Below are 288,358 nucleotides of genomic sequence, written 5' to 3' on the forward strand. Positions count from 1 at the left end.
ATGATGTTTTTTAAAAGTTGCACAGTTATTCAGATACTATCCTGGGCCTAGGTAAGTTTGTTTAATTTCTAAGCATAATTGATTGATACATTGATTTGGTTGGTTCCTAATCTTAAAGCATAAAGTCAGTAAGGGCTTATTCAAATCGCTGAATATTTCTGTGTATTAATTTATTCTCTTCAAATCCATATTGGTTCCACCACCGCTCCCACTAAGAGAATTCATCCTGCCCGATGAATTTTTAATTAGACATAGACTCATTTGTAGAAATGCTGACTGTTCAAATTAAATTCTTGGGCCATCTACCATTTTTTGTATCTACCTCATGATGGAAATTTGTACCTGCTTAAAGTCTTTTATATTGCTTTAGACCTACTCCCTCAATGATCTATGTAATAAGAACTGATTGAAGAAAGTAATTCACAGTTTAGTCTAAATTATATTAACATAGACTACTAAATTTTCCTGAAAATATGTTGTGTGAGCCTTCAAATTGCCACAATTACTGCTGTCTACTGTAAGAAAGTGAAGAACCTGTACTTATTAAGATGTTTATCCCACCCTTAGACTGAATAAGTGTAAAAAGAAACATGGAAAAAATGAGAGTTTGCTTTGAAATTAAATGTAATCAATGATATGCCATTTAATTTTCTGAAACTAGCTCATCCCTGTTTCTGTATGTAAGTATAGTTGTTCTACCAGATCTTAATCTATAATTTGAAATTGTGTATGTTGGATATTAATAGTGGTTATGTCTATAAAGGTCACATTTATTAAAATTTCTTCTCCATATGACAGTGATGCCAGATAATGGTTGCAGGGCAGTGAAAAATAATCTTCAACATTTGCATTCCTGACAGGTCATTGTGAATAGTTGTATTCCTTACTTTAAATTATTCAGTATGCATAGACATAGTAAGAAATAATTAAACTTTTTAAATGTAAAATATGTCATAAATTTCTAGTTTAATTTTATGAGTAAAATTTTATTATAATTAGCTCTAACATTTTTGCAGAAGTAACTGGTATTTAAAATCAAATAAGACATTTGTGGGGATTATGCTATCATTTCAGTATGACTAGCATTCTCTTTGATTTGTTCCAGCATGTCTTTCTCACACCTGATATTATTTGTCTAGTTCTATAGAAATGAAACAAAGTGAGAGAGCAAATACCCAAGTATATTAATATTGATCAAATATTTCAGGCAGGATGTTTTCAGAAGAATGATTTTTAGTAAGTAACTTTTTGGGTGACTACATTTACAATAAAACCTGAGGAATTTAGATGGAAAGATATTTTAAATAGTTGGAAAAAGGATCAAATTTGCAGATTTTCAAAAGAAGCCAAAAGTTAGTCATAATAATCCTAATAAAAATAAGAATGCTTTCATAATTATTCATGTTTCTTATTGCCAACCCATCCCCCATTATACACACTTCACTCCTCATATGGGCCAATTCTTAATCTCGGTTTAGAATTTTCCCCTGTTGTAAACTTTAACCTAATTAATTATATTAAGGTTGAATAAAGGCACTTAGAAACAGAGAAAATTTTCCTTAATTAAAAAAGTTTAGCATTTTTTTATATTGTCCCACTTATGAAAAGGAAAGGTACATCACCTGATGGTGGTTGTAATAATAAAAAGAATCAATAAACCACCCCCAAAGAAATATTATAAGCTTTTTCTTCTAGTGAAAATATATCGCAGTTCACCTCACCTTTACAGACTTAGATTCTAGGGGTCCAAGTTCAACTGTAGGAGTTCAGTGAAAATGTGAACTGAATCTTTTTTTTTTTTTTTTTTGTATTTAAAAGAAAGATTTACTTAAGTCAGAGACCTCCAGCCAGAGTGGCCTAGAGCAGGGGATCCAAGAGAGGAAAAACCCAAAGGGGTTAGTGTTAGTGAGGTTTTTAAGAACACTTTTTGGGGGAAAAAAAAACTGTCAATCACTAAAAGGAGGGGAAAAATTCATCAAAAGACCTGATTTGTAATCTTTTTACCCTGTCTGGCTTGCTGATAGAACAAAAGCACCATTAGAATGATGGGATAGTTGGTCAGTGCCATGGCTCACGTGGCTAATCCTCCGCCTGTGGCACCAGCACACCAGGTTCTAGTCCCGGTCGGGGTGCCAGATTCTGTCCCAGTTGCTTCTCTTGCAGTCCAGCTCTCTGCTGTGGCCCGGGAAGGCAGTGGAGGATTGCCCAAGTGCTTGGGCCCCTGCATCCACATGGGAGACCAGGAGGAAGCACCTGGCTCCTGGCTTTGGATCAGTGCAGCGTGCCAGCCGTAGCAGCCATTTGGGGGGTGAACCAACAGAAAGGAAACCTCTCTCTCTGTCTCTCTCTCTCTCTCACTGTCTAACTCTGCCTGTAAAAAAAAATAAATAAATAAAAATGATGGGATAGCTAATTTGTTTTACAGTAAACTGTGAGCTCAAAAGGGTGGAGTCCCTACTCTCTTGCTGTATTCATAAGATTGGAAGCTGCCAAGGAGTGGGTCAGGACTTTTGACCTTGCTAAAGGAAACCTTTGGGGAAATCAAGCATTTTGTACTCTCAGTTTCCACCATGACCAACTGACTGACAATTGACCTGACTCTTCACATTCCCTCCCCAAAAAGAATGCACCCTAACTTCTGTTATGGGGTTAGGGATGATGGCAGGTCTGACTTCTTCAAGCTGAGTAGGGGTGGAGTAGGGAACAGCAGTCAAGAGGGGGTTCCAGCACGAGATTACCTCTCAAGGGAGAAACAGTGTCAGCTTGCAGAGACTGCTTCCATCTGAGGTTTCATGTGCATGGCCATCTAGAATTTCACTGTTTCATGTCTGGAGAAAATCAATCTAATAAGCATATTAAAATCACACGGTCTAAAACAAAGGACATTCATTATTAGAGGACCTAAGAAAGGTGCTCTCTAAACAATGAAAATGTTTCCCCATTGAGGGCCAAATAGAGACCGACAAGAGGGACTTGATAATGAACAGGTGGACTTTAAGGCCTGGCCAGAGATGAGGCCCAGCCCTGTCTATCTCTTCACATGGAGTACTGGAAGAGGTGTCATAAGGAAGGTGTGAACTTCCTTAGGGAAAGCACCCTGCTGACTTTCATTACCTAGTTGGCCTGAGAGGAAGGCTGGCCTGAATAGAAGGCAGGTGACATCTCTAAAAGAAAATTTACAGTTCTGCCCGCAATGTTACTGACACTACTTGGCTATCTCCTCAACTGTGGTTGTTACTTTGGAAACTGGGCTGAGTGAAGGGCCTTTTTTTTCCCAACTTAAAGCCAGCAGGGGCTGTGGCTTTGACTCAAGAGTCCTTCAACCCCCATGGCAGTTCTGTTTCCAGTGACCCAACTCATGGTTGGCAGAGCTGCCAATGCTCTTCATAGCTGATTTCTGTGTCCATCTGAAGCCTTGGCTTTCCACACCAAACACCAATGCCATATGAAGTGAACTGGCCTGTAGGATCTCCTTGATAACAGAACATCGTGTAAAGCAGCCATTAATTGGCTAGTCATCCATCTTTACTCTTAGCAACAAGTTCATTATCAGACTAAATCTGAATACAAATCTGTACCTTCAATGAGTCCTAGAGCTAACCAAGTAAGTTTAGGGGATTTCGATTTCTTTCATAACCTTAAAATAATATTCTGAAAATAAATGAAATAATTCTAATGATTTCAAAGGATTATTAAAATGTAAGATTTTTAGTTTCATTCCTCCTCAAGGTGAACATTTGTCTAAGTGATAATAAAGTTTTGTTAATAACTCCCAAAAATGTTGTTAATAAAAATGATTGTACCAGTAGGATATTCTATACAGTACACAAAAATTTAAGGTATGGTGACAAACTTAAAGATACAAGTAAGACATTATTCAAGAATACTGTGGTAGGAAAGACAGGGCATTGTTGAGGAAGTCTGTCTAAAGTTTAGATGAACTCAGAGAAATGTTATGGCCTTCTGGGTCAGTGCATTGAAGTCCCATAGGGCTTAAATACTCATAGGATATTTAAAGATATATATTATTCCTTTAATTACTTTAGGGATAACACTAAGAAGTGCAATTAATCTTCATATAAATGATCCATTTGACAATCATTACAATCAGAATCTTTCTTTTGTTGCATTTTTATTTATTTTGAGAGAGAGAAACAGAGGCAGAGAAACAGATCAGACACTCACAAAATGCTGGAACTGGGCCAAGATCATCGCTCCTAGCAGAGGGCTTCCTGGCTCAACCCAGTTCTCCAATGTTATTAGTAGGAATCCACTTTTTAAAGCTAAACATTGTATACCTAATTGTTTTGTTTTGAAATCTGTTAACAATAAAAACAATAGAATATCATTCTTTAGTTCATAGTGTAGGAGGAAACAAAATTTAATTTCAAGGAAATAAATTGAATGAATAGGCTTAAATACTTACCGTAGCACTTTAACAAAATCTTTGAAATCACCCAAAGGAAAAGTGTTAAATAAAGCAGAATTCACATGAGACTATAAAAAAGAATCATACAGTATACCAAATTCTCAGGAGTTTCTTTGTTTAAACTTAACTACTTACCAAGAAAAACACACACAAAAAATTTCAAGTGAATCTGAATGAATGCAATTAACTTTCTTTAAAAATTGTAGACTGCAGGGCAGGGCTTAACTTACCACTTAGGATATTCGCATCCCATGTTGGAGGGAATAACTGGAGTCCAGGTTCCTCCATTTCTGTTCCAGCTCCCTGCTAATATGTAACCTGGGATGCATCAGGAGATAGCTTAAGCATTTGGATTCCTTCTACCTATGTGAAAGACCTAGACAGAGTTCCGAGCTCCTTGCCTCAGTCTGGCCCCACCACAGCTATTGTGGGCATTTAGGGAGTGAACCTAAGATTGGCGTTCTCTGTCTGTCTCTACATCCTTGTCTGCATTTCAAATAAAATGAAAATAAATACAGTTTTTGAAATATATAAATAAAAATTTTGTATCTGTGAGAGAATATAAATATGTGAATTTCAATATGATTTTTAAAATTTGTTCTCTAAACAAATTGGAAAACAATTTAATCTCAGTATTGTTAAACAAATTCTTCAGTATCAAGGAGTTTCTTTGGTGAAGTTGTGTTAAATTGAAGATCTTTATTATTTAGTGAAAACAATTTTACCTGATAGACCTCTATATCTCTGGCTCAAAAAATGGAAAATTCTCTTCTGAATCATGTTTGTAATTCCCACAATATTATCAGGATATAGGCTAGATTACTATATGAAAAAGTAGTCACCTAAATAGAGCTACAAAGTATAATTGTCGAATAAAGGTTCAGAGAATGACACTATTTTAATCATTCCAAATGGTAAAAGCCGAATGACTAATTAATAAAGACAGCACTGAGCAAAATTTCTGAAAATATGATGACGATCAAGCAAAAGGGATGTCTAGGTGTGTTTAACCAGAGATCCAACACAAGTAAAGGTCCGTGAGGATGCTCCTAATTTTATTTATGTGTTCGGATTTCTTTACATTGCTTTAAAAAACCAACAATGCTTTGCAATGTGTGTGCCCATTTGTGTTAAAGAAGACATATCATTGTGGAAAATTGAGCCATAACTTTCTTGTAAATTATTATGTATTTCTTTTAGTTGGTCACCACTAAGGCCACCCCAAACACCCAGCCTATTATAGGATTTCCTTTGTTTCCGCTGCTTTCATTATTGTATTATCCAAGCCATTTTTAATGCTAGTGCTTCATTGCCAGCCAACTTAGCTCCTATAATTCTTGCCAATAATACACATCACCACTATGTGAGTTAATTAGAGAAATTACTGCTTCTTGGGGTTAGATGATTGGTTTTTTTTGTTTGTTTGTTTGTATTGTTTTTTTTTTTTTTTGTTTTTGTTTTTTGACAGGTAGAGTGGACAGTGAGAGAGAGAGACAGAGAGAAAGGTCTTGCTTTGCCGTTGGTTCACCCTTCAATGGCTGCCGCGGCTGGCGTGCTGCGGCCAGTGCGCCGTGCTGATCCGAAGCCAGGAGCCAGGTGCTACTCCTGGTCTCCCATGGGGTGCAGGGCCCAAGGACTTGGGCCATCCTCCACTGCCTTCCCGGGCCACAGCAGAGAGCTGGCCTGGAAGAGGGGCAACCGGGACAGAATCCGGCTCCCCGACCGGGACTAGAACTCGGTGTGACAGCGCCGCAAGGCGGAGGATTAGCCTAGTGAGCCACGCGCGGGCCAGATGATTGGTATACAGTTAAATATCTGCCTGCAAAGGCTGCATCTCATATCAGAGTACTTTGCTTGAATCCCAATACCTCTGCTGTGTATTCCTGATAATGAAGAGAGTTGGAAGCATAGCCACAAAAATTGGGAACCAGACAAAGGTTCTCACTTTCACACTGCTATTCAATATAGTTCTGGAAATTTTATGGCTAGATCCATAAGGCAAGAAAAAGAAATCAAAGGGTTGCAAATTGGAAAGGTGGAAATCAAATTATCCCTGCTTGCAAATGGCATGATTCTGTATATAGGAGAACTATTGGAACTCATAAGAGTGCTTGCAATAATTGCAGGATATAAAATCAACACACAAAGACTTTTGCATATACAGACTTTGCCTTGAATGAGAAGGAACTTGTAAAATCAGTCCCTTTCGCAATAGCTACAAAAAGAATTTAAACACCTTAGAATATATGTAACCAAGGAGGTAGAATAAGACACAAAAAATGTAAAAATCTTCCATGTTTGTGGATTAGAATTAATATCATGAAAATGTTCATACTACTGAAAACAATTTAAAATAAAATATCAATGACATTCTTCTCATATCTAGAAAAGAGAATGCTAAAACTCATATAGAAAAACAAGAGGCGCCAAGTAGCTAAGAGAATCTTAAAAAACGAAAGCAAAGCCAGAGACATCACAATGCCAGACTTCAAGACATACTACAGGGTAGTTATAATCAAAACAGCCTTTACTGGCACAAAAATAGACATAACAAATTAGAAACCCCAGAAATCAATTTATGCATCTACAAATATCTAAAATTTGACAAAGGAGCTAAAATCAATCCCTGAAGAAAGGGTAGTCTTTTCAACATATGGTGATAGGAAAATTGAATGTCCACATGCAGAACTATGAAACAGACCCCTCTCCCTTAGCTTATACAAAAATCAATTCAAAATGCATCAAAGATTTAAATATAATACCTAATGCCATCAAATTACTGAAGAAAACATCAGAGAAACTGTGCAAGACATTTGTGTAGGCCAAGACTTGGAAGGCAATCAAAAGCAGATATAGACAAATGGAATTACATGAAGCTGAAAAGCCTCTGCACTGCAAAGGAAACACTCAGCAAAGTGGAGGCAATTGACAGAATGTAGAAAATATTTTCAAATTATGAAACTGATAAGGGATTAATATCCAGAATCTATAAAGATCTCAAGAATCTAAACAATAACACAGCAAATAATCTGGTGAAGAAATGGACAAAGGAATTGAACAGGCATTTTTCAAAAGATGAAATTAAAGTGGTCAATAGACACATTGTGAAAAAAAGCTCAGGGTCACTTTCTATCAAGGAAATGCAAATAAAAACCACACTGCTGTTGTCATACAGAAATCAACAGACAATAAATGCTGCTATAGATATGGTGGAAAAGGTTCCTAATCCACTGTTGGTGGGAATGTGAACAAGAACAGTTATTGTGTAAGACAGTATGATGATTCCTGAGAAATTTGAAAATAGGTATACCATATAACCTAGCTATCCCACTCCTAGGATTTTACCTAAAATAAATGAAATCAGCACATGGAAGAGTGATCTGTACCACCATGTTTACTGCAGCTCAATTCACAGAAGCTGAGACATGGAATGAACCCAGTTTCCCATCAACTAATGACTGGATAAAGAAAATGTGGTATATATACACTATGGAATACTACTTGGCCATAAGAAAGAATGAGATCCTGTCTTTTGCAACAAAATGATGCACCTGAAAACCATTTCATGTGTTCATCTGCATCATACTTGTTGCAGATAGAGCGAGTTCACTATTGCATAAACTGGAAGGCAGCAAGTGCTGGCTCAACTTCTTTTTTCCACCTTTTAAAGATTTATTTATTTATTTGAAAGTCAGAATTACAGAGAAGGAGTTGCAGAGGCACAGAGAGAGAGAGAGATCTTCCATTCACTGGTTCACTCCCTAAATATCCACAATAGGTGGGCTGGTTCACTCTGCAAATGGCCAAAATGATCATTGCTTGGCCAGGCCTAACCCAGGAGCCAGGAGCTTCATGTGGGTCTCCCACATGAATACAGGGGCCCAGGGATTTGGACCATTTTCCACAGCTTTCCCAGGTGCATTAACAGGGAGCTGGATTGGAAGTAGAGGAGCTGGAACTGGCTTTACCCACTATACTATAATGCCAGTGCCATCTCAAGTTCTTCAGTTTCTGCCATGCACATGGGAGACCTAGAAGGAGTTCAGGTTCCTGGCATTGCCCCTGGGTTCTTTGGGCATTTGGGAAGTGAATTAATGCATGGAAGACCATCTCTCTCTCTCTCTATCTCTCTGCCTATGAAATAAAATGAAAAGAATAATTACTTGAAAAATTAATGTTTTTGTATTTACAGAACATTTGCAGAAAATAGCAAGACTGATTACTAAGCCCCGAAATAGGAAAAAGTAAGAGGCTCATTTATAATCTCTATCAGAAAGAGCAATTTTGCTCTTCTAAAAGAAGGCTTCTTTTGTCCCTCCTCTATTGCCAATTTATGGATACAACATTCAAGTTTATTTATTATTTATTTATTTATTTATTTGGACAGGCAGAGTGGGCAGTGAGAGAGAGAGACAGAGAGAAAGGTCTTCCTTTTCTGTTGGTTCACCCCCCAGTGGCCACCGCGGCCAGCGCACTGTGCTGATCCCAAGCCAGGAGCCAAGTGCTTCTCCTGGTCTCCCATGCGGGTGCAGGGCCCAAGGACTTGGGCCATCCTCCACTGCCTTCCCGGGCCACAGCAGAGAGCTGGCCTGGAAGAGGGGCAACCGGGACAGAATCCGGCGCCCCGACAGGGACTAGAACCCAGTGTGCCAGCGCCACAGGTGGAGGATTAGCCTATTGAGTCGCAGCGCCAGCCTCAAGTTTATTTATTAAACATGTATTGGCTTTCAGGATTTTTCCAGCTTGACTTATTTTAAGATCCTTTCTAGGAGCCGGCATTACAGCATAGCAAGTTAAGCCTCCACCTGTGTTTCTGGCATTACATAGGGCTGCCAGATTCAAGTCCTGGCTGCTCCACTTCTGATCAAGCTTTCTGCTAATGCACCTGGGAAAGCAGTGAAAGATGGCCCAAGTGTTTGGACCCCTGCATGCATGTGTGAGACCAAGAAGTGTCTCTGGACTCCTGGCTTCAGCCTGGCCCATCCCTGTCCATTTAGAGGAGTGAACCAGCAGATATAAGATATCTCTCTGTGTGTCTCTCCTCCATTCTCTGTAACTCTGCCTTTCAAATAAATAAAACAAAATTAAAAATAAAATAAAATATTTTCCAATCCACACTCTACCACAGCATATAATATAATATAACATTTATAAACATTAAAAAGCTTTTTAAAAATTAAATATTTGATCTAACAAAGAGCATCTTAATAGTTAAATGAATGAAGATGTGGAATGGGACATTAAACGATAGATTTTTTTAGTTAGAAGATTCAAAAAATGATACCGCAGTTTGAACACTGTTTTTGTATTTATAGAAAGAGTACATGCTTTTCCATTTGTTTTTTTTTTTTTTTTAAGGTTTTATTTATTTATTTGAGAGGTAGAGTTATAGTGAGAGAGAGAGACAGAGAGAAAGATCTTCCTTCCATTGGTTCACTCTCCAAATGGCCGCAACACCTGGAGCTATGCCGATCTGAAGCCAGGAGCCAGGTGTTTCCTCCTAGTCTTCTATGCGGGTGTATGGGCCCAAGCACTACATTGGGCCCCTATACTCACATGGAAAACCAGGTTGGGCCATCCTCCACTGCCTTCCCAGGCCACAGCAGAGAGCTGGACTGGAAGAGGAGCAACCAGGACTAGAACTGGCACCCATTTGGGATGCTGGCGCTGCAAGCAGAGGATTGACCTAGTGTGCCACGACGCTGGCCCCTGTTTTTTTCTTAAAATCCAGATTTAACTAAAATGGACTGCTGAACCTCTTAATGTGAATAGAGTTCTTTTTTGTTAACTTGGAATTCCTAAACTTCCAAGTAATTTCCCTAAAGTCATATAACATTGTCTCATACTCTCTCCCATGAAAAGTTCCAGTCATTACTGTGTGTATTCAAGTGCATCAGAAAATTAACTCGAGATCAAATCTTTGATATATACTTTATAACTCTATTACCTGAGGCAAATTATTTGCTTCTTTAGTCTTATATTCCTCAGTGAATGTTCCCTTCATTCCTTATTTCCTTCCTTTTACGTTTATAGAACACTTTATGACAGAAAAAAAACCACACTTTATAACAAAAGAATCAGATTCTATAGAATGTCTTACAATGATTTTTTATTTCATTTCTTTAAAATTATTTTGCATATTTAAAATTGTTTCCCTATGGAAGTGATCCAGCTGTATATTTTATTATAGTAGTTGTATGATTACTTAGACTTTTTATTTAAGTGCCCAATTACATTTTTTTTTTTGACAGGCAGAGTGGACAGTGAGAGAGAGAGACAGAGAGAAAGGTCTTCTTTTGCTGTTGGTTCACCCTCCAGTGGCCGCCGCGGCTGGTGCACTGTGGCCGGCGCACTGTGCTGATCCAATGGCAGGAGCCAGGTACTTATCCTGGTCTCCCATGGGGTGCAGGGCCCAAGCACTTGGGCCATCCTCCACTGCCTTCCCCAGGCTACAGCAGAGAGCTGGCCTGGAATAGGGGCAACCGGGAAAGAATCCGGCGCCCCGACTGAGACTAGAACCCTGTGTGCCGGCACCGCAAGGTGGAGGATTAGCCTAGTGAGCCGCGTCGCCGGCCAATTACATTTTAATTTATCTTGCTTTTCTTGATTATTCCATGAGCTTAAAATGACCATCCAAATTAAAAGTTAAGAACTGTATATTATTGTTTATAACATTTTCCAATCCCAGTTTCATACTACATATGCAAAATTAATGCTTACTAGAGCCCATGACTTTTTGTTATATAAATTACAATCAAATGAATATTATTCTTTTAATTACCTTGAACTTTGTTTCCACATACATTCACACAATATTGCCATATCTACATATAAAATGTTTGCAGTAAATACAGTCATAGGTGATCCTATCATTATCAGATGGGATAAGACAGTAGCACCAGCTTTTATATGACCTAAGTGGATCTTGCCATCCTCTCATGCCACATATCAAAGGAATAAAAGCTTCACTAACTTCTAAGGACATATCATCTGATATCATGGAAAAGAGATGCTTAATCTCATTTCACATTCTGTTATTATTTATATGTATCTAAGATACAGAATAGGTGAGACATCAATAATACCATGTCAAGAGTACCGGTATGGTAGAGAGGTGTATTATCTTACTACTTAGTTCTGACTTAGTTTAGATACAGATATAAGGATTTGAGGATAGAGTTGAAGTCATGGTATTTAATATTATCTAAATGTCCCATGAGGAAAAATCACATAAATCTGTGTGTGTGAGCCTTCAGACCAGCAATTTGACCAGCAGTAAGGAAAAATTTGGCTTCAGCAGAGTTTGATTTTGCTCAAGAAATATGCAATGAAAAGAGATGTTTCCCTGAAGAAACTGTGCAATAGAGACTTTTTCCTGGAGTCTTTAAGAATTTTGTATTAGTTTCCTAAGTAGTTGCTACACAAAATTAGTACAAACATACTGGCTAAATGCAATACACTTTTGCTATTATAACTTTCTTAAGTTCAGAATTTCAAAAATGGGGGGGGGCATTGTGAAACAGTGTTAGGATAAAATACTATGTGGCATGCCCGTATCCCATATCACAATATAGATTTGAGTCTCAGTTGCTCCACACTTCAGATCCAACTTCCTGCCAATGTGCCTGGTAGGTAGGAAAGGATTACTTGATTTAGGACTAGCTGGTGTAGGAATTTATAAGAAGAAACAGTGAATAGAGATCTCTCTCAATCCACCTTCAAATAAGTAAATAAATAAATCTTTTAAAGAAAGAAGTTGAAAACAGGTGTCAATGGACTACAATTAAAGGTATCAACAAGGTTATATTCCATTCTGAATAAGAGTTGCCAATCAAGTCTGCACATCCCAAACCCTGAAACTCTTCTGTCTATATTTTAACATTAAAGAACTCTTTCTGATGGTATTGTGTCTACCTGGTTAATCCAGAACAATTTTTATTTTTTAATGTCATGTGATTAGTAACCTTAATTGTATCAGAAAATGTATTAATGTGTAAATTTGCTTTGTATGCAACCTGGCACATGCACAGATTCTGAGCTTTTGAATACTGATATTTTTTGGTAAGTTGAAGTGGAAGTTTTGTGGCAAGTGTGGGAAGAGCATTATTTTTCTAACCATAGATTCTCTGCTAGCCTTAACCCTAATTGCACATTTAATAAGGGAATTAATCCTACCCAAGCAAACAGTGCTAGAAGCAGAAGTGGGAGATATTCTTTGGATTGTACAAAGTGAGAATCCTTTCAATGATCTCCATTTCATGTATGTCAAGAAGGATGATCTAAATTTTAATGGTCTACATTCCTCAAATAGTTCAGACAATAATATTGAACATGACAGATGAAAAGGCAATTATTGTTCACTTTACAAAATATTAGTGTTCACATCTCATAATTCTGTTTTCCTTTGGGATGTGATTAGAATCTCTAGAAACTGGGGTTTGAGAGTATAAAAATTCATGAGTCCTGATTGACATATTTCATGTTTACCCTGTTATCCATCTTATCTCAGGTGATTGGTCTGTATTTGTCTCTTTCACAACTCTTCTCTTTTCTATTTATGGGACAGCTGCCTAACAAAATGAAAATAAATATTATTGAATAAAGCCTCAAAAAAGAAAAATGTTAACAAAGAAGATCAATGGAATGCTGCTACAAGCTAAGAAAACGACAATCATCTTGCTTTAAAAATTAGCTAGTAAATGATGCTAGAAATATATTTATTTATTTCTTTGTTTCCTTAATAATAAAATTGAAATTTTGATAGGTGAAATGTCATGATTAAGTTCACATGGCCAAGCCAGAGCTAAAACTGGTATGGTACTCATGGTTTTTAATTACATTCTGCTCTCATCCTAACAAATATACAAGTATAAAACCAGTAGAGATATGGTGTAAGGTGTGGCAAAAGCCTCTACAGTTCAGTAGTGCTTCACTACAGTTGTCGCTCCCCCTCTTCATGGGGGAACGACACTAAACCCTGCCTAGGCTTCATATCCGAGTCACGGCACCATTATGTCGCTCCCCGTCTTCGTGGAGGAACGACACAGGACCCTGCGCTGTTCTTTCGTCTGCTCGGCCCTCCCCGGGTTTGCTGCTGGTTCTTCCCGGGTTGGCTACTATCCCTTCCACCTCCGTGGAAGGGCAGTTCCCCCTGGCCACATTCCCCACTTCCGCAGGGGAGCGGCACACCGCCGGCCGGTTCTCTGGAGGCTGCACAGGTGTTATTCGGATAGAGGTTCCCCTTAAATGTTCCTCGTGCATGCCGTCTCTCTCCTCCTTTATAGTCCTCCTCCGCCAATCCCAACTCGGCTGCCCACACGCCGAGTACGCTGCTCTCCTCCAATCAGGAGCAAGTCCTACAGTTTATTAGTTGAACTGGAGGCAGCTGTGCGGAAGCTGTTTACTTCTCTCCCAGCGCCATATTGTGGGAGAGCAGATGCATAGAATAAGTCTTAATTCCAGTAACTCAGTCCAGTCCGGGCTGCTCCCCACATACAGTCAATGAAATTCCAGAAGCATTGTAACAAATCTCAAGAGCACTATATAAATCTGTCCTCACTTAATAAATATTACTATTTGGAAATGATGTTTTTAATGGCATTTTCACCAAGCTATTAATGGTTATGTTTGAAAGAGCTTACCTCACATTCTCTGCTGTGTCATAATTCATGCCTTACTGTCTATTTTTTCTTCTAGGTTGATGGCCTCTTGTTGACTTTAAGTATAGCTTGCCTGCTTTTCCTAAGCTTACATTTAATATATCACACTGCATGATATGATTATACAATACTGAAAGCCTGCAGACATAAATGCCACTTCTGTAATTATATAAACTGCTGTATAGCTTTGCTATACACATAAAACCTGCGGAAACAGAAATGGTTGAGTCTTTGTAATAACCAGCACATATTCCTTTCTAGCATTTTTATAAGACACGGAATGTTGAAATTTATGAAAATGCAAAATCAAAACTGAAAAATGAGAGTTTATTAAGCATGTAACTTTCATGGAAATGTTGTTTTATCTTCTGAAAAGAGAGAGAAGAGATTAAAATAATTGCATTGTGGCCTGACAAGGATTTGCCTAACTCCAAAGGGAATCAATAAGTACATTCCAAGAAATCATGGAAAGTGAATACTATGGAAAAATTATACATTCATGTCAAAATGTTTTTCATCAAAATAAGTCTATTTTAACTCCATTTTTCTACAAACTGCCTAAAGTAGCCTCATATTTATTATTTGGCAGATAGATGAAGAATTATTTACACAATATAAAGCATGATAACAATGATTTCTGCCCACAACAATAGCAGGAAAGCAAAACATCTTAACTTTTCAATCATCAAAACCACATAACACATAATTTGTATTCATCTTCATGTGCAGATTAGCCACCTCTCTTAAAATGAGTGCTTTTCATCTTTTTTAGTGTTTGTCCACATGCGCATATTTTCTGATTTATAAATAATAAACATAATGTATATTTGTTTCTAAAATATAATCCTATATTTATCTTAGGTACCTATAATAATTTATTAAGCCATTTCCCTTTTAGTTGCTTATTTAATCCATCTCAATTTTGTGCCACTATAAATAATTCTGTGTTGAATATTTTCATTATTAAAACATGTCCTTTTATAAACATGAGTAATTTTCTATGATTCCCTCCAGAAAGTAGCAAAAGAGCATGATATTTTGATTTGGTTCAGATATTGATTTTCTGTTAGGTTGATATAACAAGTTTCACCACATAATCTGTTATTCATGATTGAAAATTATGGTAACATTGAGTTTTAAAAAGAAAAATGTCTGTATTTTCTATTCATATTTGAAGATTGAAAACACAATACTTATAAATTAATAAATCATATGGGTAATTATAGGAATAGAACATGAAAAGAAATGGCAACTTATCCATACATGTGGTCAGGGTAGGTTTAGTGGTTTTTTTTTTTTAATATTTTATTCTGTACCATCAGAAATGGGTATCATGTAACTTTTTTTTAAGATTTATCTATTTATTTGAAAGTCAGAGTTACACACAGAGAAAAAGAGAGAGAGAGAGAGAGAGAGAGAGGTCTTCCTACCTCTGGTTCACACCCCAGTTGGCAGCAATGGCTGAAGCAAGGAGCCAGGAGAATCTTCTGGGTATCCCACTTGCGTCCAAGGGCCTAAGGACTTGGGCCATCTTCTACTGCTTTCCCAGGCCACATAGAGAGCTGGACCAGAAGTGGAGAAGCTGGGACTCAAACTGGAGGCCATATGGTATGCTGGCACTGCAGGGGCGGCTTTACCCACTATGCCACAGCGTCTGCCTGGTAGATTTAGTTTTTACTTAACAAAATATTTATGAGCAATGGATAGATCACATCACAGGAAATACAACTGTAAATATAAAGGAAAAGTTATTACAAAATACTTAGTATTACAAAGACTTACTACATATTAAAATCAATTATTATCTTAAAAGCAAAGACTAACTCTAATGAATTTATGAAAGAAAGCAGTGTGGCACTTGATAACTCTATTGATGGAAAACCATGAAAGATGTAGTCATCTTTTCCCTGTCCTGGGCAAATGAAATGTATTTTAATAGTGTTCTTCATGATTCTGGGATTAAATTTTGGAGGGATATCTCACAGAGGATTAAGACTGCTGATTTTATGACTATTATTATTATTATCATTTCCAATTTTGAAGGCTGATCATCACAGCAGGATAAGTAGATGCACATAAAAATCTCCATGGGAACTAGCAGTAGTATGTAACTACATTTGTCTTTAATTTTATTTATCCAGTTTTCTTAAGATCTACATTTCTATATGGGATAAATTACAAGCTTCCTTTGGAGCCAGTAGATCAGCCTTGAAACATGATTTTTTTAATCTACCATCAATAAGCTAGCCTAAGCAGATAAATTCTTGTCTAACAACCTCTTTACTTACATGTATACATTCTGTCTTAATTCCAAAAAGATTTAATGTGACTCCTTGTTTGATAAAACCAAGAAAAAATTTTATAGCCTAGGTGGTATATTCAAAATAACCATGAGAAAATAAAAACAAGGATTCCTGATATTATGATCCTTGGTGAGAATTTTAGGACGCCTCTAAATTGAACTCTCTCTTCACTTGTCCATTGTTCTTTCCTTGGCATTTACTAGTATCAGCATTTATATTAATTATACAGAAATGCTTGGTCATTTTATTATTAGTTAATGAGACTGAATTCACAGCTTATGATTTTGAAATGTGTCTGTTTCACACAGAGAAAAGAAAGAGAATTTCAAGTTTCTTTCTGAATGCATTTGTGCAGAGCTCAGGTCATGCAGTCTGCTCCTTTGCTAAAGCTCTTAACTCCCATAACTTAGAGCTTTAGACTCTACCTTGTATCTTTTAGATTTTCTCTATTCTTCTATAATTCTCCTATCTTGTTTCTCTGTACTTCCTGTCTTTGGAAAACTATTTTAAAGACTTTGAACCTGAATAGGATTGAAAGTCTATATTCTGGGATATACAGAGATAAGAGAAAATTCTCACATATGATTGGCAGTTGGCAATGGCAGGCAGGGAGTATTTGCTGCCAATATTTAATGAAAATTAGATGCATTTAGGAAAGTGTCTTGCATTTCGGCAGGAGATGTTGACTATATGCACTCAGTTTTGCAGCATCATGTCACAGTATGCATGGCGTTCGCTGACCTACATACTTAGCATTGTCTGTCTTCTGAGATAGAAGCATCCAAGCAATGACAAGTGTATTTTGGTTTTTCAGTTACATGTGTATATATATATGTATATGTATATATGTATATATGTATATATAATATATATTTCAAATATAAATGCTTACTACTTACTTGTTGTAAAAATTAAGAAACAATCAGAAAAATAAAATGTATAGGCATTAGAATCAACAAAAAATAATTTGTCTGTAACTTTGTTGCTATACATTTATACATATAAATCAGTGAAATTTGTAAAAATAGCTAGGTTTGAGTCCTGCTCCACATTTGATCCAGCTTGTTGCTACCATGCACCCTGGAAAAAGGCAGTGAGTTATAGCTCAAGTACTTGTTCTTTTTTTCCACCCAATTGGGATACTAAGAGGGAGTTCTGGATTTCTGACTTTGGCATGGCCCAGCCCCAGGTGTGTGAGCTTTTTGAGTGGTGATTCAAGGAATAGAAGATCTCTCTCTCTCTCTCTCTCTCTTTCTCTCTTTCTCTCTTTCTCTTTCTTCCATTCACTCTCTTGCTATGTCTTTCAAATAAATAAAGCTTTAAAAATATAGTCAGGTAAATTTGTGGAAAATATGAAGTAATATCCCAAATTTCCACTGCAATGAATCCTTAAATATAGTTACTCTGAGAGTAAATTTACTGGGAAAATCACTTACTTGGTTGATTTTGCTAAGACATTGGGTCTCTGTAAATTTAGAAAAAGTAGTGGATACAGTACTGTTAAAAATGACTGGAAAATATGATAGATTTTGAAAATTTCTATATAAATATTGATTCAACTGTGCACATGCACATGCTCAATTTCATTTTAATTTTTTCCAGCATTCTTTAAAATAAAATAGACACCTTTCCTTTCTTCTCAAATTATTCTCATTGAAATTGCAAATTACCTTTTCTAAATCTGGTAGGCATGTCTACCCATAATCTCGGCTTTGGTGATTTTTTTAAAAAATATTTTTATTTATTTATTTGAGAGATTTACAGACGGAGAGAGAGAGAGAGAGAGAGAGAGAGAGAGAGAGAGACAGAAAACAAGGTCTTCCATCTTCTGGTTCACTCCCCAAATGGCTGCAATGGCCAGAGCTGAGACAATCTGAAGCCAGGATCCAGGATCCAGGAGCTTTTTCCCAGACTGCTGTGCAGGTGCAGGGGCCCAAGCACTTGGGCCACCCTCTACTTTCTTCCCAGGTCATAAGCAGGGAGCTGGATAGGAAGAGAAGGAGCCAGCAAACCAAGCAGTGTCCCTATGGTTTGCAGGACTACAGGCAGAGGCTTAGTCCACCACGGCACAACGCCAGCCCCAGCTTTTGTGATTTATTATTGATTGGTTTCTCCAACTAAGATCATTTTCTCCTAATTCCTTTTTTCCTAATTTATTTTTATTTATTTATCTGACAGAGTTGGACAGTGAGAGAGAGAGAGAGACAGAGAGAAAGATCTTCCTTCCGTTGGTTCATTCCCCTAATGTCGCTACTGCCGGCGCTGCGCCAATCCGAAGCCAGGAGCCTGGTCTCCCATACGGGTGCCGGGGCCCAAGCACTTGGGCCATCCTCCACTGCCTTCCCAGGCCACAGCAGTGAGCTGGACTGGAAGAGAAGCAACCGGCACTAGAACCTGGCGCAAATATGGGATGCCGGTGCTGCAGGCGGAGGATTAACCAAGTGAGCCACAGCGCCAGCCCTCTCCTCCTAATTCATTTTATGGAGATTTGCAATTTTATTTTCTCTCCTTTCACTTTTGTTTTTAATGTATTATTTGTGGCACTTTAGGAAGAATAGGTTTTATTGTTTCTTATGTTAGATACGTTGATCTGAAAACTGATTATTTATGTCGACGTTTTTCTTATCTCAGTCAATTCTCCATATCATCTGTTATGTAGATATAAGTCCCATATCACAGAGACGGAAAAAGAATTTTTCCCCAGCTTGACTTTTGGCAGTCATTCTGAACAAGAGGTCTAGGTTGGTTTTACTCCAGTCTGCCGCTCTGCTTCCAAAAAAAGCTATATTGGATGTGAAGTGGCTTCAGAATAATTTGGCAGGAACAACACATTTAAAGAGACACTGTTGAAGGCTACTGCCAGATCCCATGCAAGCTGGGCATTCGACTGAAGTCATGCTGTTGCTTCTGCTTGCCTTCCACTCAGCTTAGCACTTAGTGATCACTGGAGCCTCTGGCGTACCTTCAATGTTGGAACATCCTAAGAGAAGTGCTTGTCATAGAGAATTATATTCTTGTTTCTTCCCAGTGTTCTCATTTTTTTGCAGAGTGTGCTTTACTCCATCTAAAATCACCTGTTACTTAACATTAAATTCCTATCCAATACCACAGTCTTCAATGCCATTAACTTGCAAATTTTGAGTTCCTTAATTGAAGCCTCCACAGGCATTGAACTATAATATCTAAAAAGGCAGCACATAATAAAGATAGCTCTATCTGGTTTAAAAGACTAGACTTAGAATATAAAACATTTTAAAATAAAGTAAAATCAGTAATTTTTAATAGATCCCTAAAAATGCTACTACATATAATGGCAAGAAAGAAGAAAACTGATTATGAAAGAAGATCTTTGGAAATGAGTATAGACACATGTGAAGCCAGATTCTCATATTACATATATACATTTTCACAGAATTTATGATGTAGCATATTAGAAGCTCCTGCAAAATCCTTCCAACGTGCATGTGTTTTCTGATTTATTTAATGTTTATTTATTATTGTTATTTGAGATGCAGAGAAACAAAGACAGACATAAAGAGAAACAGGTGGTCAGATAGACGAAGAGAGCTCCCATCCATTGATTCTCTCCCCAAATGCCAGCAACAGCTAGGTCTGGGCTGGGATCAGGCCATAGTCAGAAACTCAGTCCAGGTCTCTTAGATGGGTGGCAGGAACTCAGTTTTTGAAGCCATCCGTCACCTGCTGCATCTCATGGCAGAAAGCCAGAATCATGAACTGAACCAGGACGTGAACTCGGACACTCTGATTTGGGATGCAAACATCTTAACAGTTTCCTTAACTGCTAAGCTACATACCTATCCCTAATGTTTGCATTTTTCAGGTTGTTTATCCCAGGCCTATATTATGAGGCTTCCTGAAGCAATAAGTATATACTTTGAAGATTGACTTCATATGAGTTCAAGAAAAGCTAGTGATGGTGGGCCTACTACATATGAATTTGGCTTTCTTTTTTTTTTTTTAACTTTTATTTAATGAATATAAATTTCCAAAGTACAGCTTATGGATTACAATGGCAAACTCCCCATAACGTCCCTCCCACCCACAACACTCCCCTTTCCCACTCCCTCTCCCCTTCCATTCACATCAAGATTCATTTTCGATGCTCTTTATATACAGAAGATCAGTTTAGCATACATTAAGTAAAGATTTCAACAGTTTGCTCCCACATAGAAACATAAAGTGAAAAATACTGTTTGAGTACTAGTTCTAGCATTAATTCACAATGTACAGCACACTAAGGACAGAGATCCTACATGAAGAGTAAGTGCACAGTGACTCCTGTTGTTGACTTAACAAATGGACACTCTTGTTTATGGCCTCAGTAATCACCCTAGGCTCTTGTCATGAGCTGCCAAGGCTATGGAAGCCCCCTGAGTTCACCGACTCAGATCATATTTAGACAAGGCCATGGTCAAAGTGGAAGTTCTCTCCTCCCTTCAGAGAAAGGTACCTCCTTCTTTGATGACCTGTTCTTTCCACTGGGATCTCACTCACAGAGATCTTTCCTTTAGTTTTTTTTTTTTTTTTTTTCCCCAGAGTGCTGTGGCTTTCCATGCCTGAAATACTCTCATAGGTTTTTCAGCCTGATCCGCATGCCTTAAGGGCTGATTCTGAGGCCAGAGTGCTGTTTAGGACATCTGCATTCTATGGGTCTGCTGTGTATCTCATTTCCCATGTTGGATCGTTCTTCTGCACAGGCTGATGGGTGGTAAATTGGGTGATACAGATATTTGGTTCATTTTAATTGTTTATCTAAGAATTTGCTGTAGTAATGACCTGTGATGCATAATACTATATTGCTTTGGCTGAAGAATCAATCATTACTAATTAACAACTTCCTTCTAAATTTCTTTTTGCATTATTGAACTGTCACACATATTTGATAAGAAATTTATTTGGACATTGTATAATTTATTTCAGAATTGTAAGTACAAACACTCTTGTAATAATACAAGCATTGCATTATCTCATTATAGATAACAGGTACATTTTTCTTTGCAGAGTACTAAAAGGGAACCTCTGCTTCAACAATATACTTTATATATTTTATTATGATTCATTGGTATTCATAAAACATTTCAATTAATTAGGTAGCTTAAATATTATGTTTAGAATGGATAACTTATTATCATTACTACTTCAACCCTTAACTACTTAACACTGATTAAATAATTTTAGAAAACAATAGCATTTGCAAATGGAAATATTAGAGACTTGTAAATAGCTCTAACCAGAGGAATTTCTTCCAGATACTAGTTTACTACCCAAATGGCCACCTTGGCTGGCCAATTTCAGGAGGCAGGAACCCTATTCAGGTCTCCCACATAGGTGCTAAGAACTCATGTTCTTGGGTCACCTTCTGCTGTCTTCTCAGGAGCATTAGCAGGGAGCTGAATTCAGACTCAAATTGGATCTCTGAGGTGGAAGGCTGGTGTTGTAACTGGCGGGCTTAACCCTCTGTACCACACTGCTGGCCTCTGACAGCATTATTGAAAATATTATTTTATCTGCATACATATTTCCAATGCTACTGTAATGCTAGAGTTTCAAAAACCACCAGGAAATCTTAATTTTCCATTTTGTTTCTTAAATTAAACTTTTTTTTTTTATTTGACAGATGGAGTTAGATAGTGAGAGAGAGACAGAGAGAAATGTCTTCTTTCCGTTGGTTCACTCCCCAAATGGCCGCTATGGCCCGTGCTGTACAGATCTGAAGCCAGGAGCCAGGTGCTTCTTTCTAGTCTCCCATGAGGGTGCAGGGGCCCAAGCACTTGGACCATACTCCACTGGCTTCCCCGGCCACAGCAGAGAGCTGGACTGGTTGAGGAGCAACCGGTACTAGAACTGGCTCCCATATGGGATGCTGGCACCGCAGGCGGAGGATTAACCAATTGAGCCATGGCGCCGGCCCCCTTAAAGTAAACTTTTACCTGAAAATCTTACTTCTTGACCCATAAAGAAATCTTGTTTTCTTACAAGACTACATCACACTTTCTTCTCATCAGTTCTGATTATCACTGAAAAAAACTGACATTGATTTTCTTCACTTTGGACCTCTTCAGTCCTCCCTCAACAAGTGCTGTTTTGGTAAAACATAAAATATTCTCATAAGCACAGAGTACCCCTGGGCAAGCTGAGGCAAGCAAAATTACAATGATTAATTCACTCAAGTATGGTATTCTGAGAACTCTTAGGAGCTTGTAAGTTGTTCAGCTTGTTCAACCACAGGTATCAGATGATATAAGGCACAACACGCTATAGTGATGTCCAAATCCTGAAATACGAGTTATATATCACCATGGTAAGCAGAAGCCTGCAGGTCATATAATTTTTTTAAAAAAATTTAGAAAGATGACGCTGTTGACAGTAAGACATATAAATCTATAGCACATGAATCTCCTCAATCCTTTGGAACTTTATTTTAATTGTGGGGTTGATAAGAAGAAAATTCTGGGAAGGTTCCATCTACATCTCTTTGGATGTGTTTAATGTGAACATGCAGCTAGAGCCATGGGGATGGTCTGTAGTTTTTTGTTCTGAAAACACATGGGGAGTTTCCAAATACAGGCCACTCCATTGTCCAATAGACAATGGTTGCTCAGATGGGAATGTGAGGAGATTTAGTCTACTGTGTCTACATTTGGAAGAGAATCTAAAATTAATAACTGAAGTAGTGATCCAGTGATTTTAACTATGTTTGTTAGAGTGTTGCTGGGTCATGCACATGTTTGTGACTTTAGTTATATGACCTCAATTTGATTAGGCAAATGAGGAAAGATGAAAGTGGATTAAGTATATAAATCCTGCTTTTATTCCTAGTGAAGCTTATGTCATAATATCCTAACCTGCAAAGCTTTCTCAGAGTCTTGACAATAGAAAAGTTATAGGAGTGTAGAATATCAGGTATATGGCATGTCAATTCTTTGAAAAAATAGTTATAGTTGTAAAAAAATCACTGCTTTGGGGCCAGCATTGTGGTGCAACTGGTTAATCCACTGCTTAGGACTCCAGCATCCAGTAGCAAAAGGCTGGTTTGGGCTCCAGCTGCTCTGCTTCTGATCTAGCTCCCTGCTGATGTGTCTGGGAAGGCCCCAAAGATGACCTAGGTCCTTGGACCAGTACCAACAATATGGGAGATGCAGTTGGAAGTTTGAACTCCTGGCTTTGTCCTGGAACAACTCCAGCTGTTGCAATCATTTGAAGAGTGAATCACTGAATGCAAGATCTCTGTGTATGTGTGTGTGTGTGTGTGTGTGTGTGTGTGTCATATACTGTGTTTTAAATAAATAACTAAACCTTCTTGTAAAAAGTATTGCTTAGCACAAAGATATATGATGATATATATATAGGATTTATGAAAAAGCTGGGATTAAAGACAGGACAATAAAAAAGGATCTAATAGCAATATTGCCCAGAAATAAGGATTAAGAAATACCTAAATGCTACAGTAAATATGGTATTTTACTTAGGAAATTTTCTAAAAGATTACAGCTTTCCACTTATTGTGAAGTGGTGGAAGATAATAATCAGGAATGCAATGAAGAGGTCTAAATCCAGATGAGAACTGGCATGGTTTATAGCAGCTGCGGTGCAGTGAGGAGACAGGCTGGGAAATGTTTATTCCTACAGAGCTTGGTAACTCAGTTGTCTTTTTCTGTATTCATGTAGTGTATTTTGTGGAGGGTGTCATCCATAAGCAAAAACAAAATTTGTGTTACACTTAAATTGTTCCAAAATATATCATTCTGCTTGGAACAAAATCTGCATTTTTAAAATGAGCATTTTAGCAGAACTCACTCTGCATAGGAAAGCTCACACATCATGGTATTTGTCTAATCTTATTCATGGTTTGAAGTATAAGTCAGTTCTACCAAAACAGTGTCATCTATCTCATTATATCCGACTCATTAATCTGATTTGTTATAAATGTTATGCATGTAAACTTTAAATTTGTATTGAGTTTTTATTTTGCTGCACAAGACCTATGTATAAGGAAATTTCAAGCAGAAATCATGTTTGTTTTATATCAACAACTCTAATTCAACATGATTTAGCAATGAAGTTCCAAGGGAATTTTCCTCTGTAAGTTCCTAACAGTTACATGTTAAAATGTGATGTGACCTGGGCCAGCGCCATGGCGCAGTAGGTTAATCCTCTGCCTGCGGTGCCGGCATCCCATATGTGCACCAGTTCTTGTCCTGGCTGCTCCTCTCCCAATCCATCTTTCTGCTATGGCCTGAGAAAGCAGTAGAAGATGGCCCAAATGCTTGGGCTCCTGCACTTCATGGGAGACCGAGAAGAAGCTCCTGGCTCCTGGCTTCGGAAGGGCATAGCTCCAGCCATTGCAGCCATTTGGGGAGTGAACTGTCTGTAACTCTATCTCTCAAATAAATAAATAAATAATATATATATAATGTGACCAGGATGAGCATTGTGGAACAGTAGGTTAAGCCACCACTTGGGATGCTGACATCTTTATTTGCGTGCCTGTTCCAGTCCTGGCTATTCCACTCTTGATCCAACTCTCTGATAATGCACCTGAGAAGCAGAATATTATGGTTCAAGACATGCCACCCATTTGGGAGATTCACATGGAGTTCCTGGCTTTTAGCTTCAGCCTGACTCAGCACCAGCTGTTGCAGACATTTGAGGAGAGAAACACCAAAGGGAAGATTCTTTCTCTCTCTCCCTCTCTCTCTTTCTCTCTCTCACCTTTGCCTTCAAATATATACATGCATATATACATCTATATGCATATATGTATGCCTTGACAGATTTTTGTCATCTGTTCTTATTCCTATCACCCTATCAGCTTTATTTCAAACACCAAGAGGTCCTAACATGCTCCCAATGCTATGGTTCATTGCCATGTAAATTCTCATGCTTAGATTGTTGTGCTATTGTGTCATTGATTTGATTAGTAATATTCACTCATTATAAACTTCCCTACCCTTCATCTTCCATTTTCCTCTCTTTTGGCTCTCAAGTAGTGTATGGATGCTTAAAAGGACAGATGAGGAGACAGAGAGAGAGTGAGAGAGGGAGAGAGAGAGAGAATGTGAGAGGATTTATACATTAGGTATATTTAAATTTAAAATTTCTCAAAACTACTGATAATGTTTTTAATATTCTTTTTCCAAAATTAGACTAAAATTAACTCATTCTCTAATGACACATATAGGATTTCTGAAAATTGTATTAATAAGTTAAGGCTAAAATAACAAGAGGGGTATAGTATACATATCTGAATAATGTAATGTTGAGCAGTGTAGTGCTGAACCCTAACCTATGGAGCTAAATGGCTCTTCTCACTTCAAACAGTTAATACAGGCACCTAACCCAAAAGTGCTTTTCAGTGAAAATAAATACGCATACATTTTTCATTTTGAAAGGGAATTTGAGAATTAGTAACTTTTGGCTAATTTTAGCAAAGAAAAATACATTACCTCTATTCAATATTTCAACTAGAAAGTCTTTCTTCATTTGAGTCATCTACTATAATTGTTTTATATTTTCACTGCATTTTCCTCTGAGGTTACATGCATTTTAGATCAATATATTCAATATTATATATTAAACAGGTCAGCTTTGTTGAGTTGAAAACAATCTTCTGGAGAAAGTAATGTATTACCTTCTATGTGAATGTCTGCAAAGCCACTGCACAGGCAACTGTTTGGCCATCATTGCTGTGAGACTGATTTAAAAGGTTCTTACAAGTAAACGTCACACGTTGACATGAACCCAGCAGTTCCTCAGCATATACAAATCTATTTTTACTGCTTTTATTTCTCCTAAAAATTAAACATTGTGGGGCACACCCTTTTCCTCTCCCCACATCTGTCTCCCTTGCTCCTTTCTTAGTAGCTCACTCTTCAGCTAGTATTGCACAGCATACAGCACAAAACTAGTTTTTACATGTTCTAATGTAGCAATTCTCATGTATTTTTAATTGAGAAATAGACATACTGAATTATATATAAGAACTTACATACGTATAAAAATTTTATTAAAACAATATAAATTTATAGGATGTTTTATGTTAAAGCAGATCTTAGAAGGAAAACCTTCAGTAAACAAAAATTCATAAATTAAGTATTTCAAAGTGAAAGTGAAAAAGATTTAATCAAAATAATTACGTTCTAGGAAGAGGGAAGACTAGGGAAAGTTGAGACCTGGAACACAAATACTAGTATGTTGCATTAAGCAGAAGTTATGTAGAAGCTATATACATATATATATATATTTTATATTCATTCATAGATAGGTAGTGAGATACAAATATGGAAATATATGCATTTCTGATAGATAAAGCAAGTATTATGTATCAAGTATCAATATCAAGTATGTGTGCTAGCCTTTGGCAGGAAAATGGTGAAGATAAATTGAAAGAAATTTATGATACCTGTGGAGAGATTTCATATGAATGGCATCAAATTGGGTTGAGAGAGAAAATAAGTACTAAATAAGGCATGCTTCTAAACACAATAGGAATAATTTGGTCTTTATTTTAAAGACAATGGAAAAATACAAAGATTTTAGTTGGTGATTGACAATATCAGACATATTTTCTGAAACATACAATGCCATAGATGATGAGGAGATAAGATGAGGAAATGGGAATAATGTTGGGTCACCTATTGCATTAAGAGATTATGGCTGAGGGGCTGGTGTTGTGGCATAGCAGGTAAAGCCACAGCCTGTTTGCTTCTGTTTTCCACTTCTGACCATCTCCCTGCTAGTGGCCTGGAAAATACCAGCAGAGGATGGGCCAGGTTCTTGAGCCCCTGTCACTCACGTGAGAAACCTGAATAAAGCTCCTGGCTCCCATCTTTGGTCTGGTGGAACCCTGGCCATTGTGGCCATTTGGGGAGTGAACTAGCAGATGGAAGATTTCTTCTCTCTTTCTCTCTGTTTCTCTCTCTCTCTCTTTCTCTTCTCCCTCTCTGTCTGTAAGATTACCTGTCTACCTTTCAAAATAAATAAATGCACTTTGAAAAGAGAGGGAAAGATTATAATTGGGACTGGCACTGTAGCATAGCAGGTTAAATCACTGCCTGCAATGCTGGCATCCATTTGGCACCAGTTTGAGTCCTCGTTGCTTCACTTCTGAATCAACTACCTAATAATGGCCTGGAAAAAAGCAGCAGAAAATAGACCAATTGTTTGAGCCACTGCCACACATGTGGGAGACCAAGAAGAACCTCCTGGCTCCTGGCTCCTGGCTATAGCCTGACCAAATGTTGGCTGTTGTGGCCATTTGGGGAGTGAGCCAGTGGATGGAATCTCTGTCTGTCTGTCTCTCTCTCTCTGTCTGTCTCTCTGTTCCTATCTCTCCTATTCCCCCTCTCTCCCTCTCTCTTTCTTTAATTCTACCTTTCAAATAAATAAATCTTTTTTTTGAAAAAAAGAAAGATTATGATTGTTTTGACCATGATGACCACTGTAGAATGCTGTGAGGACATTGAGAAATGAGCTCTGAGGTTTATTGTGCAGATTCTGTAGAGAGCACCAGGCAGGAAAAAGACATTTTGCAGGTAGACTAGACACATAAGCAAGGTTTATGAAAGGACGACAGTATTGTCCAGGAAAGTTGATGTACATGAATGTTACCTGGATGCACTATTTCCTGTTTCCTCATGTAAGAAATAAATTATGGTAAGCAGTTTGTGGGAAGGAATATGGCGAGTGAAGGTTTTGACTCTTTTAGAGATTAAAATGAAGATGTACAAAGGAGTGTCTGGGATGGAGTTATCTAATTTTCATATACCTGATTGATTACTGACTACATGAGGATGGAGAAGATGACCAAGGGGGATAGTGGAACATGTTAAAGTTGAAAAGCTGAATAGAAATTTGAGACACTGGGGCTGGTATTGTGAAATAACAGATTAAGCAACTGCCTGAAGGGCTAGGAGCCCATGTGCATGCCAGTTCAAGTCCTGGTTGCTCTACTTCTGATCTGGCTCTCTGCTAATGCACCTGGGAAACCATCAGAAGATGTCTCAAGTCCTTGGGCCCTTGCACCTACATGGGAGATCCAGATGGCTTCAGCCTGGCCCAGCTCTAGCTATTGAGGTCATTTGGGAAGTAAACCAATGGATGGAACATCTCTTCCTCTCCCTGTAACTCTATTTTCAAATAAATAAAAACATATATAAAAAGAAAGAAATCTGAAATGCAACAACACACCAACTTTTTCATAATAAATATTTCCAGTGAATTTTATGAAACCCTTCCTATGTAAAGATTTTAAATTTTTGCACCAAAATAAAGTAATCCTTTGATTCCTTTGCCAGAAACTCCCAGCAGTTTAGATTTTTTGTTTATTTGCTTGTTGGTTGCTTTTTAGTGACCTTCTTGGCAAGGTGGACCCAGCAGAACTGATGGAAAGGTTAATGGTGAAAAGAAATGGCCTGAACATGGAAGGGAGTATGTTTTTAGGTGAAAATTGTCTTCAAGGTTTACTAAAACCAGAAGGTCAGGAAAACTAAAGAGAGATAAGTGATTTTCCACTTCAGTTGGGCAACTTACAAAACTTGTTTTTTTCTGGTCCTAGGATATTTCAGTCTCATTCAGATGCTCTATAACAAAAGACCTTGAATTTAGAAAATTTGGAGAACATTTCTTTATATGATTTTCTTAGATGTATTTATTACCTGTTAGACTTGAAAAGATTATATTTTACCTAATGGGAGCTGAAGTCATGAGTCCAATAATTTAATAAAGTTTAGATTTTGAAGAATTATCACAAGAATTAAATTAACATGAACAAGTATCTGTTCTCCAGGTATCTTAACATTTATCTTTCATCGTGAAAGTAAGTGATATTTAAAATGTTATAAATATTTAAGATGTGTAGGTTTGAACTATATGAATTATGAAATTAATAATTATGTCTTCTATATATGTATTATGTGCATTGGCTTTTTAAAAAGTAACGGATGATGAGTCTTTGGTGACTTTTATTTCTCTCTTATACTGCTTCAATATTACATCCCCTCTGTTCACTCCTTCAGTGCTCTTGACTGATTAAGTATGTTGCTGAGTCCTTTTCCTTATCCCAGTGAGCATATACCATAACAATGCCTTAGATGATGATGCCTATTACCAGGCCCTAATCCTCAGGTTTTGTGTTATTTATGTTTTATTTGGATTTATAATTCTTTTTCACAGATTCCGTGTGATTTGTAGGTACTGTTTTTTTATTTTTTTATTTTTTATTTTATTTTTTATTTTTTTAAACTTTTATTTAATGAATATAAATTTCCAAAGTACGACTTATGGATTACAATGGCTTCCCCCCCATACCGTCCTTCCCACCCACAACCCTCCCCTTTCCCACTCCCTCTCCCCTTCCATTCACATCAAGATTCATTTTCGATTATCTTAATATACAGAAGATCAGCTTAGTATACATCAAGTATGGATTTCAACAGTTTGCTCCCACACAGAAACATAAAGTGAAAAATAATAGATGATTTTTTTTTAAATGATGATGAAATCAGAGCAGCCCTATTGTCATGTTTAATCCCAGTGAGAGTCAAGTTGGGAATTGATAATTTCTTTTTTTTTTTTTTTTTTTTTACAGAGGATCAGTTTAGTATGCATTAAGTAAGGATTTCAACAGTTTGCACCCCCATAGAAACACAAAGTGAAATATATTGTTTGAGTACTCGTTATAGCATTAAATCTCAATGTACAGCACATTAAGGATAGAGATCCTACACGAGGAGTAAGTGCACAGTGACTCCTGTTGTTGACTTTACCAATTGACACTCCTGTCTATGGCATCAGTAATCTCCCTATGCTCCAGTCATGAGTTTCTAAGGCTATGGAAGCCCTCTGAGTTCTCCGACTCTTATCTTGTTTAGACAAGGTCATAGTCAAAGTGGAGGTTCTCTCCTCCCTTCAGAGAAAGGTACCTCCTTCTTTGATGACCTGTTCTTTCCACTGGGATCTCACTCGCAGAGATCTTTTGCCAGAGTGTCTTGGCTTTCCATGCCTGAAATACTCTCATGAGCTTTTCAGCCAGCTCCGAATGCCTTTAGGGCTGATTCTGAGGCCAGAGTGCTATTTAGGACATCTGCCATTCTATGAGTCTGCTGAGTATCTCACTTCCCATGTTGGATCACTCTCCCCTTTATTTACTCCATTGGTTAGCATTAGCAGGTACTAGACTTGTCTATGTGCTCCCTTTGACTCCCAGTCCCTCCACCATGACCAACTGTGAACTGAAACTGATCACCTGGAACAGTGAGATGGCATTGGTACATGCCACCTCGATGGGATTGAATTGGAATCCCCTGGTATGCTTCCAACTCCACCACTTGGGGCAAGTCAGCCTGAGCATAAGAACATAATGATATTCCCTCCCTCCCTCTTTCCCCCTTACACCCTTTTTTCTTCTCCCTTTTTTCTGTTTATTTGAAAGATAGAGTTACAGAGAGAGGGGCAAAATAGAGAGATCTTCCATCAATGGGTTCGCTCCCCAACAACTAGGCTGGTTCAGGCTGAAGCCAGGAATTCTATGTGGGTTTCCCATGATGGTAGCAGGGACCCAAGTAATTGGACCACCTTCTGCTGCATTCTCAGGCTTACTAGTAGCAAGCTGGATCAGAAGCAGAGCAACCAGCATTTGAACTGATGATCCGATGTGTGATACTGGCAATGTAAGCACTGACTTCATGTGTTGTGCCATAATGCCTCATTATGCCTCAGGTTTTAGTACTCCTGGTCACCAGAGCCCAGTTTGTAGGAGAATGTGGATTATAAAATGAGAGATAATCTTATATTGCTTTATTTTAAACCCTTTGTTACTTTAGGTGACAACATTGACAACCTAAGGTATTAAATATCTTTCCTAGAAAATTAGTTCTTATCAAAGATATGCTTTAATCACTACATATTGACCTGACAAAACATGCACAAAATTAAAAAAAAAAACATAGTGTACAATGACTACTTTATTAGGGAAATAAAAACAGCCAACATCACATTTTCACATCATAGGACAAAAAAGAATGCTAAAATATATACACTAAATTAATAGATAAACAACCCCATCCTGAAGAGTGAGATGGATATGCACCTCCTCACTCTATTCATCTCAAATATCTGTTCTCTAGTCAAATATCTCAAGTTGTTTTAGAATATATCTATTTCATATTTATTAAATATGAATATTTGTCATATGGAAAAAATTTTGACACCAAAAATAATACTTTCATATAGCAATATAAAATGAATTATATTTTATTCATATCATACAAATAAAATAATTTTTTTTTCTAAATGCTATCTCTATGAATTGGACACGTTTTCTCAGAAACCAAATAAAGAAGACTTTTTGAGTCACAAAGATGCAATTTGTTAACTATTTGCTTAAACTCCACATATTTGAAAACGATTATCTTGTAACTTCTAAATTCCCTTTTCTATAAGCAACGCCACCTCTTTTTCTTCAGATATCCCTGCTATATTGTACAATCATTGTGCAGCAACATTATTGCCAATATTCCTTGCCATATTTTCTAATTTATCTGTACTTTATTAAATTCAAAAGTGTATAAAGTATTCTAAATGTGATTTCATTAGCCTAGGAAATATTTTCATATGTTTATGGTATGCTTTTATCTAACAATTTTTTATTGAACACATATATTTGTAGAGTATTTTTCAGTGATCAGGGAAAACGGTGAACCCACCACCCTGGAGTTAACTGTCCATAGTCGTCACCTTTTGTGTTCTCAGCTCATCATAAGTTTCCCAGTGTTATTTTGAAGTCAACTTACACAACTGAACTGTGCATATTTATTGCTTATTTCATTTTCAGAGATATCCCACAAGCAACTTTAAATTTGCCAAATCACTTTTGTCATTTTGTTATTGTTGTGTGTTTGGTCTTGCATTGTTTTGCGAAACTGCTTCTTAACACATTTCTTTGTATATCATTCTTTGTTTGTTTGGAGCTCCTTCCTTTCATGTTTTGGGCCCCTGGCAATTATTTTTGCAGTTAAAAACATCACAGAGGAAAAGAAAACCATTAAAGATCCTGGTACTAAGATTATGTCTCAACAAGAGTAGGGACCACTTATTGGGTGCCCCTAATGGACATACTGTAAAAATTTCAGTATAATTTAATGGACTAATACCTGTGATACCCAATTGTATATGTGAAGAAAATAGAGGATAAAAACAGCTGAACAAATTGAAAATGTTTCTTTCATTAACACTTAGGTATAGGAGATGCTTCTGAAATTATTCTGGACGTCCTGTTGGCTATCTTTGTTCTGTTTTATTGGTAAGGTTTAAGAAAAGAAATGTAATTCATGTGTATTTCTTGAAAAACAAAATCATTAACCAAACTTAATATGGTAGCTACTTATTTGCAAAAAATTATATGAAAATAAAAGTTAACTTACTGAAATAAATTCATGGTTTTATAAACCAAAAGCTTTCAAAACTTGTGAATAACAAAGGGAATTCATAAAGATGATAATACAGAAGAATTCTATGGTAAATTGACAAGTTTTTTTTGTTTATTTTTCAAAATGTCTGGAATGCAGTTGGAATCAATGAACTGTGAATGCCTGGGGAGGGAATGCCCACATGATGAAGAAAATAGCAGAACAACCCTAAGTCCAATAATGCCGCCCAATGTGCAACCAGTAACTGGTGTCTGCTCTCTTTTAGGACAGCTTGGGAGAATTACATTCACATTTGTGGTCAATTAATTTTTCTCAATAGTGAAGAATGATGATTTAACCTGTGTCAGTAGAATCTAAGATAAATAGCTTGCTATCATAGCTCAAAATTTTGGTCCAGGAAGTCTGTTCAGGCAGCGTGTCTCTTTTTAAAGCTTAAGTGTGCTATCCATTTTACTTCAGATATGATTTTTAGAGCCTCTCCTTAATATAAATGTTGGATGAGTCTCACAACTGATATACTTCCTCAGAATCTACTATGTAAAGAACCATCATATAAGAGATTGTTTTTTCATATATTTTTATTTTCAGTATCTAAAAAATTCATATTTACTTAGTATATTTGTCCAGTCAATATAATGCTGAACTCTACTAAACTGCGTCTCAAACTTCCCCAATAGCTATGCTATATAGAATCATAGAAAAACATACAACTCATTAAGGAAACACTGATTTCTATGAGTTATGAAATAGTAATTGTGGTAACCTTTCTTCTTTTTCCAATTTTAACTAACACATATTTATATGACATTTATTTTCAGTAAGTAACTGTAATTATGTATCAACTTATTTTCTATATCAATCAATTTTACTGGTCTGTTTTTACATTCTTTTTCATATCACATGCTTCCATATCTTGAATTAAAATTCTCTAAGGCTACACTGAAAAGTTTATATTCTTACATTCTCAGAACATTGTTTGATTCTTTTTCATAGGTATTTCTTTTATTCAATTTTCAGTGACATTATTAAAGCTTGCTCCAGATTACTTGCATTAAATAAGAGTCAATGATTTTATTTCAACTTTAATATATGATGACCACAAACCATCTGAAGAGTTAAAGCAATTATGATTTCCTTGGAAGTTTTACTTAGGACAGAAATGCTCTATAGGAGAGCAATGCTTGTCTTCTTTCTGAGTGAGAGTTAGCCTCAAAATCAACAGATTCACTGTAGTTTTATGGGTACTGAGTTTTTTGGGCATGGTTGGCTATTGTCAACAGTAGATACTGAGAAAGGCATCAAAAGTTAATCCCTTATTACATTTAATTCATGTTTACCCTCCAATCCTTGTCACAAGCAGCCACAGAGACCTTTTCATTCTCAAATAAACAGTTGTCAGAGCTTTGAGATTTAGAGTCCATGATTAAGTTAAGGCTTTACCTGATGTTCTCCTGAGAAAACTTTGCTTCAGAAGTATTTATGTAAATTTGTGAGAATAATAATATTCAATTGCCCATGAAAGCTACCTCTAAGGTGGAAGGAAAGACTGTCCTGGCACTTTTATTTAGTAGTGTCAGAAACTGTGATGGTAGAGACTTCCTCTTTATCCCAAAGGCTTCATTCTTGGATGTGTTTCCATGTATGGGAAAATACATGTTTTTAAATTCTTCTCTTTATGGCAGAGATATCAATCTACACAGTGTGTGTTGTTTCTTTCGGTGAGCCATATTACATCAACCATCTTATATTACATTCTGACTGCTTTCAAAACACACAGCAGAAATGGCCAAGGCTGGGCCAGACTGAAGCCAGGAGCCAAGAGCTTCATCAGGGTCTTCCACAGAGGTACAGTGGCCTAAGTACTTGAACCACCTTCTACTGCTTTCCCAGGTAAATTAGAAGGGATCTGGATTGAAAATGTAGCAGCCAGTACTTGAACCAGTGCAAATATGGGATGTCAGCACTGCGAACGGAGACTTAAGCTTCTATGCCACAGCACATGGTGGTGTTACATGTTGACATTATCTGGTTGATGCATCAATCAAAGCAGAGATCATTTCCATTTATGGACAGACTTTTTTTTTTATAATTACCTTCAAGCAGTTTACTAAATAACTCCATTTTGGGTCAATAGTGTACTTCTACTGTACCTGAAACCTTTGCAATATGACTTTGAAGCTTTTTCCCTCAAAAAACTGAGGTTCTTTTCCCATTCCTTGGATCCGAACTTTTCCTATGACTTAAATTGACCAACGAAATGTGGAAGAAAGAACAACACGCCAGTCTGAGCCTAGGTCTCTTGAAACCTTATGAATTTCTACTGAGTCTTTTAAAAGCTCTTAAAAGCTATATGCCATGTGCATGACCCACAATCAGCCTGTTGGAAGAGAAAAGACTACATGAACCAGAATGGGGTCAGCCTGGTCATGCCAGCCATGGCTCCAGATATCAAGATGATCAAATGCACTTAATCAATTCAGACAGGACAGCAAAGAGCAGATACACCCAGCTGAGTCCTGCTCAAAATTTTATTTCTAAAGTGCTGCTCTGTAGATGTATACAGCTTATATATTATGCATAAATAAATGGAATTATAATTGATCTCTTACTGAGTGCAGTCATATTGATAAATCCCATTAATAATTCTAACAGCTTGTGACCTATCTTGTATTTTCTGTAGGTAACGTAATGCAGTTAGGTCAACTACAGACTATAGCATTTGCTTATTTTACATTTTAATCAACTTCTTCATATTTATTTGCTTAACTTAAAATTATTTGGTAAAATCTTCTGTACAATGCTTAATAGAGTTATCTAATACAATTCCAATTAGAGTTAGTGGTGGAACATATTTTGTTATATTCCTGATCACAGGAAGAAAATTTTAATTGAAAAGAAAACTTTAATTTTTAAGCTAATGACTGAGTAAATTGGTAGAATACATAGAACACCAAAATCCATGTGTCTAGTTTTCTGGAAATTTCTATGTAGGTTGGCATTGGTCCTTTCATCATCCCCTTGAAAGTATTTTACAATCCATCAGTACATATTTATTTTCCTTTCCATAAAATTACTGATAATATTGTCAAAATATTTGTCATGATTCACAGTAGTGACTGCATATTCCTGATCTCCTCATTTCGTTACTCTTTGAGGAAAACAAAGCAGTTCATTTGGGATTTCTTATTTTTAGTGAATGCATATCATTCTTCAGTGAGACAGAATTTTTGAAAGCATGAACAAAATACACTTCAGATAGTAGTAGGAGTAGTAGTAAATATAAAAGAATACTCACATGATTAAAAGCTATATAATTGCTTCAGAAGATTAGAAAATAGAAATGAAGACTCTTCCCATCTTCACAATTCAGTCTCATTTTCTTTTCTTTTATATTTGTTAATTTACCTAATTATTTTTAACTTTTATTTAATGAATATAAATTTCCAAAGTACAGCTTATGGATTACAGTGGCTTCCTCCCCCCCATAACTTCCTTCCCACCCGCAACGCTCCCCTTTCCCTCTCCCTCTCCCCTTCCATTCACATCAAGATTCATTTTTGATTCTCTTTATATACAGAAGATCAGTTTAGCATACATTAAGTAAAGATTTCAACAGTTTGCACCTAAAAAAAAACACAAACTGAAAAATACTGTTTGAGTGCTAGTTATAGAATTAAATCACAATGTACAGCACATTAAGGACAGAGACCCTACATGAGGAGTAATGCACAGTGACTCCTGTTGTTGACTTAACAAATTGACACTCTTGTTTATGGCATCAGTAATCAACCTAGGCTCTTGTCATGAGTTGCCAAGGCTATGGAAGCCTTTTGAGTTCACTGACTCTGATCATATTTAGACAAGGCCATGGTCAAAGTGGAAGTTCTCTCCTCCCTTCAGAGAAAGGTACCTCCTTCTTTGATGACCCGTTCTTTCCACTGGGATCTCACTCGTGGAGATCTTTCATTTAGTTCTTTTTTTTTCCCTAGAGTGTCTTGGCTTTCCTTAGTATTTTTTTTGTTTGTTCTACTTAATACTTTTGGTTGAATACTCTAATCAATACACAGTTATTCTTAAGTGTTGAAATTTAACTGAAAAGTGATCCCTGTTAAATATAAGAGTGGGAATAAGAGAGGGAAGAGATGTGCAATTCGGGACATGCTCAAGCTGACTTACCTCAAACAGTAGAGTTAGAAACATACCAGGGGATTCCAAGGTGGCATGTTCCAATGCCATGTCACTAGTCCCAGTGATCAATTTCTGTTCACAATTGATCATAATGATAGGACTAAGAGCCAAAGGGAGCACATAAACAAGACTAGTGTCTGCAAATACTATCTTCCATAGCCTTGGAAACTCATGACTGGTGCATAGGGAGATTACTGATGCCATAAACAGGAGTGTCAATTTGTAAAGTCAACAACAGGAGTCACTGTGCACTTACTCCTCATGTAGTATCTCTGTCCTTAATGTGCTGTACATTGAGGCTTAATGCTATAACTGTCGCTCCCCCTCTTCATGGAGGAACGACACTGAACCCTGCCTAGGCTTCATATCCCAGTCATGGCACCATTATGTCGCTCCCCCTCTTCGTGGAGGAACGACACAGGACCCTGTGCTGTTCTTTCATCTGCTCGGCCCTCCCCGGGTTTGCTGCTGGTTCTTCCCGGGTTGGCTACTGTCCCTTCCACCTCCGTGGAAGGGCGGTTCCCCCTGGCCACTTTCCCCACTTCCACAGGGGAGCGGCACACCGCTGGCCGGCTCTCTCGGGGGCTGCACAGGTGTTCCCCTTAGATGTTCCCCTTAGATGTTCCTGGTGCATGCCGTCTCTCTCCTCCTTTATAGTCCTCCTCTGCCAATCCTAACTCGGCTGCCCACACGCCGAGTACGCTGCTCTCCTCCAATCAGGAGCAAGTCCTACATTTTATTGGCTGAACTGGAGGCAGCTGTGTAGAAGCTGTTTTCTCCTCTCCCAGCGCCATATTGTGGGAGAGCAGATGCATAGAATAAGTCTTAATTCCAGTAACAGTATAGTCCGAGTTGCTCCCCACAGATCCCCCTTTCTTTTTATTTTTTGGCGATGATACGCTCCTGTCTTCGGTGTCCCGCAGCACACACTCTGCTCTACTTGCTAGAGTTGCCTGCAGGTTCTTACAAGTCCTATCAATCAGGCAAACCAAACCCGGGTCCTCTCTTCGCCATGTTGTGAGGAGGTTTTTAGGCGCTGATGCATGTCTGTGTTCGGTGCCCTGCAGCGCATGCTCTGCTCTGCCTGCAGGTGCTTACAAGCCCTATCAGGCAAACCGAATCCAAGCCTTCTCATTGCCATATTGTGGGGAAGCTTATTGGTGTTGATTCGTGCCTATCTTCGGTGACCTGCAGCTCATACTCTGGTCGAGCCGCCTGTTGGTGCTTACCGCCTTACTAATCAGGCAGACCGAATCCAAGGTATTGTGGGGAGACTTATTGATGTTAATTCGTGCCTGTCTTCAGTGACCTGCGGCGCATAAGCTGCTAGCCGCCCGCAGGTGCTCACCACTTCCCTAATCAGGCAGACTGAATCCAAGCTCTCTCATTGCCATGTTGATGGGAGGCCTTATTTTTCTGTTTCTCTATCTCCGGGCATTCCTATTTCTCCTATTTTACTTCCATCTACCAGCATTCCTATTTCTCTCATTTTACTTCTAAACTTCTGTTTCTCTTATCCCTGCGGCTTCCCGGCGCCCGCCCCGAGGCTGCTTCTCGGCGGCTTCCCAGCTGAGCCGCTTCAGCCCGCGCCTCTCTCATCTGCGCGGCTTCCCGGCTCTGCGCGGCTCGGCTTCGTGCGCACACTCCGCGGTCTCGCACTAGCCCAGCGTTCCCCATCCACTCGAGCCCCGCACGCTCTCTCTGCGCGCGGCAGCCTCCGCGAGTCACACAGCGTAGCTTGCGTCTCCGCCACTAGCATTCAATCTAAGTTCCCCGGGCTAACCTGGCAAATTCAACCCAGCTCACGTTTCCGCCCCACGATTTGGCTTCCCGTCCTTTGCTCCCCGGGCTAATCAGACGGATCCCAACCTGGCTTACGTTTCCGCTTCTGGTTTTAACTTTTCGCCCCTTATTCCCAGGCTAACTTGAGAATCCCAAAGTGGCTTTCGTCTCCGCCTCGGCCTGCACTCGCGGCTTCAATTTCCCTAACATTTTTCTCTACCCGGTATGATTCCCTAAGTTTTCTTCCAACAATATTCCTCCCTCATTTCTCCTGGCTACTCCCCACAGTCCGTATCCGAGTCTGTTTGTTCTAGCTTTCACTTTCGCTTTCGACCTTAGAGATTTCTCCCAGCTTCCCCCGTAGTCCGTATCTGAGTCTATGCCTAGGCTTTCAATAGCTTCTTCCGGCACCTTTTTCGTCCGGCTTTTCCCTAGGCTGTTTGCTAGTCTCTCTCTCCGATATTTTCCACTTCTTCCCTTTTCTTCCCTCCTAAGTTTCCTATCCGAGTCATGGCACCATTATGTCACTCCCCCTCTTCATGGAGGAACGACGCTAAACCCTGCCTAGGCTTCATATCCCAGTCACGGCACCATTATGTCGCTCCCCCTCTTCGTGGAGGAACGACACAGGGCCCTGCGCTGTTCTTTCATCTGCTCGGCCCTCCCCGGGTTTGCTGCTGGTTCTTCCCGGGTTGGCTACTGTCCCTTCCACCTCCGTGGAAGGGCGGTTCCCCCTGGCCACTTTCCCCACTTCCGCAGGGGAGCGGCACACCGCCGGCCGGCTCTCTCGGGGGCTGCATAGGTGTTCCCCTTAGATGTTCCCCTTAGATGTTCCTGGTGCATGCCGTCTCTCTCCTCCTTTATAGTCCTCCTCTGCCAATCCTAACTCGGCTGCCCACACGCCGAGTACGCTGCTCTCCTCCAATCAGGAGCAAGTCCTACATTTTATTGGCTGAACTGGAGGCAGCTGTGTAGAAGCTGTTTTCTCCTCTCCCAGCGCCATATTGTGGGAGAGCAGATGCATAGAATAAGTCTTAATTCCAGTAACAGTATAGTCTGAGTTGCTCCCCACAATAATGAGTACTCAAACAGTATATTTCACTTTATGTTTCTATGGGGGTGCAAACTGTTGAAATCTTTACTTAATGTATACTAAACTGATCTTCTGTTAAAAAAAAAAAAGAAGAAATTAGCAATTCCCAACTTGACTCTCGCTGGGATTAAACATGACAATAGGTCTGATCTGATTTCATCATCATTTAAAAAATCATCTATTATTTTTCACTTTATGTTTCTGTGTGGGAGCAAACTGTTGAAATCTTTACTTAATGTATGCTAAACTGATCTTCTGTATATAAAGAGAACTGAAAATGAATCCTCATGTGAATGGAAGGGGAGAGGGAATGGGAATGGGGAGGGTTGCAGGTGGGAGGGACGTTATGGGGGGGAAGCCATTGTAATCCATAAGCCGTACTTTGGAAATTTATATTCATTAAATAAAAGTTAAAAAAAAGATAGAATAAAAAAGGGAGAGAATGATCCAACATGGGAAGTGAGATACACAGTAGACCCATAGAATGGCAGATGTCCTAGACAGCACTCTGGCCTCAGAATCAGCCCTTAAGGCACGCGGATCTGGCTGAAAAGCCCATGAGAGTATTTCAGGCATGGAAAGTCTCATTTTCAAGATGTGAATATTATTATCACTTCCTTCTAATGTTCTTACACAAAATTCATGTATGAATTATAATTTCAAATATTATTAACATCAAACATTTGTATTTCAAACATATGATTTTTCACTTGGCTTCTTTTACTTAAAAGTGTGCCTTAGATATTTTTCTAAACAAAAAATTAAGTAATATTTCTTGTTCATTCAATACTTACTGTCAACGTAGCTCAAGATCAAGGAATTCTAACTCAAAGCTGACATTTTTAGCACATTAGATTGGTTTTATTTTAATTGTACTGCAGGAAATAGACAATCTCATGCCCTGCCTAATTAAGCCATGATTTGGAGAGCTAATTGTCAATGTAAAAATGTTCATATCCCTTGAAAATGCTTAACATTTTTAGTAAATGCTCATATACCTGGAAAAGAATGGTTCCACTGTAGGGATTTCACTTATGTCTAGAAATAGTTATAATAATAAAAATTCTGAAAACAATATTAAATTTCTGTCAACTTTGGATTAAATATTAATAAAATGATAAAAGTGGTTTAATTTTATTGATGTTATCTTTTGAAGCAATATTTATCAATAAACTCAAATTTACCAAACTCGCATTATGTCTAGCAGAACCATAAATTTCTTCAAGTTTACAAAAACAAAAAAATACCAACTACGGTTTATGTCTTATGTATGTGTTCGATTTTATAGTATAGTAATTTTATGGATTATTAGATACTTATTGTGGTAGTTTTTAATGAAGGAGGTAAAAGTGGATTCAGCTTCAATTTTTCTAGATAGTTATAACCTGCTGTCCCAATAATTTTTTGCTAATTGTATCTCTCCTCTTAATTATGCTTAAATATCTTATTTATCATGTTTTCAAATTTGTATAAGTCTTTGTCTCTCTGCACCCTGTTGTCTTAACATCTTTTATACATTCAAATAAATCACAAAATGTTTTAGTTAATGAATTTACCAACAATGTTAGTTAACTGAAAGGCTTCTTGGTTAAATTAATTTTTTTAACTTTCTTCTTATTTTCGTAATTATTCAGAAAACTTTTCTTTTTTTAATTTTTTTTTTTATTTTTTGACAGGCAGAGTTAGACAGTGAGAGAGAGAGTTACGGACAGTGAGAGAAAGAGACAGAGAGAAAGGTCTTCCTTAGGTTGGTTCACTCCCCGAATGCCCCACACGGCCAGTGCTGTGCGGATCCAAAGCGAGGAGCCAGGTGCTTTCTCCTGGTCTCACATGCGGGTGCAGGGTGCAAGCACTTGGGTCATCCTCCACTGCCCTCCTGGGCCGCAGCAGAGAGCTGAACTGGAAGAGGAGCAACCAGGACAGACTCCGGCACCCCAACTGGTACTAGAACACGGGGTGCTGGCACCGCAGATGGAGGATTATCCAAGTGAGCCACGGCACCGGCCCAGAAAACTTTTCAATCATCTTGTGAATTCTCCAGGAGAAACTTATGGACTTTTTTGTAAATTTGATTTTATTTTATACTCATTTAAAAAGTATTGATATTTCTTTTTTTTAATTTCTTTTTTTTAACTTTTAGTTAATGAATATAAATTTCCAAAGTACGACCTATGGATTACATTGGCTTCCCGCCATACCATCCCTCCCACCCACAACCCTCCCCCCTCCCACTCTCTCTCCTCTTCCATTCACATCAAGATTCATTTTCGATTATCTTAATATACAAAGATCAGCTTAGTTTAAATTAAGTAAGGATTTCAACAGTTTGCTCCCACACAGAAACATAAAGTGAAAAATAATAGATGATTTTTTTTTAAATGATGATGAAATCAGATCAGACCTATTGTCATGTTTAATCCCACTGAGAGTCTAGTTGGGAATTGATAATTTCTTTTTTTTTTTTTTAACAGAAGATCAGTTTAGTATGCATTAAGTAAAGATTTCAACAGTTTGCACCCCCATAGAAACACAAAGTGAAATATATTGTTTGAGTACTCGTTATAGCATTAAATCTCATTGTACAGCACATTAAGGACAGAGATCCTACATGAGGAGTAAGTGCACAGTGACACCTGTTGTTGACTTTACCAATTGACACTCCTGTCTATGGCATCAGTAATCTCCCTCTGCACCAGTCATGAGTTTCCAAGGCTATGGAAGCCCTCTGAGTTCTCCGACTCTTATCTTGTTTAGAGAAGGTCATAGTCAAAGTGGAGGTTCTCTCCTCCCTTCAGAGAAAGTGGGTTGTTGGTTTTGTTTTTGTGGAGTTTCTTGATCTCTTTGTAGATTCTGGTTATTAACCCTTTATCTGTTGCATAGTTTGCAAATATTTTTTCCCATTCTGTCGGTTGTCTCTTCACTCCCCTGACTGTTTCTTTTGCAGTACAGAAACTTCTCAATTTGATGCAATCTCAATAGTTAATTTTGGCTTTGACTGCCTGTGCCTCCCGGGTCTTTTCCAGAAATTCTTTGCCTGTGCCAATATCTTGAAGGGTTTCTCCAATGTTCTCTATTAACTTGATGGTGTCAGGTCATAGATTTAGGTCTTTAATCCATGTTGAGTGGATTTTTGTGTAAGGTGTAAGGTAGGGGTCTTGCTTCATGCTTCTGCACATGGAAATCCAGTTTTCCCAGCACCATTTATTGATTAGACTGTCCTTGCTCCAGGAATTAGTTTTAGATCCTTGATCAAATACAAGTTGGCTGTAGATGTTTGGGTTGATTTCTGGTGTTTCAATTCTGTTCCATTGGTCTATCCATCTGTTTCTGTACCAGTACCATGCTGTTTTGATTACAACTGCCCTGTAGTATGTCCTGAAATCTGGTATTGTGATGCCTCCGGCTTTGTTTTTGTTGTACAAGATTGCTTTAGCTATTCAAGGTCTCTTGTGCCTCCATATAAATTTCAGCACCAATTTTTCCAGATCTGAGAAGAAGGTCTTCGGTATCTTGATTGGTATTGCATTGAATCTGTAAATTGCTTTTGGGAGAATGGACATTTTGATGATATTGATTCTTCGAATCCATGAGCATGGAAGATTTTTCCATTTCTTGGTATCCTCTTCTATTTCTTTCTTTAAGGTTTTGTAATTTTCATCATAGAGATCTTTAACATCCTTGGTTAAGTTTATTCCAAGGTATTTGATTGTTTTTGTAGCTATTGTGAATGGGATTGATCTTAGAAGTTCTTCCTCAGCCATGGCATTGTCTGTGTATACAAAGGCTGTTGATTTTTGTGCATTGATTTTATACCCTGCTACTTTGCCAAACTCTTCTATGAGTTCCAATAGTCTCTTAGTAGAGTTCTTTGGGTCCCCTAAATAAAGAATCATGTCATCTGCAAAGAGGGATAGTTTGAGTTCTTCCTTCCCAATTTGTATCCCTTTAATTTCTTTTTCTTGCCTAATAGCTCTGGCTAGAACCTCCAGAACTATGTTGAATAGCAGTGGTGAGAGTGGGCATCCCTGTCTGGTACCAGATCTCAGTGGAAATGCTTCCAACTTTTCCCCATTCAATAGGACATTGGCTGTGGGTTTTTCATAGATTGCTTTGATTGTATTGAGGAATGTTCCTTCCAAACCCAGTTTGCTTAGAGTTTTCATCATGAACGGGTGTTGTATTTTATCAAATACTTTCTCGGCGTCTATTGAGATAATCATATGGTTTTTCTTCTGCAGTCTGTTAATGTGGTGTATCACATTGAATGTTTTGCACACATTAAACCATCCCTGCATACCAGGGATAAATCCCACTTGGTCTGGGTGGATGATCTTTCTGATGTGTTGTTGCATTCTATTGGCGAGAATTTTATTGAGGATTTTTGCATCTATGTTCATCAGGGATATTGGTCTGTAATTCTCTTTCAGTGCTGCATCTTTTTCCGGCTTAGGAATTAAGGTGATGCTGGCTTCATAGAAAGAATTTGGGAGGATTCCCTCTTCTTCGATGGTTCTGAATAGTTTGAGAAGAATTGGAGTTAGTTCTTCTTTAAATGTCTGGTAGAATTCAGCAATAAATCCATCTGGTCCTGGGCTTTTCTTTGTTGGGAGGGCCTTTATTACTGTTTCAATTTCTGTCTCAGTTATGGGTCTGTTTAGGTTTTCTATGTCTTCCTGGTTCAATTTAGGTAGGTTGCATGTGTCCAGGAATCTATCCATTTCTGATAGGTTTCCCTGTGTGCTGGCATACAAGTCCTTGTAGTAATTTCTGATGATTCTTTTTATTTCTGTGGTGTCTGTTGTTACATTTCCTTGTTCATCTCTGATTTTATTGATTTGGGTCTTTTCTTTTTGTAGTTAGTTGGGCCAGTGGGGTGTCAATTTTGTTTATTTTTTCAAAAAACCAACTCCTTGTTTGGCTGATGTTTTGTAATGCTTTTCTTGATTCAATCCTGTTGATTTCTTCTCTGATTTTAATTATTTCTCTTCTCCTACTGGATTTGGGTCTGGTTTGCTGTAGGTTTTCTAGATCCTTGAGGTGAATTGAAAGCTCCTCTATTTGGTGCCTTTCCAATTTCTTGATGTAGGCACCTATTGATATAAACTTTCCTCTTAACACTTTTTTGCTGTATCTCCTAAGTTTTGGTATGTTGTGCTGTTATCCTCATTTACTTCCAGAAAGTTTTTGATTTCTCTTTTGATTTCTTCTATGACCCATTGTTCATTCAGGAGCATGTTGTTCAATCTCCATGTGTTTGCGTATGCTCTAGGGATTCCTGAGTTGGTAATTTCCAACTTCATTCCTTTATGGTCTGAGAAGCTGCATGGTATGATTCTAATTCTTTTGAATTTGCTGAGACTTGATTTATGGCCTAGTATGTGGTCAATCCTAGAGAAGGTTCCATGTACTGTTGAGAAGAATGTAAAATCTTCCATGCTCATGGATTGGAAGAATCAATATCATCAAAATGTCCATTCTCCCAAAAGCAATTTATAGATTCAATGCAATACCAATCAAGATACCGAAGACCTTCTTCTCAGATCTGGAAAAATTGGTGCTGAAATTTATATGGAGGCACAAGAGACCTCGAATAGCTAAAGCAATCTTGTACAACAAAAACAAAGCTGGAGGCATCACAATACCAGATTTCAGGACATACTACAGGGCAGTTGTAATCAAAACAGCATGGTACTGGTACAGAAACAGATGGATAGACCAATGGAACAGAATTGAAACACCAGAAATCAACCCAAACATCTACAGCCAACTTATATTTGATCAAGGATCTAAAACTAATTCCTTGAGCAAGGACAGTCTATTCAATAAATGGTGCTGGGAAAATTGGATTTCCACGTGCAGAATCATGAAGCAAGACCCCTACCTTACACCTTACACAAAAATCCACTCAACATGGATTAAAGACCTAAATCTACGACCTGACACCATCAAGTTACTAGAGAACATTGGAGAAACCCTTCAAGATATTGGCACAGGCAAAGAGTTTCTGGAAAAGACCCGGGAGGCACAGGCAGTCAAAGCCAAAATTAACTATTGGGATTGCATCAAATTGAGAAGTTTCTGTACTGCAAAAGAAACAGTCAGGGGAGTGAAGAGACAACCGACAGAATGGGAAAAAATATTTGCAAACTATGCAACAGATAAAGGGTTAATAACCAGAATCTACAAAGAGATCAAGAAACTCCACAAAAACAAAACCAACAACCCAATTAAGAGATGGGCCAAGGACCTCAATAGACATTTTTCAAAAGAGGAAATCCAAATGGCCAACAGGCACATGAAAAAATGTTCAAGGTCATTAGCAATCAGAGAAATGCAAATCAAAACCACAATGAGGTTCCACCTCACCCCGGTTAGAATGGCTCACATGCAGAAATCTACCAACAATAGATGCTGGCGAGGATGTGGGGAAAAAAGGGACACTAACCCACTGTTGGTGGGAATGCAAACTGGTCAAGCCACTATGGAAGTCAGTCTGGAGATTCCTCAGAAACCTGAAGATAACCCTACCGTTCGACCCAGCCATCCCACTCCTTGGAATTTACCCAAAGGAATTTAAATTGGCAAACAAAAAAGCGGTCTGCACCCTAATGTTTATTGCAGCTCAATTCACAATAGCTAAGACCTGGAACCAACCTAAATGCCCATCAACGGTAGACTGGATAAAGAAATTATGGGATATGTACTCTTTAGAATACTATACCGCAGTAAGAAACAACGAAATCCAGTCATTTGCAACAAAATGGAGGAATCTGGAACACATCATGCTGAGTGAAATAAGCCAGTCCCAAAGGGACAAATACCATATGTTCTCCCTGATCGGTGACAACTGACTGAACACCAAAAAGGAAACCTGTTGAAGTGGAATGGACACTATGGGAAACGGTGACTTGATCAGCATAGCCCTGACTGTTAATGAACAACTTAATACATTATCCCTCTTAGTAGTTTTTTTGTCTGTTCTACTTAATATGACTGGTTTAATTCTGTAATTAATACACAGTTATTCTTAAGTGTTGAAATTTAACTGAAATGTGATCCCTGTTAAACATAAGAGTAGGAATAAGAGAGGGAAGAGATATATAATTTGGGACATGCTCAAGCTGACTTGCCCCAAATGGTAGAGTTAGAAACATACCAGGGGACTCCAATTCAATCCCATCAAGGTGGCATGTACCAATGCCATCTCACTAGTCCAAGTGATCAATTTCAGTTCGCAATTGATCATAATGAAAGGACTAAGAGTCAAAGGCAGCACATAAACAAGTCTAGTACCTGCTAACACTAACCGATAGAATAAATAAAGGGGAGAGTGATCCAACATGGGAAGTGAGATACTCAGCAGACTCATAGAATGGCAGATGTCCTAAATAGCACTCTGGCCTCAGAATCAGCCCTAAAGGCATTCAGATCTGGCTGAAAAGCCCATGAGAGTATTTCAGGCATGGAAAGCCAAGACACTCTGGCAAAAGATCTCTGTGAGTGAGATCTCAGTGGAAAGAACAGGTCTTCAAAGAAGGAGGTACCTTTCTCTGAAGGGAGGAGAGAACCTCCACTTTGACTATGACCTTGTCTAAACAAGATAAGAGTCGGAGAACTCAGAGGGCTTCCATAGCCTTGGAAACTCATGACTGGAGCATAGGGAGATTACTGATGCCATAGACAGGAGTGTCAATTGGTAAAGTCAACAACAGGAGTCACTGTGCACTTACTCCTCATGTAGGATCTCTGTCCTTAATGTGCTGTGCATTGAGATTTAATGCTATAACGCGTACTCAAATAATATATTTCACTTTGTGTTTCTATGGGGGTGCAAACTGTTGAAATCTTTACTTAATGCATACTAAACTGATCCTCTGTAAAAAAAAAATAAAAAAAAAATAAAAAAAAAAGAAAAGAAAAGAAAAGAAAAGAAACTATCAACTCCCAACTTGACTCTCAGTGGGATTAAACATGACAATAGGTCTGATCTGATTTCATCATCATTAAAAAAAAATCATCTATTATTTTTCACTTTATGTTTCTGTGTGGGAGCAAACTGTTGAAATCCTTACTTAATGTATACTAAGCTGATCTTCTGTATATTAAGATAATCGAAAATGAATCTTGATGTGAATGGAAGGGGAGAGGGAGTGGGAAAGGAGAGGGTTGTGGGTGGGAGGGACGGTATGGGGGGGAAGCCATAGTAATCCATTATTCGTACTTTGGAAACGTATATTCATTAAATAAAAGTTAAAAAAAAAAGAAAAAAAAAAAAAAGAAAGTTCTGTAGATATCTGTGAGATCCATTTGGGCTATAGTGTCGTTTAAATCTACTGTATCCTTGTTGATCTTCTGTCCTATTGATCTGTCTATTTCTGAGAGTGGAGTATTGAAGTCCCCCAGTACTATTGTATTGGGGTCTAAGTCTCCCTTTAAGTCCCTTAACAAATCTTTTAGATAAACCGATGCCCTGTAGTTAGGTGCATATACATTGATAATTGTTATATCTTCTTGTTGTATTGATCCCTTAATCATGATATAGTGTCCCTCTTTGTCTCTCTTAACAGTTTTTGTGGTAAAGTTTATGTTGTCCGATATTAAGATGGCTACGCCCACTCTTTTTTCATTTCTGTTGGCATGGTATATCTTTTTCCAGCCTTTCACTTTCAGTCTGTATGGATCTTTGTTGGAAAGATGTGTTTCTTGTAAGCAGCAAATAGATGGGTTTTGTTCCTTAACCCAATCAGCCAATCGGTGTCTTTTAACTGGACAGTTCAGGCCAATCACGTTCAATGTGACTAATGAAAAGTGGTAACTTTGCCTTGCCATTTGCCAAAGATAAGTTCTAATATATGCTTTGAATTCCCTGTGATCTTTTGCTGTGAGGTTTCCTTCCTTTACCTTCTTTCATATTGATGACCGTGTTTCTGTGTTTCTGTGTGTAACACATCTTTAAGCATCTTTTGCAGGGCTGGACGAGTGGCGACAAATTCTTTCAATTTCTGTTTGCTATGAAGTCTTTATTTCACCTTCATTCACAAATGATAGCTTTGCAGGATATAATATTCTGGGCTGGCAGTTTTTCTCTCTTAGTACCTGGGCTATATCTCACCATTCCCTCCTAGCTTGTAGGGTTTCTGATGAGAAGTCAGCTGTGAGTCTGATTGGAGATCCTCTGAGAGTATTCTGACGTTTCTCTCTTGCACATTTTAGGATCTTTTCTTTATGTTTCACTGTGGAGAGTTTAATTACAACGTGTCGTGGTGAGGATCTCTTTTGGTCGTGTTTATTAGGGGTTCTGTGAGCTTCCTGTACTAGGATTTCTCTGTCCTTCTCCAAACCTGGGAAATTTTCTGCTAATATCTCACTCACTAAAAAGGCCTTCTAATCCTTTCTCCCTCTCCATGCCTTCAGGAACTCCTAGAACCTGAATGTTGGGTTTTTTAATAGTATCCTGAAGATTCCTGACAATATTTTTTAGATTTCTAATTTCCTCTTCTTTTCTTTGGTCTGACTGTATCCTTTCCTGTTCTCTGTCTTCTAAGTCCGATATTCTCTCTTCTGCTTCACCCATTCTGTTTGTAAGGCTCTCTATTGTGTTTGTCATTTGATCTATTGAATTCTTCACTTCAGTCACTATCACAGTTTCCTGTTGTACTAGTTCTTTTGTTTCATTTTGATTCCTCCTTAATATTTCATTTTCATGAGAGAGATTTTCTATCTTGTCCATTAAGGATTTCTGTAGTTCAAGAATTTGTTTTTGAGAACTTCTTAATGTTCTTATCAATTTTTTGAGATCTGCTTCTTGCATTTCTTCTATCTCATCATCTTCATAATCTTGAATTGGGGTGTCTTTTTCATTTGAGGGCGTCACGGTGACTTCCTTGTTTTTATTACCTCGGTTTTTGCGTTTGTTATTTGGCATATTGGAGATATTTGGTTTCTTCACTGTGATGCTTTTTCTTGTTATACTATGACTCTAGATTAAGTGGACTGTCTGTTTTTGATGGAGCCTTAGGGCTTGATATGGGTGTGGCCTGAGAGCTCTGTTTGGTGTGCCAAAGGTGACACTCCCAGGTAAGGCGTGGTAAATCTCTCTCTCTCTCTCTTTCTTTTTTTGATCCAAAAGGGAAGTAATTCCGCACAGCTGAATGAAGTTGGAAGTAGTTAGCAGGCAAATGATATACCCACAGGAGCCAGAGATCGGAAGCTCTTTCCCAAGGACCACACAGGGAATCTGTTCTGCCCTCAGAGTGGGCTCAGATTCTCCTTCAGTCTCCCACTGGGTTGCCAAAGTTACGGAATTGTAGCGTCTCTGGAGAGTGCTCATGTGAATTCCGTGAGTTCTCTCCCCCACCATCTCTTTTTTCACAGTCTCAGTTCAGTAGCACCACAAATTTACTAGGTCCTAATCTCCTGTTAATTCGCCCCGCCCAGAGTCAGGTTTTTCTGCTAGGCTCATGGCCAGTGCAGACCTGAGGTCGCTCTGCTTATGACGTATGTCCAAGATGGTGCCTGCTCTTTGTCTTGCTCGCCCTTGAGAGGTGAGCGGAGAGAGAGAAACCCGTGTCCGTACCAGTCACCTTTTTTTTTTCTCTCTCTCTCTTTTCCAGTTAGCCTGGTGAACTTCCCCCCCGCCCCCTGGGGGTCGTTCCCTCTAGTCTCCTCTCTCCGCTTGCCTGCCGGTGTCTCGGGCTATTGAGGTTCGGCTCACCTCGCGTTCCAGCGCTGGTGTGTTGAGTCTGCCGCTGGTGTCCCGAACTGTGGGCTCCCACGTTCTCCACACAGGTCCGCTGTGAATCACGCGTTCCGGAAGAGTTTCTTCTGCTGTTTCCTCCCCTACTCTTCCTTGAACCTGCAGTATCTCCACTTTTATTAAACTATCTCTCCCCCGACTATCAGTGTGCTCCCTTCCTATTCCGCCATCTTCGACAATGGCCAAGTATTGATATTTCAAAATATTATATTCTCCTTTCCCAGGACAGTCTTCTAAACTAGTCTTTTTCCTATACATCAGAAAATATATTTTCTCTGCATGTGTGCTGTTGATTTCCTTTAAATTTTTTGATTAGGTTTTTTCATCGATTTCATTAATAGTTAAGTTCAGTTTCCCAATATATTTCCCAATTTGAATCTGTTATTATGTTCACAAGCTATTGATTAAGTTGTTTTACAGTGATCATAATTTTTAAGAAATCATATTCAACTGATTTTGTTGTAGAACACCCCCAAAAATGTTTCTAGGAATTGCCATAGAATCTCTCAAATTGGGTATACTTACTTATAAATAGCAAGCAAATTACTGACACTGGGGTGGTGAAAGAAATATGTATTTATTGCAAAGCACAGAGCAAGGGCCTGCTATCAGATAATTCCCAGAATTTAGGGACTAAGGTTCTTAAAGATTGAAGTGAGGCTGAGAGGCACAAGTTCAGCACAAGTCCAAGTTTTGGTCAGTAATACTTGTGGCCTTCCTTTGGTTGTCTGGAGATATCACATACTTTAGGGAATTTTGATGACGGCAAAGTGGTCTCCATTCACTGCAACTAGAACTCTCATAGGTTCTAATTTTGCTTTATTGAGCTTAGAGTTCTTGGAAAAGAAGCTCTTCAAGACAAGACTAAACATCCAGATGTTTTCTACTGGGGAAATAAATGGCTTTATGAGTCCAGTAACTGTGTACTTTGTAGGGCTGGCAGCACCACTCCCTCAATTTAGTGAGATAATTTTAGCGAAAGCAGGGCTATTGAAAATTTAAAGTAAAGGAGGGAGCCTGGGAGAGTCTAGGAGGCTAGGGCTTGATGGTGTCTTGTCATCTGCAATCAAGGCACTGTGTAGCAGGTGAGTTTCATTTTGTGGGAATTTTCAACCACAAAATCGTATTATATACAAATAATGAAAACTTAGATTAGTTCCAGTGTTTTAAATTGCACAATCTTTATTATTCTAATTAAATTATTACTTCCTTTCATAACAGTAATAAATAATACTGGGGCTGGTGTTGTGGCATAGCAGGTTAAGCTGCCACCTGTGATACCAACATCCCACGTAGGTGTTGTTTCAAGTCCCAGCTGCTCCACTTCTTGTCTAACTCCTGTTAATGTGCTTGGAAAAGCAGAGGAGGATGGTCTCCAAGTCCTTGGGCCCCTGCATGCACCTGGGAGACACGGAAAAAACTCCTGGCTCCTGCCTCTGGTCTGGCCCAGACCTGGCTGATGCAGCCATCTGGGGGTAAACCAGCAGATGGAAGATTTCTCTCTCCCTCCCTCCCTCTCTCTCTCTCTTTCATTTTCTCTTTCTCTCTGTAACTCTGCCATTCAAATAAATAAAATAATCTTTAAAAAGTAAGTAGTACAGTATTTGTCACTCATCTTGTTTCTGACCTTAAAACGAAGCCACCTAACATAACAACTTTGCTAGGTAATTGCTTTTAATATTTACACTTATTTTGGAATTTTGCCTGTTCTTTTATTTATTTATTTATTTGAGTATAAAAATATCAGATATAATGTAGTTCACACATGCAATTCAAAGAATACAATTCTAATTTTTTATTGAATATTTCATTTCTAATATTTCAGGTTTTTTTCTACAATACATTTACCTCTTTGCAGAATTTCTTGTCCATGTCATGTATTAATTTCCTAATTTCACTTAATTGTATTTTTTAGTAACCTTACCGTCATCCTTTTGAATTGTTTTTCAGGGATTTCATCCATCTCCTTTCTTAACCCTCCAGTATTACTGTATTAGTGTGATCTTTTTGGGGACTCCTGTTGTCTTCCTTATTCATTTCTCTTGTGTTTCTATGTTGATTTTTTAACATCTGGGGACTCTCATTTCTAGCACTTCTGGAGGATTTATTTTTTTGGTTCTTTTTGATTGAAGGCTTTATCCTAGGCGATGTGCCTCTGGGGCTCAGTGGTGTGCCTAAGGCTTCCGCTTGAGCTGTAAGATTGTGCTGTGTGAGGCAAGGGAATTGCAGCCATTGTTGGTAGGGCAAGAATGGCATTCAATATTAGCGTGGTGGAGAACTTCTGGCTACAGTTAGAAGGCAGGATGATGTTGGAGGTAACTACCGTGTTTGCCAGGCACAGGTTTTTTTCTGAGTCAGCATGAGCTAGCAGCTTCACAGCTTCAAAGTGAGCTCAAGATGCCAAGGCACTCCAGGTACCCAGACAAGTGCACCATCCAGAGCACCAACTCACCCCATAGTGTGTCTCCTGACTCCCACTGTGAGGTCCCTTCCCAGTGTGCAGGGAGCTCTATGTCTGCAGTCTGATAGGGTTGGTGTGCAGGAAACCAGCAGCAAACGGTGATTTTTCAAGTGATCAGGAAAGGGGAGGAAGTGGGCAAGAGGATGGCTCTAATTCCCATGGGGTAGGCCTCTTTATTCCCAGAGTTCTGGGGTCTATTAGCTGCCCTGCTTCCACTCTCTGACACAATACAGAGAACTGTGTGGGTCTGGGCTGAGGACTACCGCTGCTCAGCTTGGCCTGCCTGGACCCATGGGGCTCAGACTTCCATGCTAGGATGCAAAAATGTCTCCGGGGTCTCTGTGGGCAGAGGTTTTTGGAGTATCTCAGAGGAGGTGGAAGCAAACACTGGACTCCTGAATTTGGCTATCTTCCATTTACTAGTAACATTTTGAGCACCTCCCTGTGTTTTTTTTTTCCCTGTGTAGCAAAATTATAATACTAAGCAAAATGAGAAAAAAAAGTGCTGGTCTTGGAGCTTTCAGTAACTGCAGAAAATAAGCACATAATATGTAATATGCCAGAATGTAATAAATGGTATGAAGGAAAAAAAAAGAGTGGAAATCAGGGATCCATGTCAGAGGGTAAGATATTACAATTTTATGGAGATATTTTTATTAATTAAATGACATTCTAATAAACTGTAAAGAAATAGAAGGGATGAGAAATGATGCTATCTAGAAGACTGTTTCAGGTAGAGAGAACAAATGCTAAGACGGTGCAACTCAAACATTTCTATAAAGTGAGAGATATTTAAAGAGGCCATTGTACTGAGAATGGTGGAACAAGTAGCAGAACAATAGGAGGTAGATGGGAGCACAGTTGGGACAAGGTTCCCGGCCTTTGTTGGATTTCTCTGTACTTTTTTTTGTAAGGAGCTTGTGTTTTATTCTAAGAAAAATTTTAATCCACTGCAGGGTTTTGAACAGAAGAGTAGCACATTTATTTAATCTATGTTTTAAAAAGTATTAAAAATTCTTAAAAGGAAACATTCAAAATTTTAAAAGTGATAAAATAAAATGATACTGTCTGCTATTAAGAGAATAGTCTGTGAGCATAGACACAAAGATACCAGATAGGAGGCTATCGCAACAATCCACAGAGATATGTTAATGGATAACAAGGGCAACAATGCCAGCTATAAAAGCAGGAGAAATTGGTCAGATTCCACTCATAGGATTTGCTAAGGGACCCGAAGTATTACATGAAAAAAAGGAATAATTCAATGATAGCTTCAGTGAGACTGTGGAAGGGGCTGTTTTGAAGGAAAATTAAAAGTGAGAGTCAAGAGATGGATTTTAGGAGTTATATTTGAGACACTATTATATATCCAAGAAGAATTTGAGAGAGGCAGTTAATGAGGTAAGTCTGGAGTTCAAATCTTCAGCCTGAGGGCCGGTGCAGTGGCTCACTAGGCTAATCCTCCACCTTGTGGCACCGGCACACCGGGTTCTAGTCCCTGTCGGGGTACTGGATTCTGTCCCAGTTGCCCCTCTTCCAGGCCAGCTCTCTGCTGTGGCCAGGGAGTGCAGTGGAGGATGGCCCAAGTGCTTGGGCCCTGCACCCCATGGGAGACCAGGATAAGTACCTGGCTCCTGCCATCGGATCAGCGTGGCGCGCTGGCCGCGGTGGCCATTGGAGGGTGAACCAATGGCAAAGGAAGACCTTTCTCTCTGTCTCTCTCTCTCACTGTCCACTCTGCCTGAAAAAAAAAAAAAAAAAATCCGTGTCTAAAAAAAAAAAAAAAATCTTCAGCCTGAACTTATGACAGAAATTTCTAAGTAATGTGGATAGTATTGGGACAAGGCAAAGGGGTATTCTTGCTGTTAAGGAGGCACAGGAATGAGTCCTGGTGACATTCACATTTATAAGTCACAAATGTGTTCTGAAAGAATTATTCCCCCTCCTACTCCTTGAAAAGACCATATAGTGTTGGAGGAGAACCAAGAGAAACAGGAGTGAAAAATTGCAAGCCAAGAGGAATTTCTAGAAAGGAAGCATGAACAACTATGCTAAATGTTTCTGTTAGGTCACATAAAATGATAAATCAGAATTCTTCACAAAGTTTGTCAACATATGGTCCTTGGCAGCAGTTTAGCAAAAGTTGTTTTTTACGGGCTAGTAACAGCAAATTCAGACTGGAATGGATTCAAGAAAAGTATAATGGGAGGAACTGAAGACTAGACTACTGGCTCTAAAAGAATTCTTAAACCAAACATAGAGTTTGGAAAAAAGAAAACACTCAAAGAGGCCTGCAATGGTTCTGCTTTTTCTAATCAGAGGGCTAAAGATTCTACTCAGTAATATTACAGGGTCATGTTACTGGAAAAGTTTTAGGAATTGTGCTTCTATTTTTCTTTTAGAAATAAATAGAAAAAATGGAAAGTGAATTATATATATTTGTAGGAATTATTACAAAAAATTCTATATACTAAGTTAAATAATAATTTTTAAAATGTAGCACTTAAAATGTACCAAAACCTACACATTTATATTTGAATTTATTTAATCCTAACAATAAAACTGTGAGGTAGATACCATCATTTTCTTCCTCTTTAACTAGATGGCTGCACTGAGAAACATTATATTGTCCAAGTTCACTCAGCCATTAGATAAACTCAGTGAAATCATTCCAAGGGCATCATACTACTTCATGGCAGCAGGGAAAGAGGGTGATGCAGAAAAGAGAAGGGACAGCTATCGAGACAATATTTTCCTTAGGTACTACCATGCAACATTGGTGATTTGAGGTGGCCTTATAAGAGATGAATACATTTGTAGACAGGGATTTGCAATCATAAGTGAAATCAATGACCTTACAAAAGAGGTACAAGAAGCTGTTAATGTATTTTGCCTTTCAGCCTTCCGCCCTGTGAAAATACAATATTCTTTCCTACTCCTCCAGGGAACCAATAACAACCTGCCATCTTGGTAGCAGAATAGCCCTCAGTTGGCTCTGAATGCCAAACATTTGATTTTCGAATTTCTGGTTTCTAGAACTGTGAGACATGCTTCTGTTGTTTATAAATTTCCCAGACATGATCATTTTCTTACGGCATTAAAGACAGAATTTAGTACTGAAGTAGAAGGACGGGGCTTACATAGGAAAAGGTATATTTCATCTGTAATAACAAGAGGAGAAACACAGCACATGGATGCATCACTGCAAGGTCCTCAGGGCAGATGGTAGGAAAACGAAACTTCTCTTCTTACTGTTGCTCTATTCTCAGTGAATTAAAATTCAGGATCAAGCAGGAAAATGAAAATGAAGTATTCTGAAAAAGGGGGGAAATGTAGAATAGTCAGCTATGAATGTTGGACTTGAGAGAACTAAAACAATATGTAAATATTGCAGGCACCCTTCAGCTTTAATAAATTAATATTTAAGAATTTACATAAATGAATTTATTACTTTTGGGTGCCAAAGCAGCTGTATATCAGATTTTTCAAATTATTCAGGAAGAAATTTGAATGACTGCTTTTGATTTTAAAAAATGCCATTGTTTTTCTCCACTATGAAATTATTCACAACTCCTGAAGGGTTTTCCTTCCTACCACCCTAGAAAAATGAAGGGAAAGACAAACGAAAAGTTCACTGCTGACAATGAATTAGTTAATTCCCAGGAGGCATAATGTCTACAAAATGAGAATGGCCATGTGGCTCTTCTTACTAGAAATTCTTGTCCATCCATGATAAAATGTAGGGTTGGAAGTTTCACCACAATTTTAATTCATTGTGATAGGCAGTAATGGCTTGTGTTCTGTGGGTCCTTCTGTCATTTCATTTTGATCCACAGACTTTCTCACAGTCCGCCTTTCCCCAAATAGTGTGATTATTCAGAAGCTTTCTATCATTTTGCACCCTGGCTCTGGTGAAGGTAGAAAAGGCAAATGTTGGTACAAACAGCTATGCACTGATTCCTAAAACTTTTGGAAAATAATTTACCTGCTGTTTCTCAATGATCGTGTAGCAACATTCCTGTCTTTCTTTTTTTAGCATTGCAGGTATATGTTTGCTATTCGATGTTATTTTTATTTTGCTTGTTTATTTACTTGTTTTGGAGAGCAAAATTTATTATTAGCTTGATTAACCACCTTACTGGAGTTGCTTAAATTCTTTAATAAGCAAGAATACCCAGTTTTATTCATTCCACAGGTATTCTGCTCCATGTTCTTGCTCATAATTCCCTTAAGAATTGACACAATTAATTATTATTTTAGAAATTTATGTTAAAATTAATAGCATGCCTTGAATCTAGTGCAAGGCCTCATATTTCTCATTTTGAAAATTGGAACTACATCAATAATCAAAAATCTCACAGCATTCTCTCTCTGTGTATGTGTGTGTGTGTGTGTGTGTGTGTATACGTGTGCATGCATATTTACTCAAGGACTACTAGCATTGATTAGAGTTTCACATTTTCTTATTTTCAAACATACTTAAAGGTCAGTTTGTGTTTCTGAGATCAAGATAGGCTAACATTAATAAACAGAAAGATGGATTGACTAAATTACTGTTAGATAAAATATATTTCAAATTAGGGAATAGTATCAGGGATAAAGAAAACTACTTCATCAATGACAAATAGATAAATTCATCAAGAGTGCACAATCTTAAACATTTATACACTTAATAACAGAGATTAAAAATATATAAAGGAACAAGCCTCATAAGATTGGGAAGATAAGTCTTAAAAGTCTATGGGAGTTAATATAAAATTTTAAAAAAAGTCTATGGGAGCAGACATTTGGTACATTGGGTAAGAAGGATTTCCTGTTTCCTGGCTTCAGTTTTGTTCAATCCTGGTTGTTGCAGGCAACTGGGGAGATGGAAGTCCTCTCTCAGTCTGTATCTATGTTTCTCTATTTGTCTCTCTCTTTCATATACAATGAAAAAAAAATTAAAATTTAAACCTACAATCATATTGCAGATTTCAACACCTCTGTCAGTAGTTAATACAAGAAATACATAGAAATCCTGTAAGACAGAAAACTTGGACAATATTTGAAACAAGTCAACCTAACTGTTATTCACAGAGATCTCCATTCAACAAGCTCACAATGCACATCTTAAGAGTACATGGAACATTCTCCAAGATAGTCCATATTTTGGGGGGGCATATAAAATTCTGTAATTTTATTCTGTATAACCCAAAACTATGAGAAAGGAGGTAAATAAAGTTGCCTTAATTTCCTCTTTATATGAGTGGTATGCAGATACAATTATTTTAATTCTAGTCATCAATATTTCTCTAATATTACAAATTGTAGATTCATGATCTAAATTAAAGTAGGGGTAATGTGATAATGCAATAAAATTGCTTTATTTTCTCCAGAGTTAACTGATGTTTGACTCACTCAAATTGATCAACAATTTCCTCTAGAATCCTACAGGTGGTCTTTTAGAGGTGTTTTTGAAAGAAACTGTATTCCAATGAAGCATAGTTTGCATTGTCTTTAAGAATAAATTTTCAGAATTCATTTCTTGCTACTGGTACTTCTTTATGACTATTGCCAATCAGGCTTTCAAGAAATTAATATATTAAATTTCTCTAATTATATAGGAAATCAAGATGTGCTGACAATTTTGCTATTTGAAGAGAGTGGCTAGCCTGTGTGCCTGCCACGTTCTGACATTCGTGCTACACTTCTATCAGCAATCTGTGTAAGTGGCTCGCAGAAGTTACTTGTAATTTGTCAGATTTGTCTGTTCATTTCCCCTTCATATCCCTCCAGATTCAAAGTCCAAATAGTTAATAAGAGAATAATACATTTTGTGTTGATATCAATTCTCTCCCACCAGGGTTAAAATGGGTATTAAGTTAGGAAAAAGTGATCTGGGTTCTTGTCTTAGTTCTAATTTGTAACTGTATCATGTATTTGGATGGTATTTACTTTCTCATTAGATCATTAGACTAAATCTCTCCAAACTCCAATTTGGATCTAAATTTCAGGATATTATTTTTTTAAAAAAACTTCTGGATTTAGGAAGAATTAGTTTATTAAGCACTGTGGCATTTTTCATCCTCATAAGTCAATGACTTTTGTTCATTTGTGAGGGCAGATTTTAAACCACATTTTGTCCCTCAATTCTCAAGGTTTATTTTAAATATTCTCAGAAGATATAGTTTAACATGCAAAGACTTTAGGCTTTTTATAAATCTCTGTTGATAAATAATTTTGCATCGTTTAGTAAATGCACTACATAGATTTATATATCTATAATTTGTTTCCATTAAATACATGCATGTGTCATATATTTATAACTTGCATATCTCAGCCAACAGGTTTAAATATGTGTCATACATTTATACCTTTAACTCTTTATCAATAGATTTGTATATGTCATATATGTGTAACATTTATCTTTCTGTCAATGCATACATATACATAATACAAATAGAAAACATTAAAAACTACTTTTGTTTGCATTTTGGTCTGAGGTATTAAAAACTTCATTCTCTCAAAAGTTACTCCTTTTCTTGCTTCATTAGTCAAATAGAAAAATTTCACATTTCTAATTTGTTTAATGAAGGTTTGAATTATTAGGAAGATTACAATTAATTTAGCTAAAATGTATAGACCTTTTTTCTTATAGCACAGACATGATTCACTCACTATAAATAAGATAAATTATTGGAAATTTAGAATGTATGTTTAACACTAAAATAAGTGTATCAATTGATTTCTGTATGGCTTTCAAAACTGGTAAAAGAAAAAAAAATCTCTGTTATATTAATTATTAACTTCATTATTTTACCAGAGAACTTGAATATATAGAAATATATCTGAGTGCTTTAAATTAATAACCAAAAATTGTAAATCAATTAGTATGTCTACAACAGCCAAGTAGAACTTTGTTATTGACTTATTAAACAATGGTTAAAGTAATGTCTAAGAAATCTTCTCCCAGTAACTATTGTTATTCAAACTTGAAAATTTGAAAGGTAGAGGGACAGAGCTAAACAGGAACACACAGATGTCCCATCTGCTGCTTCACTCCCTAACATCCACAGCTGCCAGGGCCATGTCAAGCAGTAGCAAGAATCTAGAATCAGGAGTGGATCTGGGATCAGACCCAAGCACTCCCATATGCGATGTAGGGTTCTCAAATGGGATCGTAACTGTTAATGCCAAATGCCTTCCTTGATAGATTTTCCTTTTCTTACTTCAGCTTGAATTACTTAGACTATCTTTTTGTTTATTTCTTTTGTTCCTACTTTTTGAACATTATCATATTTTGTTTATTCATCATAAGTAAGAGACATCCATTCCCAATTTTCAGAATCACAGCTACAAGGACAGCAATACTGTTACAGTTCTTTATATGTCAGTCTTTATTCCAGGCTCCTGCCCCCACAGATAGGAATTCAAAACAGAGGCATCCACATGAATTGCAGGTGAGTGCAGAGTTTATTATAAAGAGTGTGTGAACAGACATTCACAAATGAGTGCAGGCCACCTACCGTGGAGGGATAGCTTTCATGAGGTCCAGAAAGTTGCCTAAGAAGAGACACAGAGAGAGAGAGAGAGAGAGAGAGGAAGACTGAGATGGACACCCAAGCATAGTCAAGGGCAAAAGAAGACTCCTTTCATGTTATATGTCTCTTTTAAGAGACTTATAATTAAATAAATTAAATAAACAAAATGAGAGAGGTTTTAGCATTCCTGAAGCTTCCCAGAATTTTTATGGTGGAGTTTAACTTGCATGTAGCCATTGTGGTGTCTCCTTCCTGATTCCAAATTAGACACAGGTGTATCATGGGAGGGTGAACTTATCAAACTGACAGGTGAGGAGATAAAATTACAGTGCAGGACTTGCAGAAATGCCAGCACAGCTACCTCTATCTAGTGCTCTGCCTGGTTCCCTCATATCTACCATCACCTATCACAACTTGTGAAAAATATATTGTACTTTCTCCTGAGAATAATACATATTTTCATTACTTGTGAATCCCTTTTTCTCACATCAAGTTTTTCTCAGAATATAAACTTCCCTTCAGAATTCAGCCAAAGTCATCACTAACCCCTCTGTCTTTGATCTCTGCCTTGTAATTTGCTTTTCTTTTCTTTGTGGGCATCTATCCCTGTCTCAGCTCAGCTGTGTTATGGCAAATGCAGTGTTAGCAGACCTGATGCAAGAAGAGTTGAAAGGGTTCTGTAATCAGATTTGATCTTTTAAGTCCTTTTGCCATCACAATGGAAAGGCATTCTCCTTAGTTTCCTCGTCTCAGAAACCTGAGCGGCATGTAAAATAGCTATGCCCATGTGAGTCAGCTGACCTGCACACTTTCAGCTCGTGTACCCAGCCTTGTGAGAAACCGCCATGTAATGCACTATGCTCTGAGTCTTGTGTTTGTTAAATATTAGTTTTGTGGTGACAGGAAACAGATATAAACTCTTTCAAAAAAGCATTAGCCGTGGGGCCGGCACCATGGCTCACTTGGTTAATCCTCCGCCTATGGGTGCCGGGTTCTAGTCTCCGGTGCTCCTCTTCTAGTCCAGCTCTCTGCCGTGGCCCGGGAGGGCAGTGGAGGATGGCCTAAATGCTTGGGCGCCTGCACCTGCGTGGGATACCAGGAGGAAGCACCTGGCTCCTGGCTTCGGATAGGCACAGCTTCGGCCGTTGCGGCCATCTAGGGAATGAACCAACTGAAGCAAGACCTTTTTCTCTGTCTCTCTCTCACTCTCTATAACTCTACCTGTCAAATAAATAAGAATTTAAAATAAGTATTAGCCATGCCAATAATCATTATAGCAAGAATGGCAGTCACTAAGAATTTTATATTAGATAAATCCACATCAATTATGAAAACAGCATTCACAGGCGTAAATTCTGTGTTGCACTTTTGATTTTGTGCATAATACTGGATTTTTAAAATATTATTTATTTTGTATTTACTTGAAAGACAGCCAGAGAAAGAGAGACAGAGAAAGAGAAAGAGATATATCTACTGATTCACCCCCTAATGCTTGCAGAAGCCAGAATTGGGCTAGGTTGAAGTTGGAAAACTGGATCCCAATCAGTATTTACCATGTAGACTGCAAGAGCTGAGCGTGTGAACCATTAGCCTCTGCCTCCCATAGTGCACTATTGGCAGGAATCTAGAATCAGAATCAGAGCTGGAACCTGAACTCAGGCCCTCCAGTATGGGAAGCAGACGTCCAAGTGGCATCTTAAGAACTGTTAAAACGCTTACCCCCATTAGTACTAGACTTTATATATGTGTTGTGGAATGCATTTTTGTGCAGTTGTTTTATTGTCTTCTATTTATTTTCCATTTTTGCTGCTATGTAATCAATATTTCAAAGTGAAATGATAATAGTAAAAAATTTATTTATTTACTTTTATTTGTTTGAAAAGCAGAAAGACATTGAGAAGAAGGGAGTGCTTCCATCCCTGGCTCATTTCCATATGCCTATAATATTGGGGGCTGGGAAGGCTAAAGTCATGGAATGAATACTCAATCTAGGTACATAGGTGACAGAGACACAACTATGGCCTCCCGAGGTATTCATTAGCATGATTTTAGAACCAGAAGTGGAGCCAAGACCCAAATCCACGCACTCTAAAATGAGTTGCTCAAACCCCAAGCAGTGTCTTAACCACTGCCACAAGTGCCTGCCCTTGAAAACAAGTTTTTAGAAATTTTAAGGCCTTTCTTATTATTAAAGTTTGAACTAAATCATTTTCAGTTTATTAACAAATAGTTGAAATCAGTTTTGAATAACTGAATAGAATAATGCTCAGATCAAATATACATTTAATGAAGAATTTCTAAGCATCCCACAGCAAAACTTCCCTCTCCTCTGCATTTTCATTTTATATGTGTGTAGTACAGTTGTTATCATAAAGAGAGTGGCAGATAGCCAAAAAGACAGAGACAGAGATAGATAATAGAAAATAGATAAATAGAAACTATTTTTAGCATGGCTATCTCCATTGAAGGTACAGGTTGCCACTTTCTCTAAGAGACTGATGTTTAGTTTTAGAATTGATCACATGAATATGAGAATTTGTGCAAGGTGGCAAATAAGACAAACATTGAAAATACAGTTACTGTGGCCGGCGCCGCGGCTCAATAGGCTAATCCTCCGCCTAGCGGCGCCGGCACACCGGGTTCTAGTCCCAGTCGGGGTGCCAGATTCTGTCCCAGTTGCCCCTCTTCCAGGCCAGCTCTCTGCTGTGGAAGATGGAAGGCAGTGGAGGATGGCCCATGTGCTTGGGCCCATGTGCACCTGGCTCCTGCCATGGGATCAGCACCGTGTGCTGGCCGCAGCGCGCTGGCAGTGGCAGCCATTTGAGGGTGAACCAACAGCAAAAGGAAGACCTTTCTCTCTGTCTCTCTCACTATCCACTCTGCCTGTCCAAAAAAAAAAAAAAAAAAAGAGAGAGAGAGAAGAAAATACAGTTACTGGGCCGCCAGCATTCTAGTTCAGCAGGTTAAGTCATTACTTGTATTAGGAACATCCCACATGGGAGCTCTGTTTCCTGTTAAGGCTCCTCTATTTCCAGTCCTGCTCCTTGCTAATGTGCCTGCAATGCAGAGGAAGATTCCCTCAACTACTTTGGCCCCTGCTACCAATGGGGGAGATAAAGTTGTAGTTCCTGGCTTCTGACTTGGGCCTGGCCTAGACCTGGTTGTTTGGGTAGTGAAAGGTGGCTGGAAGATATCTTTCTCTCTCTGTCTCTGTCTTTTCCTCTCTCTCTCTGTCACTTTTTTTTGTTTGTTTGTTTTGTTTTCAAATAACTGGTAGTTGTTAGTTTGATTTATAGCTTTGCAAGTATAATGATGCATTTACTTTGCCTTTTTTCACATTTGGAATATACATTTCCTTCAGAAAGTGACTATACAACTTCAGTTCTAAGTTATAAGCATTAAATGTTAAGATTTTAAATTCTGAATGTTCCAGTTTTCTGACTTCAACCTAGCCCAATTCTGGCTTCTGCAAGCATTAAGGGGTGAATCAGTGGATATATCTCTTTCTCTTTCTCTGTTTCTCTTTCTCTGGCACACTGCTTACTTAGTATCACTTTTAAACTTTCAGAATTTATCATAATACCATGATTTTAATGTGATTGCTAAAGTTCATTGCCATGTGGTGATTTCTGCTTGATAAATTTCATCCAGGGCATTTATATCACTGGTACATTATCTTTAGGTAAGCCTTGTTTCAATCTGTTTAATGAAACCACTTAGAAGTTAATTGTATTGCTAGAATAGATGAGAGGTCTTTGCCAGAACAGATTAGAAATATAAGTAGATATTTTTTGTTAAAACTTCTAAAATCTCTTTAAGCTTTAAAATAAAATTTCTACAACTTTGCAATCAAAATTATTCCACAGAGTTATATTTCAGACTGTTTTTTGTACAGTCTAGGTGGAATATTTTTCATAGCAGAAACTTAGAAAACATATCTTACATTTCCATGCTTTCTTTCATGAGGGTATTGTAAAATAAACATTTCAAAGAAGCAAATGAATATCAAACACTGAATTTATTAACTTTTAAATATTTATTTCCTTTTTTTTCTCTCAAGGAATAAGGCTATCTATTATTCACTCAGTTGCCAAAGACATGGAAACATTCTTAATTTTTCTAAATGTTCATCAAGTGCTGTTATTCTCTTTTTATATGCCTCTTAAATTTGTGTAGCTTCTTCCCCACTTCTTGTATGTTGTTGTTGTTGTTGTTTGGTTTTAGTCCAGGTCTGTTATTTTTTGTTCAAGATTTATTTATTCATTTCAAAGGTAGAGTTACAAAAAGGCAGAGACAGAGAGAAAGAGATTTTCCATCCACTGGTTCACTTCCCAGATAGCTGCAATGGCTGGAATTGGACCAATCTGAAGCCAAGAGCCAGGAGCTTATTCTGAGTCTCCCTTGTGGGTGCAGGAGCCCAAGCACTTGAGAGAGGAATCTTCCTTTTACCAGTTCACCCCTCAGGGTGCACCTGGAGCCAGGATCAGAACTCAACTAGGCTCTTCCATAAGGGTGGCAAAGATTCAATCATTTGAAACATCACTTACTTATTGCTTCCCAGGGTACCCATTAATGGGAAACTGGAATCTGGAGTGGAGAAGGAACTGGAAACCAGGTAGTCTGACTTGGGATGGGGACATTATAAGTTGTGTTTTAATCACAGTGCCAAATGCCTGCCCTCTTATACATTCTTTTAAAGAAAGAATTATTGAGATTGATTATTACTGGATGATAACAAGCCAGTCGAACTGCCTGGAGGGGTGAAAGAAAAAGAAAAATGTTTGCAATTGATTCATTGTTTTGGGCACTTTTCTGACTTGAACATGGGGCTTCTTAGTTTCTCCAGGGTTCTGCAGGCCAGAATGATCCTCTTGGCTTGTTTCATTTCATGGGTGTGCCCTCTCTGATTTATCATGAGGTATCCACCTGATTTATATTGTCTGGAGACTTTCCTTTTTGTTGCTGTGAGTTGGATTTTTTAAACTCTTTACTGAAATTGTGTTATGCTATCATGAGAGAAGAAAAAATGAATATGCTCAGTTTGCGACTGTGAAGTAGATTATCATTAGAAGCTTTCATCTCAAACAATTGAAGGTCTCCCACGCACTTTAGAGAAGAGAAATGAAATAGGAATAAAATAGTTTTTCAAGCACTTAAGCCCAGGAATATTTTGTTGATGTAATAATTCATTACATTTCAGTTATTTTATGTTTTTCTAGTATATCAACATTTTAAAGTAAGACTATATTACTGTCATATCTTTAAAATAATAGCCAAGTTGCAAGTTTGAAGACATCTTCAATTAACATACTTTTTATTTTATCTTACATTAGCTTAATATCACAGTGCATGACAGAAAGTACTGTACGAGATTTCTTAATATATTCCTATGAGAATAATACCTTCATAATTTTAGAATAAGCTTAAATGTAGTATTTTACAAAATTATTTATTAGCTATAGTGCTTGAAAAGCAGGCTTAAAATACATGGCTTCATAACACTGATGAATAGGCTAGTTACAAGGAATAACAAAAATTCCTATCCTGTATAGCTGAACAGGACAACTTGAAAATGAAAAATGTAATATGTTAAACTCTGTTTAACTGCTCTGGAATATCAAAGAGCTGTGCGTAGAAAATTATATCTATTTAAAAATTCCATCTTTAAATACAGTGCTTTGGATTATGCAAAGTAAAGCACTCATTATTTATAGAGTGAAGCAGTAGTTATAAAACTTGGCTTTTCTATCATGTTAAAATTCTACCAAAGGAAATAAAAGCTAAAAAAAATTCCAAAGTGATGGACATTTTTTTCTATTAGATATACATTGATTAAAGAAAGTTAAGTGAATTTTAAATGCATTCTATCATTGTTTGCTAAAACAATAAAATTACCTGATCATGCAGTCATTAGCAGCTTTGAGAAGTTTGCCCTAAATTAATTCTATTCTGTTGGGAGGTAATTACTAAAGTTTCTAACGTTTAAGGTATGCTGAGACAGAAAATTTCCTTTATAGAGCATACTATTTGAATTGGTCTACGGTCAGCACAAACTAACGGGATAGAGAAGATGTTCAAGTACTAAAACATAAAAAAGGTACTTCAAAATTCTATATCATATTTCAGCATCATACACTGGGAATCAACATTGTTATATTTCAAACATCCATATTAATGGAGCTAGTAGGCCCATTAAAAGTGAAATTTCAGACTAAATACATTGTGGTCCCTAACTTAGATTCTTCTATTGTAGGAAAAGTAACATTTGTAATGGTGTTCTATAAAAATATTGTTCTCATCTGCTTGTTGACATTTTTAAATGTATAGAAATATTGATAGTGATGGCAAATGAAACTGAGGATTGTATAAAATTTGGATGTTTTCATTTATGATATGAGTAGTCTTCATTACAAAAATTTTAATTTTTTTCAATTTGTTTAATAGTAATATGAAAGCATTTCAAAATATTCACAAAAAGTTACATGCTAAAATAATATCACGTAAACTTTGCTTCTCAATCTTAAGTTAATCGAGTACAAGATAGTTTTTAAGTGATAACATTAGGTAGTTAGTTCATCCCGAAATAACCTCAAGTCATGGCCTGCGCTGTGGCATAGTGGGTAAATCCACTGCCTGCAGGGCTGGCTTCCCATATTGGCACTGGTTTGAGTCTCGGCTGCTAAACTGGGAAATCAGTAGAGGATTGCCCTAGTGCTTGGTCCCCTGAACCTGCGTGGGAGACCCGGAAGAAGCTCTTGGCTCCTGGATTCAGATCTGTCCAGCTCTGTCTGTTGCAACCATTTGGAAAGTGAACCAGCAGATGGAGTACCTCCCTCCCTCCCTCCCTCTCTCTCTCTCTCCCTCTCTCTCATGTTTTCTGTCTTCATAATCTTTCATGGCATTGATTACCTCTCTGTTTCTCTGTGTAGTACGTTCTTAAGTATTACTTTTGAGCCTTGTGGATCATGACTTTTTAATTTTTTTTGTCTTGGAACGCTACTTTATTTCACCTTAATTTATGAATAAAATCTTCACTGGATAAAGTATTCTGGGTTGGCAGTTTTTTATTTTAGTACTTGGACTATATCTCTCCATTCTCTTCTAGTTTGTATGGGCTTTTGTTAAGAAACCTGCTATCAGTCTGAAGAGAGATCTTTTAAAAGCTGCTTGACGTTTCTCTCTTGCATATTTTAGGATATCGTCTAAATGTTTTACTTTTGAAAATTTGTCTATACTATGTCATGTTGAGGATCTTTTGGTGGTTTTATTTTCTTCAGTATTCTTCCATATGTTTCTCCAAGTTTGGATAAATTTCTGCTGTTATTTAGCTGAATGAATTTTCTGAGCCATTTTTTCTCATACCTTCAGGAAGTCCAAAGACTACTAAGACATTTGATGGTAACCCATAGTTCTCAAATGCTGCTTTCAGTCTAATTTTTTCTTTTTTGCTGCAGGGAAATTTACTGAGATATTTCAAAAAGTTTGTCTTCTGGATCAAATATCCTTTCTTTTGCCCCATTTAATATTTTAAGTTTTTCCAGTGTGTTTTTTGAATTATTGAATATTTCATTTCTAATATTTCTGACTGATTTTCCTTCAGTATCTCAATCTCTTTCCAGAATTACTCATTCACGTCATGTACAGATTGCTGGTACCTTCTCAGTGTTCTTGAATAATCTTTTTTTTTTTTTTTTTTTTTTTTTTCTTGACAGGCAGAGTGGACAGTGAGAGAGAGAAAGAGACAGAGAGAAAGGTCTTCCTTTACCACTGGTTCACCTTTCAATGGGCGCTGCGCCAGTGTGCCGCAGCCGGCGCACCACGCTGATCTGAAGCCAGGAGCCAGTGCTTCTCCTGGTCTCCCATGCGGGTGCAGGGCCCAAGCACTTGGGCCATCCTCCACTGCACTCCCAGGCCACAGCAGAGAGAGCTGGACTGGAAGAGGGGCATCCGGAACAGAATCCAGTGCCCGAATGGGACTAGAACCGGATGTGTTGGCGCCACAGGCGGAGGATTAGCCTATTGAGCCGCAGCACCAGCCTTGAATAATCTTACAATCATTCTTTTGAATTCATTTTTGGAAATTTCATCAATCTCCTTTTCCCCACAATGAAATATTAATGTATTATATTTTTTGGGGGGCGGGGGTTATATTGCCTTTCTTGTTCATGTTTCTGGTGATTTTCCACATTGGTTTTATACATCTGGAGGCTCTCTTGTTTTCTCCTCTGGAGTATGATTTTCTTTTTTTTTTTTTTAATTTTTTAAAGATTTATTTATTTATTTCAAAGTCATATTTGTTAACAACCTGGGATGAACACAGGGTGTTTTGGAAGAAATACATTAATATTATTACTTCTATGATAATAGTGGCATTGACTCCTCCTTTCCTAACTCTTGTCCCTAGTGTAATGTGAGGAGAATCAGATGTCACCTACATGCAATGGGAGTCTGTCTTGTTCCATAAGAAACACTAAAAACTGAACCTGGGTACTTACATAAGCTCACTGTCCTTCTACCTTCCTTGAAGCAGGAGGAAAAGACTTTTCTCCATGGGAAGATTCTAATTTTGTAAAATTATCTTTTGGAATGTAAATAAATCTCATTGGGAAAAGATAAAAAACATTGTCTCCAGTTTTGCAACCCAGGGATACCACCACAGTTCCAGTTCTTAGCCCTCTTTGAAATGTAAATACTCACATCCAGACTTAGGTAAATCTCTCTGGAGCTCTCTCCCTAGTAAATTAACTTCTAAGACTTGTTTTTTAGAAAAGGTCCTAAGATTTTTCTCAAAAACTAAACTGTGCAATAAACATAAAAACATTTTCTCTATAGTTCCATATCATGAAAATTAAGAACACTGAGCCTAAAAATGAAAACTTCAACAAAAGAATATTAAACTAAAAAAAAAAACAAATTATAAATTGGAGAAAATGTTTGCCCATCACTTCACTGACAAAATGTTGATCACGAATATAAAAACATCCAAGAAATATATAAGAAAGGCCAGTGTCGGGGTACAGAACATGCCACCTCACAATCAACGTAGAAGGCCAGAATATGCTACCCCCAAACACTACTTCAGCATATTTTGATCTGAATGTTCTGAGAACTTGACACATGAGCAGATTTGAAAAGCTTTCCTTTTGTAAAAGAAATTTATTTCTATAAAGGAAAGCTACATGAATAGATATATCTGTATTAGGAAGATGGCAGCTCAGAAACAACTCATTATCTGAGAGTAGAACATGGCATGTTAGTTGGCTGATTATTTTGAAATGGGGATACTTGCAGAACAGGGGATTCAAGAAGAAACTTCCTCTAAGTTGTCCTTTTATTTCTAAAAACTCGTGTTATAAAAGGAGCAAAATTGTCATGAATCCTGTCACCAAGAATCTTATTATCCAGCAAATGCAAAGACTGGAGGTTTACCACACTCAGACTGTCTCCTATTTATATAAATGGTATGGGTCTAAGTACTTTAACCTTTAACCCAGGTTCTTGTCCCACACAGAAATAAGAATTCTAAATAGAGGTATGATACAACACACAAATGAGGAGGATTTATTTCAAAGTGAGAGTGGGGACATATATTCACAGGAGTGTGGGCCACTCAGTACACAGAAAAAGTCATCATCACTCGGACAAGCTGCTGCCTAGGTGGAGCAGAAAGGGAGAATTCCTGAGTAGTATGTCCAAGCATGGTCTGAAGCAAATAGACCTCTTCTACACTCAGCCTCTTCTTTGAGGTAGGTTGTGATGCCTTTATTGAATAAACAGGATGGGGTATTGGGATGCATAAAGTTTTCTTGGATTTTATGTCATTTCCATGTGGAATTTAACTCCCATGTGGTCATCATGGTATCCCTTCATTCCTGGTTGTGGACGAGGCAGATGCAGACTGGGAACATGGATGTTATAAACTGACATGTGAAGGGATAAATTTGCATTTCAAGGTTGGCAAAAATTCCAGTTCATCTAGACTTAAACCTAGTGTGTTACATCATTTTATTCCCTGCTGATTTATATCCCCTAATATTTATGGAAGATTAAAAGAGAAAGGTCTGTCTTCTCAAATTTCTTCATGTTGAGTTAGGTCAAAAGCCTTGCCTATCCAGAGATCTGAAAATCTTCGGCTACCTGACCTAGCGAGTCGAATACAAAAGTCAACAGTTTTTATCAGTTACTGCCAGTGACCAAATGGTCCATGCGTGATCATTTACCTGAGAAAAAATGTGTTGAACTTGGCTGGCGCAGCGGCTCACTAGGCTAATCCTCTGCCTGCAGCACCGGCACACCGGGTTCTAGTCCTGGCTGGGGCACTGGATTCCGTCCCAGTTGCTCCTCTTCCAGTCCAGCTCTCTGCTATGGCCCGGGAAGGCAGTAGAGGATGGCCCAAGTGCTTGGGCCCTGCACCCGCATGGGAGACCAGGAAGAGGCACCTGGTTCCTGGCTTTGGGTCAGCGCAGCCCGACGGCTGTAGTGGCCAATTGGGGGGTGAACCAATGGAAGGAAGACCTTTCTCTCTGTCTCTCTCACTAACTCTGCCTGTCAAAAATAAATCTTAAAAAAAAAAAAAAAGGTGTTGAACTCTCAAATAAACGAATTCATCAATCAAGATGAATATAAATGGAAAAAGACAAATCATTGATATGATCTCATATAGGAAAAGGGACATATTTATATTGTTTTCCAGATAGTGGGAACTGGTAGATTTTCCTTACTGAAATTGTAGAACCATTTAGCATGGATATAAATCTTTGAAATGTCTTCCTATTGCCGTATTGTTAAAGTAAATGTAACATATTCCATTAGTTACTGCACATATCATATAGTCTAGGGCGAGTTGATTGTCCAGGACTACTGTAACTAGAGCACCCACAGACTTGAGCACTTGCTCTACAATCTGGCCTATGGTCTGAGCTAGCCTGCCCCAGGAAATGGACAGAGTTTTTTTAAGTGACTTCCCAAAATACAGCAAAATTTTCTCTTATTGAAGTATAAGAATTCACTAGAGAGTTTTCCTGCTAATAGCATCTTCCTGGGAGAATGAGAAGCGGTAGGTAAAACATATTTACCATAAAGTATCACAACCTTTATCTAAAAAGTGGAAAGATTTATGTAATCTTTTTGCTTTTTGAAGAGGCATGTATGATCTTTGACTGGTTCACAAGTGTAGGCAGACTTTTTTTTTTTTTCTTTTTCTTTTCTCTTTTATTTAATGAATACAGATTTCCAAAGTACAGTTTATGGATTACAATGGCTTCCCCCCCATAACGTCCCTCCCACCCGCAACCCTCCCCTTTCCCACTCCCTCTCCCCTTCCATTCACATCAAGATTCATTTTCTATTCTCTTTATATACAGAAGATCAGTTTAGCATACATTAAGAAAAGATTTCAACAGTTTGCTCCCACACAGAAACATAAAGTGAAAAATACTGTTTGAGTACTAGTTATAGCATTAAATCTCAATGTACAACACACTAAGGACAGAGACCCTACATGAGGAGTAAGTGCACAGTGACTCCTGTTGTTGACTTAACAAATGGACACTCTTGTTTATGGCATCAGTAATCACCCTAGGCTCTTGTCATGAGCTGCCAAGGCTATGGAAGCCCCCTGAGTTCACCGACTCTGATCATTTTTAGACAAGGCCATGGTCAAAGTGGAAGTTCTCTCCTCCCTTCAGAGAAAGGTACCTCCTTCTTTGTTGACCCGTTCTTTCCACTGGGATCTCACTCATGGAGATCTTTCATTTAGTGCCCCCCCCCCCCAGAGTGTCTTGGCTTTCCATGCCTGAAATACTCTCATGGGCTTTTCAGCCAGATTCGCATGCCTTAAGGGCAGATTCTGAGGCCAGAGTGCTGTTTAGGACATCTGCCATTCTATGGGTCTGCTGTGTATCTCACTTCCCATGTTGGATCATTCTCTCCCTTTTTGATTTTATCAGCTAGTATTTGCAGACACTATTCTTGTTTATATGATCCCTTTGGTTCTTAGTCCTATCATTATGATCAATTGTGAACAAAAATTGATCACTGGGACTAGTGAGATGGCATTGGTACATGCCACCTTGATGGGATTGAATTGGAATCCCCTGGTATGTTTCTAACTCTACCGTTTGAGGTAAGTCAGCTTGAGCATGTCCCGAATTGCACATCTCTTCCCTCTCTGATTCCCACTCTTATATTTAACAGCAAATTTCCTCCATGTACCTACGAAGACTCATGAGACAAATGTTTAATTCTTTTTTTTTTTTTTTTATTTGACAGGCAGAGTTAGAAAGTGAGAGAGAGACAGAGAATAAGGTCTTCCTTCCGTTGGTTCACCCTCCAGATGGTTGCTACGCCCAGCGCACTGTGCCTATCTGAAGCCAGGAGACAGGAGCTTCCTCCTGGTCTCCCATGTGGGTGCAGGGCCCAAGCACTTGGGCCATCCTCCACTGCCTTCCCGGGTCACAGCAGAGAGCTGGACTGGAGGAGGAGCAACCGGGACAGAATCCAGCACCCCAACTGGGACTAGAACCCGGGGTACTGGTGCCACAGGTAGAGGATTAGCCAAGTCAGCCGCGGTGCCAGCCTACAAATGTTTACTTCTTGACCGATGAACTCAGCTGGAAAATTTTGGTAATTTAACTGAATTGTGAGTACCAAGTAGACCTGGTAAGGTCCCTTCCATTTAGGTTATAATTTGTCAAAAATAGATTCTTCCTCCAAGTTTTAGGCAAAACCTGATCTCCTGGGGATATTGGCTGTATGTGGATTTTGGAATCTGGCATTGAGAGAATTTTATTATCTATTACTTAAAAGACTTTTGTATTTGACCTAGATTGATAATGTGTTTTATCTGACTGTGGAGAATCCCACAGGAAGTCCCAAAAATAAAGTCACAGATCACTGCTTACCTGACTAGCAAAAGAAGGTGAACTGTGGAAACTCTACAGTAAAATATTGAGTCAAAAATTACCTCTAGCCACAATATGAAAGTAGAATGGAGTCACTCATGCTAAGCCAGGAGCTGATGGTAGGCCTAGTGCCTGCTAGGAGAGGCTCCTAATCATACCGAACAGACATCTCTGGGCAGTCAGAAAACAGCGTGCTATGGACGATACCCTTCTATCCACACTAGACTGTTCAAACATAAGCAAGGCGGGAGCAGTATTGATTGGTCTATTCAACCACCCAACATGTTGGAGGACTGCCAGAAAATGGGGATTAAAAGGGGAACTTTCGCATCTCTCTCCATCCTTTCCAGGATCGTGGGCTGGTGTGTGTAAACCACCGGGAGCGGAAGAAAGAAGAGGGGAGCTGAGAGGAGCTGTCACCGCGCTGTCACTGAAGCGAGCTGACCTGAGCGGAAAGGGCCGACCTCCCAAGCCTCAGCTTCCTGAGCAGCAGTTTCCTGAGTGGCCTTAGCAGCATGAGCTGTCCTGTACCTGTCCAGTTCCTGAGCTGTAACCAAACCTAGCTGTACACGGCTTTGCAGCAGAACAAAAGGCCCGGTGTGTGTGAACTACTGGATCTCCACACATCTGGAGCACGGAGCAGGTAGCAGCACAAGCTGACCAGCTGAGCTGTCACTGAGCTGTAACCTCACTGTGTGTGTGTGTGCGTGTGTGTATGTATGTGTGTGTGGGCCCAGTGCGTGTGAACCTCTGGATCTCCTCGCACTTGGAGCCAAAGATCCAGCCCGCTAGGTCTCTTACTACACGGCACAAGGTGACAACCGGATCAAGAGGCCAGTGGAGCTGCTGCATCGCCGCCTCGCCACCGTGCCTGGCCAGCAGAGCTGACACCTTGCCGCCTCACTGTTTCGCTGCCTCGCTGCCGTGCCTGAGTAGTGGAGTTGTCGCCATGCCACCCGAATTGCTGCATCACCTCATCACCTCACCGCTGTCCCGTTGCCTAAGCACTTCACTGTTCACCCAAGAACTCCAAGCCTACTGCCTGTAAGTGACTGACCCGAGATCCGTCCCTGCTGGGATGTGGAACTCTGAACTACACTCCCCACTGGAGAAACATGTTCGTGACAGTGATACGAACCTAGGCACAAAAAAAGCTTATATTGTAATATTATGATGTCAATGATGTGCTACCTCGTGATCAATGTAGAAACATTAAGTGTGATATTGATGTTTGATTATTGTTATTGATTGTTAGTTATTGCTATTAGTATGATTAAGATTGTGTGTTATTATAGCAAGTATACTGGTTAAGTCAGAGCATCATTAAGCCATAGACTATTAAGTATAGTTAGACATAGGTTGTTAAGCACATTGTTAAGTATAGAGTAAGCATAATATATTGTTATGTATAGAGTTGAGCATATTAGGTACGTTTGCATTATTAGGCATATAGATTGATATTGATAGCATTTTAACCTTAATAAATAAGCAGATGCGTAGTGTGATAAATCCCTGGTGTGTTCCCTGCATGTAAGCAATAAAAATCTTTCATTGGAAAGGCAGTCTTGCATCCGTGTGTTCCTTTCCTCCCCATGACTGACAAGTCATACGTCGCACTTTGCTACTGTTGAGCTGGGTGACAGTAGGGTTCACGACATTGACCCCTAGTGTTTGAATCAAAGTAGATGTCAGAAGTGAGAAAAGGTCTCCCATATAACATTTATTTATTTTTTTTTTACAGGCAGAGTGGACAGTGAGAGAGAGAAAGAGACAGAGAGAAAGGTCTTCCTTTGCCATTGGTTCACCCTCCAATGACCTCTGTGGCCGGCGTGCTGTGGCCAGTGCACCACGCTGATCCGAAGCCAGGAGCCAGGTGCTTCTCCTGGTCTCCCATGCCGGTGCAGGGCCCAAGGACTTGGGTCATCCTCCACTGCACTCCCTGGCCACAGCAGAGAGCTGGACTGGAGGAGGGGCAACCGGGACAGAATCCGGCACCCCGACTGGGACAAGAACCCCCGGGGTGCCGGCACCACTAGGCGGAGGATTAGCCTAGTGAGCTGCTGCGCCAGCCCTCCCATATAACATTTCAAAATGGCTCTTTTAAAGTATCCTTAGGTGCTATTCTCACCCTGAGGAAGGCAAGCCCCATTTAACCATAGTCTTTTTAAGACTCTGATTAGCTTTTTTGTTCTTGATTGAAGACTGAAATCTCTAAGAGTCATGGAGATAAGAGATCCCTCGAGAAGTGGCTGTGGTCTGAGTTATTTAGACACCATGAGGCCCATTATCACTTTGGAATGATTTGAAGATGCTAAAATGAGAAATTGTCTCCTTTCTCAGAACATTAGATACATCTTGTGCCTTTTCTTATTGTGTTGGAAATGTCTCTATCCTTTCTGTGAAAATATCAATAAAGACTATTAAGTATCTGTGACAATTTGCTAACAGCATGTCAGTAAGCCTATCTGCCAGTCTTCACCTGGGTATGTTCCAATCCTTGGGACAGGAGTAATTAACGTGGTAGTCTGGTGTGAACAGTAGGTTTGTTTTGCAAATAGAGTGCTAGGAAAGCATTATTTCCCTTAACACTATGTGTTTTTTTTTTTTTTTCTTTCCAAATCCATGATATGATCTGCATTAGAACTCTTCTCATTTGGGCATCATCATGTATTTTCTTAATAAATTTCCACTGAGAGGCCAATGGGAACATGATAATATGTTTTAAAGTCTACCACTCAGTGGTATTTTTAGTGTAACCTCATTGCTGAAACCATTCAAACTACAACCTCAGTTAATCACTTGACATCTGGATTTTCCAGAGGTTCATCTTGTAGTTCAGGTAGAACAGACCTGCTTTGTGGTATCTATGCAAGAGTTAGCTAAATATTTAGTGCCTTCAGGGGCCGGCACTGTGGCACAGTGGGTTAACACCCTGGCCTGAAGTGTTGGCATCCAATATGGGTGCCAGTTTGAGACCCAGCATCTCCACTTCTGATCCAGCTCTCTGGTATGGCCTGGGAAAGCAGTGGAGTATGGTCCAGGTCCTTGGGCCCCTGCACCCACATGGGATTACAGTCCTGTTCTATTATATCTTCTGTATGACTACCCATATTAGATATAGGCATAGGTTCCTTAGTCTTGAATTCAGATTCTTGTCTCCCATAGAAGTTTGAATTCAAAGCAAAAGCATAATACAATGCACAAGTGAGCAGTATGGATTTAAAACTGAGAGTGTGAACACTTATGCACGCATGAGTATACCCATGGTAAGTGGTCCAGAATGTTGCCTATGAAGATAGAGAGAGAGAGAAAGTCCGAGTAGTACTTCCAAGCATGGTCAAGGGCAAAAGGAGTATTCTCCCTCATTCTTGGTCTCTTTTATGAGACTTTTATATTTTGTTAGTTGAATAAACTAATGGGCTGGGGTCTTAGCATGTGTGGAACTTTCTGGTATTTTTATGGCATCTCCGTATGGAATTTGATTTCCATGAGGCCATCATGACTACTTCTACTTCCTGTTCTTAGAAGAGATACAGGTGCATCCTGAGAATGTGGACATTATCCCCAGCTTACAGATGAAGGGATAAGGTTTCATTTCAGGGCTGGACCTAGCTAACTCCTTGCCTACTTATCCTATATGATAAGGGTCTATTCATCTTTTCCTAAATTAGTTTGTTCTTCCTTAGTTTTCTACATTCTCCTACAGACTCTTCCTGTGAAGAGGGTACATAAGTTTCTAAAGGTTTTCAGATATTTGCTTTTCTTTCATGTGATGCTAGCATACAAACAATATCTCATTACTCTGTCTTGTATTTAAGGTTTTGACAAGTCCCAACATTCTAGAACTGTGGAGAGAACCAGTTCCTTTCTTCAACCCTACATTTCAACAAAAGAATAAACAGAAAACAAAATCATATGATTTCCAACATTAATCTTATAAAGTAAACTGCCAATGTAAATGATCAGACTCTGTAAAAAATTATTATAACATGTATATGAGAATGAGTGAGCTGGTTCTGGGAGACATAAGCCAAATAGCATTTAATGAGTCATGATGTAGGGTGGCCCCTGGACAGGCTTGGTCTAAGTTATTGTATCCAAGATAAAACTATTCAAGGAAGAGATACAGATGAAAGTAAAAAGAAAAGTAATATTTATTTAAAATTTAAGTACACACTCAGGATAGTAGTGTGGGCCACCTCAGGAAAGAGAGCTACAATTAACAGGGTGGTGGCTGGGCCATGGCTTAATTGCATATTCCAAAGGGGCAGAGTTGAGGGTGGTGCCTGAGAATCTCCTAGTTCAGTGCCTTTTTTTCCAACTTTCTGAATTCTCGCAGCATCAGGTCCATAATGCATATGGGACTCTCAGTGTTTGTGGGGTTGTGGTGCATTTGGAGCCGCAGGAAGGTATTATGTATTCATAACTCTCTTTTGGTACCTATCTCCTTGCCCACTTCAATGGCAAGTATTTCAGTGTGGTCAAATTTTAGTCATGATTTCTGTATTTCATGACAATCAGTTTTAATTTATCGTGACACATTCTATATATGCTGGCTTGGCCCCAAAAGACAGACTTTAGGTAAGTAGGAGCAATTAACTGTTTTTAGAGCATGTTTGGTTAAACATATCTTCAGAGAGCAGGTCATTTTGAAGAAAATAATATGTAGTGGTTAATTTTAATAATGATATATTTGAGAATATATATATATATGTACATAATGTATAAACAAAGTCCAAAGGATTGTGCAAGGTTGATCCAGATGGTTAATACAAAACAGGCCCTCTATGCACATCACTCAGGTCAAGTTGATCTTTTGGATAAGATTAATAGCTCTGTGATGCTCCTTAGATGTAGGTCAGACGGTGTTCTTCTTGAATGCTTTAAAGACTTTTTAGGAATCTTTTGTTCTCAACATCAGTCTATTTTTAAAATTTTAACTCCTAAGTGGAATTTATAAGATGACTTTTACATATGACACAATGAATAGTATAAGGCAGACTGTTTTGAACATTTAAAACTAGCAGATATAGGGGTTGATAATGTGTCTCAGAGGCTGAAGTTGCTACCTGAGATGCTGGCATCTCATAGGAACACCAGTTTGAGTCCTAGATGTTCCACATCTGTTGTAGTTCCCTGCTAATGCACCTGGGATAGCTTGAATACATGGGGCCCTGTCATCCCCGTCGGAGACATCCCGCTGGAGTTCCTCTCTCCTGATTTCAACTTGGCCTAGCCTCATTTATTGAGGCCATTTTGGGAGTGGACCAGCAGATGGAAGATCTCTTTCTTCCTCTGTCTCTCCATCTCTGTAACTCTTCTTTTGAGATAAATAAATCTTAAAAAGAAAACTAGCAGATACATCACAAAATTGAAGGGTTATTTTATGTCCTTGAATGCATTTATTGCCACACCATATGATATTAGGCTTTTCAGATTTTTTAATAAACACATATTTGCATATATTGTTTTTCAATTGTTATAAAAATATTTTTGTTTTAGAAACCCCAAACTTGGGTCCACTCACCTGACACTCAGCAAGCCAATCTCTGATGATGGGGTGATAGAAGAGTGCAGATATTTATTGTAAAGCACAAAGCAAGGGTTTGGACATCTACTACATAATTCCAGACTCCTTGAGAGAATCATAAATTCCTCGTAAAGAATCATAGATTGATGATGAGGTTGAGAAGGGCATGGCTTGCTCATGTCTAGGCCTATGGTTTGTCCACAGTGCTCATGGCCCTCCTTTTATTGTTCACCTATATTGCATTATCTTGGGTATAGATGGGTTTAAGACAGTAGGGTGGTAATAATTTTTGTTTCAGACCTGGGATTCCCGGAAAAAACCTCCAAACAAGTTTGAACACCAAGATGTTGTTTACAGAGGAGGTAAATTATCTCATGAATCTTTTGATTAGGAACACTTTAGTACTGGCTTTATCACTCCTCTTAGTTCAGTGAGTTAATTTTATTAAGAGGTTTATTTGTAATCATAAAAGCAGAGGGAGGGAAGTGTAAACAAAGGGAGGGATTCTGGGGGCCCTTGAAACAAGAACCTGATGATATCAAGCATCTGAGTCAAAAGTACTTCTCAGGGAATCATTTCATTTGATTGACAACACCTGACTTATTCTTGAAGTGTTAAAAGATAATTTCAGAATGCTGTTGTTCATTCAGTTGATTCAATATCTATTCGATTCCTAACATTATGGTCATTTTTTATTGAAAAGAAATCACATTAATAATTCTACAGTGGATGGACTGACACTGTGGTGTGCTAGGTCAAGCCTCCACCTGCAGTGCCAGCATCCTCTATGGGCCCTGGTTCAAGTCCTGGCTGCTCCAATTACAATCCAGCTCCCTGATACTGGCCTGGGAAAGCGGTGGAAGATTGCCCAAGAGCTTGCGACCCTGTACCCACATGGGAGACCTGGAAGGAGCTTCTGGCTCCTGACTCTAGTGTGGCCCGGCTCCTGCCATTGCGGCCATCAGAGGAGTGAACCGTGGGTGGAATACCTCTGTTTTTCTCTATTTCTCCCCCTTTTGTCTGTAACTTTGCTTCTCAAATAAATAAATAAATCTTTAAAAATAATTCTAAAACGTGGATTCATTTTTCAGAACTTGAATTAGAGAAAAGAATCAAAATTTTTTAAGGTTAATTTCTGAATCATACTGATTATTTTGACCAAGACATCATTTTGATAGTAAACAACCAAAGTGAACTCTTGGAGGGATGCTTCCTCGATCTGAGTTCCCCATTATTATTCTTAGGGAGCATTTTTTTTTTTTTAAAAAATAGCAAGTCTATTTAGCTCTCCCAGAGCTTGCTGTTTTAAATTTAAGAGTGTATGTGGAGTCTGGGTAGTAGTATATTAAAATGCTCAGATTATCCAAATTTTGCTGAACCTAAGTATTACAGTTAATAATTGAATCCAACTGCATCAAGAGGAATTCCAAATAATAGTGATTTAACAAAGAAATTGAAGTTTACTTTCATGTCAGATAATAATATAAATAGAAGCAGAAGCAGACAATCCCATACTAGAGCTACTAACAAATTAGAAAATATAAAAGAAAATTTGCCAAAACTAAGGCATGAGTACATAGAAAATCTGAATATATCAATAAAAAAACTGAGATTTTATCATTAATAAAAAGCTTCCCAACAAATAAAATTCCAGGAGCAGATGGCTTCACTGCTGAATTCCACCACACTTTTAAATAATAACTAATCCCAATTCTCCTTAAATTATTCACCAATTGAAAGGGAGGGAACTCTTTCAAACCCATTCGATTAGCCAGCATTTTATTAATTGCAAAATCATGCAAAATACAGCCAAAAAGAAAATTATAAACCAATGTTCCTCATGCACAAACATGCAAAAATCCTCAACAAACTGCAAGCAAAGTTACTCCAACAAAACCAAAGAAAAAAATACATCCATCCAAACCAAGTGGAATTTATCCCAGAAATGCAGTGATGGTTTAACCTGTGGAAATCTATAATGACGATACTTCACTTCAACAGAATAAAATATAAAACTGTATTTTATCTCAATATATGCAGAAAAAAACATATGATAAAATACATAATCATTTCATGACAAAAACCTTAATCACATTGTGTATGTAAGGACCATATCTCAATGCAATCAAAACAACATATGACAAACCAACAACCAGGATCATATTGAATGGGGAAAAGCTGGAAGCATTTCTACTAAAAACCAAAAGTGGATAAGGATGCTACCCTCACCTTTACTATTCAACATACTTCTGGAAGTTTTAGCCATAGGCATTAAACAAGAGAAAGGAATCAAAGTGATAGAAATTAGAAATGAGGAAGACAAATCATCCCTGTTTGCAGATGGCAAGATCTTTTATATATGGGAAGCAAAAGACCCCACTAAGATACTATTGGACACATAAGAGAATCTGGCAAAATTGTAGGACACAAAATCAACACACAAAATTCAATAACATTCTTATACAGAAACAATTCTCTGACTGAAAGAGAACTTGTAAGAACATTCCCATTCATAATAGCTACACAAAAAAATTAAATACCATGGGATAACTATAACCAAGGATGTGAGAGATCCATATAATGAGCATTATGGACATTAATGATAGAATTAAAAGAAGACATAAACATTGGAAAAATCTTCCATGTTCATAAATTGGAAGAATTAATATCAAAATTAACATACTACTCAAAGAAATTTACAGATTCAATGCAATTCCAGTGAAAATACTAAGGCCATTCTTCAAATATCTAGGGAAAAAAATCTTAAAATTTACACAGAAGCACAAAAGACCAAAGATAGCCAATAAATACCAAAGTGGAGGTATCACAATACCGGAAGTCAAAATATACTACAGATTTGTTAAATCAAAACCACCTGGTACTTGCACAAAAATTAACTTGAAGACAAATGGAATATAATAGAAACCATAGAAAGTAACCCTATCTGCAGCCCACTAATATTTGACTAGTGACCTAAAATCCTTTCCTACAGAAAGGACAGTCTCTTCAACTAACCATGATGGGAAAATTGAGTTTTCACATGCAGAAGTTTGACCAAGACACCTGCATAAAATTGTTTATACAAAGATCAACTCCTATTGGATCAAGGCTCTAGTCTAAGTACCTGAAACAATCAAATTACTAGAAGAAAACAGGGTAAACATGCCTGGGCATTGCTGTAGGTAAAGATTTCTTGGATAACTACATAAAATCACAGAAAAACAGGCAATGAAATCAAAATAGACAAACCAAGCTACGAAGTTTCTGCACAACAAAGCAAAAAAAATTAGCAAAGTAAAGAAACAAATGACAGAATGGAAGAAAATATGTGCAAACTGTGCATCTATTAAAAGATTAATTTCTAGAATTTATGCAGAGTTCAAAAAAACTCAACAACAAAACAAATAACAACGTTAAGAAATTCTCAAAGGATAGGAACAGACATTTTTATCAAAGGAGGAAATACATTATGTGCATGATCACTAGTCATTAAGGAAATTCAAATAAAAAAATTTGAGGTATCACCTCATCACAATTATAATGGCTGTCATCCAAAAATCAAAAAATAAAAAAAAAAAACTAGCATAGATGTGGAGAAAAAGGTAATCTAATACACTGTTTGTGGTAATTTAAAATCGTGCAACTATTACAGAAGACAATATACAGATTCCTTAGAAATCTACAAATAAATCTACCATGTGCCCCAGCTATTTTATTTTTGGGAATATATCCAAAAGAAATGAAAGCAGAAATATATGACCTCCACTTATATGTTTACAATATCTGAATTCACAATAGTTAAGACATTTTATCCCACTGTAGGAAGAACAATGTCTTCAACCAGTGGTGCTGGGAAAATTATATCTGTGTGCAAAAGTATGAAACAAGACCTGTATCTTATTCCTTATACAACTTAATGCCATTAAATTACTAGAGCAAAACCTCTGAAAACTATGCTTTTTTTTTTTTTTTTTTTTTGACAGGCAGAGTGGACAGTGAGAGAGAGAGACAGAGAGAAAGGTCTTCCTTTGCCGTTGGTTCACCCTCCAATGGCCGCCGCAACTGGCACACTGCTGCCGGCGCACTGCGCTGATCCGAAGCCAGGAGCCAGGTACTTATCCTGGTCTCCCATGGGGTGCAGGGCCCAAGGACTTGGGCCATCCTCCACTGCACTCCCTGGCCACAGCAGAGAGCTGGCCTGGAAAAGGGGCAACCAGGACAGAATCTGGCACGTAATACATGACATAGGCAAAGAATTCTTGAAACATCCCCCAGAAGCACATCAATAAAAGCGAAAGTAGACAAATGGGATCACATCAATCTAAGAAGCTGCTGCACTGCAAATGGAACAATCAACAATCTAAAGAGACAACTGACAGAATGAGAGAATATATTTGCAAACTGCAACTGAGAAAAGATTAATATCCAGAATCCATAAACTTGGCAACAACAAAACAATCAGGTTAAGAAACAGCCAGAAGACATGAAATTTGTCCACGTTATATAAATAAAAATAAATACTGTAAAAAACAGCTATTTTATCAACATAGATATCCTTCAGCTGATAATTGGATAAATAAAATGTGATATACATACATGATAGACTATTAGTCAGAAAAAGAAAAAAATCCTAATATTTGGACAAAGTGAGTGCAACTGGAGATCATTATGCTAAGGGAAATAAGCCAGAGCCACAAGCAAAAAATGTCATATGCTTGCTCTTATGTTATAGAGAGAAAGAAAAAAATTATGTGGATATCTGTTCACTTGGTATATAGTTATAAATACTGCTTAACTGAAGCATACAACATCCTCTGCATATTCTTAGCTTATATCTTATGTTATATCTTATGTTTGGAACCCCCTTGCCCCAAACAGTGTCAGCTTCCTTAACTTACTTCCTCCATCCGTTCTTTCCCCTCCTTTTTTTCTTCATTCTGGTGTCAGATATGCTCACTATGCATGTGTTTGACTTCACTTCAAGAAAGAATTCAGGTGTTAGTAAAACATAAAAGTAGCAAGTGTTTTATTGAGAAGGTAAGGACACATACAACACAAAGTGGGACCTACTTAACAGGGAATGGCCCCAACTCTGAATTGTGCTGAACATTATTGGTCATATATAGAAATGGGGAGTGCATTATAATAATAGGAAGTTAATGCCCTAAACTGGCATTAGCCAATTCCAGGTGTTACACAGCAAGACAGGCATTAGCCTATGTGTTTAAAAAGAGTGAAAGAAGAATGTAAAGCTCATGCAGTTAAATGAATGAAGAAACCTAGATGTCTTAGAAACCTGTGTTGAAAGCTATCCAACATTTGCAGATCAAAGATCTCATCTGATAACATTGCAATGGCCCAGAAACTTCCTGATCCAGTGTCTGGGGAACTTTCTGTCCAATAACATTGTGTGATAATATCCCCAGAGGGGATTACCACATCTGGAAAAATTTCTACCTGCCAACATCCCAGAAGGCTGGTGTGGAGGAAAATTGGTGGGAAGAAGGTTGTCCATATGTATAAATATTCCGGCATAAATGCAAATAGGGTACTCAGTTTTCTTCTGAGCTGCCCACCCAGTCTATCAGGAATACTTGTTAGTAAACTTTCATAGCTTGCTCACCAGTGCTCACTGTCTCCCTTTTGAATTATTTTCTTAAAAGCGTCTCAGAACCTCTTCCCCGCATAACGGATAACATTCTCAGCCATTGTTCTGCCTCCCTGGGAGAAATTAGGGATGATCACAGCATCTGCTGAGGCATATTTTCTTCAGGGAAAGTCCTTTTAGACTTTGACGATTCAGCCAATGCTTTCTTCACATTAAAGAAAGAGAAGCAGATTGGTGAATGCTAAGCTTCAACTTTCAGCCTTCACTAGCAATATCTTTTTGGTGGAGCCAGCTTGTGATAATTGAGAGTGACAGTAAGTGTAAGTGACCTTGCCTGTGGGTTTGAGGAATATCCCATTTCTTACTGCTATTCTTTTCCCCACCTTGCCTGCTTTGATCAATGGCAACTTTTGTCTCTTCTGACTGCACCCACTCAGGCAGAAAATGAACAGTTAAATACCATAGAATACTCCTGCAAGAAGACTTCAGCGGTAGGATAAGTCCAGCATGCAATGGGTAAAGTGGTTTTATCCACCCCACTTCACTGAATACAATACCCAAGCCCTGCAGGCACACTAAAAAAGAACATATCTGTCTATTCCCATGATATTCTGTTAGGAATGTCTTACAGAGACTGAGTGAGTCTTGCCCACTATTGTTTTTCAAGGTTGACGCCTTGGCCCTCCTCTGATTTGTCTGTCTTGCGCAATGTCAGCCATGTTCTGGTTAAATACCACAAAGCTCTTCCCATAAAAAGTCCCCCATGGTAGTATAAGCCAGGCATGAACAGGAAAGATTGCATTAGGCACCCAGCTGGCCTCAAGACAATGTGCATAATCTGCAGGTATTCTGCGAAAGCACTAATATGTCCATTCACTGTGGTCAGTTCCATCAGGAATATTTTTTTTCTTTTTTTTTAATTGTGTTAATTTTTTTTAACTTTTATTTAATGAATATAAATTTCCAAAGTACAGCTTATGGATTACAATGGCTTCCCCCCCATAACGTCCCTCCAACCCACAACCCCCACCTTTCCCACTCCCTCTCCCCTTCCATTCATATCAAGATTTATTTTCGATTCTCTTTATATACAGAAGATCAGTTTAGCATACATTAAGTAAAGATTTCAACAGTTTGCTCCCACACAGAAGGATAAAGTGAAAAATACTGTTTGAGTACTAGTTATAGCATTAGATCTCAATGTACAGCACACTAAGGACAAAGATCCTACATGAGGAGTAAGTGCACAGTGACTCCTGTTGTTGACTTAACAAATTGACACTCTTGTTTATGGCATCAGTAATCACCCTAGGCTCTTGTCATGAGTTGCCAAGGCTATGGAAGCCCCCTGAGTTCACTGACTCTGATCATTTTTAGACAAGGCCATGGTCAAAGTGGAAGTTCTCTCCTCCCTTCAGAGAAAGGTACCTCCTTCTTTGATGACCCATTCTTTCCACTGGGATCTCACTCGTGGAGATCTTTCATTTAGTTTTTTTTTTTTTTTTTTCCCCCAGAGCGTCTTGGCTTTCCATGCATGGGCATTTCAGCCGGATCCGCATGCCTTAAGGGCTGATTATGAGGCCAGAGTGCTATTAGGACATTTGCCATTCGGAGATGTGCAATTCGGGACATGCTCAAGCTGACCTACCTCAAACAGTAGAGTTAGAAACATACCAGGGGATTCCAATTCAATCCCATCGAGGTGGCATGCACCAATGCCATCTCACTAGTCCCAGTGATCAATTTCTGTTCACAATTGATCATAATGATAGGACTAAGAACCAAAGGGATCACATAAACAAGAATAGTGTCTGCAAATACTAGCTGATAGAATCAAAAAGGGAGAGAATGATCCAACATGGGAAGTGAGATACACAGCAGACCCATAGAATGGCAAATGTCCATCAGGAATATTTTACAAGAACTGAGGCCTGTGACCCTGCCGCATAGCAAGCTAAGCCTCCGCCTATAATGCTGGCATCCCAAACAGATGCCTGTTGGTAGTCCCAGTTGCTTCTCTTCCAATCTAGCTCTCCACTATGGCCTGGGAAAGCAGCAGAAGATGGCTCAGTTGCTTGGGCCCCTGCACCTGCATGGGAGACCTGGAAGAAGCTCCTGGCTGCTCGCTTAGATGGGCCCAGCTCCGGCTATTGTGGCCTTTTGGGGAGTGAACCAGGTAATGAAAGAACTTTCTCTTTGTCTTTCCCTCTCACTGTCTGAAACTCTACCTCTTAAATAAATATGTATAATCTTTAAAAAAAAGAGAGAGAGAGAGATTGAGACTATTCACAGTTATTAATTTTAAACTTGCCATGTTGGCCCTCTTGGTCTTTCCCTGCCTTGCTTATGTCCTACCCAGTGTCTACTCACTATTCCTTCTGCTTTTTCTCAAGTGTTGGGAAGGGAGGGAGTATGTTGCATCTTTTCAGCAGCTGAGGGTAAATGCTCAGTTTTGGTTAGCTCTACGATAAACACTAGCAAGGTTTGCTGTGAATTTCACAGAAAGCTTTGATCTTTTGATTTCAAAGCCACTTTTTAAAATTATTTCAATTCATCTTTTCTATAGCCTGCATTTAATTGATGACTTCAATTTCTACTTAGCACCTGTAGCTTAGAAGTCTGGATAACAAGATTATCCGATTCTCCACCTCTAGCTTTATCTTGTTTTCAAATTGTTTTAAGTACAGAGATTATGTCATGTGCAAATTCTTCTATTCAAATTTTTTCTTCGATTTTTGTAAATGGCCTTGGAATCAAATATTTTGTGTCATGGGGAAGATTGTTCGTGTTGTCTGTTGTCTTTATTGAGTTCTGATACCTTGGAGAGAGCTGAGTCTTGAAAAAGTTTATCTTCTTATTTTTAAATATTTGAATGATCATCTTATAACTGATTAGATCTGGCATATATCTCTGGTTAAAAACCCTAATTAATGATATAGGATCTTACCTTGACCAAATAGTTTAAATTTCTGACATCCTTTATAAGTTTTCTTAGTTTCAAATTAACTTTTGAGATTTCTAGCTGGACCAGTATTAATCATAAAGGAAATGACTGTCATTCTGATAATAGCAATATGAGCTTGTTTGGATTGTATAGAAAGTATTATCAGGCTATTTAGGGGGCCCTTAAAATCATTAAGATTACCTCCAGTCTGCATATGTACCTGGGTCAAGCATTTCACTGCTGATCCTTCCCCCATTGCTTTACAAGGCATTGGCAATTCAGGATATAGACCCAAAGCAGAGCCTGATGTGGCAAGGGGGAGGCCCTGAGAGCAGAGACTTAGTGATAGCTGAGTTCAGTTGATACAGTAAGCAATAGTTAATTCCAAAAACCCAAGAGAAAAAACTGCTGGTTGTTCCTTGAATGGGAAATCAAACAGAGATGTCTGTTCTCTCACCTGACTCATATTATCCATTTTCCCTCCGTCCTCTTCCAGATGTGAAACTGATGCTTGATTCTGCATGACTCTCCTCTAGGAAGTATTCTCAAAGATTAGTTTGATCCCCCAATCTTAAAGAAGGGATAAATATGATTTTTCCCCATAACACTGTCTGTTAACAATATAAATAAGAGGAACTGCATAGTCAATAACTAGAAGCTTAAATTCCAATACCATTTTACAAGTTGATTTATTCTGCCATGAGTGTGGTAAATCAACAGAAGTCCCTTATGTAAAGGACTTTATTGTGCTAAAAAAATCTTGAATTCTATAGGAGTTATTGGCTGGACCCAGTTGTGATAGTTTTACTTAACCAACTGCTAAAAGCCACTTTTTTTTAATGCTTGATGCTTTTTATTTCTAATATAATTTTTACATTTTTGTTCCCCAATTAGTACACTTATAGTAATAATTTTTCACATTATAATTTGTATTCATCATTAACTGTATGAAGCAGCAGAATAACTTGTACTCAATATTCTTCACCACTTAATAGTCAATTATGGTGTTTAAGCACTATGGTACTCGGTTATTTTCCTAATTAGAAACTTTAATTTCATCAATGTAAAATATGAAATAGAAAAAAAATAACATGGCATTTCTTTTTTCACAGATTTTTAACTGATTGACAGTTTTTTTTTTTTCCATGTTCAGCTCCTGTTGGAGCTTTTATTTATTTATTTTTTTCTGGCCAGAATATGCTTTCTTTTTTAACTTTATTCAATAAATATAAATTTCAAAAGTACAACTTTTGTATCATAGCGGCTTTACCCCCATAACCTCCCTCCCACCACAACCATCCCATCTCCCACTCCCTCTCCCATCTCATTCTTCATCATGATTCATTTTGAATTATCTTTATGTAGAGAAGATCAACTTAGTGGGTCAGTGTTGTGATCCCGGAGCTGTGAAGGTGGGAGCACTGGGCCCAGTTGTAGGTGACCTCTCGAGGAACCTCCTCAGCCCAGGGTGCGACCTCACCTGCCCCCCGTCGTGGGACCACCTGTCTTTGGAGCTACAAGAAGAAAAAGATGAACACCAAGAACTTGTACAGAATGCTGAGAAGTCACAAGATCATCAGGAAAACTACAATTCAAAGTTAGAATGTTTAAATTCTCGGCTGAAAGAGGCTTTCCAAAAGCAAGCTATCTTATTTGAACAACTCAAGAAAAAACATGATTTCAACACGAAATTCAACTTCAGGAACTCTTTGAAATAAAAAAGATGTTTCATGAATATGAAAATTCAATGTTTACTTCCTTTGGAGACTTTAAGCCAGTCAATTAAAAATGGATATTCAGAGTCATATGCCAAAGCAAAAGGTAATGCATTATCATTTGGGGGGCCCAGTCACCTAATTTGTGTGACATAAATCTCTCCATTCAAAGAGCAGTGAAATAAATATTTTACTTTAATCTTCTAGACTTGATTCCAATACAATTTTGGTTTTTGATTCTATCAGTATTGGCGGACACTGGTCTAGTTTGTGTGATCCCTTTGACTCTTGGACCTATCAGTGTGATCAATTGTGAACAGAAATTGATCACTTGGACTGGTGAGATGGCATTGGTGCATGCTGCCTTGATGGGATTGTGTTGGAATCCCCTGGCACTTTTCTAACTCCACCATTTGAGGCAAGTCCGATTCAAAAAGGGAGAGAACAATCCAACATGGGAAGCGGGATACACAGCAGACTTATAGAATAGCAGATGTCCTAAATAGCACTCTGGCCTCAGAATCAGTCCTTGAGGCATTCGAATATGGCTGAAGAGCCCATGAGAGTATTTTAGGCATGGAAAGACAAGACACTCTGGCAAAAAAAAAAAAAAAAAAAAAAAAAAAAAAAAAAAAAAAAAAAAACAAAACCTAAATGAAAGATCTCTGTGAGTGAGATCCCAGTGAAAGAACAGGCCATCAGAGGCCATCAGAGAAGGAGGTACCTTTCTCTGAAGGGAGGAGAGAACTTCCACTTTGACTATGACCTTGTCTAATTAAGATCGGAGTCAGCAAACTCAAAAGGCTTCCATAGCCTTGGCAACTCATGACAAGAGCCTAGGGAGATTACCAACGCCATAAACAAGAGTGTCAAATTATTAAGTCAACAACAGGAGTCACTATGTACTTACTTCTCATGTGGGATCTGTCCTTAATGTGTTGCCCAATGTGAATTAATGCTATAACTAGTACTGAAACAGTATTTTACACTCTATTTCTGTGTGGATGCAAACTGATGAAATCTTTCCTTAATATTTACTAAATCGATCTTCTGTATATAAAGAGAATTGAAAATGAATCTTGGTGTGAATGGAATGGGAGAGGGAGCGGGAGATGGGAGGGGTGCAAGTAGGAGGGAAGTTATTGGGGGGGGAAGCCATTGTAACCCATAAACTGTACTTTGGAAATGTATATTTACTAAATAAAAGTTAAAAAAAAAAGATCAACTTAGTATAGACTAAGTAAAAATCTCAACAGTTTGCACCCACACAGATACACAAAGTATAAAGTATTGTTTGAGTACTAGTTTTACTGTTAATTTGCATAATACAACACATTAAGGACAAATATCCTACATGGGGAGTAAGTGCACAGTGACTCCCATTGTTGGTTTAGCAATTGATACTCTTATTTATGACATCAGTAATCACCTGAGGAGCTTATCATGAGCTGTCAAGGCTATGGAAGCTTCTTCATTTCACAAATTCCGATCTTATTTAGACAAGGCAACAATCAATGTGGAAGTTCTCTCCTCCCTTCAGAGAAAGGTACTGCCTTCATTGATGGCCTGTTCTTTCTGCTGAGATCTCACTCACAGAGATCTTTCATTTAGGTGTGTTTTTTTTTTTTTTTTTTTTTTTTTGCCAGAGTGTCTTGGCTTTCCATGTCTGAAATACTTTCATGGGCTTTTTAGCCAGATCCGAATGCCTTAAGGGCTGATTCTGAGGCAAGAGTGCTGTTTACGGCATTTGCCATTCTATGAGTCTGCTGTGTATCCCGCTTCCCAGGATGGATAGTTCTCTCTCTTTTTTATTCTATCAGTTAGTATTAGCAGACACTAGTTTTGTTCACGTGATCTCTTTGGCTCTTAGACCTATCATTATGATCAATTATGAACTTAAAATAATCACTTTAACTAGTAAGATGGCGTTAGTACATACCACCTTGATAGGATTGATTTGGAATCTCCTGGCATGTTTCTAGCTCTACCATTAGGGGTAAGTCCGATTGAGCATGTGCCAAACTGTACATCTCCTCCCTCTCTTATTCCCACTCTTATATTTAACAGGGATCACTTTTCAGTTAAATTTCAACACCTAAGAATAATTGTATGTTAGTTAAAGAGTTCAACAAATGGTATTAAGTAGAACAAAAAAAAATACTAAAGGGAATAAAATAGTAAGTTGTTCCTAGAAAGTCAAGACAAGGGCTGATTAAGTCATTGTTTCTCATAGTGCCCATTTCACTTCTATAAGTTTCCTTTTTGGTGCTCATTTTCTTGTCACAGATCAGGGAGAACATGATATTTGTCCCTTTGGGACTGGTTTATTTCACTCAGCATGATGTTTTCTAGATTCCTCCATTTTGTTGCAAATGACCGGATTTCATTTTCTTTTACTGCTGTACAGTATTCTATAGAGTACATATCCCATAATTTCTTTATCCAGTCTTCTGTTGATGGGCATTTAGGCTGATTCCATGTCTTAGCTATTATGAATTGAGCTGCAATAAATACTGAGGTGCAGGTAGCTCTTTTATTTGTCAATTTAATTTCCATTGTGTAAATCCCAAAGAGTGAGCCCACTGTTGGATAGACCAGAATACTGGCCATCATAGGAAATGTCCCTATGAGAACTGAAAATGCCCTAAGTGATGAAAAACCCCCTAGACTGGTTAAAAATAAAGTCCCACTGTACCCATCTTCAATATAGGGTCTGCTCCCCTCTACTCAGGGACATGGTCTATGGCCCAGAGCATAGATAGCATAGGATGATACCACATATGTGGGGAGCAACTGAGACTAGGCTAAGTTACTGGAATTAAGACTTATTCTATGCATCTGCTCTCCCACAATGTGGCACTGGGGAGGAGTAAACTTCTACGCAGCTGCCTCTCACCAACTTGACAAACTGCAGGAGCTGATCCTGCTCCTGATTGGAGGAGAGCAGCGTACTCGGTGTGTGGGTAGCAGAGCACGGATTGGTGGAAGAGGACTATAAAGGAGGAGAGAGACAACATGCACCAGGAACATCTATCTGAAGGAACACCTGAGGAACATCTGAGCAGCCCCTGAGAGAGCCGGCCGGCGGTGTGCCGCTCCCCCGCGGAAGTGGGGAAAGTGGCAGGGGGAACCGCCCTTCCACGGAGGTGGAAGGGTCAGTAGCCAACCCGGGAAGAACCAGCAGCAAATCCGGGGAGGGCCGAGCAGACAAAAGAACAACGCAGGGTCCTGTGTCGTTCCTCCACGAAGAAGGGGAGCGACACACATAGAGGAGGCATTACAACCAATTGGACCAGTCAAAAACAAGTCTCCTTTTTAATTCAGGACTTAAGCCAAATTAAAGGGAAAATAAAACATTTTATGCATGTCTCTGAAAAATAGGTGGTATAAGGTGATTGCCACATTTGACCTTACCTTAAGAATATACCAATCCTCCTGGGCATCATCTTAACCCCTGGAGAAAGACAAGCAGTATAAAAATGCACCTATGACAATGCATAGCAAAATCAAAATTACCAGATTTCAAATACAGACTTGACAAGAAATGACACTAGTTGAGATTATAATATACCTGATGGATGAAGTCTCAGGGAACATATGTTGGCTTGTCTGCTAGTAGAAATGTGTACCATCATGACACAGATAATAAGCATTAACCAACTATCAACCATAGAACAGGAATCTAAAGGAAATCCAAACATCTTTTCAGAGAGGCTTTAAAAGGGCCTTCCTAAATATACTGATGCAGATTCTCACTCCCCTAAGAGGAATATTATACTAAATAATGCATTCTTACCTAAGGCCACTCCTGATATTAGAAGAAAGCTTCAAAAAATTAGCATGAGATCAAGCACCACCTTGGCTGATATCCTAAAGGCTGCCTCCATTGTCTACTATAATTTAAACCAAGAGGAACAGTAAAGAACTAGGCTGAAGGAGCAATGGAAGTATAGGTGGCAGTCCCAGCTGTAATCACTGCAGAAAGCCAGGGTATTAGACAAATAGCTATCGCTATAAAAGTTAGTCTCCACAAAACCTTTCCCTGCTCTGTTCCACAGTTGGGTCACTTGAAAAGAATGCTCTGGGATTCAAAAGACTGTTGTGTGCCTTATCTACTATATCTGTTGCTAATGCTTCAATACCCATACCTATTACTTACACACTACTTCTCATGTTTCAAAAAGAGTCAGTCCACTATTCCCTATCCTGGCGGGAATTAGCACCATGGCTGGGGTAGCATGGTAACTACAGGAACAACTGCAATGATTTAAGCGGTCTACATCTTGATTTACTTCACTGAATTAGGTAGATTTAACAACCAGGAGGCAGGCTATCTCTTCACCTTCCATAATCAGATTAACATTTTGGTTGTTATAATCCTTCAAGACAGGCAGGCCTTAGACATTGCTTCGGAGGTATATTAGCCACTCTTTAAGAAGATTGTTTGGGGGTCAATAGAGCTGGAAAGGCAAACACAATATTCAACACGTTAAAGCAAGACAACTCCATAATCAGGCCAGAGTTTGAATTCTTAAATGACTATCTGGTCAAGGAAATCTTGGCTATTGCCCACACCATAGCCCTATAATTACAACACAGTTACTATTCATGTATCATTAATAATCTTGTCTGTTTTGTTTCCGATAGAGTACAAGCTGTCCACCTCCAGATGGTCATGAAGCCAGGCTTCAAGCCTATTCCATAGATGACAATACCAGTCTTGTGAATGAAATAAAAAGACAATCTTTTCTTAGGCTATCTTCAGATGACATAGGACAGAGACAAGAAGTGTAACTATTTCCAACTCTAAACCCCCATACCAGAAGGAAGAAGCTAGTGTAGACACACTTTAATCCATGCTACTTCCATATGACCGACTGACTTCCTTTGAAGGGTCAATGTTATGCAGGAGGACAGACATTAGCCAATATGTATAAGAGATAAAGAAAAATTAAATATTAAAAATGGAAAGTTCACGTGTTTAAATGATGGAAGGGGCCTACATGTCATGATAGCATGTATTGACAGCCATCCAACGTTTGTATCTCAGTAAGGGCTCAAGAATCTTCCTGCCTTGGTGTCTGAGTACGTTTCCATCCAATAACATCACACTTGCAGTGGGTGGGGGGCAGCTCATGCCCAGGAGCTTTATGCCAGGAAAAATTCCAGAAGGGAGGAGCAGGGAGAAAATTCAACAGGAAGAAGATCATCCCACACTCATAAAACCCCAGTCAAAAAAAAAAAAAAAAAAAAAACAGTATAAATGCAGATGGGGCACCCTCTTCTCTGGTGAGTTTCCCTTTGTTCTGCCAGACGAATTTATTCATTTAACTTTTCTAGGTTGCCTACTGCCAATCTACCTCGTATCTGAACCCTTTGGTTATCAGAAGACAAGGACCCCATTTCCAACATAACCATCAACAATCTCAGTAGTTTATCTGCTTCCCTGGGAGAAATTTGGGATGATCCCAACAGCTGGAAGGTCTCTTTGCCTTGTGGATCCTCCCATTTACCCTCTTAGGAGACACAGTCACTGCTTTCTTTGCATTTTTCTTATTTATTTGTTTTTATTAATATAAAGAGAGCAGATTTTCTGTATCTCTGATACATTTCTAAGACTATAAGGATTCTTTCCTCCCTCCTCATTCATTTTCTTCTGTTTTAAATTTTTGCCATACCATGTTTTAATTTACTTTATTGTCTTAGGATCAATGCTCCACTAAATATATTGTTCAAAAATTAAAAGTAGAAAGATGACTGTTCAGTAGGAATATAAATAGACCAGGGCTATAAATAGTAATCAAATTATAAGCTGTCAATTAAACTTTCATACATTACATTGTTTTATTCTATATATTAGCTACCATAAATTACAGAGCACATGGAATATTTGTCTTTTTTGGATCTCACTTATTTTACTAAGCGTAATGGTCTCCAGTTGCATCAATTTTGTTGCAAAAGACTTATGACTAAGCAATAGTCCACCATGTATGTATCTACCACATTCACTTAGCCAGTCATCAGTTGATGGACATCTAGGTTAATTCCATATATTAGCTGTTGTGAATTGAGCTTCTATAAATAGGGGTGTACCATTGTTTTTAAAGATTTTTATTCATTTATTTACTTGGAAATGGAGTTACAGTGAGAGAAGGAGAAAAAAAAAAAAGAGAGAGAGAGATCTTCCATCACTCCCTAAATGGCTGCAGTGGCTAGTGCTGTACCAGGCCAAAGCCAGGAGCCAGCAGCTTCTTCTGGGTCTGCCATGTGGGTGGAGGGATCAAGGGACTTGGGCCTTCTTCCACTGCTTTCCCAGGTGTAATAACAGGGAGCTGGATGGGAAGTACAGCAGTAGGGACTCAAATTGATGCTCATCTGAGATGTCAGTAGTGCAGGCAATGGTTTAACTTGTGCTACAATGCAGGCCCTACTAGTAACACTTTCATATCCTTATTTCATTTTCTTTGTGTAAATTTCCAAGAAGGAATGGCTAGATCATATGGTACATCTATCTTTAGTTTTCTGAGGAATTCCCATAATGTCTTCTGTAATGGTTGTACCAGTTTACATTCCCACCAACAGTGTATTAGGGTACCTTTTTCTCTACATCCTAGCCAGTATTTACAATTTTTTTTTTTTTATTTTTGGATGATAACCATTCTAAGTGGGATGAGGTAAAGCTTCATTCTAATTTTTTGCTTTTCCCTGATGGCTTGTGATCCTGAGCATTTTTCTTTTTTCTATTAACCATTTGTGTTCCATCTTTTGATAAAAGCACATTCATGTCTTTTGCCCATTTCATAACTGGAAGATGTGTTTATTGTTTAGTTTCCTGAGCTCTTTATATATTCTGGATATGAATCCTTTATCAAATGCATAGGTTGCATTTAAGTTAGAGAAGTGGAGTTGGGGATCATAGAACTTCAAATAACAGCTGTCACTGGCAACACAGACATGGGTTCTGTTTATCTTCAGAGCAACAGGAATTAAAATATAATCTCCAAAATAAATTAAAAAAAGATAATCTCCAAGGTATTTGAGGTCTTGAGATTCCAATTAGTAAAACATAGACTCAGATTGCTATCAGAATGCTCCCAAGAAGCTAAGACTGTATAAGAGGGGTATGTTATAGGGAAAGAGAAGTAAAGAAAAATTCCAGGAAACTTGCATAATTTGTTTGCAAACGAAGGTGTTTGGCACAGGTATGTTATCCCAACACTATGCTCTACAAGATCAAATGCTAGTACTATCTAGGTAGAAAAATTTATTCATGGCTTTCCTTTTAGATAAATTTTTTATTAAAGGATGTTTATGACCTTTGTAGACTTGGTAACCATAGAAACTTCACTTTCTGGAGTATTGTGGTACCATGGTTTAAACTTCCACTTTGGATACCTGTATCCCAAATGCAGCTGGTTAGAGACCCAGATGCTATGTTTTTGATGTAGCTACTTTTTAATGCATTTTGTAAGGCAGAAGATTAGCGCCCAGTAATTGGGTTCCTGCCACCCACATTGGGCAACTGTTAACATTTCAGGATCCTGGCTTTGTTTGACCCAACTCTGGCTATTGGAAGCAGTTGGTAAATGCTTCCAAGGCAGAAAATCTCTCTCTCTCTCTCTCTCTCTCTCTCTCTCTTTCAAGTAGGTGAAAATCAATAAGTAAACAAACAAAAATTCACATTCTCAGGCTCAGTAAAAATTTTGTTTTTTGAGACAGCAGCTGGAGATGGACGTTATCTCCAAACTGCTTTTGAAAAGGCTCCTTCAGTGTTTCTTTGTGTATGAATTTTCTTCATGACGTCATAACTGATAGGTATTTTCTGGACTAGTATATGAGCTTTTTTGGTTAATGTATGCTTAGAATATTTTGAATATGCTCATATTCTATAAATATCAATTAGGACAACATGACTTATAATACTTTAAGTCTCTGTATCTTCAGTAACTTCTAGGCTATATATTCTTTTACTAAAAGAGTTAAAAGGGACCAGCTTTGTGACATAGCTGGTAAAGCCACCTCCTGCAGTGCTGGCATCCCACCCAGGGGACAGTTTGTGTCCCAGCTGCTCCACTTCAGATCCAGCTCTCTGCAATGGCCTGGGGAGGTAGTGGAAGATGGCCCAAGTCCTTGGGCCCCTGCACCCACATGGGAGACCTGGAAGAGGCTCCTGCCTCCTGGCTTTGGATAGGTGTAGCTCTGGCTGTTGTGGCCAGTTGGACCAGTGAATGGAAGACTTCTCTCTCTCTGTCTCTCCTGCTCTCTCTCTGTAACTCTGACTTTCAAATAAATAAATAAATATAAATATGTTTAAAAAAAAGAGTTAGAAAAGATCTATGAAAAATATAGATTTGTCTATTTCTTTTTAACTTGGTCAAAATTTACTTCTACCTTTTTGAAGAAACAGTAATGTATTCAAATTTTATATAGGTCTTATGAAATACTCTTCATATCATTTTGAAATACTCCATTTTAAATTGTGAGGAATCAGATGTGTTAATAGGCAGTCAGGGTGGTCCAAGTGGAATTTGGGTTGTAGAACTCTTGTCTTTTAGCAAGGTCAGAAGTGCCCACTCCTTGGGAGCTTCCAAATTTACCATGAGGAAAGCAAGTGAGTGGTGATTCCACCAGAGCCCACAGTTTATTCTGAAAACAATTTATCTATCTCACCGTTCTGGATTTTTGTTTTGTTTTGTTTTGTTTTGTTTTATCATGAGCAAGCCAGATAGGATAAATGTTGTAAATCATATCTTTTGTTGGGTTTAGTCCCTGTCTTGTAACTGGATGTCAATAAAAATTGTGCCTAAAATCTCAACTGCCAAGGACCACTAACTGGTTTTTCCTTAATTGGAAGCCCCCCTCCTTGCCACTCTGGCTGGAGGTCTTTGATGCTAATAAATCTTTTAAAATCTCTGCTTGTCCACTTGGAAATTCTTCTTCAATGTGAGACAAAGAACCAAGGTAATAATTTCTCTGCCACTGTTTTCCTGTGACAATATCAAGTAATACTATTTTAAAATTTGTTATAATTGGTGCTAAAACAGCAACCAATATCTTTTCATTTAGCAGTAAGCAATATGTATTTTTATATTTAATAACTTTCAACATATCTGTCCATATATTTAAATTATGTCTTCACAGACAGAATCATTTTATTCATTTTGATAATTTCTATTCTTTAATTGTAATGTTTAGAAAATTAGAATTTACTATAACTATTGACATTATTGAATTTAAATATAACATTTTGGTCTTTTTTTCCACTTTTTATTCTATCTTTGGATTTTCTAGTCCCTCTCTCTCTCTCTCTCATTCTCTTTAAAGGTTTTTATTTATTTATTTGAAAGAGTAGCAGAGAAAGGTAATGACAGAGAGAGAAAGGTCTTCCAACCTCTAGTTTACTCCCTAAATGGCTGCAATGGTCGGAGCTGTGCCAATCTGAAGCCAGGAGCCAGGAGCTCCACTGTTTGCCTAGACCCGTTAGTAGGAAACTGGATCATAAGTGGAGCAGCTGGGACTAGGACTGGTGCCCATGTGGGATGTTGGCACTACAGGCTGGGACTTTAACCTGCTGCACCACAGCACCAGCCCCTCTATTCTCTCTTTATTCCCTCTTATATAATTTGTTGCTTAACAAAACTTCATTTAAACATATCAGTTGTGTTTTCAGTTATAGCTCTAGGTGTAATAATTTGCATTGTTAGGTTTCATAGTATTATGCTGCTGTAGGCAAAAACTAATGAACTTACAATTATTTAAGTCTGCCAACACATTTATGTTATAATTATTGCATATACTGTAACTTCAAACATTTCTAAAACACATAAAATGGTATTTTAAGTTTTATTTTAAGTATTTGTAAATCATTTAACACGCTGAAGTAAAGAAAATAATTTTTAACATTTTCCATTTATTTCCTTTTACTGGTGCTCTTTCCTCATTAAATAAGATGTAAGTTTCTCTCTTGGATCACTTAATTTGAACATCTTGCAGCAAGATTTTTTGAGAGCTGGTCAATTAAGGACAAATTCAATTTTTGTAAATTTGAAAATGCCCATGTTTTGTCTTAATTACTGAAAGATGCTTCCTCATAATTAAAACAAGCTTTATTTATTTGAAAGATAGAGACAGAAAGGCACACATATATATACACACATACAGAGAGAGAGAGAAGGAGAGAGACAGAGACAGAGGGAGAGATTCCATCACCTGGTTCACTACCCAAACAATCAGCAATAGCTGGGGCTGAGACAGGTCAAAGCTGGGAGTCTGGAATTTTTTTGGGTATCCTATAGGGTTGAGAAGAAATTGAATACATGAGCCATCATCTTCTGCTTCCCGGGGTTTGCATTAGTAGGAAACTGGATCAGAAGTTGGACCCGGATTCAAACTCAGAGATTCTGATATGGGATGTGGGCATCCAAGTGACAAGATAACTGCTGCTCCAACCACTTGCTCCTGATTAATATCTTCATTGAATATAAAATTCTAGGTTCCCATTATGGACATTATAGAAATCTTTATTTCTTACATCATTTCTGTTGAAACTCTTTCCTTACTGTTGCTTCTTTGCTTCTTATCTTGTTCACTCAGGATATCCCTTTCTTTGGTTTCCTGAGTCTTCCTATGTTATGTGTATGTCTGTATGGATTGGAAATTATTAGAAATAATCTTTCCTGAATTTCATAGGCAGTTTTATAATGTTAATTTAGTAAAATGTATCTGTTTTTGAGTTACAGTTATTATAATATTTTATTTCTGAAGTTCTGTAAGACCTTTTTTTACTTTATGCAAGGCTTTTTGCACAATTTCTTTTCTTTCTGTGCTTCAATTTGGATATTTTTCGCAACTAAATAAAGTTTCAGTTTACTTTCCCTTTTTTTGGGATTTCTACTAAGTTAATATATCTTGTATTTATTAATATTTATATTCTAGAATTTCTATTTAACTCTTCAGAGATTGCAGTTGCCTGTGAATGGCTCCTTGTCTTTATTCATAAGTATGCTAATTTTAGCTGCAGAAACTAATAGTTTCCATAATTAGATGTCAGTGATATGCCTCTAAATCTAGCACTAAATTCATGATATATACCATATATAAATTTACATAGAATATATGTGAATATCTACCTATCTTTAATAATGAATGTTCACTAATATCTGACTTAGTGATGTAAATATTTATTCAATAAGAGACAAACGTCCAGGTAATTATTTTGATATCTTCTAAATGCCTGCCACCTTAGAATAATTAGTAAACAACATTTATACTCCCTTAGTATATTTAGGCTTGACCTCCACTGAAGAATTACACACTTCGGTACATATCTCCACTTAAGAATTACGTACACATATTGCATAGGTGATAGAATCACATATGGTTATATCATATCTTTCACTAGTTTTTACAAATTTTAATTGTAAAAAAATTCAAAATACGTCATTGATATTTTGTTAAACTTAGTATTTATATTTTTGCTACCCAAGGACAATGTAAAACTAGGGAAGGAGCAATTGACATGTGTTCTGAAACATTCAAATTGAAGATCTCAGTTTTCATTAAAGCATAGGCATTCTAGATAGTTTCTGTATTTGAAGTGGCACTCTGATCAGACTGAATTTCAAATTTGTACACAGTTGACCCCAAAAAACGATATTGGTAAAAACAACTTCATGCCTTATGGGGTTTGTAGAAAAAAGAAAAGAAAAGCATGATCGATCCTCTTTCATGAGGTTTTGAGCCAAGTAGGCCTCCTTCAAAGGAGTTCTTTGTCCTCACATGGAAAGAGTAAGGAAAAGGAGGAATGGAAAAAAGTTCCTATCCCTTTTATAAAGGGTCTATGAAAGTGATTCAGTAAGCCAAAAAGTGTCATTGCAATTGTATGATACAGAATTTTCTAACAGGCAACAAAGGGGGAGTGAATTTCAAAGTTCTTTTCAAAAAGGATTAAAAAAGTCAGCAACACTGGAAAGCCAGATCAAATCAAGGGTTATATTCTAGTAATAAAAAATAACAAATATCAAGAAATGAAAAAAAATTCCGTTAGACAAATTTTATTAAATATCCATCTATTCACATTGAATTACTTTTGTGATAATTCTCAAAACCTTTCCCCAAATATACATATGATGATATTTCCAAAAGTTCATGGAAAATGTAATTAGAAAGAAGGCTCACTAGGCTAATCCTCCACCTGCGGCACTGGCACACCGGGTTCTAGTCCTGGTCGGGGCGCCAGATTCTGTCCCCATTGCTCCTCTTCCAGGCCAGCTCTCTGCTATGGCCTGGGAGTGCAGTGGAGGATGGCCCAAGTCATTGGGCCCTGCACTCGCATGGGAGACCAGGAGAAGCACTTGGCTCCTGCCTTCGGATTGGCGCGATGCGCCGGCCACAGCACGCTGGCCGCGGTGGCCATTTGAGGGTGAGCCAACGGCAAAGGAAGACCTTTCTCTCTGTCTCTCTCTCTCTTACTGTCCACTCTGCCTGTCAGAAAATAAAATAAAATAAAATAAAATAAAATAAAATAAAAGAGTAAGGGCTAACTTATTGGGAAATAATCTTTCTGTTTTTGAGCCAACATTGACTGATTGAGGTGACATGTCAATCATGCTAATTGGTGATCTAGTGCTGATAGTGTCAGTAGGACATCTTGCTTACAGTGAAGATAGTCATGGTTTTCTCAGTTGTGTGTTAATGGCTGTAACTCAATATTACTACTGTTATACACACACAATTACTGAAGACAGCCTAAACTGACACCATGAGCCTTTTAGATCTAGGGGAGATTTACTAACTTATCCAGGTCTAACGGCAAGAAACATAAAAGTGCTATCTAAGGATATGATTCCTGTAGTCGATATTAAGATAACATAAAATAGTAAAACTCAGGTTTTTCCAGGAAAGGTTGATGAAGAAAGACAGGCATAAGTGTATAGTAGGTTTAATTAAAAGAGTTAAATTCATGGACTACAATATAGACAAGGAAAGTAGAAAAGTGATCAGTTTAGTGGATTGCCATTTTAGGTTGGTTTGAAAAACATTAAAGTGTTTTAGATGAAGTTATTGACTGAAGAAAAAGGCAGAAACTATTTAAAAATGGAATGTTTTAATTTTAGATGTCTGTATATCTACATTTCTGCTCAGATGACATTTGTTTTATTGATCTGATACATTTTACTGGTACATATGTCATAACCCTGATATTATTATTTTTGTTAAAATATCTAATTATCTAAGGCCAGCACTGTGGTGTAATGGGTAAAGCTGCTGCCTGCAGTGTTGGCACCCCATATGGGTGCCAGTTCGAGTCCCTGCTGCTCCACTTCCGATCCAGCTCTCTGCTGTGGCCTAGGAAAGCAATAATAGATGGTCCAAGTGCTTGGGCCCCTGTACCCACGTGGAAGACTCGGAGGAATCTCCTGGTTCCTGGCATCAGATAGGCCCAGCTCCAGCCGTTGTGGCCATTTAGGGAGTGAACCAGCGAATAGAAGACCTCTCTCTTTCTCTCTCTCTGCTTCTGCATCTTCGTAACTATGCCTTTCAAATAACTAAATAAACCTCTTTAAAAATCTGATTATCTCTTAATGTGATTTTAAAAATGTGAAAAAAGTTATACCTTCAGTCATGCAGTTACCATTTCTGCTGTGTCTTGTTCCTTTGTGGGGATCTATCTACACTTGACATTATTTTTAGTCTTTTGCAAGACTTATTTTGCATTTCTTGTGGTGGTGATCTACTCTATAACTTTAGCCTTTCTATGCCCAAGTTTGTATAATTTGTTTCAGGTTTTGCACATCTTAGAATGTCTCAATTTTTCTCTAAACTTAAAAATATTTTTATTTTCTCACATTTCATTACTTTGCACAAGTTGTTTTACTGTTTTTTCACACAAATTGTTTAGGGACACAAATCAGCTATCATGTTTATCTGCATCTAATGTGTCTTTTATTAACCCTTCTGTCTTTTTCTTTGTTACTCATTTGAAGTAATTTAATTAATAAATTTTCTGTGTTTGAGCTTCTTGGATATATTGTTTTATTATTTTACAAATTTACATGTTTTTATTAATTATTAACATAATAAATTTTTTTAAAGATTTATTTATTTATTTGAAAGTCAGAGTTACACAGAGAGAGTAGGAGAGGCAGAGAGAGAGAGAGAGAGAGAGGTCTTCCATTTGCTGGTTCACTCTCTAATTGGCCGCAACCTCAGGAGCTGTGCTGATCTGAAGCCAGGAGCCAGGAACTTCTTCTAGGTCTCCCACATGAGTGCAGGGGCCCAAGGACTTGGGCCATCTTCTACTGCTTTCTCAAGCCATAGCAGAGAGCTGGATCGGAAATGGAGTAGCCAGGAGTTGAACCGGAGCCCATATGGGATGCTGGTACTGCAGGCGACGGCTTTACCCGCTACACCACAGCACTGGCTTCGAGAAATTTTAAAAATTTTTTCAGTTACTGGTTTGGAGCTTTAAAGACAGGTCTTTCCTCTACTTTGTAAACGTATTCATTTCCTTAGTTTATGTTTTCAATTTTTTTTAAAATTTCTTTTTATCTGTGTTTATTTAATTTAGTGATTTTTAATAAATATTTATTTATTCATTTGAAAGAGTTAGAGAGAGAGAGAGGGAGAGGAAGAGAGGCAGGGTAAGAGGGGATGGGGAGAGAGAGAGGAGAGAGAGAGAGAGAGTCTTCCATCTGCTGGCTCACTCCCTAAATGGCCACAACATCCAGGGCTGGATCAGACCAAAGCCAGGAGCCAGTAGCTTCATCCGGGTCTCCCACATGGGGGCAAGGGCCCAAGGGCTTAGGCTATCCTCAGCTGCTTTCACAGGCACATTAGTAGGTAGTTTGATGGGAGGTAGAGTAGTCAAGACTCGAACAGGCACCCATATGGCACTGCAGGTAACTTCTTAACCACTGTGTCACAGCACAGGCCTGCAATTTAGTGGTTCTTGATTGCTGGATTACCCAAATATCTCTCATTTTCCAGATAACAATGTTAAGAGTCTTGTTTTGTTTTGTTTTGTTTTTTGTTTGTTTGTTTGTTTGTTTGTTTTTTTAAATCAATGGCTCAGGGTGATTCAAGTTTACAGGTAGCTTCTCTTGTCTGGCAAATTTTTATGTAAATTTCCTCTGCTGTACTGAAAAAGAGTAGTCATTCATTTAAGGTTTATTTCAGGACATATCAAATATAAATTATTACTGAAGAATTAGAGGTTCTGCATAAATACATGAAAAAATATTGTACCTACAATACAATACTCCTGTGACTCTTCCTAGTTTTTTTCCTCTTCCTATTATCTCAATATAGATGTATATATGTGATCTTTAGAAAGATTACAGGAAATGTGTTTAGGAAAATCATTGCATGACTTTCAAACATATTTTGCACCAAAGTGAACAAATTTTAATTCCATTTTCTGAAGAAGTCTATGAAGCATAAGTATACACTTATGGTTTAATAATATTTTTATAATACTATCAGTAAATATAACCCTTAAAATAGCCATAGCAAGATAAGTCCTCATGGGAGTATTGGGTATATGAATCAGAAAGAAATGTTTACTTAGTAAGAGAAAGTTTGCTTACTGTAATCAAATATAAATGTATAGATTCAAAGACAAAGGAACATAGTCACCATGTATACAATCAGCAATCTCTACTACTATGCCTTAAGTCCTTTTCTTGATTTAATTAATAAACATTTCTTCTAGTACCTGTCATATCCTTAATGACATACCTAGTTTCTATTTATATTTAAACTGGAATCTTTTTGTTTGCATTTTCTTTTTTGAAGTGTCTCTGATCTGTGATGGTTAATTTTTATGTGTTAACTAGATTTGGGAATGGATTGTATAGCTATTGTGTTAAACAATATTCTGAATGGTATTGTGAGGATATATTTAGATACGTTTAATATGTAAATTGCTAGGCAAAGTAAAATAGTAACTCAGTCAGTGGAAGGTATGAATTGAACCTTCACTTCCGTAAGACAGAATTCCTTCTGCCTAACTGCACTCAGGCTGGGCTTTGACTCAAACTGAAGCAAGAACTGTTTTTGGGCCTGCACCCTGCAGACTGCACGCACGGGGTCCTTCCACCCTTTATGATCATGTTAGCCAATTCCTTATAAGTCTCTTTCTCTCTAGAGTGTAATCTTATATATGACTTATCAGGATACATAGATCTCCTATCAACTCCATTTCTCTAGACAACTCTAATTTGTCTTACAACAAAGCCTCAGAATGAAATATTTATTTTTTAGCAACATTGTACAACCTAGATGAATGGTACTATTCTCAAACTCTCTTAAGGAGTTAGTAACAAAAACTATTAATGTTTCTTTAAAAATTCAAAGCAATATAATAAAGGACCTGTAGCATGAAAGCCAAAAATATATTTGAGTTCTATCTATCAAAAATTATGTTGTACAGGAATGTGAAGTGCATCTTTTTTTAATTCTCTGTGGTAACATCAACAGCTTTAATAAAAATATAAAATGCTAGGGATCTTAGGTTCACCACAAAAATCAGGAATACCTGCTGATTGTCTTGGCACAATTTTAAAAAGTACTTGCCAATTAAAGCTTGAAGAATGTTCAACATCAGAATTCAACCAAAATTTCTTCTCATATAACTAATTACTTTGTTTTCCATTTTGTTTAAATGTATTATTAGGATTTATTACAAGACACTGTTTTATGGTGACACAGGATAATCAAATAGCTAATTGCAATTCTCTTATTTTTTCTGGAATAGTTTTTTAGTGTAAGAGTTGCTTCAAGTGTGTCAATATTTCCATTGTGACTGATGGAAATTTGCTTAGCATGTATAATTTGAAGTAAATCAATATATGTTACTTTTCTCTTTCCTAGAACAGGACTGCTCCCTCCATTTTGATGTTCACATCCACCCTCAAAATCAACACCTGCATCAAGCATAATAAAGATAGGATTATGTACCAGTGGAAATCACATTTTTTTAAAAGGCACCATATTATCACTCATGATTATGTTGTCCATATCTGTGTTGCTGTGTTTCATGATTTTTGTCTATTTACTTATTTAATTCCTACACTGATGACCAATTTTTACTGAGTTATCTAGTTTATGTTATCTTCTCTTTTAAGGGAAAAATAAGGTATTAATATCCAAAAGTGCAAATGGAATGTTCCAGTTGAAATATTTTTAGAAAATTTGTAGAATGAAACAAAATAACATTTACTTGTAAATCACATAAGTAGAGATTGTCTATTAATAATTTATTCTTAGTCCTTTATCAAAATAGAAGAGAACTCTCAAGGTTTTTCTATATATATATATTGTTCTATTGATTAATTGGAAATATTTTGTAGCTGTCAATTTTCATTGGAAACATCCCATATCCTTCCCTATTAAGTTCTAGTATATTTTTCTTTCATGAAGTTCTCTCAAGTAATAGTGATAACTGTTCTTAAATCTTGAGGACTTATTAATAGAATGCAAACATTACTGTGATTGTCTTTAATCATAAAAACTTGTTTTTCCAATTTGTCATTATTATTCTCATTTTTCAAAAGAGAATATTAATGCATAAAAATCAAATGCTTCTCAAATATCTTAAATGTTGTGTATATTATCCTCTATTCTAATGTTAACTTCTTCTTCTTTCCCCTGGGATACTATTTGTCTATATATATATTCTTTTTTTATCTTAAATTTTTTCATTTATATAAATGGAACTAATTTAATATATCTCATACATACAGTTTTAAGTACATAATGAAACTTCCCATCCCAACATCCCTCACTCACTCCCAGCCTTCCTCTTTATTCCTTTATTATTTTTCTTTTAATTTTTGTGATAATATACTATTTTTTCTTTGAGAATAAGGTTTGTCATTAATTAATTAATACCTAAGGAAACAGGCAATGGAATTGGGCACTTATGCTTATCTAAAACTTATGAAACATAAGAATATCCTCCACTTAATACACTAGAATGAAGTAAATCTTTCAGAGCAAGTATTACTAACAACTCTCATAATACCGCTCTTAAGGACAGAGGTCCTGCATGGGAAATTAGTACACAGTGACTCCTGTTGTTAATTTAACAATTAACTCTTATATATGATGTCAGTTCTCACCTGAGGCTCTTGATATGAGCTATCTAGGCTGTGGAAAACTTTTGAGTCCATAAACTACTTCAATATTTAGACAAGGCCATAAATAAAATGTAAGTTCTGTCTTCCCTTCAGAGGAAAGTATATCCTTCTTTGATGACCAGTTCTTTCCACTGGGGTCTTACCCAAAGAGGTCCCTCATATAGGACATCTTTTGCCTCGGTGTCTTGTGTGTTCACTCCTGAAATGTTCTCATGGGCTACTCAGCCAGACCAGAATGGCTTAAGGGCAAATTCTGAGGTCAAAGTGCGACTTTAAGTGATTGACTTTCTTTGTGTCTGTTGTATAAACTGCTTCCCATGTTGAAGCTTTCACACCTTTTTAATTCAATTATTATTACCACACACTTAATCCAATCCCTATGCTCACTTTAACACTTACAATGCATTTTTTTAAAAAACTAATGTAATTATGGAGATTTGGCATCCCATTGCAAGTTTTTAAACTGTACCCTTAGAAGGAAGCCCATGGGAATGTATGCCAAGATATACAGCTTTCCAGTTACAAGTTTAATACATTTCATATTTACAACTGTAGGAAGATGGTGATTCTTCCCACCATACCCACCCTTCCACACACACTCCCACCCTGCTTCCTCCTCCCTCTAGTATTCTCACAATTATTTTTAGTAAGATTTATTTTCAATTAACTTTATACACATATGATTAACACTATGCTAAGTAAAGAGTATAAGAAATGTTATGAAAAAATTAAAAAATTAAAAATACTATTCCTCAACAGTCAAGACAGGAATGTTCAAAGTCATTGTTTCTCAAAGAGTCAATTTCACTTTTACAAATTGCCTTTTAGGTACCCTATTAGTTATCACAGGTCGGGGAGAACATATATTTGCCCCTTTGGGACTGATTTATTTCACTAAGTATGATGTTTTCCAGTTTCATCCATTTTGTTGCAAGTGACCAAATTTCATTTTTTTTTACCTCTATGTAGTTTTCCATGGTGTATATATCTCATAATTTCATTATACAACCTCATTTGATGGGCATTTGGATTGATTTCATTTCTTAACTACTGTTTATTAAGCTGCAATAAATATGGGGTACATCTTTCCTGTGATGATTTCATTTCCCATGGGTAAATTCCCAGGAGTGGGATGGCTAGGTCATATGGTAGGTCAATATTCAGATTTCTGAGGTATCTCCAAAGTGATTTCCATCGTGGTTTTACCAGTTTACTTTCCTACCGACAGTGGATTACAGTACCTTAACCCCACCACCTGCATGCTCACTAGCATTTACTGTTTGTTGATTTCTGTAGGAAAGCCATTCTAACAGGGGTGAGGTGAATCTCACTGTGGTTTTGATTTGCATTTCACTGATGGCTAGTGATCAAGTGTCTGTTGGACATTTGGATTTCCTCTTTTGGAAAATGTCTGTTAAGTCCTTTGTGGATTTCTTAATTTGGATGTTTGTTTTATTGTTGTTGAGTTTCTTGATCTCTTTGTATATTCTGGATATTAATCCTTCATCAGTTGTATAGTTTGTGAATAAATGCTCCCATTCTGGCAGTTGCCTCTTAACTTTGATGCGTGTTTCTTTTGTAGTGCAGAGGCTTCTCAATTTGATGTAAACCCATTTGTCAATTGCTTTTACTGCCTGTGCCTCTGGGGTCTTTTCCAGGAACTCTTTGCCTATGCTAATATCTTGCAGGTTTTCCCCAGTATTCTCTAGTAACTTGATGGCATCAGACCATAGATTTAGTTCTTTTATCCAGTTTGAGTGGATTTTTGTGCAAGATGTAAGGTAAGGGCCTTGCTTCATATTTCTGCATATGGGGATCCAGTTTTCCCAGTACCATTTCTTGAAGAGACTGTCTTTGCTCCAGGGGTTTATTTTAACTCCTTTGTCAAATTAAGTTGGCTATAGATGCTTGGGTTGATTTCTGGTATTTCTATTGTGTTCCATTGGCTTGTGCATCAGTTTTTCTACCAGTACCATGCTGTTTTGATTATAATTGCCCTGTAGTATGTCTTGAAATCTGTTATTGTGATGCCTCCAGCTTTGCTTTTGTTGTATAAATTTGCGTTAGCTGTGTTTCCTTATGAATTTTAGCATCATTAGCATCATTTCTTCTATACATGAGAAGAATGTCTTTGGTATTTTATTTGATATCACTTTGAATCTGTAGCTTGCTTTCGGTAGTATTGATATTGATGCTTTCAATCCATGAACATGGAAGATTTTTCCACTTTTTTGTGTCTTCTATTTTTTTCTTTAATGTTTTGTAATTCTCATCATAGAGATCTTTGACATCCTTGGTTAAACTTATTCCAAAATATTCCTCCTACTAGTTTTGGGTTTGGTTTGTAGTAGGTATTCTAGATTCTTGAGATGCATTGATAGCTTCTTTATTTGGTACTTTTCCAGTTTCTTCATGTAGACACTGATTGCTATGAACTCCCCTCTTAACACTGCTTTTGCTGTATCCCAGAGGTTTTATTATGAAATATTGTCATCTTCATTTGTTTCCAGATTTTTTTTTCTCTTTTAATTTCTTTATGACCCATTGTTCACTCAGGAGCATGTTGTTCAGTCTTCATGTGTTCACATATGTTCTAGAGATTTTTGAGTTGTTGGTTTCTAGCTTTATACCTTTGTGGTCAAAGAAGTTTCATGGAATGATTTTGATTTTTTTGAATTTGCTGATACTTGCTTTGTTGCCTAGCATATGATATGCCCCAAATAAATGCAGCTGTTTCTCCTGAGCCCTGTATACTGTGCCACTCCCTAATCCACCATTTTCTGCGTGTATGTATTCTACTGGTATCATGACATAATAGAACCCGAAGTTCTGTGAAGTTGACACACACGTTGAAGAATGATGAAATAATAAAATATATTTACAAATCCAAGTGGGTTAATACAATTTGTAAATTAATATATTTAATTTAATTTGTAAATTAAAATTTGTAAATAAAATATATTTACAATCCAAAGTAACCTTGTTACTGTAAAAAACATATTTCAAATACATCAAGTTTATATTATTTTATTAATTTAAACATTGTACTAAGTGTAAATATCATTTCTGTATGTAAATTTTCACTTTCAAAATTTAGGAAGACCCTGGAAAATCAAAAATATTCATTATATCAGATTGAATAAAAACCTAGAAGCATCAAAAGCTCATGCATCAAGCTGTGAGAAAAGCTTGAAGGGCAACACTATGATTATAATATTATAGTTGCTGCCAAACTGGAGAAAAAAATAAACTTTACAAAGTTTGGAGATACGTGTTTCTTATGTCTTATTGAAAAATGCAAGTATGCCTTGGGGAAAAATTCAAGTTAACATTCGTGTCCTTTTTTTTTTTTTTTTTTTTTTTTTTGATAGCCAGAGTCCATAATCCTAGACTTTGTATTTGGTTCTGTCTATAGATAACTGCAGAGCCCTTAAGCCATCACATATATACTTTTTCCAATTTTAAAGCAATGATGTAAGAATATATAATAAGAATATAGAAACAACATCTCTGTATTGGCTTTTTTTTTTTTTTTTTCAGGCAGAATGGACAGTGAGAGAGAGAGAGAAAGAGAAAGATCTTCCTTTTCCGTTGGTTCACCCCCTAGTGGCCGCTGCGGCCAGCGGCGCACCACACTGATCTGAAGCCAGGAACCAGGTGCTTCTCCTGGTCTCCCATAAGGGTACAGGGCCCAAGGACTTGGGACATCCTCCAATGTACTCCTGGGCCACAGCAGAGAGCTGGACAGGAAGAGGAGCAACCAGGACAGAATTTGGCTTATTTTTAATCTTATTACACTAGCAAGCTTTAACTATACTTTTCATAATCTATATATTATATTTTGCTTTGCAAAAGTAGAAATAGTTTTGTTATTGAATTATTTTTCTATTAGCTGTGTACTCTGATTCATTCATTTTGCTATGGGCAATGAAAACTATAAAGGATGTGAAGTCACTGATTTCAAGGAATAGCCCATTTTAGGAAGAAAAAAATGTGAATATGTGATATAACGAACACCAACACAATTTGTGTGCATTGTCATGATTATCTAATGAGTGATACTGTTAATAAATATAAAACACAAAAAATTTATAGTTTATAGTCTTCAAAAGCTTTTTTTTTTGTAAGTGGTTGGGTTTTCACCAAGTTTTAAAAAATGTGTAAATTTTGAATATTCTTGGTGTCTACAGCAAAATATGCATGTGTGTTTCCTTTTATTGCAGAGATTATTTTTATTGGTACTCCAACGGCATTCTGTAATTGCTGAAATGATAAAACAGTTGACTAAGGATTTCATTGCTTTGCTGTAGTGAAGCTTAGCCTAAAAGTTGAATCTATGGTTTACTGAATTATATATGGAATCTTAAATTTGGTAAACTAGAGATTCTTGAACTTTTCATATGTATGATAACTGATGCTAGAAGCTTCTTAGAAAATACATATTCATGTAATATATTCTGAGATTCAAGCTTTTGGAAATTGGATTGGTCTAAAAACCTGCTTTTTCATTGCTGGTCTACCCAAGAAATCCTGACAGAGGAGTCTAGGCCAGAACTTTTGAACAATGTTCCCTTTTGGTTTCAGATGAGAACAGCTTCCTGCCCACCTTATTTACCACACTATCCCCAGCGACTTGCACGCATTTAATTTAAAAATGATTTCTTTATAAAATAGGTTTTTTAAATTGAGCAGGTGTTTAGTTAGTAATTTAGATATTTCTAGAGTTATTACATAAAATTTTAATGTTTATTGTGGTCAAATTAAGGAGAGGATGCAAGAGGAGAAATGTGGCAGGAAACAGAACCAGAGATATATAGGGTCTACATCATCCTGAAATGGCACAAATTACAACCTTGATGCTAGTGTTCTCTCTGTGTATCACAGAGTCACACAAACAGAAATCCATTGTATTCCATCAAATTGTCCTTCTACTGAGGAGGTGCATACAACCGTTGGCCTGACTGGCATTCATTTTCTTTAGCTGCATTGCTTCCAGAAAATGGACAAGAAGACATATGAACGAGTATAACCACTTTGTCATCTGGACTTCTAGATTTGAGGAAAAGAGATTTTATCCACTAAATGCCTTTAATAGAATGGGCCAGTTAAGGATTGCCTGAACTGAAAAGAACCAAGTACCTATGGATTTACAGAGAAGGTAATATGAACTCCGTAACTTCCTGAGGCACAAAACAGAGGTTTTGAAAATGCACACACTCCTCCTGATAAAGCCTCACTTGGTGAGAGTATCTATTTATTCTGAAGTCATAACATTTTTGTTGTGAGGAAACAGGGTCTGGGGAACTTCCCTTGATATCTCAAGGCTTTTCCCAGCTTCCTATGAGCCTCTAAACTGCCATTACACTTCCAGAGATTAATAAAGCTTGATAGTAGGCAAAGTATTTGTTTTGTATTAGTCTGACTTGACAATTCGATTATTAGTGCTGTCCAAAATACTTAGCAGTAAAATTAATGGAGTGCAATTCAATAATTGTTTTGGGCAAGAAAAAAGGAGACAAACATTTAGAAAAATAAATACTTACATGTGCCATAAGGAACTCTCCCTGCTTTTTAGAGAAAGAAGAGGAGCTGGTTATTATTTATCTTCATAAAAAGGAATGCCCTAAGAAAATTTTGGGGAATGAAACAAAGAAATGAGGATGAATCTATGCATGTTCCTTTTCTGATTACTGTTGAGAAATTGGCTTCTATAACTAAAAAATAAATATTTAAAAAATAATATTAAAGAGAATTCAATGCATCTGTGAGGAGGCCTGGGGAAGAACATGAGAATGGTTGAAATAAAAGATGGAATATTAGAGAATGAAATTGCTTTTGTATTCAAAAGTACTTTTCTTAGAATAACAAAATAATTTGAAGTACACTCTGCTGCTTTTCAATTCTGAAACACTTATATCATAACTTATTTGCCAATAAGTTTCCTGGCATATCCATCCACATCACCTCACGTATACTGTAAATGACTATGTCTCATGGGAAGATTCAGAATTGTGATAAAATTAAGCTCATTCTGTTGTAATATTTGTGAACCAATTTTTATGCCTGGTAATTATAACCCTTGCTTCATGGATTGTTCTCCCTCTCTTACTGCTTCCAAGTGAGGCAGGGTATGTCCAAAAGGGATAAACAGAATGGATAGGGTTTGGTGTTATGTTGAAAATACTGCTGAAGATGAATTCCTATTAATGCCTGTAGCCCAAATTCTAGTAATACTACTGAAAACACAGCCTAACGCAGGAAAACATTTTTCAGAGGATAAGTCGTGAAGTTGTTGTGGCAAGAAGAAAATAAAGGGAAGTAAGAAAAAAATGATAGATTGATGCTGTGTAAATTGACAAGGTTAATATCAAGATCTTAAAAATCGATCCTCTGGGGCTAGCGCCATGGCTCACTTTGCTAATCCTCCGCCTGCGGCGCCAGCATCCCATATGGGCACCGGGTTCTAGTCCTGGTTGCTCCTCTTCCAGTCCAGCTCTCTGCTGTGGCCCGGGAGGGCAGTGGAGGATGGCCCAGGTGCTTGGGCCCCTGCAACTGCGTGGTAGACCAGGAAGAGGCACCTGGCTCCTGGCTTCGGATTGGCACAACGCCAGCCGTAGCAGCCATTTGGGGAGTGAACCAACAGAAGGAAGACCTTTCTCTCTGTCTCTCACTGTTTGTTACTCTACGTGTCAAAATAAATAAATAAAAATCTTTAAAAAAAAAAAATCGATCCTCTGCTTTTTTAGGATCTAGTAGAATTCTCTAAGTACAGAGGAAATGTAATGGAAATTCCTTTCCCAGTTTTGTTTTCTGGGTAATGTTTTTGAACCTAAAGGTAACGTGAGTCCTTGTTCCTTTCTTTCCCTCATTCCATTCTGTCCTTTCATCTTTCATTTCTCTCCACCTCCACTCTCCCTACTCTCTCCTTTCTTCTTTCCCTTCCTCCTTCTCTCTCTCCTTCATTCCTTTTTTCACTCCTTCTTTCCTTCTTCTCCCTTCATTTCTGTCTTCCTCCCACTCTCTCTGTCTTAAAATAACGAAACCACAGCATCATTATCCCTGAAACACCAATATTTAGTTCAATAGCTTTTATTGTCAAGAAAATGAAGATTCATAGATATGAAAAATGTTTTAGACTTAACACAGCAAAGAAATGACAAAGCCAAGTGTAACTATTTCAGAAACTTGAATGGTTATGTAATTATTTTTGGAAAAGAAATTCTCCTTCCATTATACTTTAGAAAACCAGATAATGATCTACAAGGTTATAAAAAAAAAACTGTTGTTTCACAAGTCATATCTCAATTCATCCCAAATATAACTTTACTTATGGCCTTACATTTGTAATTGTTATTCCAACATGTGTTTCAAATTAAAAAAAAAATTATCAATATAATACTGGTTACTTATTTGGGAGGTAGGTCATTTATGTTTACTAAATTGTAATGAAACAGACAGCCTTGAAGTATATTGATGATGATCTTTAATGTTATGAAGTGTGTAGTCAATTCTAAGTAAAAGTTTTGATAGAAACATCCACTTGGCATATGAAATTTTATGTTGGAAAAAATAAAAATATTTCTTAGAGATTATTTATTGTTTATTTCTCAACAGTATAATAGATTTATATTTTTAATAAACATCAAAAAAGTGATCAATGATCATTCTTGGATCCTACAAACTAAATTTTGGTCATATTATTTCCATATATAATTATTCTATGCTTTTTAACCCTATATTCTGCATAAAAGCAGGGATAATTTCATTAGTTTGATTTATTGGTATGAATAAAAGCTTTAAATTTTTTTAATCCATTTTGATATGCAAAAATCTCAATCCTTTATATGTCAATTTACCAAATATCATCAGTATTCTTGCTCTGAAAATATAGAGAGGGTTTCTGAAATGTGAAATCTGAGAAATTAAGATAAAAGCTATCTCATTATAATTTTATGGGATTTCTAGAGATATATAAGTTGAATAAATAAGTAACTGGCTATCTATCTATTCATCTATTTGCCCATCTACTATTGATTTAAAATTTAGATATTGGCTTTTTATAAATCAAACTCTTGGAGACCAGTCTTGTGGTTGTAAATTTAGATTAAAAACTCTCTCCTCTCCCTGATTTAACTTCCAAATTTGGAACTCAAGCATGCAGAAAAGCAAATGATGAAGTGAGGAGAAATTTGGTATATGTAAATAATGCTAATTACAATATTTTACGTAGTAGTCTCTGATGTTACTATTTGTTCTTAAAGGAGTTAATACTATTAAGCTACACATACAAGGTAGATGGGTGTTTAATATTTTACAGTTCTACCATGTTTACAGGTTAATTTATTTTGCCAAAAAATATTTCATTAAACACTTGTTATAATTTTCATTACTTAAAAACTTACTTAAAATAAGCATGTCCTTAAAAACTAAAGCATGTAACTCATTCAAAATATTCTCTATTCATATTAAAAATGTGCAGCTTAAAGTGCAATAATGTAAATATTTATATGAATAATTACATTCATGAAATCAATGACCTAAAAATCCTACTGTGATTTTTTTAGTTAAAATACATCCTTTGGAAAAGAGAAATGTGACCATCAAGGTGGCATGTACCAATGCCATCTCACTAGTCCAAGTGATTAATTTCAGTTCACAATTGATCACACTGATAGGTCTAAGAGTCAAAGGGATCACACAAACAAGACTAGTGTCTGCTAATAATAACTGATAGAATCAAAAAGGGAGAGAACGATCCAACATGGGAAGTGAGATACACAGCAGACTCATAGAATGGCAGATGCCCTAAACAGCACTCTGGCCTCAGAATCAGCCCTTAAGGCATGCAGATCTGACTGAAAAGCCCATGAGACTATTTCAGGCATGGAAAGCCAAGACACCCTGGGAAAAAAAAAAAAAGAAGACCTAAATGAAAGATCTCTGCTAGTGAGATCCCAGTGGAAATAATGGGGCCCTCAAAGAAGGAGGTACCTTTCTCTGAAGGGAGGAGAGAACTTCCACTTTGACTATGACCCTGTTGGAATAAGATCGAAGCTGGCGAACTCAAAAGGCTTCCATAGCCTTGGCAACTCATGACAAGAGCCTAGGGAGATTACTGACACCATAAACAAGTGTGTCAAATTATTAAGTCAACAACAGGAGTCACTGTGTACTTATTTCTCATGTGGGATCTATCCTTAGTGTGTTGTCCAATGTGAAGTAATGCTATAACTAGTACTGAAACAGTATTTTCCACTTTGTGTTTCTGTGTGGGTTCAAACTGATGAAATCTTTACTTAATATATACTAAATCAATTTTTTGTATATAAAGATAATTGAAAATGAATTTTGATGTGAATGGAATGGGAGAGGAAGCAGGAGATGGGAGGGTGTGAGTGGGAGGGAAATTATGGGGGGAAGCCATTGTAATCCATAAACTGTACTTTGGTAATTTATGTTTACTAAATAAAAAAATAAATAAATGAAAAGCATTCTCTTGAGATAATCAAGGTAGAAATAAAGAAATCTCAAAAAAGAAAAAAAAGAAATATGATTGGGGATGACACTGAAACATAGCCAGGAAAGCTGCTGCCTGCTACACTAGCATCCCATATAGGCACTGGTTCAAGTCCTGGCTGCTCCACTTCTAAATCCAGCTCCCTGTTGATATGCCTGGGAGAACGGTGGAACAGGTCTTTATGACCTATTGGGGAGTATACCAGCAGATGGACAATCTCTCTCTGTCTGCTCCTCTCTCTGTGTAACTCTGACTTTCAAATAAGTCTTTAAAAATCCCAAATATGTTGCTCAAATTATTTCAGATCTAATTACAAAAATGGAAAGATTCTGAATCTCTTAAAATAATTGTTACATCTTATAGCATCCATAAATTCCTTGTTCTCTCAAAGATCCATAGATGTTATCAAGCAATTGGCAAGAGGATATCTTTTTGCATGCTTTGAAAAAGAGAGTGAGCCCTCAGTTAAATTGCAAGAACAGGATGACTGAAATATAAACAAAAGAATAACACACTTCTATAGGACCTATGGATGGAATCAGTTTCTTCATGTCAATGGGCATTTACAAATATTTCAAACATTTGTCGGATGTCAAGATTTGGTCAATTCAAAAGAGAAAAGCAAATGTCCTAGCTGACAAGTTGCAAAAAGACGTAGAGTATAAAATTAGAAGAGATCAATGATCAGTCACATTTATTTTTCTACACTGAACATAGCTACACTTTACATTTAAGTGTTATTCTCTGCATCATCTGTTTATAATTAGACTCATATGTATGCACTAAGACAAATATATGATGTTTTGACTAATGTACAATTAAATATTTTAAAATAAATTTAAACACAGGAAGAAAGCTTATTTTCTCTTATAACTCCTACAATATGCTTATTGCATATTCATAAATTGAGGTTTATTTTTAGGGGATGGGAAATGAAATAAATTAAAAGAAAGGGGAAAACTCAGTAGAATTTTAACTCACAAAAATTTTGGTATGCTTGGTAAGCATTATTATTAAATGTAATTTTTGAAGATATTTTCCTCTTACAGATGTAAAGGTATATACAAGTAAGTGTAATAATATAACTTTAATACTATAAAATATTTTAACATATGCATTACAATTTAAATTTTTGTAAAGTACTTCATGGTAGGCATCTCTTTTTTTATGTTTCTGATATGTTCTCCGTGAAAATTTTTCATTCCACATGTTCCCAACATAGTTTCTATGCAGCTCTCTTTTCGTTTCTTTTCAATCTGCTATCTTATTTCATCTATTCATTACTATATCAAAATAGCACATTGCAGGTGACTTATAAACTGCAGACATTGCTTTCTGATTCTTCTGGAGAATGGGAAGTCTGAGATCAAGGCAGCAGCATGTTTGGTGACTGGTAGGTGTCCACTTTCCGTTTCATAATAAAATGGTTTTCTCTCTTCTGGAGCTCATTTATAAGCACACTAATCTCACTGATGTATGAGGGTGGAGCTTGCATGATTGCACATTCCCAAGGATCACACTTTTTATGCTATCACCTTTAGGGCTAGGATTTTAACATAGGATTTTTAGGGGACACAAACATTCAGACGATAGCACTTTTCTGCATTCTCCCTGTGTTCCACCGCCTCCCACTTTGATTTATCAAACAGTTTGAAGTGTTTCTGAAGATTTTAATTTAGGATGAAAGAGTGTTGGGATGATATTTAAAAACAAAATCTTCCTACAATCCCAAAGTCCTCTCCACAAAATAGGCAGGTAAAAAGAACACTTACTGTTAAGTGAGAGTGTGGTAAGTATCACAGGCAATACACTAAAAGACTGAAAATTTCAACTCTTTTTTATATAGCCGAGCGGTACAACTTATTGCATACATGTTTTAAACATAAATAATGTCTAGATATTAAGTCAGATATTAGTTCATTCTAAATACAATTAACCTTTTTGTTAGCATATTGGCTTTATCTGGAGGACAATGCTGTCATCTTTCATTGTCAGGAGATACTTTTGCTAAGTTGGAGCTACACACCTGCTGACATCCTTTTCCTACTCATCCACGCAAACCAGGAGATAGAACTGTTATATAGGAGGCATATTGCAAGTCTTTGAGAAAGATGTTCCCAAATCCTAAAGTTGAAAAAGGATCAATTTACTCCAGAAAAGAAATTCTGCACATTCAAAGAGGAGAAAATACTTAAAATATTCTTATCTAAATGTTCAAAATGAAAATACTGAATGGAAATTTTCCTTATTTTCCATAGAGAGAATTGTCTGTTATTTTAAATTTGCATTTGTCCTTACCACAGGGGCATAGAAGAATCATGTGTTTGAATTTTTCTTAAGAACGTTTTCTTGATTATTGGTCATTATTTCCATTAAAATGTTTCTTCCAAGGTGTGTTTTTAAAACAATTTAATTCTCTCACTTGTCTTCCTGTAAGGCAAAGAGAAAAAAATATAATAAGTTTAAAGCAAATTTATAAATACATAATTTCTGATTCAAAATTACCCTTTATATTTTACATTTTTGTGCTTTATATTTTATTATAATTTAATCATTTGATTTGTGATTTTAGCAATATGAAAAAGAAGCTAGTTTAAAAATTCAAATTGAGGGGCTGGCACCATAGTGTAGTAGGTTAATCCTCCTGTGGCTCCAGCATCCCATATGGGCACCAGTTAGAGTTCAGCTGCTCCATTTCCAGCCCAGCTCCTAATAATGCACCTGAGAAAGCATCATAAGGCGGTCCATGTGCTTGGGTTCCTGTACCTGCTAGGGACACCTAAAAAGCTCATGGCTTCTGGTTTAGAAAAGCCCAGCTCCAGCTGTGTCATTTGGGGAGTGAACCAGTGGGTGGAAACTCTCTCTGTCTCTCCCTCCCTCTATCTATAACTCTACCTCTAAAATAGATAAAAATAAATCTTAACAAAATAAAGTTGAAATCTCAGTATTGTACATTGCTTGATTACAGTCACATTACACAAAGTTCATGTTAATATTATAGATGCTGTAGATGACCTTTTGGATAACAACCTGCCTTTAGGGTTATCAATTGTAAAATAGTCTATACTATTTCCAGTTTCTTTTTTTAATAATTATTTTTTATTTATTTTTAATTTTTTTGACAGGCAGAGTTAGATAGTGAGATAGAGAGACAGAGAGAAAGGTCTTCCTTCCGTTGGTTCACCCCCGAAATGGCCACTACAGCTGGCATACTGCACCAATCCAAAGCCAGGAGCCACGTGCTTCTTCCCGTTTCGATACTATTTCCAGTTTCATTGCTTTAATAATATTCATCTTAGTATGCAGTATGAATCAGTTAACATGTTTGTGTACTCTTATAGACTATTCTTAAATAAATTCACATGTATATTTAAATTATCTTTGACCAAGGGTTTGTGTGATTTAGGAACTGGTTATCAAATCTGAGTTATTCTTTTAAAGATTTATTTATTTATTTGAAAGTCAGAGTTACACAGGGATAGAAAGGGAGGCAGAGAGAGAGAGAGAGAGAGAGAGAGGTGTCTTCCATTCTCTGGTTCACTCCCAAACTGGCTACAACTGCTAGAACTTCTCTGATCTGAACGCAGGAGCTAGGAGCTTCTTCCAAGTCTCCTACATGGGTGCAGGAGCCCAAGGACTTGGGCCATATTCTACTACTTTCCCAGGCCAAAGCAGAGAGCTGGATTGGAAGAGGAGCAGCCTGGGCTCAAACTGGTGCCCATATGGGAATGCCAGCACAGCAGGGGGCAGCTTTACCCTTTACACCACAGCGTTGGCTCAAATGCGAGTTTTAACTATAATTATCAGTTACTAGTTAATTGTTACTAGTTACAACTTAATTGCTGCAATATTCCTAGTTAGAACAATAGCAATAGACAACAAATGTTACACAGTTACACAGAGATTGAGAGAAATATGCATAAAACATACCATATGTATTAAATCAAACTATTTTTCAACACAACTAAAATATATAATTTAATATAAATCATTTTAGATATTTAAGTTAAATAAAATATTCAAATTAAGTATTATCTGTTAGAATCACATGCAATGTGGTATTTTAGGTAGGTTATGTTAGATTATTTGGAAAATAAAATAGTTAATTTAACAATGTAAATAGAGGCATGTTGTTATTAATTTGGTCTAGTTTTTTACAGTTATGCACTTTTTTGGTCTAAATGTCCATATGTCATTTTTCTCTTAGTGTATAACAAGCACCCCTCATTTTAATGGTTTCAAAGATCAATACTTTGTTATGACTCTGCAATCCATCAACATTCTATGAGTCTAAGCCATATATATGTAGCTCCCTGGCCACACCCAGTACACACTCTTGGGTATTCATTGAAAGAGCAGACATTTCACTAAGTCAAAGAATCATAGTTCAAAGATAAAACCAATCAAAGGAAAAAAAAAACAACAGTTTTTCAAAAATGCCTAAAAATAATTGCAGAAATTCAAAAAACAAGAAAAAGGAGGATAATATCACACCCAAAGGAACACAACAAGACTTCAATATTAGAGTATGAAGTTGAAGAGGTTGAAGAAATGCCTGAAATGAAATTCAAATTTTAATCATTGGACTACTCAGAAGTAATGAGGAGCAAACCCATGAACTAAAGTAATTTATACATGATATGAATGAGAATTTTCTCCTGAAATTGACATTTTAAAGAGAAATCAAAATGAAATATATGAAATGAAGAAATCAATATAAAATAAACAATTTGGTAGAAAGCCTTAACAACACAATTGGTGAAGCAGAGGAAAGGTTATCTGAGCTAGAAGACAATTCTTTGAAAGTTTACAGTCAGATCAAAAACAAGAGGAAATTAAAGAAATTAAAAGCAGTATTGGAGGGGCTGACACTATGGCATAGTAGTTTAAGCCTCCCATGCAAACTCTTTTTCATGTCCTTCCAATCCAGCTCTCTGTAAATGGCCTGTTAAGCAGTGGAAGATGGCCAAGTACTTGGGTACCTGAACCCAGGTGGGAGATTCAGAGACAAATCCTGGCTCTTGGCTTTTGATCGGCCCAGCTCTGTCTGTTCCAAATATTTGGGAAGTGAACCAGCCAATGGAAAACCTTTCTCTGTGTCCCTCTCTCTGTATGTCTGTAATGCTGTCTCACAAATAAATAAATAAAAAAATCTAAAAAAAAAAAAAAAGTGTTGGAGTTTTATGGGATACTATCAAATTCCCAACATAAGGATCTTAGGAATTCCTGAAGGTATGGAAAGATGGAATAGATTGGAAAGCCTATTTAATGAAATAATTACAGAATACTACCCAATTTGGAAAAAGAAAGGAAATTGAACACAGTAAGTGCATAGAACTAATAAATGTGATCAGTAAAGATCTTTACCACAATGCATGGTAGTCAAACTTTCCACAGTAAAACATAAAGAAACTTCTAAATTGTACATGAAAGAAATGCAAGATTATTTTCAGAAGATCTGCAATTAGACTCACAGCTGACATCTCATCAGAAGTCCTGCAGGCTAGGAGAGAATGGGGAGACATAGTCACAAGTCTTAAAAGAAAAAAAAAAATTGTCAACACAGAATACTATATCCTGCAAAGCTCTCATTTACGAATGAAGATGAAATAAAGGCCTTCTATAACAAACAGAAATTGAAGGAATTTTTCACCACTTGTCAAGCCTTACAAAAATGCTTAAAGATGTGTTACATACAGAAACACAGAAAGACAGCTATCATTATGAAAGAATGTGAAGGCAGAAAATCTCCTAGTAAAGGTACAAAGGAAATCCAAAGTAAGCAATAAGAATACTTATGGAAAAACAGCAGGCCCAAGTCATTATTTATGAATAATCACCTTGCATATAAACAGCCTCAACACTCTAGAAAAGAAATAGAAATATAAGTCTGAATGAATGGATTAAAAAACGAGACCCAGTCATTTACTGTCTATAAGAAACATACCTCACCAATAAAGATACCTGTAGATTGAAAATGAAAAAGGGAATGCACCAACAGATACTAGAGGATAAAAAGAATCATCAGCAATTATTTCAAAGACCTGTATGCCAACAAATCAGAAAACCTAGAAGAAAAGTATAAATTCCAGGTAACATACAATCTACTAAAATTGATCCATGAAGCAACAGAAAGCCTAAACAGACCGAAAACCAAGACACAGACAGAGTCAGTTGTAGAGATCCTCCCAAAAAGGAAAACCCAGGATCAGAAGGCATCATTTCTGAATTATACCAGGCTTTTAAAGAACTAATTCCAATTCTTCTCAAGCTATTCAAAACAATTGAAAGGGAGGGAATCCTCCCAAACTCCTTCCATGATGCCAACATCAACTTATTTCCTAAACCAGAAAAAGACAAATAAAAATATAGGCCAGTAACCCTGATGAAGATGGATGCAAAAATTCTCACAAAAGACTAGCTAATTGAATCCAACAGCACATCAGAAAGATCCTTCAGCTGGACCAAGTGGGATTTAGCCCTAGTATACAGGGATCGTTCAACATTCACAAATTAATAAATGTGATGCATCACATTAAAAAACTGAAGAACAAAAACCATAGGTTTATCTTAATATATATAGAGAAAGTGTTTGATATAATAGAACATCCATTCATGATGAAATCCTTAAGCAATTGGGTATAGAAGAAACATTCCTCAACTCAGTCAAAGTGTGATAAACCTACAGGTGGTACATTATATAATGGGGAAAAATTGGAAGAATTCCACTAAGACCCAGAATCAGAAAATGATGCCCACTCTCACCACTGTTACTCAATATAATCCTGGAAGTTTTAGCCAGAGCCATTAGGCAACAAAAACAAATCAAAGCAATACAAATTAAGAAGGAAGAAATCAAACTATCCCTGTTTGGAGGTTACATGATTCTATATGTAGGGGATCCAAAAGACTCCACTAAAAGACTATGGGAACTCAGCTCTCTCCTGATCTCTCTCTCTCTCTCTCTTTCTCTGTCTCTCTGTCTCTGTCTCTATCTCTCTCTCTTTTTATCTCTTTCTTGACCCCTCTTTCTCTCTTCTTTGCCCCTTCCCTCAGGCCTGTCAGATTTCCCTGTCTATAAACCCTTACCCTTAACTCCGGTGTTTAGTGTGTTTTGTGGCAGCCTTACATTGGTGCCATGACTCAGATTCAGCCTCTCCCATAGACCTTGCTCTCTTCTCAGGGATCTGAGCTGCTTTGGGGTCCTGATTTCTGCTAGTCGCAAAACACACTCTGTAATCTCCATCCACACACTGGCCTTTCAAACTCCTGATGAAAGACAGGGAATGGGAAATTCTCTCATGCAAACCTCTACCGTGGGTTGTGGTTACATTCTTCATCTAGAAGTCCTGGTACTAGGCACCACAACCTCCCATGGGCTTTACACCTTCCACAGGCCCTGTGTCTTTCCATGGGCTCTATGCCTTCCACAGGTTCTACACCTTTCCACAGGCTCTAGGTCTCAGGCTTCAGTGGGTGTGTGGGTGACAACCCCCATTCTCTGTTCCTATACCCTCCCTGTTGGGTGGCTGTGATCTTGGGGACACACAATATTTGCCAGTCCAACTCCATGGGTTACCATGAGAGCTTCTCCACCCCACATTCTGTCCAACCCTCCTCTTACTTGTCTCCTACCTCAACAACCAGTTCACATTTGACCCTGGCACTATTCAAGATTTTTATCACTTCTGTGAGCATTCAGGAAGTGAAAGAAAATTATGTTTAAGCTTTCTCCTATCTCAGCTCTAAGCCTTTTCCAGCTCAAGTAATCTTAACTTCCAAAGCTCTTGATAAAAAGCCAAACCCCTTTCTTCTAAGTTTGCTGCTCCACTTCTCACTGTCTCACTGAATCTTCCCCTCCTGCCCAGGAATTCCAACCTTATCTCAGAACTAGCACTTGTTCAAAGTTTACTCCCCCTGTTTTATTTATGACCCTCTCAAACATCCTCCTACCAGGGAAAGAAAGGCAAGTTTGGGAGCAGACAAGCTCCATGCTACCCTTAAGCCTTCATTCTCTTACCAGTATTTGCTCCTCCCCTTCCTGTTCCAATATTACCATAAGAATAGCGAAAGAGTGGTGATTTCATCCTCCTGAACTCTCAAGTCACCTACCCCCCATTATTGATGGCTCTTTTGTTTTATCATGAGCAATCCAGACAAGATAAATAGGTCCTTTGATGGATTTTGTCCCACCTTGTAACTGAATGTCAAGCTGACCTTGCCAGGTCTCCCATTAGTGACCATTTCAAACCAGCCAGCTCACCAGGTTTATTACTATTTCCAGAGGTATCTCCTTTTCCCTAATTGTCCCTTACTCTGTCACCTATCCAATTCTCCATAAAATCTCTCTCCAACCAGAGGGGTGTCTGTTTACTCTGATGGATGCTCTCCTCCATTAAAAATTAACATAATGGTGAACAATCTCCAGTGGACTTCTTGTCCCTTGTGCATTGGCCCCTAGCCCACAGTCACCTTTGGGACCTGTTTGGCAGCTGCCTGATCATTTTGTTTCAGAGGCAGTCCCAAGTAGCTACTGTTGACTAGGGCATCATTGGCCTAAGGTATTCTTTGGGTAAAAAAGAAAAGTAGACTTCAATTCAATTCAAATCTAAAAAGGTTCCAACTGAGAGAAAATATGGCTAATTGAAGTTATTAAGAGCAGAAAGTAATTTGAATTGGTAATTTCAAAAAACAGATAAAGATTTTAAGAACCTATTACTGAAATCGCTTTATTGTTCTATCTTGTATTTTACGTTATACATGCATATTAATTGTATGTATACATGAAAAAATTTGTCAAGACTTTTATTTTAATTGGTTTATAGATAGAAAATTGCTCATAAATTTAAACTGCTACATTAATCGAACATGCATTTTGGTTCATGTGACCTGAATCTCTGTATCAGATGTTCTAAATTTGTTGGTAGAAAGAAATTAATAATGTTTTTACATGTTTGTGCTTGAATTTGATGGTCAAAAATTACACCATGTTAGATATTAAAGAGATGTTTCCAAATACATGCATTCCTTTCTTAAGATTACAGAAGGCATTGAACCTTCTGGTGAATGTTTTTGTAAGTTGTTATTTAACAATTGAAATTCCTTGCTAAGTTTTCATTTGATATTATTGTCAGTAAGCCATCTGGGAAGCCTGACTTATTCACTCATTTCTCTATTCTCTTCAAGGTGAGAAAATGACTCTACACTAAAGGACTCTCCAGGATGTTCACTTTCATCTTTAGAACTTATAAAAGGGTAATAATAGCATAGCCAAAATGAGAACTTAAGCTGTGGGCTCATTGCTAGATTTACTTCACCATGGGCACAGTAAACAGGCAAAACCTCCCTTTCAGACCAAAAGAAGGGAAAGTTTTACTTCCAGCATTTATATATAAGATGGTCATCATGCTTGATGTTAAAGTGAAAACATAGATTTCCTCATGGATATTGTCACAGAAAAACTACTATCAGACTATGCCTGTAAGTATAGACTTCTAGTTTAGGCTACTAAAGATTAAAGGTGGGACTTGAGCACCCCCATAACTTGCATCCTCTTAAAGGTTTCCTCTAGTCTCCTTTAAGAAAAACCAGGAGGAAGAGAAAGCTAGGCATCAGACAAAGTAAAGATAGGTGGCAGGCCAATTGGTGGCTGCTGTATACAGTGATCTGCCGACAAGGAGACCCAACAGGCACATCAACTGCAGTGGCTTTCAATGTGAAAAGCCAGGGCTTCAGCAGAAGTCAGCTTATGAAGAGCTTTGCAAGCCAAGAGTTGGGTTACTGGAAATGAAACTGCCCTGGAATCAAAAGACTATAGGTCAGAGCCACAGATCTTGTTGGCTCTAAGTTGAAAAGTCCTTCACTCAGCCCAGCTTCCAAAGTAATCACTGTTGCTGAGGGGATGGACAAGTAGGGTCAGCAACATTGCAGGCAGAACTGTAAATTTCCTATTAGAGATGTGGCCTGCTTTTACCTGACCATCTCCCCTCTCAAGCCAGCTAGGTAATGAAAGTCAATAGGGTGCCTTCCCCAAGGATGTACTCCATGTGGAGATAGGTCAGACATTATAACTGGCAAGGACTTGTAAGCCCACCTGATTATTATCAAAGCCCCTTCAGTCAGTTTCTATTTGCCTCTCAATCAGAAAACTTACTTAACTTATTCATGGTTTAGACAGCAGCTTTCTTAGGCCCTCTAATAATGACTCTGTCCTTTGTTCTAGACCTTATCTGGCCTCATTCCTTTATAATCATAGCCTCTACTCTTCCATCAATAGCTCTACTCTCAACCAGTGTGTACTGATGGTCCTCTCCCCCAATTAATGTTGTATGATTGTCCAGAATTTTTTTACAGATGAGCTCCTCTACCCACAAGATATAAGCAGCCTTTCTCCCAGTCTTCATTTGGATCAGCTTCACAGCCTCTCTGTCCTCAGTAGTGATCTCAGGAACAGCTTTGAGGCATAATGTTATCTTGGCTGACTGACTCCAAAAAAACTATAATAAATACAATAGGAAGACATTGGGTCCATTGAGACCCCAACTAAAACCATCCAAGGTCTCTAAAGCCAAATCACCCCACTAATGGACATCGTACTACAGAACAGATTGACCATAACAGTGTTGTTACTATGTTAACCAATCAGGCCCTGTAAAACCATATCCATCTAAGTCTTCACTAGAGCCCCAAAACCCCCTCATTTCCTGTCCTCTATAAAATCCTCTCATTACTTGGTTAATGTCAGTACTAGGACGATTGGTTACTATTCTCACCCTGGCTTTTACACTCTCTTGTTTGTTTAAGTGTTTACAGGAGGTGATAATGGAATGAACCAAAGCCTTCACCAACCAGGTTGTCAACCAAATGCTGCTACAGGGATATACTCAGCTCCCCACCCAGGAGATCATGGCTTGAGACATCACCCCACGTATTCAGAAAGTAGCTCTAAAGACAAATCAATATCCCATCACCCCTCCTGGACTTTTGGGGCTGATGTAATCCCATACAACACTTGCTTTGTAAAAACAATAGGTCTTGTCTGTGGCTTTATTTATGTCCAGGACAGCATCCTAGGCTCTAGCCCCCTCCAGCATTGCTGGAAGCCAGGTGACCAGATGGCCCAACCACAGGTGCGAGCTCCACCCTCACCCTAATGAAATTCACTGTTCTTATTTCCCTGCCCCTGGAATAGGTATAATAGGAGCTTTTTCCCACCCATCTCTCTCTCCTGCTCTCTTGCCTTCTACCCCATCACTGGTGTGTTGGGCTTCCCCAACACAACAATAAAACTTTCCTCTAAAACAAAAAAGACGAAAATGACTATGGGAACTCAGAAAAGAGTTTTTTTTAAATTAACACACAAAAATGAGAAGCCTTTGAATATACAGAGAATGCTATGACTGAAAATTTAAATACCTTGGAATCAATTTAACCAAGGGTTTAAAAGATCTCTACAATGAAAATTACAAAATGCTAAAGAAAAATAGAAGACACTAAAAATGAAAAAAAAATTAAATTCATGAATTGATGAGTCAATATCATTGAAATATTCAGACCACTCAAAGAAATTTACAGATTCAATGAGATCACAATAGAAATATTATCGACATTCTTCACAGATCTAGAAAAAATTACGCTAGAATTTGTATGGAAACACAAGAGACTCCAAATAGCTAAAGTGCTCTCATACAACAAAAAAAAAAAGTTGGAGGTATCACAATACCAGATTTCAAGACACATTACAGGACAGTTATAATCAAACAGCCTGGTACTGCACAAAAACAAATGTGTAGATCAATGGAACATACTAGAAACTCTAGAAATCAAGCCTCACATTTACATTTAACTTATCTTTGACAAAGGAGCTAAAATCTATCCCTCAAGCAGGGATGTTCTCTTTAGCAAATGGTGCTGGGAAAACCAGATCTTCACGTGAAGAAGTATGAAACAATACACTTAGCTTACACCTTACTTAAAAATCCACTCAAAATGGATTAAACACTTAAATTCTCAAATGGCCCCAATGGCTGGGGCTGGGCTGATCCAAAGCCAGAATCCTGGAACTTCTTCCAGGCCTCCCACATGGGTGCAGGTGCACCAGGACTTGAGCCATCTTCTGCTTTACCAGGCCACAGCAAAGAGCTGGATCAGCAGTGGAGCATCAGAGACACTCACTCACTCTCATATAGGATGTCAGCACTTCAGACGGTCTTTACCAGCTACACCACAGTGCAGGACCCTTAAAAAAGACAATTGTGTTCCACATCAGAATGTCTGGATTTAATTTCAAATGCAGCTCTCAGCCCCAACTTCTTGCTAGGGTACACTTGTGGGGAGCAACTGGGAGCAACTTGGACTAGACTAAGTTACTGGAATTAAGACTTATTCTATGCATCTGCTCTCCCACAATATGGCGCCGGGAGAGGAAGAAACAGCTTCTACACAGCTGCCTCCAGTTTAACCAATAAGCAGCAGGACCTGCTCCTGATTGGAGGAGAGCAGCGTACTCGGCGTGTGGGTAGCAGAGTTGGGATTGGCGGAAGAGGACTATAAAGGAGGAGAGAGACAACATGCACCAGGAACATCTGAAGGAACACCTGTGCAGCCCCCGAGAGAGCCGGCCGGCGGTGTGCCGCTCCCCCGCGGATGTGGGGAAAGTGGCTAGGGGGAACCGCCCTTCCACGGAGGTGGAAGGGTCGGTAGCCAACCCGGGAAGAACCAGCAGCAAACCCGGGGAGGGCCGAGCAGACAAAAGAACAGCGCAGGGTCCTGTGTCGTTCCTCCATGAAGACGGGGAGCGACATACACTCTCGGAAGTAGCAGTGATGGTTCAAGAATTTTAGTCACTGACACCCATATGGACAACATACATTTAGTTATTATCTCCCAACTCTGGTCTGGTCCAGCCCTCAGGATTTTGGGCATTTGGAGAATGAACTAGTGGGTGGAAATAGAGTCCTATCCCATGGTCACGTGTAGGAATTCTCAATATAGTCAAGATGTCAGGTCTCCTAAAATTGATGTGTGGATTTGATCAAAAATAGCAAGTTAATTTGTGGATATTGACTCATTCTTTCGGAATACAAAAAGCTAAAACAATCAACATAATATTGATAAATTGGAAGAAAGTTGGAGAACTGACAGTACCTAACTTTAAGATTTACTCTAATTCAAGCCGGCGCCGTGGCTCAATAGGCTAATCCTCCACCTTGCGGCGCCGGCACACCGGGTTCTAGTCCCGGTTGGGGCGCCGGATTCTGTCCCGGTTGCCCCTCTTCCAGGCCAGCTCTCTGCTATGGCCAGGGAGTGCAGTGGAGGATGGCCCAGGTGCTTGGGCCCTGCACCCCATGGGAGACCAGGAAAAAGCACCTGGCTCCTGGCTCCTGCCAGGATCAGCGCGGTGCGCCGGCTGCAGCGGCGGCCATTGGAGGGTGAACCATCGGCAAAGGAAGATCTTTCTCTCTCTGTCTCTCTCTCACTGTCCACTCTGCCTGTCAAAAAAAAAAAAAAAAAAAAAAAAAAAGATTTACTCTAATGCAACACACAGTAAGCAAAGAGTGTGTTAAAATGAGTTATGAAGACATGAAAGACATGAAAAAACTTAAATGTCTGTTACTGAACAAAATTAGCCAGTCTGAAAAGGCTACATACTAATTGAGTCTAACTAATGATATCCGGAAAACAAAAAACTATAAAGATGATATAAAAATTCAGTGTTTTTCAGGGTTAAAAATAAAGAGGGATGAATAAGTGGACTTAAGAGGGCTTTAGTACAGGGAAACCACCATGAAGTATATTACAATTATGGGCACATGTCGTACTTTGTCCAGATTCGTGATGACACCTTGAGTGAACCCTGATGCCACCCATGACCTTTGTTTAGAGTATGATGTGTCAATTGTAGGCTCATCAATTATAAAAAAAATACACCACTGTGCTGAGGAAAGTTGACAACGAAGAGGCAAGATATATTTGTGGCCTGTAGTATATGGAAAATCCCTACCTCTGTTCCATTTTGCTTTGAACTTATGGTTACTGTAAAAAATAAGTTTTTTTTTAAAAAAAGGTAGCATAAGTTAATTTCAGCTGGACTCACTCATGCATCTATGGTTAGTTTGCAGATTATTGGGAGAGAATTTTCTAGTGTTTCCTCTTGTACATGTTTACTGAATGCTGAGAATCAGCTGGATTGATAAGGATGACTGAGCGTGGTTTCTTTTCATCCAACAACTTTCTTGAGCTTTTCACCAGTTGGAAACAGCATTCTGAGAAAGAAATAGAAGCATACCTGATCTTAGAATTAAGATGCCACCACTTCGGCCAGTGCTGCGGCTCACTAGGCTAATCCTCCGCCTGCAGTGCCGGCACACCAGGTTCTAGTCCTTGTTGGGGCGCCGGATTCTGTCCCGGTTGCTCCACTTCCAATTCAGCTCTCTGCTGTGGCCTGGGAAGGCAGTGGAGGATGGCCCAAGTGCTTGGGCCCTGCACCCGCATGAGACCAGGACAAGCACCTGGCTCCTGGCTTCGGATTAGCGTGGTGCGCTGGTTGCAGAACTCCAGCTGCAGCGGCCATTGTGGGGTGAACCAACAGAAAAGGAAGACCTTTCTCTCTGTCTCTCTCTCTCTCTCACTGTCCACTCTGCCTGTCAAAAAAAAAAAAAAAAAGATGCCATCACTTCTGCTCATTTCATCAGTCACATCAAGTTCCAAGCTTATCCCTTATTTAAGACATGAAACAATATTAATGCTTTTTTACTGAGAACATCTCCAAAGTCAAATTTCAAAGGGTAATAAAGGAACAAAATACTTTCAGCCATTTTTGAACCAATATATGAAATAGACTAATATCTTTAATAATTCTTGTCATTTTACAAATCACTATAAAGTAATAGAAAATTCATTCTAAATAGGAAAATGTGTGATCACAGGATTAAATTTAAATCAATGACAAATTATGGTGCTAAATTAAAACTAGAATGAGTGGTTTGAAACCTTAGCAATAGTAAAGAACATTAAGTTCCTTCAAACAAGTCACTTTTGATTTTAACATGTTTATAAGTAGGAATTCAGAATAATGATAAATATTTTTTCATATATGCATTAAGGTCCTTTATTACTCAACCACAGTTCACTTATGATCTTCACATACTGTATAAGTGTTTTCTGAGAAAGGAAATTAAATGCTATCTGGTCATATGGAGAATGAAATGTTTTTATTGTAAAAGGAAGCCATCATAATGAATTTCCTGATTTCTATGTAAAAAGATAGATGATTTCTATGCAATCAAACACTATTATAGATATATGTTCCTAGTTTTATGAGCTGTTTTTAGGTAGTGCTGCAATTACGTACTAACATTAACTATCATAAACACAAACACCTAGCTATCATGAAATTCATATGTTGCTTGGTTAATTTAATACTTTTTCAATCAACATGGAATTTTTAAAATATTGTCTTTGATCAAGTCACCGTTTCTCATAGTGTTCATTTCACTTTAACAGGTTTCCTTTTTGGTGCTCAGTTAGTTGTCACCTATCAAGGAGAACAAGTGGTATTTGTCCTTTGGGATTGGCTTATTTCACTCAGCATAATGTTTTCCAAATTCCTAATAGGGATCACTTTTCAGTTAATATTTAAACACCTAAGAATAATTGTGTGTTAATTACAGAGTTCAAATAACGGTACTAGTACAAAAAGAAAATACTAAAATGGATAAAGTATTACATTGTGCATCAACCGTCAGGACAAGAGCTGATCAAGTCACTGTTTCTCATAGTGTCCATTTCATTTCAACAAGTTTCCCCTTCTTGATATGTTATCCCTCTTAGTATTTTTTTGTTTGTTCTAATTAATACTTTTGGTTGAATACTGTAATCAATACACAATTCTCCTTAAGTGCTGAAACTTAATTGAAAAGTGATCACTGTTAAATATAAGAGTAGGAATAAGAGAGGGAAGAGATGTGCAATTCAGGACAAGCTCAAAATGACTTACCTCAAATGGTAGAGTTGGAAACATACCAGGGGATTCCAATTCAATCCCATCAAGGTGGCATGTACCAATGTCATCTCACTAGTCCCAGTGATCAATTTCTGTTCACAATTGATCATAATGATAGGACTAAGAACCAAAGGGATCACATAAACAAGAATAGTGTCTGCAAATACTACCTGATAGAATCAAAAAGGGAGAGAATGATCCAACATAGGAAGTGAGATACACAGCAGACCCATAGAATGGCAGATGTCCTAACAGAACTCTGGCCTCAGAATCAACCCTTAAGGCATCCGGATCAGGCTGAAAATTCCATGAGGGTATTTCAGGCATGGAAAGCCAAGACACTCTGGAAAGAAGGAAAAAAAAAAAAAACCTAAATGAAAGATCTCTGCGAGTGAGATCCCAGTGGAAAGAATGGGTCATCAAAGAAGGAGGTACCTTTCTCTGAAGGGAGGAAAGAACTTCCACTTTAACCATGGCCTTGTCTAAAAATGATCAGAGTCAGTGAACTCAGGGGGCTTCCGAAGCCTTGGCAGCTCATGACAAGAGCCTAGGGTGATTACTGAGGCCATAAACAAGAGTGTCAATTTGTTAAGTTAACAACAAGAGTCACTGTGCACTTACTCCTCATGTAGGATCTTTGTCCTTAGTGTGTTGTATATTGTGATTTAATGCTATAACTAGTACTCAAACAGTATTTTTCACTTTATGTTTCTGTGTGGGAGCAAACTGTTGAAATCTTTACTTAATATATGCTAAACTGATCTTCTGTATATAAAGAGAATCAAAAATGAATCTTGATGTGAATGGAAGGGGAGAGGGAGTGGGAAAGGGGAGGGTTGCGGGTGGGAGGGAAGTTATGGGGAGGGAAGCCATTGTAATCCATAAGCTGTACTTTGGAAATTTATATTCATTAAATAAAAGTTTAAAAAAATATTGTCTTTGAGCAAGAATCATTCAAAATATATTTATTGTCAAAACTCTTTATAATTCTTTACTGTACTGAAATGTCTGAAATTACCATACAATATCTACTAATTAAAACATATCTCCTTAAAATTTCATGCATGGAAAAAATTATACAAGATTTCATTATTTAGCAAGAGACAGTTTTAAAACAAGCTTGGTGAAAATAGTTTGGAGACTCCTCAGAAAACTAAAAGTAGATTTACAGAAGTTCAAAGGTGGCAGAGTAGGGAGGGTGCTTACTGCTCTAGACCAGGAGAGGATAGTTTAAAAAAAAAAAGTGGAGAGAATGCAATCTCAGGGAAGAGTTAGTGAGAAAATGGCAGAGGAAACTCTATGTAAGTTAGAGGAAAATGGTGGACCTACTTGAAGGGAGTGGATGCTCACAACTCAGGATTCCAGAAGCTAAGAGCCTATGTACCAGTGTTTGAAAGTGAGGTGAGGGGGTTGGTGCTGTGGCACAGCAGGTTAATGCCCTGGCCTAAAGTGCCAGCATCCCATATCGGTGCTGGTTTAGTCCTGGCTGCTTTTTTCCCAATCCAGCTCTCTTCTTTAAAAAAAAAAAAAAAAAAACCTTTTATTTAATGAATACAAATTTCCAAAGTACAGCTTATGGATTACAATGGCTCCCCCCCCATAACTTCCCTCCCACCTGCAACCCTCCCCCTTCCCTCTCCCTCCCCCCTTCCACTCACATCAAGATTCACCCTCAACTCTCTCCATATACAGAAGATCAGTTCAGCACACACTAAGCAAAGATTTCAACAGTCTGCACCCACACAGAAACACAAAGTGAAAAATACTGTTCCAGCACTCTTGACAGCATCAAATCACAATGCACAGCACATCAAGGACAGAGATCCTACATGAGGAGCAAGTGCACAGTGACTCCCGCTATTGACCCAACGAATGAACACTCTTTTTTTTTAACAGGCAGAGTGGACAGTGAGAGAGAGAGACAGAGAGAAAGGTCTTCTGTTTTGCCGTTGGTTCACCCTCCAATGGCTACCACGGCTGGCACGCTGTGGCCGGCGGCACCAGCAAATCAACACTCTTGCTTATGGCATCAGCAGCCACCCCAGGCTCTTGTCATGAGTTGCCAAGGCCATGGAAGCCCCCTGAGTTCACCAACTCCGATCATATTTAGACAAGGTCATAGTCAAAGTGGAAGTTCTCTCCTCCCTTCAGAGAAAGGTACCTCCTTCTTTGATGACCTGTTCTTTCCACTGGGATCTCACTTGTGGAGATCTTCCATTTAGGTGTTTTTTTTTTTTTTTTTTTTTCCAGAGTGTCTTGGCTTTCCATGCCTGAAATACTCTCATGGGCTTTTCAGCCAGATCCACGTGCCTTAAGGGCTGATTCTGAGGCCAGAGTGCTGTTTAGGACATCTGCCATTCCATGGGTCCGCTGTGCATCCCGCCTCCCATGTTGGATCGTTTTCTCCCTTTTTTATTCTATGAGCTAGTATTTGCAGACATTAGTCTTGTTTATGTGCTCCCTTTGGCTCTTAGTCCTATCATTATGATCAATTGTGAATAGAAATTGATCACTGGGACTAGTGAGATGACATTGGTACATGCCACCTTGATGGGATTGAATTGGAATGCCCTGGTATGTTTCCAACTCTACCGTTTGAGGTAAGTCATTTTGAGCTTGTCCTGAATTGCACATCTCTTCCCTCTCTTATTCCCACTCTTATATTTAACAGTGATCACTTTTCAATTAAGTTTCAGCACTTAAGGAGAATTGTGTATTGATTACAGTATTCAACCAAAAGTATTAATTAGAACAAACAAAAAAATACTAAGAGGGATAACATATTAAGTTGTTCATCAGCAGTCAGGGCAAGGGCTGATCAATTCACCATTTCTCATAGTGTTCATTTCACTTTAACAGGTTTCCTTTTTGGTCCTCAGTTAGTTGTCACCGATCATGGAGAACATAGGATATTTGTCCCCTTGGGACTCGCTTATTTCACTCAGCATAATGTTCTCCAAATTCTTAACAGGGATCACATTTCAGTTAAAATTTAAACACCTAAGAATAATTGTGTGTCAATTACAGAGTTCAACCAATAGTACTAGAACAAAGCAAAGAGAAAATACTAAAATGGATAAAGTATTACATTGTACATCAACAGTCAGGACAAGAGCTGACCAAGTCACTGCTTCTCATAGTGTCCATTTCACCTCAACAAGTTTCCCCCTTGGCGCTCAGTTAGTTGTCGCCGATCAGGGAGAAAATATGATATTTGTCCCTTTGGGACTGGCTCAATTCACTCAGCACGATGCTTTCCACACTCCCCCATCCCGTTGCAAATGACCGGGTTTCATTGTTCTCTTCTGTGGCCTGAGAAGGCAGTACAGGATGGCCCAATTCCTTGGGAGAGACTCCTGGTTCCTGGATTCGGATAGGTGCAGCTCTTTCCATTGTGGTCAACTGTGGAATGAACCAGCAGGTGGAAGACCTCTTTCTCTCTGCCTCTCCTCTGTCTGTGTAACTCTGAACTTCAAATAAATAAATAAATCTTAAAATAAAAGAACGTGAGGTGAGACCAGACAACAGATGACAGCAGTTCAAGCCACTGGTGATAAAGCTTCAGGAAAGTGTAGAGGTAATCTGGCTTGGAGCCCCTTCAGGAATAGTTTAACTGCCAACTAGAAAAGAAAAAAAGGAGGTACATGTTTCTCTTTCCACAAGCACTTTACAATGGTGTACTGTAACAAGCCAATAGAGCAAGTACCATTTTGGACATACAAATAGTGTCTGCTCCAAGCAACCAGCTGAGTGGAGATTCCAGATGCTTCAGCTTAGCAGAATAAATTTTCATTGTGATAAAAAAGAGGAGATTTAATGCCCCAAACTTGAGTGTGTCACCTTAGGCACTCCCTTTACCCTGGTAAACTGAACAGAACTCCCCAGACAAAGTCACTCAAGCTTCTATATATTCACTGAATGCAGACTCTCCACTTATCTACAGAATCATAATACAAAGATAAAAGCCACCACAGGGGAAAAAAAGAGGAAGAAACCAAGGAATATCTCCACAAATGCTAAAAAACAAACAATCAAGAAATAAGAATAAGGAAGACAGTATGATGCTCCCAAACAACACAAAATTTTAATTCTAGATTGTGAAAATGATGTGATGGAAGAAATGCAAAAAATGGAACTCAAGAACTTGATAATAAGATTACATAGAAGTAATCAGAAGCAAATGCATGAACTACTGAAATTCATACAGGACATGAAAGAAAATTTCTTCCAAGAAATTGAGATCTTAAATAGAAATAAAAATGAAATGAAGAATTTGATAGAACAAATAAAAATGTAGTGGAAAGACTTAACAACAGAATCAGTGAAGCAGAAGAAATAATATCCAACCATGAAGACAAAGCACAGGAAATTATACAGTCAAACCAAAAGCAAGAAGAGGAAATTAGAAAATTAAAAAACACAGTTGAAAATCTACACGATATTATCAAATGACCCGACATACAGGCTCTAGGAGTTCCTTAAGCCGTGGAAAGAGAGAAAGGCCTAAAAGGCCTTTTTAGTGAAATAATAACAGAAAACTTCCTTAATTTTGAGAAACAAGGGGACTTTTTTTCCATGTACAGGAAGCAAATAGAAATTCTAAGAGACATGACAAGAAAAGATTTTCACCATGACACATTGTAATCAAACTCACCAGAGTAAAACATAAAGAAAATAATCTAAAATGTACATGAGAAGAACACCAGATTACTTCCAGAGGCTTTCCAATTAGACTCACAGAGGACTTTTCATCAGAAATCCTATAGGCTAGGAGAGAATGGTGAGATATATTTCAAGTCTTAAGAGAAAGAAAAATCAAACCAGAATACTGAACCTGGCAAAACTCTCATTTATGAATGAAGGTAAAATAAAGACATTCCAAAACAAGTAGAAATTGAAAGAATTTGTCACCATTTGTTCAGCCCTGCAGAGCATGTTTAAGGAGGTGCTGCACACAAAAACACAGAAACATGTTCATCACTGCAAAAGAGGGTAAAGGAAGAAAATATCTCAATAAAAGTTCAAAGGAAATTCAAAGTAAAAGTAGAAATATTTTTGGAAAATTGGCATGGCAGAGTTGTTACTTATCAATAGCCACCTTAAATGCAAATGGTCTCAACTCTCCAGTTAAAAGACAGACTGGGGGCTGGCGCTGTGGTGCAGTGGGTTAACACTCTGCCTGGAAGTGCTGGCATTCCATATGGACACCAATTTGAGAGCCGGCTGCTCCACTTCCTGTGCAGCTCTCTGCTATGGCCTGGGAAAGCAGTAGAAAATGGCCCAAATCCTTGGGCCCCTGCACCTGTGTGGGAGACCTGGAGGAAGCTCCTGGCTCCTGGCTTCAGATCGGCACAGCTGTTGGTAGCAGCCAATTGGGAAGTGAATCATTGGATGGAAGACCTCTTTCTCACTCTCTCTCTGCCTCTCCTCTCTCTGTGTAACTCTGATTTTCAAGTAAAATAAATAAATATTTAAAAAATAATCTAAAAAGACACAGACTGGCTGAAATTATTTAAAAACAAAGCCCATCTATTGTCACCTACAAGAAAGACATCTCACCAACAAAGATGAACAGACTGAAAGTGAAAGGATGGAAAAAGATATTCCATGGTTACAAAAATCAAAAAAGAACTGGTGTAGCCATCCTAACATCAGACAAAATTTACTTTAACAAAAAACTTTTAAAAGAGCAAAGAAGGGCATGATATAATGAATAAGGGACCAATTCAGCAGGAAGATGTACATATTATAAACATATATGCACCTAATTACAGGGTACCTGGTTACTTAAAAGAAATGTTACGGGATCTAATTGGAGACATAGACTCAAATACTATAGTTATAGGGGACCTCAATACCCCACTTTTAGCAAAGGATAGATTACCAGACAGAAAGTCAGCAAGGAAACAGCAGATTTGGTCAACTCTATAGATTAAATGGACCTAACAGATAGCTACAGAATTTTTCATCCTACAGTTGCAGAATATACATCCTTTTCACCAGTGCATGGAACTTTCTCTACGATTTACTGCATAATAGACCATAAAAAAAGTCTCAGAAAATTTAGAAGAATTGAAATCATACCATGAATCTTCTCAGTACATTACTGAATGAAGCTGGAAATCAGCAACTCAGGAATCAATAGAACATATGCAATCATATGGAGACTGAAAAATATGCTCCTGAATAAACAGTGGGCCATAGAATAAACAAAAAGAGAAATAAAAATATTTCTGGAAACAAATGGAGATGATGACACAACATAACAAATCTTATGGAATACAGCAAGAGTAGTGTTAAGAGGAAAGTCTGTAGAACTAGGAGCCCACATTAAGAAATTGGAAAGGCACCAAAAACATGGGCTATCAATGCATCTCAAAGATCTGGAAAAACAATAGCAATCCAAACCCAAAAGAAGGAGAAAAGAAATAATTAAAATTAGAGAAGAAATCAATACAATTGAATCCAAAAAATACAAAAGATCGGCAAAATTAAGAGCTGATTAAAAAAAAATTGACACACCATTGGCCCAACTAACCAAAAAAAGGAGAGAAAAAACCCAAATCAATAAAATTAGAGATGAAAATGAAACATAACAACAGACACCACATAAATAAAAAAGAATCATCAGAGCTTACTACAAATCACTGTATGCCAACAAACTGGGAAATGCAGAAGAAATGGATAGATTCCTGGACACATACAACCTACCTAAATTAAGCCATTAAGACATAGAATACCTGAACAGACCCATAACCAACATGGAAATTGAATCAGTAATAAAGGCCATACTAACAAAGAAAAGTCCAAGAACAAATGGCTTCACTGCTGAATTCTACAAGTCATTTAAAGAACTAATTTTAATTTTTCTCAAGTTATTCAAAGCAATTTAAAGGGATAGAATACTCCCAAAATTCTTTTAATAAAGCCAGCATCACCTTAATACCTAAACCTGAAAAATATGCACCAGCTAAAGATAATTACAGATCAATTTCCCTGATGACCATAAATGTAAAAAGTCCACAAGAAAATTATAGCCAATTGGGGCTGGAGCTAGAGCCATTAGTAAGAAAATGAAATCAAAGGGTTACAAATTGGGAAGGAGGTAGTCAAACTATCCCTATTTGCAGATAGAATGATTCCACATAAACAGGATCCAAAAGACTCCACTAAGAATTTGGAACTCATAGAAGAATTTGGGAAAGTAGCAGAATATAAAGTCAATACACAAAAATCAATAGCCTTTGTATACACAGAGAATGCCAAGGCTGAGAAAGATCTTCTAACATCAATCCCATTCATAATAGTACAAAAAATTCACATACTTTGGAATAAATTTAAACAAGGATGTCAAAGATCTCTATGATGATAATTACAAAACATTAAAGAAATAAATAGAAGGTACAAAAAAATGGGAAAATCTTCTATGTTTGTGGATTGGAAGAATCAGTATTATGAAAATGTCTATTCTTCTAAAAACAATCCACAGATTCAATGTGTCACCAATCAAAATACCAAAGATATCCTCATATCTAGAAAACATGATGCCAAAATTCATATGAAGGCACAAGAGACCTCAAGTAGCCTAAGCAATTTTATGCAACAAAAACAATGTTGGAGTTATCACAATACCAGTTTTCAAGACAAACTACAGTGCAGTTATGGTCAACACAGCCTGGTATTGGTACAAAAACAGATTGATAGACCAATGGAACAGAATAGAAACACCAGAAATCAACGCAAACATCTACAGCCAACTTATATTTGATCAGGGAGCTAAAACCAATCCCTGGAGCAAGGACAGTCTCTTTAACAAATGATGCTGATAAGACTGGATTTCTACATGCAGAAGTATGAAGCAAGACTCCTTCCTTACACCTTACACAAAAATTCACTCAACATGGATTAATGATATAAATCTATGACCCAACCCCATCAAATTATTAAAGACCATTGGAGAAACCCTGAAAGACATTGTCAAAGCAAAGACTTTTTGAAAAAGACCCCAGAGGAACAGGCAAAAAAAGCCAAAATTAACAAATGGGATTACATCAAATTGAGAAGTTTCTGTACTGCAAAGGAAACAGTCAGGAAAGTGAAGAGGCAACCGACAGAATGGGAGAAATTATTTGTAAAGTATACAACTGATAAAGGATTAATAATCAGAATCTACAAAGAGATCAAGAAACTCCACAACAACAAAACAAACAATCCAGTTAAGAGATAGGGCAAGGACTTAAACAGACATGTTTCAAAAAGGAAATCCAAATGGCCAACAGACATATGAAAAAATGTTCAGGATCACTAGCCATCAGGGAAATGTAAATCAAATCCACGATAAGGTTTCACCTCACCCCAGTTAGAATGGTTTTCAAACAGAAGTCAACAAACAAAAAAATCACTAAATTTTAAATGTATTAATAATAAACTGTTAAAAATTGTACTTGATTTTAATAATCTGAACATTGCAAAATAATTGAAATCAATCTAATATTATTAAAAAGCATGCACTAGTCAGAAGTAGTTCCTAAATAGAACAGAAACATAATATGATCATTTTTAATGTTTTCCTATTAGTATTTATACTCTATACTTTTACCTCTTGCTAAATTCTAACTGTAGTCAATAAATTTTATTCTAGAGAAAGAAAAGAGCTGGAATTATGATTCAGGTAACAAGTTCATGTTACGTCCTGCTCTAGAACTATTGCTTTTGAATAATCTCTTGTCTTATAAGTAAATGATAGTGCATATTATTAATTTCTTGAGAAAACTTCACTTATAGTTAATGCTATTTTCAATAGTGGCTGCAGCATTCTACTGTACAAAAAACTATAAGTAAGGGTACCATGTTTTCCAAATTCTAACATATCATTTTTTAAATAATAGGCATCCTAATAGGTGTGATGAAATATTGGGGTTTTATTTTCATTTCCCTGATGATTAGTGACATTAAGCAACTTATCTTCTATCTGTTGGTCACTTGTATGATTTCACTGGAGTAATGCAAATTCCACTGATTTTTTAAAAATTAGGTTGTTTTATTACTGTTGAGTTATTGGAGATTCTTTAATATTTTGAATATTAGATGGTTTGCAAGTATTTTCTCCAAATCTGCAGGATGTCTTTTCACTATTTGATTTTATCTTTTTCTGTATAGAAGCTTTAAATATGATAGAGTCCTTTTTATCTGTTTTTGATTCTGCAGCCTGTGTTTCTCATGTCAATTCAAAGAAATCATTGCCAAGATCATTGTCACAAAATTCTCTGCTGATCTTTTTTTGATGGCATTTTACAATTATGTATCTTATCTTAAAGTCTAACCTATTTGAATAATTTCTGTGTTTGGAACAAGATAATATCCAATTTCTTTCCTTTACCAATTTTCCGAACATCATTTCCTGAAAAGATTAACATCATGCATTTTCTTGGCACCCTTGTCAATTAGTTGAAAGCTATGTATATGTGTACATTTATTTCTGAGTTATCTAATCTGCTCCATTACTTTATATATCTGTCCCTATATGACCACTGTAGTGATTTTTTTAAATGTTTACAATGGCATACTGCGTCTGTATGTATTTTAGAGGTTCTATGTGATATTTTGATGCATTTATACACTGTGCAATGTACAAATCAGGGTAAGCACATCTATATTGCCAAACATTTATCATTTATTTATGATGAGAACACACAAAATCCTATTTTAACTTTTTAAAATATACAATACATTATCATTATTTATAGTCTGGTGCAATAGAGCACCAGAAATTTTTTCTCATAACTCAATGTACTTTGTCAACTTTCATCAACCGTTCCTTATTCCTTCCTCTGCATTATTCTCCCTACACACTGTAACCTCTATTCTCTTTCAGCTATGTGAGATTAAGTTCTGTAGGTTCACATGTAAAAAAGTTCATATAATACTTGTCCTTCTCTGCCTGGTGTATTATGTTTAATGTAATGTCCTTCAGTCCTACCACTGTTGTTTCAAATGGTATGATTTAATATTTTATGACAGAATAAATAATATTCTGCTATACATACATATATCTCATTTTCTTTGGACACTTAATTTAATTCCATTCCGTGGTTATAATGAATAATGCCATAAAAAACATGGGAATACAGATGTCTCTGACATACTGATGACATTTTCATTGGATATACTTTCCTGCTTTGTTCTTTTAGTTCAAGATTATTTGGGTTATTCAGATCTTTTTGTGGTTCTATACATATTTGGGGATTTTTTTTCTATTTCTATGAGGAAATCCATTGGAGTTTTGGAGATTTCTTTGTATCTGTAGATTGCTTTGTCTGTTATGGACATTTTAACAATATTGATTTTTCTGATCTATGAACACTGGATATCTTTTATTTTTGTGCATCCTTTTCAATTTCTTTTTATCTGTGTTTTATGGTTTTCATTATAAGTTTTCAGAATTATTTGGTTAAACTTATTTTTAGGGATTTTATTTTATATTTTGGTGTGTGTTTATCTGTGCATGTGTATATATTTTTTTGACAGCCAGAGTTAGACAGTGAGAGAGAGAGAGACAAAGTTCTTCCTTTTTCCATTGGTTCACCTCCTAAGTGGTCACTACAGTTGGTGCATTGTGGCAGGTGTGCTGCACCAATCTGAAGCCAGGAGCCAAGTGCTTCCTCCTGGTCTCCCATGTGGGTGCAGGGCCCAAGGACCTGGGACATCCTCCACTGCAATCCCAGGCCACAGCAGAGAGCTGAACTGGAAGAGGAGCAACCGGGACAGAATATGGTGCCCCAACTGGGACTAGAACCTGGGGTGCTGGCGCCACAGGCGGAGGATTAGTCAAGTGAGCCGTGGCATCGGCTGCATGTGTATATTTTAAATGACGATGATTTCTTGATTTCCTTTTCAGAAAAGTTTCTATGGTATAAAGCATTGGTAAGAATTTTTGTTGGTTGAATTTGTATCCTGCAAATTTACAGAATTTATTTTACTATTTCAAATAGGTTTTTCATGGAATATTTATGATTTTGTATATATAAAGTCGCATTCTCTGCAAAAAACAAAACTTCGACTACCTTCTTTCCAATTTGGATATAATTTACTTATTTCTCTGTCCTACCTTCTCTGGTTAATAATTTCAGTCCTATGTTAAATAAAAATATGGACAGTTGGATTCTTGTTTTATTCCAGATCTTAGAGAAAAACATTCAACTTTTCCTTATTCAGTATAATGTTAGCTCTAGGCTTACTACATATAGTTTTATTAATTGAGATACATTCATTCTTTATCTAAAATTTTCAAACTCTTATTATGAGGAAATGTTAATTTTGCTAAATATTTTTTCTGCATCTATTCAGTTGATCATATGGTGTTGGCCTTCAGTCTGTAAATGTGGCACACCCTGCTGGATTTATGTGCAGATTTTAAAACTATATAATTAATGGAAAGCAAAATGATAGACAGAAAGAGACATACACTCACAGAGAGAGAGAGAGAAAGAGAGAAAAAGAGAGTGAGGGAAAGAGGGAGAGAATTCACCCCACAAATGTGTACAACAGCCAAAAGCTCAGGGCCAATCAGATCTCTTATGGGGTTTGCAAAAAAGCAATATGTGGGCTATCATCTGCCGCCTCCCAGGCATACTAACAAGAAGGTAGGTCAGAAGCTGAGTAGCCAGAACTCTGATATGGGATATGAGCAATCCAAGTGATGGCTTAATCTACTAGGCTATACCACTGGTTCCATGAAATGTATGTTTTTAAATATCCTTGTATCCCTGGAAGGAATCGCACTTCATCACTGTAAATAATCTGCATATGTGCTGCTGGGTTTGCTTTGCTATAAATTGTCTGAATTTTTTTTTTTAATCTACATTCATTAGTAACATTGGTTTGTATCTTTCTTTTCTTGTGCATTGTCTCAATTTAGCCCAGAGCACTGCTGGTCTCATATAGTGAGTTTTAAATTTTTCAATAATTGAGAAGAATTGATATTTGTTTTCCTTAGATGTTTGCTAGAAATTATCAGTGAAATTATTAGGTGCTGGATTACTTCAGTGGAAGACTTTATGATTATTTATTAAGTCCATTTACTTAATAATGGTCTGCTCCGCCGGCGCCATGGCTCACTAGGTTAATCCTCCGCCTGTGACACTGGCACCCCAGGTTCTAGTGCTTGTTGGGGCGCAAGATTCTGTCCCAGTTGCTCCTCTTCCTGTCCAGCTCTCTGCTATGGCCCGGGAAGGCAGTGGAGGAAGGCCCAAGTCCTTGGGCCCTGCACCCCACGGGAGACCAGGAGAAGCACCTGGCTCCTGTCTTCCGATCAGCATGGTGCACCGGCCGCAGCGCGCTGACCACAGTGGCCATTGGAGGGTGAACCAACGGAAAAAGCAAGACCTTTCTCTCTGTCTCTCTCTCTCACTGTCCACTCTGCCTGTCAAAAAGAAAAAAAAAAAAAAAAAAACAAAACCAATGGTCTGCTCAATTTTTCTGTTTCTTCATTATTCAACCTTGGTAAGTTGCATATATCCAGGAATTTTCTTATTCTTCTATATTATCAAATTTTTGGCACATAATTGATCACAATGATAACTAATTATCTTTTATATTTTTGTGCTGTCAGTTATATTATCTCCTTTTCCCCTCTGATATTATTTTAATATTTTTCTTAGTTATTCTAGTTAAGAATGTGCCAATTTTATTTATTTTTTCAAAAAATTTTCTTTTTAATGATCCCATTTTTATGTCTCAATTTCTTTGATTTTCTCTACTGATTTGGGGTTTGGTTTATTTTTGTTTATATAATTCCAACAGGGATAGGGTTGTTATTTGAGATCATTCTTTTTTTTTTTATGTTGTCTTTAATGTTTATACACACTTCACTTAGTACTGTTTTTCTTGTATTCCGTAGGTTTTGTTATGCTGCAAATTCATTATCATTTGTTTCAAGAAATTTTTAATATGTATTTATTTATAAGAAAGGCAGAGTTACAGGGACAGAGAGAGGAGAGACAGAGAGAGTGAACTTCCTTCTGCTGGCCTACTCCCCAAATGGCCTCAAGATCAGATCTGAGCCAGGCCAAAGCCAAGAGCCAGGAGCTCTCTCTGAGCCTCCCACATGGGTAGCAGGGGCCCAAATACTTGGGCTATCCTCTGCTGCCATCAGCATAGAGTTGGATCAGATGCGGAGTAGGTGGGACATGAACCATGTCCGTATGGGATGCCAGTGTCACAGGCAGCAGCTTTAACAACTATTCTACTGCCCTGGCGCCTTTCAAGAAATTTTTAATGTTTATTTTCATCTACTTGAAAGGGACTGAGGAAGAGAGAGAGAGAGAAAGAGAAAGAGAGTGAGAAATCTATAGAGATCTTTTACATCCTTGTTAACTCCCCCAAAAATGCCATAAAGGCAAGAGCTCGATTGGGACAAAACCAGGAATCCAGAATTCCATCTGAGTCTTCTACAGAAAAAGAAACCCAATTATAGACCCATTATCTATTATCTTCCACTAAAAGAACCTGGGACTGAACTAGTACTGTGATACATTATACCAGCATCCCCAAGCATTGATTTAATCAATAGCACCTGACTCATGAGAAAATTTGCAATTTCCCTTTTAAAATTTTTCACTCATCCCTTGGTTATGCAGGAGTGAGATATTTAATTTCCATTTATTTTATTATTTCTAAAGTTTCTCTTTTTTCATTTCTAGCTTTATTGCATTATGGTCAGCAAAGACACTCAAAATTATTTCTGTTTTAAAAAATTTGTTGAGATTTGTTGTATTGCATATCATGTGTTCTATTTTGGAAAATGTTCTATACATTTTTGAGAAGATCGTGTGTTGCATATATGTTACATGCAATGTTCTGTATGTGTCTGTTACATCCATTTCATTTAGGGCAAAATTTAACTCTTGTTTTTGTTTACTTGTTTTTGTTTTTTTGCTATCTAGATGATCTGTCTATCGTTCAAATTTGGGTGATGCTAAAATCCACTATATTATTCTACTGGAGTTTATCTTTTCTCCTAGGTCTGTGAATATTTGCTTTGTATTTTTAGGTACTCTGATATATAGTTACAATTGACTTTCCCTCTTGCTGAGATGACCTCTTCATCATTAAATAATGACTTTTTTTTGTCACTATTTCTTTTTATTTAAAATCTATTTTAGTTGACATATGTATAGCTATTCTTGATCTTCTTTGGATTCCATTTGCACAGAACGTCCTTTTCCAATCCTTTACTTTCTGTATATGCATATCCTTAGAATTGAATTGAGTTTCTTCTAATTAACATATAGTTTGTTCTTATTTTTTTAATTCTTTTAATCATTCTATGTCATTTAATTAGTGAATGTAATTTAAGGTAACTGAAAAGCCTTACTATCAACATTTTGTTACTTTTTTTCCCTTCCTTATACTATTTTTGTTTGTCTTTTTTTGTGGGGGGAGGTACTGGAGTACTTTCCTATGATAGATATTCTGCTGCCTTATAGCTTCTGGTATGTTTAATATTAGAAAGTTTGGCTTTGTGGCTACCATGAAGATTATGAAAATATATATTTTTGTTATAACAAATAATTTCAACTTTAGCAAGCTAATCAAAGATAAGAAAATAGATAATCAAAAAGGAAAAAATATAAAAAAGTCATCATTTGCATTGTATCACACTTTTAATTTTTGGTATCCTGTTTTACATCTTATATTATTATTTCTTAATAAATTAATGAAGTTATTTGTATTAACAGTCTGCTTTATAACCTTCATATTAAAGATATAAATGGTTTACACAATTGTCACAAGATTATGGCATTCTGAGTTCATCTGTACAGCTGTTTTTACTAGTATATTTTATCCTTTCTGACGCTTTCTTGTTACTCATTGATATCTTTCTTTTCATTTGAAAAAGTCCCTGCAGCATATTTTACAAAGCAGGTTTAGTGGTTATTAAGTTTCTTTTCATTTGGTAATATCTTTATCTCTATGCTGGATACAATATTCTTATTTGGTAATTGCTCCTAATTGCTGTCCACTTTAGCATATTGCTTTTTTTAAAGATTTTATTTATTTATTTAAAAATTTATTTATAAAGTTAGAGTTACAGACAGTGAGAAGGAGAGACAGAGAGAAAGGTTTTCCATCCGCTGATTCACTCCCCAAATGGCCGCAATGACCAGAGCTGCACCAACTCGAAGCCAGGAGCCAGGAGCTTCCTCCGGTCTCCCACGCAGATGCAGGGGCCCAAGGACTTGGGCCATCTTCTACTGCTTTCCTAGGCCACAGCAGAGAGCTGGCTTGGAAGAGGATCTGCTGGGACTAGAACCAGTGCCCATATAGGATGCTGGCACCGCAGGCAGAGGATTAACCTACTGCACCACAGCTTCGGTCCCCACTTTAGCACTTCGAATATGTTTTCCCATTCCCTTTCAGCTTATAAAAAGCTCAAAAAAAGTCTACTGCCATGTTAATTGGAACACTCATCTGCTATTCATTTCTCTTCTTTGTCTGCTTTCAGAATCTCCCTTATTTACTTTTTATTTTACTTTTTAATTAGCTTTTATCAGATTCAATATCATTTGTAGATACAATTATTAGAACATAATGATATTCCCTTCCTCCCTCTCTTCCTCGGTCAGTCCTCTCTTTCCTCCTTTCTTCTCCCTTTTTTTTTTTTTTTTTTTTTTAGTTTTCAAGATGGCATATATTAAATTTACATTGTAGTAAAAGACTTACTACTTCACTGAATAAGAAGTTAAGAAGTTAAACAAGTAAAAAGCAACAAGGCCCTAGCATCCACTACCCCTTTTGACCATTGAGAACATAATTACAATATATGTTTGGATAGACTTTTTTGACTTGAATATGATATGTTACTTTTGATTTTATTGTACCTGAATATTTGGATCTTTCTCTATGCTTAATAGGTTTTCTGATATTTTCTCTGTGAATAAGCTTCCTACACATATGGAATTCTCAAGTTTTTCAACAATCCCAATAATGTGAACACTTGATATTTTGATTATGTTTTACAATACTGAAACGTTATCTACATAGCTCTGTTTCTCTTTTTTCCTATCTCCTCAGACTGTGTCCTCTCAAATAATATTTGAGTTCATTGAATCCTTTTGCTGTTGGAGTGATTCTATTATCGATGCCTTCTGTTTCACTTTTCATTTTATTTAGTGTATTTTTCAGTTCTAAGGTTTCTCTTTTTTTTGAAATCACTTCAATCTCCCTGCTAATGTTTTCTGGTAAATTATTGAATTATTTTTCTCTTTTCTTTCAATTTGCTATAAATAGCTATTGCGAATTCTTTGTCTGGGAGATCACATAAATCCATCATTTTACGCTTGTCTTTTGGCACCTTATTTTGTCATTTGTGTGATGCCATATATCCATAACTGTTCTGGCTGCTTATTATCCTACACATGCACATTGAGGGATTATGTATTTATTCCACATTTTAAAATTTGTCTTTGTTTGGAATCATCCTTCTAGAAATTATAAGCAGAATCTTTATCATGTTCTTTTAGATTGTGGTGATTGCCGCTATATCAGCACTGAGTGAACAGTTGGTGTCTTATCAATTTCAGCACTAGAAGGCACCGAAAGCTAAAGTTTTTCACAAATATATAGCTGTTCTGTTCAAAATGGACTTGGGAAGTGTTTAAGCAGGCTAATATGTCTCACTGAGTCTGTAAATCTTTGTCTGGGGAAATGGTAGGTTTAGACACCATGTCCAAAGTCACTGGGTCATAGTCAGGTGCCACAGGATTCTGCTAAGATCTGGGCCTTACCATAGTGAGACTGGCTTTGAATTCCAAAGCAATATTTTGCAGCTATTTCTGTATTTTATCCCTCATTGAAGAATTTTTATCATGATGTGATAGAAAGCAAGCAATTTCATTGCCAACATGACTACCACAATGCTGTTATATACTTAGTACCTCCAGCCCATTGAGCTCAATACAGTGGAAGAAATAAAACCATGTTGGACTAGCCATGGTGAGGGGAGGGATGGTAGAAGCAGGAAGTTCCTTGGCTACCAAGAATGAAGCTCATTTAGGTCACATCTGAAGAGTACAGCTATAGAGATAGTTGCAGTCCTGAGATCACTCTCTAGACTTAAGCCATAAATAGTAGTAGTGCAGATGGAAAATGTATGTCATCAGTTATGGTCATGGATTTATACCTGAATGGTCAATATCTTGGATGAGGGGGATGTTCCATTTTCTGCCATGGAGGGTGGGACTTCCATCCAAGGTGGAAGATGGTGGCCTCCATTAAAAACATATATTTGGTCAGCGCCGCAGCTCACTAGGCTAATCCTCCGCCTGTGGCGCCAGCACCCCGGGTTCTAGTCCCCTTTGGAGTGCTGGTTCTGTCCTGGTTGCTCCTCTTCCAGTCCAGCTCTCTGCTGTGGCCCAGGAAGGCAGTGGAGGATGGCCCAAGTGCTTGGGCCCTGCACTCGCATGGGAGACCAGGAGGAAGCACCTGGCTCGTGGCTTCGGATCGGCACAGCGCACCAGCCGTATTAACCATTTGGGGGGTGAACCAATGGAAGGAAGACCTTTCTGTTTCTCTCTCTCTCATTGTCTAACTCTGCCTGTCAAAAAAAAAAAAACACACATATATTTGTCCATATGGTGGTCTCCATGGGGACTTCTGCCCTTAAAAGAAAATGGGTAACAGACTCCATCCCAATCACGAGATCCCTGTGGCTGGCCACAGGCTGCATATCTGGTTATCAGAGTGACTTTTTATTTTGGTCTTTTTTAGTTTCTTTAAAAATTATTTTAGCTTATTATTTAAGTTATAAAATAAATAATTATTTTAGTTATGTTTTGGCTGTGTGCTAGACGGTGGAATTCTTGGATTCCCACTCTTTTGTAGTAGACTTTGTTGTGTTTGGGCTGTGAATTGGATTGTGGAATTCTTGGATTCCTATTTTTTAATCTGCTTAGCTTTTTTTGGCTTTGCACTGGTGTTGGCACCAGGTTAAAGTGGATGGAATGCTTCAACATGGGAAATACTCCATACAGAATAGTCATGGATTAGCAATTGCTGTAAGTAACAATTAGTGGCCTGAGAGTCAGCCCATAAGGCATTCTGGTCATGCTGAAAAGCCCATGAGAGAATTTCAGGCATAGAAAGCCAGGACAGTGTTGTAAAAAGTGCCCCCCTCCAGTGAAGGACCTCTCTGGTTGAGACCCCAAGTGGAAAGAAGTGGTCATCAAAGAATGTACTCTTTTCTGAAGGGAGGAGAGAACTTCAACTTTGCTCATAGCCTTCTCTGAAAACTGATGGGGTTTGCAGCTCAAGAGGCTTCCATAGCCTATGTGTCTCATGTCAAGAGCCTCATGTGATCACTGACATCATTCAAAAGAGGTTTAATTATTAAATTAACAACAGTGTCACTGTGTACTAATGTCCCTTGCAGGACCTCTGTCCTCAAAAATTTGTACTATTAGAGTTATTTGTAAAACTTGGTCTCAAATATTTACTTTTTTTAGTGTGTTAAGTACACGATATTCTTATGCCTCATATATTTTAGTTATGTCTAAGTGTCCAATATATTGCTTATAAGAGATTTTTTAAAATGCTTAGGTGCTTTATTTGTGCTCTTGTATTTAAATTCTTTAATTTTATTTGGTTTAAGGAATACAGCTTTATGCATTTAATATATACAGATTAGAGAACATGATGATTCTTACCTCCCACCTCTCTCACACCCACATTCCAGCCCTTCTTACTCTTTCCTCTTATTTTCCTTTTCTTATTTTTTACAGAGATCAATTTTTTATTTAATTTTTATACTCATAAAATTAACCCTACACTAAGTAGGGAGTTCATCCATTAGTATGAAGAGAAAAGAAACAAATCAAGAGACAAACTAGAAAAAATATATTGTTCCTTGACAGTCAAGTCAAAGTCTGTTCAAAATCAACATACCTCAAAGTGCAATTTCACTCCTATTGATTACATTTTAGGTACTCTATTAGTTACCACAGATCAAAAGACCATATAATATTTGTCTTTTTGTGACTGGCTTATTTTAGTAAATATAATAGTTTCTAGTTGTATCCATTTTGTTGCAAACAATAGGATTTCATTTTGTATTTATTTGCCACTGTGTGGAATTGCATTATGTATATATACCATAATTTTTTATCCAGTAACCAGTTGATGGACATCTGGGTTGATTCTATATTTTAGCTATTTTAAATTGAACTGAGATGAACATGGGGGTACAGATCACTCTTTCATATGCTGATTTCATTTCCTTTGGAAAAATTTCCAGGAGTGGGATGCCTGGATCATATAGTAGGTTATATTCATTTTTTTTTGAGATATCTCAACATTATCTTCCAAAGTGTTCATACCAATTTACATTTCCACAAACACTGGATTAAGGTACCCTTCTCCTCACATCCTCTCCAGCATTTGTTGTTTGTTCATTTCTGTACGAGGGCCATTCTAATGGGGGTGAGGTGAAACCTCATTGTGGTTTTGATTTTCATTTCCCTGATGTCTAGCAATCCTGAACATTTTTTCATGTGTCTATTGGCCATTTGAATTTCCTCTCTTGATGTCTGTTCAGGTCCTTTGCGTATATCTTGAGTAAGTTGTTTTGTGGTTGTTTAGTTTCTTGTGGACTTTATATATTCTGGAAGTTAATCCTTTGTCAGTTGCATAGTTTGCAAATATTTTCTTCCATTCTGTTGGTTGCTTCTTCACTTTGCTGAGTGTTACTTTTGCAGTGCAAAGGTTTTCAGTTTGATGTAATCCCATTTGTTAATTTTGGCTCTGATTGTGCTTCTGGGGTCTTTTGCCAGAAGTCTTTCCCTATGCCAATGTCTTGAGGGTTTCCCTAATATTCTCTAGTAATTTCATGGTATCACAGTATAGATTTATGTCTCTGATACATTTTGGGTTGATTTTTGTGTAAGGTGTAAGGTAAAGTTCTTGTTTCATGCTTCTGCATGCAAAGATCCAGTTTTCCTAGTGCATTTGTTGAGAAGACTGTCTTCGCTCCAGGGGTAGATTTTTGCTCCTTTCTCAAAGATAAGTTGGTTGTAGATGTGTGAATTAATTTCTAGGGTTTCTATTCTGTTACATTGGTCTACCTGTATTTTTTCTTTTTCTTTTTGCAAGAACCAGACTGATTTGATTATATCTGCTCTTAGTATGTCTTGAATCTAGCATTGTGATGCCTCCAGCTTTGTATTTACTGTTTAAGATTTCTTTAGCTATTTTGGTCCCTTGTTTTCCATGTGAATTTTAGCACAATTTTTTCTGTATCTGGAAGGAATGTCATTGGTATTTTGATTGGGATCACATTGAATCTGTAGACTACTTTCAGTAGTATGGACATTTTAAAGACGTTGATTATTCCAATCCATAAACATGGAAGATTTTTCCACTTTTATATATCTTCTTCTCTTTCTTTCTTCAATATTTTGTAATTTTCATTATAGAGATCTTTGTCATCCTTGGTTAAGTTTATTCCAAGGTATTTAAATATTTTTGTAGCTATTGCGAGTGGGATTGATTTTAGTTCTTTCTCAGCTATGGCATTGACTGTGCATACAAAGGCTGTTGAATTTTCTGTGTTGATTTTATATCCTGAACCTCACTAAACACTTTTAAAAGTTCCAATTTTCACTTTATGGAGTCTTTTGGGTTCCGTATATAAAGAATCATGTCAGCACCAGAGATAGCTTGAATTTTTCCTTCCCTATTTGTATCCCTTTGATTTATATTCTTACCTGATGCTTCTTGCTAAAACTTTCAGAACTATATTAAAATAGCAGTAGTGAGAATGGTCATCCTTGTCTGGAACCAGACCTTAATGAATTGCCTCCAATTTTTCCTCATTCAGGAGGATGTTGACGGTGGATTTGCTATAAATTATTTTGATTATTTTGAGGAATGTTCCTTCTATACTAACATTGCTTAAGTTTTTCATCATAAAAGAGGTTGAATTTTATTGAAAGTTTCCTCTGCATCCTTTGAGATAACTATGTCAAATTTGGTCTTCAAACTGTTAATGTGAAGTATCAAATTTATTGATTTTTGGTTGTTGAACCATTCCTGCATACCACAGAAAAATTCCACGTGGACCAGATGAATGATTTTTCTGATGTGTTGTTGGATTTGATAGGTTAGTATTTTGTTGAGGATTTTTGGATCTATGTTCATCAAGGATATTGTTCTATAGAAGAGATGTACAATTTGGGACATGCTCAAGCTGACTTGCCCCAAATGGTAGAGTTAGAAACATACCAGGGGATTCCAATTCAATCCCATCAAGGTGGCATATACCAATGCCATCTCACTAGTCCAAGTGATCAATTTCTGTTCACAATTGATCATAATGATAGGACTAAGAACCAAAGGGATCACACAAACAAGACTAGTGTCTGCTAATGCTAACTGATAGAATAAAAAAAAGGAGAGAACAATACAACATGGGAAGCGAGATACACAGCAGACTCATAGAATGGCAGATGTCCTAACAGAACTCTGGCCTCAAAATCAGCCCTTAAGGCACGCGGATCTGGCTGAAAAGCCCATGAGACTATTTCAGGCATGGAAAGCCAAGACACTCTGGCAAAAAAAAAAACAAAAAAAAAAAAACAAAAAAAAAACAAAACAAAAAAAAAAAAACACCTAAATGGAAGATCTCCACGAGTGAGATCCCAGTGGAAAGAACAGGTCATCAAAGAAGGAGGCACCTTTCTCTGAAGGGAGGAGAGAACTTCCACTTTGACTATGACCTTGTCTAAATATGATCAGAGTCGGTGAACTCAAAAGGCTTCCATAGCCTTGGCAACTCATGACAAGAGCCTAGGGTGATTACTGAAGCCATAAACAAGAGTGTCAATTTGTCAAGTCAACAACAGGAGTCACTGTGCACTTAGTCCTCATGTAGGATCTCTGTCCTTGATGTGCTGTACATTTTGATTTAATGCTATAACTAGTACTCAAACAGTATTTTTCACTTTGTGTTTCTATGCGGGTACAAACTGTTGAAATCTTTACTTAATATATGCTAAACTGATCTTCTGTATATAAAGAGAAAGGAAAATGAATCTTGATGTGAATGGAAGGGGGGAGGGAGCGGGAAAGGGGAGGGTTGCGGGTGGAGGGAAGTTATGGGGAGGGAAGCCATTGTAATCCATAAGCTGTACTTTGGAAATTTATATTCATTAAATAAATGTTAAAAAAAAAACAACTGATGTGATGGCAAGGCAAAAATAAAGTTACATTTCTCTGTCATGTCTTTTTCTGGGTTAAGTATTAATGTGATGCAGGCTACATAAAAGGAATTTGGGAGGATTCCTTATGATAGATTGTTTTGAATAACTTGAGAAGAATTGGGATTAGTTCTTCTTTAAATGTCTGGTAGAATTCAGTAGTGAAGCTATCAGGACTCGGCTTTTTTTTGTTAAAAGGGTTTTTATTAATGATTCAATCTCTGTCTTGGTTATTAGTTTTTGTAGGCATATGTCTTCATGATTCGATTTAGGTAGGTTGAATGTGTCCACAAATCTATCCAATTCTTCTAGGTTTCTTGATTTTTTTGGCATACAGTTCCTTATAGTAATTCTTGATGGTTCTTTTTATTTCTTATTTTTAAAGATTTGTTTATTTATTTGACAGAGTGAGTAGGAGAGGCAGAGAGGGAGAGAGAGGTCTTCTATCCACTGGTTCATTCCTTAGCTGGCCACAATGGCCAGAGCTGTGCCAATGTGAAGCCAGGAGCCAAGAAGTTCTTCCAGGTCTCCCACACAGGTTCAGGGGCCCAAGGACTTGTGCCATCTACTACTGCTTTCCCAGGCCACAGTAGAGTGCTGAATCAGAAGTGATTCAGAGCTGAACCAGCACCCACATGGGATGCTGGCACTACAGGTAGTGGCTTTACCCACTACACCACAATGTCAGCCCTGATTCTTCTTATTTCTGTGGTATCTTTTGTTATATTTCATCTCTGATTATGTTGATTTGGGTCTTGTCTCTCTCTTTTTGGTCAGTTGAGTTAATAGTATGTCAATTTTATTAATTTCTTCAAAAAAAAGTTCTTAATTTTATTGATCTTTTGGATTTTTTTGGTTCGAATTTAGTGAATTTCTTCCTGAATTTTAATTATTTCTTTCCTCCTACTAATTTGTGGTTTTGTTTGGTATTGTTTTTCTAGGTTCTGGAAATACATTGACAGCTCATTTATTTGTTGACTTTCCAGTTTCTTGATATAGGCACTAATTGCTGTAAAATTCCTTCCTAACATTGTTTTTGCTGTCTCCCATGGTTTTGATATGCATTATTGTTACCTAGATTTGTTTCCTGAAATTTTTTGATTTCTCTTTGGATTTCTTTTATGATCTGATTTTCATTTAGGAACATATTGTTTAGTCTCCATGTATTTGCATATATCCTTGAGATTTTCGAGTTTTGGTTTTGAGCTTCAATCCATTGTGATCTGAATAGGCTCATGGTCGATTTTGATTTTTTTGTATTTGCTGAGACTTTATGGCCTAGTATATGGTCTATCTTAGGGAAAGTTCCATACATTGCTGAGAATAATATGTGTTCTTCCACTGTGGGATGAAATTTTCTGTAGATATGGGTTAGGTCCAATTGGTCCATAGTGTCGATTAGCTCTGTGTTTTTTTTTTGTTTTTTTTTTTCTGTCTGGTTGATCTATCCAGTGAAGAAAGTGGGGAATTGAAGTTCCCCATTATTGTATTGAAATCTATATCTCCTTTTAGATTTGCTAACATCCTTTTAAATAGCCAGGCACCTTGTATTTGGGTGTACATACATTTATTATTGTCATGTCTTCCTGTTGCATTGATCCTTTAATCATTATATTGTGTCCTTCTTTGTCTCTTTTAACAATTTTTTGTGTTAAAGTCTATTTTGTTTGATGTTAGGATGGCTACACCTGCCCTTTCTTTTCTCCATTAGCATGTGGTATCTTTCTCCATCCTTTCACTTTCAGTCTATGTGTATCTTTGTTGGTGAGCTGTGTTTCTTGTAGGCAGTAAATAGATGGGTTTTGTTTTTTCATCTGTTTTTAACTGAACAGTTGAGGCCATTTACATTCAGGTTAATTATTGATAAGTAATGGCTTGGCCTTACCATTTTTTCATGAATGTGGGAATTGCCTGAAAGTGTGGAAAGAGAGAAGGAACTAGAAAGGCTACTTAGTGAAATAATTACAGAAAACTTCTCTAACTTGGAAAAAGAATGGAATGTCCAAGTACAGAATGCGCATAGAACTCCTAACAGATATGACCGGAAAAGACCTATACCATGACACATAGTAATCAAACTTTCAACAATAGAGCATAAAGGAAAGATTCTAAAAGGTGCACTGGAGAAATGACAAATTGTTTCTTTAACACCATTTTTAAGTTTTCTAATTTCCTCTTTTTGTTTTTGGTTTGACTGTAAAATTTCCAGAGATTTGTCTTTTAGTTCAAATATTCTTGCTTCTACCTCACCAACTCTGCTTTTAAGACTATACACTGCACTTTTATTTTATCTAAAGAATCCTTCATTTCTTATTTTATTTTGCTTTCTCTTTAAGATCCCGATTTCATGGGAATATTTTTATTCATGTAATAAATAGTTATCTTTTGTTCATGAATTTGCTTCTGATTACTTTTGAGTAATCTGATGATTAATTTTTAATTCCATTTTCATCATATCCTCAATCTCTTCATCTTCACATTCTAATATTAAAATGTTATAGTGTTTCTCTGGGGGTCTGGGTAGGACTGTAAAAGGAGCAGTTCATTGAGCTCTCCCTTCTACTGTATCAGAAGCTCCATGGGCTCTTGGAGTCTGCTCTCACATAGTTTGCCAGGGCAGACACCTCATCCCCAGATCCAAGCTGGTGGCTTATTTGTTGTGTGTCTGCTCTTTCAGCATGGGTCTGGACCATTTCTAGTGCTTTCACAGGATTTCCCACTGTGGTTTCGCTGCAGCTTTACCCTGAGAATGTACTTTCTCCTTTTTTAAATATTAGTTTTGCCTATCTTAAATCAGGCTGTCCTGTTTCTATTCTGCCATCTTGGGTGCCCTCCCCTCCTTAGGTGCTTCTTAAAGTTAATTAAGTTTTCAAACATGGACTCTTGGATCCATATCTTCCTGTACTACTCCTATCTTGTATATTTGAAAGTCAAATGGAAAGTACAAAATATTTAAAGGCCCCAGGGATATTAATGAGAATCTAGATGTTGAGTAGTTTACTGCTAGAAGAAGCTACGTGAAGGAAGGAATTAGAAAGGATGTAATGCAATAGTAGATCTTACCCAGGTAATAGAAGCTCATGCATTGCCAAGTAATACTTCAGCTCAAAGTGCTGAACTTATTGCAATAACTAAAGCCTTATAATTAGGAAAAGGCAGCAATTTAATAAGTATACAGACTCCAAATACACTTTCCTTGTGTTATATGTACATGCAGAAATTTAGAAAGAAAGGTTTATTGACTGCAAAAGAAATTCCCCTGTTAAATATGCATAGGAGATATTAGCTGTAATTCAGGTAGTACTGTAACATTCAGCAGTAGCTGTCATTCATTGTAAGGAACATCAGAAGGAAGACAATTATGTTTGCAAGGGAAATGTACTTGCAGACAAAGAAGCAAAAAGAGCTGATACATAGGAAGTTCTGGAAATGGCTCTAATACCTCAGCCTACAGCAATGACTATAAAGCCTCACTATACTGAGTCTGAAATAGAATGGCCCTAACAGTGGGGTTATGCTAAAGATGCTAGCGGATGGTGGACTTTAGATAAGATTATGCTTCCAATGTCTTCTCAATGGGAAATTATTAAGGGAATGTATGACTCCACCCATCTGAGGAAAAGAGCTTTAATGCGTATTTGGATGGTAAGGACTATGTGCTGTCATAAAGGAAAAACTTGTTATTGCCCACTTTGTTTAAAAAATAATTCTGGTGTTTAGGTAAAGCCACCTCCCTTGCTTACTCCTGTACAAAGGAGAGGGATATACCCAGGTGAAGACTGGCAGGTTGACTTTACTAACACGCCTCCAAAGAATAATTATAAATATCTTCTAGTTTTTATTGATACTTTCACAGGATGGATAAAAGCTTTCCCAACCCCAATAGAAAAGATACAAGAGGTATCCAAAACCTTGTGAAGGACATTGTGCAATGCTTTGGACTCCCATGGTCACTCCCAAGTGACAATGGACCTTCATTTTTGTCTAAAATAACTCAACAGGTAGCTGCTACTCTAGGAATTTCTTACCATCTCCATGTCTTAGACACCTCAGTCATCAGGTTAATTTGAAATGGCTAACTATAGTCTTAAGAAATCCTAGCTAAGCTTTGCCAAGAGAACTCGGAAATGTGGCTTCAACTATTGCCTATTGCCCTCCTTAGAATAGCATCCAAGACTGACTTAGTCCTTATGAGGATGCTATATGGAAAGCCTTTCCTCACCTCTCACCTCCTCTTTTTTTTTTTTTTTTTTTTTTTTTTTTTTTTTTTTTTGACAGGCAGAGTGGACAGTGAGGGAGAGAGACAGAGAGAAAGGTCTTCCTTTGCCGTTGGTTCACCCTCCAATGGCCGCTGCGGCCGGCGCACTGCGGCCGGCACACCGCGCTGATCCAAAGGCAGGAGCCAGGTGCTTCTCCTGGTCTCCCATGGGGTGCAGGGCCTACGGACTTGGGCCATCCTCCACTGCACTCCCTGGCCACAGCAAAGAGCTGGCCTGGAAGAGGGGCAACTGGGACAGAATCCGGTGCCCCGACCGGGACTAGAACCCAGTGTGCCGGCGCCGCAAGGCGGAAGATTAGCCTAGTGAGCCACGGCGCCGGCCTCACCTCCTCTTTAATTCATAGATTCAAGATCAGATAAAGTATATTATCAATTTAGGTCAAATACAAAAGGCTTTGATATAGTGTGGTAATAAAGTTCTGCCAGTGCCAGATTCTAAGACTCATGAGCAGCCTATTTCCCCAGGAAATTTAATTTTATTAAAAAACTAGGAAGGAAGGATCAGGCCAATTGCATCCTAACTGGAAGGGTCACTATCAGGTGCTGCTGAGCACACCTACCACAATGAAATTACAGGGCCTCTCAAGCTGGGTTTGTCAATCATTAAAGTTCTACCTCTTGAGTCCTCACAGGTGCACTTAAAAGATACATCTACCTACTCCCGTGAGCCAACCGAAAAATCTTAAATACCTCTTCAAAAAGCAAAAAGGTAAGTTTAAAGCTTTTGCTTTCATCACATCAAGATTGCTGCACTTTAAGGCAGACATGTTGTACCTATCTCTTCTTTTGATTCTTTCTGGGAGCTGTTATTAGCAGAAAAACTCCTTAGTGGGATTTTCAATTATAATACTAGAAGATCCTGGTGAGCTACATGAAGCTAATTTTAAAAATCTGACCGTTGCTTAAGGCAATCTAGCTTACACTTTAGGCCAAATTTTACTGCAAGTACGTATGTCTATGGATACTCCAAGTTAGTTATGGACCACACACATGCCTTGGGATATATACTAATAGAACAAGGAAGAATATGCACAATGATTTATGGAATCTGTCACATTTACTAGAACAGTAGTATGCTCACTGAAAGACACAATAAAAATCTCTATCGGGTTAAGTGGTTTTATAATCTGAATAATGATAGCTTATTACCACCTACTATCTGGGAGTCTATGTTCTTACTATCTTAAAGGGCACTCCACTTGCAATTTGTTTTGTTACAATTCTGCTCAGGCTGATGGATAAATATTTGAGTTTCAAAACTCAACAACTTCTCAGAGTAATGATGACTAGGCAGGTGAAACAGCCATTGGCAGAGACTGAAAATACTCCAGCTCATGAAATGAATTTATTAGATGAGACAGGAAGAGATTTCCAGACCCAGAACAGGCAGGGTGTGCATCCATGATCGGCAGGAAGTAGATATAGAAAGTATGATGAATCTGTGCCCTTCAACTTCCTCTTGAGATTAAGGGTCAGGAATCTCTGAGGGGGGAATGATATGGGCCTGGTCAAGGAGTTAGATTAGGCTCCGGTATTAGAGGCCACACCCTCCTTGTCCCCATGTACTCTCACCTGTATCCACCCACCTGTCAAGCAGACTATGTAACCATTCCCATTTGGGAAGGGAATAAGAGGCCTGGAGAGTGCAGGGCTCTCTCTCTCTCTCTCTCTTGCCAACTCTCTAGCCCACGTGCCTTCTCACTTGCAGCCTCTGGCCTCTCTCCTTGTGGACCCTGGGAAAGACTGGTATGGAACTCCCTATTTACTCTTCTTGTTCCTCTCTCCCTTAATAAAGCCCTCATGTTCCTGTGTATTCTTCTCACTCTCTAAACAAATTCTAAACCTTATCATACTGCATGTCTTGTTTGAGTTGGTGCTCAGAATTCTTCTCTAAGTAAATGGCAAGAATCTGAAATATTAAATTTTGGCTTAATTTAGCCCATAACATAGCCATTAAGCCTTTGACTGTAATTTAAATGAAAAATGTCATCTCAAAAATAAACTATTAAGTTAAAAAAACGAATACAAAAATGAAAACACATAACATCTGATAAGTCATACACAACTGTTATTTATGTTGATGTTTTAGTGGGGCAGAAAAAAAGATTATTGTGGGGAAAACTGAACATATTAGTGGAACAATTTACACATGAGGTGCAAGGAAGTCAATCAGGTAAAAATGAAAGATTAGTAAATAATGGCCATGTTGTATGTTTCATTGTTGTAATTATTGAAATTAAGGAACCTAGCTATTGATATGCCTTGAACCACAGTCACAAGTATTCTATATACTCCTTCTAAAATTAGCCAAGTTATACTCAATGCCCAGACCTTGTTCTAATAAGTAACTTGTGCTGTTTCCTTTCTTTTCATTGGAAATAAGTTAGTGACGGAGTTATTTGAAGTTAAGTCCCATTTTCATGCTTGGCTACAACTTGGTTTAACCTAGTGCAAATTATTTGGTACTTCATATGCTGCATAAAATTGATAGTTCTCAGAAAACGTTTTATTTAAGTATTTTTCCATCTGGGGCACTTAGTCTTTGACACAGATCCATAGCAAATTCCTTGTAAAGAACAGTGTTAAAGTTTAGTTGCCCTCCTTTTGTTTCTCATGGAATGACAAAGTAAAGTGAGTAAAATTTCCGTTTCCCAATGTGTTACACAAACCACTGTAAAATCATAATGTTTGAACAATGTACCCTCTTCCAAAACTTGGACACCATTTATTTAAGCTGCTGTCTATCATTAGCTAGGACAGTTGCCCTAAATTCCAGAAAAATCTCAGTGCAAAATGAGATTTTCCTGATCACTGCCTTCCCTGTGTTCACATTAACAGAAGCATTGATGACTTTAAAACTTTTTATACATATTGACTTTACCACCCATGAATTGTATTTCTCCTTATTTTTGGCAATTCTCAGACTGAGACAACATAGGACATTTTCAAATGGAACAGTTTTACTTCTGATACATAAAATATTCTGAAATTGTCTTCCATTAAATAAAACTAAAAAGTGTTTTCTTCTACATTAAGCACACTATGCACTCTTCTACAAAAAGTCCACTCGTTATGAATTGTCCAAAAATTGGGTCAAAATTTTATGATATCAGAATTATCTACAAACTGATCTCAATTTATTTTTCTAATCTGTATTCCTGTAATTTCCTGCATAATCTCTATAGTGCCCTTGCATATGCAATGCTGAAATATTATTTTTGCTAATTTTTCTTGCTTTTCCAGAAAGGAACTTGTCCTTAATCTCAGTATGTCAGCATTCTCGTATTCTTGGAGAAACCATTTAAGGTACATATGAGCTCCTCTAGTATGTCTTAATAGCAAAATATGTACTATTTGGATTATTACAGTTGGTAGTATCCCGATTTGCATATGAGAAAAATTCTGAAACAATTTGCTGTTGAAAGGTTATAAAGAATGCTTGCTATTTCTGAAATGTAGTAAGTATTCTGCTCAAATATGCAAATTCATGCAAGGCTGAATAAACCTGCAGCATATGAGGAGCAAAGATCAATTGTTTTCTCTCCATTGCTACAGCTCTCCCATGGTTTAGGCCATCGGCAAATATCATTTGGACTCCTGACAAAATTGTTCTTCCCACAAAACAATTCTCCATACTGCAATCTGAGCTAAGGTTTTGAAATTTAAATATGATTATACCATTCCATAGCTTTCATTCCCTGAATGATTTCACATTACTGAAGTATGGACTCCAATCTATTAATGTGGCTTTCGAGGCTTTGAAGTACTTTATTCTATTTAACACTTTTCCCACCTTCCATTCATATTCACCTCTTAAATTCTATACCTCCATTTTTTATCAGGCTGGTTGTTGTCAATATAACATCTGTACTCTCACTGATGGCCTTGGTACATGCTACTTTCTTAGAGTATGTTTTCTCATGCATCCTGCAGTAATGAGTGCCTATCTAACTCATAGCTTTTTATTTTGCTTCAAATTCCAGTGTAGCCATCGTTTCACTTATAAATTCATCCCTTATCCTCTATGCTTTTCTAAGTGATACAATAACACTGTACTCCCATTATCATAAATATCTTATTTCCAAATATTTGTTCACTGCTTTTCCTGGAAAAGTAGTTGCTCACCAATCCCAAGAAAAATCAATTTATTGTGCTTTACTCTTTCTTCACCACACTAAATAGTTGTAGATGTGTAGTAATTATCCAGTCAATATTGGTTAAATAAATACATGTGGATTAGGCGACTAAAGTTCACGATTCTGTAATATAACTGATATAAAGAACAGAAAGAGAGGCGTTTGTAGGCTCCAACAGAAAGTCAGCATGAAGTGAAGAGCTAGTTGTATGACTTCAATGGTTTACACTTTGTAGATATGTTAAAATATTACACTGTACTGGCCAACGCCGTGGCTCAATAGGTTAATTGTCCACCTGTGGCGCCAGCACACCAGATTCTAGTTACGGTTGGGGCACCGGATTCTGTGCCGGTTGCTCCTCTTCCAGTCCAGCTATCTTCTGTGGCCTGGGAGGACAGTGGAGTATGGCCCAAGTGCTTGGGCCCTGCACCCGCATGGGAGACCAGGAGAAGCACCTGGCTTCTGGCTTCCGATCAGCGCAGTGCAATGGCCGCTGCACGCTGGCTGCAGCGGCCATTGGGGAATGAACCAATGGAAAAGGAAGACCTTTCTCTCTGTCTCTCTCACTATCCACTCTGCCTGTCAAAAACAAACAAAAAAAAATATTGCACTGTACTGCATTAACAAGTACTACATGGTAATCCAAAACCTAAATAAATAAATAAACACTTCAAATGCCAGCACAAGTATAAGCAAATTATTATTGCTGGAATTGTTGCCTAATCTAGACCCTCTGAAATGCCATAAGATATGGTCATAAGCTCACAAAGAAAGAAATGTTTGAAGTTCACAAAATATTACGTTGTAGGCTAAGCTGTGAATTTTGGGAGAAAGATTTTCCCTCATCCACAAATAAATGAAAACATATTTAACTAAATATATAGAATGCAATACAGGTCAAGTGGAGAGGGAAGGAGGCTATAGCTGAGGTTTTTGAGGACTATGTTGTTAAAGGGTCACATATGTCTCTCCTAGGATTACAGATTACAATTTCATTTACTTGTCCTGTTACAATAGTTTGTGAAAACCTCAAGTTTAAAGTAATCTCCAAAATCTTAATATTTCCAAGTATGGGAATGTTTATCAAAACCAGTCATTCCTTGTTTTTAATGCTACTAGCTCCAAGGCCACATGCCAGGAGTGAATGTAGAGTATCCCAAGGAGTCATGTGTTACAGAGACTTTTAGAAGAACAAGTAAAACTAAAATTCAGTATGATGAAATACAGAGACTACATTTGACCAACACTAAGAAAATCTGAAGTATGCAAATTTCATCATAAAACAATCTCCAGCAACCCATGTTATGTCCTGCCTGAGAGCCTCTGATTCTAGGAACCCTCTCTCAACCCCTGGGCAGAACTCTGCTTGCTTCTTGTTTGGTTCTCCTCTGCTCAATCCTTTTTTCTTTTGATTTTACTCTTTTACATGATATTGTTGAGTCCATTGATGAACTTCCCAATAGATTCTAAGACACAGAAGGGCTAGTATGCTATAGGTTGTGTTAATATTCCCCAACACAACACCTAGCTTAGTGTTTACTGAAATGAATTATCTTTGTCATTACACACTATTTAGTTTTTTTTTTCATTTCATAGCTTAAGATTTTTTTTAACTTTTATTTAATGAATATAAAGATTACAATGGCTTCCCCCCCATAACGTCCCTCTCACCCACAACCCTCCCCTTTCAAACTCCCTCTCCCCTTCCATTCACATCAAGATTCATTTTCGATTCCCTTTATATACAGAAGATCAGTTTAGCATACATTAAGTAAAGATTTCAACAGTTTGCTCCCACACAGAAACATAAAGTGAAAAATACTGTTTGAGTACTAGTTAGAGCATTAAATCTCAATGTACAGCACACAAAGGACAAAGATCCTACATGAGGAATAAGTGCACAGTGACGCCTGTTGTTGACTTAACAAATTGACACTCTTGTTTATGGCCTCAGTAATCACCCTAGGCTCTTGTCATGAGCTGCCAAGGCTATGGAAGCCCCCTGGGTTCACTGACTCTGATCATATTTAGACAAGGTCATAGTCAAAGTGGAAGTTCTCTCCTCCCTTCAGAGAAAGGTACCTCCTTCTTTGATGACCCATTCTTTCCACTGGGATCTCACTCATGGAGATCTTTCATTTAGGTTTTTTTTTCCCCTAGAGTGTCTTGGCTTTCCATGCCTGAAATACTCTCATGGGCATTTCAGCCGAATCCGCATGCCTTAAGGGCTGATTCTGAGGCCAGAGTGCTGTTAGGACATTTGCCACTCTATGGGTCTGCTGTGTATCTCACTTCCCATGTTGGATCATTCTCTCCCTTTTTGATTCTATCAGCTAGTATTTGCAGTATTTGTGAAAAACAGTGACTTGATCAGCTCTTGTCCTGACGGTTGATGTACAATGTAATACTTTATCCATTTTAGTATTTTGTTTTTGTTCTAGTAACATTGGTTGAACTCTGTAATTAACACACAATTGTTCTTAGGTGTTTAAATTTTAACTGAAAAGTGATCCCTGTTAGGAATTTGGAAAACATTATGTTGAGTGAAATAAGCCAATCCCAAAGGGACAAATATCACTCGTTCCCCTTGATAGGTGACAACTAACTGAGCACCAAAAAGGAAACCTGTTAAAGTGAAATGAACACTGAGAAACAGTGACTTGATCAGCCCTCACCCTGACTGTTGATGAGCAGCTTAATATGTTATCCCTCTCAGTATTGTTTTTGTTTGTTCTACTTAATACTTTTGGTTGAATACTGTAATCAATACACAATTCTTCTTGAGTGCTGAAACTTAACTGAAAAGTGTTTGCTGTTAAATATAAGAGTGGGAATAAGAGAGGGAAGAGATGTGCAGTTCAGGACATGCTCAAGCTGACTTACCTCAAACAGTAGAGTTAGAAACATACCAGGGTATTCCAATTCAATCCCATCGAGGTGGCATGTACCAATGCCATCTCACTAGTCCCAGTGATCAATTTCTGTTCACAATTGATCTTAATGATAGGACTAAGAACCAAAGGGATCACATAAACAAGAATAGTGTCATAGCTTAAGATTTTTTTAATTCCAAATGCTGCCATTAAAATCCATTTCTTCTCTCCCTAAAATACCAAATGTCAATCATTTACAAGTTTTTCAGTTGCATTTAAAGTCACTTTTATTATATTCTCCAGAATACTTGAAGAACATATCTTATCTTCAACTGGGAGCAAGTGTTAATCTCCATTAACAGAAGCAAAGTAAGCAGGTAAGAAAAATTCCCTCCACCTCTTCCACTAGGTAGCTCTCTTTCATTCATCAGGAGGATGCTCAAATATGACTTCTTCAAGCAAGTTATCCAAGTTACATTGCTATGAAAAAGATTTTTGTCATAATTTGAAGTGTTTATTCATATGTAATAAACATTAATATTGTATAATTATTTTTATTCAATACTCATGTCCCTCTCTTCAGCATAAACTCTTTGTGCCAGGTGGGAGTCTCTTGCTCATTTCTTAGAACACTGTTTTCAGTACATAGCAGAGTGTCTGGCATATGGTTAGTATGCCACAAACATTTTCTGAATAAAATATTGTTACTCTGAAAAATATATCCTGCTTGGTGACAGAAAACATAATTCTATTACTCTGTCTCTAGCCACCTGTCTTGTTTTACAGTTTTTTTAAATTATTTTTACTAAAAATGCATAAGGTGTGACTTGTTCAGTAACATCCACCTGGTTGCTTGGATTTTCTTCAATCTTAGGTATCACTAAAAATGGTGTCATCATAGCATATTTACATGCTGCCACCACATCTGCCTAAAGCATATGCCATGTGCTATAAGTGTATTCTCTCTGTTCTTACACTTTATTGCCTTTCTTTTCATCATATTTCCTTCAAATTTCCATGGAAACAGTAAGAAAAAATAAATGTCCTAAGTATACCAGTTTAAAAACATTTTTGCATGGGATTATCATTGAGCCCACTAATTAATTAGGTGTTACAAAGTGGTAATATTCTATCTTTATTTCCTATTTATTTGAGAACCTAGAATAATTCTCTATAGCAACTTCTAAAATTGAAAATCTAAAATACAGATCAAAGAGGAAAAGAAGTGTATTCAACATTTTCAATCTATTTTCCAAGTTTTTAAAATAAACTTATTTTTGAACAGTTATAGATTGACAAAAATCTTGTCAAGTTAATACAGAAATTTCCATGAAATCCAAAGTTTCCCCTTTTGTTATTATCTGATACTAGTATAATACATGCATTGAACAATGAACTCATTATTAGCTTCATTGTATAGTTCATTCACATTTCCTTATAGTTTTTATTGAATACTCTTTTCATTTTTCAGGAAATCCCCCAAGAAAACATCATATTTAATCATCATTTCTCATTAGATTTAGTTTTATTGTACCATGTTCTCAAGAATTCTTTGATGACTTTCATGGTTTTGAAGCAGTGTGAAGTTTTGTGCAGTGTTTGTCATGAACAGGTGGGGGTTATTAATTATTGAAAACATGATCATAGAGTTAAAGTTTCTTTTGGTCACATCACATCAATGGTACATATTTTCAAAATGACATTACACTGATTACCTTGTTGAACTAGGATTAATAAGGTTACTCTGCTATAAAAACTTTTTAAAATTTTCCTTCTTTATGATATCTGAGAAATTAATCACCCACGATTGAGAAATGTAAAATTGTGCATATATCAAATTTCATATACTCTTACTATAAATACCTCTCTGTATAATGTTCTGTGTTTATATTTAGCTAACCATCAGTTCATGATTTTATCACCACCCTTAGTCTATCACTACATGGCTCATTTCACCCTCCTTACCTTGTTTATCTCTAGATTCCTGAATCCACAGTGAGAATGTGGCTCCCATCATTTTTTAATTTAATTCTATCATGCATGTAGAATAGTATCACAATTGTTAATCTGTATTCACAAGGGAAATTAGAAAGTCAGTAATATTACGGATATGTAGTTTCTTTTAGCTTTCCTGACTCCCACACGGATGGCAGGAGCTTAAGCACTTGGGCTTTCTTCCATTGCCTTCCCAGAAACATTAGCAGGAAACTGGATTGCAAGCGGAGCAGCTGAAACTCAAACTGATGCTCCAATAAGGGACACTGGCGTTGCAACAGCAGCTTAACTTGCTATATCACAATGCAAGTCTCTATGGTTTGAATTCCATTGAATTGTCAAACTGTCTTCAAAAATTCTGCAACATTTTGCATTTCTACTAACTGTGACAGAAATTTCTTCATACACCATATCCTCAGAACTTTTGTTATCATTATGTTGTTTCTCTTCCTTTTTTTATATTCTGACCTTTCTAAAAATGAATATTTTGTATCTTGTTTTACTTGCAATTCCCTAGTGACATGAGAGTTAAATATGTTTTCCTATGTCTATTTGACATTTATACATCTTTTTGAAAAGTATCTATTCAGATATTTGTCCATTTTAAAACTGAATTACTGATTTTCTTTTGTTAAGATTTTTCTTCTTGTTTAGAATTTTTTGTGTATTATGGGTACAACTTCTTAGTCATGAATTTTGTTTGAAAATACCTTCTTCCAGAGTTTAGGTTATTATTTCATTTAATTGTTTATTTTTCATAGTAGAAGTTTTAAATTTGAAAAATATTTAATATGTTTTCTATGGTTTGTGTTTATTTATATTTAAAAATACTGTTAAGCTTAAGAATACTAGATTTCCTATATATTTCCTTCTAGACATTCTATGAATTTGGCATTTGGCATAGCAGCATGAGTTGCTACCAGAGATATCTACATCCTTTATTGGACAGCTTGGATTAAATCCTGGCTACTCCACTTCCAATCTGGGTTAATATTATTATGACTCCTGGGAGGTAGTAGCTAATGGCGCAAGTACTTGATTCTCTGTCAACCATGTGGGAGGCCTGGATGAAGTTTAGGTTCCTGGCTTTGGACTGGCCTTAGCCTGGCCTAGCCCTGACTGTTGCAGGCATTTGGGGAGTGAACCAACGGATGAAAGATCTCCCGTTGTTTATCTGTTTATCTTTGTCTCTCTGCCTTTCAAATAAAGTATGATTAAGTTTTTTAAAAGTTATTTTTGTAAATTATCTATTTTGAAATTTTTTGAACAGTTTATGCGATTTGTCTAGTTTTATTTTGTTTTTGCATATGATGTCCAATTGTTCCAGCACTGTTTGTTGAAAGATCATCTTTTCCATTGAACTGCCTTTGAGACTGTATGTATATAGAACTTTTCTGGTGTTCTTTCTTCTATTCCTTTCATTTGTGTGTTTATGATATTTTCTACAAATACTGTAGTACCTAGATTGCTGTTACTTTATAATAAAGCTTAAACTTGAGTAGGGTAAATCTCCCAAATCTTCCCCAGTATTGTGGTGACTTTTCTGATTCTTTTTTTTTTAACTTTTATTTAATGAATATAAATTTCCAAAGTACAGCTTATGGATATCAATGGCTTCCCCCCCATAACGTCCCTCCCACCCGCAACCCTCCCCTTATCAACTCCCTCTCCCCTTCCATTCACATCAAGATTCATTTTCATTTCTCTTTATATACAGAAAATCAGTTTAGCATACATTAAGTAAAGATTTCAACAGTTTGCTCCCACACAGAAACATAAAGTGAAAAATACTGTTTGAGTACTAGTTAGAGCATTAAATCTCAATGTACAGCCCACTAAGGACAAAGATCCTACATGAGGAGTAAGTACACAGTGACTCCTGTTGTTGACTTAACAAATTGACACTCTTGTTTATGGCCTCAGTAATCACCCTAGGCTCTTGTCATGAGCTGCCAAGGCTATGGAAGCCCCCTGAGTTCACTGACTCTGATCATTTTTAGACAAGGCCATGATCAAAGTGGAAGTTCTCTCCTCCCTTCAGAGAAAGGTACCTCCTTCTTTGATGACCCTTCTTTCCACTGGGATCTCACTCATGGAGATCTTTCATTTAGGTTTTTTTTTTTTTTCTTTCTTTCCAGAGTGTCTTGGCTTTCCATGCCTGAAATACCCTCATGGGATTTTCAGCCTGATCCGGATGCCTTAAGGGTTGATTCTGAGGCCAGAGTTCTGTTAGGACATCTGCCATTCTATGGGTCTGCTGTGTATCTCACTTCCTATGTTGGATCATTCTCTCCCTTTTTGATTCTATCAGGTAGTATTTGCAGACACTATTCTTGTTCATGTGATCCCTTTGGTTCTTAGTCCTATCATTATGATCAACTGTGAATAGAAATTGATCACTGGGACTGGTGAGATGGCATTGGTACATGCCACCTGGATGGGATTGAATTGGAATCCCCTGGTATGTTTCTAACTCTACCGTTTGAGGTAAGTGACTTGATCAGCCCTCACCCTGACTGTTGATGAGCAGCTTAATATGTTATCCCTCTCAGTATTTTTTTTGTTTGTTCTACTTAATACTTTTGGTTGAATACTGTAATCAATACACAATTCTTCTTAAGTGCTGAAACTTAACTGAAAAGTGATCACTGTTAAATATGAGTGCGAATAAGAGAGGGAAGAGAGATGTGCAATTCGGGACATGCTCAAGCTGACTTTTCTGATTCTTTTATCGGAAAACCTTGAGTTGTGGACTGAGGATGGCACTAGGGCTCCATGCCAATTAGCAAAGAGTGATTTATGGAATAGTCCACACATGCTCAACACTTTTATGCAGGGTTTTGTGAGTGGTTGGTCATCTCATCATATTGGGAACATAGAGAAGCTGTACATATAATTTAAATAACTTGCATTTATCTTTATGTCTCATTGCCATGGTATCATTGTTAATAAAAAAGAATGTTCATGTATTTCTGATATTTAATTGTGGTTCTTGGAAATTGTTTAAAGAGATTAGTAAACAAGAGAATGTGCAAATCACAAAACAAGATGTCCAAATTTTAAAAGGCAGAAAATCTCACACATTCTCATATAATATCAATAGAATTTTTAAAAGGTAAAAAAGGCTGGTAAATATGTTTTATGTGAAATTTTCCCTAGGAAAGGGCCATATCAAAAGCATTTTTTTTAACACCAGCATATACGCTGGGCAAACTAAAACACCTCTGTTTATCTGGACTACCTTTATTACATCACGCTTGTCTTCATTAGGCCTCACTTTCTCCTTTGTCACAGATGGGTGTGGAGAACTCTAATCTCTTCCAACTATTTAAACAAATTATATTGCAGGGCCGGAGTTGTGATGTATTGGGTAAAGTAGTCATCTGCCATGCTAGCATCTCATGTGGACTCCAGTTTCTATCTCTGATGCTCCATTTCAGATCCAGCTCCCTGCTGTTGTGCCTAGGAAAGCAGTAGGAGATGGACAAGTGTTTGGGCTCCTGCACCCATATGGGAGACCCAGATGACTCTTTATGGTCCTGGCTTTGGCCTGGCCCAGCCTTTGTTGTTGTAGATAAAAGATTCTCTCTCTCTCTCTCTCTCTCTCTCTCTCTCTCTTTCTCTTTGATATTCAGGTAAATAAATAAATCTTTTTTTTTAAAGGAAGAAATGGCATTAGCAGTAACTCAACTGCATTTCAGTGGCAAACCTAATAGAGATTTTCATGAAATCTGGTATTACATATCTCTAGTTATTTTTATTTCAACAATTATTTATTTGCAAGGCAGGGCAACAGAGAGAAGGAGAGAGAGAGAGAGAGAGAGAGAGAGAAATTTTCCATATGCTGGTTCAATCCCCTGGTGGGCACAACCACCAGGTCTAGGCTGTGCAGAAACCAGGATCCATTAACGCCATCCTGGTCTCCCATATGGGTAGCAGGGATGAAAGAACTTGGGTCACCATCTGCTGCATTCTCAGGTGCATTAGCAGGAAGTTGGATTGGAAGTAGAGTAACTGGGACTTGAACAATAAGAGACTTGGACCTATACTCCTATATGGGATGTTCACAAGCAGCCGCTTAACATGCTATGTCAAAACACCAGTCCTATATCATTGGTTTTTAAAATGATTTTTATAACTATCTTAGTTTTCATTTTTCAAGACAGAAGTCATGGATGTGTTTTGTTCATGTAGCTTATTTTTATTAGGCAAGAATGAAAAAGAAATTTGTGTCAAAGAGAAAAATTCAATGTGACTATTTCATCCATCTTAAAATTAGCTTGCAATAGTTCAGCACTTAGAAATGGTCTTCTAAAAGAATTTTGAGAAATTAACAAGACTATTTTTATAGATTTGTTTCTGTGAGAAATACACTGGCTTGTAGTTTTTTTTTTTTCTCTGCAGTAACCCAGACAAATTGAAAACAGAAAAATACGTAATTATACACTCAATTTGTTGTGAGAATGAATGATACTCTAATTCCCAATAGGTAAAACTAGCCCCTCTGTTAGAATTTTAGCTGCTACCAATTATAAATGTAAAATTATGTTAGGAACGTTATGACAGCATTAGAGATTAGCCAAAGGAAATGAAATCAGCATATGAAAGAGTTATATGTACTCCCATGTTTGTTAGAGCTCAATTCACAATAGCTAGGTTGTGGAGTCAATCCAAATGTCCATCAGCTGGTGACTGGTTAACGAAAATATGGTATACAGTGCTCGCTTCGGCAGCACATATACTAAAATTGGAACGATACAGAGAAGATTAGCATGGCCCCTGCGCAAGGATGACACGCAAATTCGTGAAGCGTTCCATATTTTTATGCTAAACTGATCTTCTGTATATAAAGAGAATCGAAAATGAGTCTTGATGTGAATGGAAGGGGAGAGGGAGTGGGAAAGGGGAGGGATGCGGGTGGAAGAGACGATATTGGGGGGGAAGCCATTGTAATCCATAAGCCGTACTTTGGAAATTTATATTCATTAAATAAAAGTAAAAAAAAAAAAAAAAAGTGGAATGAGGCCAGCGCCAAGGCTCACTAGGCTAATCCTCTGCCTGCGGTGCCGGCACCCCGGGTTCTAGTCCCAGTCGGGGCACTGGATTCTGTCCCGGTTGCCCCTCTTCCAGGCCAGCTCTCTGCTGTGGCCTGGGAAGGCAGTGGAGGATGGCCAAGTCCTTGGGCCCTGCACCTGCATGGGGGACCAGGAGAAGCACCTGGCTCCTGGCTTTGGATCAGCACGCCGGCCGCAGTGGCCATTGGAGGGTGAACCAATGGAAAAGGAAGACCTTTCTCTCTGTCTCTCTCTCACTGTCCACTCTGTCAAAAAATAAAAATAAAATAAATAAAAAAAAATTGATAGACTTCTAGAATAGCTGGTAGAGTTGGTGTAGTTATCAGTAAGAACAGACAACCACCTGACATTCTTCAGCAGGACTGACTTGGTGTTTGTGACAAGTCTGAACTCTTTTAACTGTGCACACTAACGTGTCACTTACCAGCAGAACTCTGGGATAATCCAAGCCAAACTCTCATGGTAATATTATTATATTCCCTCATCAGTCTGCTCACAAATTTATTCTCCTCTTCATCCTCTATGGTAACAATAGTTGCAGAATGATCTGTTGAAGGAAAACAAACCAATTAATTAGCTTTATGAAAACTAGGAAAGTTATTTATTCTGAATGAGCCATATGGAAAAAAATATTATGAACAGAATCATTCAGAAATTCAAGCTTTACACAGAGTCTGCTTTTAAAGACTGGCATTTCCTTAAGGCACGCGGATCCTGCTGAAATGCCCATGAGAGTATTTCAGGCATGGAAAGCCAAGACACTCTGGGGGAAAAAAAAAAAAAAAAACCTAAATGAAAGATCTCCGCGAGTGAGATCCCAGTGGAAAGAACAGGTCATCAAAGAAGGAGGTACCTTTCTCTGAAGGGAGGAGAGAACTTCCACTTTGACCATGGCCTTGTCTAAATATGATCAGAGTCAGTGAACTCAGGGGGCTTCCATAGCCTTGGCAGCTCATGACAAGAGCCTAGGGTGATTACTGAGGCCATAAACAAGAGTGTCAATTTGTAAAGTCAACAACAGGAGTCACTGTGCACTTACTCCTCATGTAGGATCTTTGTCCTTAGTGTGCTGTACACTGAGATTTAATGCTCTAACTAGTACTCAAACAGTATTTTTCACTTTATGTTTCTGTGTGGGAGCAAACTGTTGAAATCTTTACTTAATGTATGCTAAACTGATCTTCTGTACATAAAGAGAATCGAAAATGAATCTTGATGTGAATGGGGGAGAGGGAGTGGATAAGGTGAGGATTGCGGGTGGGAGGGATGTTATGGGGGGAAGCCATTGTAATCCATATTCTGTACTTTGGAAATTTATATTCATTAAATAAAAGTTAAAAAAAATATGGTATACATACACTATGAAATATTATTCAGCCATAAAAAAGAATGAAATCCTGTCATTTCCAACAAAATTGATGCAACTGGAAACCATTATGGTTGGTGAAATAAGTCAGTCCCAAAAAGACAAATAATATATGTTTTTCTGATTTGTCGTAATTAATATACTGAACACCAAAAATGTAATGTATATGTGTGAAATTGACAATTTGAGATTTGATTATTGCTTACAATCCTTGTCTATACTCTTGAGGAACAGTGGTTTTTCTACTTACTATTTGTTGAATTCTTTATTTGATGAATGGTTAAGTTTGTGAATATAAACCAAACTAAAACATATCATTATAAAAGTTAAAAGAAAAAATAGGAAAGGAAGGAAGGTAAAGTCGGGAGCATGGAGGGGGGCGATAATGTAAAAATTATCTTTATGCTCTTAAATCAGCATGTATGAAATACATGAAATATGTTCCCCTTATATAAATATAACATTCTAAAAAAGAACATATGCTGAGAATTAACAATGATGTGGGGTATATTAAAAATATATTAAAAATAGTGTAGTGCTGGCATCCCATATGGTGCCAGTTCAAGACCTGGCTGCTCCTCTTCTGATCCAGCTGTCTGCTATGGCCTGGTAAGGCAGTAGGAGATGGCCCAATTTCTTGGGCTCTGCATCCACGTAACAGATCAGGAAGAAGCCCTTGTCTCCTGGCTCCTGGCTTCAGATCGGCCCAGCCCTGGCCATTGCGGCCATTTGGGGAATGAACCAACAGATGGTAGATCTCTCTCTCTCTCTCTCTCTCTGCCTCTGCCTCTCTGTAACTCTGCCTTTCAAACAAAACAAATAAACCTTAAATAAATAAAATAAAATAAAATGTATTAAAGGGTAGATCTCATGTTAAGTGTTCTTGTCATAATTGAAAAAAAGTCTCTAAAAAAAGGAGAGGTTACTTTAGGCAGACCAAAATTATTAACTGCATGAAATAAATAAGAATATTCTAAACACTTACCTCACACTAGGTACTGTGATCTATGCTGTGAAAATTATAACAAAAGAATGGATGTCCATGAAAAATTCACAATGACACAGACAATAAAGTTTTTCTTTTGTAATAAATGATTATCTAACTCATTTGGACATGAAAGTGAGTCCTGAACTTTTGCTGAAAATTTACTGAAAATAAAAAGCAAACAAAGACCAATTAAAGTCTTAGAAGCATTGCTCTTTTCTTAAGACATTTTGAACTGTTGCTTACAATATTTAAGGATACAAGTGTGAACAAAAAAGTATCTGAAAATTCTCCATGGGAATATTTCAGAAACTGCAACAAGCATCCGGCCTACAGGTTAATAAGCCCACATCCCACGTTAGAATGCCTGTGTTTAATTCCTGGGTCCAGATCCTGACTCTAGTCAATTCATACCCTGGGAAGCAACAGTAATGACTTGGGTAATTGGGATTCTGCTGCTTATGTAGGAGACTTGGAATATGTTCCTGTCATCTGGCTCTGGCCCTGGCTCTGGCCCAACCTTGGCCACTGTGGACAATTGTCTCTCTAGTAAACAATTCTTTTTTTTAAAAATTCAGAAATTGTTGTGTCATGAATAAAAGAAAGAATAAAAAAAATCTACTAAATGGAAAGCCCATGTACTTAATAAAAACACAAACATTCCATAAAGGAATTAAATAAACAAAAGTAATTCTGTAATTAATCCAAAAATATGTCAATGTGGTCAATTTGATGAAGTAATTTTACAGTTTAGTGAATTAAGGAACCAATGTAGTTATTTGCAGTGACTTGGACACTCCCTGGTAGTCTACATGTCAAAAAATTATCTTAGTCATAAACGCTTTTTTTTCTTTTTTATCTGATTAATGTATCTCAGAAATGCAAGCAAAATATATTTTTCAGTCCCCTTTGTAATGAACCTAATGGAAGAAAAACAAACATCAGTTGTATGTGTTAATGAATTCTTTTTGTAATTAAAAAAACTATTTAGAAACTGATATAAGATAAAGCACCATTATTTTTACTAATTACAGTTAAAGTGTTCTTTTTTTCCTGAATAGGTCTCGATTCTCATGTGGATATTACAAGCCAGTATATACATTCCATTACACTAAACTCTGTTATTTAGGGGCAAACATTTCATCTATGACAGTTCACTTAAAAGCAATAAACATACTTCAATTTGCCAAAACAAGATAATTTTTGCTTGCACTGCCTTCATTACATGCCTCAAAATATTATCTTTTTCCAAAAATTTGAGTTAATGATGCTTCTTAGAATCTTAATATTTATGCAATGTAAAGAGAACACTTTCTATTAATTTCCGGACCCAAGAAATTGAGGTTGGAAATTTCAGTAGACATGATACTCTGGTTACATAATTAACAAAGTACTGAGATTTTTATCCTTTTCCCATTATCTCCTATTATCATTTTATTCTCAAATATTTAAAAAAAACCTATGTATTCACTGGGGAATATAATAATTACTAACAATTATAGGATACTTACTCTATTCAAGATATTTACAAATTTTGGTTATATAATGCTCACTATCATCCCATGTGTACATAATGCTTCCAGAAAAAAGTTTTGGGTTATTCTGGCCCTACAGTTTAATAATATGGATTAAGATCTGTGAACTTCTTAGAGTCAACAAAGAAATACTGGGGAAGTACAGTGGAAAATGTAAGAATAGATGGCCTGTCCTCATGAAGCCTAAGAGCTCAATGGGAAGACCTGGAAATGGGGTGTGAAGTGGTATAGAGTAAGGAGGCCAGTTCCTCCTTTTTGACCAGGAGTAGGTAATTACAGTGATATAGAAGTGGTGTGTATTCAGTGCTGTGCAGTCACTAAAGGGAGTTGCCTTGAAGGACTCTGGTCCCCTGGTTGGCCACACCCTCTTATACATTTGTCACTCAGGGGCCGTCATTTGGAGGTGCTGTTATTGGGACGGTAAGCAGACGTTGTCCTTAGGAACCCATATGGAGATTTTCTTATGTGTGGGAACAAAGATGGGGAAACTTGAGGACACTTTCTCTCTACTCTTACTCAGTATGTAGTTTTCACTGCTAACTGCTGCTCCCACTCCCCCCAGTTTATAAAACTCCAGTGTATTTTGGCTTTGGGCTCCCTATTCAGTGGGATCCCCTAATTTTCTGCTTGTGTTGATCTACCAGTTAATCCAGTGGGGCCATTCTGTAGGGTAAAATGAAACATGAGGGAGTTGGCGGCCTCTCCACAGTAGTATACTACAGCAACTGTTGGATACTTGACTGTTATAGTCATTTTGGTTTGTCTCCTTAAGCATCTACTTGCACACCTAGAAATTCAGTTTTCCTTTGTGTTCTGCTAAGCTCCTATTACAGGAAAGCTTATACATGAAAATGACCTCAGCATGGACTAAGGGATCTGAGAAAATGTGAGAATTAGAGAGGAGAGTGGCCTCTAAAGAGACAAACATGTAGGTCATACACTAAAGCCTGGGGTCCTAAGAGAGAGTAAGATGACGAGGAAGCCATCAGCTTGGTTCAAATGAAGGCTTCTGGGTGAGTTTACAGGAAGTTTTTCTAATTAACCAAGTGGGAGCATTTTATATTTAAACTGGAATTCAAGAAAATGTTTTTATCCTCCACAATGGGAAAGCTATATGTTTAGTTGAGAAGTATACCATAACGCGTGCACGGTGGCAGCATTTCACCCAGCTATCTGGCCAGTCTAGTTAAGAATTTATTGAGAACATATCCTTGAAATGTATTTTGCAAGATATGGGAATGTCTTTGAATAGCTATCTCATGAACCAAGGTGATGTGTTGAAGCCAAGACTAAAAATTAATCATATAACAAGACTTAATAGAGGTCTTCTAACAAAACTATGGTGAAATAGAGATATAACTGGGCAATTCAGGCTACCTCATAGACTACACACAATGAGGATAATAAACTACATTTTAAAAATATTTCAGATTATAGGAAGATGATAAGTACTTAAAAAAAGATCTCATAATCCCAAAACCTAGATTTTCACCTAGACATTCCCTGAACTTCATTCCATCCTTTCGAAACTGTGAAAGTTACATTTTTCATATTAAACTATAAAAATTATTTTGTCAAACAAGGAAAATATAAATAAACACACAATATCCTTATTATTAACATTGAATCTCTATATTTATAAAGTTCTGGCTAATGCTTCCTAAAATTATAAACAATATATAGTTTACCTATCTTGTTTAATTTTCCACCAATTTTCATTAAGGATATTTCATTTTTACCAAGCCAGGTTACAAGTGAAACTGTCTTACCCTAAATCATCTACACAAAGGGCAAGGTTTTGGCACAGCAGTGAAGATGCTGCCTGGGACATTTGCATCCATATCAAAGTGCCAGGATTCAAGTCCTAGCTCCTCTACTAATTCAAGGTCCCTGCCAATGTTCATCCTGGGAGGTACTGAGGCAGGTTCAAGTACTTGTGTTCTTGCCACCTATGTAGGAGATCCAGATTGATTTTCTGGTTCCCAGCTTTGCCCTGGCCTAGTCCTGGCTGTTGTAGGTGATTGGCAGAGTGAACAAGGAGATGGGAGATCTCTTTCTCTCTCTCTGTGTGTGTCTTTAAAATGCATAGTGTTTTTTTTTTTTTTTGGTAATAATTAAAAGAAAACCTGCTATAGTAATTTTAATGAACTATATCCAGCAAATCAAGAAATTATTTAAAATTTTGAAATAGACATTATTATCATTGTGTTTTACATGACCTAATCATTTATCAAAGCATAGGTTATAGGGTCATTTCTTTACCTTTGTTAATGGTATAGTTGATTAAATTTTGATATTACCTTACTTCTGACTCTTCAACATAATCTAATTTTCCAGCTTGGATTTCTCTAATAAAGAGCATATCTGAAGACATTTTCCCAAAATTCATTCTAGATATTTATGTGTAACTTTCAAATATCACATTACTATTATCTTTTCACATCAAATTTAAGAATTAAATTTGTCTCACCTTGGTAAAGTAATTACAAGTAATTTAAATTGTTCATCATATCAACTATTTTGAAGTCATGTAGTTTATTTATGTATTATAATAATTGCATATTTACAATAATTATTGCCAGTAGCAAAGAAATTATTTGAAAAATACTATTTTGTTTTAATTTAAAGAATTATTTTATTTTCTTGAAAGACAGAGTTACAGAAAGAGGTAGAGCCAGAGAAAGAGAGATCTTCCAATCCGCTGGTTCACTCCCCAAATGACCACAACGGCCAGAGCTGAGCTGATCCGAAGCCATGAGCCAGGAGCTTCTTCCAAGTCTCCCACGTGGGTGCAGGGGCCCAAGGATTTTGGCCATCTTCTACTACTTTCCCAGGCCAAAGCAGACAGATGAATTGGAAGTGGAGCAGCTGGGACTCGAACCAGCACCCATATGGGATGCTGGCGCTGCAGGCTGGGGCTTTAACCCACTGTGCCACCGCGCTGCCCCCCCCCCTTTTTTTTATAAAAAATGTGTATATTTACTTGAAAAAGCAGAGTGACAGAGAGGGAAAGGAGAGAAATGCAGAGCAACAAAGAAAGAAAAATCTTCAGTATACTGGTTCGCTAATCAATGGCCACTCAATAACCAGGGCCAGATCAAAGTCAGGAGCCAGGAGCCCCATCCTGGTCTCTGACATGATGGGAAGAGTCCATGCACTTGGGCCATCTTTTGCTTCCTTCTCAGGCTCACTAGAAGGAAGTTGGATGTGATGCAGAGCTTCTGGGCTTGAAGCAGCCTTCCAACCTGGTATGCTGTTGTTGCAAATAATGTCTTAATCTGCTGCATCACAACACTGCCCCACTGATTTGATGATATAATTTAACACAAAAAATAAGTTTGTACACTATAGTATTTGCCTGGTCATGAACATTTTGCATGCTATGTAAGTATTCTTAATACTTTGCTTATATATGGAGGCTTCAAGAAGTTCATGGAAAGCCTGAATATTTAAAAACGTGTTTGTTATGTTTATCTATTTGACAGTCGGAGAGATAGACAGTGACAGACAGAGTTCCTACCTACTGGTATGCTCATCAAATACTCACAAAGGGAAAGGCATGGCCAAGCCAAAACTGGAAGTCAGGAACTCAGTCAGTATCACCTACACTGGTGCCTGGAAGTCAATCATTTGAGGGATTAACTGCTTGCTGCCAGGTGTACATGAACAGGAAGCTGGAATTGTAAGCAAATCTGGGAGTGTAATCTAGGCATTCCATTATAAACTCTAAGTCTCAAACAGCATCTTAACCAAATGCCAGCTCCCGTATTACTTTTTCTCTTTTTTCTTTATATAAGGTGAACAAATTTAATGTGTTTCATATATGCAGAGTTAGAAGCATAGTGATACTTCTCAACCTACCCTCCCTCTTCCCTGGTCTCCCACCCTCCTTCCTCCTTCCTTTCTTATTCTTTCTCTTAATTTTTACAATGGCATGCTATCATAAGATTAACCCTCCCTAAGTAAAGAACTCAACAAATAGTAAGAAGATAAAAACACTGCTCCTAAACAGTAGTTAACACCATTTTTCTTTGAATTGTTGAAGCATCTTTGCAGAGAGAAAGTTATCACTTAATCTAAGCTAATGAATTAGATGGATTATGTTATGAGTCTCTACTATATTAATCATTATGTTCTGAATTCTCATCTATTTGCAACTGTTGTTTCATTTGTGAAAATGTGTGCTCAGCTGCCATCATAGGGAATTACTACCCATTTTTCATGATTTCAAGATAAGCAATTTCCCTGAAAATTATTTCTAGATTATTTTTTTACTAAAAGCAGTCTGGCATGTAAGTTTTTATTTCATTCTTTGAACTGCTGTTGTTAACTCTTTTTTCACAATCATAACTAACAATTACTGAGCAAATTTGCAGCTCATTACAATTATTTGTAAGCGCTGTTTTCAGTAATTTACCAGTATCAACTTATTTAATCCTCTTAGCACCCTATGACATAGGTACTATCATTTTCATTTTCCTACATTTTATAATGATTAAAAAAGCATATAGAATTTGAGTAACATGTATAACGCAGCAAAGTTATTAGGTAGAAATGTCAGGATTCAAAATAAAGCATTCTGGCTTAAGAAGTTATGTTTTTAGAGACTTCCCTAGTTGTCATGAGACATTGCACTTCAGTTCTTGCTACTCATAGTAAGCTCTGGTTATTGATATCATAAGTATGTCCTTTTCTAATGTCTTTAATAAGGAGTACCACACCTAGCAAATAATACTGTTCATCACTTTATTTAAAAAGTTAATGACACTTCAGATGGAAATGCTTTTTAGCCACTGGAAAATTTGAGGGCTAACTGTGTAAGACAATCTTTTAAAGAAAGAAGGTCTAGTGACATCAGCTGAAGAGGGAATAAAGAAAGCATGGTATACCTGTATGATGAAATACTACTCAACTAGAAAAATTAACAAAAATTCTATTGTGCAATAATCAAATTCAACTGAAGATCATTATATTTAGTGAAATAAGCTAGACCCAAAAAGACAGATTTATATGTTTTCTCTGATTTCTGGTTGCTGATATATGTAGTGCAAAAAACCTTTAATGTAGGTGAGTTCATTTGAAATCTTGGGGTTTGACTATTTTTTATAGTCTTTGTCTATATTCCTGCTGAGAATTGTTGTTGAAGTCTTTAGTGGAACATTAAGTCTTAAACTATACAGTAAATTTTTAAACTTTCATTTAATAAATATAAAATTCCAAAGTACATCTTATGGATTACAATGGCTTCCCCTTCCCAACTTCCCTCCCACCCACAACCCTCCCATCTCCCGTTCCCTCTCCCAATCCATTCACATAAAGATTCATTTTCAATTATCTTTATATACAGAAGATCAATTTAGTATACCAATTTACCCAAAGGAAATTAAATTGGCAAACAAAAAAGCTATCTGAACCTTAATGTTTATTGCAGCTCAATTCACAATAGCTAAGACCTGTAATCCACCTAAATGCCCATCAACAGTAGACTCGATAAAGAAATTATGGCACTTGTACTCTATAGAATACTATACAGCAGTTAAAAAAAAAACAATGAAATCTGATCATTTGCAACAAAATGGAGGAATGTGGAACACATCATGCTGAGTGAAATAAGCCAATCCCAAAGGGACAAATATCATATGTTCTCCCTGATCGGTGACAAATAACCAAGCACCAAAAAGGAAACCTGTTGAAGTGAAATGGACACTATGAGAAACGGTGACTTGATCAGCTCTTGTCCTGACCGTTGATATACAATTAATATTTATGCCTTTTAGTATTTTTATCCTAGTTAATACTATTGGTTGAACTCTGTAATTAACACACAATTATTCTTAGGTGTTTAAATTTAACTGAAAAGTGATCCCTGTTAAATATAAGAGTGGGAATAAGAGAGGGAAGAGATGTACAATTTGGGACATGCTCAACTGGACTTGCCCCAAATGGTAGAGTTAGAAATGTGCCAGGGGATTCCAATTCAATCCCATCAAGGTGGCATGTACCAATGCCATCTCACTAGTCCAAGTGATCAATTTCTGATCACAATTGATCATTATGATAGGTCAAAGGGATCACACAAACAAGACTAGTGTCTGCTAATACTAACTGATAGAATTAAAAAGAGAGAACAATCCAACATCGGAAGTGGGATACACAGCAGACCAAGAATGGCAGATGTCCTAAATAGCACTCTGGCCTCAGAATCAGCCCTTATGGCATTTGGATCTGGCTGAAGAGCCCATGAGAGTATTTCAGGCATGGAAAGCCAAGACACTCGGGCCAAAAAAACAAAACAAAACAAAAAAAACCACAAAACCTAAATGAAAAATCTCTGTGAGTAAGATCCTGGTGGAAAGAACGGTCCATCATGGAAGAGGTACCTTTCTCTGAAGGGAAGAGTGAACTCCACTTTGACTATAACGTTGTCTAAAAAAGATTGGAGTTGGCGAACTCAAAAGGCTTCCATAGCCTTGGCAACTCTTGACAAGAGCCTAGGGAGACTGGAGTCACTGTGCACTTACTTTTCATGTAGGATCTCTATCCTTAATGTGTTGCTCAATGTATATTAATGCTATAACTAGTACTCAGTCAGTATTTTTTTATTTTTATTTTTTTTATTTTTGATAATTTTATTTCATTTCTTTTTTTTAAACTTTTATTTAATGAATATAAATTTCCAAAGTACAGCTTATGGATTACAATGGCTTCCCCCCCCCCATTACGTCCCTCCCACCTGCAACCCTCCCCTTTTGAACTCCCTCTCCCCTTCCATTCACATCAAGATTCATTTTCATTTCTCTTTATATACAGAAGATCAGTTTAGCATACATTAAGTAAAGATTTCAACAGTTTGCTCCCACACAGAAACATAAAGTGAAAAATACTATTTGAGTACTAGTTATAGCATTAAATCTCAATGTACAGCACACTAAGGACAAAGATCCTACATGAGGAGTAAGTGCACAGTGACTCCTGTTGTTGACTTAATGAATTGACAGTCTTGTTTATGGCCTCAGTAATCACCCTAGGCTCTTGTCATGAGCTGCCAAGGCTATGGAAGCCCCCTGAGTTCACTGACTCTGATCATATTTAGACAAGGCCATGATCAAAGTGGAAGTTCTCTCCTCCCTTCAGAGAAAGGTACCTCCTTCTTTGATGACCCGTTCTTTCCACTGGGATCTCACTCGTGGAGATCTTCCATTTAGGTTTTTTTTTTTTTTTTTTTCCAGAGTGTCTTGTGTCTTGGCTTTCCACTTTGAGCCCAGGGTGATTACTGATGTCATAAACAAGACTGTCAATTCATTAAGTCAACAACAGGAGTCATGGTGCACTTACTCCTCATGTAGGATCTTTGTCCTTAGTGTGCTGTACATTGAGATTTAATGCTATAACTAGTACTCAAATAGTATTTTTCACTTTATGTTTCTGTGTGGGAGCAAACTGTTGAAATCTTTACTTAATGTATGCTAAACTGATCTTCTGTACATAAAGAGAATCGAAAATGAATCATGATGTGAATGGAAGGGGAAAGGGAGTGGGAAAGAGGAAGGTTGCGGGTGGGAGGGACATTATGGGGGGGAAGCCATTGTAGTCCATAAGCTGTACTTTGGAAATTTATATTCATTAAATAAAAGTTTAAAAAAAAAGAATCAGTGTCACACAAACCATGTGAGTTTATGGATTTTTTCACATAAACTGTCATCTTGTCTCTGCTGTTATATTCTGTTTGCTATTACAACAGCGACTCAAATTGTCATTTTTAACAATTGCTAACTCACTACAAAATAACCCATTGTATTTTTGACCACCCATTTAAACTGTTTATTGATATCTAAGGTTTTAGTTTTTCATCCTAAACAGGAACATAAAGATTATCTAGATTTTTTGGATAGTGACATATGTTTAAAAATATATCTTACATAGGAATCTCACTGTGACTAGAGATTACTTTGGAAGTCAGGGTTGACTTATTGATGTAACATTGTGCTCTCCTTTCATTCATTTCTTTCTAACATTTACTACTCAGCATAATATGACCATATTTTTTAAAGATTTATTTATTTATTTGAAAGTAAGAGTTGCACAGAGAGAAGGAGAGGCAGAGAGAGAGAGAGAGAGAGAGGTCTTCCAATTGCTGGTTCATACCCCAATTGGCCGCCATGCCTGGAACTGTGCCTATATGAAGCAAGGAGCCACGAGCTTCCTCCCGGTCTTCATATGTAGGTGCAGGGGTCCAAGGACTTGGGCCATCTTCTATTGCTTTCCCAGGCCACAGCAGTGAGCTGGATAGGAAGTGGAGCAGCTTGGTCTCAAACTGTTGCCCATATGGCATTTCGGTATTGCAGGTGGCGGCTTTATCTGCTAAGTCAATGTGACCATATTTTAAGATGACTATTTCCAATAGTGCCCCGTGATTGTTAACTCTATAAATTTGTTGTTTATGTAGGTATCTGTGTTCACATTAACCGAGTACCACACGCAATCATGAACATCAATCAAAAAGACACAGTTTTCCGTAAAACTGAGAAATTCTGTGTTCTGAGTGATGCTTCCACATTTAGATAGGAATACCATGCTCTTTAAAGGTTTATTAAGGAATTGGCAAAAGGAGATCATACGAAACACTACTCAGGTAGTGCTTAAATCATAATTTATCTTACAGAGAAAGTAAAAAAGAAAATGATAGGAACTGGTAAATAGCCAGGAAGGATTGGAATTGTGTACATCAGCAAGAATATGTGTGTCTTTGTCACGTTTGTGCTTATATAACAGGAATCCACTTAAGAAATGGACAAAGAACATGAATAGGTATTTTTCAAGAGAGGAAATTTAAATGGCCAGCAGACACATGAGATGTGGACAGTGGGTTAACCCACTGCACTAGTGTCAGTCCCTATTATATTTTAAAACAAACATACTAAGAATTTTAAGCAGGGCATTAATGTAATCAAATGTATGCTTTAGTGTTTGCAGCTGTTTAAAGTATCAAAGTGGGAGAGAATAGAGAAAGAAAGACCAAATATGCTGTTTTAAAACAATTGAGAAATAATTGGATTCTGTACTGTAGTAGTAACCATGATGGTAAGGAGAAAGAATGGATTTGAAAGAATTTAAATTGAGAATTAATAGCACTTGGTAAATCACAAAACTTAGAGGACAACAAGAGTAGCAAGGAAACAGGGAGAAGTCAAATAATGGCTTGAATTCTGATCTGCGCAACTAGGTATAGCTCACTGAGATACTAAAGGGGGATATTTAATTGTTTTGGTGTGATAAGGGAATTTGAAGTTGAGTAGAAAGTTTTATATAGTATGAAGAATTTGCAGTGTTTATTACATACATATGTAGGAAGACAGAGACAACTGGGCTCGTGTGTGAGATTTGGATTGCCAGTGCAAATTTGCAAATCCTCATTATATACAAGTTATGAAAGGCTGATCACTAACACAAGTCTCAGAGTTGTACATGGCCATCAAGCAGGTAAAGAGAAATGTCAAAATATCACCAAAATAAAATAAACTCTGCACTCTCAACTTCCCTGCTCTATCGCTCACTTTTACCTCCTTAATGTTGATGATGTGATCTTCTGTAAACTTCCCTCTCAATCTCCATCTCACATCCTCCTTACTGACATTAACCAGCTGCACCTGAGATGTGAGTTAGGCACTGGAATCTGAAGCTGGTATAGAGCCAAAAGAGCCAGCAATGTTCAGTTTTTAATTTCAGCCATCCTTGGGCACTTGTGAACAACCAGTTAAAATGTTAACTGTTCCTGGGGCTCCCAGATTATACTTTGTTGCCTGAAAATCCTTTTTTTTTATAATTTGCATGATGCTTGGAGAATTGGTTTATATGCAGCTATTTTCAAACACTTTTCCTCTCTCAGCTTACAAATTATTCAAATTCTTCAGCCTTCTTGTGGATCATTTTTGCTCTTCCAGTAAGCAGATACCAAAATAGGATTAGACTTCTAAAATATTTACCGAGGGGAAGATCTGTGATGGTTAAAGCAGATATGGCAGAGGATTAGAAGAGTGCCTTCAGACCAGATGAGATCTGACAGTTTTTTAAGGAGAATGAGGAAAAATAAAAAAGATTCAGGACATAAAAGATTCACACCTAGGTGCAATTTTCATGACATCATCAGTGATTTTTAAACTGAAAGCTGAGGAAAATTTGAATAAGCCATGAAATGATTTCTTCTTTAGTTTTCCAGAAAGATGTGTCATCATACATCCTTATCTGCCACACTGAGTTATATCAAGGCTGTATTGTATGAATCCAATGTACAATAATTACTTGTTATGTGATTTGATGAATAAAATAGAGTTTCATAGAGTTTCATAGGCATTTGGCTCAATTTCATTTCTTTTAACCTTATAAAATGGACTTTATCTTATTCCTTTTTTTTTTTTTTTTTTTTGACAGGCAGAGTGGACAGTGAGAGAGAGAGACAGAGAGAGAAAGGTCTTCCTTTGCCGTTGGTTCACCCTCCAATGGCCGCCGCTGCAGCCGGCGCACCGCGCTGATCCTGGCAGGAGCCAGGAGCCAGGTGCTTTTCCTGGTCTCCCATGGGGTGCAGGGCCCAAGCACCTGGGCCATCCTCCACTGCACTCCCTGGCCATAGCAGAGAGCTGGCCTGGAAGAGGGGCAACCGGGACAGAATCCGGCGCCCCAACCGGGACTAGAACCCGGTGTGCCGGCGCCGCAAGGTGGAGGATTAGCCTATTGAGCCACGGCGCCGGCCCTTTTTTTTTTTTTTGACAGGCAGAGTGGACAGTGAGAGAGAGAGACAGAGAGAAAGGTCTTCCTTTGCCGTTGGTTCACCCTCCAATGGCCGCCGCGGCTGGCGCGCTGCGGCCAGCGCACCACGCTGATCCAATGGCAGGAGCCAGGAGCCAGGTGCTTCTCCTGGTCTCCCATGGGGTGCAGGGCCCAAGCACCTGGGCCATCCTCCACAGCACTCCCTGGCCACAGCAGAGAGCTGGCCTGGAAGAGGGGCAACCGGGACAGAATCCGGCGCCCCGACCGGGACTAGAATCCCGTGTGCCGGCGCCGCTAGGCGGAGGATTAGCCTAGTGAGCCTTATTCTTTTTAAGTCAGATGGAAATTTGAAGGACAAATAGTAAGAAATCAACAAACTCATAAGGACTTTGATCTCATAATGATCACAAAAGAGTTAAAATGACCAACCAGGTAAGTTACATATTTTCTTTTTTTTTTTTTTATTTGACAGGCAGAGTTAGACAGTGAGAGAGAGAGAGAGACAGAGAGAAAGGTCTTCCTTCCGTTGGTTCACTCCCCAAATGGCCGCTATGGCCGGCGCGCTGAACCAACCTGAAGCCAGGGGTCAGGTGCTTCCTTCTGGTCTCCCACACGGGTGCAGGGGCCCAAGCACTTGGGCCATCCTGCACTGCCCTCCCGGACCACAGCAGAGAGCTGGACTGGAAGAGGAGCAACCATGAATAGAAATCAGCGTCCATATGGGATGCCGGCACCTCAGGCAGAGGATTAACCAAGTGAGCCACTGTGCTGACCCCTAAATTACATATTTTCTATTTACATCCTAGTTATCAGCAAACATATTTTAAGAATTCATGTCGGCCGGCGCCGCGGCTCACTAGGCTAATCCTCCGCCTAGCGGCGCCGGCACACCGGGTTCTAGTCCCGGTCGGGGCGCTGGATTCTGTCCCAGTTGCCCCTCTTCCAGGCCAGCCCTCTGCTGTGGCCAGGGAGTGCAGTGGAGGATGGCCCAGGTGCTTGGGCCCTGCACCCCATGGGAGACCAGGAAAAGCACCTGGCTCCTGGCTCCTGCCATCGGATCAGCGCGGTGCGCCGGCCGCAGCGCGCTGGCCGCGGTGGCCATTGGAGGGTGAACCAATGGCAAAAGGAAGACCTTTCTCTCTGTCTCTCTCTCTCTCACTGTCCACTCTGCCTGTCAAAAAAATAAAAAAATAAATAAAAAATAAAATAAAAAAAAAGAATTCATGTCTATTTGATTTAATTTTTATTCCTTAATTAAAAAGCAATGGCTACTCTCTGCTCTTTAATATAAAATAATAAAATATCTCTTAATCATTTCTATAATTATACAGAAGGAAAGTTAATCACAAAATAACACCATACTAATAAAAATACTGTTAAATATCTATTGCTGTAGTACAAATTAACATTTGAAACTAAGAGAAATGTGCTTTTAAGAATTTTTACTGCATATCTAAGATGGGTGAATAGAGAAGAAAAGAGCTGATTTTGATCATAGGAAAATACCAGAGGAATAAAAGGGAGGAATCATGTTCCAAGGGGACAGGCAGGAAAAGTTTTCAGTGGAAAGTCTACAGAAATAAGAGCGACTCCACAGAGCGCTGAAGACTGTGCAATCACATAGCAGCTTTTAGGACCTTACCGGTGATTCCTGAAGCTGGCAGACCAAGGTGAGAGGAATCTGTAGCAGTGATAATCTTGAGTAAGGGAGAGCCTGAGATCCTCACAGACTGCCTGAAGAACTGGTCGTAGGTCAGGGTACCAACATAACCAAGTGAAGGAAAGGCAAATAAATTGCCTGCCCTCATACACTAAGGCTCACCAGTGGAGAAAAAGTGTGACTTTCTCAGAATAATGTCAGTGAAGACAGCTGTAGTGCACTTGTTGCTGCTGGGGTTTGTCTAAGGAAGAAAATCATGGTCCCCACTGACTCTGAGTCCAGTCTGGAGAGCTGGTAGGAAGGGCAGAGTACCCACTTGGTTAACTGAAGGGAGAACATATTGCTCACCTTGACTTACCCAAATGGCCTCTGTCAGACAAGTATCTGCCCCAGGGAACTGGTCAGTTCTCTCTTCGGATGGAGAGGCTCACAGGGCAGGGCGTGAATGTGGAAATCTTCTGACTGTGATAGGCCAGGAAACTGAGAAGGATGTGTGGCATGGCTGGGTTTTTACGCAATCACTGGATCTGGTATCAAAAGCTTGTAGCTACCTTAGGGCTGGGGAGAGTCATTGCAGAAGGTTTCCTTTTCACACTAAAGCACAAAGATCATTTTTCTGGCTTGTGCACCAGAGCGAGTAGGGTGTGCAGGGCACATGGGCTCACCTGGGGCAGTTGGCTCACATTGGAAGAGAGGGGCTGAGGTTGAGAACATGCCAGCCAGCATGACCATCCCCTTCTGCTGCTGAAAATAGAGATTATCATACCCAATTTGGGTGTCACTATGAACTATTGACCAATCCTCATGCTCTGGTCAAAGCTCCCTGGCCCCACTCAGCACAAATTCTGCATATCTTCTGAAGGAGCAGACATTACATTAAACCATACAGGCACATTACAAAGAATAAACCATTCAATGGAAATTTCAACAAATGTTTACCTATATGTGTAATGGGATACAGGAAAGGCAATGTTATGAGGGAAGTTTATAGTAATTAGTGCCTGTATCAAGAAATTGGAAAGCTGTCAAATAAATATTCTAACTGCATCTCAAGGACCTAGAAAAACAAGAACAAACAAAACTCATAGTTAGTTTTAGAAAAGATATTATTTTTTTAAACTTTTATTTAATGAATATAAATTTCCAAAGTACAGATTATGGATTACAATGGCTTCCCCCCCCATTATGTCCCTCCCACCCGCAACCTTCCCCTTTCCCACTCCCTCTCCCCTTCCATTCACATCATGATTCATTTTAAATTCTCTTTATATACAGAAGATCAGTTTAGCATACATTAAGTAAAGATTTCAACAGTTTGCTCCCACACAGAAACATAAAGTGAAAAATACTGTTTGAGTACTAGTTATAGCATTAAATCTCAGTGTACAGCACACTAAGGACAAAGATCCTACATGAGGAGTAAGTGCACAGTGACTCCTGTTGTTGACTTAACAAATTGACACGCTTGTTTATGGCATCAGTAATCACCCTAGGCTCTTGTCATGAGCTGCCAAGGCTATGGAAGCCCCCTGAGTTCACTGATTCTGATAATTTTTAGACAAGGCCATGATCAAAGTGGAAGTTCTCTCCTCCCTTCAGAGAAAGGTACCTCCTTCTTTGATGACCCATTCTTTCTACTGGGATCTCACTCGTGGAGATCTTTCATTTAGGGTTTTTTTTTTTTTTCCCCCAGAGTGTCTTGGCTTTCCATGCCTGAAATACTCTCATGGGCTTTTCAGGCGGATCCGCATTCCTTCAGGACTGATTCTGAGGCCACAGTGCTATTTAGTTTTAGAAAAGATATGTCGCTCCCCCTCTTCGTGGAGGAACGACACAGGACCCTGCGTTGTTCTTTTGTCTGCTCAGCCCTCCCCGGGTTTGCTGCTGGTTCTTCCCGGGTTGGCTACTATCCCTTCCACCTCCGTGGAAGGGCAGTTCCCCCTGGCCACATTCCCCACTTCCGCAGGGGAGCAGCACACCGCCGGCCGGCTCTCTGGGGGCTGCACGGGTGTTCCTTCAGCTAGATGTTCCCCTTAGATGTTCCTGGTGAATGCCGTCTCTCTCCTCCTTTATAGTCCTCCTCCGCCAATCCCAACTCGGCTGCCCACACGCCGAGTACGCTGCTCTCCAATCAGGAGCAAGTCCTACAGTTTATTGGTTGAACTGGAGGCAGCTGTGCGGAAGCTGTTTACTTCTCTCCCAGCGCCATATTGTGGGAGAGCAGATGCATAGAATAAGTCTTAATTCCAGTAACTCAGTCTAGTCCGGTTTGCTCCCCACAAAGATATTATTAATATTATGAAAAAATAAACAATAAAATATCTTAGGAATAAATAAACAAAAAATTAAAAATTTGTTACAAAGATACCTCAGGAATAAAAACAATCATCAGGAATTACTATAAACAACTAGAGGACAAATTTGGAAAAATATAAAAGAAGTAGATAGATTCCTAGAAACATACAATCTACCAAAATTGAGACACAAAGATCTAGAAAACCTAAATATATCAGTAGCAATGACTGAGATTCAATCAGTAATAAAGAACCTCCCGATAAAAACAAGTCCAAGACCAGATGGATTCAAATTTGAATTCCATCTAACTGTTAAAGAAGAATTAATTCCAGTTCTTCTCAAACTATTCAAAGAACCAAACAGAAAGACCTGACTTTGGTGGGGAGTAATAACAGGAGACTAAGACCTAGTGAATGTTTGGAGCTTATGAACTATTACTGTGAAAAAGAAAAAAAAGCTGAGGATGTGTGGGAGAACTCATGGTGTGGCTGAGATGTGAGTAGTCTCAGTGGGAGACACTACAAGCTTGGGTGGCCTTGGCTACCTGTGAGAAACATTGCAAGGGAATCTGAACTTACACTGAGGACTGCACAGATATCTTTTGTGGTCCTTGGAACAGAGGAGACAAATATTATACCCACTGGGGCTAGCAATCAGGCACTGATTGCTGTAAGAAGAAGAGCTCAGCTGAGCAGAATTAATTCCCTTCTGAATAAAAAAAAGAGAGAGAGAGATATTTACCATGCCAAACCTGGGTTTGTCACCTTTGGCACACCCTGACCACTGAAGAACTGGACGGAGCTCTCTGTCCACACCTACCACAAGCCTCTCACCAAAAGCAGACAGTCTACTTAATCTAGAGTCATAGTATAATGAGAAAAGCCACCACTGGGGGGTGGGCATCGGGTGAATGACAGGAGAAAACAAAGTATAGCTTCACAATGCCAAGCAACAAATGCAAAAACTGAGGAAACAAGAACAAGGAAGATATCATAACATTCCCAACAGAACATGACACTCAAATACAATATTATGAAGATGATGAGATAAAAGAAATGCAAGAAGTGGAACTAAAAAAATTATAAGAATATTTAGAAGTAATCAAAAAATGCATGAACTACTGAAATCCATGCAGAACATGACAGAAAATCTCTCTCATGAAAATGAACTCTTAAGGAGGAATCAAAATGAAATGAGAAATTTAGTAAACCATGAAATTGAGATATCAAAGAGAAATCAAAATGAAATGAAGAATTTAATAGAACAAACAAAAAGAAAATTTGAGAGCCTTAAAAACAGAATCAATGAGGTGGAAGAGAGAATATAGGACTTAGAAGACAGAGCACAGGAAAGTAAACAGTCAAACCAAAGAAAAGAAGGGGAAAGTAGAAATCTAAAAAATATTACTGGAAATATACAGGATACTACTAAAACCCAAAATTTGGGCTCTAGGAGTTCCTGAAGGCATGGAGAGAGAGAGAGAGAAAAGATTAGAAGGATTTTTAGTGAGATACTAGCAGAAAACTTCCTGGGTTTGGAGAAAGAAAGAGACAGCCAAGTACAGGAAGCACATAGAATCCCCAATAAACATGACCGAAGAGATCCTCACCACAACACTTTGTGATCAAACTTACCACAGTGAAACATAAAGAAAATATTCTAAAATATGCAAGAGAGAAACACCAGAATACTCTCAGATCTCCAAATAGACTCACAGTAGACTTCTCATCAGAAACCCTAGAGGCTAGTAGGGAATGGCGTGATATAGCCCAAGTACCAAGAGAAAAAACTTCCATCCCAGAATATTATATCCTGCAAAGCTCTAATTTGTGAATGCAGGTGAAATAAAGACCTTTCAGAGCAAACAGAAATTTAAAGAATTTGTCACCACTCTTCCAAGATGCTTAAAGATGTGTTATACACAGAAACGTGGCCATTAATACGAAAGAAGATAGAGGAAGAAAATCACTCAGTAAAAGATCACAGGGAGTTTGAAGAATATATTAGAAATATCTTTGGAAAAATGGCAGGGCAAAGTCACTACTTATCAATAGTCACATTGAATGTAAATGGCCTCCACTCTCCAGTTAAAAGACACAGACTGGCAGACTGGATTAAAAAACAAAACCCATCTATTTTCCGCTTAAAAAAACACATCTTTCCAACAAAGATGCACACAGACTGAAAGTGAAAGGTTGGAAAAAGATATTCCATGGCAATAGAAACCAAAAGAGAGCTGGCGTAGCCATCTTAGTAGCAGACAAAATAAACTTTAACACAAAAACTGTTAAGAGAGACAAAGAGGGGCACATAAAATGATTAAGGGATCAATTTAACAGGAAGATGTAACTATTATAAACATATATGCACCGAGCTAAAGGGCACTGGATTATTTAAAAGATATGTTAAGGGACTTAAAGGGAGACTTAGACTCCAATACAATAGTATTGGGGGACTTCAATATTCCACTTTAAGCAATAGACAGATCAACCAGACAGAAGATCAACAAGGAAACAACAGATTTAATAGACACTATAGACCAAAATGATCTAACAGATAGCTACAGAAATTTTCATCCTACACTTGAAGAACACACATTCTTTGCAGCAGTACATGGAACCTGCTTTAGGTACCTACTCTAGTAATGACCACATATTAGGCCATAAAGTAAGTTTCAGCAGATTCAAAAGAATTGAAATCATACCATGAATCTTCTCTGACCATAATGGAATGAAGCTAGAAATCAGCAACTCAGGAATTCCTGCAGCACATGCAAATGCATGGAGACTGAACAACATGCTCCTGAATGAACAGTGGGTCATAGAAGAAATCAAAAGAAAAATCAATAACTTTCAACAACACAACACATCAAATCTTATGGGATACAGCAAAAGCAGCACTAAGAGGAAAGATTATAGCAATAGGTGCCTACATCAAGAAATTGTAAAGGCACCAAATAAATGAGCTATCAATGCATCTCAAAGATCTAGAAAAACTGCAGCAAACCAGAACCAAAACTAGTAGGAGAAAGAAATAATTAAAATTAGAGAAGAAATAAACATAACTGAATCAAATAAATTACAAAAGATCAGCAAAATGAAGAGCTGCTTTTTGACAAAATAAACAAGATTGACACACTATTGGCCCAACTAACTAAAAAAAGAAGAGAAAAACCCAAATCAATAAAATCAGATGGAAAAAGGAATGTATCAACAGACACCACAGAAATAAAAAGAGTCACAAGAAATTACTACAAATAGTTGTATGCCAGCAAACAGGGAAATCTATCAGAAATCGATACATTCCTGGACACACACAACTACCTAAATTGAACCATGAGAACATAGAATACCCGAGTCAGAAATTGAAACAGTAATAAAGGCCCTCCTAACAAAGAAAAGCCCAGGAACAGATGGATTCAGTGTGGAATTCTACCAGCCATCTAAAGAAGAACTAACTCCAATTCTTCTCAAACTATTCAGAACAATCGAAGAAGAGGGAATCCTCGCAAATTCTTTCTATGAAGTCAGCATCACCTTAATCCTTAATTCCTAAACCCGAAAAAGATGCAGTAGAGAAATATAATTACAGACCAATATCCCTGATGAATATAGACACAAATATCCTCAATAAAATTCTTGCCAATAGAATGCAACGACACATCAGAAAGATCATCCACCTAGACCAAGTGGGATTTATCAATGTTATGCACGGATGATTCAACATTCACAAATCAATCAATGTGATACACCACATTAACAAACCGCATAAGAAAAACCATATGATTATCTCAATAGATGCAGGGAAAGCATTTGACAAAATACAACACCCGTTCATGATGAAAACTCTAAGCAAATTTGGTATAGAAGGAACATTCCTCAATATAATCAAAGCAATTTATGAAAAACCCACAGCCAGCATCCTATTAAATGGGGAAAAGTTGGAAGCATTTCCACTGAGATCTGGCACCAGACAGGGATGCCCACTCTCACCACAGCTATTCATATAGTTCTGGAGTTTTAGCCAGAGATATTAGGCAAGAAAAAGAAATTAAAGGTATACAAATTGGGAAGGAAGAAGTCAAACTATCCCTCTTTGCAGATGATATGATTCTCTATTTAGGTGATCCAAAGAACTCTACTAAGAGACTATTGGAACTCATAGAAGAGTTTGGCAAAGTAGCGGGATATAAAAATCAATGCACAAAAAATCAACAGCCTTTGTATACACAGGCAATGTCATGGCTAAGAAAGAACTTCTAAGATCAATTCCATTCACAACAGCTACAAAAACCATCAAATACCTTGGAATAAACTTAACCAATGGGGTCAAATATCTCTACAATGAGAATTACAAAATGTTAAAGAAAGAAATAGAAGAGGATACCAAAAAAATGGAAAAATCTTCCATGCTCATGGATTGGAATAATCAATGTCATCAAAATGTCCATTCTTCCAAAAGAAATTTATTGATTCAAAGTGATACCAATCAAAATACCAAAGACATTCTTCTCAGATCTGGAATAAATGATGCTGAAATTCATATGGAGGCCCAGGAGAGGGAGTGGGAAATTGGATGGTTGCGGGTGGGACGGAGGTTATGGGGGGCAAAAAAATTAAAATTAAAAAAACCCAAACTATTCAAAACAATTGAAAGGGAGGGAAACCTCCTAAAATCCTGCATCACCTTATTTCTAAAACCAGAAAAAGATACAGCAAAGAAAGAAAATTATAGACCAATCTCTGATGAACATATATGCAAAAAGTCTGCAAGAAAATACTAGCTAATTGAATCCAACAACACATTAGAAAGATCAATCAACCAGACCAAGTGGGATTTGTCCTTGTTATGCAGGGATGACTGAACATGTGCAATTTTATAAATGTGATACATCACATTATAAATTGAAGAATAAAAACCATGTGATAATCTCAATAGATTCAGAGAAGGCATTTGATAAAAGAGACCATCCTTTCATGATAAAAACCTTAAGAAAATTGAATATAGAAGGATCATTCCTCAATATGATCAAGACAACATATGATAAAAACACAGCCAGTATCAAATTGAGTGGGGAGTGATTGGAAGCATTTTCACTCACACTCACAATCAGATAAGGATGACCACTTTCATTGTTTCAATTCAATATAGTTCTGGAAGCTTTATCTGGAGTCATTATGCCAGAAAAAGAAATCAAAGGGATATAAATCATAAATGAAGAAGTCAAATTATTTCTGGTTACAGATGACATAATCCTTTATATAAGGAAATCAGAAGATTCCAATAAGATATTGTTGTACCTGATAGGAAAGTTTGATAAAGGGCAAAATATAAGTAAACACACAAAAATCAATAACCTTGTATACATGAAAAATGACATGGCTGTGAAAGAAATTGTAAAATCAGTATCATTCACAAAGGCTACACAAATTTAGATACAATGGAATAAATCTAACCAAGGTGTGAAAGATATCTAAAATGAAAATTACAAAACATTAAAGAAAGACAAAGAATAAGACACAATGACATGGAAGAATTTTCCTCATTCATGGATTTGAAAAAAAAAATAATATCATCAAAATTTTCATGCTACAAATAATGACTTAAATATCCAATATGATCTCAATCAAAATGACAGTGACACTATTCTTAGATATAAAAAATCATGTTAATATTCATATGGAAACACAGGAGATCCCTAAAAGCTAAAGCAATCTTAATCACAAAAACAAAGTTGGAGATATCACCATATGGCTTCAAGATATACTACAGGGCAGTTATAATTAAAATAGCCTGGTACTGGAAGAAAAATAGACATACAGACTAATGGAACAGAATAGAACCCAAGAAATCAGTCCAAACAGCTACAATTGACTAATCTTTGACAAAGGAGGTAATATCAATCCCCGGAGAGAGGATAGTCTCTTCAACAAATGGTGATAGGAAAATTCGATATATGCACTCAGAATCCCGAAACAAGATCCCTACCTTAGACTTCATACAAAAATGAACCAACAATGATCAAAAATCTAAATATATAACCTGATATGATCAAATTACTATAGAAAAACCCTGAGAAAATCCTGTAAGACATTGGCATTGCCAAAGACATCTTGGAAAATGTCCCTAAAGCACAGGCAATAAGAGCAAAATTGATAAATGGGATTATATGAAACTAAGAAGTTTCTTCACTGCAAATGAAACATCCAAAAAACTTAACAGGCTACCAACAGAATGAGAGAAATTGTTTGCAAACTATACAAATGATAAAGGAATAATATCCAGGATCTACAAAGAGCTCAAGAAACTCAATAACAAAAAAACAATCAAGCTAAGAAATGGGCAAAGGATATGATAAGGTGTTTATCAAAGGATTAAATACAAATGTCCACCAGACACATGAAAAAAAAAATGCTCGGGATAACTAGCTATCAAAGAAATACAATAAGGTTTTATCTCATCCCAAGTAGAGTAGCCAATGCAGGCTGGCTTCTTGCGTTTTCGGAGCTCCAGTAGCGCGATTGGTTAGTGTGTGGTACTTATATAACAGTGCAGGCAGACCAAGTAGAGCAGCTATCATCCAAAAATCAACAAACAATAAATGCTAGCAAGGATGTGGGGAAACAAGTTCCCTAATTCACTGTTAGTGGGAATAAAAACAAGTACAACCATTATTGAAGACAATACGGAGATTCCTCAGGAAGATGAAAGTAGATCTGCCATATGACCAAGCCATCACACTCCTGGAAATTTACCCAAAGAAAATGAAATCAGCATATGAAAGAGTTATTGCTCCCCCATGTTTATTGAATCTGGGATTTAACAATTTAATAAACTCTAGAAGTATGGGATACATGAAGACTAAACAATATGTTCTTCAATGAATATGGGTCATGCAAGAAATCAAAAGATAAATTAAAAAATTCCTAGAAATGAATGAAAATAACAACATAACATATGAAAACAAATGGAATACAGCAAAAGCAGTGGTCAGAGAAAATATATAGCAGTTATTGTATTTATAAAGAAATTTGAAAGGTATCAAAAAGTGATCTAGTGTTGCATCTAGACAAAAAACAAATCAAATCCCATATTGGTAGGTGGAAAGAAATAATTAAAACTTGAGAAAAGTAAATAAAATTGAACTCCCCCCAAATTAGAAAAGTTCAGTGATATTAAGAACTGTTTTTTCTGAAACAAGAAATAAAATTGCTAAGGCATTGACTAAATAGATAAATAACCAAGACTGAATTGAATCTAGATTGAATTAGTAATAAAGACCCTCTCAACAAAGAAAAGCCCAGGACTTCTACCAAACCTAAAAAAAAAAAAAAAAAAAAAAAAAAAAAAAAACTAATTCCAATTCTTCCCAAACTATTCAAAATAATTGAAAGGGAGGGAAGTCTCCCAAACTCCTTCTATGAGGCTAGAATTACCTTATTTCTAAAAACCAGAAAAAAAAATGCAACAAAGAAAGAGAACTGTAGACCAATATCCCTGATGAACATAGATGCCAAAAGTCTGCAGCAAAATACTAGATAACTGAATACAAGAACACATTAGAAATATCATTCAATCAGACCAAGTGGGATTTATCCTTGGCATGCAGGAATGATTCAACAAATGCAAATTAATAAATCTATACATCACATTAATAAATTGAGGAATAAAAACTATGTGATTATCTCAGTAAATTCAGAGAAAGCATTTGATAAAAGATAATATCCTTTCAAGATAAAAACCTAGAGCAAATTGTCAGTGAAGTAATATACCTGAAAACAATCAAGACAATATATGGCTAATCCACAAACAGTATCATGTCGAATGAGAGAAAGCTAGAAGCATTTCCACTAAGGTTTGTATTCAGAATAGGATGTGCACTCTCACTGTTACCATTCAATATAATTCTGGAAATTTTAGCCAGAGCCATTAGGCAAGAAACAGAAATAAAAGGGCTAACAATGGGAAAGAAGGAAATCAAATTATCACTGTTGCAGAATACGTGATTCTATATATAGGGAAACAAAATACTCTACTAAGAGACTATTGGAATTCAAAAAATTTGGCAGCATTGAGTAATATAAAATAAACACACGAAAATCAATAGAACATATGTACACACATGAGACCATGGTTGAGTAAGTACTTGTAAGATCAGTCCCATACACAATAGCTACAAAAAATTTAAATACCTTGGGATAATTTAACCAAGAACAATAATGTGACATTCAATGATTATAAAGAAAGTTGAAAATTCTTCATGACAAAAATTAAAAGATAAATAAGAAAAGAAGGAGGAGGGGGAATGGGAATGAAGAAGGAAAGGATGGCGGGTGGGAAGTATCATTATGTTATTAAATCTTAAATAAAATACATTAAATCTGTTTCCTTTATATAAATAAATGGTAAAAGAAAGGCTAAGGTAGTTAACCACATTACAGAAGCTGGGAGAGTAAACCATATACTCAATTTAGTAAAGCCAACCTCACAGGTAGAAAGAGACGATAATGATCAATTTGCCTTCACTACTCCTCTTCCCCATTCCTATCAGTCCTCCCATTTTCTGATTACAACTAGAAGCCAAAAGCAAGTAGGTCACTGATGTATCCTTGCAGACTGACGGGACACAGACTTATGTGGACAGAGATGTTGATCTGAAAGTCTAGCCAGTTTTATGCCGCAGATGTCCTGGAACATGATTTACACTCTGCTAAAATTTAAGGTATAAGACTATTTAAAGTTTTATGTTTAATATGTTTTCATGCTAAAATCAATCTTCCTTTTTATTTTACAGCTGAAGTCAGAGGTTTAGCTCGACCCTGAAAACAACAATATTGGGAGGCAGGGAAAGACTGAGTCTTTGGTTTGTTGTTACATGTAGAAGCAAGCACTCCTCTGTAGCTGACAGTGACATTGCAGCATGTTTGTGTAGTGGGCAGCAGATTCATCCTTGCATGCTTTACAGAAATTGCTGCCATTTGATAAGTAACTCCATAGGAACCGAGGCTGAAGCACTAAATCACTGTGCCTCCTTCACGCCAGGCACTGATTCATTTCAGTGTCTTACCCTGTAACTCATGGCTACTAGATTTTAGAAAATATACTTATTTTTCCCCAACCATGATATCTTCCATTTATTCTTTCTCTGTCTGAACTCGACTGTGCTTGGTATTTTAGCATCACTGTGTGCATGGTAAACTATTTTTAATCAGACATCTACTTATAATCATAGTAGAGTTTGAAGGGACCTTAAAGGTCACATAATCTCACTTCTCACTGCATGCACACCATCCCGAAATGATAGTCATATATCTGGCTTCTGCTTGAATAATTCCAATGACAGGGAACTGACTACTTGAGATGCAGCCTTTTCTATGCTTGGATAGCTTTCATTGCTGAAAGTTCTTCCGTATGTTAGTGGAAATTTATTAACTGCATTTCCACATCCTAGTCCTAGTTCTACCTTCTAGAACAATAAGTTTAACTGAATTTCTGTTAACTCTTAAATATCCACAGCTGAAAGGTTTTCAGTGAAGCATGCACCATTTAGTTATTTAGTTAAAATGCTTATTGCAGAATACCCAAATAGAACGAATTTATTTGATCTATGTTTTCAGGAGCAGTGAGTCACTTTAGACTCTAATTCTATAAAATTCATAATGAAAATAAAACTAGAATCTTGGAAGTATAGAATCCAAAGGGTTATTCAGAGGTGTATACCAATGTCCCAATTCTACTTTTGACTCTATTATGGAAGCAGTTTGCATGAAGGGAGTTTCAGAAAAAAATATGTATGACATTGTTCATGCAGATTTCTAAAACTCAAAGCTTAAACTTCAACTTGAAATCAAAAATGAATCTTCTTAAGTGAAATTAGTGCCCATTGATTAGCTCTGGTTTTCCATCTAAATCTGAAAAAGAGAAGAAAAAAGTGCAAGCAAACAAAACATAACTACTGATTGTACATTAATCCCTCACTAAGCATTTAATTAATGAACCTATTCTTTTTTTTTTTTTTTTGACAGGCAGAGTGGACAGTGAGAGAGAGAGAGACAGAGAGAAAGGTCTTCCTTTTCCGTTGGTTCACCCCCCCAATGGCCACTGTGGCTGGCGTGCTGCGGCCAGCGCACCGTGCTGATCAGAAGCCAGGAGCCAGGTGCTTCTTCTGGTCTCCAATGCAGAAGCAGAGCCCAAGGACTTGGGCCATCCTCTACTGCACTCCCGGGCCACAGCAGAGAGCTGGACTGGAAGAGGAGCAACCGGTGCAGAATCTGGCGCCCCGACCTGGACTAGAACCCGGTGTGCCGGCGCCGCAGGTGGAGGATTAGCCTAGTGAGCCACAGTGCCAGTGCGTGTAACATATTCTAACCTGAGAATGCTTTATCTCCTACTAAATCCTCAATCTTGAAATATCCTACCTTCTCTGTACTCATTTCCCTGCTTGACGGTCATGTATTCTGCTATGCTTTTCTCTATTGTCACAAGTAAAAGGAAATGTTCTACATATCTGTTAAGCTCATGTTACTATGGGCTCAAGCCAAATAATTGTTTTATTGATTTATAGTGAACATTTATTCAGATGACAGAAAAGGTGAACATGAGGAATATCTACTTTTTGCAAGACCTCCTTCAAAAACTCTGAGTCCATCCTTTAACCTCTTTCTGAGCAATAATATCTGGTATATGATATTTCTTTGATATGTTTTAATAATACCTATCTTACTTGGATTTCAATCTACTAAAACTTGTTGCAGAGTTTCAGATTTTGGAAATGTCTGTAAGATGTGCATTTTAGTACAGTTGGGATCCAATTTTGTTCTTAAGATAGCTGACCTTAATGTAAAGGGAATCTTACTCTGGAAGTTTTCTTTTGCTTAGTGAAAACGACAGAGTCTGGAAAAAAATAAGTTCATTTTTCTCCTGTTGATATTACTATAGCTAAGGATTTAGTAATTTAGTAATTATCTTAGTAATTTTTTAAATTAAATTACTAGGATTAATTTAAATTATTAAAATGTAAATCCTAGTAACTTACCAAATGTAAAAAATTAAATCCTCAGCTCATTCAGAATATTTAGTACTTTCCTTAGTATTTCATGTGTACTCTTCTCTTTGAAACACTCATCAGTTTTTTCTGAGTAAAAAACAACCAAATTAACAAATCAATTCTTGTATAAATATAAGAAAAACATTATTTAGTGCTGTATAAATTGCTTACAATCAAATGGATTAACAAATTAGGATAATCTGTATAATATTAAATAATACAGTAAAATATAATTGGCTTAAATAATCAAATTTAATGATGATATAACTATTATTTATATTCATAGCAACACTTTGATGTCATTGTCACTAATTTGAATCTGTAATTAAGGCATGTTAATAAAGCATAAAGTCATCAGAGAGTATAAGGAAAACACTTGCAATGGCAAAACAACATAATTGCTTCTTTGTGATAAGCAAATTTAAATATACATAGAGTATTTAGGGATAATATTTATAGAGGCTCTTGGCTAAGTCAATTTTTGGTCCCTGTGCTTCATTATAAAGTTTCAAAAGCAAAATAATCTATATAAACTATTAAGTAAGTAGATTTGAATTAAAGTTGAATAATGCATGATTTTTTTCCTTAAAAAAGAGCAGTTGCACACTTCAGGTGATGTCAACTTATTTATGGAACTATTACATCATTTGTTCAATGCACTCTGTATGCTGCATTACACAAATGAGATGCAAACAGTAGGATATTATTTATGTTGCACTATGGCTTTGAAAGTGACACCACAATCATTCTAAAGTTATTTAAATGCATATTTCCCCTACTTTTTTCATAGCCACAATATGCAGCTTCTTTATAAAAAAAAAAAAAGTGCATCTGGCATGCTTGAAATTTTATTTTGATTATGTATTTGCAATTTAGTAGCATAAGGAATTTTAACAGGTGAGGATAGCAAAAGGAAAAACACAAATCCTTCCAGTGCTAATGGTGCAGCCTCTTGGATCAACTTCCAGGGGTGTGATTTTAAAGACATGCGAATTCTGGATCATTTCTACCCAATACTGAATTAAGCAGGAATAATTTAGGGGGTAAAAACTTGATCAAAACTTCCTGAGTTGTTCCCAGTTCATTATTGAGATCTTTTGGAATATCTCAGGAAAGTCTACTCCTGTGACATCCCTTATTAGAGCCTTGATCTACTGAAATGCTCTTTTTTTCCCATGTTTACAAATTATGGGCTTCATTTCCAACTTCCTGTTTTGACAGCTCTGCCCGGAAGCAGAAGAACAGTCCAAATACTACTGCCGAGAACCATAGCTCACACACTGGAAGAAGTGATGTTTCTTCCTATGTCAATTGGTCCTCACTCTTGTACAGGTTCTGGGTAATTGGAAAACAGGGACTATGCATAGGTAGGACAGGGAGAGACTAAAGCTATTGCACAGCTAATTAGGCATTGTGCTAGTTCTTCACATATGTTATTATTCCATTTATATTCTTCTATAATAGCTCTTTAAATCTGTCGACTACATGTTCAGTTGCATGATGAGATCTTCCAAAGAAACACTCAGTTTTGAGGCCTAGTTTGTATTATTCCCAAAGTCCAACGTTTGTTTCTTATACTGACAAAGGAAATATGCAATCATCATTAGTATAATTAATCAACTCCTAGAAATCCTACACTTAAGCCACACCTGACAGACCTCTTCTAATTATTGCCCATTTTTCTAGAGTCTAAGTTTATTTATTTGAACCCAGATCTGATCATATACTTCACATTATAAAGTGAATATTACATACAGGAAGCTTATCTGTGACTTATACAAATTATTTCTTTTTTAAGATTTATTTATTTATTTGAAAATCAGAGTTACACAGAGAGAGGAGAGGCATTGATAGAGAGAGGTCTTCCATCTGCTGGTTCACTCCCCATTTGCCTGCAACAGCACCAATCTGAAGCCAGGAGCTTCCTCCAGGTCTCAAACGTGGGTGCAGTGGCCCAAGGACTTGGGCCATCTTCTATTGCTTTCCCAGGCCATAGCAGAGAGTTGGATCGGAATTGGAGCAGCCGGTCTTGAAACAACACCCATATGGGATGCTGGCACTTCAGGTCAGGGCATTAACCTGCTGCGCCACAGTGCTAGGCCCCAAATTATTTCTTATTTGTGTGAATTTGCAACTAAGAGACTTTATACTTTATATTTAAACACACATTATAGATGATTTTTGATAAATGGATAGCATGTTTTATTTGTGCTTTATAAGCAAACTATATTGCCAGTTTAGTTTTGATACCATATTATAGTTGTTTCAAGAGTACAATTAAAACATTTTGACAGGGCATGGGTTATGGCTACTTCACTTCCAATCAGGGTCCCTATTCATGTGTTAGGGAAAGCAGAGGAAGATGGCCCAATTCCTTGGGCCCTTGCACCCATATGGGAGATCTGGATGAAGCTCTTGGCCCCTGGCTTTGGCCAACCTTGGCTGTTATGGCTTTTTGGGAAGTGAACCAGTGGATGGGAGATCTCAGTTTCTCTGTCACCTCCCATAACTTTGCCTTTCTAATAAATGAAATAAATCTTTTTAAAAAAGTTTTGACAAATGTAGGCACTTCCAAAACTATCACCAATTAAAAGCCTAGAATTCTTAAAAGGGTCTCCATTTTCTTATACAGCCAATCGACCCTGACCTCTCATTCCAGGTATACTGATTTGTTCTTCATTAAAGTTAATAACACTTTGATTAAATCATAGCTTAGTTAGAACATGTCTAGAACTTCCAATACACTGTTCTTTGTGCTTGGCTTATTTTAATCATAATGTTTTCAGGTTTATTTATGTGATTGTATATAGCAAATGTCCATACTCTTGCTACAGATTATTAGCCCACAGAATGTATTTATCTTTATTTATCCATTCACCAGTTGATGAGTATTAACATGTTTCCTTTTTGCTACTATGAATTTAAATGCTAAGAACTTTTCATACCGGTTCCTTTGTGGGCAATATTTTTTTTAACTTTTATTTAATGAATATAAATTTCCAAAGTACGGCTTATGGATTACAATGGCTTCCCCCCATAACGTCCTTCCCACCCGCAACCCTCCCCTTTCCCACTCCCTCTCCCCTTCCATTCACATCAAGATTCATTTTCGATTCTCTTTATGTGCAGAAGATCAGTTTAGCATACATTAAGTAAAGATTTCAAAAGTTTGCTCCCACACAGAAACATAAAGTGAAAAATAATAGGTGATTTTTTAAATGATGATGAAATCAGATCAGACCTATTGTCATGTTTAATCCCAGTGAGAGTCAAGTTGGGAACTGATAATTTCTTCGTTTTTTTTTTTTTTTTTTTTTTTTTTTTTTACAGAAGATCAGTTTAGTATACATTAAGTAAAGATTTCAGCCGGCGCCGTGGCTCAATAGGCTAATCCTCCACCTTGCGGCGCCGGCACACCGGGTTCTAGTCCCGGTTAGGGCGCCGGATTCTGTCCCGGTTGTCCCTCTTCCAGGCCAGCTCTCTGCTATGGCCAGGGAGTGCAGTGGAGGATGGCCCAGGTGCTTGGGCCCTGCACCCCATGGGAGACCAGGAAAAGCACCTGGATCCTGGCTCCTGCCATCGGATCAGCGCGGTGCGCCGGCTGCAGCGGCGGCCGTTGGAGGGTGAACCAACGGCAAAAAGGAAGACCTTTCTCTCTCTGTCTCTCTCTCTCACTGTCCACTCTGCCTGTCCAAAAAAAAAAAAAAAGATTTCAACAGTTTGCACCCCCATAGAAACACAAAGTGAAATATACTGTTTGAGTACTCGTTATAGCATTAAGTCTCAATGTACAGCACATTAAGGACAGAGATCCTACATGAGGAGTAAGTGCACAGTGACTCCCGTTGTTGACTTTACAAATTGACACTCCTGTTTATGGCATCAGTAATCTCCCTATGCTCCAGCATTGAGTTTCCAAGGCTATGGAAGCCCCTTGAGTTCTCCGACTCTTATCTTGTTTAGACTAGGTCATAGTCAAAGTGGAGGTTCTCTCCTCCCTTCAGAGAAAGGTACCTCCTTCTTTGAAGACCTGTTCTTTCCACTGGGATCTCACTCACAGAGATCTTTCATTTAGTTTTTGTTTGTTTGTTTGTTTGTTTGCCAGAGTGTCTTGGCTTTCCATGCCTGAAATACTCTCATGGGCTTTTCAGCCAGATCGGAATGCCTTTAGGGCTGATTCTGAGGCCAGAGTTCTGTTTAGGACATCCACCATTCTATGAGTCTGCTGAGTATCTCGCTTCTATGTTGGATCACTCTCCCCTTTATTTATTCTATCGGTTAGTATTAGCAGGTACTAGACTTGTTTATGTGCTCCCTTTGACTCTTAGTCCTTTCATTATGATCAATTGTGAACTGAAATTGATCACTTGGACTAGTGAAATGACATTGGTACATGCCACCTTGATGGGATTAAATTGGAGACCCCTGGTATGTTTCTAACTCTACCATTTGGGGCAAGACCAATTGAGCATGTCCCAAATTGTACATCTATTCCCTCTCTTATTCCTACTCTTATGTTTAAGAGGGATCACATTTCAGTTAATTTTCAACACTTAAGAATAACTGTGTATTAATTACAGAATTAAACCAGTCATATTAAGTAGAACAGACAAAAAAAAAAAAAACTACTAAGAGGGATAATGTATTAAGTTGTTCATTAACAGTCGGGGCTATGCTGATCAAGTCACCGTTTCCCATAGTGTCCATTTCACTTCAACAGGTTTCCTTTTTGGTGTTGAGTCAGTTGTCACCGATCAGGGAGAACATATGGTATTTGTCCCTTTGGGACTGGCTTATTTCACTCAGCATGATGTGTCCCAGATTCCTCCATTTTGTTGCAAATGACTGGATTTCGTTGTTTCTTACTGAAGTATAGTATTCTAAAGAGTACATATCCCATAATTTCTTTATCCAGTCTACTGTTGGTGGGCATTTAGGTTGGTTCAAGGTCTTGGTTATTATGAATTTTGCTGCAATAAACATTAGGGTGCAGACCGCATTTTTGTTTGCCAATTTAAATTCCTTAGGGTAAATTCCAAGGAGTGGGATGGCTGGATCGAACGGTAGGGTTATATTCAGGTTTCTGAGGAATCTCCAGACTGACTTCCATAGTGGCATTATCAGTTTGCATTCCCACCAACAGTGGGTTAGTGTCCCTTTTTACCCACATCCTCGCCAGCAACTATTGTTGGTAGATTTCTGAATGTGAGCCATTCTAACTGGGGTGAGGTGAAACCTCATTGTGGTTGTGATTTGCATTTCCCTGATTGCTAGTGATCTTGAACATTTTTTCATGTGTCTGTTGGCAATTTGGATTTCCTCTTTTGAAAAATGTCTATTGAGGTCCTTGGCCCATCTCTTCAGTGGGTTGTTTGTGTTGATCTTGTGGAGTTTCTTGATTTCTTTGTAGATTCTGGTTATCAACCCTTTATCAGTTGCATAGTTTGCAAATATTTTTTCCCATTCTGTCGGTTGTCTCTTCACTTTCCTGACTGTTTCTTTTGCAGTACAGAAACTTCTCAATTTGTTGCAATCCCAAATGTTAATTTTTCCTTTGACTGCCTGTGCTTCTGGGGTGTTTTCCAAGAAGTCATTGCTTGTACCTATATCTTCCAGGGTTTTTCCAATGTTCTCTAATAATTTGATGGTGTCAGGTCGTAGATTTAAGTCTTTAATCCATGTTGAGTGGATTTTTGTGTAAGGTGAATGGTAGGGGTCTTGCTTCATGCTTCTGCACGTGGAAATCCAATTTTCCCAGCACCATTTATTGATTAGACTGTCCTTACTCCAGGGATTGGTTTTGGATCCTTGATCAAATATGAGTTGGCTGTAGATGTTTGAATTGATTTCTGGTGTTTCTATTCTGTTCCATTGGTCTATCCATCTGTTTCTGTACCAGTACCATGCTGTTTTGATGACAACTGCCCTGTAGTATGTCCTGAAATCTGGTATTGTGATGTCTCCAGCTTTGTTTTTGTTGTACAAGATTGCTTTAGCTACTCGAGGTCTCCTGTGTCTCCATATAAATTTCAGCATCATTTTTTCTAGATCTGAGAAGAAGGTCTTCGGTATCTTTATTGGTATTGCATGAATCTATAAATTGCTTTTGGGAGAATGGACATTTTGATGATATTGATTCTTCCAATCCATGAGCATGGAAGATTTTTCCATTTCTTGGTATCCTCTTCTATTTCTTTCTTTAACATTTTGTAATTCTCATCGTAGAGATCTTTAACGTCCTTGGTTAACTTTATTCCAAGGTATTTGGTTGTTTTTGTAGCTATTGTGAATGGGATTAATCGTAGAAGTTCTTCCTCAGCCATGGCATTGTCTGTGTATACAAAGGCTGTTGATTTTTGTGCATTGATTTTATATCCTGCTACTTTGCCAAACTCTTCTATGAGTTCCAATAGTCTCTTAGTAGAGTTCTTTGGGTCCCCTAAATAAAGAATCATATCATCTGCAAAGAGGGATAGTTTGAGTTCTTCCTTCCCAATTTGTATCCCTTTAATTTCTTTTTCTTGCCTAATAGCTCTGGCAAGAACCTCCAGAACTATATGAATAGCAGTGGTGAGCGTGGGCATCCCTGTCTGGTATCAGATCTCAGTGGAAATGCTTCCAACTTTTCCTCATTCAATAGGATGTTGGCTGTGGGTTTTTCATAGATTGCTTTGATTGTATTGAGGAATGTTCCTTCCATACCCAGTTTGCTTAGAGTTTTCATCATGAACGGGTGTTGTATTTTATCAAATGTTTTCTCAGCGTCTATTGAGATAATCATATGGTTTTTCTTCTGCAGTCTGTTAATGTGGTGTATCACATTGATTGTCTTGCACACATTAAACCATGCCTGCATACCAGGGATAAATCCCACTTGGTCTGGGTGGATGATCTTTCTGATGTGTTGTTGCATTCTATTGGCGAGAATTTTATTGAGGATTTTTGCATCTATGTTCATCAGGGATATTGGTCTGTAATTCTCTTTCAGTGCTGCATCTTTTTCTGGCTTAGGAATTAAGGTGATGTTGGCTTCATAAAAAGAATTTGGGAGGATTCCCTCTTCTTCGATTGTTCTGAATAGTTTGAGAAGAATTGGAGTTAGTTCTTCTTTAAATGTCTGGTAGAATTCAGCAGTGAATCCATCTGGTCCTGGGCTTTTCTTTGTTGGGAGGGCCTTAATTACTGTTTCAATTTCTGTCTCAGTTATGGGTCTGTTTAGGTTTTCGATGTCTTCCTGGTTCAATTTAGGTAGGTTGCATGTGTCCAGAAATCTATCCATTTCTGATAGGTTGCCCTGTTTGCTGGCATACAAGTCCATGTAGTAATTTCTGATGATTCTTTTTATTTCTGTGGTGTCTGTTGTTACGTTTCCTTTTTCATCTCTGATTTTATTGATTTGGGTCTTTTCTCTTCTTTTTGTAGTTAGTTGGGCCAATGGGGTATTAATTTTGTTTATTTTTTCAAAAACCAGCTCCTCGTTTGGCTGATTTTTTGTAATGTTTTTTTTGGATTCAATCCTGTTGATTTCTTCTCTGATTTTAATTATTTATCTTCTCCTACTAGATTTGGGTCTGGTTTGCTGCAGATTTTCTAGGTCCTTGAGGTGAATTGAAAGCTCATCTATTTGGTGCCTTTCCAATTTCTTGATGTAAGCACCTATTGATATAAACTTTCCTCTTAACACTGCTTTTGCTGCATCCCATAAGTTTTGGTATGTTGTGCTGTTATCATTTACTTCCAGAAAATTTTTGATTTCTCTTTTAATTTCTTCTATGACCCATTGTTGATTCATGAGCATGTTGTTCAATCTCCATGTGTTTGCGTATGCTCTAGGGATTCCTGAGTTGCTAATTTCCAACTTCATTCCTTTATGGTCTGAGAAGCTGCATGGTATGATTCTAATTCTTTTGAATTTGCTGAGACTTGCTTTATGGCCTAGTATGTGGTCAATCCTAGAGAAGCTTCCATGTACTGCTGAGAAGAATGTAAAATCTTTAGCTGTAGGATTGAAAGTTCTGTATATATCTGTTAGATCCATTTGGGTTATAGTGTCGTCTAAATCTACTGTATCCTTGTTGATCTTTTGTCCTATTGATCTGTCTATTTCTGAGAGTGGAGTATTGAAGTCCCCCAGTACTATTGTATTGGGGTCTAAGTCTCCCTTTAAGTCCCTTAACAAATCTTTTAGATAAACCGGTGCCCTGTAGTTAGGTGCATATACATTGATAATTGTTATATCTTCCTGTTGTATTGATCCCTTAATCATTATATAGTGTCCCTCTTTGTCTCTCTTAACAGTTTTTGTGGTAAAGTTTATGTTGTCCGATATTAAGATGGCTATGCCCCCTCTTTTTTCATTTCTGTTGGCATGGTATATCTTTTTCCAGCCTTTCACTTTCAATCTGTATGGATCTTTGTTGGAAAGATGTGTTTCTTGTAAGCAGCAAATAGATGGTTTTGTTCCTTAACCCAATCAGCCAATCTGTGTCTTTTAACTGGACAGTTCAGGCCATTCACGTTCAATGTGACTAATGATAAGTGGTAACTTTGCCCTGCCATTTGCCAAAGATATTTTCTAATATATGCTTTGAATTCCCTGTGATCTTTTGCTGTGAGGTTTCCTTCCTTTGCCTTCTTTCATATTGATGACCGTCTTTCTGTGTTTCTGTGTGTAACACATCTTTAAGCATCTTTTGCAGGGCTGGACGAGTGGTGACAAATTCTTTCAATTTCTTTTTGCTATGAAAAGTCTTTATTTCACCTTCATTCACAAATGATAGTTTTGCAGGATATAATATTCTAGGCTGGCAGTTTTTCTCTCTTAGTACCTGGGCTATATCTCGCCATTCCCTCCTAGCTTGTAGGGTTTCTGATGAGAAGTCAGCTGTGAGTCTGATTGGAGATCCTCTGAGATTAATCTGACGTTTCTCTCTTGCACATTTTAGGATCTAACTGGGGTGAGGTGAAACCTCATTGTGGTTTTGATTTGCATTTCCCTGATTGCTAGTGACCTTGAACATTTTTTCATGTGCCTGTTGGCCATTTGGATTTCCTCTTTTGAAAAATGTCTATTGAAGTCCTTGGCCCATCTCTTCAGTGGGTTGTTGGTTTTGTTTTTGTGGAGTTTCTTGATCTCTTTGTAGATTCTGGTTATCAACCCTTTATCAGTTGCATAGTTTGCAAATATTTTTTCCCATTCTGTTGGTTGTCTCTTCACTTTCCTGACTGTTTCTTTTGCAGTACAGAAACTTCTCAATTTGATCCAATCCCAATAGTTAATTTTGACTTTGCCTGCCTGTGCCTCCCGGGTCTTTTCCAGAAATTCTTTGCCTGTGCCAATATCTTGAAGGGTTTCTCCAATGTTCTCTAATAACTTGATGGTGTCAGGTCGTAGATTTAGGTCTTTAATCCATGTTGAGTGGATTTTTGTGTAAGGTGAAATGTAGGGGTCTTGCTTCATGATTCTGCACATGGAAATCCAGTTTTCCCAGCACCATTTATTGAATAGACTGTCCTTGCTCCAGGGATTGGTTTTAGATCCTTGATCAAATATATGTTGGCTGTAGATGTTTGGGTTGATTTCTGTTGTTTCTATTCTGCTCCATTGGTCTATCCATCTGTTTCTGTACCAGTACCATGCTGTTTTGATGACAACTGCCCTGTAGTATGTCCTGAAATCTGGTATTGTGATGCCTCCAGCTTCGTTTTTGTTGTACAAGATTGCTTTAGCTACTCGAGGTCTCCTGTGTCTCCATATAAATTTCAGCATCATTTTTTCTAGATCTGAGAAGAAGGTCTTTGGTATCTTGATTGGTATTGCATTGAATCTATAAATTGCTTTTGGGAGAATGGACATTTCAACTAATTTTTTAAATATGCTTTTGGTGTAGTTCTTTTCTTAGGAAGGTATATAACATACATTTTCTATCACCATGTGGTTTCTCTGTGTATTTCACTACTGTTGTCTTTAAGATGATAATATTTAATATTAATGAAGCATGTTTTATGTTTATATTTCCCTCTTAAATACAATGCCTTTTGTCCTATGAAAAAATAACTTTTCTCAGGTTTATGGACATATCCTACTATATTTAATAAATTCCAGAAATTTTATGATTTTAGCTTTTATAAATTAAATTTAGGCCCATGATACAGTTTTATTTAATTGTTAGAAACTATTGGGGGAGGTTAGGATTAAAGTTGTTTTCCTCTTAGGAAATCCTATCCTGTACCTATTTATCCTTGAAACTTTTTCAATTCAAGTGAACAGATAGAGCTGATCTACTTCTGAACTCTTATTTTAGCATTGACTTATATGCCTTTCCTTAAGTTAGTATGAAACTCTATTAGTGGTCTCATTTTTCTTTTGCTTTCATGACAAATTAGCAAAAATATTATATGTTTTTTCATATTAATGTTTTGGATGCCAGAAACCTGAAATAGATCTCAGTGGGCTAAAATCCGGGGGCCATGAGGACTGCATTCACTCTAGGCTGCATGGAGACTGTTTGCTTGCCTTTGCTAGCTTCTAGGGCATTTATTTTCTTTTTCTGAATATGAGGAACATACATGTTTAATTTATTTTAGTTCTATAAAGAATTTTTATATTATCTCTGACATATCATTTTTAATGTGAAGTTGATGTAATTTTTTGTATTTGCTTCCTTATGTATAATATATATTTCTTCATTGGCTGTTAATAGTTTCTTTATTTTTAAGATTTATTTATTTATTTGAAAGTCAGAGTTACAGAGAAAGAGGAACAGAGAGATCTCCCATCTGCTGGTTCATTTCCCAGATAGAAATAAGAGGAGGCCGGGACAGGACAAAGCCAGGAGCCAGCAGCTTCATCTGGTTTTCCAGCTTGGGTGCAGGGGCCCAAACACATGGGCCATCTTCCACTGCTTTTCCCAGGTCATTAACAGGAAGTTGGGTCAGAAGTGGAGCAGCTGGAACCTGAGCTAATGCTCAAATTGCATGTCAGTGTCTGAGGCAATGGCTTTGCATGTCATACCACAATGCCAGCCCCGAGAGTTTATTGTGATCATTGATTTCCTGCTTGTTTTTTTAAAAAATATTTATTTATTTTATTTCCTTGAAAGGCAGTGCTATAGTGAAAGAGGGTAGGAGGACACACACACACATAAACTCACACATAATGGGAGTGAGGTAGAGAGGAGGAAGGGAGAGAGACAATCTTCTATCCTCTGGTTTACTTCCTAAATGCCTGTAAGAAGTTGTAACCAGCCCAAAGCCAAGAGTGCAGAATTTAATCCAGATCTCCCACATGAAAGAAAAGGATCCAATTACTCGAGTCATCATCTGTTGCTGCCTGTGTGCAATAGTAAGAAGCTAGGTGCTTTGCTTTTTTACACTTAACCTCCTAAAAAGAATGGGATGATCTCTCTTCCACACTGTTAAAATACCGACATCCCTCCATATTAACATACACAAATATAGAATTGTTTTAAAGAATTCACACATTTAAAAATTTATGAAAAGTGTAATACCATTTATATATTCTGTACAAGGAAGTCACTGGCTTCTGTGCATTTTAAACTAGCGGTATTAAACAATCTACTTTGTGCACAAGTAAATATATATACATATATATATTTAAAATATATTTGAAAGATAAAGAGAACTTCCTCCTACTTGCTAACTCCCCCATTGTCTACAGAAGACTGGAAGTGGTCCAAGCCAAAATCCGGAATCCAGATTTCCATCTAGGTTTGCTGCATGAGTGACAGAAATGCAACTATTTGGTCTATCACTTGCTGTCTTCCACCCTGTGCATTAATAGGACGCTGTGATTAGGAGTGGAGGCAGGACTTGAATCCAGCACTCTGATATGGGAAGCAGGCACTCTACATAACGCCTTAAATGTTGTGCCAAACATGACTCACCTCTTACGCATTTCAATAAACGAATACAAAGTTTCAGATGAGTTTTATAACATTATATAATATAAAGTTGTCTGGCCATCTTTTTGAAGTGGTAACAAATTTTGACTTGTTTTTCTTTGTTATCTGTATGCTGATTAAAACCTAGGCAGGAAGTAGTATTCTGGCAAGCTAATAAACTTTCTTTTCATCTTCACAACCACCCAAAAGATTGTATAATATTGTCCCTCTTTCCTACTTATATAAACTTAAGATAGAGAAGTTTCTTGATTTCCCAAGGTCTAACAGCTACCAGTAACAACACTGGGATTTCACCTTAATTATTTTAAACCAGAAGATGTTTCCCTTCACCCAGATGTAGTCCTTTTTGATTATTACCTGTTGCTGTTTCCAAAGTGCATAGCATATGTTATAGTCACACATCGGGCCTGTCCATAAGCTTACAGAACTATTACATGTATCAAAGTGCTGGCTGCTCTTCTCTTCCCTCAAAACCCCTACCCATATATACATATTATTGGGAGATACAAAAATTACTAGAAGGGAAACGAAGAAAGGAGGGAAGCTTCAGTACTCACACCTAATAGCTAAAACCAAACCGAAACAAAAAAACACGCATTTTGGTATTTCTATTATCTAAAAAATAAATGTTTTCAAACTGTTATCCTACAACGCATTGTTTTCTCTTCACTCTTCTCTCCTGTGCCATCATTTCTGCTGCTCTCCTTTCCTACCACTTTATCCTTTCTCTGACGTTCACTTTGCATTTTCAGCTTCTCCGCTTCTTTGAGTAGTCAGTGAACACTGTTTGTTAATGCAGGTACACAACAGAGAGGTTTATCAACCTAATATCCGATTAATTGAAATAGAGATGTCATAGAAAGTATCATAAGACTATGAAAATACACTGGTATATTTTACTATTATACAAATAGTGTCAATTGTGCAAATGTCCGGGCTGGGCTGGTACTGTGGCATGTAGGTTAATCCTCCTCCTGTGGCGCTGGCATCCCATATGGGCTCCAGTTCAAATCCCAGTTGCTCCACTTCTGATCCAGCTCTCTGCTATGGTCTGGGAAAGCAGTAGAAGATGGCCCAAGTGCTTGGGTCTCTGTACTTACGTGGGAGACCTGGAAGAAGCTCCTGGCTCCTGGCTTCAGATTGGCTGATCTCTGACCTTTGCGGCCATTTGGGGAGTGAACCAGCAGATGGAAGCCCTCTATCTCTTCCTCTCCCTTTTACTGCCTGTAGCTCTGCCTCTCAAATAAATAAATAACATCTTTAAAAAAAAAAGTTCAAATGTCACTGTCAAAATAAGCAGTCACAAATATATATGAACTAATGATTCCAAGGTAGTACTGCAAAATAGTTTCTCAAAATCAATATGAAAATTTACACTTCATATGCTTTGTTACTTTACTATATAGATAGGTACTAATACAGTTAAATAATTTAAAACAAAATAACAGATATATTAGTGAAAAGTAAACTTAAATTATAACCTTTTAATACATACATAGCAATAGATATCAGAAAATGATGGTCAGATAATTAAAAAATCATATATTGCTAAGATCCTTTATAAATACAGGGACATTCAGTGAATTATTATAATGGGATAAATAAAACCACAATTTGAGTTATTGATATGAATAATGAAAGTGGTGAAACATTTTCATCATTTTCCCAAGTATTTTTCCTAAATGACAAAGTTTACAGTTACAATTGTCTTTAAGCTATAGTCTACAACAATGAAAAAATTGGAGGGATTCTTATGAGTGCCAGAAACTAATAGCTTTGACAATCCTCATATAGTGTTCTTGTGTACATAGTCACAACAATAAAAGGAAGCAATGATTACGTTTCACAATGCAAATGCTTCCCAGTCTCACTTTATTATTTCATTTCACAAAGGGGAATGTGCGTATAAAAAAGATTTATGGGTGTGACTCTTTTTCTTTTGAAAACTACATGCCTTTGATTAAGCCAGTAGAATAGTTAGATTTCCCAATGGTTTAACCCTAACAAATGAAACCTGGATTAGTTATACAAGACAAAGCATAACAGGCTTTTAAACACAAGGTGATTGACACAATGTTTCAGAATTAATTTTTGATTCATGGTAACTTTTTAAGTAAATGAAGGAATAGAATATGCAAATAATTATGTCAAAATACTTTGTATAAGAGCCTTGGAAAATCTAAAACTTATACCAAGGAAAATGTCTTTATCAGCAAAGAAACATGTGGAAATCTAGATGTATACTTGGGATATCCCTAAATCTATCAGTGCAGTATTTGGAAAAGTTCTTACTGTAATTCAAAATGAAAAGTTACCACAAACTATAGAGATATAAATTTATTTAACAAACTGAGTTATTTATCTTTGGGTATCACTTATTTACTTACTGTTTTCCAGAATTTCTGGTACAATAAGTTCATTACAGTCCCAAATCTTATCGCGGGATGTTTTATGAGAATACTGTGGTTTTAATGATTGGGACAATGGGCAGACTTTCATCTAGAAATAACTTTTTTTAAATATAAGACAAAAATCATTCAGCAACCTAGCTCTAAAAATCCATATACAAAATCTATGCAACTTAGGTGGTATGACATATAACATTTGATCTTAGAAATAATGCTACATAGCTTACTTTAAGACTAAAATGCTGTTAACCAAGATTAATAACAAAGATAAGAGTACTAAATGCTAATCTACAGGAGACCTGTGAGACTTCAGTACACAGATAACTAAAGCCAGTCTGTTTTAATAACTTTTTAATTGTGTGTTAATTATTTATTCATTAAATTGTTTATTATAGTACTTCATCTAGAGTCTCTAGTGGCCCTCAGTGAACGATTTCAAGCCCCCAGTTGCCTGTAAACAATGGAGCAGACACTTTTATTGCATTTAAATTAGATGTGATGGGAAAACACGTGAGAACAGACATAGAATCCTCTCAGGCTTTGCAAGCTGACACTTACCTTTGGAGTCATCAATCTTAGCATTTAAATAAATTTCATACACTTACACTGACCAATTTTGTACTCAAAAGTAGAATATATGAATTCATGATAAAAGTGTATCACGGAAAGTTTGGGGTAGATTGTTTATAATTATAACTTGTTTGAAATTGAATGAATCATTTTTGCTTTTTTTTAATTTATTTGAGAAAGAGAGAGAGAGAGGGCTCATTTTCATTTGCTTCTACAATCAGTAAATATCTGCATGGCTGAGGCTGGATCCAGGCCTGAGTGAAAAGGGTCCTACTTGAACCATTACCTACTGTCAGCTGGGGTCTGCATTAGTGGGAATCTGGAATTGGAAGTGGCGCTAGGATGCAAGCCTAGGCACTCTGTTATGGGATATGCATAAATAACATCTGTTTTTTAAAGATTTATTTTATTAGTTATTTGAAAGGTAGAGTTACGGAGAGAGGTACAGACAGAGGGAGAGAGAGAGAGAGAGAGATCTTTCATTCACTGGTTCACTATCTGATGGCTGCAATTGAAGGAGCTGAGCCAATCTGAAGCTAGGAGACAGGAGAATCTTCCGAGTCTCCTTTATGGGTGCAGTGGCCCAAGGACTTGGGCCATGCTCCACTGCACTCCCAGATGCATTAATAGGGAGCTGGATCAAAAGTGGAGAAGCCAGGACTTGAAATGATACAGGCCCTGCAGGCCACAGCTTTCACCGGCTGCACCACAGGGCCATCCCCATAGGTAGCACCTTAAGCAGTAGGGCCAATATATGTCTATGAACAGAAAAAATTAAACAATATACACTTTAAGAAATAATTTCTTATTATGAGTCCAGAACATATTATAATGCAACGTCATTTCTGCTCATCATGAAATCATGATTTAGCAGAAGGTTCCACACTAAACACAAAATATTACAATACAATGAGCTATCTGTTAAAAAAAGGCAGTTTCACTAAAGTAGAATACAGAGGCTTGGGAATTAAGTTTTGAACTTGTCTTTGAAGGACGATTGAGATTTAGCAAGACTAAGAAAGATATTCCCAGGGAAATGCTCAGAGGCATTAAAAAATATGTAAGAATCAGTAAGATTAAAGGGCACCAAGTGCACAGACATAAAGACGGAAGATGTACCCTGAAGTGGCATGTTGTATGTCAGGACTGATGTTTTACACAGATGTCCCTCCACTTACAATGTGATTACTTATTAACAAACCCATTGAAAGTGGAAGATATTCTGTGTTGAAAATGGATTTGATCCACCTAACCTTCCGAATATCCTAGCTTAGCGGCTCGATCGATTGTGGAGCATGAGTTGGGGCTCACGGAACTTATCGGGCTTGTTGTGACTGCCTGGCTGCAGGACAGAGTATGAGGTTGCTTATTGATAATCCACAAATTGATCAAAAGTCAAAATTTAGAGTACAAATGTGTGTATAGCCTTTATAATATCATAAATTTGAAAAATCATAGATCAAAAATTTTTAAGCAAGACTTTTATTTTATAGAAGACAAATTTTTTTTTTCTTGCAGAAAGTTGATGAAAATCCTTTTTCCCTTTCCAAAAACAACTCTATCTTCAGAGTAAAATACAGATGACTGTTGATTTCCTGTGGATAGGGAGAATAGAGAAGAGTGCTTAAAGGCCAAAGATAAGAGATGGTAAAGGTCTCTACTGCAGAAATGGCACTGGGTTGACCAGGGGCAGGGCAATTTCGAGAAAGTTTGCTGAGGTAGCTGATTCAGTGTGGGTGGAAATAGAGTAAATTGAACAATATGATTCTTAAGTTTTTAGCTTGGGGTTAAAATGAAACTATTAAGTAACATAAGGGATTTAACAGAGCAGAACAAATTTCAGTCATGCTGGGGTTCTTCATTTATTTGTATCCTTATGCATTCACAAACTTAGTTGTGCTTTATCATTTCTAATGAATCCTGCTATGCTACAGCACCAGTTGTGGTAGCACTGGAATTTTAACAAGGAAAAAAATCCACTGGTTTTGAAGTAGGACAAGTCTACTAGGTCATATAAAATTGAAAGAAAGAAAAATATAAAAAAATTCTAAGGTTTAATTTCATGACAAATATGCGGCATGATCGAACTTCAAGTACTATAGAAAAGTTATACTTTCAGTTTATCAATGTACATCTAAGACTGTAGAAAATTGAGGCTGGTACTGTGGTACAATAGGTTAAGCCACTGCTTGGGATGTCCATATCCCATATTGCAGTGCTGGTTGGAGTACTGGCATTCCACCTCAATCCAGTCCCCTGCTAGTGAATCTGGGGAGACAGTGCATGAAGGCTCAATGCTTGGGCCTCTGCCACCCATGTGGGAGACCTAGCTGAACTACTATAATGCTGTCTTCTGGGTGGCCCAGCCCTGGCTGTTGCAGGCATTTGGGGAGAGAAGCAGCCAATGGAAGATCTCTCTCTCTCTCCTTCCCTCCCTCTCTCTCTCTCTATGTGTTACTCTGCCCTTCAAGAAAATGAAAATATTATTTTTTAAAGTTTATTTTAAAAAAAGCAGATATAAAATTAATTCCAAAGGATTTTATCAGGCATGGACAAAAATCAGGAATCAGTCAATGTAATTCATACATCAGAGTCCAGGATCTCTAAGGTCTCTAAGGCAAGACTCAGTGACGCGGTATAGTCAGTGATATAGCGTGTTTGACCATTGTAATGGTTGATAATGCGTTTGGTACCCAGCAGAGATTATGCACGTCACAGGTCAATATGAATCAATTAGAATATACACTTTATATCTAAATGCCAGCTTCAAATAGAAAACTGAGGCTCAAAGAAGTTACTTCATGTGCTTCAGGCTGCACAGTGAGGATTTTGAAGGGATGTTTGTTCAAATCCTTACCAATAAAGCAAAATGCCCAGGCTCTTTTTTTTTTTCCTAAATTATTTATTTATTTAATTGTTTTTTTGTTTACTTGAATTTCAGAGTGGCAGAGAGAGATAGGGAGAGAAAGAGAGAGAGAGAGAGAATCTTCCATCTGCTGGTTCACTCCCCAAATGGCAACAACAGCCAGTGCTGGGATAGGTAAAAGGCAGGATCCAGGAACCTCATCCAGGTCTCCCATGTGCGTGATCAGGGCCCAAACATTTGGGTCATCTTCCGCTACTTTTCTCAGGCCATTAGCAGGGAGCTGGATAGGAGGTGGAACAACTGGGATCCCAAACTGTGCCCAAAAGGTACGCCTGAATTACAGGCAGCAGTTTAATCATTAGCTACAATCCTGACCCCTAAATTGAGGCTCACTACCTTCGCTACACTGTGGTATTTTCCCCAACTATGGAAACAGAAGTTTCCAAAATGTGAGACAGATGAGAGTTAGCCAATTTATAAGAAATCTTAGTAAAGTTAGTAAGCAGGGTTATTAAAAATAATTTGGATAATGTTGAAAATCCATGCAGAAATTTTCTGAGTCATAGGATCTCATGGGGATTATCACTAGATTTTCTATGCTTTAGAGTGGATATAGGAACCTGAAATCAATTTAGACTGTAGCATAAAGTTGTTCGGTGTTCTTTTCCAGTACTTACCCTGGCTATCATTGGCATTTTAAAGGTCATAATTTGAAGAATTAAAATTATTTCCAGAAGTGCTTAACATCAGAAAATGATCATGAATTAATCTGTTCCATGTGAATACTCATAACTTCTATTTTTGGAGATATGGCTATTTAGAGAAACACAAATACGTGCACACAAATGCACAAAGAAACTAATGTATCCTGGAACCTTACAGAGAATATACACTTGCTGTGTGCTTTGATAAATTTAATAAAGCTATCTAAACCCTCTTGAAAAATGTTGACATGCACATTACCAGAATGGCAGGATTTTAACCCCCTCTGCTTTAATTGGCACTATTGTCAAAAAGTAGTAACAGTAAGTACATGATTATATTTCATATATATGTATGTATACAAACTTTTCATTGAAGTAAAACAAGTGATCAATAGTAGAACTCTTCCTGTTTCAATAATAGTGGGCTATGTTATGCTGAAAATGCTTTAGAAAACAATTTATTATTGATGTTGCATTTACATTATGAATTGTTTGGAGTCTCTGCTGTCATCGTATTTCAATCAATAATTCAAGTTGGTATGGCTTTAACCAACCAAGTTACCAGTCAAAATAATAAAAGAAAGTGCCATGATGAGTTGTATAGTGACACACAAACATTTTCATGTAAAATTCATTTATGAATTCTCTTATTTCATTGGCTATAGCAAGTAAATGATCTTGGTTAACTGTAGGGTATATGTATGGAATCTTATTTCAACAGAGGAAAGGAAAATATTACATTCACCAAAATCAAAGAAAACAAGTTAATGAAGTTAATGGTAATACAAATTTCACATGAAATTAGTTAATATACAAATCTATAAGATTCTATGTGAATATGTCAGCAATACTTCTAACTGGAACCTGTTTCACGGTAACTGTCATCACTTAGGATCCAGAAAAAGAATCTCCACATCATCTGCATTCTAAGTTTGAAAGAAAAGTTGCATATAAATGTCTTGAAATGTGGTTGGTTTTACCACCCATACTAGACAAACAAGCTTTAAGTTGGAAGGAGGATTTCAATAACAGAATTTTTAAGCTGCAGAATTGCAAATTGGGTAATTTGTCGAACCCTTTCCCTCAGACCACTGAAAGCCCTATACAACCCAACATTATTTTCCAGCAGTGTCAGGTGTCCATTTTATTCCTTCTTTTACATTGCTTGCAGTGGTTTTGGAAATTACACACATTCATGTAGTACATCCATGTTGCAACTTTTAAAAAAAAAATGATTTATTTATTTATTTGAAAGGCAGAGCTACAGACGGAGAAAGGGAGAAAGAGAGGGTTCTTCCATCTGCTGGTTCCCTCCCCAGATGGCCGCAATGCCTGGATCTGCACCAATCTGAAGCCAGGAGCCAGGAGCTTCTTCCAGGTCTCCCATGCAGGTGCAGGGGTCCAAGAACTTGGGCCACTTCGACTGCCTTCCCAGACCATAGCATGTGTCAGGGTGGCTTGAAGTTTAAAATGTTCCCACAGAATATAGCATGCTCAGGTGATTATAGGTTATCTTGCTTGATTGCTTCAGACCAGGGACTGCTCCTTTGAGAGAAAAAACTTACAGATACCAGACTGTTATTCCTTCCGGCTGTAACTGGTATAGTTCTGTCTTCTGTATTTTTGTTTGCTTGCTTGCTTGATAACTGCCAAATCCACCAAAATGTGGTCTCTGCCTTTAAAAACACCCCACAACTGCAACTCGGGACTGTCTTCTCTGGACTGGCTCTGTGAGGTAGGCAGTCACCAGCTGGCTAACAAAGCCTCCTAATTTGATCTCAAAGTCTCCCTGCGTTTTAATGGGTGTGCCCAGCAACAAGCAGAGAGCTGGATCTCCTGTGGAGCAGCCTGGACTTGAACTGGCACTGCAGGCAGCAGCTTTACACCCTAGGCCACAGTGCCAGCCCCAACACCCATTTGGCACATTACAATTTTTGCAATATTACTTTATTTACCCTTAAATCTGTATGTGTATTATAGATATAGATGTGTATATCAATTCTGATGTTCCTTACCTGAAATATAATTACAGTTCTTTATAATGACAATTCACTGGACTCTGTCAAAATTTGAATTTTAAATTTTACTAAATTTTCAAAAACTATAAATTGTATTATTTATGTTAATTTTAAAAATGCTGTTTCATTTTTATAATTAAGAAAATGTTCTTTAAATACATATGTAAATTTTTCTGAATTTACAGTTCAATGATATTTTAAGTTAAAATTTATTAATGGGAAAAAGAGAAAGGGCAAAATTTATATACTCAAATACAAATGAATCTTATTTATTTTTCATATTACTATTAAGTTAACCCACATATGAAAAATTATAACTACATAATTCATTAATGATTTTACTAAAATGAAGACAAGCAGTACATTTTACACCAGATGACTTGTTTAATGCATCTGGATATATGTTTCATTACATTTACTTTTTTGTTTACTTAATAATATATCAGATTATCAACAGAGCACATAAACATGCAGCATGAAGTTAAATAATGAGATTCTGTCCTTATAGTTTGCTTGTTTATAGAAAATAACATAGTTTCACTAAAGCTTTCTTATTTTGTCAATATGAATTCATATTTTACAAGGTAGTTAAGTATGTTGCCTTTATTTAACTTTCAAATTAATTTTTACTTTTTCAATATTTTGGATTATATCAGATATCCACAATTGTGTATTGTCCAAGTCTTTATACATGGTTAAACTTTATGCACTTGTTTTTATTTGCTGGAAAGAGAGAGAGAGAGATTCTCCATGAGCTGGTTCAGTCTCCAAATGCCCACAATAGACAAGGCTAGACTAGGTCAATGCCAGGAGTTGAGAACTCCATCTGGGTCTCTCATATGGGTGGTAGTGGTAGAAGTAGTTGAGCAATTGTCTGCTGCCTCCATGGCACACTAGCAGGAATTTGCATTGCAAGCTGCAGCAGGATTCCATGCTTGGAATTCTGATATTATGAGAGGTAAGCCTTCCATGCATTAGCTAACCCTGTAACAACACAACACCTAATTTTTCCCATCGTAGGTATAACATTTTTCAGTCTTCTCTAACAAGTTAGTTAAAATCTCCAATTCTTTCAGTCCCACTGGCTGTGGTTTGAGGCATTATATCCTCTTTGTTTATTACCACCACCTAGACCAAGAATTGGGACAAAGAGGATACACCACCTATTTCTATAATACCTGAGACCAAACATGGCTTTCATGATATTTGCGAAGCCCACAACGTGCCTAAAAAAGTTGAGCTAACTGCTTCTGACTTTTCTTGTTATTGCTATGTTTTAGCAAAAATTCATTCAGTGGCTAAAGTGACTAATTTCTTGATTCTCTTACTGCTTCAGAATCTCCTCTTCCTCTCAAAAACCACCAGCAAAATTGGTGTTCTCATAACTAAAAGTGTTACCTTATCTGGAAACCAACTTTGATTTCAAATGTTCAATTTGTCTCTGTTTTAAAACCATTTTCTCTGAGAAAAGGTGTTTGACTTTTGATGGCATCTAATGTGCTTTAAAGGGTTTAAAAAGCACAGGTGTTGAAGATATTTGATGAATTTATATTATCAAGACCTAACCAACAGCTGCTCTACAAAACAAGCCTGAAGTTACAAGTGGGTAGACATTTCTGGAGGGCTTAGACCAAATTTTTACAGTTTAAACAGCTGCAGTTTGCTGGCAATTGAAACCCTAGGCATTTCATATTTGAACACTTTCATTGAGAGTATAGTTAGCTGAGCATATTACACTGATACAGGAATCAGAGTAATGTGGGATTTACAACAGCAGAGCTGCAATTCAGAATAAATGTCACTAGCAAATCTACTCAATTGTACCAATTTATATTTAAAAAGAAAACATGGATGTTCTACAGGCTTCAGACAGTTCAAAAATGCATTTTTGGAAGATAGAAGGAAAAAGTAAAAATCTTAATGTGTTATAGGACAAAAAGCAACATATAATTATTTGTAAACTAAATGTAAGCAATTTATATTTCATTATTCCTATTATATTTTGACTCTATTTTTTAAATCTTCCATTTGTGTTTCTTAAAAATACATAATAATATAGATTACAAAATTTAATATCCAGGACAGAATTGAATGAAAAGATAGAAGAAAAATTATGAAATATGGTCATATTTTTATGATACATATACTTCATTTATTCTTTCCTCTCAATGTTTTTATTTAAGTAATATGCAACAGAAATAAATATTATCATAAAATATAAAATTTCAAGTAGATATCTATTTTCATAAATTTGTTACTGTAGTAATATCTTTATTTAGGATATAATATAGGATCATGTTTTATTAAAAATATCAAATATATAATTCTCAAAAGTAATGCAAGGGAAAATAAAAATCCAAAATATTCTATTATCAATTTAAGTTAATCATATTTTTTGTAGAAGATATTCAGTGCTTAGCTAGTTCCAGTCCTACCAAATACATATGAAAAACCATATTCAGTTCTTACATGTGCTTTTATATAGAATGCCAAAAATGTGACCTTCTATTTCATTTACTAAGTCCATTAATCTTAATTACAATGACTTGATAAAAAGAGCATAGTAAACAAATTACAAACTATGTTTCCAATAGACACAAATGTAAAATTTACAAATAAAATATTGACCAATTTAATAGGTGGACGTATTAAAGGGCAACTGGTTGTTTTATCTGAAGAATGAAAAGTTGGTTTAACATTAGATAATTAATGAAGGTTTATATTTAGTGAAGAGAAGGTATTTCATCATCAGATAGATACAACTATAGAATATGACATTTCACATTTATCCTTTTACAAAGTATTAGCAAATTGTATGACAGAGAATTTAATGAAATCAGACATCTGTAAAAACCTAAAATGGGGCCAGTGTTGTCAAGTTGAACATTAAGCCTCCAGCATTCCATATGGGCTCCTGTTCAAGCCCCAACTGCTCACTTCTGATCCAACTCCCGGGTAACACACCTGGATAAGCAGTGGAAGACAGCCCAAGTACTTGGGCTCCTGCCACCCATGGGAGAGACCAATGAAGCTCCTGCCTACTGGTATTTACCTGGCCCAACCCTGGACATGGCGGTCATTTGGGGAATAAACGAGCAGATGGAAGACCTCTTTCTCTCTCTCTCTCTCTCCCCCCCAACCCCTATAACATTGCCTTTGAAATAAATAAATAAATCTTTGAAAAACTCTAGTAATTGTCACATCTAATTATGAAGTATTGAAATTTTCCTGTTTTTCCTTGAGGACCAATCATGTCTTTCTTTTTCTTGATACTGAGAGTCCTAGCCAGAGTAACAAGGTGAGACAAATAAATAAAATGAAGCAGGATAGACAATGAAGAAATTTAACCTGGAGTTTTCGCAGATTATGTTATTGTAGACAAAGCAAAACCATAAAAATCTCCAAATAAAGTGTAGGACTTAATTAAACAGTAGATTGTCTGGTGTCAGGACACATATCCATGTGTCAGCTAGTTTTGTATGTAACAGCAACATTTGAAAATGAAATTTATAGAAAAACAACCTTTCTTTAATGAAATGCATAAGTTTCAGATATCTAAAAATTAGTATACACATTCATAATTAGCAATTCAATTCAATAAAAATAAGATCAGTGTAAATTGTCTGGCCAAAGAATGAATTTTGATTCCAAAGAAAAATATAAGAACGAGTCTTAGGCCTAGTAGTTGAGATGCCATTTAGGATAACCAAGTCCTATATTGGAGTGTCTGGGTCCTAGTGTCAGTTTTGATCCTGATTTCAGATTCCTGTTAACACACACCCTGGATGATAGCAGTGATGACTCAAATACTTGAGTCCCCATCACCCATATGGGAGGAGCAAATGGACTTCCTGACTCCTGGCGTGGGTCTGGCCCGATATCATCTGTAGTAGGCATGTGGGAAGTGAACCTGCAGATTGAAGATTTCTCTCTTTGTCCCCCCTGTTAAATACATACATACATACATAAATACAAAAAATTAAATTTAAAAACCTTAAAGAGGCTTTTAAATGTAACACTGTTTTCTATCTTGTTTTTAACTTATTTGTAGATAAATAGGTAGTTTTCATTATAAACTGTACTTACATGTTTTAGGCTTTACATGTTATAAAAGGTGGTTCACAAAAGGTTGTACTATTTAATACTGATTATAGTTTGGTCAGAATGCATTCCTTCTACTTGTAGGAAATTTTACTTTCTAATATAAAGCAGGGAATTTAAAGGATTTGCCTTTTCCAGAGTCAATACAACCAGGCTTACATAAGATTCTTCAGCCGGTACAAAACTTGTCCTTTGAGAAGGGAGAGTCTCCTCCTTGTGGATGCACAATTTTAGCAAGACAGACAAAGACATCCCATGCCCACCCAGTCCACCCAGTCTCTTCCAAACTTATTAACCAATTATTGCACCTCTGCTGGGGCAGAAAGAGTGGACACTGAAAGAACTGGAGTTAATGTAACTAGTTTTTTTGTTTGTTTGTTTGTTTTTAGATTTATCTATTTATTTCAAAGCCAGAATTACAGAGACAGAGACAGACAGACAGAATCTTCCATTCCCTGGTTCACTCCCCAGTGGTCACACCAGGAAAGGCGAGGCCAGGATGAAGCCAGGAGCCAGGAGTTTCTTCAGGTTTCAAACAAGAGTGCATCCTCCCCTGCTTTCCCAGGTGCATTAGCAGGGAACTGGATTGGAAGGGGAACTTCTGGGACAGGAAGCAGCACCCATATGGGATTTCAGTGTTGCAGGCAGCAGCTCAACTCGCTACACCACAACTCCAGTCCCTGCTGCCACTTTTTTAGGAGAGAAATCTCCTAAAATTATTTATTGGTTTACCTTTATTTATATAAAGATATAAAGAAAGAGAAAAAAAAAGAAATATCTTTCTTTTGATGGTTCACTCTCCAAATACTAACAACAGACAGGGCTGGGCCAAAGGGAAGCCAGAAACCTGGAGCACCATCCGGGTCTCCCAAATGCTTGAGACATTACCTGCTGTCTCCTGTCGTGTGCATTAGCAGAGACAGCGCTTCAGCTTAGGCACTAGGATATGGCAGGGGTGGGTCCCAAGTGGCACCTTAACCTCTGCTCAAAATGCCCGCCCTCTAAAATCCATGATTAAATCAGTACTCATGTGAGGATATAGTCATTTTCCCAAGAGCAAAGCAGTTCAGAAGCTCACAGTATCTCCTAAGAGTCGCTCTTTTCATTGTCTGAGTAAAAACAAATGAGGTAATGCCTTGTTAAGCAATAAAATAAAAAAAAAATTCCTTACTTTTTACTCATTAGGTTTAAAAAAATCATAAATAATGTCTGTTCTTCACTAAATTTAGGTCTCATTTGTATTTAATTAGATTCAATACATATATTCTGTAAGTAAATGATCAAAGATTTATTTTTCATTAAATAATTTTTGAGTCTATAATATAGTCCAAGAATTATTGTAAGAATTGAGATGAATGCTACCATTTTTGTCTTTTCATGTCAATATTTTCTTACTGTAATTTTTAACAGAGGCCTTTTTGTTAACAAATTACTACCTTAGTCTTTGTGACACATAAAACAGGTGTCAAAAAAAATCAGTTAGCCCTAAAAGTAAACAATGCTTCTTAATCTTAGCAAACATTATCCCATGAAACCCATACCTATAGCAGAAGATGACAAGATCATGAAACAAGGAAATCTTAAATATACTCTGTTTCTCCTCTGAACATAAGTAGCAGAAAGGATTGAAAAGCCATGATTATTATTCTTCACATGTCACTGCTTCCCAATTTAGGTTTATTATTGCCTGATAGTCTAAAGTGAAGAATTATAATTACTGTTGTTTTGAATTGCATTTGAATAGAAATGTTGCCCAGGGTATTATAATAAGTCTTTGCAGAGGTGAATCAGGATTGTTAAATACCAATAACAACTGAAAACTCTAATGCTTTGTTTGCTAGCCTCTTAGCAAGTTAACATTTTTAGAATCCTATCTGATGAATGCTATTTAAATTCTATATTTGGACATCATTATAGTTAATCTAATAACCCATATGTGTTAACAGAATTTTCATAACTCAGTTTATTAAGAATATTTTCACCTTTCCCTTTAGGAAGTCAACAGACAGGATTCACTATAAAGAAAAGGTAATAAACTCCTCTTGAATTGACTTTTAAAAAATGCCTTTACATAATAGGTGAATTCAAAGATTATTTTTCTTTTTTGAACCAATATTAGGTCTCTAAATTCTTACATTTTGATTCAAAGGGTCTAACTGAAATTTGTATATTTAATAGACATCACAGTCAAATCCATTGCAAGTCTTGTTTGGATAAAACTGAAAACACAGCCTTAGTCATTATTTTCTCCCTATATAAAATTTTATACAAAAATCATTGGTTCACTGTTGTGATGTAGCAAGAAAAGCTGCCACCTGCATTGCAGGCATCTTATACGGCAAAGGTTTAAGACCTGGCTGCTCCACTTTCCATTCAATTCTCTGATTATGGCCTGGAAAAAGCAGCAACAGATAGACCAAATACTTGGGCCCCTGCTACACATGTGAGAGATCTAGAACAAGCTCCTGGATGTTGGCCTCCGACTGGCCCAGAACTGACTGTTGCAGCTATCTGGGGTCTGAACCACTAAATGAAAGATCTCTTTCTCTCTATGTATCTGTATCTCCCCCCTCTCTCTGTAAGTCTTTCAATAACTAAAAAAAATCTTTACAAAAATTGATACTGACATAGGGGAAGAGATAGGTTTGTTGTGAGATATATAATTTACAAGTGGTTGCTATTCTATAAGGAAGTCATAACAGAATGTATTGCAGAAAACCACTTTTTTCAATTTTCTAAACACCCACCTGAATTCATAAAGAACTTTCCTAATACTGTCAGAAAATTATTTCCTGAGAAATTACCATTTATCTTACGCTGAACCTTGCCTAGATTGTCTAGGAAAAGTGACTAAGTTTACCACTTAAAGTTCAAGCACCTGAGCAAACAATGTCTTCTATGGCATTCATGGTAATCAAAGCCACACGTCATGTGCAGTGAAATCAAGCCGATCCAAATAAAAGCAAGTATGGGGTTATTTGTGTAAAAAAAATCCAAATGGTTACCCAGCAGCAGCAAAACACTGCTTAGTCTATTAGCAAAAAAGAAAGTGTCAGTTTTCTTCAAATCTGAAAAATTTAATAGCATGAAATAGTGACTGGCAATTTAAATTGATTTATATCTACATGTGTCAACGTGGAAGTCTGAAATCTAAGCATTTGGTACAAATTCTCTTTAAAAAGTGCACATGTAGCTTCATAGCATTATTGATCCATTTCTATTTATATTGGCAAATCCTTCCTCTGCATCTGTAGAATTCTAAATGATCCATGACTCCCCAGAACTAAATTATAGTATATAAAAACATGGATATATATTTATATATATAATTGCATAAATATTGTTTTGAAAACCAATATATCAAATTCCCATTATACAAAATTATGCATATATATGTATATATGTATATACATATATATGCAAAATTTAATGTAGGGGATATGCAAAATAATGCTCTTTTCTAATCCAATGGTTCTCAGATGTAACTTGCTTCAGGGTCATCTAGAAGGCTTCTTAAAGCATACTTTCTGTCCCTCCTTGCAGAGTTTCTGATTCCTTAGTTCCAGTGCTAGAACCCAAAATTTGAACTTGTAAAAGATTGCATGGTAATGCTAGGTTGCTATCTCAGTTACTGTATTTTTAGTACCAATGCTTGAAAGATTCAACTGAGTCAATTTTCAGAACATTTCTTGACACGCAAATGTGTGCAGAATATTACTAAAGGAAGGAAAGTTTTAGATAATCTGGCATGGTATGCCAGACTATACCTTTTAATTTTAGAACTCAGGAAAATATGTCACATATCTCAAGGTTCTGAAGACAAATTGTGGATGTTTGAGAACATTCAAGGTTTTATGAGTTTGAAAAGGACTAAGATTAGGTAGATATTAGACAGATTTTGTGAGAAAAAAATCATTCAACTACAATGACAACAAAAAATATCACTTGAATCTGGCTTTTTAAGTTTCCACTTCTACACATACAGTAATAGGAAGTAGTCACTTCCATACTTGTTGAACAATTTGAAAAGACAAAATTTGAACAAACTGAAAATTGACAGCAATTTTTGATGCACTAAGGAATTCAGGTATCTGGGAAACACATCACGATTCTAAAATCTGGAAAGAGAAAATCCCGGCTGAGATCAGTTTACTGGAACCAGAAGTCACTGAAGTCAAACATGAACAGGAAATGAAATGATGAATTTTCTGAACTATTGGAGGATGATTGCGGACTGGTATGAGAGTGAGAACCTTCTGACAACTCCAGTCTTTGGAGTTTCCTACTCTGTCAAGAGTTTATTTACAGGAATTTCATCAGTTCCTAAGGTGAAGAGTCAATATAAAACATCAGAGATAAAGAAATAGAAATAAAAGCCATCATGAAATGTGCTAAGGGACACACATTAGGTCTAGTGATTGAGTTCTTGCTCAAGAAGCCAATGTCCCATATTCAAGGGCCCGAGTTCAAGTTCCAGTTCCACCTCTGATTTTAGCTTTCTGCCAAAGAGCATCCTGGGGATATCAGGTGATAGTTCAAATATTTGGGTACCTTCATCCTATGTGGGAGATCAGGGTGAGTTTTTGGCTCCTGGTTTTGTTCTGGCCCAACCTCAGCTGGGTTAGCATTTGGGAAGTGAACCAGCAGAAGTGACCCAACATATGGGGAATTTCTGTCTCTCTGTATGTCTCTATCACTCTTTCTGTTTGCTTTCCAAAAAATAAAATAAATAAAATTCAGAGATTATGTAATATTGTAGTATATTCCTCATAAGAAAGACTTACTCTCCAATGTAAAATATTTTATAGAGTCTTACCACATATAGACTGAAGATTAATTTTTCCACCTAACAAACTGACAATACGAAATTATGGGAAGAATGTGAGGCAACAAAGACTGTCATTCATTACTGATGACAATACAAAAATGCTTACTTGGAATATAGCGCAATAGATTCTTACAAAGATAAACCCAGTCTTACCAAAGTCCTGCAATCTATTCCTATATATTTACTCAAATTATTTGAAAATTGATGTCCAAACAAAACCTGTACAAGAATGTTGATAGAGACTTTGTTCATAAAGATCCATTTATTCATTTAGTTGAAAGTCAGAACAACAAACAGAAAGGGAGTGACAGTGAGAGAAAGCTCTTCCACCTGATGATTCACTCCCAAAATGCCTGTAATAGCCAGGTCTGGGCCAGTTTGTTACCTGGAGCAAGGAATTCCATTCTGGTTTTGCACATGGGTAGCAGGGACCCAAGTACTTGGACCATCTTCCAGTGCCTTCTTAGGGACGCTAGCAGGAATGTGGACCAGAATTGGAATAGCCAAGATTAGAACTAGCATTCCTATATTTGATGCTATTGTTATAATGAGGCACTTACTCCTCTGCACCAAAATATCAGTCCCAGAACTTTTATTTTTAACTGCCAAAAATGAAAGCAACTAATCTCCTACAAAAGGAGAATGGATAAATAAAATGTGGTACATCTGTGAAAAATATAATTATTCAGTGATGAAAAATATGTATCAATATACAGTGAAGAGATATTGATCATCAAAAATTCATATTTCTAATAAAATAGTTTTAAAAGTCTTCACATTGTATTATTTCAATTGTACAGCATTCTGGAAAAGGCAAAACTATAGAGACAATAAAAATTAGTGGTTTCTTGATGTTTTAGATGAGGTGAAGCCAAATGGGTATTTAGGTCGTGAGACTATTCTGTATACTATAATGGTGGATACAGGATAATATGCATTCGTCAAAACCCAGAACTTTATAGCATAAGTTTCAATGTATTTAAATTAAAAATCTTTTAAGGAGATGGTAGATCACAGAATAGAATACAGAAAATGACAAAACAATCTGATTTTATTATAATATAAAAGCAACTTCCCAAAAGGAAGTAGGGAAATAGTTGCATCCCTGAGATAATTTGGATATGAAGGGAATCTGTGAGATTAAAGGAAAAGGAGATTCTCAAAATCATTATATTCTGCTTGATAATATTGTTTCAGAAAGCCATGCGTGCATAATTCTGATACTGCCATTTATGTGTACTAGAATTAAGCAATTATGTAAATGGATAGCCCATGGTGTGAGCCTGCTTCCTCATAATTTGAAAGGAAATTTATTCATAAAGAAGAGGTAGAGGATTTAATGATTTTTTGATGTAATGGAGTAGGGCTTAAGAGTATGGTATTAGTATTATTACAGTTACATATAAAATATGTATGTTTAAATACAGTTTATTTCCTTATGTCAGCTAAGAAAGTCTAGATGTCTACACTCAAGTAACAGTGTGGATACTCAATTCACTTATCTTGGTTTCTCAATGCATGTATCTTGGTTTCTAATAATACTGTCTAGTAAAAGAATTCAGGGATCCTTGGTGAATGTCCAATTATAATTTGGGAGTAAGAACTATAAAGGGGAGACTAGAGTTTCTTGTAGTACCAGCAATCAAGGATGTGCTCAATATGGAAAAAAAAGCAAATCAAAGAAACAAATCTATAAAAAATTATCAAATGGATTATGTCAAAAGGATACAGAAGCCAGTTGGAGCTCCCAAAGACCAAAATCAGAACAATTTGAGCAATGAACTAATGAAGTATTGGATTATAACACATATTATTTGATAAGTATCTGTGACTTCACACTACTGAAAAACAGTTTTCTAAATAGGTAATTTGAAGAGAAGAGAACAATCTCTCTTACACAATGATTCCATGTAATTTACAAAGGTATTCCACCCTAAAGGAGGTGGAAATAAACCCCACTCCTGAAGTATGAGCTGTATATAGACTTCCTTATGAAGAGGACAATACAATGGAGGAGCAGAGGAGAAAATTCACAGGCTGCTACTCTTGCCCTGGGAGATCAAAGTCCTTATGAATAGTAATGAATCATCTTTTCAGTATGCACTCTTGATATGTTGTGACAACAATTATACTTTATAGCTGCAGTATTCTTTTCTTGGTAAGCAATAACTTCAGTCTGACCACCAAAATAGCACCAAATAATTTGCAATTCAAAGCGCCCTGCAAAATCACATGTTCAAAAGGAAAGTCTCAAATCCTGCAATAACCAATACAACTCTAAAGATATCTGACAATTCAATGTAATGTTGTGTCTTGGAACAGACACTGCCTTTGGATAATAACTAAAGAAGCAGGCATATTGATTGGCCTTTAACAGTAGTGTTTCAATATCTGCTCATCAATTGCAACAAACTAATAATACAAATGTAAGATGCTAATAGGGATGAAAGCTTGTGGAGAAAATAGATGGAATTTCATTGTACTAGCTTCACATTCTGTGTCATGTTCTCTTCAGGATGCTACAGCAAAATATTAGGAAACGAGTAGCTTGTAAAGAAGATACATAAATGTTTCGCAGTACTGGAGTCTGGGAAGTACAATATCAAGGTGGAGGCAGTTTCCCTGTCTGATGCAGTCCTGCTTCCTAGATAGCAATCATTTTGTCTCAATCTCACCTGCAGGAAGGGGTGAATAAACATCTTTGGGTTTCTTTTACAAGGACACTAATCCAGTTTATGAAGGCCTTATCATCATGATTTTATTACCACTAAGTAGTCAGCCTTCTAATTCCATCAGCTTGGAGATTAGGATTCTAGTATACAATTTTGAAGAAATTCAGACATTGAAACCATTGCATTATTTAATTCTGGAGCTTCTTGCAAGCAAATTCTATTAAAACACTTGACACTTTTATTAAATAGTTACATTCCATAGATATATTTTAATCTGAAAAATCTTACTTTTTGTGTCAAGGTTAAATTGAAAGAAAAATCTTATTATTTCCTTAAAACTTGCCATAATTGACAGTAATGACTACATCCAGATTCTTTAATGCATTTTCAAATTCTCCTGAGTTTAGAAATGAATTGTTAATGGATGTATGTTTGTGTCTGTTTTTTAATATTCTTTTGTTTCATACAAGTGTCTTCTAACTTTTTTAAAAGTTAAATTTTATCATTTTAATACGATGGTAATTGCTATATGTTACTCTACTCAGTATCTGACAATATTGCCTGAGGGGAAAAAGAGATAAGTGCCCTGTTGAGTTTAGATGGATGTGTGCTGCACATATGCCAAACTGATTTTAATTATTTACAAAAAAAATATGTAAAATGAACTGAATCTGTTTCAGTTGTGACATGTAACTAATGGTGATACTTCTAAATAAGAGTTATATGTGTGGGTCTTAAAAGAAAAATAAGAAACAAAAAACAAAACAAATATTTTTTTGGTGTGATCTACCATGTTTTATGTCTGATTTTACTGAAAAGTTTACTTAGTGAGGAAGCTCTACAATTATTTTCCTGGTGTAAATTGTGATACCCAAATGAAAATTAATTATATGGTGATCTGTGGCACTTTCTTTTTCTAAAAAAAAATGGACCTACAATTTTTAAAAATATGCACTTTTTCACTTGAGAAGGAGAGAGATAGAGATAGAGATAGATAGAGATACAGAGAGAGAAAGAGAGAGAGGGGGAGGGAGGCAGAGACCAAGGGAGGGAGAGGTAGGAAGAAGAAGGGAGGGAGAGATTTCTCAACTATTATTTCTCAAATCATTTCTCAAATATCCACTTAGGGCCCCAGCAGGATCTAAAGAGGGAATCCTGGAATTCAACCCAGGTCTCCAACATGGGTGACAGAAATCCAATTCCTTGGGCCATCTCTGCTATTTCTCAGGGTGTGCATGAGGAGGAAGCTGTAGACAGAAGAGTCAGGTATTGAATCCAGGCATTCTGATACATGATTTGGATGCCTTAACCCAGAGCCATACTGTTGTCTCACAAAACTACTAATTTTAAGAATGCATAGATATGGTGTAATCATGAGAATCACAAAAGCTACTGCGCTAATTATATCAACAGAACATATATTTTATTAGATATAATAGTCGAATATATGAACAGATGGATAAAAGCAATGCATTTTTGTTTAGTTAGTTAAGAGTTTTGGAACAATAGAATTGAAAGGCTTTCAAATTTCTTATTTATTTATTTATTTATTTGACAGAGTTAGACAGTGAGAGAGAGAGACAGAGAGAAAGGTCTTCCTTCTGTTGGTTCACCCCCAAATGGCCGCTACAGCCAGCGCACTGCAACAATCCAAAGCCAGGAGCCAGGTGCTTCCTCCTGGTCTCCCATGCGAGTGCAGGGCCCAAGTACTTGGGCCATCCTCCACTGCCTTCCTGGGCCACAGCAGAGAGCTGGCCTGGAACAGGAACTACCGGGACTAGAACCCGGCCCCCACATGGGATGCTGGTGCCGCAGGCGGAGGATTAAACAAGTGATCAATGGGGCCAGCCTAGGCTTTCAAATTTCATTACGGGCAATTTCACCAATAAAGTCTTAAGATACATGAATGGAGGAACTGTTCGTATCTAAAGGGGGTTAAGAAGATGGTGAAGAAAGCAAATGCTGGCCGGCACTGTGGTTCAATAGGCTAACCCTCCGCCTGCGGCTCCGGCACACCAGGTTCTAGTCCTGGTTGGGGCGCCGGATTCTGTCCTGGTTGCCCCTCTTCCAGGCCAGCTCTCTGCTATGGCCCGGGAGTGCAGTGGAGGATGGCCCAAGTGCTTGGGCCCTGCACCCCATGGGAGACCAGGAGAAGCACCTGGCTCCTGGCTTAGGATCAGTGCAGTGTGCCTGCAGCAGCACACCAGCTGCGGCGGCCATTGGAGGGTGAACCAACGGCAAAGGAAGACCTTTCTCTCTGTCTCTCTCTCTCACTGTCCACTCAGCCTGTCAAAAAAAAAAAAAAAAAAAAAAAAAAAAAAAAAAAAAAAAAGAAAGCAAATGCTTGTTGCCACTAAACCAATCTTTCCTTATTGCTAAATTCTTCATTTCTACCATCACAGAATCTTTGAAAATCTTAGAATGGATAAAAGTTAGTCATGCAGCTCCAGATCCTTCATTTATCAATGGTTTCGTAGAGATCCCTGTGAAAGAAAAGTATGGGGCAAATAGAAAAACCATAAGCTGAGTGACTAATTCAAAGAAGTAACAAACTGAGTGTATATTCAAAGAAAATGGAGACCATGATTTTATGACTGCATTTCTTTCTATGTTACTACACAATCAGTGTCACAATTATAATTATAGAAAAAAATCTTGAAGGTTTACTCAAGGTGCCTAACCTAAAGTAATTAGACTGTAAAAATAAATTGATGAATACTGGTTTGTAATTCAAAATCTTGAATCATTCTATCAGTTTATTTTAAAAGTTATCAAGGGGGCTGGTGCTATGGCGCAATGAGTTAAAGCCCTGGCCTGAAGTGCCGGCATCCCAAATGGGCACCAACTCTGGTCCTGGTTGCTTTACTTCCTACCCAGCTCTCAGCTATGGCCTGGGAAAGCAGCAGAAGATGGCCCAAGTCCTTGGGCACCTGCACCCACCTGGGAGACCCAGAGGAAGCTCCTGGATCCTGGCTTCAGATTGGCGCAGCTCTGGCCATTGTGACCATCTGGGGAGTGAACCAGCGGAAGTCCTTTCTCTCTGTCTACCTCTCTCTGTAACTGTCTTTCAAATAAATAAAATAAATCATAAAAAAATAAAAATTATCAGACCCATGCTAAAATCACTATGTCTTTGTTAGTTTGCCAATACTCAGTACCACCTATATTTCTATTTAGTGTTTTTCTTATCCTCATCACTTTTTGAATTTTAAGAAATTAATCTTAAATAAGTATTACAAAATATCAGTTTTCATCAATAGAAGTTAAAATATAAAATTATAGGAGCCATAAAAGTCCTTGAAACTGTTAGTCAAAAATCTTTCTTAATTGTTAAAGGGGATACATCTCAGCCTGCATTTCAATTTAAGCTAAAACAAAACCGAAAATTCTTTTTGCCAAAAGTGGATGGTGAAGAAATTTGGATGACTGCTTTTCTAATCTTCTTTCCTAACTTTCTATTTTTCAGTTGTGTTCAATCATATCTAACATTCTAGCCACACAATGTCTTAACTGCAGTACTAAACACCTATAAATAGTATATATTGTAATAAACACTCATATATATATATATAAATTTTAAAAATTGTCTTTCAGAATTCCAAATGGGTTCCTAATTTTTGGTGGAAAAAAACACAAGTACTTGAACCATCATTTGCTCCCTCCACATTAGCAGGAAGTGGATCAGCAGAGGAACAGGGAGATGGACTCAAAGAAAGTATTTTGGTATGGAATGTACATGTCCCAAGCAGTGACTTAATCTGCTGTGACATAAAATTCACACATAAATGAATTTGTTTAAATAGCCCAAGGTGAAAGCAGATTTTAGTAAGAGGGGGAATAAGAGATGGAGGAGGGAGTCTATGACTGTAACACAGTCTAGTTCTGCATACAGTCATACAGTCTCACCTCAAAGGGTGCAGCCTTAAGAACTTGTCACGGGGCTGAAAACCAATAAGAATCAGTGGTATCAACGCCATCTTCACTTTAAAATGATCATGTTAAATGCTAAAGGCAAGATATAGATAGGTCTAAGTTTAAAAGGGATTCTATAAATAACATCAAGTACCCGGTAAAAATAATAGAATTAAAAAGGAAGGAAGGACCAACATGGGAAGCAGTCCACACAGCAAACTCCTAGAATGACATTCACTGTAAATAACACTGTGACCTCAGAACCAACACTTTAGGCTTCCTGGTCAGGCTGAAAATCCTGTGAGAGCATTTCAGGCATGGAAAACCAAGACTCTGTGACAAAAAATATCCTACATGGAGGAACTTTGTGAGATCTCAGAGGAAAGAAAGGGTCATCAAAGAAGGATGCACTCTTCTCTGAAGGGAGGAGAGAACATCCACTTTGCTTATGGCTGTGTCCAAATACCGATGGAGTCTATGGTCACAAAAGGCTTCCATAGCCTTGGCAGCCCATGGCAAGAGCCTCGGATGATCACTGACATCATAAAAAAGAGTGCTAATTGTTAGAGGAACAACAGTAGTCACTATGCACTTGCTCCCCGTGTAGGACCTCTGACCCTAATGAATTGTAATATGAGAATCAACTGCAAATTTTTTTCCCAAACTGTACTCCATATGTTTTGTGTGTTGGGGAGTGCAAATTGTTGAAGTCTATGCTTAGCATGTAGTTGGTCCTCTGTATATAAAGTCATACTAAAAATGAACCATAATGAAGAAGAAGATGGGAGAGGGAGAGGCAGGTGGGATGGGAGCGGGGTGGGTGGTGAGAAGGGGGAAAGAACTGTTATATTCCTAAAGTTGTATCTATGAAAAAATACATTCATTAAATAAAAACTTAAAAAAACAGATTTTAGAAAACTAAACTTTTTAAAAAATAAAGAAACCTTTTATTTAAGGTATACAAACTTCAAGCATTTCATATATACAAATTTCGGAACATAGTGATTCTTCCCACCCACCCTCCCTCTCACCCTTCTTCCTCCCCCTTCTCCTATTTCCCATTCTTATTTTTTACTAATATCTATTTTCAATTAACTTTATGCACAAAAGATTAGCCCTACACTAAATGTACAACAAATAATACAAGAAAAAATATTGTTCCTCGACAGTTAAGACAAAGGCTGTTCAAAGTCATCACCTTGCAAAATGTCAATTTCACTTCTATAAATTACAATTTAGGTACTCTATTAGTTACCACAGTTCAGGGAGAACATACCGTATTGTCTTTTTAGAACTGGCTTATTTCACTAAGTATAATGTTTTCCAGTTGCGATGAGATCTCTGAGGTATCTCCATACTGTTTTCCACAGTGGCTGTCCCAGTTTACATTCCCACCAACAATATATTAGGATACATTTTTCCCCACATCCTTACCAGCAGTTGTTGTTTGTTGATTTCTGCATGAAGGCCATTCTATCTTTCTAACTAGAGTGAGGTGAAATCTCATTGGTGGTTTTGAATTGCATTTCCCTTATGGCTAGTTATCCTGAGCACTTCATGAATCTGTTGGCCATTTGGATTTCCTCTTTTGAAAAATGATTGTTCAAGGCCTTTGCCCATTTCTTAATTGGATTGTTTCTTTTGTTGTTGTTGAGTTTCTTGAGCTGTTTATAGTTTCTGGATTTTAATCTTTTATCAGTAGCTTAGTTTGCAAATATTTTCTCCTATTTTATTGATTCCCTCCTCAATTTGCCATTTTCCTTTTTGCATTGCAGAAGCTTCTCAATTTGATATAATCCCATTTGTCAGTTTGGCTTTGAATGCCTGTGCTTCTGGGTTCTTTTCTATGACGTCATTGCCAGGATCAATGTCTTGCAGGGCTTCCCCAAGGTTCCCTAATAGTTTGATGGTATTGGTTTGTAGATTTAGTTCCTTGATTCATTTTAAGTGGATTTTTGTGAAAGGTGTGTAAGGTAGGGGTCTTGCTTCATACTTCTGCAAGCAATGATCTAGTTTTCCCAGCATTTGTTGAAGAGACAGTCCTTGCTCCAGGGATTGATTTTAGCTCCTTTGTAAAAGGTAAGGTGGTTGTAGGTGCATGGATTGATTTCCGGAGTTTCTATTCTGTTCCAATGTTGTATCATTTTTTTTGGCCAGTACCAGGCTGGTTTGATTATAATTGCCCCATATTATGTTTTGAAATCTGGTATTGTATGCCTGAAGATTTGTCTTTGTTATATAAGATTTCTTTAGCTATTCTGGGTCTCCTGTGCTTCAGTATAAACTTCAACATCATTGATTCTAGATTTGAGAGGAATGTTGATCATATTTGATTGGGATTGCATTTAATTTGTAAACTGTTTTCAGTAGTATGGACATTTTGATGATATTGATTCTTCCAATCCATGAACATGGAAGATTTTTCCATTTTTTTGTGTCTTCTATTTCTTTCTTTAATGTTTTGTGATTCTCATCTTAGAGAACTTTGATGTCCTTGGTTAAATTTATTCCAATGTATTTTTTTTAGCTATTGTGAAGGTACTGATCTTAGGAATTTTTTCTCCGCCATGGCATTGTCTATGTATAAAAGGCTATTGATTTTTTTCCTTGTTGACTTTTATATCCTGCCACTTTACCAAACTCTTTATGAGTTCCAACAGTCCCTCAGTGGAGTTTTTTGTATCTCCTATATATAGAATCATATCATCTGCAATTAAGGACAGTTTGACTTCCTACTTTCCAATTTGTATCTCTTTGAAATTTGTCTTGCCTAATGGCTCTGGTTGAAGCATCCAGGATTATATAGAATAGAATATATAAGGGTGAGAGTGGTTATCCTTGTCTGGTTCTGGATATTATTGGGAATGCTTCAATTCTTTCCCACTCAATAAGATGATGGCTGCAAGTTTGTCATAAATTGCATTGACTGTCTTGAGGAATGTTCCTTCTATGCCCAATTTGCTTAATGTTTTAATCCTGAAAGGATACGTATTTTATCACATGTTTTCTCTGCATCAATTGAGATAATCAACAGACTTTTTTTTGTTTTCCAAATTGTTAATGTGATGTATCACATTGACTGATTTATAAATGTTGAACTGCATCCACATACCAGGGATGAATGATCGTTCTGATGTGCTGTTGGATTGATTGACTAGTATACTGTGAGGATTTTTGCATCATTATTCATCAAGGAAATTGGTTTATAGTTCTCTTTCTCTGTTATATCTTTTTCTGGTTTAGGAATTAAGGTAATGCTGGTTTTATAGATGGAGTTTGGGAGGATTTTCTCCCTTTCAATTACTTTCAATAGCTTGAGAGTAATTGGAATTAGTTCTTGTTTAAATGTCTGGTAGAAATCAGTCATAAAGTCATCTAGTCCTGTGCTATTCTTTTTTATAAGGGACTTTATCACTGATCTGATCTCTCTCTTGGTAATTGTGCTGTTTAGATTTCTATGTCTTCATGGTTCAATTAAAGTAGGTTGTATGTGCCCAGGATTTATCCATTTCTTCTAGGTTTCTTGATTTGTTGGCATACAGCTCTTAAAAATAATTCCCGATGATTCCTTTTATCTGCAGTACCTGTTGTTGCATTTCCTTTTTCATCTCTGACTTTATTAATTTGGATATTCTCCTTTTTTTTGGTTAGTTGGGCTGATGCTGTATCAGTTTTTTTGTTCAAAAAACAGTTTTTTGTTTTGCTTGCATATTTGATCCTGCATATTGTTTTTGGTTTAATTTTTCTCTAATTTTAATTATATCTTTTTGCATACTAATTTGTAAGTTGATTGATTGTTATTTTCCTAGATCCTTGAGATGCAATAATAGCTCATATATTTGATGCCTTTCCACATTATTGATTTAGGCACCAATTACTAAAAACTTTCTTCTTAATAGTAATTTTGCTGTATCAAGTAAGTTTGGATATGTTGTATTGTCTTTTCATTTGTTTCCAAAAATTTTTTTTTGATTTCTCCTTTGATTAATTTTCTATGACCCATTGTTCATTCAGCAGCATGTTGTTGTGTTTGCATATGTTCTAAATATTCCTCAGTTGTTGATTTCCTTCTTCATTCCATTATGTTCAAAGATGACACATGATATGATTTTTGATATTTTTCAATTTCAATTTGCTGAGACTTGCTTTATGGTCTAGCATGTTATCTATCATAAAGAGAGTTCCATGTGCTGGTGTGTATGCTATGACTGTAGGATAAAAACTCTCTAGGTATTCATTATGTTAATTTGGTCTATGGTGTTAATTACTCTGTAATTTACTTGCTGATTTTCTGTCTGGTTGATCTATCCATTGCTGAAAGTAGGGTACTGAAGCCCCCCATTATTATTGTAATGTAGTCTATGTCTCCTTTTAGATTTATTAACATATCTTTCAAGTAGCCAGGTGTCCTATAGTTAGGTGCATGTACATTGATTATAATCACATCTTCCTGTTGAATTGACCCTTAATCATTACCTAGTGCCCTTCTTTGTCTCTTTCAACAATTTTTGCGTAAAATTCTATTTTGTCTGATATTAGGATGGCTACAATTGCTCTTTTCTGTTTCCATTACATTGGCATGAAATAACTTTTTAATTCCTTTAACTTTCAGTCTGCAACTATTTTTCTTTGTGATTTGTTTCTTATAGGCAGCAAATAGACAGGTCTTTGTTTTGAATCCATTCAGCCAGTCTGTACCTTATAACTGGAAAGTTGAGACCATTTACTTTCAAGATAACTATTGATAAGTAACAACATGGCCCTGATATTTTTTCCATAAATACTCCTATTTTTTTTTTTTTACTTTGAATTTCCTTTGTACTTTTACTGGGAGACTTTCTGCCCTCATATTCTTCATAGTGGTGCCCATGATTCTATGTTTTTGTGTGTAACATATCCCTAAGTATCTTTTGTAAGACTGAATGGGTTGTTACAAATTATTTCAATTTCTGTTTGTTATGGATAGTTTTTATTTCACCTTCATTCATAAATGAGAGCTTTGCAGGGTACTGAATTCTGGGTTAGCAATTTTTTTTTCTTAAGAGTTGGTCTATTATCTTGTCATTCTCTTCTAGGTGTATGGTTTTTGATGAAGAGTCAGCTGTGATTGGAGTTCCTCTGAAAGTAATCTGATGTTTCTCTCATGCATATTTTAGAATATTTTCTTTATGCTTTACTGTGGAAAGTACAATGGATCATGTTGAAGATCTTCTGGTTATGTCTGTTTGGAGTTCTTTGTGCTTCCTGTACTTTGACACCTCTTTCCTTATTCAAATTGAGTAAGTTTTCTAATTATTTCACTAAAAAATACTTTTAATCCATTCTCTTTCCAATCCTGTAGGAACTCCTAAGATGAATATAGTGGGTCATTTGATAATATCCTCTAAATATCCAATACTATTTTTAACATTTCTAATTCCTTTTTTTTTCCTTTCTGGTCTGACTATAAAATTTCCATAGATTTTTCTTCTAATTCGTATTTTCTTTGTTTTGCCTCACCAAGTCTGTTGTTAAGGCTTTAACCACATTTTTTCTTTGATGTATTGAATTCTGTTTAATATTTTATTGTGACTTCTCTTTAAAATTTCAATTTAATAGGAACATTTTCATTAATTTCATGTATGGATTTCTGTAATTCATGGATTTACTTTTCATTAATTCTGAGTAATCCTGTGATTAATTTTGTGAATTGCATTAATGGCAGTTCATCAATCCCTTCATCTTCATTTTCCAGTATTAAAATGTTATTTTTTTCTCTAGTGGCTTTTATCTTTGGACTACACCTCTGTGGCTTACCAGAATGTCTGCTCTTTTAGTAAATACCCAAAGGCATAACTAGATGTGGCCAGGGAGCTCTGTTCAGTGCTCCATGTTGGGAAGAGTACCCAAAGTGACACCCAGGTTTGGCATGATATATTTCATTTATTTTTTTCTTATCAGAGGGGAGGGTTTGATCAGCTCTATTGGTAATCTTAACTGCACCCACTCTCTTCTAAGGTGACCAATGTCCATGCACTGGCCCCAGTTTATGCAATATTCATCTGTACTGCCAGAAGAACCACACTAAGGAACTGAACAGTTCTCCATGTGAGTACAGATGCTTCAGCAATGACTCACCCCAGCCAATCAGGGATCCCCAAGTGTGTGGAATCATGGTCAGCAACTACAAAGAGACCCAGCCACACCCTGTGCCCTCCCACATACCCACAGTGTTTTCACAGTCACAGCACACAGGCTTTCAGTGTCACAGGGCACTGAGGATCCACTCTGCCTGCCAGTCTGTCCCATCCAGAAAAATGTAGAGGCACTTCCAGAGCAAGCTGCCTGTGGGTGCTCCACTCAAGCAGCCTAACTGCCAGAGTGTGTGATGTGCCGGGAGACTGGGGGCACCTCACAGTCCTGTGTGGGTGTCCAGCCCCTGCTAATCCTCCCATCCAGACTCAGATGTCTCTCAGGGGGTGCTGGGCATGCAGATACATCTGGCACGACCGTTATGTTTGTCCAAAATGGTGCCCATGCTCTCTCTGCTAGTTGCAGGAAGCCATTATCAGGAGTTTGGGGGAGAATGAAATGTGCCTCTCTTTCCTCTAGATTGGCAGATACTCTGTCCCCCCCCCCCCCCGTGATCCTGGCTGGACACATGCCAGGTTCTCCCTGCAGCTTTATCGCCAGTGGCTTGTGCTGCTGCAGTTTGGTCTCACATGACTCTCCAAAGCTGGTGCTGAGGCGCTCAGCTCCTGGAGTCATTCTGTGTATCTACACCCTCCATGGAGATCCACTGCATCCCTCTACTTCTGCAGTTTCCACTGCAGTTTGCTCCCTAAATCTTCCCTGAGATTGCATTCTCCAATTTTTTTAAACTATCTTCCCTAGATAGAGCAGTAAGATCCCTCCATATTCCACTATTTTTAATCTCTTCAAAACTAACCCTTTTGACTTTGAACAAATTTTTTTACAATAATTTCTTTTTTTTTTTTTTTTTTTTTGACAGGCAGAGTGGACAGTGAGAGAGAGAGAGACAGAGAGAAAGGTCTTCCTTTGCCGTTGGTTCACCCTCCAATGGCCGCCGCTGCAGCCGGCGCACCGCGCTGATCCGATGGCAGGAGCCAGGATCCAGGTGCTTTTCCTGGTCTCCCATGGGGTGCAGGGCCCAAGCACCTGGGCCATCCTCCACTGCACTCCCTGGCCATAGCAGAGAGCTGGCCTGGAAGAGGGGCAACCGGGACAGAATCCGGCGCCCCGACCGGGACTAGAACCCGGTGTGCCGGCGCCGCAAGGTGGAGGATTAGCCTATTGAGCCACGGCGCCGGCCCTTACAATAATTTCTTATAAACTCTTTCTTCTAGAAAGAACTATATAGATTGACTTGTAGTAGAAAATACTTTGTTATGGTAGAGAACTAGACTTTGTCTTGGATATTCATAACACAGAGTTGTAAAACTCTCATAAGTTATGGTCAAAATATTTGTTTGCTTGTTAAATAAAAACTTACTAATTAGAAGATATTTTGATCAATATGCATAATAAGTACTTTACTGGAAGCTAGATGTTTAACTTTTAAATATAAATAGGAAATATTTCATATTTGGTTGAAGAATAATTTCAACATGTAGTATTTAATGTAAATTCAATACAAGAAAATGTTTGAAAAAAGTTATAAATAAAAACTCTAGAGTAACTAAAAGTGTCATCAAAATATTTCTTTTATTTAATTATTTTAATTTTCTTCATGATATTTATTTTTGTTTTTCCTATGTCAATTTCTCATGCACACCTGCTTGCTCTAGACACCTAATAGTTCTAAAGTATAGTCCGTTGAGTTATCTTCTCTTAGGGAAAATGTGATTTTTGTTGCACTTAACACCATAGAGGCTCTTTGTATAATCTATTATGGCTTTGTTAATACAGCCATGTGTCCTTGAACAAGTTAACCTTTCTGAATTTTAGTTTTTATTTCTATAGTTTTCAAAATATAATCTTGTCCTAGATTTATTATGATAATTAAAAGAATGAAATATGCAAATTGCTTGGGTTAGCACCTAGCATATAGCAAACATGGTAAAATATTAGCTATTGTCATTTTATTCAACATATTTATTATTATAAGAATACCCATGTATATTTTTGTATGTTATAGGACAAAGTCATGGAAAAAAGAACACTTAAGGATTCAAATGGTAGTATCCAGATTTCTTAAAGGTATTTGTTAGGTATTAACTTTCTTTATGATCTCTAACTCATATCAATTATACCATTTATTCAGAAAGATTGGCTTACAGAAAAATGCCCGGATTCCTTTTTGTTCTGCAACCTTTTTGGATATCAAAAATTTAAAGTCACCTGTGATTAGTTAATATCACATTCATAATTCCAATTTTTCTGATATTACTGACTAGTTTTTTGTTGTTTATATTGATCCAAAAGCTGCAAGAATGAACCAAAGGCCTCCAATATAGTAAGATAATAACTTTGTTTAGCTTGCATTCATTAACTAATATAGTGACTTATTCCTTTTTCATAGGAATATTTATTGAAGGTCTAGTCTGTGCCAGTTATTGTTCTAAGTAAACCAATATAATAAAAACATTAACTTGAAGGTCAGCGCCGTGGCTCAATAGGCTAATCCTCCACCTTGTGGCGCCAGCACACCGGGTTCTAGTCCCAGTCGGGGTGCCGGATTCTGTCCCGGTTGCCCCTCTTCCAGTGCAGTGGAGGATGGCCCAAATTCTTGGATCCTGCACCCACATGGGAGACCAGGAGAAGCACCTGGCTCCTGCCTTCGGATCAGCATGATGCGCTGGCCGCAGTGCACCGGCCGCGGCGGTCACTGGAGGGTGAACCAATGGCAAAGGAAGACCTTTCTCTCTGTCTGTCTCTCTCACTGTCTACTCTGCCTGTCAAAAATTAAAAAAAAAAAAAACCATTAATTTGAGCTATTGCCATATAAAAATTCATATAGAAACATATTTTGTATGTTTTTGGCTGAAAAAAAAAACATTTTAAGTTCATGTGTATGGGAAATGAAAGATGATCTGAAGAGGTGAGAGTGATTGGTTTAAGAATCTTGGAATTCATTTCTAATGTCGAAAGAAGTAATTTTGGCAATGATTGTCGAGCTGGTTCATAAGCAACTACTACACATGTCATAGAAGCCACAGTCAAAAAATTCAGGTATTCTCAGAACACTCTCAAAAAATTTACAGAAACCAGGAGTTCAGGAAATTCAAAATTTGAAGTTAGTATCAAGAACTCTAGGAAAAGTATAATGGGAAAAGAATAATAAAATGTATAAAATACTGGTAACAGTTATAGTATAATTATAAGAGCTTTCCAGGCCAGCTCTCTGCTATGGCCAGGGAGTGCAGTGGAGGATGGCCCAGGTGCTTGGGCCCTGCACCCCATGGGAGACCAGGAAAAAGCACCTGGCTCCTGGCTCCTGCCAGGATCAGCGCGGTGCGCCGGCTGCAGCGGCGGCCATTGGAGGGTGAACCAACGGCAAAAGGAAGACCTTTCTCTCTCTGTCTCTCTCTCTCTCACTGTCCACTCTGCCTGTCAAAAAAAAAAAAAAAAAAAAAAAAAAAAAAAAAAAAAAAAAATGTGAATAATGATCTTAATCCCTTTTAAGGTAGCAGTTTTTTTCTAACCTTATGGAGAATTAAGGCTTAAGGTAAATGTCTAAAACATGAGAAAGTGGACAGTAGCTATTAGGTAGTTTTACTTGTTAGATTGTGGAGACAAAATACTGTTAAAGCATTTTTTTTTCTCTGAAGAGCTCACACAGGCTGAATTGTATATGTATCATGAAGAGATATTCCCAAATTACCTTGACATTTTTTGTTTTTTCAGCTGTGCCATGCACAGTTCTTGAGATTAGAGGTACAAATTAAATAATGGACATAAATAAAATCTTTCCTATTGAACACAGAATAATTTTTAGTGACAGTGTACACACCCCATGGGCTATCTTCAGTACCAAGTTTTCAAGAAAAAACAAATGAAGGTCCCATGCTGAAGCACAATGACTAAACTGCCGCCTGTAACACCAGCATCCTTTGTGGGTGACAGTTTCAGTCATAGCTGCGCCTTTTCTGATCTAGTTCCCTGCTAATACACCTGGAAAATCAACAAAAGGTGGCCCAAATTCTTGGCTCCTGCACCCACATGGGAGAGCCAGAGAAGCTCCTGGCGCCTGGCTTCGTCCTGGTCTGGTCCTGGCCATTGTGAGCATTTAGGGACTGAACCAAAAGATGGAAGATTCTCTCTCTCTCTGTCTCTCCTTCTCTCTCTGTAGCTCTGTCATTCAAATAAATAAATAAATCTTTAAAAATAATTGAGACATGCGGCAATAAATCAAGAAATAAGGAAATATTTATAGAGTAATACTACATCTTAATACTATTTTAGGTATGGAAAAATTTATGATTTTTCAAAAACATCTAGTTTACTTAATACATTGTTTGGTTTCTAATCATTAGTTTTTATGTTTCCCAAATTGTTTTTTTCTCTCATTTCCTCTATCTCTTGTTCTCATGCTCCAACCCCACCTGAAAAAAAAAAAAAAAACACATATACACACACACATACACTCATGCTGTAAAGAATTCTTCAATTGTTTTGAAACAAACACATTTTGGGAGCTTACTCTGGATAACTGGATGAATCCATGATGAAAAGCTTAAGGAGAAATTGTTTTCAGTCACTTGTTATAATAATTATTTTATACACAATTTCTGTTAAATAAATATCTCTATTTGCTTATCACAGTGAAAAGTTTATCTTAATATTATGCTTGATGTAAGTTTTGTGTCACAGTTTGGCCAATTGTAGCATATCATTTCTTTCCACTTTATAAATTAATAATTTTATTTTTTACACCTACAAAAATCAAAAAGTTTTCAGTATATATTTTTAATAAAATATCTCTTTCTTGTTCAGGAATCTGAAAATTGTATAGTGCCAAATAATAAATTACATTATAAAGAGAAGGTGTTTTTTTTTTTTTTTTGGTCTTTTTGATATTTTTTGCAAGTGGTACAAAAACCCAGTGGGATAGCCTTCGTTGCATACCCACTGTGCTGCACAATCTTAGTAGACTCCAATTTAGAGTGAATGATGATGGACTGAAAAGAGGATCTTGCTGAGATCAACTCCTTTCTGTTTTACCTGATTGATTAATAGAGTACATGTTGCCTTAATTGCTCAATAATAGAAGCAAAGTAGATGACATAATGTACTGTCCTTTCCAATTCGTAATTTTCACTAAAAATCATGAAAGGGCTTTCTTTTTCTAAAACCGTGTTAATATGCCTGAGGATGATGAGATATTTATTATAAAGGTAGATACTTTGATTTTTCATATGCATGAGAATTTCTAGCATTGTTTCTTTAAAATATGTAATGTTTACTCCTACTACCCATTTTGGATCCTGAATACTTGTTTCATGTATTTTGATCTTTTTATATGGATATGATTCATGGCCAGAGGTGAAATTTTAGGCTTTTAATATATCCGTAAAAGAACCTAGATATCAAATCAGGCCTAGAATCTATTATTGAAAAAAAAAAAGTGTCTTCTCTCCTACCATTACCAAATCCTCCACACACTGTGATGTTTTCTCCATCAAAATTAACTGTAAAAAATGTTTTTCTTTGTGAGTTGGATCTGCTGACTGAAGGGTAACTGATCACTTTCTCCAGGGAAGTAGGAGTGTCATGTGATCTTGTTATAGTTTCAGCCTTTCTCTAAACCAGAGAACTGCCTGCAGGTATTACATGAAGGAGCTGAGGCTGAAATAGTGTTTACCCACTGCTGCTCTCAGACTCAGAAACCCTTTTCAAATGGCCAACAGACGCATGAACAAACACTCAGGATCACTAGCCATCAGGGAAATGCAAATCACAACCATCAAGGAGGTTACATCTCACTGCAGTTAGAATGGCTTTCATACAGAAATTAATTAACAAATGATGGCAAGGATGTGGGGAAAAGGTATCTTAATCCACTGTTGGTGGAAATGTAAACTGGTACAGCCACTGTGGAGGACAGTATGGAGATACCTCAGAAATTTGAAAACAGACATACCATATGACCCAGCCATTCCACTACTGGAAATTTCTGCAAACAAAAAGAAATTAGTGTATGAATGTGTGATCTGTATTATCATGTTAATTACATCTCAATTCACAATTGCTAAGATATGGAATCAACCCAGATGTCCAATAACTCAAAACTAGATAAAGAAATTATATTATATATATATATATAATATGTTATAAATATATTATGGGATATTACACAGCTGTAAAATATGAAATCTTGTAATTTGCAACAAAATGCATGTAACTGGAAACCATTATATTTATTGAAATAAGCTAGACCCAAAAAGACAAATACCACATGTTCTCTCCAATATATGGTAACTAATAAAGTACTTAAAAGGTAATCTTAGGAATGAAGCTGACACTTTGAGATTTGTTGACTTTAACAGCCATTTTCTTGACTATTGAGGAACAGTTATTTTTTTCTTTACACTATTTGTTGAACTCTTTACTTAGTGTGGGGTTAATCTTATGAATATAAAGTTATCTGAAAATAGATCTTTGTAAAAAATAAGAATGGGACTAGGATAGGGAGAAGGAAGAAGAGTGGGAGAGTGGAAGAGAGGGAAGGTAGTGTGGAAAGGATAACTATGTTCCTGAATCTGCATATAGGAAATAAATGAAATCTGTATATCTTAAGTAAAATTTAAAAAAATAAAAATGCCTGTTACTGTCTTTAACCCATTTAACTTGATTTTTGTTTTGATGTTGTTGAGTTTCTTGAGTTCTTCGTATATTTTGGATATTAGTAATTTACCAGGAGCATTGCTTGTAAATATTTTCTTGCATTCCATCGGTTGCCTCTTAGTGTTGTTGAGTGTTTCTCTTACAGTGCAGAAGCTTTTTAACTCAACTCAATCCTATTTGTCTTTTTAAGCTTTTATTACTTGTGCTTCTGGGGTCTTATCAAAGAAATCCTTACTTATAGCAATGATGCCAATGTCGGGCAGTGTTTCCCCTATATTTTCTTCTAGTAATTTGATGGTTTCTCGTCTTAGGTTTAGATCTTTGCTCCACTGTGGTTTGAATTTCATATAGGATGTAGGCAGGGGTGCTGTTTCACACTTCTGCACGTGGAGATCTGATTTTCGCACCACTGGCAGTTGAAGAGACTATCCTTTTACTGGGAGTTACATTAGCTTGTTTGTCAAAGGTAAGTTGGAAGTAATCTTTTGTCAGATAACTTGCAAATACGTATCCTGATTCTGTGGGATGTCTCTTTATTAGGGATTCCCTTTGCTAAGCATAAGCTTCTGAGTTTGATACACTCCCTTTTGTGTAGTTTTGGTATTAAGCCTGTGCTTTGGGTGTCTTATCAAAGAAGTCATCACCTAGGCCAATTTCTTTCATATGTTTTCTTCAGAAAACTTCATAGACTCATTTCTTAAATTTAGGTCTTTGTTCCACTGTGAGTTGATTACTGTATATGTGGAGAGGTGTGGATATAATATCATTCTTATACAAATATACATCCAGTTTTGCCAGCACCATTTATGAAGAGATTATCCTTTCACTAATCTTCATTCTGGAGATTTTTTCAAAAATCAGTTGGCATATCTACAGGATTAGCTTTTGAGTTCTATTCTGATTATATTCTGTTCCACTGAATATGTGTCACTTTTTATGCTAGTGCAAGCTGTTTTAATTATCATAGCTTCATAGATAGAAGGCAGAAAAACGTTTATTAGGAAAGTTGGGTTTATTTGAATCCGAATACTGTCATGCCACCAGTTTCATGGTATAAATTTAAGTACTGATGTTTTGAAAACACAATTATTTCTGATATTTTCAAGGGTTGCTATAGTTGCATTGGCATAAATAATTTCCCCCAATTTTACCCAATCAGCTAGATTTTGGTGTTTAGCCAGATTAATCAACCATCCTTTCTTTTTGTTCCACACAGGAGTCTTCATTTATTTATTTCCATGAGGAATCAACAAACATGACATCAAAAATGTAGTTTATTGGATTGCACACTCAGTGGTAGTGAACCCCAGTTAACTACAATGCCACTTAAGTCCACACTGGGTAATTCATTATTCTGAGTCAGAACTGAAGAGATGTAATGCATTTTATTTGTATGTTTAAGCATAATATCTTTTGCTTGCTCAAAGCTCTAATCCATCCATGAACATCTTATTTATACAATTCTGAATTTTAAAATAAAAGTATCAAGAAACAAAATTAAGAGATTTTATCAGTCCCATGTTTTATAAATAAATCAAAGTAGTTAAAAGTAATTGTTATCTTATTGGTTTGTTCAAGAATTAAATCTAAGAAATCTAACAATTGAGGCATGTGATATAAGGAAAAACTTCTGGACTTCAGAGTTTGCCATAGATTGTTTTTTTTTTCTTCTCTGCACCCCTTAGAAACAATATAATAGAGAGAAGTCAAAATGAACTGCCTTATCTTCAAACTATGCTCATCGTTTTTATCTTGTAAATTTAGATAATCATTCATCATATTTTGCAAGGTTGCTCAATGAACTAAAGAGAATTTCTGGAAAGTGTGTGAATACAATAGATACCCTTAAAAAGATTGGCATTACAAAGGCAAACAAAGATAATACATAAAATAAGATACAATAAGAGAGAATATTGAGATACCATTTAGAAAGACTTATGTAGCATAGTGGATTGAGTTAAATAATCAGCCAATTCTGGAAGGCTGATCTAAAATGGCTGAATAGTGAGAAGGTATACTGACTTCATCTGCAGAAAAATATGAGAAAAACAAAGGAATGGCTACGTTTCCAGGGACTGAAAGAAAGTTTCAGCAGAAAAGTGACAAAGCAGAATAGAGACCCTGGGACAGCAAGAAAAGAGGGCAAAGATGCAGCAGCTGCATGTAACAGCCAGATGCTGGTGGGAGTCATCTTTTCCCAAGTTAAGGAAAGAAGAAGTTGCCGAGTGCCCCACCATTGACAGTTTTCTCTGAGGGAGAACTCAACAGTCACCCCATTGACTATAATTCTAGTCTTGGGAGTTGAATGGAGTCTGACTGATTATTTGGCTGCAAGAAAGCAAGTCACATTGGCTCCTTCCCCTTTGTCCACCCACACAGCACAAACCACAGTTGGCTGTGTATAATCATGCAACTGATTTCTGTTCTTCTGCTACCAGATGCAAGGAGAATCAGAATTAAAGCAACTTGTAGAGCAGAAGGTAGACCCCTTATATTCTGAAACTGTGAGTTTGGGATATAAGTCCCAGAGTTCGGTTCACTCACTCTATGTGATCCAAGGGAACTATTATCAGCTTCTTGAAGCTAGCAGCAGCGGCAGCCCATGAAAATTGGGATTCAATCTGAGGAAGCTCATTCCTCACAATCTGACTCAAAGTGCTGTGATTGTAGGCACAAATCCCAGCAATGTAAGTACTTTGGGCAATTTATTTATTTATTTATTTTTTTGTGTAACAAAGAATGTTGACATTGGTATTATAATCTTTGGATTAATTCACACTCAATTGTGGTTCATGGAGTGCTCTATATGCATCACTCTGCTTCAGACAGACTACTGTCCCAACACCTGGTACCCACTCTGGGAGATCTGGGTAATCATCCCACTGTATCCTGCAGCACCATAACTATGAAAATCAAACCTCAAACCCACAATAATCTACCGGTAAGACCTAGGGAAGATGCAGTTTACACTCCCCCACTCTTGACTCATGCTAAGCAGTACAAAATTTTCTGTATACCTTGTAGTCACCCTGTAGGACTTGAGCAAGGTTCATTTCACATCCCCTAGACCTGTGACTAGGGCTGTTGGTGTTAAAAACCCTAGAATCAGTTTCCCTTAGCAGAATCTGAAGAATGGCCCATCCAAATCACCTAATATAGTCATAGAGGCACACATTTTGGTGCCACAAGCCCAATAATCAACTCAGGGATGCCAATGGATTAAGAGACAGCCTACTTTGTGTCCCTCAGCACCAACACACAACATGCTGGCTACTGTTGTTATTGTAATTGACACCAAATTCACTGGAGACTAAATATAGACCCCCTAGAAACCCACATTCACCTTAAAGTCACACTTTGGCTCCTATGAACTTCAGCAGACTAGACAACTGCGTCACTTATAGACATGCTTGACACTGTTTAAAACAAAAGAAATAAGTCAACTATTACACTTCTGGGATCACTTATAACCAAAGTCAAAACATTAAACTGAGTGATACTCTGCATCCTGTCTAAACAGCAAACTCTTTCCAATAGAACAAATTTTATAAAGAAGTACCTATGTAACCAGATGCAGAGACATAAATGTAGAGAATCAGGAAATATGAAGGAATCAAGGAAGCATGACACTGCTAAAGGAATATAATCATTCTCTAGCATTATCCTCATATGAAGGAAATCTATGAAATGCCAGAAATTAAGCTCAAAATGATTATAATGAAATACAACATGATGCAAGAGAATGTAGATAGTGTAAAGAATCTTCCAAGACAAACAGAAACTGAAAGAATTTGTATCCTCGCATCCATCCCTACAACACTTGCTCAAAGACGTGCTGCACACAGAAATACAAAAACAAGAACTTAACTAAAAATGACGCAACTAAACCGCAAACAAATCTCAAAATACATTAATAGCTCGTTTAAGGAAACATGACTGGAAAAAGACAGTATTTAACAATAGTCACACTGAATGTAAATAGCCTCAACTCTACAATCAAGAGACACAGACTAGCTGATTGGATCAAAAAAGAGAATCCATCTATATGCTGCCTTCAGGAAAAACACCTTATCAGCAAAGATGCAAGCAGACTGAAAGTGAAAGGATGGAAAAAGATATTCCGAGCTAACAGAAATCAAAAAAGAGCTGGTGTGGCCATCCTAATATCAGACAAAATAGACTTTAACACAAAAACTATTAAAAGAGACAAAGAATGGGATTATATAATGATTAAAGGATTAATCCATCATGAAGACATTACTATTATAATGTATATGCACTTAATTACAGGGTTCCTGGCTACTTGAAAGAATTACTAAAGGATTTAAAGGGAGATATAGACTCAAGTACAATAGTAACAGGGGTCTTCAACACCCCACTCTCACCAATGGACAGATCAACCAGACATAAAACCAACAAGGAAACAACAGAGCTAATTGATGCTATCGACCAAATAGACCTAATAGGTATCTTCAGAGCCTTCCACCCCACAGCAACAGAGTTCACATATATTTCCCCAGTACATGGAACATACTCCAGGATTTACCATATGCTAGACCATAAAGGGAGTCTCAACAAATTCAAAAAAATTGAAACTATACCATGCAACATCTCAGACCATAGCACAGTGAAACTAGAAATCAACAACTCAAGTATCTTTACACCATATGCAAACACATGGAGAATGGACAACATGATCCTGAATGAACAGTGGATCATAGAAGAAATCAAAAGAGAAATCAAAAGATTTCTAGAAACAAATGAAAATGACAACACAACCTATCAAAACTTGTGGGATTCATCAAAAGCAGTGCTAAGAGGAAAGTTTATAGCAATTGGTGCCTACATCAAGAAACTGGAAAGGAACCAAAAAATGACCTCTCCATGCAACACAAAGATTTAGAAAAACAGCAGCAAATCAAACCCAAACCCAGCAGAAGAAAAGAAATGCTAAAGAGTACAGAGGAAATAAACAGAATTGAAACAAAAAAAAAATACAAAAGATCAACAAAACCAAAAGCTGGTTCTTTGAAAAATAAACAAAATAGACACACCATTACCCAACTAACCAAAAAAAGAAGAGAGAAGACCCAAATCTGTAAAATTAAAGACAGTAATGGAAATGTAACAATAGACACAACAGAAATAAAAAGAATCATCAGAAACCACTACCAAGAGATGTATGCTAACAAGTTGGGGAACCTGGAAGAAGTGGATAGATTCCTGGACACATACAATATTCCTAAGCTGAGCCATGAAGATTAGAAAACCTAAACAGACCCATAACCATGGAAGAAATTAAATCAGTAATAAACACACTACCAAAAAAGAAGAGCCCAGGACTGCATGGTTTCACTGCTGAATTCTACCAGACATTTAAAGAACAACTAACTCCAGTTCTTCTCAAATTATTCAAAACAATTGAAAGGGAGGGAATCCTCCCAAATTCTTTCTGAGAAGCCAGTATCTCCTTAATTCCTAAGTCCAGAAAATACACAACAGAGAAAGAAAACTATAGACCTATCTCCCTGATGAACATAGATGCAAAAATACTCAACAAAATCCTGGCAAACCAAATAAAACTACACATCAGAAAGATCATTCACCTGGACCAAGTGGGATTTATCCCTGGGATGCAGGGATGTTTGAATATCTGAAAATCAATCAATGTAATACATCACGTTAACAAACTGCAGAAGAAAAACTGTATGATTATCTCAATAGACACAGAGAAAGCATTTGACAAAACACAACACACTTTCATGATGAAAATTCTAAGCAAATTTGGTATACAAGGAACATCCTCAACACAATTAAGGCAATGTATGATAAACTAATGGCCAGCGTCATATTGAATGGGGTTAAGTTGGAGGCATTTCCATTGAAAACTGGCACCAGACAGGGATGCCCACTCTCACCATTGCTATTCAATATAGTCCTAGAAGTGTTAGCCAGGGCCATCTGGCAAGAAAAAGAAATTAAAGGGATACAAATGGGAAAGGAGGAAGTCAAACTATTCCTAATTGCAAATGACATGATCCTATATATAGGGGACCCAATAAATTCCTATAAGAGACTATTGGAACTCATAGAAGTGTTTGGTAAAGTAGCAGGATACAAAGTCAATGCTCAGAAATCAACAGCCTTTGTATACACAGACAATTCCAGGGCTGAGGAAGAACTACTAAGATCAATCCCATTCACAATAGCCACAAAAATAATAAAGTACCTTGAGATAAATTTAACCAAGGATGTCAAAGATCTCTATGGTGAAAATTGCAAAGCATTAAAAAACGAAATATAAGAAGACACAAAAAATGGATAAATCTGCCATGCTCATGGATTGGAAGAATCAATATCATCAAAATGTCCATTCTCCCAAAAGCAATTTACATGTTCAATCAAATACCAATCAAAATACCAAAGTCATTCTGCACAGACCTGGAAAAAAATGTTGCTGAAATTCATATGGAGAAACAGGAGACCGCGAATAGCTAAAGCAATCTTATACAATAAAAACAAAGCCGGAGACATCACAATTCCAGAATTCAAGACATACTACAGGGCAGTTATAATCAAAACAGCCCTGTACTGGTACAAAAAACAGATGGATAGACCAATGGAACAGAATAGAAGCACAGAAGTCAATCCAAACATCTATAACCAACTCATATTCAACAAAGGAGCTAAAACCAACCCCTGGAACAAGGACAGCCTCTTCAACAAATGTGCTGGGAAAACTGGATGTCCACATGTCGAAGTATGAAACAAGACCCCTATCTTAAACCACATGCAAAAATCCACTCAACATGGATAAAAGATCTACATATATGCCGTGACACCATGAAATTAATTGAGAGCATAGGGGAAACCCTTCAAGACTTTGAAACAGGTGAAGAATTTCTGGAGAAGACCCCAGAGGCACAGGAAGTCAAAGCCAAAATAAACAAATGGGATTACCTCAAATTGAAAAGTTACTTTACAGCAAAAGTAACAGTCAGGAAAGTTAAGAGGCAACCAACAGAATGGGAGAAATTATTTGCAGACTACACAACTGATAAAGGATTAACAACTAGAATCTATAAAATGATCAAAAAACTCCACAACAACAACAAAAAAACAACCCAATAAAAAGATGGGCCAAGGACCTTAACAGACATTTTTCAAAAGAGGAAATCCAGGCCGGCGTCGATGCTCACTAGGATAATCATCCGCCTTCTGGCACCGGCACACTGGGTTCTAGTCCAGGTTGGGGTGCCTGATTCTGTCCCAGTTGCCCCTCTTCCAGGCCAGCTCTCTGCTGTGGCCCGGGAGTGCAGTGGAGGATGGCCCCAAGTGCTTGGGCCCTGCACCCCATGGGAGACCAGGATAAGTACCTGGCTCCTGCCATCAGATCAGTGCAGTGTGCCAGCCGCAGTGCACCAGCTGTGGTGGCCATTGGAGGGTGAACCAATGGCAAAGGAAGACCTTTCTCTCTGTCTCTCTCTCTCACTGTCCACTCTGACTGTCAAAAAAAAAAAAAAGAGGAAATCCAAATGGCCAATGGACACATAAAAAATGCTCAGGATCTCTAGACATCAGGGCAATACAAATCAAAACCACAATGAGCTTTCACCTCACCCCTGTTAGAATGGCTTACATACAAAAATCAACTAACAACAGATGCTGAGGATGTGGTGAAAAAGGGAAACTAATCCATGTTGGTGGGAATGCAAACTGGTAAAGCCACTATGGAAGACAGTTTGGAGATTCCTCAGAAACCTGAATATAGCCCTACTTCATGACCCAGCCATCACACTCCTTGGAATTTACCCAAAGGAAATTAAATTGGGTAAAAAAAGGAGCTGTCTCACCTCAAAGTATATTGCAGCTCAATTCGCAATAGCTAAGACATGGAATCAGCCTAATGCCCATCAACAGATGACTAGATAAAGAAATTATGGGATATGTACTCTATAGAATACCATACAGCAGAAAAAAAAACGAAATCTGGCCATTTTCAACAAAATGGAGGAATCTGGAAAACATCATTCTGAGTGAAATAAGTCAGTCCCAAAGGGACAAATAACATATATTCTCCCTGATTGATGACAACTAACCAAGCACCTAAATGGAAACTTGTTGAACTGAAACAGACACTATGAGAAACAAACAAACAAACAAACAAAACTGATACACCAGTGGTCTAACTAACCAAAGGAAAGAAATGGAAGAACAGTATCTTTTATTGTTTTCTTTGTTGTTTTCTTCATACTATCTTTTAAACTTTTTTTATTTAACAAATAGCCTAACATGTGTATAAAGTCAGTTGAGGATGGATCTCCATGAAAAGTAAGAGTAGGAATAGGAGAGGGAGGAAGAAGTTTGTAACTGTAAAATTGTATAGTTCTTCATACATTCCTATAGACTTCCTTTTAAGGGTGTAGTTTAAAAATTTGTCATGGGACCCCAAATCCCATTAAGCTGGGTGATAAAATGCCATTGTAAGTGTTAAAGTGATCATATTAAGTGTTAAAGTGAATATATAGGTAAGATTAAGAGTTAAAGTGATCAAATAAATAGGAGGAAGTGTCTGGTAATAATAGGTAGAATTAAAAAGGAGAGACTGTTTCAACATGGAAAGCAATCCACACAGCAGACTCAGAATGATGATCGCTTTAAGTAATACTCTGACCTCAGAATCAGTATTTAAGACTTCCTCATCTGGCACAAAATCTTGTGAGGGCATTTAAGGCATGGAAAGCGAAGACACCATGAAAAAATGTTCTACATAAAGGATCTCTGTGAGTGATACCCCAGTGAAAAGAAGTGGCCATCAAAGAAGGATGTACTTTTCTCTAAAAAGAGGAGAGAACTTCTACTTTGCTTATGGCCATGTGTAAATACTGACAGACTTGGTAGACTCACAAGGCTTCCTTAGCCTAGGCAGCTCATTTCAGGAGCCTGGGTGGTCACTTACATCATATATAAGGGTGTTAATTGTTAAATTAACAATAGGAGTCACTGTGTACCTACTCCCCATGCAGGATCTCTTTCCTAAATGAACTGTATTGTGAGAGTTAACTGTAAAACTAATTCTCAAACAGTTTGCATGTGTGTGTGTGTGCTTATGTGAGCAAATTGTTAAAATATTTACTTAGTATAGAGTTGGTCTTCTGTGTACAAAGTGAATTGAAAATGAATCTCAATGGTGAATGGGACTGGCAAGTGGAGAGGAAGGAGGAGGAGGAAAGTGTGGGAGGGTGGGTATGATGGGAAGAATAACTATATTCTTAAAATTGTACTTATGAAATTGGTATTCCTTAAAAATTATTTAATTAGTTAGAAAAAAAAGTTTGGGAACAAAAGAAAAAAATTTAAAAATCAGAGATTACAAAAGGAGATGTAAGAATGGATAACACAGAAATAGAAAGAATTATCAGGAACTAACACAAACAATTATATGTTAACAAATTTGAAAGTCTAGAGGAAATAGATATATTTCTAGACACATAAAATCTACCAAAATTGAATTATGAAGACACGGAATACTTAAGTAGACCAATAGCTAAGATGAAGATTGAATCATTAATAAAGAATCTCCCAACAAAGAAAAGCCTGGGAATGGATGGCTTCATTGCTGAATTCTACAAAACTCAAGTTCATCTCAAGATATTTAAAATAATTAAAGTGAATGTGAATGGAATCCTCCCAAACCTTTCTGTGAGGCCAGTATCACTTTAATCACAAAACCAGGTAATGACACAACAAATAAAGAGAACTATAGGCAATATCTCTAATGAACATAGATGAAGAAATGCTCAATAAAATACTAGCTATTCAAATCCAACAACACATTAGAAATATTATTCACCCAGACTAGGGGGCGGAGCCAAGATGGCGGAATAGTGAGGGCACCGATAGTCCGGGAAAATTTAGTTTAATAAAAGTGGAGTTACGGTAGCCTCAGAAAAAGGATCAGGAAAAAAATTGCAGAGGAAACTCTTCCGGATCCAGTGGCTGTGACTCGGAGGACTTACTTGCAGAGCAAGGTCACCCACCACGTGGAAGCCGAGCCACGGGAGCCGCAGGGTCTGTGCACCAATGCGGGAAGGGAAGTGGATGTCACACAGACACCAGCGGGGAAAGCAGGGATGCCCAGGGCTCCGAGTCCACACATCGGCGCTGGAAGGGGAGATGAGCTCAGTAACCGGAGACATTGGCGGGGAAACGGTGGACAGAATTTAGAGGGAAGTGGGCTTTGAGGCAGGAAAGTTCACCAGACTGAATACAGGAGAGAAGGAAAAAAAAAAAAAGGAGGGGGGGTACTGGTACAAACAAGTTTCTCTCTCTCTGCCAACCTTGCAAAGGCCAGCAAGAGACAAAGAGCAGGCCCTGCTCGGGATATACATAACAAAAGGGGAGAGCTAAGGCTACAATTCAGTAGCCTAGGCAACCCAGTGGGAGTCCACAGGAGAAACTGAGCTGGCACAGACTCTTTGGGTAGAAGCCAGAGATCAGAAGCTAAATACCATCAATTCTGCTCAGCCATGTGTTATTACTTAACTCCTGAATAAAAAATAAATAAATAAATAAATAAATAAATAAAAGAGAGAGAGAGATTTACCACGCATAACCTGAGGGTGTCACCTTTGCACACCTGTAACCCGGAAGAACCAAGCAGAGCTCTCAGGCCACACCCATCTCAAGCCTCCAAGGCTCCTCCAACAGCAGGCAGTCCACTTAACACAGACATAGTATAAAAAAAAAAAAAACTCACAGTGAGGGAAGAAGAATTAACTATGCCAAGCAACAAACACAAAAATCAAGGGAACAAGATCAACGATGACACTATGACACCTCCAAATAAACAAAACACCCCAAGCCAAGATTATGAAGATGATGAGATAGAAGAAATTTATGATAAGAACATTTAGAAGTTTTCAAAAGCAAATCCTTGAACTACAGAAATCCTTATTGGACAGGATTGAAAATCTCTCTCATGAAAATGAAATATTAAGGAAGAATCAAAATGAAACGCAGAAACTAGTAGAACAGGAAAGTGTGATAGTGAAGAGAAATCAAAATGAAATGAAGAGCTCAATAGATCAAATGACAAACACATTAGAGAGCCTTAGAAACAGAGTCAGTGAAACAGAAGAGAAAATATCAGACTTAGAAGACAGAGAACAGGAAAGGATACAGTCAAACCAAAGAAAAGAAGAAGAAATTAGAAATCTAAAAAATATTGTTGGTAATCTACAGGATACTATTAAAAAAAAACAACATTCAAGTTCTAGGAGTTCCTGAAGGCATGGAGAGAGAGAAAGGATTAGAAGGCCTTTTTAGTGAGATGCTAGCAGAGAAATTTCCAGGTTTGGAGAAGGACAGAGAAATACTAGTACAGGAAGCTCATAGAACCCCCAGTAAACATGACCAAAAGAGATCCTCACCAATACACGTTGTAATTAAACTCACCACAGTGAAACATAAAGAAAAGATCCTAAAATGTGCAAGAGAGAAACGTCATATTACTCTCAGAGGATCTCCAATTATACTCACAGCAGACTTCTCATCAGAAACATTACAGGCTAGGAGGGAATGACGAGACATAGCACAGGTGCTAAGAGAGAAAAATTGCCAGCCCAGAATATTATATCCTGCCAAGCTCTCATTTGTGAATGAAGGTGAAATAAAGACCTTTCATAGCAAACAGAAATTGAAAGACTTTGTGGCCACTTGTCCGGCCCTGCAAAAGATACTTAAAGATGTGCTACACTCAGAAACACAGAAACACGGTAAAGGAACAAAACCTACCAGTAAAAGAGCATGGGAATCTCAAAGCATATACTAGAAAATATTTCCGGGAAAATGGCAGGGCAAAGTCACTATGTATCAATAGTAACATTAAACGTGAATGGCCAAAACTGTCCAGTTAAAAGACACAGACTGGCTGACTGGCTTAAGGAACAAAACCCAACTATTTGTTGCCTACAAGAAACACATCTCTCTAACAAAGATGCAAGCAGACTGAAAGTGAAAGGTTTGAAAAATATATTCCACGCCAACAGAAACCAAAAAAAGTTGGTCTAGCCATATTAATATCAGAAAAAATAAACTTTAATACAAAAACAGTTAAGAGAGACAAAGAGGGGCACTATATAATCATTAAGGGTTGAATTCAACAGGAAGATGTAACTATTATAAATGTATATGCACCTAATTACAGGGCACTGGTCTATTTATTTTTTTTTTAAACTTTTATTTAATGCATATAATTTTCCAAAGTACAACTTATGGATTACAATGGGTTCCCCCCCATACCGTCCCTCCCACCCACAACCCTCCCCTTTCCCACTCCCTCTCCCCTTCCATTCACATCATGATTCATTTTCGATTATCTTAATATACAGAAGATCAGCTTAGTATACATTAAGTATGGATTTCAACAGTTTGCTCCCACACAGAAACATAAAGTGAAAAATAATAGATGATTTTTTTAAATGATGATGAAATCAGAGCAGACCTATTGTCATGTTTAATCCCAGTGAGAGTCAAGTTGGGAATTGATAATTTCTTTTTTTTTTTTTTTCTTTTTTTTTTTTTTTACAGAGGATCAGTTTAGTATGCATTAAGTAAGGATTTCAACAGTTTGCACCCCCATAGAAACACAAAGTGAAATATATTGTTTGAGTACTCGTTATAGCATTAAATCTCAATGTACAGCACATTAAGGATAGAGATCCTACATGAGGAGTAAGTGCACAGTGACTCCTGTTGTTGACTTTACCAATTGACACTCCTGTCTATGGCATCAGTAATCTCCCTATGCTCCAGTCATGAGATATGTTAAGGGACTTAAAGGGAGACTTAGATTCCAGTACAATAGTACTGGGGGACTTCAATACTCCACTCTCAGAAATAGACAGATCATCCGGACAGAAGATCAACAAGGAAACAGCAGATTTAATCGACACTATTGCCCAAATGGATCTAACAGATAACTACAGAACTTTCAATCCTACATCTAAAGACTTTACATTATTCTCAGTAGTGCATAGATCCTTCTCTAGGATTGATCACAAACTAGGCCATAAAGCAAGTCTCAGCAAATTTAAAAGAATTAGATTCATACCATGCAGCTTCTCAGACCACAGCAGAATGAAGCTGGAAATTAGCAACTCAGGAAACCCCAGAAAGTATGCAAACAAATGGAGACTGAACAACATGCTCCTGAATGAACACTGGGTCAGTCAAGAAATCAAAAGAGAAATCAAAAATATTCTAGAAGTAAATGAGGATAACAACACAACATATCAAAACTTATGGGATATGGCAAAAGCAGTATTGAGAGGCAAGTTTATAGCAATAGGGGCCCATATCAAGAAATTGGAAAGGCACCAAATAACTGAACTTTCAGCGCATCTCAAGGACCTAGAAAAACTGCAGCAAACCAGACCCAAATCTAGAAGGAGAAGAGAAATAATTAAAATCACAGAAGAAATCAACAGGATTGAATCAAAAAAAAAATTAGAAAGAATCAGCCAAGCGAAGAGCTGGTTTTATGAAAAAATAAAAAAAAAATTGACACCCCATTGGCCCAACTAACTAAAAAAAGAAAAGACCCAAATCAATAAAATCAGAGATGAAAAAGGAAACATAACAACAGACACCACAGAAATAAAAAGAATCATCAGAAATTACTACAAGGACTTGTATGCCAGCAAACAGGGAAACCTATCAGAAATGGATAGATTCCTGGACACATGCAACCTACCTAAATTGAACCATGAAGACATAGAAAACCTAAACAGACCCATAACTGAGACAGAAATTGGAACAGTAATAATGGCCATCCCAACAAAGAAAAGCTCAGGACCAGATGGATTCACTGCTGAATTCTATCAGACATTTAAAGAAGAACTGACTCCAATTCTTCTCAAACTATTCAGAACAATTGAAAAACAGGGAATCCTCCCAAATTCTTTCTATGAAGCCAGCATCACCTTAATCCCTAAGCCAGAGAAAGATGCAGCACCCTGATCGGTGACAACTGATTGAACACCAAAAAGGAAACCTGTTGAAGTGAAATGGACACTATGAGAAACGGTGACTTGATCAGCATCGCCCTGACTGTTAATGAACAACTTAATTCATTATCCATCTTAGTATTTTTTTGTCTGTTCTACTTAACATGACTGGTTTAATTCTGTAATTAATACACAGTTATTCTTAAGTGTTGAAATTTAACTGAAATGTACTCCCTGTCAAATATAAGAGTGGGAATAATAGAGGGAAAAGATGTACAATTGGGACATGCTCAACCTGACTTGCCCCATGGTAGAGTTAGAAACATACCAGGGGATTGCAATTCAATCCCATCAAGGTGGCATGTACCAATGCCATCTCACTAGTCCAAGTGATCAATTTCAGTTCACAATTGATCATAATGAAAGGACTAAGAGTCAAAAGGATCACATAAACAAGTCTAGTGCCTGCTAACACTAACCGATAGAATAAATAAAGGGGAAAGCGATCCAACATGGGAAGCGAGATACTCAGCAGACTCATAGAATGGCGGATGTCCTAAACAGCACTCTGGCCTCAGAATCAGCCCTAAAGGCATTCGGATCTGGCTGAAAAGCCCATGAGAGTATTTCAGGCATGGAAAGACAAGACACTCTGCAAAAAAAAAAAAAAAAAAAAAAAAAAAAAAAAAAAGCCTAAATGAAAGATCTCTGTGAGTGAAATCCCAGTGGATAGAACAGGTCTTCATAGAAGGAGGTACCTTTCTCTGAAGGGAGGAGAGAACTTCCACTTTGACTATGACCTTGTCTAAATAAGATAAGAGTCGGAGAACTCAAAAGACTTCCATAGCCTTGGAAACTCATGACTGGAGCATAGGGATATTACTGATGCCATAAACAGGAGTGTCAATTTGTAAAGTCAACAACAGGAATCACTGTGCACTTACTCCTCATGTAGGATCTCTGTCCTTAATGTGCTGTATATTGAGATTTAATGCTATAACAAGTACTCAAACAGTATTTTTCACTTTGTGTTTCTAAGTGGGTGCAAACTGTTGAAATCTACACTTAATGTATACTAAACTGATCTTCTGTATATATAGAAAATTGAAAATGAATCGTGATATGAATGGAAGGGGAGAGAGAGCGGGAAAGGGGAGGATTGTGGGTGGTAGGGAAGTCATCGGGGGTTGGAGGGAAGCCAATGTAGTCCATAAGCTGTACTTTGGAAATCTATATTCATTAAACAAATGTTAAAAGAAAGAAATATTATTCACCCAGACTAAGTGGAATTTATCCCTTGTATTTCAGAATGGTTTAGCATACTCAAATGAATATGTGATTAATTACCTTCAGAAATTAAAGAATAAAAACTAAATGATTATCTCAATAAATGTAGAAAAAGAATTTGATGAAATACACCATCCTACATGTTGAAAACATTAAGCAAATTGTATATAGATGGAGCATTCCTCAATATACTTAAACTCACAGCCAGCAACACATTGAATAGAGAAAAGTTGGAAGCATCTCCACTAAGATCTAGAACCAGACAGGGATGCCCACTTTCACCATTGCTGTTCAATAGAATTATGGAAGCTTTAGGCAAAGACATTAAGCAAGAATTATAGTAAATCAAAGGGCTACAATTTGGAAAAGGGGGAGTCAAATTATCCTTATGTAAAGATGATATCATTTATATATACATATATTTAAAGATAATATCATTTATATAACATATATCATATATCATATGATCATATATATCATATATATTATAAATGCATCACATATATCATACCATATCATATATATCATACATATAATATATATATATACCAAAAAGACTCCACTAAGAGTTTACTGAAACTCATAAGAGAGTTTGGCAAACTTTCAGGATATAAAATCAACACAAAAATGTCAGTAGCATTTGTAAATACAAGGAGTATCCTGGAGGAGAAAGGAATTCTATGATCACTTATGAAAGAATATGAAGGCAGACTATTTGCTAGTAAAAATGGAGAGTAAAGAGAAATTAAACAATAGGAATACTTATAGAAAAATGGCAGGGCCAAGGTATTACTTATCAATAGTAATCTTAGATCTAAATGTCCTCAATTAACCAGTTATAAGATAAAGACTGCCTGAACGGATTACAAAACAAGGCCCAACTACTTGCTGCCTAAAAGAAACACACCTCTCCAACAAATTGACCGGCAGATTGAACATGAAAGGATGGAGAAAGATATTCCATGCTAATGGAAACCAAAAAAGAGCAGGTGTAGTCATCCTAATATCAGGCAAAATAAACTTTAAAACTAGAACAAAAGCTATTAAAAGAAAAAAAGGGCACTATGAATTTATTAAGGGATCAATTCAACAGGAATATGTGACTACAATAAACACATAGGCATTCAATTATGGATAATTAAAAGACATGTTAAAGGATTTAAAGGGAGACATAGAATCCAATACAATAGAAATGGGGAACTTCAATACCTACTTTCATCAATGGACAGATCAACAAGACAGAAAATCAACAATGAAACAACAGAGCTAACCTACAATATAAACCAAGTGGACCTAATAGATATCCACAGAACTTTTCATCCCACAGTTGCTAAATACACTTTCTTCTCATTAGTGCATGGAACTTTCTCTAGGATAGAACTTACATTAGAAGATAACAAAAGTCTCAGAAAATTAAAAAAAAAAAAAATGAAGCACACCATGCATCGTCTCTGACTAGAATAAAATGAAGCTGGAAATCAACAACTCAAGAATCTAGAGAACATATACAAACACATGGAAACTGAATAACATATTCCTGAATGAAGTGAAATCAAAAAAAATACTTAAATGAATGAAGACCACAATAAAACATATGACAATTTATGGGCTACAATAAAAGGAGTATTGGCCGGCGCCGTGGCTCAATAGGCTAATCTTAGGCCTGCGGTGTCAGCACACTGTGTTCTAGTCCTGGTCGGGGTGCCAGATTCTGTCCCAGTTGCTCCTCTTCCAGGCCAGATTTCTGCTGTGGCCCGGAAGTGCAGTGAAGGATGGCCCAAGTCCCTGGGCCCTGTACCCACCTGAGAGACCGGGAGGGGCACCTGGCTCCTGGCTTTGGATCAGCATGGTGCGCTGGCCGCAGTGGCCATTGGAGGGTGAACCAATGGTAAAGGAAGACCTTTCTCTCTGTCTGTCTCTCTCTCTCTCCCGGTCCACTCTGCCTTTCAAAAAACAAATAAAAGCAGTATTGATGGAAGTTTATAGCAACTGGTGCCTACATCAAGAAATTGGAAAGGTACCAAATAAATGAACTATCAATGCATCTCAGGAACTTAGAAAATCAACAAACCAAACCCAAAATTAGTAGGAGAAAAGAAACAATTAAAATTAGAGAAGAAACAAACAAAATTGAAACCAAAAAACAAAGCATGGAATCAGAAAAACAAAGAACTGTTTTTTGAAAAAATAAACAAAATTGATACACCCTTGGCCCACCTAACCAAAAGAATGGGAGAAGTCTCAAATCAGTACAATCAGAAATTAACTTTAGCAGCAGATACCACAGAAATAGAAAGAATCATCAGGAATTACTACAAACATTTGTATGACAACAAATTAGGAAACATAGAAGAAACGGATAAATTCCTGTACACACACAACGTACCTAAATTGAGCCATGAAAACATAGAAACCTAAATAGATCAATATCCAAATGGAGATTGAATCAATAATGAAAAGCCTCCCAACAAAGCAAAGCCCAGGACTGGATGGTTTCACTGCTGAATTCTACCATTTAAATAAGAACTAATGCCATTTTTTCTTAAGCTATGTCGAACAATTGAAATGGCGGAAATCCTCCTAAAAATTTTGTATAAAACCAGCATAATCTTAATTCCTAAATCACAAAAAGATACAACAGAGAAAGAGAACTAAAGATCAATTTCTCTGATGTACACAGTTGAAAAAATCATCAACAAAGTACTAGCCAATCAATCCAACAACACATAAAAGAAAGATAATTCATCTGGAACTAGTGGGATTTATTTGTGGTATGCAGGAATGGTTCAATATTTGCAAAACTTCACATTAACTAACTGCAGAACAAAACCATGATTTTCTCATTAGATGTAGAGGAAGCATTTGATAAAATACAAGAAATTTGCATGATGATAATTTTCCTTAAGAAAATTAGGAATAGAAGGAATGTTCCTCAAGACAATCAGGCAATCTATGACAAACCCACAGATAGCATCTTACTGAAGGAACATGGGAAGTTCCCCCTTGGAACCAGGTAAGGCTGCTCTCTCTCACCATTACTATTCAACATAGTCCTGGTAGTTTTAGCCAGAGCCATTAGGGAAGAGAAGGAAATCAAAGAGATACAAATTGGTAAGAAGGAAGTCAAAATATCCCTATTTAAAGAAGAAGCAGTTCTACACATGTGTGATCCAAAACACTCTACTAAGAGAATATTGGAACCCATAACAGTGCTTGATAATGTGGCAGGATACAAAATTAACACTCAAAAATCAGTTCCCTTTGTATACACAGGCAATGCAATGGCTAAGAGAGAACTTCAAAGATCAACCCCATTCATGAAAGCTACAAAAAATATATAATTTGTAATAAATATAACCAAGGATGTCCAAGATCTCTACAATGAGAATTACAAAACATTAAAGAAAGAAATAGAATATACACAAAATGGAAAAATCTTCCATGTTCATGGATTTGAAGACTAAATATCATCAAAATTTCCATACTATCAAAAGCAATTTACAGATTCATTGATATTCTAATCAAAATGCCAAGGAAATTCTTCTTATATCGAGATAAAAATGATGCTAAAATTCATATGGAAACACTGGAGACCCCAAATAGCTAAAACAATATTATGCCATTAAAACAAAGCCAGAAGCATCACAATAATACATTTCAAGGTATAATACAGGGGCCGGTGCTGCAGCTCAATAGACTAATCCTCCTCCTGCAGCGCCAGCACCCTGGGTTCTAGTCCTGGTTGGGGCGCCGGATTCTGTCCTGGTTGCCCCTCTTCCAGTTTAGCTCTCTGCTGTGGCCTGGGAGTGCAGTGGAGGATGGCTCAAATCCTTGGGTGCTGCCTCTGCATGGGAGACCAGGAGAAGCACCCTCTCCTTGCTTCAGATCCGTGCGATGCATCGGCTGCAGAGCGCCGGCCGCGGCGGCCATTGGATGGTGGACCAAGGGCAAAAGGAAGACCTTTCTCTCTGTCTCTCTCTCTCACTGTCCACTCAGCCTGTCAAAAAAAAAAAGATATGATACAGGGCAATTGTGATGAAAACAGCATGGTACTTGCAAAAAACAAATGTGTAGACCAATGGAACAAAATAGAAATCCCAGAAATTAATCCATATATCTATAATCAACTTATCTTTGACAAAGTAGCTAAAATGAATCGCTGGAGAAAGGACATTCTCTTCAACAAATGGTGCTGGGAAAACTAGATCTCCCCATGTGGAAGTTTGAAGGAAGACTCCCACTTTGTACCTTCCACAAAAATCCATTCAAAATGGATCTGTGATTTAAATCCATGACCCAATACCATCTAATTATTACAGAATATTGGGGAAACCTTGCAAGACATTGTCATAGGCTAAGAATTCTTGGAAAGATCCAAGAAACACAGGCAATCAAAACCAAAATCGAAAAATGAGATTACATCATGCTAAGGAGAACTTAACAAAAAGAAGAAGCAACTGACAGAATAGGAGAAAATATTTGCAAACTATGCAAATGATAAAGGATTAAAACCAAGAATCTATGAAGAGCTCAAAAAACTCATAAACAACAAAACAATCCAGTTAAGAAATGGGCAAATGACTTGAACAGGTGTTTTTCAAAAGTAGAAATTCATATGGCAAACAGACACATGGAATATACTCAGGATCACTAGCCATCAGGGAAATGCAAATCAAAACCGTAATTAATGTCATCTCATCCAATTTAATTGGCTTTCATACAGAAATCAACAAACAACAAATGCTCTCAAGGATGTGGGGGAAAATGTGCCCTAATCCACTGTTAGTGGGAATGTAAACTGGTACTGCCACTATGGAAGACAGCATGGAGATACCTAAGAAATTTCAATATAGACCTACCATATGACCCAGCTGCTCCACTTGGAATTTACCCAAACCAAAACAAATCAACATATGAGACAGTGATCTGTATCCCCAAGTTTATTACAGCTCAATTAATAATAGCTAAGATATGGAATCACCCCAGTATTTGAGAGGAAAGGAGACAGACATGCAAGCAGACGGATAGCTTCCATCTGCTGGTTTACTTCCTAAATGCTAAATGGCTGAGGTTGTGGCATGAAAAGGCTGGGAGCCCCGATTCCAAGGATCATATACTTGTGGCTTCATTTACTACCTCCTAGGATGTGCATTAGTAGGAAGCAGTAATTGGAAGTAGATCCATGACTGAAAGGCAGGTTGTCTATTATAGGATGTGGGCATCCTACCCAACATCTTAAACAATGGGCTATAGGCATGCCTCTCCCATGAATTTTTGAAATATCCTTAACATATATTCTAGTCATTCTAATTAGAAAAAATAAATATATGTTTAAAATATTATATAGTAATATCCCAATGGGTTTGTTTACAATGTCTAAAACCTAGATACAAGTATTTACCCAAAAATAGTGTGGTTTGTGTATGCAACAGAATATGTCAGATTCTTAGTATATTTGGAATATTGTAACAGAATACCACAGGTATAGTAGCTTATGAACAACAGAAATTTATTTTTCACAGATCTAAAGGCTGGAGAGTTCAAGATAAAGACAGAGATTCCACGGGTGCTGAGCAATACTTCCTGGTTCACAGAACACCACCATCTTTTGGTGACTTTACATAGAAGAAGCTAGCTAGATCCCTAGGTCTTTTTTGTTGTTACTGTTGTTAAAAGATTATTTATACATGTATAGAGTTGCAGAGAGAGAGAGAGAGAGAGAGAGAGAGAGAGAGATTTTCCAACTACAGGTTTACTCCTGAAATGTCCACAAACCAGGGTAAGACCAGGCCAAAGCCAGGAGCTGGAAACTCTTTATGTGGTAGAACTTGTGTAATCATCCACTGCCTTCCCAGGTGCTTTGTAGGGATGGGGAATATCCAGCCTGTGGACAATATAAGGCGGCACAATAATTTGACCTGGCCCTGCCAAAGCACCCACAGGAGGGACTTGGAATTTTATGCACCTATAACAAGCTAAGTTATTGGTTGATACTTTTGGGAAAATTATTTTTTTTGAAAAGCAAAGTTACAGATAGAGAGAGAGAGAGGGAGAGAGAGAGAGAAAGAGAGAGATCTTCCTTCTTCTGGTTCACTCCCCACATGGTTGCAACAGTTGAGGCTGGGCCGAGCTGAAGCCAGGAGCTTCTTGCAGGCATTCCACATGTTTCCAGGGGCTCAATCACTTGGGCTGTGCTGATTTGCCAGGCTCATCATCATGGTGCTGGATCAGAAGTTGATCATCCTGGACTTGAGCTAGCAAATGAGATGCTGATGTTACAGGCAGCAGTTTAATCTGTTATATCATAATACCAGCACTATAGTTGATAATTTTTATGACCCATGTATGACATCATGAATATCCAAATGGCCCTTGGTAGAAAAAGGTTCCTCACCTCTGAGCAGGAAGCTGGATCACAAGTGGAGCAGACTGGACTGGATTCAGTTCTCCAATGTGAGAAGCGAGTGTCCAAAGTGGCAGCTTAGCTTGTTGGGCCATCATACAGGCCCCTCTGAGTCTCCATGATTAGGACACTAATCTCATTTGTGAGGGCTCTGCTCTCACTACTTAATCATGTCTCTAAGGATCTGCCTCCCACTGCCATTACCTTAGGCTTAGAATTTTTGCATAGTAATTTTGGAAGAAGGTGAACATTTTTAAAAGATTTATTTATTTACTTGAAAGGCAAATGCAGAGAGAGAGAGAGAGAGAGAGAGAGAGAGAGAGAGAAAGTCTTCCATCTGCTTGTTCACTCCCCAGTTGGCCGCAACGGCTGGAGCTGCACTTATCTGAAGCCATGAGCCAGGACCTTCTTTTAGGTCTCCCAAGTGGATGCAAGGGCCCAAGGACCTGGGCCATCTTCTACTGCTTTCCCAGGCCATAGCAGAGAGTGGGATAGAAAGTGGAGAAGCTGCGACTCGAACCAGCACCCATATGGGTTTCCAGCACTGCAAGCAGAAGCTTTTACCCACTATGCCACAGCGCCAGCCCCAGAACATGGACATTCAAACTGTAGCACTCACCAGTAAAAAAATGTACAAATTATTGATACATGTTACAACATGAATCTCAAAATAATTATTTTGAGTACACAAATAACAGTTTAAGATTCCAGAAAGCAAATCAGTATTGCTTATAGGGGGTCATACAGAACCAATAGAAAGAGGCTATGAATGGGCACCATTATGCTTAATATCTTGATTTTAGTCATGGTTTCACAGGTGAATGAGTGCATGTGCTACTATACATTGTACACACACACACACACACACACACACAGAAATGTAAATATGCTGGATCCAGAACTTGTTCTTTACCCACTGTGACCTGCTAACTTTGCATAAGAGTTAAGGGATTCATTTTTTCTCTTGGGAAACTGTGATTGCAGTTTGCTCAGATTCCACTGTGAGGATTGCATTCAAAGTTGTCATTTACAATTTGATATATCTGGGAGTTCATTTTATGCAAATCAACATATGAATTTTTTCAAAGATTTCATTGGAGGAAAGTTATAGCAATGTATTTCTTTTAGCTGGAGCTAGGATTTAAAACTTTCTAAAATCCTGTATTATTCTACTTCCTATGATGGTCAAGAGTCATTTGAGAATGAGTTTGAGCAGCATCACTCTAATCTATAAGGATATGTCATTTAGAGAAAGTGATACACACGTTCAACAAAATCTTAATTGTGAGGGATATTTCAGGGATATGAGACAAAATCATTAAGCACAAAGGAGAATTTAGATAGGTAGAATTATAAAATGACCCCTTCTAATTCTTTCCCTTGTAAAGTCTCCCCTTTAATGTGAATAACAATGTGAAATATTGGGGTTGGCTCTGTAGCACAGTGGGTTAACACTGGCCTGAAGCACTGGCACCCCATATGGGCTCCAGTTCTTCTCCAGGCTGCTCCTCTTCTGATCCAGTTCTCTGCTGTGGCCTGGGAAAGCAGTAGAAGATGGCCCAAGTCTTTGGGTCCCTGCACCCGCGAGGGAACCTGGAAGACACTCCTGGCTCCTGGCTTCGGATCGACACAGCTCCAGTGGTCAGTTGGGGAGTGAACCATGGATGGAAGACCTCTCTCTCTCTCTACCTCTCCTCTCTGTGTAACTCTCACTTTCAAATAAACTAATAAATCTTTAAAAAATGTGAAATATCATTCCTGTGGCATTGTTCAATCATCTTTGTAGATTTTTTTAATTAGGAAGTGACATTATCTGATATCTGATTCCCATTTTTAAGAAATTACCTAGAATTTGGAGAATGGATTTTTTTCTATTTAAATCCAGGCTCCATTTAAGCATTGTGTTTGAACACATGCATTTAGATTTGCTTCCTCATGAAGGTTGTTTACTAAAATGATATTAAAGAAGGGTCTTGGGAGTTACAAGCTTGTGTCCCACACCTGCTGACAGTGGGATGAGGGTAAAAACAAGAGAACTGATGGCCAAACTGTAAAAAGAAATTGCCCTCTCTATTCCCTTTCTCACCCACATATTCAAGTGAACATCTCACTGCCACCATGGCAGAGGACTAGAGAAATTTTATTTCAGATAATTTGAACCGCAAGACACTAGAAGAAGATGTGATTGAGGTGTAGTAATAAAAAAAAAAGAATGGATTATATGAAGTTCACAGCCAGAATGGTGGAAGCTCTAAGCCCTTTATTCCCTATTAATCAGAATAGTGTTGGCTGATAGGCTTACATCAGACTTCACTACTACCACTATCCTTACCCCAGGCAAGAGCTCAAAGAGCTCCTTTCCATTGAAAATGACCAGCCCAAGAGAAAGGAATCCAGATCTTCAGAATGGGTGACACCCAGTGAGATCGCAACCATTCTTGATAGGCCCACAGGCTATTATATTACATTTATTGGGTATAAAAGTATTAATTTGGGTATGAAGGATATATTCTTTTATCAAGTGGAATAGTTTAAAATCTATGTAAAAAGGTGAACAAGTTAAACAAACAAACAAACAAAAAAAACCCTCTTTTGTTAAAAACAAGCAAAGTAGCTTTGGCATAGTAGCTTAAGCCTCTGCCTGCTGTGCTAGCAATCCATATGGGTGCCAGAGGATGGTCCAAGTGATTGGACCCCTGCACCCATGTGGAAGACCTGGAAGAAGTTCCTGGCTTCTGGCACTGGATCATCCAGCTGCAGCCATTGCAGCCATTTGGGGGGTGAACAAGTAGATTGAAGTCTTTTTGTCTGTCTGTCTGTCTCTGTGTGTGTGTGTGTGTGTGTGTGTGTGTCTGCCCTATCTGTTCTCTGTGTGTGTGTGTGTGTGTGTCTGCCCTATCTGTAACTCTGCCTCTCAAATAAATAAATCTTAAAAAAAGAAAAATTAAGTATTAATAACTTACAGCCATATGACCTATCTGAACATGAAGTGTCCCCTTTCATCATTTTAAGGTATACAAAATTAATTTTCAACACATTAAAATATGATCCTTACATGAATACTTTATTACTAAGTTTTTCTGAACATGTTAAAGGAAGAATCAACAGGGCAAAATCCCTAGTTGAAGAGAGGATATAAATTGAAAGCAAAGAATTCTAGAAGAGGAGTGCTCAGTGAGATACACAAGTTGTCAGCACTGAAAAGGGCAACTAAACCATAACCTATATTCTCCATCATATAATGAATCATTTTATTTTATTTTAAAGAATTATTTATTTATTTATTTATTTGAAAGGCAAAGTTAGAGGATAGAGAGAGACAAAAAGAGAGAGAGAGAGAGAGAGAGAGAGAGAGAGATCTTCCATCCAGGGTTCACTCCCGCAATGGCCAGAACTGGGCCAATCCAAAGCTGTAATTTTCTCTGCTTTCTGTCAATAACTTGATGACTTTAATCTTCAGGTACTTATTACACTATCACTGTCTACATTCAGTTTCAGAAATTAAATAACATTTCTCTTGGAAAGTTGCCATTAATCAATTAATTGCTAAACACCGTCAAAAGAAAATGAAATCAGTTCTTCACCTCCATCCCTTCTTTGTTCCAATAATATTCAGTGTTTATTTTCATAATGATGTATGAGTGATTGCCTTTTACTCTTTTCCATTTGTTTCATATTTTCTGGAAACTAGGAAATATGCATTACTCTTCTTTATTTCAATAATCCACCACAATACCATTTCATAGCAGTTGTTCATTGAAAGATTACAAGTAATTTATGAGAAAGATTATCTACATCTCAAAGTTTAGAACTAGTGGGCAGTTGTTGACCCACCTATGAAGAGAATAATTTGTCTGGAAGACTGGAGCATAATATGAAATTAGCTATCTTTGACATTCTAATTTAAGATTTAAAAAATAAACTTTGGGTTTTTTAAAATTTATTTGAAAGAGTTACATAGAGAGAGGAGATAGAAAGAAAGAGAGATCTTCCTTTCGTTGGTACATTCCCTGAGTGGCTGCAATGTTCAGGGCCGAGCTAAGCCAAAACCAAGAATCAGGATCTTCATCCTGGTTTCCTATGTAGGTGGCAGGGACCCAAGCACTCAGGTCGCCCTCTACTCTTTTTCCAGGCCATTAGCAGGGAGCTGGATCTGAAGTGGAGCAGTTGGCTAGTAAACAGTCTTAAACTTGCGAAGGATTCCAAGTTTTCCCTTATGTTCTTGGTTAATTCTATTATTTTCTTCACATGTACCCTCCTGCAATCCTGTCCCTGACCTTAGCACACTGTCTGGAAATCAAACACATAGAATTAAATGATGATTAAGGGCAGAAAGACAGTTACCCTTATTCTGTCTTTGCTTCTTCATCAACATTTGTCATTTAAACTCACACTAATCTCAACTGATGCATGCTTTATACTTATAGTTTAAACATTAAAAATGAACAGTGCAAAGTCTGTCTATGTATTCTAAGAGAAATCATAAATGTGATACAAACTTAGTCATTTGCTTAGTAGTGGCCAGTCACTTATCACAAAAAATGCAGTATAGACATTGTGGAGTTTGGTCTTTGTTTACATATAAATTACTACAAAAATTTTGCTCTTGGAGGATTTTCAACTAATATCTCCTTCTCAAGCCCTTTTCACCTTGTCCTAAATGAGAACATCATCCCGAATATTGCTTTACTCTTCTCTAATTTCTGTTGAATGAATAAGCCTACCCTTTTTCAAATATGATTACCCTCTTCTTCAGTTTTACTATTCCTGTGGAATTAGATCACCTTATCAAGTATAGCAGTTCAATAATAGCTTTCCTTAAATAGGTACATGAAGGTCAACTTGAGACTTCCTTCTCCACAGGGATCAAAAAGAGGTATGAAATGCCATTACAGCCTAAATTCTGATTGCTTCTAACCAAGCGGAAGGTGTTTTTATAAATAAATCTTAGCTTATAACAGATAGCTCAGCACAAACAGAAAAGAGAATCAATAAGAAAAATGAAAACAGCTATAATTCAATAAATATTAACAGCTTAATATTAAAAGGATCACATGAATTCATAGCAACTGTATATATTTCAGAACCCTATTTTTAATAAAGAAATGATATATTATTGTCATAGGTGATACAGTTTGTTCTTTCAGTAGACACTTATCGCTACCATCTGTTTCATACGATTTAAACTAAAGCAAATTACAGATATGTCTATAAATAAACAGCATGCTTATATGTCTATATATTTTCTAAGTCCTGTGAATACATCATTTATTGCACTTAAAACTATCAGGATGCCAAGAATTTTTAGCTCTACCACCTGAAACCAAATTTGTATAAAATTATCTTTGTAATTTTCCAGATGGTAGAATAGGGAAGAAGCTTTTTGTATATATTTATGAATTTTTATGTCCTCTGATGTTTTTATTTAAAAATAGTTGGAATTTTCTCTTTTCATTAATGTTTTATTGCCAGAAATGAGCTTATTGATAGGAAACCACTCTTGAAAGTAAAGTAGTTATTTTCAATCTCATGTAATTTACAAGTTATGCTTAGATTTAGACAAAAATATAGTTAGTCACATATGTCCATTGGACTGGATTTCATTTTAGGCTTAATTCTGTTGTTAAAACTGTGAAAATGTTTGCTGACACACTGTCTTTTTTGTATTCTCTTATATAATTAAGTCTAATTTTCTCATATTATAAATCACTTTTGTGACTGCTGGCTCTATCTCTGAAAGTATCTATAGCATTCAAACCTCACGGTGAAACCCATGTAACAGGAGCTCTAGAAACACGATTAAATGGTAGATCATACAAACTGCGATTTCAACAATGCCTTCAACGTAACACTTTTAAAATACAGATGGTCTTTGACTTACAATGGGGTTACATACACACTAATCTATTGTAGACTGAAAATTTATTTAGTACAACTGAGCTACCAAACAGCATGGCTTAACCTAGCCTATATAAAATATTCAAAACACTTTTATCAGCATACAGTGGAGCAAAATAATTTAATGTTAGATCTATTTGTAAATGAGTTGTTGAATCTCATGAAATTACAATACCCTACTGAGTTTGAATGCTGTACTGAAAATAACGAAGAGAATGCTTGTACGAGTATGATTTCCCCTCATAACAGTGAGAACATCCTAAATTGAACCATTTAAATTAGGATTCTTCTATACAACCCATTACCCTCTTTCTACTCAGGATCCAACTATGGCTTCTTTCATTACTCAAGCACAAGTCCTCAGAAAGACTTTCTATAAGAGGGCACCCATTACTTTGCCACACATTACCTAACATTTTTTCAGTGTGGTCATTCAATTTAGATCACAACAACCTCCCCACCCTTCCTCACACAAGGTATTCTCTGCCTCAGTCTTGGCACATGCTGTTTTTGGTTTGCTGATTCACCTCAAATGTTTCCGGCATGTGGCTAACCATATGGCCAGAGCCTTCTCTTCTTTCAGATATAATTCAAATATCACCACTCTGAGGTGGTGCTATTTCTGTGTGCACCATCCCATCTAAAGTTGCAACTCCTTTCTCAGTATGCTATTCAATCATTTGCTGCATCAAGATTTCCTTGTCATTTATTTTCTAATGTTGTATGCATTATTAATAAGAGTAATTAATGTTCAGGCACCCTAGAACATACTGGCTAAATACCAGTTTCTTATATTTCTTTGTTTTACTACAAGATAAGAGGTTTTGTTCATTTTTGGAATTTGATCTTTTCATAGTTCCCTTATATTGGATGCTCCATGTGTTTTACCTGTCAGTGTTGACAGTCGTTTCGTCCTAGACCATTGCCTCTTGAACCTGACCTAGACCCTACCACAAAAATCTGTGTCTTTATACATTGAAAAGGAAATTGTCTGGGAATTTAATAATAAACTGAAATAAAGTGAGAGTGCAGATCACACTGTTTTGAAAGTTATGATGGCTAAGCCTGGAAGTGGCTACAGGCAGTACAAGTCGGGCTAATGAGAGCAAACTTCTGATACAGTCAGATTCCCTGCAACAGCATTGAAAAGAACATAAGCCTTTTCCTTACATTTGATTATCCCAACAAATTCTAACTTACAATGGTAATTTTACTTTAATGGTTCAAGTTGAATGATTTCATATCTATAAAAAACTTTAAGATTTAAGTTTGATTTTTAAAGTGGACTCAATTATTTCTAGTATTTAAACAATGCCATTGGATTTGTTTTAAAATATATCAGTAAGAATCAAAATATATTAGAAGGAAAAGCATCACCTTAGAAATCTATGTTGCTTTTTTTTAAAGATCTATTTGTTTATTTGAAAGGCAGGCACACACACACAGACACATACAGACACAGAGAGAGAGAGAAAAAGAAAAGGGGGGTGGTGGTGATCTTCCTGATTCACTCCCCAAATGGCCACAATGGTGGGAGGCTGGGCCAGACTGAAGCCAGGAGCTTCATCTTGATCTCCCATGTGGATGCAGGTCCCATGTGGGTGCAGAGTGCAAGCACTTGGGCCATCTTCTGCTGCTTTCCCAGGCACATTAGCAGGGAGCTGAATGTGAAGTGCAGCAGCCACAACTAGAGCAGGCACCACATGAAATGCTGGTACTACAGGTAGAGGCTTAACCTTCTATGCCACAGCACCAGCCTCCTCTAATTTGCCTTGTATTTTAAAAAGTTGTAAGTTTCCCAATATACTTATTAGGAGACTAATATATTTAAAGCATATTAACCAATAATTCAAATATTCAAAGCCAAATATAATTATATGTAACTGAAAGCCTTTCACTTAAGCTTAGAGCACTGGGAAATTCACAATATGTTTTTCCTTAAATGATATCAATAATTATTATTTTAACCTGAGGGAAAGCTCTACTCTGATTATCTAATATCTCTAAGGATCCAGTACTGGAAAAGAAATCAGGTTAAGAATCAAACAATAATGTTCAAAAAATGCAAGACATAGTGTATTCTCTAGCCTGTTCTTATTTATATATAAAGAGAATGCATAAAAAATATTTATATTTGTGTATGATCTAGGGAAATTAGGCTAGAAAGATGTTTCTACGTGGATGTTTAAAATGGATTAGTAAAAATTGTCTTTATTTTCTGATTAAAGATAATGAAATGTTAAAAATTACAACAGAAATTCATTCAATATCATTTTAAGGTATATTAAGATAATTAATGAATATTTTATTGTCCTCCTCTCAGAGTTCTATCAAAATACATTATTGTGTTTCATCATAGTGTTGGTGTTTCTATTGTTCTTTGCTTTATTTACATTTATAGAAATGAAAATTTTAATGAGATAATTTTTATTTGTAAATATTTTTATGTTTAATAGTAATATTAAATTAGACACCTGGACAAATACAAATGTCTTAAAAATTTTTCAGCTAAATATGACATTTTATTAAAGCCTAATCACTATTTTAAGTATAAGCAGCATTCTTATTTCTTTAGTGATATTTTCTAGAATCTAGGAGTTCATCCTGGCTCTTCACAAACTTCTATAAATTAAGATAATAGAGGAATTATGTTCCACAAATGGGCTTAGCATGCTATACTTCCACATAGAAATCCTGAAATCAATTCTAACCATCATGGAAACCTAAGTTAGCTATACTGAAAAAAAGAATAGTTGTGTAAGATAATGATATGGTGCTATTTTAGCATATACAGCCCATGAGGGATATGTTACAGGATGTAAATGTCTAAAATTTTATATAGTAATAAAACTTACAAGTCCTTTTTTGCTTATATCTATGAACTTAACAATAAATTTTCACCTTTTCAGTTAAAAGAAACATTTTATAGCTTCTCTTGCAATATCCACATTATCATCATAACTACTCCTGTTTTTTGGGACCAATATTAACCAAAATAAGAGTTAATTGAATAAAAGCACTATACTATCATAACAATGAATGCTATAACAGAGATAACACCAAGGACTAATGAATTGTATGTTTTTCAGACTGGAAACACTAGGCAAAGGAGTGATTAATGGTGGGCACTGCATGTGATTTCATTCTACTACTAAGACTGGAACATAACTTAAAATTTAAGAATTGCCAATTTCTGTCATTTTCCAATTACTATTCCAGACCACTGATAACCAAAGGTGTCTGAACTTGAAGGAAACAAATCTGTGACTAAGAGGAACCACTGTAGTCAGCTCTTAAAATGTGAGTATATTGTTGTTTCAGAAACTGTTTATTTGCTTCTCAGTTTTTAGTTTCATTCCTGTCATTTAGATCACATACACCTTTTTAAAGAGCCAGGTCAGACCAATTCTGTTTAATATTGCTCTATCCTCTCTTGTGAATTACTCTGTCATGGGGACTGTTCTATTTTCCTCCTAGCCCTTATCACCTTCTGTGGTTTATTTATATTTTAATTTATTCCTCTGTTGCGAGACAATCTTCTGCTATAGCAGATTCCTGAATACAGGGCTTTCATGTCCTATTGAATTCTATAACCCTTCTCAATGTTACAGTGTCTAGAACAGAGGAAGTGCCCTGTGTGTATGTAAAATCTATACATTATATCAGGATTATTTGTAAAAAAAATCTAAATTTAGTGTATACACATATTATTGTAAATTTCTTAATAATATTGGAAATAATCCACTATTTGTCATTTTCATTGTCTTTACCTATCTGTTTTTATATTTCAGAACCTGGCATTTTTATAGCTCTAGTAAAATAGTGAAGGAATTCTGTCCAAAAAATGAGTAGTGTGGCTCTCTGTTGCTTTCATCTATGTGATCTACTTACAGGTGACCAACCACCCTTACTGATTGTGCTGTAGCTTTTGTACAAGACCTGGCCACAGAGAATTTCATGGTAGCTCTTCGGCCTCTGTCCAAAGTACCCAACATCCCTTGTTGAGTTGTTACCACCCACCAGTACTCACTCCCAGTTACTCATCACTTTCTGGATCTATAATTCTCTTTCCAAGATTTCAAACATTCAAAAATGCAATTTCAGATTGCCTTCTCCCATTTTAAAATGAAAAGGTGTATTCTTGTTATCCCTTCTTAAGGGAATGACTCTTCCAAAAAAAAAAAAAAAACAAAAACAAAAACAAAAACAAAAAAATAGTGCATATATATATATATATATATAGTACATATAAAAACAAAGACAGCACCCTTTGACCCAAACTTTCTCTGTTTTGGAAATGAAACTCATTTTTTAAAACAAAACAAGTAAATAAATAAAGAAAGAAAGTTTATCTTTCGTCTAAGAATACAGATAATCCCTGAGCCTCTCTTACAAAGTATGCCCTTTACCTCACATAGAGTTAATGAGGGAAAAAAAAAAAAAAAAAAAAACTAAGTGAGATTCTGAGCATGACACCTTTGGTTTTTAAAATGTGCTATAAAAATTTCTCAACAAAATATTCTTCTACAAAATAATTAACAACTTTGAAATAGAATAGATTTCTATCTGGATATATTTGCTAATCATAGAAAAGACACACTGTAAAAGAAAATTTAAATCATATGAATTTTATCTAAAATTGTCAATGCAGGAATGAAAGAAAAGATGGCATTCTACCCCTCAAAATAGAAATGATTATTATTTAGAGAGTGCACATAGGAAAAAAATACCTCATATACGTTCTATATCCTTCTGCCCATCAAAGAAAGATTATTATCAGACATGCCTGAATGGAGTAGAAATTGATGGAGAATCTAGCTGTGGAATTTTAAAGATGCCAGAACCTCTAGATAAAATCTAGTTTGGCATCCTTTGTGCAAGTGAAAACAGTCTTAGTCCCTTGAGTAATAAAGCTAGTTAGAATCAGATGAAAATCTAAAATCTGTTCGATAGTGCATTTACTTCCATCTGATATAGAAGGTAGAAAAAAGGACCCTGTTCAACTATTGTCTTTTTACATTTTATTTGTTGAACTCTTTATTTTTTTTTTTTTTATTTTATTTATTTATTTTTTTTTTTTTTTTTTTTGACAGGCAGAGTGGACAGTGAGAGAGAGACAGAGAGAGAAAGGTCTTCCTTTTGCCGTTGGTTCACCCTCCAATGGCCGCCGCTGCAGCCGGCGCACCGCGCTGATCCTGGCAGGAGCCAGGAGCCAGGTGCTTTTCCTGGTCTCCCATGGGGTGCAGGGCCCAAGCACCTGGGCCATCCTCCACTGCACTCCCTGGCCATAGCAGAGAGCTGGCCTGGAAGAGGGGCAACCGGGACAGAATCCGGCGCCCCAACCGGGACTAGAACCCGGTGTGCCGGCGCCGCAAGGCGGAGGATTAGCCTATTGAGCCACGGCGCCGGCTTGAACTCTTTATTTAATGGAATATTTAAAAAATATTTTAAGGAGTACAAATTTCATTAATACAGCTTTAGGAATATAGTTATTCTTCCCACCACATCAGCTCTCCCACAAACACTCCCACCCTTCCTTCTCCCTCTCCCCTTGCCAGTCCCATTTTCCATTAAGATTGATTTTCAACTAACTTTGTACATTGAAAACCAGCTTTATAATAAGTAAAGATTTCAACAATTTGCACACACAAGCACACAGGCAAAACTGTTGGAGAACTGGTTTTACAGTTAACTCTCAATACAACTCAATGAGGACAGAGATCCTGTATGGGGAGTTAGTGCACAGTGACTCCTGATGTTAATTTAACAATTAACAATCTTATGCATGACTTAGGTGACCACACAAGGCTCCTGAATTGAGGTACCTAGGCTACAGAATCCTTTTGACTCCACCAACTCATCAGTATTTGGACAAGGCCATAAACAAAGTGGAAGTTCTCTCCTCCCTTTAGAGAAAGGTACACCCTTCTTTGAGGGCCACTTCTTTACACTGGGGTCTCACTCACAGAAATCCTTCATGTAGAAAATTTTTTGCACAATGTCTTGGCTTTCCATGCCTGAAATGCTCTCATGGGCTTTTCAGCCAGACCAGAAAGCCTAAGGGCTAATTTTGAGGTCAGAATGTTACATAAAGTAATTGTCATTCTTTGATTTTCCTGCGTGGACTGCTTCCCATGTTTTTAATTTTTTATTGAGTAAATATATATTTCCAAAGTACAGTTTATGGATTACACTCGCACCCCTCCCATCTCCCACTCCCTCTCCCATTCCATTCACATCAAGATTTATTTTCAATTACCTTTACATACAGAAGATCAATTCAGTATATACTAAGTATATACTAAGTAAAGATTTCATCAGTTTGCACCCACACAGAAACACAAAGTGTAAAATACTGTTTCAGTACTAGGTATAGCATTACTTCACATTGGACAACACATTAAGGACAGATCCCACATGAGAAGTAAGTACACAGTGACTCCCTGTTGTTGACTTAACAATTTGACATTCTTGTTTATGGCATCAGTAATCTCCCTAGGCTCTAGTCATGAGTTGCCAAGGCTATGGAAGCCTTTTGAGTTCGCCGACTTCAATCTTATTCCGACAGGGTCATAGTCAAAGTGGAAGTTCTTTCCTCCCTTCAGAGAAAGGTACCTCCTTCTTTGATGGCCCCGTTCTTTCCAATGGGATATCACTTGCAGAGATCTTTCATTTAGGTCTTCTTTTTTTATTTTTTTTTTATTCCAGGGTGTCTTGGCTTTCCATGCCTGAAATACTCTCATGGACTCTTCAGCCAGATCCGAATGCCTTAAGGGCTGACTCTGAGGCCAGGGTGCTATTTAGGACATCTGCCATTCTATGAGTCTACAGTTTATCCCGCTTCCCATGTTGGATCATTCTCTCCCTTGTTGATTCTGTGAGTTAGTATTAGCAGACACTAGTCTTTTTTATGTGATCCCTTTGACTCTTAGAGCTATCAGTGTGATCAATTGTGAACTGAAATTGATCACTTGGACTAGTGAGATGGCATTTGTATATGCCACCTTGATGGGATTGAATTGGAATCCCCTGGCACGTTTCTAACTCCACCATTTGGGGCAAGTCCTATTGAGCATATCCGAAATTGTACATCTCCTCCCTCTCTTATGCCCACTCTTATATTTAACAGCAATCACTTTTCAGTTAAATTTCAACACCTAAGAATAATTGTGTGTTAATTACAGAATTCAACCAATAGTATTAAGTAGAACAAAAAAAATACTAAAATGGATAAAGTATTACATTGTACATAAACAGTCAGGACAAGAGCTGATCAAGTCACTGTTTCTCATAGTGTCCATTTCACTTCAACAGGTTTCCCCTTTGGTGTTCAGTTAGTTTTCGCCAATCAGGGAGAACATATGATATTTGTTCCTTTGGGACTGGCTTATTTCACTCAGCATAATGTTTTCCAGATTCCTCCATCTTGTTGCAAATGACCGGATTTCATTGTTTTTGACTGCTGTATAGTATTCTATAGAGTACATGTCCCATAATTTCTTTATCCAGTCTACCGTTGATGGGCATTTAGGTTGGTTCCAGGTCTTAGCTATTGTGAATTGAGCTGCAATAAACATTAAGGTGCAGACAGCTTGTTTGTTTGCCAATTTAACGTCCTTTGGGGAAATTCCAAGGAGTGGGATGGCTTGGTTGTATGGTAGGGTTATCTTCAGATTTCTGAGGAATCTCCAGACTGACTTCCATAGTGGCTTAACCAGTTTGCATTCCCACCAACAGAGGGTTAGTGTCCCTTTTTCCCCACATCCTCGCCAGCATCTATTGTTGGTAGATTTCTGCATGTGAGCCATTCTAACCGGGGTGAGGTGAAACCTCATTGTGGTTTTGATTTGCATTTCCCTGATGGCTAGTGATACTGAACATTTTTTCATGTGTCTGTTGGCCATTTGGATTTCCTTTTTTGAAAAATGTCTATTGAGGTCCTTGGCCCATCTCTTAAGTGGGCTGTTTGTTTTGATGTTGTGGAGTTTCTTGATTTCTTTGTAGATTCTGGTTTGCAAATATTTTTTTCCCATTCTGTCCATTGCCTCTTCACTCTCCTGACTGTTTCTTTTGCAGTACAGAAACTTCTCAATTTGATGCAATCCCAAATGTTAATTTTGGCTTTGACTGCCTGCACCTCCAGGGTCTTTTCTAGGAATTCTTTGCCAGTACTTATATCTTGCAGGGTTTCTCCAATGCTCTCTAATAATTTTATGATGTCAGGTCGTAGATTTCAGTCTTTAATCCATGTTGAGTGGATTTTTGTGTAAGGTGAAAGGTAGGGGTCTTGCTTCATGCTTCTGCACGTGGAAATCCAGTTTTCCCAGCACCATTTATTGAATAGACTGTCCTTACTCAAGGGATTGGTTTTGGATCCTTGATCAAATATAAGTTGGCTGTAGATGTTTGGATTAATTTCTGGTGTTTCAATTCTGTTCCATTGGTCTATCCATCTGTTTCTGTACCAGTACCATGCTGTTTTGATTACAACTGCCCTGTAGTATGTCCTGAAATCTGGTATTGTGATGCCTCCGGCTTTGTTTTTGTTGCACAAGATTGCTTTAGCTATTCGAGGTCTCCTGTGTCTCCATATGAATTTCAGCATCATTTTTTCCAGATCTGAGAAGAATGTCTTAGGTATTTTGATTGGTATTGCATTAAATCTATAGATTGCATTTGGGAGAATGGACATTTTGATGATATTGGTTCTTCCA

The 288,358-nt window shown here is 37.2% G+C and overlaps 1 non-coding gene across 1 annotated transcript; it reads left to right on the forward strand.

The window, feature by feature from the left end:
* Positions 1-173,248: 173,248 nt before the first annotated feature.
* LOC127483031 (U6 spliceosomal RNA) lies at positions 173,249-173,355 on the forward strand. The gene has a single exon (XR_007909005.2). It is a non-coding gene; the product is annotated as a U6 spliceosomal RNA (small nuclear RNA).
* Positions 173,356-288,358: the final 115,003 nt, after the last annotated feature.

Source organism: Oryctolagus cuniculus, chromosome 4 (genome assembly GCF_051225735.1).
Source record: "Oryctolagus cuniculus isolate XC-2025 breed Fujian yellow rabbit chromosome 4, ASM5122573v1, whole genome shotgun sequence".
NCBI classification, from domain to species: domain Eukaryota; kingdom Metazoa; phylum Chordata; class Mammalia; order Lagomorpha; family Leporidae; genus Oryctolagus; species Oryctolagus cuniculus.